Here is a 288,358-nt window from a genome sequence, read left to right on the forward strand (position 1 = left end):
TTTATAGCGACAGGGACCCCCATATACTACCTAATAAATGTTTTAACCCCTTGATTGCCCCCTAGTTAACCCTTTCACCACTGATCACTGTATAACCGTTACGGGTGACGCTGGTTAGTTTGTTTATTTTTTATAGTGTCAGGGAACCCGCCGTTTATTACCGAATAAAGATTTAGCCCCCTGATCGTCCGGCGGTGATATGCGTCGCCCCAGGCAGCGTCAGATTAGCGTCAGTACCGCTAACACCCACGCACGCAGCATACGCCTCCCTTAGTGGTATAGTATCTGATCGCATCAATATCTGATCCGATCAGATCTATACTAGCGTCCCCAGCAGTTTAGGGTTCCCAAAAACACAGTGTTAGCGGGATCAGCCCAGATACCTGCTAGCACCTGCATTTTGCCCCTCCGCCCAGCTCGGCCCAGCCCACCCAAGTGCAGTATCGATCGATCACTGCCACTTACAAAACACTAAACGCATAACTGCAGCGTTCGCAGAGTCAGGCCTGATCCCTGCGATCGCTAACAGTTTTTTTGGTAGCATTTTGGTGAAATGGCAAGCACCAGCCCCAGGCAGCGTCAGGTTAGTGCCAGTACCGCTAACACCCACGCACCGTACACCTCCCTTAGTGGTATAGTATCTGAACGCATCAATATCTGATCCGATCAGATCTATACTAGCGTCCCCAGCAGTTTAGGGTTCCCAAAAACGCAGTGTTAGCGGGATCAACCCAGATACCTGCTAGCACCTGCGTTTTACCCCTCCGCCCGGCCCAGCCCAGCCCACCCAAGTGCAGTATCGATCGATCACTGTCACTTACAAAACACTAAACGCATAACTGCAGCGTTCGCAGAGTCAGGCCTGATCCCTGCGATCGCTAACAGTTTTTTTTGTAGCGTTTTGGTGAACTGGCAAGCACCAGCCCCAGGCAGCGTCAGGTTAGTGCCAGTAGCGCTAACACCCACGCACGCACTGTACACCTCCCTTAGTGGTATAGTATCTGAACTGATCAATATCTGATCCGATCAGATCTATACTGGCGTCCCCAGCAGTTTAGGGTTCCCAAAAACGCAGTGTTAGCGGGATCAGCCCAGATACCTGCTAGCACCTGCGTTTTACCCCTCCGCCCGGCCCAGCCCAGCCCACCCAAGTGCAGTATCGATCGATCACTGTCACTTACAAAACACTAAATGCATAACTGCAGCGTTCGCAGAGTCAGGCCTGATCCCTGCGATCGTTAACAGTTTTTTTGGTAGCGTTTTGGTGAACTGGCAAGCGCCAGCGGCCTAGTACACCCCGGTCGTAGTCAAACCAGCACTGCAGTAACACTTGGTGACGTGGCGAGTCCCATAAGTGCAGTTCAAGCTGGTGAGGTGGCAAGCACAAGTAGTGTCCCGCTGCCACCAAAAAGACAAACACAGGCCCGTCATGCCCATAGTGCCCTTCCTGCTGCATTCGCCAATCCTAATTGGGAACCCACCACTTCTGCAGCACCCGTACTTCCCCCATTCACATCCCCAACCAAATGCAGTCGGCTGCATGAGAGGCATTTTTATGTCCTCCCGAGTACCCCTACCCGACGAACCCCCCCAAAAAAGATGTTGTGTCTGCAGCAAGCGCGGATGTAGGCGTGACACCCGCTATTATTGTCCCTCCTGTCCTGACAATCCTGGTCTTTGCATTGGTGAATGTTTTGAACGCTACCATTCACTAGTTGAGTATTAGCGTAGGGTACAGCATTGCACAGACTAGGACACACTTTCACAGGGTCTCCCAAGATGCCATCGCATTTTGAGAGACCCGAACCTGGAACCGGTTACAGTTATAAAAGTTACAGTTACAAAAAAAGTGTAAAAAAAAAAAAAAAAAAACAAACAAAAATATAAAATAAAAAATAATAGTTGTCGTTTTATTGTTCTCTCTCTATTCTCTCTCTCTCTATTCTCTCTATTGTTCTGCTCTTTTTTACTGTATTCTATTCTGCAATGTTTTATTGTTATTATGTTTTATCATGTTTGCTTTTCAGATATGCAATTTTTTATACTTTACCGTTTACTGTGCTTTATTGTTAACCATATTTTTGTCTTCAGGTACAGCATTCACGACTTTGAGTGGTTATACCAGAATGATGCTTGCAGGTTTAGGTATCATCTTGGTATCATTCTTTTCAGCCAGCAGTCGGCTTTCATGTAGAAGCAATCCTAGCGGCTAATTAGCCTCTAGACTGCTTTTACAAGCAGTGGGAGAGAATGCCCCCCCCCCCCCCCACCGTCTTCCGTGTTTTTCTCTGGCTCTCCTGTCTCAACAGGGAACCTGAGAATGCAGCCGGTGATTCAGCCAGCTGACCATAGACCTGATCAGAGACCAGAGTGGCTCCAAACATCTCTATGGCCTAAGAAACTGGAAGCTACGAGCATTTTATGACTTAGATTTCGCCGGATGTAAATAGCGCCATTGGGAAATTGGGGAAGCATTTTATCACACCGATCTTGGTGTGGTCAGATGCTTTGAGGGCAGAGGAGAAATCTAGGGTCTAATAGACCCCAATTTTTTCAAAAAAGAGTACCTGTCACTACCTATTGCTATCATAGGGGATATTTACATTCCCTGAGATAACAATAAAAATGATTAAAAAAAAAAAAAAAATGAAAGGAACAGTTTTAAAATAAGATAAAAAAGCAAAAAAATAATAAAGAAAAAAAAAAAAAAAAAAAAAAGCACCCCTGTCCCCCCTGCTCTCGCGCTAAGGCGAACGCAAGCGTCGGTCTGGCGTCAAATGTAAACAGCAATTGCACCATGCATGTGAGGTATCACCGCGACGGTCAGATCGAGGGCAGTAATTTTAGCAGTAGACCTCCTCTGTAAATCTAAAGTGGTAACCTGTAAAGGCTTTTAAAGGCTTTTAAAAATGTATTTATTTTGTTGTCACTGCACGTTTGTGCGCAATTGTAAAGCATGTCATGTTTGGTATCCATGTACTCGGCCTAAGATCATCTTTTTTATTTCATCAAACATTTGGGCAATATAGTGTGTTTTAGTGCATTAAAATGTAAAAAAGTGTGTTTTTTCCCCAAAAAATGCGTTTGAAAAATCGCTGCGCAAATACTGTGTGAAAAAAAAAAATTAAACACCCACCATTTTAATCTGTAGGGCATTTGCTTTAAAAAAATATATAATGTGTGGGGGTTCAAAGTAATTTTCTTGCAAAAAAAAATAATTTTTTCATGTAATCAAAAAGTGTCAGAAAGGGCTTTGTCTTCAAGTGGTTAGAAGAGTGGGTGATGTGTGACATAAGCTTCTAAATGTTGTGCATAAAATGCCAGGACAGTTCAAACCCCCCCAAATGACCCCATTTTGGAAAGTAGACACCCCAAGCTATTTGCTGAGAGGCATGTCGAGTCCATGGAATATTTTATATTGTGACACAAGTTGCGGGAAAGAGACAAATTATTATTATTTTTTTTTTTTTTTGCACAAAGTTGTCACTAAATGATATATTGCTCAAACATGCCATGGGAATATGTGAAATTACACCCCAAAATACATTCTTTTGCTTCTCCTGAGTACGGGGATACCACATGTGTGAGACTTTTTGGGAGCCTAGCCACGTATGGGACCCCGAAAACCAAGCACCGCCTTCAGGCTTTCTAAGGGCGTAAATTTTTGATTTCACTCTTCACTGCCTATCACAGTCTCGGAGGCCATGGAATGCCCAGGTGGCACAAACCCCCCCCAAATGACCCCATTTTGGAAAGTAGACACCCCAAGCTATTTGCTGAGAGGTATAGTGAGTATTTTGCAGACCTCACTTTTTGTCACAAAGTTTTGAAAATTAAAAAAAGAAAAAAAAAATTTTTTTTTTTGTCTTTCTTCATTTTCAAAAACAAATGAGAGCTGCAAAATACTCACCATGCCTCTCAGCAAATAGCTTGGGGTGTCTACTTTCCAAAATGGGGTCATTTGGGGGGGTTTTGTGCCACCTGGGCATTCCATGGCCTCCGAAACTGTGATAGGCAGTGAAGAGTGAAATCAAAAATGTACACCCTTAGAAATCCTGAAGGCGGTGATTGGTTTTCGGGGTCCCGTACGCGGCTAGGCTCCTAAAAAGTCCCACACATGTGGTATCCCCGTACTCAAGAGAAGCAGCAGAATGTATTTTGGGGTGCAATTCCACATATGCCCATGACCTGTGTGAGCAATATATCATTTAGTGACAACTTTGTCCAAAAAAAAAAAAAAAAAAAAATAAATTGTCACTTTCCCGCAACTTGTGTCAAAATATAAAATATTCCATGGACTCAACATGCCTCTCAGCAAATAGCTTGGGGTGTCTACTTTCCAAAATGGGGTCATTTGGGGGGGGTTTGTGCCATCTGGGCATTTTATGGCCTTCAAAACTGTGATAGGTAGTGAGGAGTAAAATCAAAAATGTACGCCCTTAGAAATCCTGAAGGCAGTGATTGGTTTTCGGGGCCCCGTATGCGGCTAGGCTCCCAAAAAGTCCCACACATGTGGTATCCCCATACTCAGGAGAAGCAGCTAAATGTATTTTGGGGTGCAATTCCACATAGGCCCATGGCCTGTGTGAGCAATATATCATTTAGTGACAACTTTTTGTAATTTTTTTTTTTTTTTTTTTTTTTTTTCATTATTTAATCACTTGGGACAAAAAAAATGAATATTCAATGGGCTCAACATGCCTCTCAGCAATTTCCTTGGGGTGTCTACTTTCCAAAATGGGGTCATTTGTGGGGGTTTTGTACTGCCCTGTCATTTTAGCACCTCAAGAAATGACATAGGCAGTCATAAATTAAAGACTGTGTAAATTCCAGAAAATGTACCCTAGTTTGTAGGCGCTATAACTTTTGCGCAAACCAATAAATATACACTTATTGACATTTTTTTTACCAAAGACATGTGGCCAAATACATTTTGGCCTAAATGTATGACTAAAATTGAGTTTATTGGATTTTTTTTTAGAACAAAAAGTAGAAAATATCATTTTTTTTCAAAATTTTCGGTCTTTTTCCGTGTATAGCGCAAAAAATAAAAACGGCAGAGGTGATCAAATACCATCAAAAGAAAGCTCTATTTGTGGGAAGAAAAGGACGCAAATTTCGTTTGGTTACAGCATTGCATGACCGCGCAATTAGCAGTTAAAGCGACGCAGTGCCAAATTGTAAAAAGTGCTCTGGTCAGGAAGGGGGTAAATCCTTCCGGGGCTGAAGTGGTTAAAACAGTATTATTATTAATTGCAGTTTATCAATTCTTATACTTTATGCGTAGCTGCATTCGTTTTTGTCAGAAACCATGAAATTAGACCAAGACAGAAGTACAATTAAAACACACTTATTTAATAATAAAAAGAACAAACGTAGTTAAAACATTGCCAAAGTTCAGTAACCGGAACGGATAGTCAGCCAAGCCTGAAGTCAGGGATCAAAGTAGTGGAACAGCAAGCAGGATCTGGAGCCAGAAGGGATGTCAGCAAAGCCAGTCTTTAAACAGGAACGCAGGCGATAGTTTCTTGTGATGTGACCAAGGCGAAGGCAGAGCTCCTCTGGACTGGACGGCTTAAGTAGGCAGGACTGATGAGCAGGATCATCAACAGCTGAGTAACTGTGGAGAGAGATGGGAGCTGACAATTAGCCGACAGCTAAGTGGTCAGCTCAGAGAAGGAAGGGCTGAGCCCAGCCCTGACAGGTTTCTTCCTCTATTTTCACCTGGCGATCTGGCCAGTAAGTCTGTTGTTGTTCAACTTTCTTTAACAGACCAAGCTATCCAGCAAAAGTGACAGTTAGAGGGTTGAGACAATCTATTTAGCATTGACAGGGATGCTTACAATGGTCAGCAGCCACCATGTTAAAGGACTGGTAAGCTGCAATATATTAATTAATATCCAAGTATCAGTCTAAAGCTGGCCATAGATGTATTGAAATTTGGCCGGTTCAGCAGGGACCAGCTAAATTTTAATCCATGTGTGGATCTTTGGGACCGACTAGATCGACTTTTGTCAAATAGTAATGTTGAGAATCTTTTGTTGATCAGCAGCTGCAGCTGCTGATCAGTTTATTCTGACAGTGGAGAGTCCTACTTTCAGAATATTGGGGAAGCACCTTGCAGCACTTATTGGAAAATAGGATGAGTCAGTAGGATAATGCTCCCTCTACAGATAAAACAGATTAAATCAGCCTTTTGATGATCATAAGGAAAAGCTGGCTTTTTATTTCCTCCAGTATTGACAAATCCTGGTCTGGATCCAAGAGCCCAGAGGCTTTTTAGAGTCTTGGTTGAGATGAAGGCTCTAATCCTAGGTCCACCTTTTGCTCACAATCAGCATCTCCTGATTACTAAGGTGCTCACAGGGTTTTTATGGGAGCGGTCTACAGTTCAGGGTTCCAGTAGGCTCTGGAGTCAGGGTGTGGGTCGGTGCAGCAGGTAGCTGTGTGACGGTGCACTTGTGCATACAGGGTATGGGTTGCAAGGATTGTCTGCTGGATGGGCAGACAAGGGCCTGGAGCCTGTGAGGTCAGAGCAGTGGTGGACCAAGAGAAAGCCAAAAGGCTGAAAATGAAGTATATTCTTTTTGGCAGAGGAATGCTAAGAAACTCTAGAGAGGGTAACCCTTTGTGTGTGACTGGAACTTTCCTTTAATAACCCTCTAAAAAGAAACCATTGGTGAGTCCGTAAAACCTCTACGCTTAGAGCTAATTCCAATAACAAATTACTAGAATGCCATTCTAGTAATTCAGAATGGCCATTCATTGTGTAAACTTCTTTTGATTTTGCACTGTGTAGGAAATGTTACATTCCAGTACATTTTATTGGTATTTATGGGTTAAGCCATCTTTCAATGCCAGGGGACTGGCTTATGACTTACTCGTTAGTTTTGCATTTTTATGGGTTTGTTTTTTAAAATAAAATTCCAGCTTGTTGGTCATTTACTTTAAAGTAGGAAGCTGTCAACGCCTGTGTCCTATGTTTCTTAATATATGTGACCTGGTTACAAAAAAAAAAAAGAAAGATAAAAAACCCACATCCAGCAACATTTATGAAAATTTGCCGCAGATTTACAGAGAAAAAAGTCCTTACTGTACAATAAGCAGCCACCAACATTTTCCAGGTTTTAAATGCCATGCTTATGTGAAATGTTTTTTAAAATAAAAAGTATGAGAATTTTTGTGAGTAATGTCAAAATTAGCATGCACTTCTTCATTACATGTCTCTTCTGGTAGGATTCATTGAGGCGTGACAGATGGGGAAGGTGAGTCCAGGCTCTGCACAATACTTCCCTGATCACTTCTGGACATACCCTGTCACTATATATCAATATCAACTAATTGGATGACTAGTTTGGTTCCTGCAAGGTAGAAAGCCTATCCAGCTGCAGGCACGACAATATAAACAAGTCAAAAAGATTATCTTTAGTCATTGAAAGTACATAATGAACATACTTTTGTCTTAGATGGTTTATCACAGTGTTCAGTGCATTTATTATAGAATAACAAGAAAAACACTTTATAATCGAGCATGCCAAACTCAGATGAAACAGTGGACCAAACTGAGAGGACTAATTCTTCAAGGGGGCTACGCCTACTTTATCCTAGAAAAATGTATGGCATTTTATGAACTTAACATAATAGTAAAAATTGCAATTTACCATATTTAATCCCAGTAAGATGAAATACTTTTAATTATAAAATTATGCAAAGAATTGTAACCTATCAACTGGAGAACAGCTGAGGGCACTTTAGTTTTTTTAATCAATAAACCATTGAGGGCCAGGAAGAAGAAGCAGGAGAGCACGCAACCCATTAAACACCAGTTTGACATGCCTACTTTGAATTCTACAGACTTTGCTGTCGAAAATCCTGTCCAAATTCAGATCAAGCGAAGAGTGACGCAAATCTTATAACATAGGATGCATTAAGGTGAAAAAACGGGAACCTTTACAACCCCTTTAAGTCATCATGGTATCCTAAATTCCATATAAACTTTTCTCTCATTTTTAATAAAGAAGGTAATGTGCTATTTTGTTATATTTTTATTTAATTCTTATTCATTTTGATGTATCTTGATTACAGCAAATTAGTTTAATTCCTTTGATTATTTCTTAGCTGCTACAATATTATCGAAGTGGGAAATAAGCAAACATCTACAAGTACAGTAAGTGGAGAAAATAGGAAGATTTCATAAGATAATGGAATAATTAATGGTTTCATTAATTAGCATCATAGTTTTAAAGTATGCTTTGCCAGTTTTTAAAATGGTTCTGATGTCTAAAAATCTGTTGAAAGATCTGATGAAAGAACCCATTTACACTTTGCAATCACTTGATGAAGCTTTGAAAATTAATTGTAGTGTGTATCTTCTGGAGTTTGATACTTGGCACCAGCGTTGCTAGTCTGCAAAAGATCTGGGGCTAGAGCCCATAGCAGCGGTCACCAACCTTTTTGCAGGCCTGGGGGTGAGGGCACGCCGGTGGGAGCCCAGGGCATGTCACTTGCCACATCTCCTGCCACCAGATGCATCATGTCACTTGCCACCGTTGCCTGTCACCAGATGTGGATTGTCACTTGCCACATCACTTGCCACCATTTGCAGATTGCCGTGTCACCTGCCACCATTTGCAAATCGTCACTTGCCACGTCACCTGCCACCATTTGCACATTGTCACTTGCCACCCTTTGCAGATTGTCACTTGCCACATCACTTGCCACCATTTGCAGATTGTCACTTGCCACCATTTGCAGATTGCCACATCACCTGCCACCATTTGCAGATTGCCATGTCACCTGCCACCATTTGCAAATTGTCACTTGCCACATCACCTGCCACCATTTGTAGATTGTCACTTGCCACGTCACCTGCCACAATTTGCAGATTGTCACTTGCCACCATTTGCAGATTGTCACTTGCCACCATTTGCAGATTGTCACCTGCCACCATTTGCAGATTGTCACCTGCCATGTCACCTGCCACCATTTGCAGATTGTCACTTGCCATGCCAGCCAGTGCCACTAAATGTGCATTGTGGCTGCATTGGTGGCAGGCTGGCAGCACTGGTCCATTTAGTTAGGGCAGGAGAGCGGAGATGCGGGGCGGGCAGCGAGAGATGATGTAATCTCTCTGCTATCCGCCACACCTCCGACATTTAAGAGGCCCGCACTGTGAGGGCGGAAGAGTGTGTGTGTGTGGCGGGCAGTGAGATGATGTCATCTCTCTGCTCCCCGCCACACATCGCTCCCTCATTGAAGTGGCCCGGCTGTGAGGGTGGAAGAGTGGTGACCCGCTAGTTAGGCAGGGACGCAAGAGACTTGGGGCTATGGGCTCCAGCCTCGATGGCCACTCCCTGGCGACGCCTATGCTTGGCACGATTATTTTATACCATACTGAATTACAAAGACATTCAAAAGACAGTTCTGTACTTACGTAATACGTAATATGACATTTATTTCAACAAATGAGAGGAAGAATTATTTACTTTTTAAATATAATTCTTTGTACTGGATTTCATATTTTTGTTGTTAGTGGAGATTCACTAGGTGGCATTTCTCAAATTTGATTTTGGCGAGCATTATGTAGCATATACAGCACATATGAACCAGATAAGCCAAAAACAGGACTCTTGAGTACAAAAACATTAATTGAAATATATTCCACAACATGAGTTTCAGTGGCCAGAGCACATCACATTGTTATAAAGGTGTGCTTTGGCTCTGAATGTTATGTTGGGTACCTGTACTGACCAGGGCTTTTTTTCTCAGAAAATAGAAATCCCTCCTCTGAGTCACCCCTTGTCTCTGCCCCCTACCCCCCTTTCAAGCACTGTCCTATAGTTCAACCCCCTACCCACCTCCCAGTATTGCCCCTTTTGGAGAGCACAGAACATGTTTTGGTTCTAGGAAATTTGTATGGAATTTGCTAATGATAACAAGAAAAGCAGTAAAATAAAATCCTTGCAATCAGCAACAGTGGACAGGGGCCCCAGCAACAAAAGATCATCCCCTGCAACAATAGAAAAAGCAATGGAATAGATCCCCTGCAATCAGCAACAATAGACCCCCCCCCCAGCAACAACCAAACACCCCCATAACAATAGATCCCCCAGCAACAATAAATCCTCCCCATAACAATAACCCCCCCCACAAAAAAATGCCTCCAACAATAGATTTACCACAGCAACAATAGATCTCCCAGCAGCCAGCATCAATAGACTCTCCAGCAGCCAGCAACAATAGGCCCTCCCTCAACAGTAGATCTCTCCCAGCAACATACGATCCCCCAGCAACAAAAGATAAACCACCAGCAACAATAGATCACATAGCTCACCCACCAGCAACAACAGACCTTCCAACAACAATAGGCACCCAGTAACAAGTAGACCCCCCCAGCAACAATAGATTCCTTAGCAGCCAGCATCAATAGACCCTCCAGTGCACCCCAGCTCTCCTTGCCATTACATACATTCAGTGCTGGAAGTGCCAGAACTGCATTCCCCCCCATGTTCCCGCTTAAAAAAGCTCTGTTACTGACACATACACTCTACAAGGAAGCCCTTGCTTTCTGTTTGATATAACAGTGACAGACAAAAGAAGGAAAAAGGAGGAACCTACACTGCCATTTCTTTATCATACATCGCGGGGCATAGAGCACCATAATAATGACTATTTGGGTTATACGCTACCTTTAGGTGATTGGACACTGGCAACCAATAGTAGGACGGTTCCTCCCATATAACCCCTCCTATACAGGAAGTACCTCAGTTTTTTCACCAGTGTCTTGAAGGTGATGGTCATGGCTGTTGAAGCTCTTCAGAATTCTTCAATGATGTCCCAGTGAGGACGTTATAATCGGATCCATTCGGATGGCATAAGAAAGCTAAAGTTGATGGTACCCGAGCCTCGGTTCAAGAGCGAGGTTTTGCCTGCAACGTGTCCTATATGGCACTGGACCCTTGTTAAGTTGGTATTCCTGGTCAAACTTGCCCAAGGTAAACCAGAAGGGTGCCTTACAGGTTCAAGTGTGTGGACCCCAAAGAATAGGGGACCCAGTCCTTGAAGGTCCTCAGAGGCGCTACCCGCCGTGATGGGGGAAGATTGGGCCTGGTAAAACAGGCCCTGCTGCTTGGGACAGTGAGTACTCACTCTGGGAATTTTAATATATATTTCCCTCAATGTTTCCACTGGAAAATCTCAGTAACTCGTGTCTTGGATGTTACAGATTGACTGGTATGGCGTGCACTAATGGCGGGGCATGCGCGGGGGTGCGCATGCACCACGTGTGCGTCCTGTGTGCGTCACCGGTGTGCGCGTGCACCCCTGGTGTGCGCGTGCACCCCTGGTGTGCGAACTGTCGGTGTGCGCATGCGCCGCTGCTGTGCGCATCGCGGATGCTCGCTTGGGCGCTCACGCGCCCAGTGCACTGTCAAATTAGGCTTTATAAGAGCTGGAGTTCCTGGCATTCGCTGGGACAGCACAGAGCGATACTGGGGCACGTGAGTCTGAGGGTTTTTGGACACAGTTGCGACAGGTTGATACACTGGTTACAGCTTGTGGGGAGTACTTTTTTCCTCGTATGTAAGTGATGTCTTCCAGAAAACGAGTTACAGGGAGCAGGGCAAGCACAGGGGTAAGAGTACCTCCCTTGAAAACAGGAGACCAACCCCATGCTGATGCAGCCTCAGTCTCCTCTGAAAGACCTGCGGCATCTGCCTGGCTGAGCCATTGCATTTGTCAGGCATAGTGGCCACTACCAATATTCCTGCTTCGGCTTATGTTACAAGGGATGATTTGGTATCTGCCTTAGCGGGCCTTGAAGGCAAAATAGCTGGTATGAATGCCTCTGTAGCACAGGGAGGGAAGAAGCGTAATAGATCTCCCTCTCCTGAGCCCGGGACAAGTGGAGAATCACTAGAGCACCAGGACTCTTATAGCCAGATGGGTCCAGGTGATCTGGAACCAGAGTGGGCAGAGGATTTGGAGGAGGTGGACATAAAAGACAGGGAGGAAGGAGAGGCTGAAGAATCCTCAGCGGAGGACTCCGGTTCAGAGGAGCCAATTTCAGCCCCCCATTCCCAAAAATTGTTTATCCAATCTCTGACGGAAATGGTACGAGTTGGGTTTAAGTTACCCATGGTTCAGGAGTCTGGACTCTCCTGTTCTACTTTGGGATCTCTGCAACAGCAGAAAGGTTCCCAAGCATTCCCTTTGCATCCATTATTGGAGCAGGTGATTTACGCAGACTGGGATCATCCTGACAGGATATACTTACCTCCAAAAAGGTTTTCTCTCTTATATCCTATGGAGGAAAAGTTCAGGAAGAAATGGGATACACCTTTTGGTCGCCATTTCTTCAGTTAATAAGAGTTTAACCTGTCCAGTGGATAATGCCCAGGTATTTAAGGATCCGGCCGATAAAAAGCTAGAGTCCTTATTAAAAGCCTTTTTTGCGGTGGCTGGTGCAGCAGTTCAGCCAGCAGTTGCAGCTATTGGGATTTGCCAATCCCTAAAAGATCACTTTAAAGGTTGATAAAAAACCTACCTTGCCAGAAGGAACCTACCGAGAAATTATCGGAGCTTCCTCATGCTTTATGTTTTGCAGTGGACGCATTGAAAGACTCAATCCAGCAGATGTCTCGTTTTGCGTTGCTGTCAATACATATGCGCAGGGTCTTGTGGCTAAAGAACTGGTTTGCTGAGACGCCATGCAAAAGGCTACTCACAGCTTTCCCATTCCATGGAGAATGCTTGTTTGGTGAGGATCTAGATAAATATATCCAAAAGATCTCAGGAGGAAAGAGTGCCTTGCTTCCTATTAAAAGGAGAAGTAAGCAACCCTCCTTTAAAATTCCCAATGCTCCAGGGCCTAGTGCTTCTTCCCCCAAGCGGTATCGACAGCCTCAGCCGTCTGGGTTTAAAAGACCTCAGGGTCAGAGGAAGCCCTGGACCCAAAAGCCAGCCAAGTCCAATTCCAAGTCAACCTTGTGAAGGGGTGCCCCCGCTCTCACGGGTGGGGGGCAGGCTTCGGCTGTTTTTGGATGCCTAGGAAGAACTGGTCCAAGACAGATGGGTCATTTCCACGGTAACACAGGGTTACAGAATAGAGTTCCGGGAAATTCCACCAGACCGTTTTCTGTACTCAAGGGTCCTGTCGGATCCAGAGAAAAAGAAATGCCTGTTCCTAGCTTTGCAGCATCTGCAGAAGCATGGGGTAATTGTCAAGGTTCCGCACAAAGAAAGATTCAAACCTTTTCACTGTGCCGAAACCAAATGGGGAGGTAAGGCCCATTTTGGACCTCAAGGCTCTCAACCTCTTTGTAAACGTCAGGTCTTTCTGTATGTAGTCTGCACGTTCAATAATAAGAACTATGAGACAAGGAGATTATTTAGCGTCCATAGATATCAAGGACGCGTACCTTCATGTACCAATCTTCAGTCCACATCAAAGGTTTCTGCGTTTCGCAGTAGAGGGCCGTCATTTTCAATTTGTGGCACTGCCATTCGGTCTAGCCACGGCCCCCAGGGTTTTCACAAAGATTCTGGCCCCGGTGTTGGCATCCCTAAGGTCACAGAAAATCTCTGTGGTAGGATATCTGGACGATCTTCTCCTGAGGGATCGCTCTTGCCCCATCCTGATCCAAAACGTATCAAGAACAGTGCGGGTTTTACAATGCCTAGCTTGGATTCTAAATGTAGACAAATCAGCCCTTTGTCCGACTCAAGTCTTGGTGTATCTGAGTCTGGTCTTGGACACCGCCCAAGAAAGGGTGTTTTTATCCCCCTTAAAGATTGTTTCCATAGTGGAACTCGTCCAGAGGGTGAAAAAAGAACCAAGACCGTCTATTGGGCTGTGCATGAGGTTGCTGGGCAAGATGGTGTCATCCTTCAACGCAATTCCATATGCACAGTTCCACTCCAGGGTGTTCCAGAACAGTATTCTGGAAGCCTGGGACAGGTCTGCTCGAACCTTCGAGCATCCTATGGTTCTATCTCTCAAGGTACAATGGAACCTCTCTTGGTGGTTAAGAACCAGAAATTTGAGAAAGGGAAAATCTTTTCCACCAGCAGCCTGGAGAATGGTAACTACAGACGCCAGTCGTCTTGGCTGGGGAGCAGTCCTGGAATAGGCATCTGTCCAGGGAGTATGGTCCCAGGCAGAAAAGACCTTGCCCATCAATCTATTTGAGATTCGGGCAGCTCGTCTGGCTCTGCGCTTCTGGACATCCAGGTTGCGGGGTCTTCCTGTTCCGAGTCCAGTCCGACAACTCCACGGTAGTGGCATATATCAACCACGAGGGAGGTACCAGGAGCCGGGCAGCCCAAAGAGAAGTAAATCAAATATTCACTTGGGCAGAAAAGCATGTGCCGTTTCTTTCGGCAGTGTTTATACCGGGGGGTGGCAGGCAGACTTCCTAAGTCGCCAAAAATTGTTGCCAGGGGAATGGTCCCTGCATCCCGAAGTTTTTCTACAGATCTGCCAACACTGGGGGACCCCAGATGTGGATCTGCTGGCATCCAGATTCAATACCAAACTGGACAAGTTTGTACCCAGAACCAAGGATCCGCTTGCTGTCAGGACAGACGCATTAGTAGTTCCTTGGGATCAGTATTCTCTGATATATGCTTTCCCTCCAATCCAAATTCTGCCACACTTACTACGCAGAATACAGGAGGAACGAAAGCCAGTGATCCTGGTAGCCCCAGCATGGCCCCGGAGATCCTGGTACACGGAGGTTGTGAAGTTGGCAGTGGGGGACCCATTGGCCCTTCCGTGCTGTCCAGACCTGTTGTCTCAAGGACCCATATTCCATCTTTCTTACGGTTGCTGAATTTGATGGCATGGCTATTGAGACCAGAGTATTGAAAGATCATGGTATTACGGGTTCAGTCTTGTCTACTCTGATAAATGCTAGAAAGTCAGTTTCTAGAACTATTTACTATAGAGTCTGAAAGTCATACATTTCCTGGTATGAGGGGAGGAAGTGTAACCCTCGTAAGTTTACGATTGGGAGAGTTCTTGTCTTTCTTCAAGCGGGAGTAGACTTGAAGCTGGCTTTGGGGACAATTAAAGGACAGATTTCAGCCTTATCGTTCTTTTTCCAAAGACCAATTGCATCCCATTCTTTGGTATGAACCTTTGTCAAAGGAGTAACGCACCTGAGGCCGCCGGTTAAACCACCTATATGCCCCGGGACCTAAATTTGGTGCTATCAGCCTTACAGAATCAACCGTTTGAACCTATTAGGCATATTCCTTTTGTCCTATTGGCCAGGAAATTATTTTTTTCTTTGGTGGCTATAACATCGGCTAGAAGGGTGTCAGAATTGGCCGCCCTTTCTTGCAAAGAACCTTTTTTGATTCTTCATCAGGACAGAGTGGTCATGCGCCCTCATCCGGATTTTTTACCAAAGGTGGTTTCCAATTTTCATTTGAATCAGGATATCATTTTACCTTCCAAACCCTAAAACTAGGGAGGAAAGGTTGCTTCACTCGCTTGATGTGGTGAGGGCGATCAAAGTTTACTTAAAGATGGCAGCTCCTTTTCGGAAGACTGACTGCCTTTTTGTCCTGCCGGAAGGTCCTAGGAAAGGACAGCCGGTGTTCTGACGAAAACTGTCCCCCCATCAAATAGTGTCCGCTCCGTACTGCGCAGGCGCCGCGCTTGCGCAGTAAGGAGGACAAAGGAGACGCCGAAAGTCTCCGAAGAAGAACAGCTGAGGAACAAGTCTAAACGGCGCCTGCGCAATGCCTTTTACATTCAGTCACAGGCTCCCGCACGCTCCCGATGCCCTTATTATACAAGTATCCGCCCTTAAACATGCCCTTATTATACAAGTATCCACCCTTATTAGCGGGCTTATTATAGAAGTATCCGCCCGTAAACATTAATGTAAGCGCCCTTAAACATGCACTTTTTTTAAGCACGCAACGGCCTCGTGAGCGTGCGGTGCGGGGGCATGTGACATAATATGGTTTAAAGTGCGCATGCGCTAAGCTGTGCCCAGCTCAGCTGTTTAATTTCGGCTATTTTCGGAGTGTCCCGCTGCGCTTGCGCAGTAGAGAGCGGACACTATGCGATGGGCCAGCTGCGCTTGCGCAGTAGAGAGCGGACACTATCCGATAGCGGACAGAATACGATAGGACACCGGATCAGGACATCTGCTTCCTTTTTAACCCCTTCCCTCCCTCCCAGACCTGTTCTAACTTTCTTTCCTACATGTAACCATCACATTTTTTTTTTATTGCTAGAAAAACACTAGCAATATATATATATACTAACATATATATATATGTGTATGTTATAAACAGAAGCCCTAGAGAATAAAATAGTGGTTGTTGTATCTTTATGTCAGGCAGTATTTGCATTTTTCAAATGCAATTTTTTATTTTGTGCGTCGGATTTGTGTACACACGATCTGAATTTCCGACAACGGATTTTGTTGTCGGAAAATTTTATAGCAAGCTCTCAAACTTTGTGTGTCGGAAATTCCTATGGAAAATGTGTGATGGAGCCTACACACGGTCGGAATTTCTGACAACAAGGTCCTATCACACATTTTCCGTCGGAAAATCATATCGTGTGCACAAGGCATTAGCGTTCGCAGGGATCAGGCCTGACTCTGCAAATGCTGCAGTTATATGTGTTGTGTTTTTGTAAGTGACAGTGATCAGTCGATACTGCACTTGGGTAGGTGGGCTGGGCGGAGGGGCTAAATGCAGGTGCTAGCAGGTATCTGGGCTGATTCCGCTAACTCTGCGTTTTTGGGAACCCTAAACTATTGGGCATGCTAATATAGTTCTGATCAGATCAAAGATATCGATCCGTTCAGACACTATACTACTAAGGGAGGTGTATGGTGTGGGTGTTAGCGCTACTGGCACTAATCTGACGCTGCCTGGGGCGACGCAGACCCTGACTGACGCTAAAACCTAGCTGATATCACCCGCCGGGCAATCAGGGGGTTAAACCTTTATTGGGTAATATACGGCGGGTGCCCTGATGCTATAATAAATAAACTAACTAACCAGTGTCACCCGTAACACTAATACAGTGATCACTGGTGATAGGGGGTGAAAGGGTTAACTAGGGGGAAATCAGGGGGTTAAAACCTTTATTAGGTAACATACGGGGGTACCTGACACTATAAAGACCTGACGGTGAAACTAATCATCTAACTGGCTAACTAGCGTCACCCGTGACACAAATACGGCGATCAGAAAAGAGATTGATTAGTAACACTGGTGACAGGGGGTGAAAGGGTTAACTGGGGGGTGATAAAGGGGTTAAACCTTTATTAGGGGGGTTTAGGGGGTTACCCTAGACCTAATGGGGCCTACTACTAACTGCCCTAACATTTCAGTCACAGATGACACCTATGCAGTGATCAGTGAAAAATCTGAAAACTGCAATTGGTGACACAGTGACACTGACAGGGAGTGAAGGGGTTAACTGGGGGCAATCGGAGGGTGGAAAGTGTACCTATGTGTACTGTGTTAGTGTAGTGTTGGTGCAACTCACGGTAAGACGTCTTCTCTCCTCTCACTGGAATTGAAAAGACTCCACGAGGAGAGACGACATCACTTCCCCCCGTCTGTGACAGGGGAAGGTTTCCATTCCTTAGGACCGATCAGCAGGTCCAGGCCAGAAAACATTGGCCGGGACCTGAGGACTGATCGGTCCTCTAACGAATCCGACCACTGCGGACCCGGGGGGAGGGAGGGATGTACAGGTACGCCCATTTGCCCACCCATGCTGTTCTAATGACGTACATCGGCGTGCCGCGGTCGGCAAATGGTTAAACCAAAAACCACACATTTATTATATTGCAGCTTACCAATTCTTAAATGTGGGGGCTGCATTAGTTTGCATTTGCTTTATTCTGACCTGGTGAACCAGTAAGTCTGATGTTTTTCAAGAAGAACGAGCTGTCCTGCCAATGTAGCAGTTGGAGGGTTGAGACAAACCATTTACCACTGACAGGATTGCTTACAATGATCCGCTTTTATAAGAAAAAAAGTCACTGTGCAGCAGGAAAAAAAGCTCACCCTGTGCCTTTTCCTATACTAAGCAGCTGAACACATATGGATTTATTCACATGAATCCCATATAGAATATCCACAACATAATTAGGCTACATTCGTACAGACAATAGTGTGCAGATAGTTTGCTCCAATCACTGGGCGTGCAACCCTACCTCTGCAGCCAGGTTCTGAGCTCCCCCCCCCTTTCCCCTTTTCCTCTCTCCCTTCCCTTTTGTTTCCCCTTTTCCTCCCTCCCTTCTCTTTACTTCTTCTCCCCCCCCCTCTCCCATTTGTTCCCCCCCTCCCCCCAATTCTCTGCCTCCTCACTTTCTTTTCCTCTTTTTTTCTTTTCCTTCTTTTTCCCTGTTTCTTTTTTTTATTTATATTTATTATTAGTATTATTTTTATATTTATTTTTATTTTATCTGCCTAGATGGGCGGGGCCAGCCGGCATCATCCGTTTCCATGACATCCGCAGCCCCGACACTGCAGCGCCCCCTGTTACTTGGTCACCGCCGCCGCATCATGCACGGGCAGCCGGTGATGACTGCTGTAATCTGAGCTGACCTGCAAACATTTACCCCACACGGGTGCCGATCTGTGTCAGGCCAGGGTTTGCCAATGTCATGCATCTCCATGGCATCGGCGGCCCTACAGCATCCCCATTGCCTGGTTACTTCCGCCGCATTGCGCATGCGCGATTGTGATGTGCAACCACTGATCCCTGCAGTGGCGCAGATCAATATGTAGATTGTGCGATGCATATTGATGTTCCCTAGCAATGGGCCCGTCCCTACAGTGACTCAGGATCCACAATATCAAATCCTATATGACAATACACAGGTAGTGTCAGTGCTTTTTTGTGTAAACCCCTTCTTCTCATACGTTTTTTGAATCTGTGTAATTATGCTAACTTTTTGAGTCTTTTTGGCAGGATTTGTGACATCATACTTATCTGGGGGTGGGAGGAGCTCTGGTTTTCTTTCTTTTCTAAATGGTTGATGGTTATTTAAATTCTTTTCACTGTTACCCCACGTTTATCACATGTCTGACAAAGGCGTCCTGCGTGACTCTGAAACGTTGCACTTTTCTTGTGGTGTGATCATGCATTAACCACTTGAGCCCCGGACCATTATGCTGCCTAAGGACCAGAGGTCTTTTTCCAATTTGGCACTGCGTCGCTTTAACTGCTAATTGCGCGGTCATGCAATGCTGTACCCAAACGAAATTTGCGTCCTTTTCTTCCCACAAATAGAGCTTTCTTTTGATGGTATTTGATCACCTCTGCCGTTTTTATTTTTTGCGCTATAAACGGAAAAAGACCGAAAATTTTGAAAAAAAATGATATTTTCTACTTTTTGTTATAAAAAAAATCCAATAAACTCAATTTTAGTCATACATTTAGGCCAAAATTTATTCGGCCACATGTCTTTGGTAAAAAAAAAGTTAATAAGCGTATATTTATTGGTTTGCGCAAAAGTTATAGCGTCTACAAACTAGGGTACATTTTCTGGAATTTACACAGCTTTTAGTTTATGACTGCCTATGTCATTTCATGAGGTGCTAAAATGGCAGGGCAGTACAAAACCCCCCCAAATGACCCCATTTTGGAAAGTAGACACCCCAAGGAAATTGCTGAGAGGCATGTAGAACCCATTGAATATTTATTTTTTTTGTCCCAAGTGATTGAATAATGACAAAAAAAAAAAAAAAAATATTTACAAAAAGTTGTCACTAAATGATATATTGCTCACACAGGCCATGGGCCTATGTGGAATTGCACCCCAAAATACATTCAGCTGCTTCTCCTGAGTATGGGGATACCACATGTGTGGGACTTTTTGGGAGCCTAGCCACGTACGGGGCCCCGAAAACCAATCACCGCCTTCAGGATTTCTAAGGGCATAAATTTTTGATTTCATTCCTCACTACCTATCACAGTTTTGAAGGCCATAAAATGCCCAGATGGCACAAAACCCCCCCAAATGACCCCATTTTGGAAAGTAGACACTCCAAGCTATTTGCTGAGAGGCATGTTGAGTCCATGGAATACTTTCTTTTTTGACACAAGTTGCGGGAAAGTGACGATTTTTTTTTTTTTTGCACAAAGTTGTCACTAAATGATATATTTCTCACACAGGCCATGGGCTTATGTGGAATTGCACCCCAAAATACATTTAGCTGCTTCTCCTGAGTATGGGGATACCACATGTGTGGGACTTTTTGGGAGCCTAGCCGCATACGGGGCCCCGAAAACCAAGCACCGCCTTCAGGATTTCTAAGAGCATAATGTTGTGATTTGACTCCTCACTACCTATCACAGTTTTGAAGGGCATAAAATGCCAAGATGGCACAAAACCCCCCCAAATGACCCCATTTTGGAAAGTAGACACCCCAAACTATTTGCTGAGAGGCATGTTGAGTCCATGGAATATTTTATATTTTGACACAAGTAGCGGGAAAGTAACACTTTTTTTTTTTTTTTTTTTTTTTTTGCACAAAGTTGTCACTAAATGATATATTGCTCAAACATGCCATGGGCATATGTGGAATTACACCCCAAAATACATTCTGCTGCTTCTCCTGAGTATGGGGATACCACATGTTTAGGACTTTTTGGGAGCCTAGCCGCGTACGGGGCCCCGAAAACCAATCACCGCCTTCAGGATTTCTAAGGGCATAAATTTTTGATTTCATTCCTCACTACCTATCACAGTTTTGAAGGCCATAAAATGCCCAGATGGCACAAAACCCCCCCAAATGACCCCATTTTGGAAAGTAGACACTCCAAGCTATTTGCTGAGAGGCATGTTGAGTCCATGGAATACTTTCTTTTTTGACACAAGTTGCGGGAAAGTGACAATTTTTTTTTTTTTTGCACAAAGTTGTCACTAAATGATATATTTCTCACACAGGCCATGGGCATATGTGGAATTGCACCCCAAAATACATTTAGCTGCTTCTCCTGAGTATGGGGATACCACATGTGTGGGACTTTTTGGGAGCCTAGCCGCATACGGGGCCCCGAAAACCAAGCACCGCCTTCAGGATTTCCAAGGGCATAATGTTGTGATTTGACTCCTCACTACCTATCACAGTTTTGAAGGCCATAAAATGCCAAGATGGCACAAAACCCCCCCAAATGACCCCATTTTGGAAAGTAGACACCCCAAACTATTTGCTGAGAGGCATGTTGAGTCCATGGAATATTTTATTTTTTGACACAAGTTGCGGGAAAGTGACAATTTTTTTTTTTTTTTTTTTGCACAAAGTTGTCACTAAATGATATATTGCTCAAACATGCCATGGGCATATGTGGAATTACACCCCAAAATATATTCTGCTGCTTCTCCTGAGTATGGGGATACCACATGTGTGGGACTTTTTGGGAGCCTAGCCGCATACGGGGCCCCGAAAACCAAGCACCGGCTTCAGGATTTCTAAGGGCGTTAAGTTGTGATTCCACTCCTCACTGCCTATCACAGTTTTGAAGGCCATAAAATGCCAAGATGGCAAAAACCCCCCCCAAATGACCCCATTTTGGAAAGTAGACACCCCAAGCTATTTGCTGAGAGGCATGGTGAGTATTTTGCAGCTCTCATTTGTTTTTGAAAATGAAGAAAGACAAGAAAAATGTATTTTTTTTTTCTTTTTTCAATTTTCGAAAGTTTGTGACAAAAAGTGAGGTCTGCAAAATACTCACTATACCTCTCAGCAAATAGCTTGGGGTGTCTATTTTCCAAAATGGGGTCATTTGGGGGGGGGTTGTGCCATCTGGGCATTCCGTGGCCTCCGAAACTGTGCTAGGCAGTGAAGAGTGAAATCAAAAATTTACGCCCTTAGAAAGCCTGAAGGCGGGGCTTGTTTTTCGGGGTCCCGTGCGCGGCTAGGCTCCCAAAAAGTCCCACACATGTGGTATCCCCATACTCAGGAGAAGCAACAGAATGTATTTTGGGGTATAATTTCACATATTCCCATGGCATGTTTGAGCAATATATCATTTAGTGACATCTTTGTGCAAAAAAAAAAAAAAAAAAAAAAAGATTTGTCTCTTTCCCGCAACTTGTGTCACAATATAAAATATTCCATGGACTCGACATGCCTCTCAGCAAATAGCTTGGGGTGTCTACTTTCCAAAATGGGGTCATTTGGGGGGGTTTTGAACTGTCCTGGCATTTTATGCACAACATCTAGAAGCTTATGTCACACATCACCCACTCTTCTAACCACTTGAAGACAAAGCCCTTTCTGACACTTATTGTTTACATAAAAAAATAATTTTTTTTTGCAAGAAAATTACTTTGAACCCCCAAACATTATATATTTTTTTAAAGCAAATGCCCTACAGATTAAAATGGTGGGTGTTTCATATTTTTTTTTCACACAGTATTTGCGCAGCGATTTTTCAAACGCATTTTTGGGGGAAAAAACACACTTTTTAAAATTTTAATGCACTAAAACACACTATATTGCCCAAATGTTTGATGAAATAAAAAAGATGATCTTAGGCCGAGTACATGGATACCAAACATGACATGCTTTAAAATTGCGCACAAACGCGCAGCGGCGACAAAATAAATACATTTTTAAAAGCCTTTAAAAGCCTTTACAGGTTACCACTTTAGATTTACAGAGGAGGTCTACTGCTAAAATTACTGCCCTCGTTCTGTCCTTCGCGGTGATACCTCACATGCATGGTGCAATTGCTGTTTACATTTGACGCCAGACCGACGCTTGCGTTCGCCTTTGCGCGAGAGCAGGGGGGGACAGGGGTGCTTTTTTTTTTTTTTTCTTTATTATTTTTTTGCTTTTTTATCTTATTTTTAAACTGTTCCTTTCATTTTTATTTTTTTTTAATTAATTTTATTGTTATCTCAGGGAATGTAAATATCCCCTATGATAGCAATAGGTAGTGACAGGTACTCTTTTTTTAAAAAATTGGGCTCTATTAGACCCTAGATCTCTCCTCTGCCCTCAAAGCATCTGACCACACCAAGATCGGTGTGATAAAATGCTTTCCCAATTTCCCAATGGCGCTGTTTACATTCGGCGAAATCTAAGTCATGAAATGCTCGTAGCTTCCGGTTTCTTAGGCCATAGAGATGTTTGGAGCCATTCTGGTCTCCGATCAGCTCTGTGGCCAGCTGGCTGAATCACCGGCTGCATTCTCAGGTTCCCTGTTGGGACAGGAAAGCCAGAGAAAAACACGGAAGACGGTGGGGGAGGGGGGGGCATTCCCTCCCACTGCTTGCAAAAGCAGTCTAGAGGCTAATTAGCCGCTAGGATTGCTTTTACATGAAAGCCGACCGCTGGCTGAAAAGAATGATACCAAGATGATACCTAAACCTGCAGGCATCATTCTGGTATAACCACTCAAAGTCCAGCAACATACCAGTACGTTGCTGGTCCTTGTTAGGCATATATTGTAAACTTTTTTTTCATGCAGCCTGTGGGCTGAACGAAAAAAAGATATTGATCGGTGGGTATGCCCACCATTAGAATACCTCCCTTCATCCACCCACTTCTAATGATGGGCATACATGCACCATTTATATATGCCGAAGCATGGGGGCATCCTCCCGCAAAAGGCAGGAGCAAATCGCTCCTCCACCCACTACTGCCCCCACGCTTCGGCATATATGCTGAAGTATGTAACTGTGGTGGTGAAATCACCTCCGACAGCGTTGGAGTCACGGCTTTATATATCGTGGGAGCAAACGCTGTTGCTGTCAAGATAAATAAATCCGCGCTGCAACTGAATGGCGTACCTGCTAAGCAAATGATGGTTAACAATAAAACAAAGCAACATTACAGTATAACAGTAAGACTTACCATACCTGCAAAGCAAATACAAAAAAAAAAATAGTAAAAAATAAAACATTTAACGCAACCTGTGCCTAAAATATATATATGCCGAAGCATGGGGGCATCCTCCCGCAAAAGGCAGGAGCAAATCGCTCCTCCACCCACTTCTGCCCCCACGCTTCGGCATATATGCTGAAGTATGTAACTGTGGTGGTGAAATCACCTCCGACAGCGTTGGAGTCACGGCTTTATATATCGTGGGAGCAAACGCTGTTGCTGTCAAGATAAATAAATCCACGCTGCAACTGAATGGCGTACCTGCTAAGCAAATGATGGTTAACAATAAAACAAAGCAACATTACAGTATAACAGTAAGACTTACCATACCTGCAAAGCAAATACAAAAAAAAAAAATAGTAAAAAATAAAACATTTAACGCAACCTGTGCCTAAAATATATATATGCCGAAGCATGGGGGCATCCTCCCGCAAAAGGCAGGAGCAAATCGCTCCTCCACCCACTTCTGCCCCCATGCTTCGGCATATATGCTGAAGTATGTAACTGTGGTGGTGAAATCACCTCCGACAGCGTTGGAGTCACGGCTTTATATATCGTGGGAGCAAACGCTGTTGCTGTCAAGATAAATAAATCTGCGCTGCAACTGAATGGCGTACCTGAAAACAATAAAATGGTTACCAACAAAACACAGTAAACGGTAAAGTATGAAAAATCTGAAAAGGAAACATGGTAAAACATAATAACAATAAAACATTGCAGAATAGAATAGAGTAAAAAAGAGAAGAACAATAGAGAGAGAATAGAGAGAGAGAGAACAATAAAACAACAACTATTTTTGGTTTTTTTATTTTATATTTTTTTTTGTGTTTTTATTTTTTTTAATTTTTTTTAATTTTATTTTTTTACACTTTTTTTTAGTAACTTTTAACTTTTGTAACTTTTGTTCCAGGTTTGGGTCTCTCAAAATGCAATGGCATCTTGGGAGACCCTGTGTTAGTGTGCCTAGTCTGTGCAGTGCTGAACCCTACGCTAATACTCAACTAATGTATGGTAGCGTTCAAAGCATTCACCCATGCAAAGACCAGGATTGCCAGGACAGGAGGGACAATAAGTCCGGGTGTCACGCCTAAATCCGCGCTTGCTGCAGACACGACATCTTTTTTGGGGGGCTCGTTGGGTAGGGGTACTCGGGATGGCATAAATAAAATGCCGCTCATGCAGCCGGCTTACTGCATTTGGTTGGGGAAGGTGAGGTAGAGCACCGTCTGGAAACAGAAGGGCTCTGACGATCTCTTCCTGGAATTTAAGGAAGGATCCAGTCCGTCCTGAAGCTCTGTATAGCACATGAGCATTCAGCAAAGCCAATTGAAATAAGTATACAGACACTTTTTTGTACCAGCGTCTGGCCTTACGGGCAACTAAGTACGGCGCCAACAACTGGTCGTTGAGGTCCACCCCTCCCATATTAAGGTTGTATTCGTGGACACAGAGGGGTTTCTCCACAACACCAGTCGCCGTAGAAATTTGGGTCGTCGTGTCTGCATGAAGGGAGGTGAGAACGAAAACATTCTTCTTATCCCTCCACTTCATAGCGAGCAAATTATTATACTTCAAGCAGGCTCTCTCCCCCAGCCTAAGACGGGAATCTACAAGCCGCTGGGGAAAGCCCCGGCGATTAGGTCGCACGGTGCCACATGCTCCAATCTGCTGATCAAACAAGTGACTAAAAAGTGGCACGCTCGTATAATAATTGTCCACGTACAAGTGGTACCCCTTTCCGAATAAGGGTGACACCAAGTCCCACACTATCTTGCCAGCGCTTCCTATGTAGTCAGGGCAGTTTGTCGGCTCTACGTGACTATCTCTTCCCTCGTAAACCATAAATCTATATGTATAGCCTGTGGCCCTGTCACAGAGCTTATACATCTTGACCCCGTATCTGGCACGCTTGCTGGGAAGGTACTGTTTGAATGACAAGCGGCCAGAAAACTTAATCAGGGACTCATCAACGCAGACAACTTGATGGGGGGTAAACAAGTCTGCAAAACGTTGGTTGAAGTGGTTTACGAGGGGCCGAATTTTGTAGAGCCGATCGTATGCAGGGTCTCCACGAGGACGACAGAGTTCATTGTCGTTGAAGTGCATGAACCGCAAAATCTGCTCGTATCGTGCCCTGGCCATGGAAGCAGAGAACAAGGATGAATGGTAAATTGGGTCAGTGGACCAATATGACCACAACTTACTCTTTTTATTCAACCCCATGAGGAGGGAAAGGCCCAGAAAGGTCTTAAATTCGGAGACCGTAATTGGTCTCCAATCTCTGGCAAGGGTGGACTGGGGCATAGTGGCGATGTGTTGACCAGCGTACAAATTGCTTTGGTCCACAATAGATCTATAGAGATCTTCGGTGAAAAACAGTGAATAAAAATCCAGTGGCATAAAGTCAACTGTTTCCACCTGAATTCCGGGTTGGCCAGTGAAAGGGGGAAGTACGGGTGCTGCAGAAGTGGAAGGTTCCCAATTCGGATTGGCCAATGCAGCAGGAAGGGCACTATGGGCACGACGGGCCTGTCTTTGTCTTCTTGGTGGCAGCAGGACACTACTACTGCTTGCCACCTCGCCAGCTTGAACTGCACTTATGGGACTCGCCACGTCACCACGTGATACTGCAGTGCTGGATGTACGACCAGGGTGTACTAGGCCGCTGGTGCTTGCCAGTTCACCAGAAGGAGTAGCGGCGCTAGTACTGCTCTGCTCCATACGAGAGCCCTGCGGTTCTTGCACTTCAAGGACAGCATAAGTTCGGGGTCTGGTACGCCTGACCCTAGCAGGGACCACAACTCTGTCGTCAGAGCTATCTGTCATGGAGCCGCTGTCCTCTACAGGTTCGTATTCTGAGCCTGAACTTGACAGATGAGTGACTTCCTCTTCACTATCTGTCATGCTCAGAATCCTGTAGGCCTCTTCACTAGTGTACCTTGGATTTGCCATTTTGGCCTCTAAATTTAGGGGTACACTAGTGAGACTCACAGGCAAAAAAGCTCCTGACTGTTGGCGACTGTATCAAAACGCTACCAAAAAACTGTTAGCGATCGCAGGGATCAGGCCTGACTCTGCGACCGCTGCAGTTATGTGTGCTTAGTGTTTTGTAAGTGTCAGTAATCGATCGATACTGCACTTGGGTGGGCTGGGCAGGGCTGGGCCGAGGAGCAAAACGCAGGTGCTAGCAGGTATCTGGGCTGATCCCGCTAACACTGCGTTTCAGGGAACCCTAAACTGCTGGGGAGTATAGATCTGATCGGATCAGATATCGATCCGTTCAGATACTATAGCACTAAGGGAGGTGTATGCTGCGTGCGTGGGTTTTAGCTGTACTGGCGCTAACCTGACGCTGCCTGGGGCGACGCAGACCTTATCAGATCCTAAAAACTATAAATCTATCACCGCCGGGCAATTAGGGGGTTAAACCTTTATAGGGTAATAAACGGCGGGTGCCCTAAAACTATAATAAACTGTAATAAACTACAAAAAACAAACTATCTAACCAGCGTCACCCGTAACACTTATACGGTGATCGCTGGTGAAAGGGTTAACTAGGGGGCAATCAGGGGGTTAAAACCTTTAGCAGGTAGTATATGGGGGTCCCTGTCGCTATAAAACACTGACAGCGAACCTATATACTTACCTCCCTAAACTAGCGTCACCTGTGTCACTAATACAGCGATCAGAAAAACGATCGCTTAGCGACACTGGTGACGGGGGGTAATCAAGGGGTTAACTTTTATTAGGGGGGGTTAGGGGGGTACCCTGGACCTAAGGGGGGTACCCTAGACCTAAAGGGGGCTAACCTAACTGCCCTAAAACTTTTAACTGACACAAACTGACACCAATGCAAAAAAAAAAAAAAATGCTATTGGTGTCAGAGTGACAGGGGGTACAGGGGGGTGATCAGGGGGTGATCGGGGGGTGATGGGGGGTGACAAGTGTGCCTGGCGTGTTCTACTGTTAGTGTAGTGTTGTGCAGACTTACTTGATGTCTTCTCTCCTCGGCGCGGCGACGAAAAGACCGGCTCAAGGAGAGATAACATCACTTCCTTTCCCTCTGTTTACATTACAGAGGGAAGGAAGCATTTTCATTCGCCGGGAGCGATCGGGAGGGGGTGGCCAACAATGGATGGCCTCCCCCTGACCTTTGATCGCCCGGGAAGAAATGGCGACCGCCTCGGGCACCGGGGGGGGGACCGATCGGTCCCCCCACCCGCGGAAGGCAAATCACGTACCCTGTACGTGATTTTGCCTGTCCGTGCCACCTTGCCGACGTACATCGGCGTGAGGCGGTCGTCAAGTGGTTAAACTACCCGTTTGGACGCCACTTTGTGGCGATTCTTGGTGTGCTGGCAAATATCTACTTTGCAACCCCACCTCTGGACGCAGCAACACTCTATGCCAGTGATGGCGAACCTTCGCACCCCAGATGATTTGGAACTACATTTCCCATGATGCTTAACTAAACTGCAGAGTGCATGAGCATCATGGGAATTGTAGTTTCAAAACATCTGGGGTGCCAAGGTTCGCCATTACTGCTCTATGTTATGGCCACGTGCAAACTGGCCGATTAGCTGCAATCATTATGTATGCGGCTGGAACTCCACAGTAACTCCAGCCCTTGACACTGTCTGTGTTCAGGGTCGGTCAGAGGCTCTATTTGCATATAACCAGATGAGTGGTCACATACCAACAATGGCAGCGCTGGCCATTGATTTGTAAAGAGTATAAATCTGACAGCTGCTGCTGGTCTACTGATTCTCACCAGCTGTCGCTCCTCAGAGGCATGGTGGGGGGATAGCACTTGGAGCGTCCATACCGCAGACACTTCTCAACTCAATTCATGTTCAGTCACAGTAGCACAGTATGAATGGTTGCTAAGATGCCATTAGCTGTTGCAGCTGTCAAAGCAAACCAAGTTACATCCCCCACCCCATTCAGCTGCCAGCTGGGAGATTCAGATCACTATCAAACATGGTCAATGCCATATTTGGGTAATGATCTAATCTAGCATCCTTGCCTTTTACTGTACATTCAGCTGCGGACCAAGCCAACCATTGCTAGGAAGCCAGTGGCTGCCAGCATCCTAGCAACCACAAGCCCTGTGCAGAAAGCTGTCACATTCATGACAGTTTCCCAGTACACAATGCCTATTCTGAGCACTGGTGTCCCTCTGTATGCCAACTCTCAGTTGGTCTTCTCTACTACATATTTGCGTGTCTGAGAACTGACGGCAATTGTTTTAATCTGTTCCAACCATAGAGACAGATTCTCAAAGTGCCAGAAATAAGAACTATCTGAATTTTGGTGCACATGTCGGACCTTCCACAACAATTGTTGCAATGCTTATCTGATTTAGGTGCCGTCCATTTCAAAGGGGCCAAACCAGAAAAAGTGTTGTAACTCCTTCACAGCACAAATCTCCCCTGACAGCTACTGTATTCTGATAGCTGGCCCCCCGAGGCTGCCAAAAATCCTGAACAGTGGCTGCACCTGATCGGATTGCAGCTGCTGCTCGTCCACCTGGTTTAGGGCCCATTCATACTAAAATGTTGTGCAGGGAACCTGCATTCTGTGCAATCGCACTGTCCTTGCGATCTGCAGCGGGTATCAGAGCAAAATTAATGACACCCCAAATGCAGGTCGCAAATGCAGTGCGTTTGCCCACACCAGATCGCATGGTACCTAAGTATCATATGATCTGTTTGTAGTGCGTTTCCAAAAGTACTTTTGGTGGGGTGCAGTGCAATTTCAGAAATTTCACTGCACAGAACTGCATGCAAAACGCACAGGAACATGTAATGGGATCCTGTGCGATTCACATGCAATTCTTAGTGTGAATGGACCCCGACAGATCAAAGGATGTAAAGCTCTTAGCTTTGTGAATAGAGCCTAAGGCTCCATTCAACCCTTAGGCATTTGGAATCACAGGTGGAATAGCTATGATTCTGCCTGCGAATTCAGAATCGGGGCAAAACCTGGGATGCAATTGCGATGCCATTACTTATTAATGGCACCCCAATCGCGGTGCGATTTTGCCTCGATTGGTGGGCAAAATTGCAACATGCTATGCTGTCACCCAAAAGAAGCTCCTGCTCCTTTTTGAGCGGCAAGCTTTGCGCGTTGTGATTTTGACGTGATTGCAGCGCGATTTATCGCCCACCAATCATTTCCTTTTCCAAAACAAACTAGAGATGCAAAATACTCACCATTCCTCTTAGCAAATACCTTGGGGTGTCTACTTTCCAAAATATGGTCATTTGGGGGTTTTTGTGCTATCTGGGCATTTCATGGCCTCCGAAACTGTGATAGCTAGTGAGCAGTGAAATCACCATTTTACACCCTTAGAAAGCCTGAAGGCGGTGATTGGTTTTTGGGGTCCTGTACACGGCTAGGCTCCCAAAAAGTCCCACACATGTGGTATCCCCATATGCGGAGAAGCAGCAGAATGTATTTTGGGGTGTAATTTCACATATGCCCATGGCATGTTCGAGCAATATATCATTTAATGACAACTTCGTGCAAAGAAAAAAAAAAAGAAAGCTTGTAATTTTCCCGAAACTTGAGGCAAAATATAAAATATTCCATGGACTCAACATGCCTCTCAGCACATAGCTTGGGGTGTCTACTTTCCAAAATGGGGTCATTTGGGGGGTCTTGTGCTATCTTGACATTCAAGGGCCTCTGAAACTGTGGTAAGTGAAAGTACATAGATACCAAACACGACATGTTTTAAAATTGCGCACAACCGTGCAGTGGCGACAAACTACATACATTTTTAAAAGCCTTTAAAAGCCTTTACAGGTTACCACTTTAGATTTACAGAGGAGGTCTACTGCTAGAATTACTGCCCTCGATCTGACGTTCATAGTGATACCTTACATGCATGGTGCAATTGCTGTTTACATACAACACGAGACCGACGCTTGCGTTCACCTTTGCACGTGAGCACGAGGGGACAGGGGTGCTTTATTTTTATTTTTAATTATTTATTTTCCTTTTTTTTTATTTTTACAATGTTCCTTTCATTTTTTATTTTTTTTAATAATTTTTATTGTTAGCACAGGGAATGTAAATATCCCCTATGATAGCAATAGGTAATTATGGGTACTCTTTTTTTTTTAAATTTGGGCGCAATTAGACTCTAGATATCCCTCCTGCCCTCAAAGCATCTGACCACACCAAGATCGGTGTGATAAGATGCTTTCCCAATGGTGCTGTTTATATCCAGGGAAACCAAAGTCACTAATAACTACTCAATACCAGTACGTCGCTGGTCCTTGTTGGGCATATATTGTAATGTTCTATTTTTGCATGCAGCATGTGGGCTGAACGAAAAAAAGAGATCGGTTGGTATGCCCACCATTAGAACACCGCCCTGCATCCACCCACTTCTAATGATGGGCATACGTGCACTGTTTTTTTTTTTTTTTTTTTTAACTGTGGTGGTGAAATCACCTCCTAAAGCGCTGGAGTCGCTGATTTACATATCGTGAGAGCAAACGCTGTTGCTGTCAAGATACATAAATCAGTGCTTCAGCTGAATGGCGTGCCCTAAAAGCAAACAACGGTAACAATAAAACATCAACTCAATAAAACAACAACAATCTGTGCCAAAAAAAGAGTAAAAAATATATGCCAAAGCATGGGGGCAATCCGCTCCTAATGTTAGGGGCAAATCGCCCCCCCCACCCCACCCCCATGCTTTGGCATGTATGCTCTTTTTTTTTTTTTTTTTTTTTATCTGTGGTGATGAAATCACCTCCTACAGCGCTGGAGTCGCTGATTTACGTATCGTGAGAGCAAACGCTGTTGCTGTCAAGATAAATAAATCAGTGCTTCAGCTGAATGGCCTACCTGAAAAGCAAACAACGTTAACAATAAAACATGAACTCAATAAAACAACAATCTGTGGCAAAAAAAAAAAAAAAGAGTAAAAAATTTATGCCGAAGCATGGGGACAATCCACCCCTAATGCTAGGGGCAAATCGCCCCGACCCCCATGCTTTGGCATATATGCTCTTTTTTTTTAACCTGTGGTGGTGAAATCACCTCCTATGGCACTGGAGTCGCTGATTTACATATCGTGAGAGCAAACGATGTTGATGTCAAGATAAATAAATCAATGCTGCAGCTGAATGGCGTACCTGAAAAGCAAATAACGTTAACAATAAAACATTACATCAATAAAACAACAATCTGTGCCAAAAAAAAAGAGTAAAAAATTTATGCCGAAGCATGGGGGCAATCTGCCCCTAATGCTAGGGGCAAATCGCCCCGACCCCCATGCTTTGGCATATATGCTCTTTTTTTTAACCTGTGGTGGTGAAATCACCTCCTACAGCGCTGGAGTCACTGATTTACATATCATGAGAGCAAACGATGTTGATGTCAAGATAAATAAATCAATGCTGCAGCTGAATGGCGTACCTGAAAAGCAAATAACGGTAACAATAAAACATTACATCAATAAAACAACAACAATCTGTGCCAAAAAAAAAGAGTAAAAAATTTATGCCGAACCATGGGGGCAATCTGCCCCTAATGCTAGGGGCAAATCGCCCCGACCCCCATGCTTTGGCATATATGCTCTTTTTTTTAACCTGTGGTGGTGAAATCACCTCCTACAGCGCTGGAGTCGCTGATTTACATATTGTGAGAGCAAACGATGTTGATGTCAAGATAAATAAATCAATGCTGCAGCTGAATGGCGTACCTGAAAAGCAAATAACGGTAACAATAAAACATTACATCAATAAAACAACAATCGGTGCCAAAAGAAAAGAGTAAAAAATTTATGCTGAAGCATGGGGGCAATCTGCCCCTAATGCTGGGGCAAATCGCCCCGACCCCCATGCTTTGGCATATATGCTCTTTTTTTTAACCTGTGGTGGTGAAATCACTTCCTACAGCGCTGGAGTCGCTGATTTACATATCGTGAGAGCAAACGATGTTGATGTCAAGATAAATAAATCAATGCTGCAGCTGAATGGCGTACCTGAAAAGCAAATAACGGTAACAATAAAACATTACATCAATAAAACAACAATCGGTGCCAAAAAAAGAGTAAAAAATATATGCCAAAGCATGGGGGCAATCCGCTCCTAATGTTAGGGGCAAATCGCCCCCCCACCCCACCCCCATGCTTTGGCATGTATGCTCTTTTTTTTTTTTTTTTTTTATCTGTGGTGATGAAATCACCTCCTACAGCGCTGGAGTCGCTGATTTACGTATCGTGAGAGCAAACGCTGTTGCTGTCAAGATAAATAAATCAATGCTGCAGCTGAATGGCGTACCTGAAAAGCAAATAACGGTAACAATAAAACATTACATCAATAAAACAACAATCGGTGCCAAAAGAAAAGAGTAAAAAATTTATGCTGAAGCATGGGGGCAATCTGCCCCTAATGCTGGGGCAAATCGCCCCGACCCCCATGCTTTGGCATATATGCTCTTTTTTTTAACCTGTGGTGGTGAAATCACCTCCTACAGCGCTGGAGTCGCTGATTTACATATCGTGAGAGCAAACGATGTTGATGTCAAGATAAATAAATCAATGCTGCAGCTGAATGGCGTACCTGAAAAGCAAATAACGGTAACAATAAAACATTACATCAATAAAACAACAATCGGTGCCAAAAGAAAAGAGTAAAAAATTTATGCTGAAGCATGGGGGCAATCTGCCCCTAATGCTGGGGCAAATCGCCCCGACCCCCATGCTTTGGCATATATGCTCTTTTTTTTAACCTGTGGTGGTGAAATCACCTCCTACAGCGCTGGAGTCGCTGATTTACATATCGTGAGAGCAAACGATGTTGATGTCAAGATAAATAAATCAATGCTGCAGCTGAATGGCGTACCTGAAAAGCAAATAACGGTAACAATAAAACATTACATCAATAAAACAACAATCTGTGCCAAAAAAAAAAGAGTAAAAAATTTATGCCGAACCATGGGGGCAATCTGCCCCTAATGCTAGGGGCAAATCGCCCCGACCCCCATGCTTTGGCATATATGCTCTTTTTTTTAACCTGTGGTGGTGAAATCACCTCCTACAGCGCTGGAGTCGCTGATTTACATATCGTGAGAGCAAACGATGTTGATGTCAAGATAAATAAATCAATGCTGCAGCTGAATGGCGTACCTGAAAAGCAAATAACGGTAACAATAAAACATTACATCAATAAAACAACAACAATCTGTGCCAGAGTCGCTGATTTACATATCGTGAGAGCAAACGATGTTTACGTTCTGTTATCTTCTCCGGTTAGTCCCTCTTTGCTCTCATTCTCTCCTCCCTTCTTCCCATTCCTTTTATTTCATCTTCATTTCCTTATTTTGCTTCTCTCTCTCCTGGTCTTCTTTTGCCTTCTGTTCTCTCTCCATCTTTTCTCTCCACCTCTTTGCTCTGACTCGCTCCTCCCTGACCTTCTCCTCTTCTCGCATCCTTATTTCTCTCCTCCTCTCCTCTGTTGGCATGCATTTTGCCCTCAACCACTTTGCTCTCACCCGCTCGTCCCGTTTTTTCTCCTCCTCTGTTACCCTTATTTCTCTCTTCCTTTCCTCCTCTTCATTCTTTCTATCCCTGGCAACCTTTGCCAACTCCTCCCTGAATAATATCATGTCTCTCTCCTTAGCTTTTCTTACCCGCCTCCATCTCGCTTCCCTTGTTAATTTATACCAGTATAACTCTTTTCCGTCATCTTTACATTCGCCACTGCAGACACATGAGCAAGAGTGCTGTGGAAAAGAAAAGAAAGGGATTTATTAGATTATATAACACACTAGTAACACCTTTCAGCTACATCACACACAGTCTGTCACTTCTGCACTACTTGACATTATTTAATTTATGATATATATGTTTCCCCAAAAATGGCAGTTTTTATAAGGTAGTATTCTCCATAGAAGAGGTCGGCCTGATAGGCGGCTGGGAATTTGGTGTACAATATACAAACCCTTTCTATATGTTCAGCCAGTGTCATGAGTTTAGTACTTTTAGGAGTATAAATGCCAAAGGGGACGATATTACTAGGGGCCCTGAGGGAAGTTGTGATTGACCCCCCCCCCCCCCCCCCCCCACACACACACACACACACACACACACACACACACACACACACACACACCATGAGGAAGAATGGTCTCCTGTTACCCAGAGGGCTTTGTTCTTCCTCTAGTCCTAATCTGCTTATTTATGATAGAATGCTAGTTATCTATGGAACTACCTCCTAAGCAGTTTAATTTTAAAGGGTACTTACTTTTTTCATGAACTTCCAAAAAGGTCCTATTAGATAACCCAGGAATGCAAAGGGGTTAATATTACACTGACAATCTGTCTGATTGTTCTCTTTGCTGTTGTCTGTCTCTGGTTCTTCTTTTTGCTCAGCCTCTTCGCTGTTGTCTTTCTCTGGTTCTTCTTTTTGCTCAGCCTCTTCGCTGTTGTCTTTCTCTTGTTCTTCTCTCTGCTCAGCCTCTTCGCTGTTGTCTTTCTCTTCTTCTTCTTCTGTCTGGTTTTCACCGGTCTTTTCCTTCTTTTTCCTTAGTTTTGCCGGCTCCCAGATGTTTTTCACATGCCACATATGATTTTTCCTTACCTCGTCTTCATCCACTACCTCATACTCCCATTCCATCTTTACGTCCACTACCTCACATGGCTGGAATTCCACCCGTTTTATGTTTGACTCTTTCATTTCATTAATTTTCACCTTTCCTGCCTGTTCCTTAATCAGCCATTCGTCCTCTTCCATTTTCAGCCACTCTTCATTTTCCACCGTTTTTTTTCCCATATCTCTCCAGGCGTAAAAGCAGCCACATATGCAAGCACTCTGTGGAAAAGAAAAGGAAAGAATTCATTAATTGATATAACACACTAGTATCACCTTTCAGCTACATCACAGACAGCCTGTCACTTCTGCACTACTTATCAGTTTAGGACTTTGTCATTTATGGTTTATGTGTTTCCCCAAAAATGATAATTTTTATCAGGAAAATGTCTCCATAGAAGAGGTCGGCCTGATAGGTGGCCGGGAATTCGGCGTACAGTTTAGGAACCCTTTTAGGAGGATAAATGGCGGGGGGGCATTAGTTTACTAATAGCCCTGAGGGAATTTGGAAGGGTCCTTAATGGGACGCCCTGACCAGGCTGAATAACCACTGTTGATAAAGCTAGAAAACTTCCTAATTGCTATTCATTCCCCTAGAACAGTGGTCTCCAAACTGCGGTCCGTGGGTCGGATTCTGCCATTGCCAAGCAACCCCCCCCCCCCCCGCCACCAATTCACTAGGAAAGGAACATTCATTAACCGCTTGCCGACCAGCGCACGCCGATTTACGTCGGTAGAATGGCACTGGCAGGCAAAAGGGCATACAGGTACGTTCCCTTTAAGAAGCGGTGTCTCGAGCGTGCGCGCCGCCGGAAGCCTCGTGACCGCAGACTCGATGTCCGCCAAGTGCCCGCGATCCTGTCACGGAGAGGAAGAACAGGGAGATCCTTTTGTAAACAAAGCATTTCCCCGTTCTGCCTAGTTACAGGACAGTGATCACAGCTCTCTCTCATCGAGAGCTGTGATTACTGTCCTGTGTGTTGAAGTCCAGCCCCCTAACAGTTAGAATCAGTCCCTAGGACACACTTAACCCCTTCACTGTCCCCTAGTGTTTAACCCCTTCACTGCCAGTCACATTTACAAGGTAATCAATGCATTTTAAAAGCAACGATCGCTGTATAAATGACAATGGTCCCAAAAGAGTGTCAAAAATGTCCGATGTGTCCGCCATAATGTCGCAGTCCCAATAAAAATCTCAGATCGCCGCCATTACTACTAAAAAAAAAAATTATAAAAACGCTATAAATCTATCCCCTATTTTGTAGACGCTAAAACTTTTGCGCAAACCAATACGCTTATTGCGATTTTTTTTTTTTTTACCAAAAATATGTAGAAGAATACATATCGGCCTAAACTGAGGAAAAAAAAAATTTTAATATATTTTTGGGGGATATTTATTATAGCAAAAATGATAAAATAATGCGTTTTTTTTTCCAAATTGACGCTATTCTTTTGTTTATAGCGCAAAAAACAAAAACCGCAGAGGCGATCAAACAACACCAAAAGAAAGCTCTATTTGTGGGGAAAAAAAGGATGTCAATTTTGTTTGGGTACAACGTCGCACGACCGCGCAATTGTCAGTTAAAGCGACGCAGTGCCGAATCGCAAAAAGTGCTCTGGTCAGGAAGGGGGTGAATTCTTCCGGGGCTGAAGTGTTTAAAGATCTGTAATTGAATCCTGGCCAATTTCTTATTGATTGTAATTGTGTGTCCCCACCCCAACCCCATGAGAAGAATGGTCTCCAGCTACCTAGGGGGCTTTGTTCTTCTCCTAGTCCTAAACTGCTTGTTTGTGAGAGACTGCTAGTTATCTATAGGACTACCTAAGCAGTATAATTGTATGGGGTACTTACTTTTCCCAGCACCTTCAATACAGGTCCCGTGAGCCAATTCAACCATTCTGTTGGGTTCAGGCTGAAGCCCTTCCAACATGAGTCGGTCTCTTCGTCGTTGTTTTTCTCTTGTACAGGGGGGACGGTGAAGAAGCTGGCACTTAATTTATTCCATTTCTCTTCCTCTTTTTCTTTAGGTGTTTTTGCTTCTTCTCTTCTTTCCCCTCCATTCTCTTTCTTGTCCTCCTCTTCACTCACTTTCTTGTCCTCCTCTTCACCCACCTCAAATATCCATTTGAGCTTTATCTTTCTTCCTCCACGCGTGGGGATCTCCATCTCTCCCCATATCCCCTTTTCAACCTTGTCCTATAAGAAAAAAAAAACAAAAACAAAACAAAGGTAAGTAAAAGTACAGATTCTAAAGTTCTCATTCTTTTAGATTTGGATAGGGGGGGGGGGTTCAAACTTTTGCAAGGTTATTATTGTTCTCTGTGTCCTGACTGGGAAAGATTCCATTTGCTTCCTATCATCCCAGGAGGAGAAGTAAGCTGAATCTTCCCATTAGGATTGCAGACAGCAATAAAAATACAACTGAGGTTCTAACCCTTTCCCCAATCCATCTGAACTGTCTTGCTGGGTGTTCTACTTTAACTGCTTCAGGTCCGCCCTATAGCAGTTTTAATGCTACAGAGCAGCAACCTGTGCGCCAGATCATGTCCATCTATAGACATGATCTGACACGTTCGGGGAGGGGCCTCCGGCGCCTCGCTTCCGCTGTGATTTCACACAGCGGTAGCCGATCTGCGGACGCCAGGTGCCGATGTCCTCCGGCACCCACCGATCGTCAGAAAGGCTATGCAAACAAGGCAAATCGCCGGCTGGCAGGACGGAAGGGGTGGAATTTGTGTCTCTGCAAAGCAGGGAATAAATTCCATCTCTCCCCCTAGTGAAAGCACCTCACACAGTGTGGTAAAGCACTGGCTAGGCATACATTTAACTTTTTAATCGCCTCCCTGATGTTTAACCCTTTTCCAGGCAGTGTCATTAGTACAGTGACAGTGCTTTTTTTTTTTTTTTTTTTAGCACTGATCACTGTATTAGTGTCACGGGTTCCCACAAAGTGTCAGTTAGTGTCAGAATGTCCGCCGCAATATCACAAGTCGCTGATCGCCGCCTTTACTGCAGCTGCAAGCATCACCCCGTTACAACCACTTGAAGCAGAATGACGTACAGGTACGTGATTTTGCGCCAAGATTTTCCCCATATGAGGAAAGATGGCTTATAGCTATTCAGAGGGTTTCCCTTTCCCTTCCTCTGCTGAGGTTGGTACAAACCTGTTCTTTATAGACATGCGACTTTCTTCACCCTGGTTAACCAGAACTAATTAATCACTATATCATTATTGGATACTTACCATGACGACAATAATGTGATTTCTGGCATCATCCTCTATGATGCTTTGATTTGCCATTTCTTCCTCCACACTTCTTCTCGTATCCTCCGTATAAACGTTTTCAACACTTCGTGTCATTGTATCTAAAGAAAGAAAAAAAATAAAGATGGTAAGTTTAAGTACAAATTTTAAAGTGGAACTCTACTCAAAATGTTTTCTTGTAGATTTGGATGGGGAACGGGTTCAGGTTTTTTCCAAGGTTTCACTGTTTCCTGTGTCCTGACTGGGATAGTTTCCTGTCATCTCAGTAGGAGAGGAAGCGAGCAGAATCATCCCAGTGGGGTCGCAGACGCCAGTAACCCAAATGAGGTGTTAACCCATCCCCATTCCATTTAAAACTGTCTAACTCTGAGCTCGGCTTTAATAATATATTGATAAACTTTTTGAAAGCATTTTCTCTTGAAATCTACATGTTATGTGTAACGCACTCCTGATCCCTGCACTCAGTTTGTAATATATTTACATTTTTTTGCTTTTAAAAAATAATTGAGAGGACCTGTCATGCTCATTTCTATTACAAGACATGTTTACATGCCTTGTAATAGGAATAAAAGTGATCAAAAAAATTTAAAAGGACCAGTGTAAAAATAAAAAATAAATAATGATAATAATAATAATAATAAAAGAATGTAAAGCACCCCATCATTCTGTGCTTTGAGACGTAAATGGCAATTTTTTCTTTTTTTTGCTTTTAAAGGTAAATGTGAAGTCTGATGTCTTTTTGACCCCAGATCCCTCAATAAAAAGGACCTATCATGCTCATTTCTATTACAAGGGTTGTTTACATTCCTTGTAATGGAAATAAAAGTGATCAAGAAAAAAAATTGAAAAGGAACAGTGTAAAAATAAAAAATAAAATAAATAATAATTAATAAAAATGATAATGCATCCCATCCCTCTGTATTTGCGCGCAGAAGCGAACGCATATGCAAGTCACGCCCGCATATGTAAACGGTGTTCGCACCACACCTGAGCCATCGCCGCAAGCGTTATAGCGAGAGCAATAATTCTAGAACTAGATCTCCTTTGTAATGCTAAACTGGTAACCTGTAGAGATTTTTAAAGCGTCACCTATGAAGGTTTTGTAGTATGGTAATTTGCTGCCATTCCACGTGCGGATGCAATTTTAAAGCATTGACATGTTAAAGGAGTTGTAAACCCTTGTGGTTTTTCACCTTAATGCAATTCTATAACATGTTTGTTATTTATAATAAAAAATAAATAAATAAATAAAAATGACCTTTAGAATCACTTTACTTAGTGTAACATTATTATAACATCATACAGTATTTGCTCAGCGGTTTTTCAAATGCAATTTAATACCTAAAAAAAAAAATTATATATATATATATATATATATAGATAGATATATATCTATCTATCTATATATAGATAGATATATATCTATCTCTCTCTCTCTCCCTCTCTCTATATATATGTTTTTTTTATTAGGTACTATATTGTGTCTTTAAAATTCATTAAAGTATATTTTTTCCCAAAAAAAATCCATTTAAAAAAAAGATTGAGCAAATACTGTGTGATGTAAAAAAATTGCAATGATCGCCATATTATTCTCTAGGGTCTCTGCTAAAAAAATGTATGTGTATATATATATATATATATATATATATATATTTATATATTAATATATATATATATAAGCAAATACTTTACCTAGCAAAAAAATAGTGATTTAAACTTGGCTTTGTCAGCACAGCACTGGCTGGATATATAACTATAACAATCAGCCCAGTATAAGATCTACCAGGGCCAGGAAACACCCAACCAGGTTTGGATATATAAATATAGATATACATTTTTTTTTTATTCTATCTATTCCATTACATTTAAAATGTGTGTAATAAGCAATATTCTACGTGTAAAGGCAGAGCACAAAAACAACCAACCTCTCTCTGAATTCAGAAATTGAATACTGGCTGTTCCAGCCTTGCGCTGCTTTTTTATGGGCAGGCTGAGAGAGCCACACTGTGACGTCACAGCGCTCCGGGAAAGGACAGACATGATGTTGCTAGGCAACGTACCGTTAGCTAGGCTCTACAGAATTTGAAAAGCGCGGCGGACCTGAAACTAATTATTCATTTTCCTCCGCCCACTCTAAACTACTGCCTGGAGGGAGAGAACTGGCCCCTCCCCAGTGGAGACACATGATTGTCCCGGGGCTTGCTGGGAGTATTGGTCTGCCCTATCTCGACTTCCGGGAACTCCTCCAGTGTGCGCCGGGTCACCGACTTCCCCCGGGTGAATCCTTTCATGTTGGGGGTGGTGTCGGGTTTGTTTGTGTGGATGCCATGCTCCCCCGCATTGTGTCAATGGAAGTTCGCTGGGCGGGGGAGGGTTTGTAAAAAACCATCGGGTACCGGGGTGTTCTGACGAAAACTGTCCCCCCATCAAATAGTGTCCGCTCCGTACTGCGCAGGCGCCGCGCTTGCGCAGTAAGGAGGACAAAGGAGACGCCGAAAGTCTCCGAAGAACAGCTGAGGAACAAGTGTAAACGGCGCCTGCGCAATGCCTTTTACATTCAGTCACAGGCTCCCGCACGCTCCCGATGCCCTTATTATACAAGTATCCGCCCTTAAACATGCCCTTATTATACAAGTATCCGCCCATAAACATGCCCTTATTATACAAGTATCCACCCTTATTAGCGGGCTTATTATAGAAGTATCCGCCCGTAAACATTAATGTAAGCGCCCTTAAACATGCACTTTTTTTAAGCACGCAACGGCCTCGTGAGCGTGCGGTGCGGGGGCATGTGACATAATATGGTTTAAAGTGCGCATGCGCTAAGCTGTGCCCAGCTCAGCTGTTTAATTTCGGCTATTTTCGGAGTGTCCCGCTGCGCTTGCGCAGTAGAGAGCGGACACTATGCGATGGGCCAGCTGCGCTTGCGCAGTAGAGAGCGGACACTATCCGATAGCGGACAGAATACGATAGGACACCGGCAACAAGTTCAACTATATCTAGGTGGATTCGCCAGACTATTATCCAGGCGTATGGATTAAGGCGCAAGGTTCCACCTTGGGATTTAAAAGCACACTCCACTAGATGGGTTAGTGCATCATGGGCAGTACGCCAAAAGGTGTCTATGGCTCAGGTTTGCAAAGTGGCCGCTTGGTCTTCAGTTCATACGTTTACCAGGTTTTACCAGGTGGATGTTAGATCTCAAAAAGAGACTGTTTTTGGCCACAGCGTGTTGCAGGCAGCTTTATAGTCTCAGGCCCCATTGGGGTTTAGGGATATTGTGTCCCCCCCCCTCAGGTGCATTGCTTTAGGACATCCCAAATAGTCATTATTATGGTGCTCTGTGTCCCTTGATGTACGATAAAGAAAAATGGATTTTTAATACAGCTTACCTGTAAAATCCTTTTCTTGGAGTACATCACAGGACACAGAGGACTCTCCCCTCTTTTCTGGGATCGTCATTGCTTGCTAGAAAACTGAGGTACTTCCTGTATAGGAGGGGTTATATGGGAGGAACCGTCTTACTATTGGTTGCCAGTGTCCAATCACCTAAAGGTAGCGTATAACCCAAATAGTCATTATTATGGTGCTCTGTGTCCCATGATGTAACCAAGAAAAAGATTTTACAGGTAAGCTGTATAAAAAATCAATTTTTTGTATGTTGGATAGAATAAGGGAGGGTTATAATCCCTGTTGTATTTTTGCCATCTGTGTCCCATTGGGAAGTTTTCCCTTCACTTCCTGTCCAATAGCCATAACAAAAAGTGAGAAGAAATCCTTCAAAAGGGAAGCGATTACCAAGTTAAGGAGCCACTGTATCTCAGGAAATGGAAAAAACACAGTGACCACTATAATAGGTGTACAATAACAGGTGCTAAATAATACATAACTCAGGAAAGAACAAGAAGAACAATATCTCTACCCCTGAGCCCTAAGGTGAGTCCTAACTAATGGGCAATGCAAGAATCAAGGGTCCATTAGTCTCTGTCCACCAGTGCATTGTTATACATTTGGGCCAAAAATCTGTCATGGGAGTGCTTAAATGTCCTACAAAACCAGAAATAACTGCCCAAATTGTGTTCCTGTTAGAAACCATGAAATCAGACCGAGACAGAAGAACAGCTAATCACACTTGTTTAATAATAAAAGTAAAAAGAACAGACGTAGTCAAAACATAGCCAAGGTTCAGTAACCGGAAGCCAAGCCAGAAGTCAGGGATCAAAGTAGTGCAACAGCAAGCAGGATCTGGAGCCATAAGGGATGTCAGCAAAGCCAGTCTTTAAACAGGAACGCAGGAGATAGTTTCTTGTGATGTGATCAAGGCGAAAGCGGAGCTCCTCTGGTATGGATGGCTTAAATAGGCAGGACTGACTAGCAGGATCATCAACAGCTGAGTAACTGTGGAGAGAGATGGGAGCTGGCAATTAGCCGACAGCTGAGCGGCCAGCTCAGAGAAGGAAGGGCTGAGCCCAGCCCTAACAGTTCCAAACTGATGGTACTGTCCCCTTAAACAGTGGGCAGAAGGTTGAGCCCAGCAGACTCTCACCACCAAATTAGTGGAGAACTTACATGTTGTTGTTATCTAACAGAGGTTATTGTATTAACATCACATCGTTTTGTAGCAGCGAGGAGGGGAGAAGAGTGGCACTGGTAAGAGCTGACAGGCAGGGAGGGGAGGGGGGGCAGAGGAGTGCAGAGAGCAGGGCTGCGGGTGAAGGAGGCACGTAAACTGACCATGGTATCAGAGCTCAGCAGCCATGATAAACCGTGGTCAGTTTACAGCGGGGAGGGCAGTACCAGGCAGGATCAGCCAGGTATTTTAGGTGATAGAAGGGACCAAATTAACATGCTTTAAGGGAAAGGAATACAATTTTTTTTTTTAGGGTAACAAACACTTTAGTAAAGCGGTTTTACACAATGGAGATTCTTCTATAATTTTACGGCATGGATTAACCAATTAGAATTAACATAAGACAATGAGCAGTGAAGAAAAACGTTGAATCAACACATCCAGTTACCACATAAGGAGGTGTTCCCTAAATGCTCTGTTCCTGATATTTTTGGTGAGTAGGAACACAAGGCTAAAGATCAACTTCTGTGAGGCCACATATCTGTGTACGCTTGGTAGGAAGGGGTTAATGCAGTGTTATGGCTGGAACAGAATACTGTACATTGAAAACAATTGTTCTCCATGTTCCCTGGTGTGGAACCTGTGTCAATCCATGCCAGACTAAAACAAAAACAGTTTTTTAATGCATGAAAAAAATTTAATGAAATAATTACGCTTAAAGAAATAAAGTCATATTAGAAGTCCCCCCATCACATCAGACTCCCCTTTTCACATCAGAAGCCCCCTTCACATCAGAGTCTCCCCCTTCACATTAGAACATCCCCCCCTTCACATCAGAAGCCCCCCTTCACATCAGAGTCTCCTCCTTCCCATTAGAAGATCCCTCTTTACATCAGAAATCCCCCCTTCATATTAGGGGCCACCCCATCACATCAGATGTCTCCCATGCACATTAGAAACCTCTTCACATCAGATTCCTCCCTTCACATCAGAGCATCACATCAGAGGTCCCCTTATCACATTATTATCCCTCTTTTACATCAGAAGTCCTTCAATCACATCAGAGTTGCCCCCTCACTTCAGAAGTCCCTCAGTCACATCAGAAGCCTCCCCATCACATCAGAGTTCCCCTTTCACAATAGAAGCCCATCTTCATATCAGATCCCTCCCTTCCAATCAAAACAACACATCAGAGTCCTCCCTTCACATCAGAAGTCCCATGCCCCCTCCCCATCAAATCAGAAGCCCCCCCCATCACATCAGAGTCCCCATTTAGAATAGAGTCCCCCTCTTACATCAGATGCCTCCCCATCAAACCGGAGTCCCTCTTTCACATCAAAAGTCCACAGTCCATTACATGACAAGTCCTCCCTTCACATCAGAGACCCCCCTTCACATCAGAGTCCCATCTTTATATCAGAAGTCCCCCAATCGCATCAGAAGTCCTCCCTTCAAATCAGAGGCCTCCCCATTACATCAAAGTTCCCTTTCCCAGCCCATCACATTATTATTATTATTATTATAATACATGATTTATATAGCGCCAACAGTTTACGCAGTGCTTTACAATGTAGAGGGGGGACAACACAATTACAGTACAGTTCAATACAGAAGGGACAGGAGGGCCCTGCTTGTAGAGCTTACATTCTAAAGGGAGGGGGTGGTGGTACAAAAGGTAATAGATGCAGGGAATGATTTGATGGGGTTGTTAGATGGGTGTGGGGTAGGCTTCCCTGAATAAGTGAGTTTTCAGGGATCTCTAAAGGTGAACAGGTTAGGGACTGATTGGATATACCGGGGCAGGGAGTTCTGAAGATGTCCTGAAGGTGAGCATGGGAGGAGGTAACAAGGGAGCCTGAGAGCAGGAGGTCCTGGGAGGAGCGGAGGGGACGATTTGGGCGATATCTGCAGATGAGGTTGGTGATGTAGCTGGGGGCGATGTTGTGGATGGCCTTGTATGTTGTAGTTAGCATATTGAATTTTATACGGTGGGGTAGGGGAAGCCAGTGAGGGGATCGGCCATCGAGGGGCAGCAGTCGTGGATCGGTTAGTGAGGTGTATTAGTCTAGCAGCAGCATTCATAATAGACTGAAGGGGGATAGCCTGCGTAAGGGTAGGCCATTAAGGAGAGAGTTGCAGTAGTCAAGGCGGGAAATAATCAAGGAGTGAATAAGTTGCTTTGTGGTGTCATTAGTCAGGAAGGGTGAAATTCTGGAGATGTTGTGGAGGTTAAAGTGGGAGGATTTAGCCAGTGATTGGATGTGGGGGCTGAAGGAGAGGTCAGAGTCAAGGATTGCATCCAGCACCCTGGCATGTGTGGAGATGATTGTGCTGTTGATCATAATGGTAAAGTCATGGGAGGGGGACCAGGAAGGAGGAAATATAACAAGCTCAGTTTTAGAAAGATTGAGTTTGAGAAAGTGGTGTGACATCCATACCGATATGTCATTCAGTAAGTTTGAGATCCATGAGGAGATCGAGGGGGTGAGTTGAGGAGTGGAGAGATAGATCTGGGTGTCATCGGCGCAGAGGTGTTATTGGAAGCCATGGGAGGTTATCAACTGGCGCAGGGAAGAGGTATAGAGTGAGAATAGGAGGGGCCCAAGGACGGAGCCTTGGGGTACCCTAACAGAGAGAGGAAGAGGGGCGGAGGAAATGGAGTTGTAAGTGACACTGCAAGTGCGCTGAGATAGGTAGGAGGAGAACCAGGATAGAGCAGAATCACAGAGGCCAAGGGAGTGTAGTTTGCTGAGGAGGAGCAGATGGTCAACTGTGTCGAAGGTAGCAGTGAGGTCTAAAATTATGAGTATGGAGTAATGGCCATTGGTTTTAGCAGTTAGTAGGTCATTGGTGAGTTTTAGTAGGGCAGTTCCAGTGGAATGTTGTGGACAGAAGCCGGACTGTAGGGGGTCAAGAAGGTTGTTGTCTCTGAGGTAGTGACTCATTCGATCATGGACAAGGCGTTCAATGAGCTTGGAGGCAAATGAGAGCAGGGAGATGGGTCTTAAGTTATTCAAACAGGTGGGGTCTAGTGAGGGCTTTTTAAGTATGGGCATAACCAGTGCATGTTTGAGCGGGGAAGGAAAGGTGTCAGAGGAGAGGGAGAGGTTGAAGATGTGGGTTAGGGAGTTTAGGATAGAGTGGGAAGGTGGTCGCAGTAATTGTGAGGAGACAGGGTGTGAGGTGGGCCATGGATAGGAGTTTATCAACTTCATCGGTGGTAACTGGGCAGAAGGAAGAGAGTATTAAGTGTGGAGTTGGACCTGATGTGTTGGGTAGGGGAGGAAGTTCAATGCTGGATATCTCCTTGGGAATTGTGTTGATTTCGCTTTTGAAATGGTTGGCAATCTGTTGAGCGATTAAGCACACTTGGAGTGTGTGAAATGCATCTACCAGCCTTCTGTCAACACTTTGGGATGTTCTGAATAAAAGAATTTTGATTGAGTACAGAGTGCGGCCATTTCTTCTATTTATCTGTTGAGTGGTAAGCAAGTTGGTGGGTGGGGGGCAGTGGGGAGGGGTGAAGTAAGGAATTAAGGGTAGAAAAGAGTTGACGAGGTTTAGACGAGAGGGTTTTGATGAGAGTGTTGTAGTAGGTTTGTTTAGCAGTGTGGAGGCAGGAGTTGTATTTGAGAAGGGTAGATTGGTAGAGGGTAAAGTCTTGCAGGGATTTAGATTTACGCCATGTTCGCTCAGGAGCATCATTGTCCCACCCTCACATCCCCTCTTTTATCAGGATCCCCATCAGAAGTGAATACCAGCTGATTTGAATCCTTATGCCGTGTACACACGACCGGACTTTCTGGCAGAAAAGGTCAGACGGAATCTTTATCAGACTTTTCATTTCTAAAATTCTGACGGACCTAAAAAATAGAACCTGTTTCAAATCTTTCCGACGGACTCAATTCCTATCGGGAAAGCGGTTCGTCTGTATGCTAGTCCGATGGACCAAAAACGACGCAAGGGCAGCTATTGGCTACTAGCTATTGAACTTCCTTTTTCTAGTACCGTCGTATGTCATCGTATTCTAAACGAACGGACTTTGGTGTGATCGTATGTAGGCAAGTCCGTTTCAGCGGAACTCCGTTGGAAAGACCGTCAGAGTCTACTCTGACGGAAAGTCCGGTCGTGTGTACGCGACATTAGTCTGTGCACTCAGGAGATCAGAATGTCAGAATACATCCCTGACCCTAGCTGCAGGCCAGATAAAATCTTGTAGTGGACCACAGGCTGTATTGTAGAGACCCCTGACCTATGCAGATCCACAGAATTCAAATAACGTGGTGTGAATGAGTCCTAAATGTGCTTTTAAAATGCATGAAAACCTAGAAATGCGTGCAGTAATGTGCATAGCTGTGGGAAGGCCTTTGGTCACTCAGAGATATCTCCTAATATTCCACATTCTTAGCATATCTCTGTTATCAGGAATCAATAGTGATCCCCAGTGCTCACACATCTCACACTTATGCTGGCTTTGCTGTAATATGATAACAGCTTGACTCTGACTGCAGTCACCACCATGCACAGATGACATCCTCCTGTACTATTGTACTTTATGACACATTCACTCCTCTGCTTCCTGAGACACAGAGTACAGCCGGCCCCGCCCACCCCAGGAGCTGGTCACATGACAGTGACATAGGGAAGGTCCTTTAGCAGAGTTGTAAAGGGAGGAGTGCAGTCTGCAGAAGGGGAAGTAAGTATGTTATCTGGGGGAACTCTGATCGCTCTGTCATTGATAAACATCACCAGAATGTCATGTCTAGCTCTACTTATATTACATCCTCAGTGTCAGTTCTGATTCTTCTAGGAGCTGCTGTACAGCCCAGTCTTGGCACTGCCCATACACATAGGAATGTAATATTATCTTTGCATGTATTATACACATGTGTTGTTTATGTTGTTTTTGCTGTCATCTGTACTTAGAAGTGATCTGTGCATGCTTTGTATGAGAGATCAGCATTCATCTCTTTCTATGTTACATATAGACACCAGCTAGGCATGTTCACCAGTGTAACTGATAGGAGGGATGGATTTACTGGAGTGCTGGGCTGAAGTAGGATCCTTGTATGGAACAGTCTGTGGTCTAATGCAAAAATAAATAAATCGGGTGCTTCTAATAAATTAGCACTTTAAAGCTGTATTAAACCCAAAACAAAGATGAAATATATTGCAGCTTACCAATCCTTAAAGAGTAACTCCACTTTTGTAAAAAAATAAATAAATAAAAATCCCCTATCAATGTACATTATAAGGATTTCAACAAACTTTGTTGCAGATTCCTAGCTTTTTGTTATTCTGAAGAAATAGCTGTTTGTTTATCTGTGTTCTTGTGCAATATCTATGTGAATTGGAGCGATTTTATAATGATCAGCTGCTGCACTTGCCAAATTCTAATGAGGAATGTTGCAGGGTCTGCATTAGAGGTGCACTGAATGGAAATTTTGGTACTGAAAATAACAAAAAAAAAAAAAAAAAACGTAAAAAGTATTATATTTGACTTTTTAATTAATATCATGAATATGAATTTATTGTCGGCCATTATAGGCACCTTTAGCGCAACTTTAAGCACTTGCTTATTGGCACTTAAACCCCCCTCCTGCCCAGACCAATTTTCAGCTTTCAGCGCTGACGCACTTTGGATGACAATTGCGCGGTCATACAACACTGTACCCAAATTAAATTTTTATAATTTTTTTTCCCCCCACAAATAGAGCTTTCCTTTGGTGATATTTAATCACAGATGGGATTTTTATTTTTTGCTAAACAAACAAAAAAAGATGGAAAATTTTGAAAAAAAAAAAAAAAAATCATGTTTCATAGTTTGTTATAAAATTTTGCAAACAGGTAATTTTTCTCCTTCGTTGATGTGCACCGATGAAGCCGCACTGATGGGCACAGATAAGGCGGCACTGATGGGGACAGATAAGGCGGTACTGATCGGCACAGATAAGATGGCACTGATAGGTACCACTGATAGATGGCACTGATGTGCAGCACTGTTGAGGCACTGCTTTTATTTTTTTCTCCTCATGCTGTTTTACTGATTACTGGCTCTGTTGACATCACATGATCGGCTGTCATTGGCTGACAGCTGATCATGTGGTTACTTGGTGTGACATCATCTTTTATATTTGACAAAAAATTGGGTTATATATTGTAATGTTGTTTTTTTTTTTTGTTTTTTTTTTTTTACATTAAAATTTAAAAAAGTTTATTTTTTACAAAAGGTGTGTTTGAAAAAACACTGAGCAAATACTGTGTAACATAAAAAAATTGCAAAACCCACCAAATTATTCTCTAGGGCCTCTGCTTTAAAAAAAAATCTATAATGTTTTGGGGTTTTCTAGCAAAAAAACAAAACAAAACAAAACAAAAAAAACGGAATTTCAAATGTAAACAAAGTACCAGAAATTGCCCAGTCTTAAAGTGGTTAAATGTATATACATTTCCTTATTTGCTTCCTTTTTGGTCTGTTAAATATATTATTGAAAGCATTTTATTGAGAAAAAGTAGCTGTTCATCCAGACAGAAAGTCTGATAAGTTCCTGTGCTATCTTCCTCTGGACTGTTATCAATTAGCATTGGTCTCTGCTATCTCTGTGGACAACAAAATGTAGTCCTAATGCCCCGTACACACGGTCGGACTTTGTTCGGACATTCCGACAACAAAATCCATGGATTTTTTCCGACTGATGTTGGCTCAAACTTGTCTTGCATACACATGGTCACACAAAGTTGTCGGAAAATCCGATCATTCTAAACGCGGTGACGTAAAACACGTACGTTGGGACTTTAAACGTGGCAGTGGCCAATAGCTTTCATCTCTTTATTTATTCTGAGCATGCGTGGCACTTTGTCCGTCGGATTTGTGTACACACGATCGGAATTTCCGACAACGGATTTTGTTGTCGGAAAATTTTATATCCTGCTCTCAAACTTTGTGTGTCGGAAAATCCGATGGAAAATGTGTGATGGAGCCTACACACGGTCCGAATTTCCGACAAGGTCCTATCACACATTTTCCGTCGGAAAGTCCGACCGTGTGTACGGGGCATAAGACAGCGTTGCCTAGTATTTTGTCCCATCTTCCTAGGTGCCCTAGAACACTAGCTGCGATGTCAGACAATACATGGCCACCTGACACTGGTTTACTAGGAGCGCCTGTTTCTGGCTCCCAATGCTTGCACCATCACCAGGAATGCAGAGGAAGGTGAGGCTGACACACGTCACGCACGTCACCTTCTCTGCAGGGTGTCACCAGGACCGAACCTGAGGGAAATCTCTCCAGTGATGGCACATGCAATCATGAACACCTGATAGCTACTGGAGGACAGAAAGTATCACAAACCTCCCCAACAGGGATACAACCAGCAGTGAAGAAAAAACATGCAAAGGTTCTAACACAGAGGTCAGCTATTTTTTCCACATTAAAAGTTATTTACAAGCATCAGACAACCAGAATGCCTATGATGAACAATAGAGCACCATAGACCTCAGGTCAACCCCAGTTCCTATGCTGCAAATTCGAGATCGGTCCCAATTTGTTCACTATCATAAACACAGGGGTTTTATATTCATACCTGCTGCAGCTGGTCATTCCACTTGGAAGATGAGGGTAGGTAGCTGGGCTTGTCTGTGTTCAGGTCCACAGATGGGCCTACGCTAGTACTGTGAGGACGGCCGGCACTTGAATATCGGTGAGTTTAGGCAAGTGTATCTGAACCTTCATGGAGGTGGGTGGGCCGCTGGTGCAGAGGGGCAGGCCAGGTTTTGTAGTGGACAGCTTTGTGAGCAATCGATTACAGCCATTGTCAGCGGGGTTGTATTTGTATGGAGCAGGGGCTCTTTGGGGGCATGCCGTGTTATGATCTCTTGGGTGCCACTGAAAATAATATTGCATGGCTGCCCTGGCACACGAACCTTAGGTTGCCTATCCCTGTTCGAAACCTTCCCTGTCCAAAAAAAAAAAAAAAACTTCAGGGACACCAGGAAGATTAAAAAGATTAAACCTGGATAATTCAGAGTATGAATTTGAGTTAAAAAAAATATAACTTCAAGAACCAATGTGTTTTTTTTTGTTTTTTTTAACCACTTAACGACCGGTACGTGGCTGGACTTTGAGTGGTTATACCTGGATGATACTTGCAGCTGCATCTTCCCAGTATTGTTTTTTTTTTTTCCCAGCTGGTGGTTGTTTTTCGTGTAAAAGCAATACTAGTGGCTAATTAGCTCCCCCCCCGCCTTCTGTGGCTCTCCCGTGCCACCAGGGAACCCAAGAGTGCAGCTGGCAGTTCCACCAGCTGACCATAGAGCTGATTGTAGACTGGAACAGTTCCCATCATCTCCATGGTGTAAGAAATCAGAAGCAATGAGCATTCTATCACTTCTGGTTTTATGGTTGTAAACAAACCTTTAGTGGTTTGAAAAAAGCATTGGGTCATACCGATCTTGGTTTGACCTGAAGAGTAGAGGAGAGATCTGGGGTCTAATAGACCACATATCTCCCAGTAAAGAGTACCTGTTTACTGCCTATTGCTATCACAGGGGATATTCATACTAACTGTGATCACAATAAAAGTGCTAATATTTTTTTCTTTTTTTTTTTTTTTTTTTTTTTTGGGACATTGTAAAAATAAAAAAAATTATAAATGTTTTTTTTTTTTGTTTGTTTTTGTTTTTGTTTTTTTTTACGCGCCCCTGTCTCCGCATGCTTGCATGCAAAGGCAAACGCACACGTCAGTCCGCACGCACGCAAGCAGCAATTGCACCACTCATGTGAGGTATCCCCACGAACGTCAGATCAAGGGCAGTCATTCTCGCACTAGACCTCCTCTGTAACTCTAAAGTGATAATCTGTAATAGCTTTTTTTTTATGTAGTTTCTCGTCGTTGCACCAGCGTGTGCAATTTTAAAGTGTGACAAGTGTTTGAAATCTATTTACATCATAACATTGTCTTTTATATTTTACCAAACAATTGGGAATTCTATTATGTTTTTGTGCATTAAAGTTAAAACGAGTATACTTTTCCCCAAAAAATTACATTTGAAAAACGGCTGCACAAATACAGTGTGGAAGTGGAACTTCCGCTTTAAGCACTTCTCGCTCCCTTACATGCCACATTTGGCATGTCATTTTTTTGGGGGGGAGTGGGTACCTTCTTTTTAGAGGCAATTCGTGTCCCACTCCCTCCTTCTGCTTCTTGGCCACCTAGACGACTCCTCCTCTCCCCCTAGGCGGCCCCTCCTTCCCTGCAATCTTCTGGGACACGTCACAGGTCCCAGAAGATTGCTTGGCCAATAGCAGAGCACAACGCGACTCGCGCATGCGTACCTGGCCGTGAAGCCGTAAGCTGTCATGGCTGGGTGCTATGACGGAGCCACGGAGAGGAGGGGGAGAGGAGCGAGGTTCCGGGCGGCAGCATCGCTGGACCGTGGGACAGGTGAGTGTCTGTTTATTAAAACTCAGCAGCTACACTTTGTAGCTACTGACTTTTAATAAACTAAAAAATAGGTGGAACTCTGCTTTAAATGTTTGGGGGTTCTAACTAATTTCCTAGCAAAAATGCTAATCTTTACATGTAAACTAAAAGTGTCAGAAACTGCTTAATCTTTTAAGTGGTTATACAGTTCTAACTGAAGGTAGCCTCTGTTGATTTATTTTTCATCATGCTGCATTTAAAGAGGAAGTAAACCCTGATGGGTTTTACTTCCTCTTTTTTTCCCCTGCAAAGTAAAAGCATAATGGGCTAGTATGCATTGCATACTAGCCCATTATGTGCCACTTACCTGCAATTGAAGCCTGCGCTGTCCCCGCTAGTGGCGGCTCGTGCATTGAGGGTGCACGGGTGCTGCCCCCCCTTTCCCTGCTGCCGCCTCCCTATCTATGCGCCCTGCCCCTTTCAGGACGCTGGACACATGGATTCCTATGGCGGGGGTGTTTTTTTTTTTTTTAAGCATGTGGTTAGAGCCAGAGGCTCTAATCTGCTTTAAAAAAGGGTGGGCTCGGGGCGCAGAGAGTGCTCCCTGATCCCACCCAAATGTGTGACCATAGCGAATTAATTTTCGCTATCATTACACTACAGTTCCTCCCCGCCAATCAGGAGGCAGGTCGATGAAACCTGTTTCCCGATTGGCCAAAGCGCCAGGCAAACCTATTGGATGCCTAGTGGCGCTTTGGCAAGCGGAGGGAGCATGAGAGGACACCTCCGCCGCTGCTGCTGCCTGAGTGTGGAGGAGAGGAGGAGAGTGGAGACACAGAGGATGCTCTTCAGGTAAGTGCTGGACCTCTTGTGGGGGTGGGGGGGTTTAGAGCTGTGAGCCCCGAGGGGGGGGATGTGCAAGTGCCAGCAGCTTCGATCCCCGAGCGGGGTGGGTTATTGCCAGGGTAAGTGGCTGCATATGATGGGGCACAAGTGGCTAAAATTGATGGGCACAGTGAGGCTACAATTGATGGGCACAGTAAGGCTGCAATTGATGGGGGGTTCAGTATTTTTCACTTTGTTTGCGCCCCCCCAAAAATTTGAGCAGAAGCCGCCACTGGTCCCCGCTAGTGGCCGCATCCATCTTCAACCCTCTTCTTTTCGGGGCTGGCTGGAGTCGCGCGGGAGCTGTCAGTCACGGCACTTGCTAGTGAAGAAACAGCACAGAGGGTTGTTTCTTCACAGCGCATGCACCAATGACATAATCGGTGCACTACAACGTAAATATCTCCTAAACGGCGCACATTTAGGAGATATTTACAGTACCTATAGGTACAACTTCTGCATTGCGGGTATACAACCACTTTAAATTGAATAGGTTAGTGACAGGTCTGAACACTTTCTACATTTTGGCTTATTATATGTTATGCCAGAGTTGTCTTTTAAAGGAGAAGTGCGGGAATGTAAAATCAATAAATCTACCTACTCACCTAGATGTCTGCACCTGTCCCCCGCCAGCTCTACAAAGAGAACTGGGAGATCAAAGATCGCTAATTGCTCAGTACTTGGATCCACTCTGAGCACAGAGCAGGGACTGTCAGTCAGCAGCTCTCTGCTCTGCCCCTCCAGCGCTCACTGGATGTTGGACTGTGGAGGGGGTGGGATCGGCTGGCTCAGGCTCTCAGCGGCTTGCTGAGCCAGCTGCTGGGCGGATCCTAACATTTAATGTCGGGATCCCTTCAGAGCCTGAACTGGCTCTGTTGTCAGCCGATAGCAGACTTTAGCCCGCTGTCGGTTGAATTTGGTCACAGGTGTGCAGAACTAAGTGCACTCCTGTGACCCACAGGAGAAGTAGGGCCAAACAAGCTTTGGCCATACTTCTCCTTTTTAAAGTCGGAAACTACAAAAGGTGTTTGTATTATACCAATTTGGAAAGATTGATGAATATTTTGCCTGTGAAAATTTTGATGTGTAGACCTTTGACACAGCAGTGTAATAGCTTTTTTAACTGTAATTTATTCTCAGCCTGACTCTAACAGCAGTTCTCCTTCTTTTTTAATGCACAGATCTCTGCAAAAATGTTAAGAGGCTCTTTCAAAAGTGGGCCTCATTCAGAGCCTGAATTCAAACCATTAATTGTGATAGAGCTCTCCAAGAATGCCAAACCAGAAGCAAGAGAATGGCTTGTATCAAAAATCTCAGCCCACAAGAGGGATGGAGGTATGTACGTTTATTATCAGTAACATTATGGGGAAATGTAAAAGCCTGCATTCACACTTGAACAGAGCTTATTCCTGGCGTGTTTTTTTTTAGGCTTATTACAGGTGTTTTTGCAAGTGTGTTGGGGTGAGCAGTTCTATGGGAAACACTCTCCCTTTGAAGTCTATGGGGCCAAAAATGCATGAATATGCGCAGAAAAAAAAATGTTAATGCACTTTTTTGAATAGAGCAACCGAGCATACCAGTGTGAACAGGATCAATTAGAAAGAATGGGATTCTACATGTAGAGCCAAGTCAGGTCTAGGGAAACGAGCAAGAAAATCTGCATGTGCAAAGTGTGGATAGTAAGTGGGTGTCAGGGAGGCAGATACACTGTACCAAAAAAGGTTTTGGCATTTTTTTTTTTTTAGTAGCACCAATCAACTTTGTGTTGATCAGACATCAAAAATCCCACAAAACTGAAAAGTTTGCCAGTATATCCCATGTGTTAATGTGTAAACTACATATATGCAGTGCATCTGGAAAGTATTCACATCGCTTCACTTTTTCCACATGTTCTGTTTTATAGGGCGTACACACGGTCGGACTTTGTTCGGACATTCCGACAACAAAATCCTAGGATTTTTTCCGACGGATGTTGGCTCAAACTTGTCTTGCATACACACAGTCACACAAAGTTGTCGGAAAATCCGATCGTTCTGAACGCCGTGACGTAAAACACGTACGTCGGGACTATAAACGGGGCAGTGGCCAATAGCTTTCATCTCTTTATTTATTCTGAGCATGCGTGGCACTTTGTCCGTCGGATTTGTGTACACACGATCGGAATTTCCGACAACAGATTTTGTTGTCGGAAAATTTTATCTCCTGCTCTCCAACTTTGTGTGTCGGAAAATCCGATGGAAAATGTCCGATGGAGCCCACACATGGTCGGAATTTCCGACAACACGCTCCGATCGGACATTTTCCATCGGAAAATCCGACCGTGTGTACGGGGCAATAGCCTTATTCCAAATGGATTCAATTCATTATTTTCCTCAATATTCTACAAACAATACACCATAATGATAACGTGAAAAAAGTTTATTTTGAAATCTTTGCAAATTGATTAAAAATAAAAAAAGGAAAAAAATCCCATGTACGTAAGTATTCACAGCCTTTGCTCAATACTTTGCTGAAGCACCTTTGACACCAATTACAGCCTCAAGTCTTTTGGAGTATGATGCTGCAAGGTTGGCACACCTATTTTTGGGCATTCTCCCATTCTTCTTTGCAGGACCTCTCAAGCTCCATTAGGTTGGATGAGGAGCATCGATGCACAGCCATTTTCAGATCTCTCCAGAGATGTTTGATCGGGTTCAAATCTGGGCTCTGGCTGGGCCAATCAAGGACATTCACAGAGTTTTCCTATAGCCCCTCCTTGATGGAGGAGCAGTGCAGCTCTCGTTCTGGGACAACGCCCCAGAACAGCCGCTCTTGTGCGACCCTGATCTGGGTAAAGAGCTGATGACGTGGCTCTTTAACCATGTGATCGACTGTGTACAGTCACAGCCAGTCACATGTAAATGCGGAAGTGCCATTTATCGACTCTCCTTGCCTCACACTGACAGAGTGTGTGCTGAGGAGAGCCAATCAGCGGCATCTCCTCACAGGGGAGACCAGGACAGGTAATCAGGGTGCTGATCATCAGTGCTCTGATTACAGTAAAGCCCCAGCAGTGCCCGTCAGTGACACCAATCAGTGCACTTTAGTGATGCCAGTCAGTGCTGCCTTTCAGTGCCCATCAGTACTTGCTCATTAGTGCCACCTATCAGTGCCCATCACTGCCGCCTTATCAGCTTACATCAGTGAAGGAGAAAAACTACTTATTTACAAAATTTACTGACAGACTATGAAAAACTTTTTTTTTTCCGTAAAAAATAAACCCAGCAGTGATTTAATACCACCAAGAGAAACCTCTACTTGTGTGAAAAAAATGATAAAAATTTCATTTGGGTACAGTGTTGCATGACCGCGCAATTGTCATTCAAAGTGTGAGAGCGCTGAAAGCTGAAAATTGGTCTGGGCAGGAAGGGGGTGACAGTACCCAGTAGGCAGGTGGTTAAAAGAAAATTTGTTTGTTCTGGTATCGTACGAGAAATATTTTCATGTTTGTCCCTTTTGCGATCCTTCATGCAAAATTATCCAATCTGCTCTCGAAAGCTGTGTACTAATGATCAGATTATCGGACGATCGCTTCGAAAAAAAAAAATGTGCATTTCATTTTTTTTGTTAACTTATCCTTTTAACACGCTCACAGCACTGTTTAAAAAAAGAAAAAGCACACGTCGGGCTTTATACCGTGGCCCACATTTTAATAATAAACCCAAGTATGGAGTAACTCTGTGGAGTATAACAAAAGTGGACAGCGATATCTATTTTAAATTGGCTGCTTGGTTTTCTGAATTACTGTATATCCCATTCAACTGCCACTTCAGACAAATAAAATAGATTTCAGGCTTTTTTTCCAGTTATTTTTTTATTAAATTGAAATCAATACAATAAGAGAAAAACATTATATATGAAGCAATAACAGTTAGCTTTGAATATCATGTTTTCAGGCTTTTTTTATCTTATATTGCATTTCAGCACTGCTGATTTCTAGCAGCCTCTTGGCAGCTACTTTCTAAAGCCTTGTACACACGATCAGATTTTCCGACGGGAAGTGTATGATGACAGGCTGTTGGTGGAAAATCTGACCGTTTGTACTCTCCATCGGACAATTGTTGTTGGATTTTCCGTGGACAAATGTTGGATGGCAGGCTTTAAAATTTTCTGTGGACAAATGTCTGACATGTGTACACAAGTCCGTCGGACAAAAGTCCAAAGTACAAACACGCCTGCTCGGAAGCAAGGACGAGCCAGAAGCTCTCGGTCTTGTAAACTAGTGTTCGTAACAGAGAATTAACATTCGTGACGTGGCAAATTATTAAATTTCCAAATGCAGCGCACATTCTCTTCTTCTTTAATGGGATAATAATGAAGCTGCTTTGCTGGTGATACTGATGGAGTTATTGCAAACAAATTTTCAAAGGCTTTTTTTTTCTAGTGATATCAAGAATAATATTATTATGCTTTTTTTTTTTTTTTTTTTCATTTATTTATTTATTTTTGGGCAAGTTACCACAACACAATTTTCCAGTAGTTTTTAAGATCAAAGATACAACTATGTTGGTGTCCCTTGTTACATTGTATTTTTTTAAATGTAACTGCCTACTCCCAAACTGTCATTTGTAGGGATGAGCTTTATATTCGGGTCGAACATGAGTTGGACTCAAACATTGGCTGTTTGCTCGTTCGCCGAATAGTGAACAATTTGGGGTGTTCGTGGCAAATTCGAAAGCCGCGGAACACCCTTTAAAGGTCTATGGGAGAAATCAAAAGTGCTAATTTTAAAGGCTTATATGCAAGTTATTGTGATAAAAAGTGTTTGGGGACCTGGGTCCTGCCCCAGGGGACATATATCCCATGTTGATGGGGACAAGGGCCTCATCCCCACAACCCTTGCCCGGTGGTTGTGGGGGTCTGCGGGCGGGGGGCTTATTGGAATCTGGAAGCCCCCTTTAACAAGGGGACCCCCAGATCCCAGCCCCCCCATGTGAAATGGTACAAATGTACCCCTACCATTTCACAAAAAAAGTGTCAAAATGGTAAAAATGACATGACACAGCTTGGGGACAAGTCCTTTATTAAAAAATAAAAATGTCCCACGAAGTCTTCTTCTTCTTCTTCTCTTGCTCTGCCGACTGTTGGCTGACAACTCCTTGCCGTTTGTATGCAAGACAAAATCCAGGCACACACCTTCGGACAATAGTCCGAGGTTTTGTCTGCGGAAAATCCGATCTTGTGTACGAGGCTTAAGGCTCCATTCATACCAATGCATTTTTTCATGCTTTTTGCAGAAACGCAGAACTTTTTTTTTTTTTTTTTTTGTACATGGGTTCCTATGAATCACTGACATCAATGCATTTTTGTGCCTCTACATTTTTGGAAAGGTTGCTTTTTTGGTTCAAAAGACTTCACTGGAGAAGCTGCAGAAAAGCGTGTAGCACGTTTTTACTGCAATTTTGCAGCAATTTGCGTTTTGAAAAAAATCTGCCCAACAAAAAAAAACATAAAAGACGCCAAAACACATATCGTGGAAAGCACAGCAAAAAGCACTGCAGAAATGCTTAAAAGCAACATACATAGATGTGAATCAAGCCTAATGCATACGTTCCAGTAATGGCTGCATGGCATTTTTCATGGTGACAACAATTTGATCATGTCTATGCATTGTGTATCAACATGGCCTCTTGCAGTCTCTGGTGGGAGACCATATAACAGGGTGACCCTTCACAAGAACATTTGGGAGACACCGAAAGTGCAGCTCCCCACTGTACATATCAGCAGCTGTCAGCTGACCATAGAGAGCTTCTGAAGTAATAAAAATGTAATGTTTATGTGAAACTGAAAGATTAAAAAACAATAAAGGGGCCTTGGAGTTTATTCTTTAGGATACGTGCCTACTGTACTGATGTATAAACATTAGACATTCCTGGCAAAAGGAACATGAGGGTGGGCTGTATGCTTACACACCTGTAAAAATGATCCTAGCTTTATTTTAATCAAGTGATTGTGGCTTATGCGCTTATGTGTGCGTATTTGCACATATGTTTGTAAAAATACTGACCCGCAACGTCGATTTCTGTAATTTTTTTACTTTTTTTTTTCTTACTGGTCTACATGCAACAAATGTTTACACGCCTTCATTTACATCAATAAAGAAACGCCTGTACACATAAAAATGATGCGTTTTCAGACAGCAGTATGCAAGAGGCAAGAAAGATTGGAGCTCATTATTCCTCGGTTTATGACCCCATACACACTAATAAATTTTCTGCAGATTTCGGTCATCCGAAAATCTGATCTTGTGTACAAGGCTTTAGACCCCATACACACTATTTGAATTTCTGCAGATTTTTGTCTTCAGATTTACCAAAACCATATAGTGCAAGGGCCTGCCTGACTGCATACAAATTGAAACTCTTAAGGTTTGACCTCATATTATATGGTTTTGGTAAATCTGAAGAATATCTAATAGTGTGTATGGGGTCTAAAGCCTCGTACACAATAGCAGATTTTCGGATGACGAACGTCCATTTTTTGTGGCATGCTAGTCTCATGTGGAAAGTGAAGAGGTTACTCGCAATATGAATATTTTCGCACGACAGAATACAAGATCAGAAGTGACAAAACATGTTGAATAATTTTGTATGTATTCTTTCGTATCTGAGCATGCGTAGTCTTTGTTTTTTTTCATACGAAAACCGTACTAATGAAACGAAAATCGGACGTTGAGTTCACATCCAACAAAAGTTTTATAGTCTGCACATCCAGCTTTTGTCTGATGCAAAAGCGAAATTGGCTGTCGAAAGCACCATACTAACGATCCGAAAATCGGCAGACAGCTCGTCGTACAAATTTTTCCATCCGATTTTCGTATTGTGTGTACGGGCCTTTAGTCTGTGTAATGCACACCCAGCATTCTACTGCACAAGGCCCCCTATCGTTGGCAGCAAATGGATACTGTCGTTTTAGTGGTAATAGTCTGTATTGATCTATGTAGCACGGCATACACTCTATGCAACTCGATGCAGAAGTTTATCTAAGAAAATTAACTTCCTTTAGGCACTTGTGCATACAAAGCCTTACTTTGTTACTTGTAGTGCATTTCACATTGCTGTGTATACCAGCAAGAACAAATGTCTGAGTTGGCCATTCTCTTCATAATATGTACAGCAGAAAGGGCTGTGTCTAGGGTGTTGTCCTTTTTGGTGAAGACAAATATAGCATAGAAGGAATCTAAAGCTGTTCAGCAGGCTCTGTCTGGGAGGAGTAGGGAAATGTTCTAATTAAATTGACCTTTTATACTGCTGATACAGATCAGGTCTGTAGATCAGTTTTGGTGATATCTCTATGTTGCACCCACTATTTATTTCTCATCGTAAGGCCCCTTTCACACGGCAGGTTTGTTGCGGCTTATAGATGCCTGCAGCAAGAATCGGCGGATTCTTGCTGCAGGAATGACCAGGTTATGCGGTTAGCATTGGCCTCTCAGCCAATTTAAACTAATAGGCTGACACAGCAAGCAGCTTGGTTTGGGGGCACCCGAGCCAAGTCACAGCTCCCTGTGTCCATTCCATTCAGACACGGATCCAAGACCCCGCTCCCATTCTCTCTTCATTAGCAGGCTGACTGACTTTGATTGACAGCAGCGGGAACCAGTGGCGCTGTGCTGCTGTCTCAGCCAATGAGGAGGGGAGTCCCGGGCAGCTGAGACACTCCTGCAACATTGCTGGATCTAGATGGACCTTAGGTAAGTATTAGGAGAGCTAGTACACACAGAAGGCATTTTTATCTTAATGCATAGAATGCATTAAGATAAAAAACCTTCTGCCTTTACAATCACTTTAACATTCGATTTTGGAATGAATAGACTTTACGGAACGAAAACCACATTCACTGTTAGAAATTCATGCATTCGAGAAACATTTTCCATCCTGCTCTTTCGAATTTTCTCATCGCTGTCTCGTCAGACAATGTCAAGTTGAAACGTTCTTAAAACAAAAAAAATGTCAAACAAAATTCTATTAGTGTATAACCACTTAAGGACCGTGATTGGTCAAAGTGATTACATGGTAAAGAGGGGGCTAATTGCAGCTTATCTGTACCATGTTTTCTTTCTCGAATATCACGGGACACAGAGCCTCAGTAATTACTGATGGGTTATATAGGTATCACTGGTGATTGGACACTGGCACACCCTATCAGAAAGTTCAACCCCCTATATAATCCCTCCCTCTGCAGGGATACCTCAGTTTTTACGCCAGTGTCTTAGGTTGTGGACGTGTAAAGATGTCCTGTGCTGAGCACCAAGGGGATTATCCTATATCCTATACTGGTGCAGGCCAGGCGAACCGGATCCATTCCAAAGTGTCTTTCTAGACTGAATTGGATGGTACCCGGGCCTTCGCGTCCGAAGAAATGAGGTTTTACCTGTAACGCTTCTCTTTTTAGAGAGCTGGACCCCGCATATTAGAAAATGATTTTTCTAGCCTAATTTCTAGCCGGGTGCTTTACAGGGCCAGAACTGTGAATCCCCCTATTCGTAGGAGGCCCCAGTCTCAGACGGTTTTTTCAAACGGAGCCCACCGTGAGAGGTGAAGATTGGGTCTGTACAACAGAACCCTGCGGCTGGATAAGGTAAGAGGAGGTTCCACAGAATTTTTTTATTCTAGTAGGATATCTCCTTTAAGGTAAATGCATGCTATGCCTATTGTGACCACCGGGGGCTGTCAAGAGCACAAACCTTCTCATGCTGATGTCTGTCTCTGTGTTTCCACACTGCACACGCTCCTCCGGCTGGCTCCAGGTAGGATGGAATTGGGAGTTTTCTCCTCAGGAATGTTCCCCCAGGCTAGGGGGAGGACCCAGGTATCTGTGAGGCGGTTGTACACCGCTCTATCACCGCCACCGCCATTTGCCGCCATTGTGCAGGCCCATCACTACCGGCCTCTCTCCTTCTTCCCCCCTCCCCCAGGCTTTCCTCCATATTATGTCTGGAGGGTCGGCCAGCGTGGGAAGCGCTCGTTTTTTCGAAATACGAGGGGGGGGGCGGGGCGTCAGCACAGCGTGCTCAGACGCCCACACAGGCCAGCTGCAGGCTATTAAAGGCACTTTGTACAGGTGCACACAGCCGGAGGGACACAGAGCTGACAGTCGCATGTAAGGTGGGACACAGGCATTCTCCTAGGCAGCATTTACTTGGTAAGACCAGACTGGGCATTTGGATAGCAAGGCTTTTAGCCGGACTACATCGCTCAGCAGTCAGTGTTCATTTTGTGATACCTCCACCTTGTTGCTTTGCACTATGGGTAGAAGAGGTTCGAACACCCCAAGAACCAGAGATCTCGTTCAGAGGACCCCCTTTCTGCAGCATCCTCCCCCCTGAGGGGCCAGGGACGGCTAGCCAGAGGGAGCCATTGGCATCAGGGGCTATACCTGCCTCCGGCGCTTCAGCCCCTGTATACATTACACAGGAGGTTTTTTCCTCAGCTATTAATGGTTTAGAGGAAAGATTAATGGCCGTGATTACATCTTCACTCAGTGGAAGAAAATGCACTAGGCCTTCCTCTGTTTCCCAAGACCCTCAGGCAGAGGAGCTCTGGGATAAAGGAGAGGAATCCCTTTCAGAGGATCAGGATGGGATGGATGATTCCTCTTCAGAGGAATCAGGTGGAGAGGGACCCTCTGCGACTTCCCAGGAGGAGAAAGTCTTAGTGCAGATCCTTACTGGATTGGTCCGCTCCACATTTAGGTTGCCCATATCTGAATCAACTAAAGAATCCTCTTCTTCTTTAGGGTCACTGAAACCTCCTCAAATATTACAGGCTTTTCCTGTTCATAATTTACTTGAAAAGCTCATTTATTCTGAGTGGGATCACCCAGATAAAGTTTTTTTTCCGCCGAAAAAGTTTTCAACACTTTATCCTATGGAAGAAAAGTTTATAAAAATGTGGGGAATACCGGCCATTGATGCGGCTATTTCCTCCGTTAATAATAGTCTGACTTGTCCTGTAGACAATGCTCAGGTGCTCAGGGATCCTGTAGATAGAAAGATGGAATCCCTATTGAAGGATGTTTTCTCCTTGGCAGGTTCAGTGGCTCAACCTGCAGTAGCAGCGATTGGAGTCTGTCAATACTTAAGATAACCTGCTTAACATGGTCTCTTAACAGCAGGTTATCTTCCTGCGGCCTTATGTTATGTTGTTGACGCCATCAGAGATTCTATCGTGCAAACCTCTCGTCTTTCATTGGGGTTGGTGCATATACGGAGAATCCTATGGCTGAAAAATTGGTCAGCCGAAGCACCATGTAAGAAGCTGCTGGCTGGGTTTCCATTTCGTGGTGCAAGGTTGTTTGGAGAAGACTTGGATGACTATAGCAAGAGAATCTCTTGTGGGAAAAGTACTCTCTTACCTGTTAAGAAGAAGAGTAAACGTCCCTCTTTCAAACAGACTCTTTGCCCAGCGGCAGGGGCTTCAGCCTCCAGGCAGTCTTGACGGCCTCCTCCGTCTGGGTCCAGAAACAAGAGTCAACCCCAGGGACAAAAGAAGCCCTGGGGGGAAGAAGCCTACTAGGCAAAACACTAAGACCTCTTCCTGAAGGGGCGCCCCCGCTCGCTCCAGTGGGGGGGAAGACTGCGACAGTTCTCAGAGCTCTGGCAGGAGGACTTCCAGGACAGATGGGTAATCTCCACAGTAACCTTAGGGTACAAGCTGGAGTTTCAGGAATTTCCCTCTCCTCGGTTCCTCAGATCAAGTGTCCCCAGAGACCCAGAGAAGAAGCAGTCGCTCCTTCTGGTGTTAGAGCGACTTTTGTCGCAGGAGGTCATTATGATGGTTCCCGCAAAGGATCAAGGATTGGGCTTCTATACCAACCTTTTTACGGTCGAAAAACCAAATGGGTGTGTCAGACCCATTCTGGATTTAAGGGATCTGAACCGATTCCTAAGGATTCAATCCTTCCGCATGGAATCAATTCGGACAGTAGTCTCCACCCTGCAGGGAGGAGAATTTCTGGCATCGATAGACATCAGAGATGCATATCTGCATGTGCCCATTTTTCCTGCTCATCAGAAGTCTCTGCGCTTCGAGATAGGACGCCATTTCCAGTTTGTGGCTCTGCCTTTTGGGATAGCCACTGCACCTCTTGTGTTCACAAAGGTCTTAGCTCCTCCTCTGGCCAGATTAAGAGCTCAGGGTATAGCTGTGGGCAGAGAAGCATGTGCCATGCATATCGGTAGTTTTCATTCCAGAGATAGAGAACTGGCAGGCGGACTATTTAAGTCGCCAGAAATTACTTCCAGGGGAATGGTCTCTGCACCCCGACGTCTTTTGGGCCATATGCCAAAGATGGGGGGGTTTCAGATGTAGATCTCTTTGCATCCCGATTCAATAAAAAGATAGACTGATTTGTGGCAAGAACAAAGGATCCTCTTGCATGTGGGACGGATGCGTTGGTGATTCCGTGGCATCTGTTCTCACTGATTTATGCATTCCCGCCTATTCTGCTACTGCCACGACTCCTTCGCAGGATCAGGCAGGAAAGGAAGTCAGTACTTCTGGTGGCCCCCCGCTTGGCCCAGAAGGACGTGGTATGCGGAAATAGTAAGGATGACGGTGGGTTCCCCGTGGACACTACCGGTACGCCCAGACCTGTTATCTCAGGGGCCAGTGTTCCATCCTGCCTTACAAATGCTAAATTTGACGGTTTGGCTATTGAGACCCACGTTCTGAAGAGTCGTGGGCTTTCAGGTTCTGTGATATCTACCTTGATCAATGCAAGGAAGCCAGCTTCCAGAATGATTTATCATAGAGTCTGGAAAGCTTATATATCCTGGTGTGAATCCAGGGGTTGGAATCCCAGAAAATATGTGATAGGTAGAATCCTGGATTTTCTACAATTGGGTTTAGAGATGAAGCTGGCCTTGAGTACCATCAAGGGCCAGGTCTCGGCCTTATCAGTATTATTTCAGCGGCCACTTGCTTCGCATTCTTTGGTCTGAAATTTTATACAGGGGGGTGACGCGTCTTAATCCTCCGGTTAGGGCGCCCCTAAACCCCTGGGACTTGAACTTTGTTCTGTCTGTGTTACAGAAACAGCCTTTTGAACCAATAAGTCAGATTCCTTTGGTCTTGTTGAAGGAAGTTAATTTTTCTGGTTGCCATTTCTTCTGCTAGAAGAGTATCAGAATTAGCAGCCCTTTCCTGTAAGGAGCTTTATTTGATTGTACACAAGGATAGAGTGGTACTGCGCCCTCATCCTAGTTTTTTAGCGAAGGTGGTTTCAGATTTTCATTTAAACCAAGACATTGTTCTGCTTTCCTTTTTTCCAGATCCCTGTTCTCCGGAAGAGAGATCACTACATTCGTTGGATGTAGTAAGAGCAGTCAAGGCCTATCTGGAAGTAACTGCTCAGATTCGCAAAACGGATGTTTTGTTCGTGCTGCCAGAGGGTCCCAATAGGGGACAGGCAGCGTCAAAAGCTACCATTTCTAAATGGATTCGACAGTTGATTATTCAGGCTTACGGTTTGAAACGGAAGATTCCTCCGTTTCAGATCAGGGCACATTCCACAAGGGCTATTGGTGCTTCTTGGGCAGTGCATCACCGGGCTTCTATGGCTCAAATCTGCAAGGCCGCAACCTGGTCTTCAGTCCATACATTCACCAGATTCTATCAGGTGGATGTGAGAAGGCAGGAGGATATCTCCTTTGGGCGTAGTGTGCTGCAGGCAGCGGTACAGGGTCCTCAGGTCTGATTGCACCCTACTTGGTTGTGGTTCCCCCCCCTCGGATAGCATTGCTCTGGGACATCCCATCAGTAATCACTGTGGCTCTGTGTCCCGTGATGTTCGGGAAAGAAAATAGGATTTTTTATAACAGCTTACCTGTAAAATCCTTTTCTTTCGATGGACATCACAGGACACAGAGGTCCCGCCCCTCTAATACACTATATTGCTTGGCTACAAAACTGAGGTATCCCTGCAGAGGGAGGGATTATATAGGGGGTTGAACTTTCTGATAGGGTGTGCCAGTGTCCAATCACCAGTGATACCTATATAACCCATCAGTAATTACTGAGGCTCTGTGTCCCGTGATGTCCATCCAAGGAAAAGGATTTTACAGGTAAGCTGTTATAAAAAATCCTATTATAAGGTGTGGCCACTCACAGCTAATCTCAATAGTAAATACTGAATGAATTGTTTTCAGTCAGAAAAAATTGGTTGCTTATAACAGCGAAATTCATTGTTATAAGCAATCGTAGTTTGTAGGAAAAAAGAAAAAAATCATGATCACCTCCCCAGAGTAGTTTAGTGTTACTATGGTAACACTCTATTGTTTTGGTCACAGTATGCAAAGAAAATAAATTTAAAGTAATAGAAAATAAATATTTACAAAACTATAAAAAAATGTTGTTGTTTTGTTTTTTGTTTTTTTTAAATACTGTCACCAGTCAGTGTCCCTGATTACCGCCACACCAGTTATGGTGACAGTATGTAAAAAAAAAAAAAAAAAAATTGTGAAAAAAAACTTTTTTAATTTCTATGTTTTTCCAAAAATTGTGACAAATTACAATTTTTAAAAAGTCACCATGGCTCTTACTAAATACCTTGGACTTTCTACTTTCCAAAAAGGGGTCATTTGGGGGATATTTGTACTGTCCTGGCCGTTTCTGGTCTCACGAAATGAGGCCGTCAGAGATATATATAATGTGTGTGTATCTATCTATCTATCTATCTATCTATCTATCTATCTATCTATCTATCTATCTATCTATCTATCTATCTATCTGTGCCACCCATAAGTACCCTTCAGTGCCCAGTGTCGCCCATCAGTGCCACCTCATTGGTGCCACCTCATTGGTGTCTCCTTATCAGTGTCTGTCAGTGCCGCCTTATCAGTGCCCATCAGTGAAGGAGAAAACTTATTTACAAAATTTTATAACAGAAAAAAGAAAACCCTTTTTTTTTTTTTTTCAAAATTCTAGGTCTATTTGTTTAGCAAAAAATAAAAAAAACGCAGATTTGATCAAATACCACCAAAAAAAAGCTCTGTTTGTGGGAACAAAATTATAAAAATTCTGTTTGTGTACAGTGTAGCATGACCCCGCAATTGTCATCTAAACAGCGACACAGCTGAAAGCTGAAAATTGGCTTGGGCAGGAAGGGGGTGTAAGTGCCCTGTATTGAATTAGTTAAGTGTTCTTGCATAGCAAGACCACTTACTGTTATCTCACATATATATTATTATTCTTATTATAGCCAAATTTACCACCCTAACTCCTCCCACAGTTTTTACACTACATAGACAAATTATATACCGAAACGTGCGGATTGTTCCCGATTGGTGTGCTATTACTTTGTGGAACGTTTCGCCGAATGGTTCACGAAATATCGTCGTTTTTGCGGCAAAATTAGTCCCATAGGAATGAATGGCGAAATGTTCAATGTCATTTAATTGGTGTGCTATTACCTTGTGGAACTTTGTGAAAAGCTGAAAAATACCAGTGTGAATCCGGAATCAATGTCATTTAATTGGTGTGCTATTACTTTGTGGAACGTTTCGCCGAATGGTTCACGAAATATAATCGTTTTTGCGGCGAAATTGGTCCCATAGGAATGAATGGCGAAATGTTCCAAACTAGAGTGGGAGGTGACAAAAGCTGACAACCCCATGATCAGCCAAAACATTATGACCACCCCATGATCAGCCAAAACATTATATGACCGCCCCATGAAAAAAAAAAATTATTTTTGAAAAAAAAAAAATTATTTTTGAAAAAAAAAAAAAAATTAATTCTTGAAAAAAAAAAATCATTTTTGAAAAAAAAAAAATCATTTTTGAAAAAAAAAACAAAATCATTTTTGAAAAAAATGTTCAGCTCTTTCAGCTAATGATGGAATTTCAACTGTTTTACTACTATTTATAGTTTTTAAAATATTAAGCTTTTTAACACTTTTCACAGTTACTCAAGCCACTCCATCCCACCCAGTTACTCCGCCCACTCCAGTTGTAGAGGCAAGAACACTTTTCACAATTTCCCCAGAAATTGTAGCTTTTCTAGTTAATGTATATTATTTAGTCGGTAGGACTATGGTGTGTATGTATATATAAGCCACTACTCATACATGGAATTTGCTGATTCTGTTGTTATGCTAGTATCATGGACCTGGAAAAAGATGGCATCTCCAATCCACAACTAGTTCAGGATGACGATGCATTTTTCGTAGCAGTTGGTATTGTAAGCTCCATCTTTTGGGGGATCCTAACCCTTCAAAGGGTTCTTTATTGCTAAAAAGTTTATGTAGCTGGACATTTTCCCATGGTTGTGCTTTATTTCACGCAGAGTGTCGGAGAGGAGGAGTATAAATGCCTTTACATTATCCTCCAGATGTGAGTGTCAACAGACATCAGAAAAAATAGTACTTTGTTTCCAATAAAATCAGTGGCAACTGTATGTACATATTAAATATAGAACCTGTATTAATAAAAGTGTCTTCCTGTTTGGAGTCTGTGAATTATGTATCTGATGTATAAAGGATGGTTATATGCTTCTTTCAGGCGCACAGCTTTTGATAAAACCAGAGGTAATATCAGAAGAGAAGGGGTACATCTATGTCGTAGGAGCATCTACAAAGCGGCTTCTCATTGGAGCAGAGGCAGCAGGTTTTGTGAAGGAGAGCTTGGATGGCACTATGAGACCTTTTTTGTACAACAACCGGATGGACTTCAAAAATTTTGACAGTAAGATTTGGTTTTCTGTGTTATTACTACAACAAAGATTTGAATTTTGTTTTGCAATGCTGGATTCTGCTTTATTACCAGTAATACTGGGCTTGCTGTGGGGTTTTTGCAAAAGCCTCAAGCAGAATACAATGCCTCATTGCAGCGTGGATGCCCAATCGGCTGTACAATCATTTAGCCCAGCACCACCTACAGTCTTTCCTTGACAAACATAGAAAAGTTGCCACTCAACCCTATCCAGTCTATGTAGTTAAAGGAGAAGTACAGCAAAAGCTCGTTTGGCTGGGCTTCTCCTATGGATCACAGGAGTGCAGTTCGTTTTGCACTCCTGTGACCTGTTTTCAGCAGAAAGCAGGCTGAAGTCCGCTCACTGCTGACCACCCAGAAGTCGGTCTAGGCACCGCGTCATCATGACCACGGAGTCAGGTTCTGCCAGATACCTGGACCGACAACCGGCTCAGCCTCTCAGCGAGCTGCTGAGAGGCTGAGCTGACCGCCCTGTCCCCTCCACTGCTCAAAGCTCCAGTGAGCGAGGAGAGAGATGAGCAGAGAGCTGTGACTGACAGCCTGCAGATCTTTGCTGACGGAGCTATGAGAACCGAGTGGTGTTCAGTCGCTCAGTTCTCAGTTCTGCACCCACCTATTTGATTCTTAAAAAAACAAACAAAAAAAAAAAAAACAATGCTTCTCTTTTAACATGTATAAGTTGGCCTTGGCCTTGCACCATTCCACTTACCATCTCCTCTGACATGTTTCCTCCCACCCAACGGGGCTTAGCCACAGAGGTTGTTGAGTGGGGCGAAACATGTCAGAGGACATGGCATGTGGAGTAGTGCAAGGCTAAGGCCAACTTTTATGCATGTTGTAAAGCCTCAAGGTTTTTCACCTTAATGCATTCTATGCATTAAGGTGAAAAACCTTCTGCGCTGCATCTCTGCCCAGACCCCCCCTTTTTTCTTACCTGAGCCTGATCCGATCCAACGATGTACACGAGTGCTGCAGCTCCAGCCACCGTTTCTCTCCTCATTGGACTGATTGATAGCAGCAGGAGCCATTGGCACCTGCTGCTGTCAATCAAATTCAGTGACACAGGAGCGGGGGGACCAGGCAGAGTCCCGCTGTCTGTGTCAATGGGCGCACCAGCGGGACTCGGGAGTGAGCCCGCATAGGTGCCTCCAGGCAAAGCGGCTTTCCGTGGGGGCACCCGATGAAGAAGAGGCGCTTGGAGAACTGGCGGGGGACCCCATAAGAAGAGGATCGGGGCTGCTCTTTGCAAAATGATTGCACAGAGCAGATAAGTATAAGCATGTTTGTTATTTTTATGAAAAAAAACAAGGGTTTACAACCCCTTTTAACCACATAGACTGGATAGGGTTGAGCAACGATTTTTCTATGTATGCTATACACTACTGGATGGTGATATTTTTTGCCAGCACCCCAGTCCTGAGTACCAGCGAGACTATATACACTTTCCTGTTTTGCTTAGAACGGCACTACAAGCATTCGCACTCTCCTTGACTAAGACGTAAACCAGCAGGTTTTAACCCAGAAATATTTGTTTAATAATGAACCTGGGGCCAGACTATGGATATTCAAATATTTCATGTTGTTAACAAGCAGCAAAAGCGTTTTAAACAAGCCCTCAGCGACATATGTAGTTGCAGTCACTGTGGAGCAATGAATCATCAAAGTTTACAGCAGGAGCACTGAAATCTTGAACTTGTTCTCTCAGCAGCTCTGCTCCTCCTTCACCCTGTGCTGACTCAACAGACCTCCTAAACCCTAATGGAACACAGAGCGGGACCTCTGTTCGGGGAAACATGGTGAGCTGAGCTGCTGAGAGACTGACTTCAGTGCTTCTGCTGTGAGTTTTAAGGATGAATTCAGGGGTGTAACTTCACACCACAGGAGCTATAGCAAAATCTTTATGGGGCACCCTGGCAACATCCGGCAGTGTTGATTGTGATAATATATCTCAATAATCTCATTGTAACGACACCCCGAGTATGAAAGGGGTTAAAGCCTTTTTAGGACATTCCATTTCCAAACACAAAGGCCGCTACCGAACACTCCAATCAACACTCCAATATGGGGCACCCTGGCAACATCCGGCAGTGTTGATTGTGATAATATATTTCAATAATCTCATTGTAACGACACCCCGAGTATGAAAGGGGTTAAAGCCGTTTTAGGACATTCCATTTCCGAACACAAAGGCCGCTACTGAACACTCCAATCAGCCGAACAAGAAACCCATATGAATAATTCTCCCCCCCCCCCAAGTAAAAGACGAGACTCTGTACGGAGGGTCAAACAGGAATCAGACTCTTTATTGAAATAAATGTAGGCTCTTTTTATGCACTTGAGAATACTGCAGGTGCCACATGAACAATGACCTGGATCCACCCACAACATCACACAATGGTTACATAACAAGCCCCCAATACACATTATTCTGAGTGTCAATACCTCCCCAAAAGTGACTCCCGTCACATGGCTCTCTCCTTGTGGGACACTCCGGCAGACCCGACTTGATCCTTCTTGGGTCAACTTGGGGATGTCCGGAACTAGGAGGCTGGAGTGATGTCTGTTTGCCGGGACAACCCATCAGCATTGCCATTTTACTTACCGGGTCGATAGCTGATGGTGAAATTGTAAGGTTGCAGGGCTATGTTCCACCGCAGCAACCTGCCATTGTCTCCTGAGACATGGTTAAGCCAGACCAATGGGTTGTGGTTGGTGACTAATGAACATTTCTGTCCATACAAATAAGGGTTCAACTTTTTAAGTGCCCAGACCAGGGCCAAGCACTCCTTCTCCACTGCCGCATATCTCACTTCCCGGGGTAATAGCTTTCTGCTCAGGTATGCGACAGGGTGTTCTCCTCCATCCTCCCCAATTTGGCTCAGCACAGCCCCCAGTCCAAACATGGAAGCGTCTGTGTGGACAAGGAAACGTTTGTTAGGTACTGGGGCAGCCAAGACAGGGGCAAGTACTTGCTTTAGGACTAGAAACGCGGTTTCACAAGCTGGAGAGCACATGACCTGTCTAGGTAAATTCTTTTTCGTCAGGTCAGTCAGGGGCTTGGCAATATTACTATAATCAGGGACAAAACGTTGGTACTACCCTGCAGTCCCCAAGTAGGCTAATACCTGGGTCTTAGTACGGGGTGTGGGCCAGTTAGCTAGTGCCTCTACTTGGCTGGCTCTGGTCCCCACACTCTACTCGGTGTCCCAGGTACTGCACCTCCGCCATACCTAGATGGCACTCGTCTGGTTTCAAGGTCAGGCCTCCCAAGACCCACTGTAGATTGCAATGTCATCCAGGTATGCACATGCAAATTCCTAAGAACCATCGAGGAGCCTATCCACCATGCGTTGGAAGGTAGCCGGGGCATTTTTCATCCCGAATGGCATGACCTTAGACTGGTACAGGCCAAACAGGGTAACAAATGCCGACTTGGGGATAGCATCCTTGGCCAGGGGAATCTGCCAATAGCCCTTACACAGGTCTATTGTAGTTAAATAAAGTCCCCTGGCTATACGATCTAGCAGTTCGTCTACCCTGGGCATCGGGTAGGCGTCAGTGGTGGTCTTTTTCTCATTGGGTCGCCTGTAGTCCACGCAGAACCGGGTAGTTCCGTCTTTCATAGGCACCAGGACTACAGGCGAGGCCTAAGGGCTGTCAGAGGGCTCAATGACTCCTAACTGAATCATCTCCTGTATCTCCTTCCGCATTCCTTCTCGGACTGCTTCAGGGATACGGTAGGGAGGCTGTCGAAGGGGTGCTTGTCCAGGGGTCTCTACCTTATGCACAGCCAGGGTCGTGTAGCCCGGCAGGGGCACATACTGCAGCAACATCCTCCTGCCGTTCCTGATACTCCTTCAGCATGTTCACATGAAAGGTTCGCTGGATTCTTTCATCTGCACAGCTGGCAATAACATAGGTAGTATCACATACCTGGGCTACTACTTTTTACGGGCCCTGCCAAAATGCCTGCATCTTGTCGGTCTTGAGCACTAAGACCTTCTGCCCAACCTGGAAGATACACTGTCGGGCCCCCTGATCGTACCATCTCTTCTGTCTCTTCTCTTCTGTCTCCCCTGGGCCGCCTGGAGATTCTCCCTTACCATCGGAGACAGTTGCTCCATGCGGTCCCTGAGTTCCAGAACATAGGGCACTATGGGGGTCCCCTCCTGCTCTGTCTCTCCCTCCCAGTGTCCTCTAATGAGATCGAGGGGTCCGTGGACCCTTCTCTCATAGAGTAACTCGAAGGGAGAGAACCCAGTAAATTCCTGGGGGACCTCTCTGTTCGCAAATAACAGGTGGGGCAGGAATTTCTCCCAGTTTCTGCAAGCGTCCGAAATGGTCCTCAGCATTTGCTTGAGGGTCCCGTTAAAGCGCTCGCAGAGACCATTAGTCTGGGGGTGGTAAGGTGAGCTCAGCAAGGGCTTAATATTACACACCTTCCACAACTGCTGGGTGAGCACAGCGGTAAACTGGGTTCCCTGGTCAGAGAGAATCTCCTTAGGGCACCCCACTCTAGTAAATATCTTAACCAGGGTATCAGCTACTGTCTCTGCTTCAATGCTGAACATAGCTACTGCCTCTGGGTAACGGGTGGCGTAGTCCACCACGGTGAGAATATACTTCTTCCTGGATGGACTAGGCCTGGTCAAGAGACCCACAATGTCAACGGCTATGCGGTAAAAGGGCTCCCCAATAATAGTCATGGACATAAGCCTGGTCTTAAGGTGGTTCCCCCCCCCCCCACTTACCTACTTGTTGACATGTGTCACACGTTTTGCAGTACTGTCGCACATCCTGGTTAAAATTGGGCCAGAAGAAATTCTGTGTAATTCTATGGGCTGTGCGACGGGACCCTAGATTTCCTGCTAGTGGTACATCATGCCTGATTCGCTGAATCTCCAGCTGGTATTTCTTAGGTACCACCAGCTGTCGTTCCTGCGAAGGGATCCTATACAGTCTATCCCCCACCCATTCATAAAGCTCCCCATCTATTCCCCTTTCCTGAGTATCTGCCTTAGCCCTATAATTGTGTAAGGCCAGGTCCTCCCGGGTTTCCCTCCCAAATGCCTCTGGGGTATCCCAGCCTAGGGGAGCCTGATCTAAGATACATGTCGGGGAAGATAGTCTTACCTGGTTCCAACAGCACGGGTCTGGGCACGGGTAGTCACTGGGTTGGCTTCAGGGGGCCCATCGGGGCGTAAGCAGAAACTATGGGGGGGCAAATCATTCCCCAGTAGTACATCCACTGGCAAATCCTTCATCACCCCCACATTCACGTGTCCCGAACCAACCCCCTAATCCAGGTGAACACGGGCAACCGTTAGCCAGAAAATGGTGCCTCCTGCTACCCTTACAGCTACAGTGTCTCCGGTGTGTTGGCTCTCTGGGATGAGGTTCTTCTGTAGTAGGGTCATGGTGGTGCCAGTATCACGTAGGCCATTGGATACCTTTCCATTAACCCGGACAGTCTGCCTGTGTTACTGCCTGTTGTCCTGGTTAGCTGCTTGTGCTGGATCAGCCTTGTGCAGGACGCCCCAATGCCCCAATTCTTCCTCCTCAACGCAGTGAGCCGCAGGCATGAATGTGCGGGGATTCCCCCTTGCTGGCTTTCTCCACGACTGGGACTGCCTGGCTGGATTCAACGGACAGTCTGGCTTTTTGTGCCCTAGCTGTTTACACCCGAAACACCTGATGGGTTGTGAGTAGTCCTGGGAGTTGAACCTGGGCTACTGAGAATAAGTGGCTGCCGGAGGTGGTGCTGTAGGGCGGTACGACTGTGGATGTAGGCGCCAGCTGGAGGGGGTGCCGCTGATCGATAATCCAGCCGAGCTGTTGTCTTGACCACAGGGTTATCCAGTATATTATCCAGTATATGTGTATTCATCCGCCAGGTGAGCTGCATCAGGCCAGGTGAAAGGTTTTCAGCCTCAGACCCACTCTGACTTCTGGGGCTTGTCAAAGAAGTGCTCCAGCAGGAACAGCTGCAGCACCTCTTCCCCGGATACTGCTTGGCATCCAGCGACCCAGTGGGATGCCGTGCGATGTAGGCGGCATGCCCACTCGGTATATGAGTCTCCAGTCTGCTTGCTCGTCTCTCGGAACCGCCTCCGGTGTGACGGCATACCTGGCCAAAAGTGCTTCTTTTACCAGCCCATAGTTCATAATCTCCTTGTCTGGGATGGCCCTGAATGCTTCACTGGCCCGGCCGGACAACTTCCCAGACAAAATGGTAACCCATTCCATTCCTCTGTGGGCACCCGGTGTAGGGCACATTGCCGTTCAAAATCGGCAAGGTACCCATCAATCTCCCTTTCTGTTTCGATTACATTTTTAAAAGCAGCAAAATGTACCTTTCTTCTTTCAGTTGGTGCTGCTGTGACTTCTGCTGCTGCAGCACCTCTTTGCTGTAGCCAATTTGCCTCCACAGCCGTTATAACTCTGACTAAGATCTCCGCTGTAGGGTTAGGGCCATAATGTGCCAGTCTTCTGTTAACAGCCCGATCAAAACTTGCCTCTTCGGGTGTCCTGTCTGTTACGCTGGGCCTTTCAGTTATGTTGGGTCTTTCGGCTATATCCATTTCGACTAGTTCTGCGATAATGTCCCTCTTACGGTTGTTGGCCGGTTGGCCCCGGTTCTCCAGTAAGTCCTTGAGGGTAGAGTGCTTTAGCCGTTCATACTGTGATTCCATTGGCCTGTGTCCTTTTGTAGCTGTCCTTCTTGGCTGTGGAAATCATCCCGCCGCTTGCCACCAATTGTAACGACACCCCAAGTATGAAAGGGGTTAAAGACGTTTAGGACATTCCATTTCCAAACACAAAGGCAGCTACCGAACACTCCAATCAGCCGAACAAGAAACCCATACGAATAATTCTTCCCCCAAGTACGAGACAAGGCTCTGTAAGGGGGGGTCAAACAGGAATCAGACTCTTATTGAAACGAATGCAGGCTCTTTTTATACACTTGAGAATACTGCAGGCGCCACATGAACAATGACCCGGATCCACCCACAACATCACACAATGGTTACATAATGAGCCCCCAATACACATTATTCTGAGTGTTAATACCTCCCCAAAAGTGACTCCCGTCACACTCATAAAATATGCCAACATCAAGGCCAGGTAGTGTTAAAGCTGACAGTGTAGTAAGTACACTACTAAGTACCAGTGCTGTGGCCATAGGTTGCCAAGAAAAATGGGGGTAGCAGTCTAGGAAGTTAAAGTATACAGTATCTCACAAAAGTGAGTACACCCCTCACATTTTTGTAAATATTTTATTGTATCTTTTCATGTAACAACACTGAAGAAATGACACTTTGCTACAATGTAAAGTAGTGAGTGTACAGCTTGTACACTCTGTCCCCACAAAATAACACAACACGCAGCCATTAATGTCTAAACCACTGGCAACATAAGTGAATACACCCCTAAGTGAAATTGTCCAAATTGGGCCCAATTAGCCATTTTCCCTCCCCGGTGTCATGTGACTCGTTAGTGTTACAAGGTTTCAGGTGTGAATGGGGAGCAGGTGTGTTAAATTTGGTGTTATTGCTCTCACTCTTTAATACTGGTCACTGGAAGTTCAATATGGCACCTCCTGGCAAAGAACTCTCTGAGGATCTGAAAAAAAGAATTGTTGCTCTGCATAAAGATGGCCTAGGCTATAAAAAGATTGCCAAGACCCTGAAACTGAGCTGCAGTACATCGGCCAAGACCATGAAGCGGTTTAACAGGACAGGTTCCACTCAGAACAGGCCTCGCCATGGTCAACCAAAGAAGCTGAGTGCACATGCTCAGCGTCATATCCAGAGGTTGTCTTTGGGAAATAGACGTATGAGTGCTGCCAGCATTGCTCCAGAGGTTGAAGGGGTGGGAGGTCAGCCTGTCAGTGCTCAGATCATACACCGCACACTGCATCAAATTGGTCTGCATGGCTGTCTTCACAGAAGGAAGCCTCTTCTAAAGATGATGCACAAGAAAGCCCTCAAACAGTTTGCTGAAGACAAGCAGACTAAGGACATTAATTACGGAAACCATGTCCTGTGGTCTGATGAGACCAAGATAAACTTATTTGGTTCAGATGGTGTCAAGCACGTGTGGTGGCAACCAGGGGAGGAGTACAAAGACAAGTATGTCTTGCCTACAGTCAAGCATGGTGGTGGGAGTGTCATGGTCTGGGGCTGCATGAGAGCTGCTAGCACTAGTTACAGTTCATTGAGGGAACCATGAATGCCAACATGTACTGTGACATACTGAAGCAGAGCATGATCCCCTCCCTGTGGAGACTGGGCCGCAGGGCAGTATTACAACAGTGTTAATTTTAGCCTTAGGACTAAAATTGCATTGTAGTTTTAGTCCCATTTTAGTCTTCTGCAGTTGTTTTAGTTGTATTCTAGTCAACTAAATCTCCAGTACATTTTAGTCGACTAAAATCTCCAGGACATTTCAGTAATTGCAATTTCGTTTTAGTCATAGTCTTTTGACTAAAATGGCATTTTCGTTTTAGTCTCATTTTAGTCGTAGGACTAAAATGGCATTTTAGTCGTAGGACTAAAATGGCATTTTAGTCGTAGGACTAAAATGGCATTTTAGTTTTCGTCTCATTTAGTCTTTTGACTAAAATGGCTTTTAGTTTTAGTCATATTTTAGTCATCTCAATTGTTTTAGTTTTAGTCGTATTTCAGTTGACTAAAATAGTATTTATTTAGTCGACTAAAATGTTTTAGTCATTTTAATCGACTAAATTAACACTGTATTTCAACATGATAACGACCCCATACACACCTCCAAGACGACCATTGTCTTGCTAAAGAAGCTGAGGGTAAAGGTGATGGCCTGGCCAAGCATGTCTCCAGACCTAAACCCTATTGAGCATCTGTGGGGCTTCCTCAAATGGAAGGTGGAGGAGCGCAAGGTCTCTAATGCCACGTACACACGAGCGGACTTTCCGGCATACTTGGTCCGGCGGACCAGTGTCTGCCGGACAATCCGATCGTGTGTAGGCTTGACATGTTTCAAATCTAGGTCTGGCGGACTTTTGGGGAAAAAAAGTCCGCCGGACCTAGATTTGAAACATGTTTTAAATCTTTCCGTCGGACTCAGTTCCTGACGGAAAGTCCGTTCGTCTGTATGCTGGTCCGACGGAAAGCCCGTTCGTTTGTATGCTGGTCCAACGGACCAGATGCGACGCAAGGGCAGGGTATTGCATCTCGCGCTCGCTGCAATAGGAAAAATAAATTTTCCTATTGCGGCGAGTGCGTGGCATACCAGGCCCTTAGGTCTGGTATGGATTTTAAAGGGAACCCCCCTACGCCGAAAAAACGAATCCATACCAGACCCCGATCCGAGCACGCAGCCCGGTCGGTCAGGAAAGTGGGTGGGGACGAGCGAGCGCCCCCCCCCCTCCTGAACCATACCAGGCCACATGCCCTCAACATGGGGGGGTGGTTGCTTTGGGGGAGGGGGGGCCCCTTGGGCCCCCCCTCCCCCAAAGCACCTTGTGCCCATGTTAATGAGGACAGGGGCCTCTTCCCAACAACCCTGGCCATTGGTTGTCTGGGCTGCAGGCGGGGGCTTATTGGAATCCGGGAGCCCCCTATAATAAGAGGGCCCCCAGATCCCGGCCCCCCCACCCTATGTGAATGAGTATGGGGTACATGGTACCCCTACCCATTCACCTAGGGAAAAAGTGTCAATAATAAAACACACTACACAGGTTTTTTAAATAATTTATTAGACAGCTCCGGGGGGTCTTCCTCCGGCTTTGGGGGTCTTCTTCCGACTTCGGGGGTCCCTCTGGTTCCTCTTCTCCCGGCGTCCGGTTGGTTCTTCTCCGCTCTCTCTGGCCTCTTCTCCCGGTGTTCCATGTCTTCTTCCGACTCCTCCGCTGTCTTCATGCCGCTCTTTTGCCAACGGAGGCCCGGACTTCTGGCTTCTTGTCTTCTTGTCTTCTTCCCTCTTCTCTTCTCCAGATGTTGACACGATGGTCTCTCCGACTGGACTGCTCTCTGAGCGCTCCGCTGTGACTTATATAGGCGGAGACCCCGCCCCCTTATGCCGTCACAGTCCCTGGGCATGCTGGGACTGTGACGGCATAAGGGGGCGTGGTCGTTGGGCGTGGTCGGGAAGAAGACAAGAAGCCAGAAGTCCGGGCCTCTGCTGGCAAAAGAGCGGCATGAAGACAGCAGAGGAGCCGGCAGAAGAACTGGAACACTGGGAGAAGAGGCCAGAGAGAGCGGAGAAGAACCAACCGGACGCCGGGAGAAGAGGAACCGGAGGGACCCCCGAAGTCGGAAGAAGACCCCCGAAGCCAGAGGAAGACCCCCCCGGAGCTGTCTAATAAATTATTTTAAAAACCTGTGTAGTGTGTTTTATTGTTGACACTTTTTCCCTAGGTGAATGGGTAGGGGTACCAAGTACCCCATACTCATTCACATAGGGTGGGGGGCCTCTTATTATAAGGGGCTCCCGGATTCCGATAAGCCCCCCGCCCGCAGACTTCGACAACCAACGGCCAGGGTTGTCGGGAAGAGGCCCTTGTCCTCATCAACATGGGGACAAGGTGCTTTGGGATGGGGGGGCCCCGCAGTGCGCCCCCCTCCCCAAAGCACCCACCCCCCCATGTTGAGGACATGCGGCCTGGTACGGTTTAGGAGGGGGGGCGCTCGCTCGTCCCCACCCCCTTTCCTGACCGGCCAGGCTGCGCGCTCGGATCGGGGTCTGGTATGGACTTAAGGGGGGACCCCACGCCGTTTTTTCGGCGTAGGGGGTTCCCCTTAAAACCCATACCAGACCTGGTATGCCCCGCCACGGGGCTCGCAAGGTGTCAATCTCGCCGATAAAAGCGGCGAGATTGACTTCCTTTTCTAGTCCCGTCGTTCCCAAGACACGTTCAAAATGAACGGACGTGTCCGTGTGTGGGCAAGTCCGTTCATTCTGAAAGTCCGCCTTAACTCCGGTGAAAGTCCATCAGAAAGACGGGCGGACTTAGCCTGCTGGAAAGTCCGGTTGTGCGTAGGCAAGTCCGTCCGTTCAGGTAGTCCGCTGGAAAGTCCGGCGGAAAGACCGTCGGACTAAGTCTGCTGGAAAGTCCGCACGTGTGTACGAGGCATAACATCCACCAGCTATGTGATATTGTCATGGAGGAGTGGAAGAGGACTCCAGTGACAACCTGTGAAGCTCTGGTAAACTCCATGCCCAAGAAGGTTAATTAAGGCAGTGCTGGAAAATAATGGTGGCCACACAAAATATTGAAACTTTGGGCCCAATTTGGACATTTTCACTTAGGGGTGATGCCAGCGGTTTAGACATTAATGGCTGTGTGTTGAGTTATTTTGAGGGGACAGCAAATATACACTGTTATACAATCTGTACACTCACTACTTTACATCGTAGCAAAGTGTCTTTTCTTCAGTGTTGTCACATGAAAAGATATAATAAAATATTTACAAATATTTACAAATATTTACAAAAATGTGAGGGGTGTACTCACTTTTTTGAGATACTGTATATGAACCAAGTGCACAGATTTATAATATTGCAGCTTACCATTCCTTTTATGTGTTTAGTTTATTAACTCTTTTTTCCTGCTAAGAAAATTTTCTTCAAGTACAGAAATGTAGCTGTTGATGTTGCCTGAATTGCAGTGTCCTTGCCACTTCCTGGGAGCTTAACTAAAATTACAAACAATGTTAACTTTTAAGCTATCTTCTGTAAACCACAATTCTCCCCACACCCCATGGTGAAAAAAAGAGGAGGACGAGATATAGTCCAAACCAGGAGAGAGCCTAGGGTGCCAATGCTGCTTCTCCATAGATACAGTAAGGTAAGTGAATATAGTCACCTTAGGACAAGAAGAATGTTACTGTCGGGATCACCAGGTGAAAATAAAGGGGTGGGGGGTGGGGGCTGAGGCAGCCTTAAAAAGGAAAACTAATGCAGCCACCACATCTAAGGACTGGTATTGCTCAGTATTATTATTTTTTTGTACTTGGGTTTAGATATTTTTCAACATAAATTTTACTTTGTAGAGTATAATATCTCGGGGCCCTTGTATAAATGTTAAGCCCTTCCAACTCCACAGCAAGCAAGTTCTGAACGTTGTGGTTTGGTAGTCAGTAAAGAAGTAGTGAAGTAATAATACAACCCCAATTCCAAAAAAGTTGAGACGCTGTGTAAAATCTACATAAAAATAGAATGTAATGATTTGCAAATCTCATGAATTTATATTTTATTCATAATAGAAAATAAAACTAGAAAACATCAAATGTTTAAACTGAGAAAATGTACATTTTTAAGAAAAGAAAAAGACCGTTTTGAAATTGGTGGCAGCAACACTTCTCAAAAAAGTTCTGATAAATTCCTTTGCCTCCTTTTCTTGCAGTAATAATTGTTTCCACAGGAACAGTCTAATTTTCTCATGTGTTGTACAATATTGCAAATTCAAAGACATTTTGACTTTTTTTTTTTCTTTTTTTTTTCATTCCAAATTCATAGTTAAAAGGCAGTAAAGTACAGCTTTTTATCTGTTAAAATACCTGAAGAAGGAAGTTTAGAGCTCAGCAAGCTTATTTTTTATTTCTGTTAGCCACTAAAAGTTGTCTTCTTTGACAAAATACTTTTTTTTTTTTTTTTTCCTTCTCTACCTGTAAAACACTGATCTCAAATGAAATAACTGCATTAGAAACCCCATATAGTAGATGCAAACCAAAACCTGTGAACATCAACCCTTAAAGCGGACCTTCAGTCATTTTTTTCATCTATTAAATCTTCTGCCCTTGTTGTTTTAACTTTGGATAGTAAAACTTTATTTTTCTGCCAGTAAATACCTTATACAGCCCACTTCCTGTTTCTTGTCTGGCCATCAGCCTAGGCTTATAACATCATGCACAGCTGTCTCCCTCACTCTCGTGAGAGTTTGCTAGAAGGGAGGGGGGATGAGTCATAAGTGGGCCAATGAGAGTTGCAGAGCTGGAGGTGTGCTTCGGTGTGTCTGTGTCAATCCAGGAAGTGAACAGGCAGCAGCTGCCCGCAGTTAAAATGGCTGCAGCTGCTTAGTGGAGGGAGATTTCTGCAGCATATTTGGCAAGTACAGAATCACAGTATATAGAAAATAATATGCAAAGTGGTTGGAGGGAAGCTTCAGAATGGCAAAGATGTTTTTATTACAAATTATGTGAGCAGACTCTTTAACTTAATCAGCAGCTCCAACAGAACAATGACCTGCAGAGCAAGCTTACATTACTAAGTTAAATGTCTCAAATTCTTTACAGTTGTAGGTACATTTACATATAATTTAATAAATGTTATACAGTAGGTAGCTCTGTGACTTCTAATAGCATTTTGTAATAAGTTCACAGGTCAATAAATAGAGCTAAATGGAAGGAGCCTTGTCTTTTTCTATCTTGCCTTCAAGTGGATTTCTTCTTAAAATGTTGCAATTTTATCGATTGGAAAAGAAGGGTTAACTGGGTTTCAGACTTCTTCAGCCTCCTGGGATATGTGACAGGGAGGCTGCAAGAGCAGGGACATGTCATTCTTGCCTAGGTAAGATTGAAGGTGGGGGGCGAAGTGAAAAAAAATCTGTTCTTAAAAATAGCCGGGAGGGAAAGGGTCACGGTGGGGAAAAGTTAATTTGAGGAATTAATCCCCCCCTTCCCCCGACGCCCTCTGGTGCTTCCAGAGAAGGAATCCGCCGGCACCAAAGTTCATCATAGAGAATATCATGGGCCAGATGGTCCCCAGCAGTCTCTATGACCTTTTGGAGGCCGGGCACGACGTTATGACATCACGCTTGGCCTCTGCAGTTGTAAACACTGCTGTTGCCTGGGAGGCAAAGATTTTTATCTATTTTTTTTATTTATTTTTTTATTTTAGGCTTTCCAGCCTAGAGGCGAGATCTGGGGACTTATAGACCCCAGATCTCGCTGTAAAGAGGACCTATCATGCCCCATTCCTATTACAAGGGGTATTTACATTCCTTGTAATAGGAATATAAGTGATCAAAAAAATTGAAAAGGAAAGTGTCAAAATAGAAAAATAAAAGTAAAATGAACAAAAAAAAAAAAAATTAAAAATGTAAAATTCCCCTGTACCTGTGTGCTTGTTCACAGAAGCGAATGCATACCTAGGTTGCACCCACATATGTAAACAACGTTCAAACCCCACATGTGGTGTATCGCCATGAACGGTAGTGCGAGAACAATAATTCTAGTACTAGACCCCCTCTGTAACTCTAAACAGGTATCAAGTTTGTTTAAGCAGTTGATCTGGGTAAAACCAACTTTTGAAAGGTCATACATACATATACTGTTTCAACCAATCGCCATATGAGCCCTTAGATGGCGCAGTCCACGTGACCAGAACAAAGACTATGCAAAAGGAAGGAAAGGAATCCTACAAAGAAGGTCACCAAGCAGAACACCATGGTTGAATAAGATACATTTATTATAGAAAATGCACCATCATAATTCCAAAAGAAATAATATTGAAATCCAAGTAAAAAACAATCTTCCAAATTTAAAAAGACAACTTTGCCTTAGGACCAAATGCAGCTGCACATACATCCATACACTCCTGTAATCGCACTAGTGTTTGAACTAGGTGTTTGAATAAAAAATGCAAAAAAATGCATAAAAATGCAAATAGTTCAGTAGTTCATTACAATTCCTAGATGGTACTAAAGTGTATATATTCACTGGCGTGGATGTTCAAGAGTAGCTTCAGGTTGGAATTGTCCAGGACAGAAATATGAATATTTCCTTAGTCTTGTGACTTCCTAAAGTGGCATTGCATGGTCAATTTTTATTCAAACACCTAGATTAACTAGTGCGATTGCTGGAGTGTATGGAAGTATGAGCAGCTGCATTCGGTCCTAAGACAACATTGTCTTTTTAAATTTGTGTGGAAGATTGTTTTTTCACTTGGATTTCAATAATATTTCTTTTGGAATTTATGATGGTGCATTTTCTATAATAAATGTATCTTATTCAACCATGGTGTTCTGCTAGGTGACCTTCTTTGTAGGACTCTAAGCAAGTAACCTGTAAAAATTTGAAAGTGTTGGCTATGGGGATTTTTAAGTACCAAATTTTGGCACCATTCCACGAGTGTGCGCAATTTTAAAGCGTGACATGTTGGGTATCTATTTACTCTGCGTAAGATCACCTTTAACATTATGCAAAAATATAATTTTCTAGCAAAAAAAAATGATTTTTACATGTAGGAGAGAAGTGTCAGAATTGGCCTGGGTGTGGAAAGTGGTTAAAAAAAGATTGAAGATAAAATTCTGAATAAACGACAGCACTGTTAAACACTGTTCAGTGTTCTGTTCAAATGTATATCGCACATATTTTTCTAATCATAAAGTTTTTTTGTTTTTTTTTATACAGACGAAGGAGAAGATTTTTTAACAATGGGTGAATGTCAGTACATCATTAAACACGAGCTGGACAATCTTAGAGCGCAAGATGAGACTTCAATTCCAGGTTACTCACAGGCCAAGCTTTACCCTGGGAAATCGATAGGTAAGAGCATTTTTATTATAGACTTTTCAATGTGATGGATCATGAAACCTTAGAAATACTTTGCTGTCTGCAAAAAATAAAATTATCTAAAACCATTTTTTTAATTTTGTATAGAGTAGGGGAGGGTTAGAACAGCTGTCAATTTTCAATCTGCAGCACTGTAATTTTCTGTAAAATGCAATGCAATATGATTCAGTGGTAATTCAGTGATTAATAGTGAATATTGAAAGGTGATATATATGAATATAAAATTGGCTAATGATATTGATAATAAAAGTATATAAATGTCTCTAGTAGAGAAAAGGTGCAATCTTGAATACACACAAAAGTTCTAAAGTGTAGAAAAAAGTTAAAAAAAAATGGAATATTCCAAAGCTTTTCCACTGCCTCTAAGGCAATAGAAATTATCCATGTAATGATCAGTCTGTAAGTGGGAACTCTTACCAGAAGATGTAGACATCCTGTAATAGCGAGGTCGGAAACGCTTGCAGATATAGCCCTCTGCGGGGTCAGATGGTAAGCCTCGTCTCCAGAGCTCACTGGCAGTCAAGGACAGGCATCAGTGAAATCCAGCTTGTACCCAACTCTCATCCGGAAATCTCGATGGATCAAATGTCTCGGAGCGTATGGAAAATCGGAGGCTCCAATAGTGTGTTATCATTTAAAAGGTTTCTTTTATTGTTAAAACCAAAAATCGATAATCACACAGCATAAAAATTCACGTGGATAAGAAAACGTTTGCCGGCAAAACAAAATACAAATCACCCGCACTTCTGGGGTCTCGTGGGGCGCTGATGCCTGTCCTTGACTGCCAGTGAGCTCTGGAGACAAGGCTAACCATCTGACCCAGCAGAGGTCTATATCTGCAAGCGCTTACAACCTCGCTATTACAGGTGGTCCACATCTTCTGGTAAGAGTTCCCACTTACAGAGTGATCATTACACCGATAACTTCTATTCCCTTGGTGGCGGTGGAAAGGCTTTGGAATATTCCATTTTGCTGGAACTATTTTCTACACTTTAGAACTTTTTTGTGTATTCAAGATTGCACCTTTTCTCTACTAGAGATATTTATATACTTTTATTATCAATATCATTACCCAATTTTATATTCATATATATCACCTTTCAATATTCACTATTAATCACTGAATTACCGCTTAGATATGATTTGTGGTTTATTTTGAATAAGCGGCTTTTTGCATTTTTATTTTCTCTTCACTATGATGATGTCTCATTGTTTTGTCACTGCTGTTTGCATAGTTTGATTGTCTAGAGCAATATACCTTTTTTATATAATGCAATATGGTTACCTGGAGATGTTCTGTACACTAATAGTGTACAGAACGCCCCCCAGATATGTAAGATTGGCTTACTGATTTTTCCCAGAAGTCTGCACTAAGATATGTTAGATTTTGGGCATCCCCTATAACCAAAATATAATTTTTGGTGATATATTCCCAAAGGGAAATCACCTCTAGGGATGCAGACCCTGCCACTTTCCTCATTAAAGCCTTTCAAGTGAAGCAGCTGATTGATAATTATGAAATCACTTCCATTAGCTTCACTTTCCACATGGACACAGACAAACATCTATTTCATCGAAATAACAAAAGGTAGGAATCTGCAACAAAGTTTGTTTATATTCTTGCAATGTACACGGATCACCCAAAGGGAAAAGTGGAGTTAATCTTTGACTATTTTTAGATCTTGTGGAGGAAGAAATTACTCCAGCAAGGAACTTCAGCCATTTGCAGAAAAATTAACAGACAGCAGCTGATTTTTCATATCCAGCGCTGTCATCACTAGGGCCAGTTCTTCACCGGTCTTCAGGTCCCCGGGGCTGCCATCTTGAGTCTGGGAAGTTAGCTGTGACTTCCTACTGGCTTGAGTGGACCTGCAGCCTCCTGGGACCTGGGACACATCCCAGGTGGTTGTGGGCAGAGGGGGGCTGAATTTCTGCTAGGATTGCCTAGGCGATCCAAACTGAAGTGGGAGCGGGTACCTATCAAAACTAGGCACCCAATCAAATCTTTCCATTAATGGTGGGGGGCCGGAGAGACAAAAATAAAGGATTCGCCATTGGGACTTTAAATGAGGTGGGCACTATTTGGCCAAAAAGCATCATAACAGTAATTGAAGTATAAGGTATATGCGTTTATTCAGGTATTAATCATGCATACATTAGTATCATCAGCAACGGCCAATTGTAGAATAATATACATATGAATTAAACAATAGGTACATAAATGAGTAGTAGACATGTAATACATGGGCATCTAATGTACCTTAGGAGTAAAAAAACATGTGATACACGGGCATCTGATGTACCCGATGCGTTTCGCGAGACCCAGCTCGCTCTTCAGGGGTTGATGCGTGTATGTCTCTTGTCATTTTTAACATTTTTGACACTTTTTAGTGAAATGGTAGGGGTACTTTTGTACCCCCTTACCATTTCACATAGGGGGGAGGGCCGGGATCTACGGGTTCCCTTGTTAAAGGGGGCTTCCAGATTCCAATAAGCCCCCCACCCGCAGACCCCCACAACCACCGGCCAAGGGTTGTGGGGATGAGGCCCTTGTCCCCATCAACATGGGGACAAGGTGTTTTGGGGGGCTACCCCAAAGCACCCTCCCAATGTTGAGGGCATGTGGCCTGGTACGGTTCAGGAGGGGGGGTGCTCTCTCTCGTCCCCCCTCTTTTCCTGCGGCCTGCCAGGTTGCGTGCTCGGATAAGGGTCTGGTATGAATTTTTAGGGGGACCCCACACCGTTTTATTTTGGCGCGGGGTTCCCCTTAAAATCCATACCAGACCTGAAGAGTCTGGTATAGATTTTGAGGGGGACCCCACGCCTTTTTTTTTTTTTTTTAATTTTGGCCGGGGTTCCCCTTAATATCCATACCAGACCCTTCAGGTCTGGTATGGATTTTAGGGGGACCCCCCATGTCATTTTTTTTTTTTAATTTTGGTTCGGGGTTCCCCTGTGGGGAACTCCCATGCCGTTTTTATCAATGAACTTTTATGTGTATTTTCGGACCGGCAATTCATTAATAGCCGCGAGTAGTTTAAATGACTGTTTTTCCTTTGAAATGTCATTTTGCTGTCAGACTGTTCTAAACATGGGAAACATGCGCCCCTTTACAGGCATACCATAGACACCCCCCAGGTATGAAATTTAAAGGGATATTACACTTTTATTGTTTCACTTTAAGCATTATTAAAATCACTACTCCTTCGACTCCAACTCGAAGCTCATCCCTATTGTAGTATAATCTGCCCACTAGACAAGTTTTATAAACACTCATACAATGTTCCAGCAGTCTAAAAAAGTGGAATTAAGTTATCTTCATAGATTTCTTGAGGGAGATTGTTGATAAATATTTCTGTCCCAAGTGGAGGAGCTTCTCCAACCCACTCTGCAGGAGGGTCACCATATTTCCTATGACCATTACCTGTACAAGAATAAAATTGTACCTTTCCATCCACCCCAGAAGGAAAGCTTTATTATCTTTATCCAGAGAATTAATCCAAGCCTCGCTCTCAGCATTCATCACATTGTTGTCCATCATTAGAGAATGATCTGCTCCCTCGATGGGATCAGTTGCTGAACTGAGCTCTTTTTCATGCTCTGACCGGGAGAAGCAGACAAAATCCCCAGTCTCCTCCATGCGCCATAATCAGTAGGTAGAAGGCTAGCCCCTAGTCCCCCTCCAAAAGCCCCTGTCACTGTTGGGTCTGTCACAATCATCTGCTATTTAGGCAGAACTGTCAGCTTGTGTTGTGAATGACTGCAGCTAAAAAAATGGTCTTTCATTCAAAAACACAAGCTGACAACAGCACACGCCTGCTACTACACTTGTCTAAGACAGCAGGTGTAGTAGATGGATTGTGCTGTTTTCAGCTTGTGTTTTTGTGAATGAAAGCCCTTTTCTTTAGCTGCAGTCATTTACAACACAAGTTGACAGTTCCACTCTGTCTGTGCCCGAATAGGGGGCGGCAGCTCCATATTCTGTGTACTTGACATTTGTGCAAATATGCTTTCAGAAAAACTAAAGTTGGTAAAGTAAATTTCTAGCAAAAAAGGCAGATTTTAATTTGTGTGTTAAAAATTAAAAAATTGCCCTGCATTTTAAATGGTTAAACCATATGAATAAAAAATTAAGCACCTCTGACAGTTTGTCCAAAACCCTGTAGCTGCCAGTTTTGCATACTACAGTTTGGGCATACTAGCAGGATCAACAGGTAAAAAAACTATTTTACAGTAATAAAAATTTAGAAGGATTTTAAAAACTGCTGTGTTAATGTAAGAGACAGCCTTTATCAAATATGTCATTTTATATTTGCCTATATTTCCCTTTTAAAGTTAAAACCCAAATTATCCAGCAAACATTAGTGTAACTTGTTTGACATATACCTTTTTGTAGAATTTTATGTTTTCTCTTTTCTTTTGTCTTAATATAATTTTCACTATTCCCCTTTCAGTTCGAAGAATGCAGACCAGTGGTATTCTGCTCCAGATATTTCCATTACACGACAGAGAAAAATTAAAAGTGTTGGCTAAAAATTGGTATGGTCGGCCCACTATTTCTCAGCAGCCTGTAGGTAAGACCATTCATTACTCTCCACCATTAATGAAACTAGCTTATCTTCTTTTCTGAGCGAGATATGTATCAGCCTGATTTTTTAAGTGCAGATTACCAAGTTAAATTATATTTTTGATACCCAGGTAGGTTGTGAAATGTGTTTTTTTTTTTTTTTTTTTGGGGGGGGGGGGTTCTGTAAATTTCAAGGCTTTGTATTTCAGTTGCTTGTAGTTGCCCCTATTGTGTGCCCACTTTGTGCAGAAGCCCTGTTAAAAATGTAGCCACTCCAACTTTAGTGGAGCTCTTTAAGACCAGTGTCTTTCCTTTAGCGTTAGAACCGATTCTTTCCCCTTTACACGTCCAAGGAAAAGAATCTAATGTGGTCTAAGTGCAAATGCTATGAATTCTAAATGATTTTGAAAGCTTCTAAAACCAATATTTAAAAGTATGCTGCATTTGCCCATCAAAGTCCTTTAGCACAGTTCCTGTTGACCCCAAACAGTCTATTGACTGAGCTTTTAATGGCTGCAAGTTCTGGGCCAATGGTTTACAAGAAAGGTTAAGGGTGACTGACCTAGGACTTGCATCATCAGAAACGCGTGACCAATGGCAGTTCCATATTTCTGTACTTGAAGAAGAAAAGATGATGGCCCTGGACCCCTTATCACCTAATAGTGTGCAGATGCTGTTGTCATATGGGGTTGATTTAATAAAGGCAAATAGGCTGTCCACTTTACAATGAAAGTTGCAGTTTGCAAGGGAATTTGCCCCACAGCTTAGTAAATGGGGTAAAGCTCTGCTAATTTCCATAATCTGTTATTCTTTGCAAAATGGAACTTCGCCACATTCACTATGCTGTGGGAAAATTCTGTTGCAAAGCGGAACCTCCCTTGAAAGCCTATTTGCCTTTAGTAAGTCAACCCCCTGGTGTCTGGCCAGTGGGCTGATGAATGGAATGAGAAGATCCAATGATTGCGCAGGTGGTGCTGTTGTGCTGTTTGGTGCGAAAAAACTGGAAGTGCAGACACTGAGCCGCGTGGTGTGTGGGAGCTGCAGACTGCACGAGACCGGACCCCCCCCCCCCCCCCCAAACTGAGACCAAGAGAGGCAGCGACAGGCGACTAAGAGCGGCGACAGGCGTGGGCATTGGGACAATCAGGAAGGAGGAGCGTGAGTGATTGAGGGCAGTGCCACTCCATGGACTCCGACAGAGGAGTTGGGACCGGGAGATCGAGGGAGACCGAGAGGTGACAGGTTGACTGGGAGAGGCGGCTGGTAAGGGTAGTCCGCGGACCGGACGGGGAGTGTGTCAGGCAGACCAGGGAAGCGGTGGGAGCAGTGACAGGCAGGCTGCCCGGGGGGGGGGAGACAAAGTGCTGACAAGCCATGCAAGTGTCAGATTACAGGGGAGGCCAAGCAGGAGCAGAGGGGGACACAGCGTGGCACAGCTGATAGGAAAGACTGAACGTGGGTGTTGCTTGGTCATGGCGGAGTGAAGGCGCTCACTGCTAGAGCTCCCGACCTGACAAAAACAGCTGAAATGCCCACCTAACGCTTTCTTTCGACCTGCCATGACATACTGCAAACGCAGGAGGACCAGGGGAACATCGAATGCTGTCCCGGTGGCCCCTGATCAGTCGGTTCTTCCAGGATAGATCCCGTCCTACGGCCTCGCCGGAGGGGACACGTGGCAGAAAGGAGCTTGCGGACCTACCTTCCCCTTCAATGGCTGCCTCGCAGTACCCCATGCCTAGCTCGCTGGAGGGGCTACCATCACTCCTGAACCCATCGCCCATCGAGGTTCATGGATTAGATGTCTGACTGAGCAAGAAGGAATCGGACGTGAGTGCCCTGGAGCTCCATGTTGCCCACCTGGAGAGGGAGAACACAGCAGTTTTTTTACTAATGTAAACCCAGAGGTCGCCCCAACAATGGTCTGGGAGGCGCACAAAGGTTACATCAGGGGTCTCTTGATAAAGATATGATCCTGACTCAAGAAAGCTAGAGAGCAACAAATTGGCACTCTGTTGGACAAAATCCGATCCCTAGAGGCCATCCATAAAAAATCACTAGCTGCCCGGGCTCTTGCAGATCTAACAGCCTTGCGGAACCAACTGTGCACCTTGGCTCTGTACAGGGCGCGAGCTGTGATTGCTAAGTGTAGACGAATGTTACAAATGTGGAAAACTGCTGTCCCAGCAAACATTTATCCTCGAACTTCTCAACGATACCCATAGTAAGTTCCATGCTACAGAGGACATAGCAGACCAGTTTCGGAGGTATTATACCTCTTTATATAATCTTCCGTGCCCAACATCCGAAGGGTAGATACCCACTGAGCAGAAGAACATACAGGATTACCTACAAAGATCGGGACTCCCCCATCTCTCAGATGAGGAATTAACTGAATTAGAGAAACCCATCTCTGCAGACGAAGTGGCTCTGGCGATGGCACGAATGCAACTGGGAAAAGCCCCGGGTCCAGATGGCTATTCCCTTCTATATTATAAGACCTTTCGGAGCTTCTGACCGCACATTTTCTCTGTGCATATAATGTTGTGGGGGAAGGATCCGCAATGTTGCTCCTGTCGACTGACGCCGAAAAAGTGATCAACAGGGTGAGCTGGCCCTTTCTGTTCGAGAATCTTAGGTGCATAGGTCTGAGAGAACAAATGATGGCATGGGTTAAAGTCAATGGGCACCTTTCATCATAATTTCAGATAACGAATGGAACGAGACATGGGTGCCCCATGTTTATTCTGACCCTCGAACCCTAACATCTTGGACCTACTATTGGATGCCACCCTTTCCTCGAAAATTGTGGCATTTGCAGACGACCTACTATTTTTCTTGACCAACCCCCTGGTGTCTATCCCGAACCTGCTTGGGGAACTGAGGACATACGAGGAGTTGTTGCTTTTCCGCATCAATTATCAGAAATCGGAGGCGCTCGAGGTCACCCTGCCTCCCTCCTTAGCTGCACTAATCCGGGTGGACTTCCCCTTTCAATAAAAAAGGACCTTCAGGATTGGCAGCATGGGTTGTTCTCCTGGTTTGGGCGCTGTGGCATAGTGAAAATGAACATCATGCCTCGGCTGCTTTATCACTTCCAGGCAATCCCTATACGGATCTTTCCTCAGGGCGGTGAACAGAGCTTTTGTCACATTTGTCTGGGCCCAGAAACCCCCCCTAGGCTGGCGCAAACCATCCTTCGACTTCCCAAGTTGAGGGGCGGTATCGCATTGCCGGATGCCAACCTTTATCATATAGCGTGCCACCTAAATCTGGACTGGTGTCGACACAGAACGCTAAAGCAATGGGTAAAAATAGAGCACACCCTAATGGGGGTCTGGTTGGAGTCACTGCCCTGGTGCCAGAAGCCCTTGCCAAACCCGATATTGAATCATCCCACGGTGGGGGAAACATGGCAGGTTACCCGGAAGGCCTTCCGCGACTTCTCGGTCGCACCGCTCCCTTCTCTGCTCACTCCCATTGTTGGCAACCCGGCCTTCAATCCGGGACTCAATGACCCTAGATTTCTTGAGTTGAAAAAGGTTGAAGGGTCACAGATCCGACACTTTCTCATCAATGGCCAGTGGAAGAATAGGCAACAAATTAATGATGATCCAGCCCTGGCGGGGCTCTCTTTTTGGCAAAAAAATACAGCTAACTCATTTTATTGGCTCTCTGCCCTCCCCGGTGGCTTTCAGGAGGCAACTAACCTCCTTTGAATTGTTGAGCCTGGAGTAGTCTCCATTGAGACACGCTATTTCCCTGACCTATCAACTACTGCTCAACCTGTGGACTTTAGACCTTCCTATATTGCCAAATGGGAGCGGGAGCTGGGAGTGCAATTTACAGAAAAACAAATTGATCGGTGCCTCCTTTTTTCTCACAAAATTGCTATCTGCGCCCGACATCGGGAGGCGGGATTTTAAATACTGTCCCGGTGGTACTACACTCTGTAAAAAATCCACAAGATGTTCCCTCAGAGTACGGACCTTTGCTGGAGATGTGGGGAAGCGGTTGGATCACTCCTTCACGTCTTCTGGTCTTGTCGTATCCTTCAGCCCTTTTGTACAGAAGTGCATGGTATAGTTAAAAAATTCACTGACCGGGAGGTGCCGGTCGAATTACGGAATTCCTCGTAAGGTTTATAGGAGATCCTTTTTGCCTCTCCTGCGAAAAGCTGCATCCCTTTGCTCTGGAAGCAGACACAGCCCCCGTCTGGCTGAAAAAAGTAGCGGACATCAACGCAATGGAGGACTTGGTGGCCACGGAGAAAGGCCTCAGCGAGCAATTCATTTCTTCCCTTGTGTACAGCTACAGTATATGTTTTACAGAAGCCAGTCTTGGGACCAGCTTCTGTCGAATGGACAAGCTGGAAAACCAGCATGCAATCAGTGTTAGCAGCCAATGGCAGGGCGGGGGGGCCGCACCAAGATCTCATGTGTTAGTACAGCAATTTCTCTTTTTTTTTTCCCAGCCCACTGGGTTGAACAAAAAAAATTCTAGTGTGTACCCTGCTCTAGTATGGCTTGACAACCAGTGTATACAACAGGGTTATGTGTAGCCCACTGTCTGCCAAGGACATATCCCATATGCCATTGCACTCAAAGGTTTAGTACAAGCTCATGGCGATAACAGGGGTGAGCTTGTTTTAGGTGGATGAAACAGACTCTAGGCTTTTAAGTAAAAGTGATTGCATTTAAATCACTTTTGTGTGTTTTAAAAATGAAATATAATAAAACAAAAGGGCAACAAAAAAAAGTAAATTATTTTCAAAACCCCACACCTACGAATTGAACATGTGCTTTAAAATGTGGAAGCAGCTATACTAGCAGAATATGATGATACTACTATGTTTACATGCTTGGGGAATTGAAAGTTCACTTTGTTCCTGTACTGTTTCTCTCATAACTGTAGACATCCTTTCAGTGTTACTATAGGCATGAAAAGGACATTTATGATGCAGTTTTTGTTTTTGTTTAAGCACCCCCCTGTAACATAATATTTACTACCTGTTAATCATGCCGGTATAGCCATAATTTTTCAGCATCACCTAATAGGGTGATGGCTGACACCTAAAACAACTATGGCAACATGTTTTTTTCATTTTGGAAAAAAGTATAAAGTATAACAATGGGCAAAATAAAAACATCTTTTTCTGTCATTTTACATCCTATATGTCACAAGACAGAGAATGTCTGTATATGTTGTTCTTTTTATTTTACAGTCTTTAGAATATGCTATCTACAGTATACACTTCCATAGATCACTAATGAATTATACATTTCCTTTGCAGATGAAATACGGCATTATTTTGGAGATACTATTGGTTTATACTTTGCCTTTCTAGAATACTTTACTTGGGCCTTATTACCAATGGCTAGTGTTGGACTTCTTTATTATGCATTTACATGGGAGAACTATGACAACTATGTGATATTTGCTATGTTCAATCTGATATGGGCAACTGTTATCCTGGAGGTCTGGAAGCGTTACAGTGCAACACTGGCCTACCGATGGGGTTCACTACTTATGAAGAGGCAGTTTGAGGAACCCAGGCCTGGCTTTCATGGTGTATTGGGTACCAATCCTGTCACCGGAAAAAGGGAGCCAACTTACTCAAGTTTGAAAAGACGCCTTAGAACATATCTAATTTCTGTGCCTTTTGTGTGCCTCAGCTTGTATATGGCCCTTCATGTGATGATGATTTACTTTGATATGGAAGCCTGGGCCTTAAACTACAACCGCGAACATCAGACATTTTCTAGCGCAGTATTGACATATGTGCCCAGTACAGTTTATGCCATTGTGATTGAGATCATGAATCGTATTTACAGATATGCAGCAGAGTTCCTGACAAGTTATGGTAAGATTTATTTTGTTCTATGTATAGCACAGTAATGCTAAGCACTGACTGGAGTGAGGGCTTTTTTTATTGCTTTGGTCCTTTTTCACTATAACCTGTATGGTTATACTGCCACTTGTTTCTCTGTTATATCAAATCTAATTAGAAATGTCTCCCTTTAATTTTATGCCAGAAGTTCTTAACCTGTTTCCAATTGTAGACTCCCAAGGGATTGCCCAATATGTGCCCATACCCTCTTCATCAGACTGTCAAAATCCTCATCATCACCAGTCCGTTTAGATATCAGTATGTATTCAAAAAATGTGAGCAGCCTGGTTTTACTTTACACGCAGATAGCTAAGAACAGAACAGCTGAAAGAATATTAGAAATATTTTTATAATAATTATGTATTAAAAATGGTAAATCACAAAAAATACAAACTGAGTGATATGTTTTGTTGTTTTTAAATAACTAAAATATGAATACATAGTGCAGGTACTGACAATGTTACTGACATCAATATCAAGCTGACTTGATTTAAAGTTCAGTAAAATTCAACATATACAAGCACATGCTGTCAATCTTACAAAAAAAAAATATTAAAGAGACACAGCGTCGCCTTGCATGTGCAGGATGAAGTGACAGTGTCTCTGCAAAGGGCATCCCTTGACATTACCAGCACTCTCTTCCAGATTTCTGCTTCCCCACAGCTGGAAAGAATACATGGCACTTGAAGGTAAGGAGGGATGGCATGTGTCCTGCTCCTCTATGATTATGCCCGGGCCGTGACCGGGGGAGTGGAATGCCTGCTCCTCCAATTCACCAACACTGCCCATAGTAGAGCCAGGTGCAGAATATCAAGGAACTTTGGGGAATTGTTGGAATGGGAGTGGATGGATGCCCTTTGCAGAGACACTGGTACCTTGCCATGCATGGGTAAGGTGACAACGCCTCTTTAAATATTAGCTAATATTTTGTTTTGTGTGTTAAAGAACTACAGCTATTTCTAAACTCACATAGTAAGGCAGCTTGGGAACATAGTTTAATTGTATAGTTATTTATTAACATTTCTGTATCCCTGCAGTATAGACTATTTGTGTTCCTATTGTGTCTAATTCTAAATTTTCAGATTTTGACTTTTGCCATAATGGATATGTAGATGTGATCATGCTCTGTCTGTGCTAGAAGTCTGCTTTGAATAGCTCTAGATAACTTTATACATTTGTGTAAACACCCCCCTTTTCCCTTCAGAAAAACTCAAAAAACAGATATTAGACATGTAAGTTACTGTAGTATAATGGAGTGATTTTAATGTAGGTGACAGAGCTAATTTTTTCACTTTCCTGCCTTAAAGCCTAAGTTTACTTAAAAAAAATGGCCATAGCCTTGTGTGGTTTCTCTGCCCTTTCTATAGCTCATGGGGTCCCAGAACCTGAAGCCAGATGCAAGCACCAACTATCTCACTTCCTACACTCTCTTCCCAAATCTCCTATCTCCATTGAGGAGATTTGCTTAAATGTGGGGGCGATGCGCCATACACTATTACTCTCTAACCAGTTCTTGGCAAATGTCCTTTCCCAAAAGGACCCAGGGTTTATTCAGAAATGAAAAAAAGAGTTACGCCTCACATTTATGGAGGATCAGAAAAACGGAATATTGTTCTTTGCCGCTAAGACCGCAATCTGCAGTAAAAATCAAGAGATCTCTTTTAAGATTGTGACCAGATGGTATAGGACGCTGTCAATTTTGGGCAAACGTTTCCCACAACATAGAGAAGTGTGTTGGTGTTGTGGTACACATACTGGATCCTTCTTGCACATCTTCTGGGTGTGCCCTGCTCTACAACCCTTCTTGCAACCAATTATGAAGATCATACTACAACTCACAGGTTTCTCTCTGATAAACCTGCTGCTGTATTTCTTCACCATACACCCATATCCCTAAGGAAATACAAGAAACTCATATTTGTTGAATGCTGCCAAGGCCTGTATCCCTCCTGGAAAAACTTGAACCCACCAACTCTTAGACAAAGTTTGGCCCGAGTGAATGACAAAAGATGGAAGGCCTTACTGTGGCCCACAAAAACAAGATCTTGGATCAAAATACAAAATGGCATTAATGGGGTGTCTTCACTAAACATTGTGGGTCTACACATCTACCACACTACGTTTATGCCATCCAACATAATAGTATGCCTTATATATTTATACTATGCCCCTGATCAATGGCCCTTTATTTACTGTTAAAATATGGTGAACACTGTCAATTTTGACTTTGTGAACATTCCAGGTGTTTGAAATACATTCTTTTTTGGATGTGGTGAAACCCTCATTTAAAGTGAAACTAAAGCCTCCTTTTTTTTCATAAGAAAAAAAAAACAAACATATCATACTTACCTGCTCTGTGCAGTAGTTTTGCATTGAGCAGCCCAAATCCTCCTCTTCTCGGGTTCCTCTTCGCTGCTCCTGGCCCCTCCCTCCGGCAGAGTGCCCCCACAGCAAGCAGCTTGCTGTGGGGGCACCCTAGCCGAGCTGCTGCTCTGTATCTGCCCCGCCCCCTCTTTTTCTCATTGGTTCACTGACCTTGATTGACAGCAGTGGGAGACCATAGCGCCTCAATGAGGCAATGATGAGGGGTGCTGCTGCATATAAAAGGTTTTTTATCTTAATGCATAGAATGCATTAAGATAAAAAAATCTTCTGACTTTATAACCACTTTAAATAAAGAGTATTTAAAAAAAAAATCAGTGTCCCTTGTGCTGCTGGCTATCTTTGGCTGGCTTCACACTGAAGCGGTTTTCAGGCGTTTTAGCGCTAGAAATAGGCTAGCTAAAAAAAAGAAATTTGGGATTTTATATGAAGCATGCGATACCATGGAAAACAAGTATGTCTGACAGGTAGATTATAATCGTATAACCACTATATAACAAGGTAAACAAAGCATGATTTGTGTATAAAACAAATTGATTTATTCCATACATGTAATACCTAAAAGCATCATAGCATAATAGTAATACATGATAATAGCAGACTCATTTGATCCATGTGAGTAAAAGGTAAAGCCATACATCATATTATCAGCATAATACTGTTATGAGTTTGTAAGATGTTCATGCAGTGTAAACACTTATTTAGCATCCAGTTGCTTGATGCATTTTGAATAACTCCACTCATCAGGAGCAGATGCATTGTAAAAAATCTAAAGAAGGTAATAAATAATAGTTGTTATCAATGGGTCTCAGCATGGGAGAGGGGCTACAAGGAAAGAAAGTAGTGGAAAGAAACCCACGGTACAGCATTTTTCCTGACTAATCGTTCCCTGATAGTTTGTCATCATATGCCTTGGGATATACCACCTCAGCTCCCGAAACTGATGAGTACCCTGGCTGGCCTTTGGCCCTCGTCACTATTTACCCAGACTCCGACTTAATCCCTAGCAGGGTGGGTTTCTTTCCACTACTTTCTTTCCTTGTACTCCCTCTCCCATGCTGAGACCCATTGATAACTACTACTATTTATTACCTTTAGATTTTTTACAATGCATCTGCTCCTGATGAGTGGAGTTATTCCACGAAACGCGTCAAGCAACTAGATGCTAAATACGTGTTTACACTGCATGAACATCTTACAAACTCATATTGTATTATGCTGATAATATGATGTATGGCTTTACTTTTTACTCACATAGATCAAATGAGTCTGCTATTATCATGTATTACTATTTATTATGCTATGATGCTTTTATGTATTACACATATGGAATAAATCAATTTGTTTTATACACAAATCATGCTTTGTTTACCTTGTTATATAGCGGTTTATACTATTACAAGCTACCTGTCAGACATACTTGTTTTCCGTGTTATTGCATGCTTTATATAAAGTCCCAAATTTTCCTTTTTTGAGCTAGCCTTGCAATTTAGAGATGGAGGTTATGAACTATCATGTCCTACACCTCATTTAAAGTCCCAAACATTTTTTAATCCTTTCAAGCGCTAGAAATAGCCTCTAAATAACGGCTGAAAACCGCCTCCCATTCATTTCAGTGTGTCTTTTTTCACACTGGGGTGATGCGCTTGCGGGACATTCTGAAAAGTTCTGCAAGCAGCAACTTTGGGGCAGTTTGGGAGTGCTGTATACAGCGCTTCCAAAATGCCCTGCCCATTGAAATGAATGGGCAGAGCTTCCAAAACGTTGCAACACGAGCACTTTTAACCCCTTCTTCGGCCGCTAGCGGGAGTGTGAATGTAGCCTAAGTTGAAATTCAAAGTCATCTGCCCCTCCATACTCCCGCAGCTGTAATCTTTCAGTGCTGGGAGAGTTATTATGATCGACTGGACCTGTCACAGGCGCTCATTAAGAGTGCCGACTATGCCCGCCCTTCCTTCCGCCCTCCTCTCTTCATAGAAGCTGTAATATAGCTTCCATCAATGAAAATCGCTTTGAGTCGTGGAGATGAACATTTTATTCATCTGCACATCCTCCATCCATAGAGCACTTTTCATTGCTGTAAGCTATAGTACAACTTCTATGAATGGAAGAGAGGGGCAGAAAGGGTGGGCATAGGTGGCACGCTTGTATCATCGCATTAACTCTCACAGCACAGGAAGATTATTAGTGTGAGTTCATGTGGGGAGGGGGATGAAAGACTTAGATTTCAACTAAGAGAGCAGACAGCAGCATATAAGGGACACTTTACATGGAATATAAGTACTGTCCCTTCTAGCAATGTAAAAAAAATTAACCAAATGTAGGCTTTAAAATGTCACATTTGTAGGTCATTATTAAAATCCTTTTCAAAGCATGGTTTTATACTATAGCTACTTTTACTTGAAATTTTCTGGAAATTTTGATTTACTTATCAAATGATGAGTGTTAATGCAAATATGTTCTTTGTGCAGAAAATCATAGATTAGAGTCAACGTATCAAAACCACTTGGTGCTCAAGGTGTTGGTGGTAAGTGTCCATTACATTTGTTGTTGATTTGCAATGCGTGGTATGATAGAGTTTAATGTAATCTTCATAAGTTTGTGACTTCTTGCCTCCGTTATGTTTATCTAGATTAATGCAGTTTTATAGAGCAGTATTTTCTCTGGTACAAAAGTGAACCTGCCAATTTTATCATTAATGGTGTGAACACAGCGCCTAATACTGAGAACATATATTGCTGCCTGCTCTTTTGTCTCTCAGTATGTGTGCCAATCTCTCATTTTAAAAGATAACTTGCAGCGGGGTTAGCACTAGGCCTTCTTCCTAGTGACCTAGGCTGCTGCATGTAGACCAGAGGATTCTAAAATTATAACAGGTGTGGCTCACCTGAACTTCCTTGGCTAGAGGAGAAGAGTGCAACTAAAACTTCAAATTAATATGAGCGAGCTGTAAACTGGAAAGCAACAGTAAACATACTGTAAGTACAGAAAGGTTTGACCAACGTATATAGAATAATACAAGTTACCGAGTTCACCATGCTACAAACAGTTACTTGCAATATGCATCCACCAATGGTGTTTAGAGTGTTATAACTATTTCACTAGGATCCCAAATAAAAACTGATACTCCAGAAATGCATCAGAGGTGTGACCTGGGTGGAATCAGGCTGAAGCCGTCTTGTTGATTCACCTTTCGAAATGGGTCGGTGTGCAGAAGTGTTTCTCTCTTTCCAGTGTATGTTACAGAGCCAATGGACAGGCTACTTAGCCACCTGCACCATTGAGTAGGAGTTGAAGATTGATTGTCTGGAGTGGCACCCCAGTTTTCCTAGGGTTACAGAAACGATTTACTGCACTAACAGGTGCGCTTGCTGGGCATGCTGCATTACCTATATGTAGCCTTAACTACGTAGAGTATACAGCTCTGTGTTTCGACAGTGGGACAGAATCTTCCCGTCCCACTCCCAGAACAAAATAGAGTTGGGCTGAGCACTGCTCAGCCATTCACAGAAAGCTTTGTATTCTATGAATGAATATGAAGCTTCTTCTGATTGGCTGAGCTGAAGTTCATGAGATCATCTGCCTGCCTCTTCATCACCAATCAGAGGAAACTTTAGGGTTGATTTACTAAAACTTGAGAGTACAAAATCTGGTGCAGCTGTGCATGGTATCCAATCAGCTTCTAATTTTTTAGCTTGTTCAATTGAGCGTAGACAAAAAGTTGGTACCTACGCAAAATTGCTTCAGATTTTGCACTCTCTAGTTTTAGTAAATCAACCCCATAGTATTCATTCCTAGAATACAAAGCTTCCTGTAAATGGCTGAGCAGCGCTCAGCCCCACTCTCTTTTGACGGGTAATACAGTGTCCACCAAGCGTACCTGTTAATGCAGTATACAGCTTTGCCCAAACTAACTATTTAAGGGGACATTAAATGTGGAGTTAGGCTGCTTTCTCCATATTTTTGGTGGCATCCATTCACAGATGTGATTCCTCTGCGTAGCATTAACATTTTTATTTTAGTGCCAAAGTCCCTCTGCAAGACACAGCACCTCTTCACGTTTCTACTGAGCTATTAGTCTCTCCCCCAGTAAAAAGTTTAATGCCAATACTAGAGATTGTACAGAACACAATTGTCATTGAAAAAGAATCATCAATTTCTTTATTGGTGTCACAAACATGAGTCAGAATGGGGTTATAAATCATCCCTTGGTTCATTTAATGGTTTATGTGATGTTGTAGTTCTGAGAAAGAGGGTTATTTCTTAATCTAGAAACATTCTGACTCTTGTTTTTTTTGCCATAAATTGGTACTTCATGAATTGTTAGCAATTCTCACCAACTTTAATTTATGGTACACCTCAGAAGTGCTGCAGTAGAATCCATCCCTTCACAAGTCAGAACACCGTGCCAGAGAGAATTAAGCAGGCTGCCATTGCTGACGTTTCCCTTTGGGAATGCTCAATTGCTAATTCCCTGACTGTCATGCTGATACTAATGCTTCATTGCTTTCTGCATCACTGATCTGTAATCAGTATAGAAATAAGAATCTCTGGCAGTGATTTATAGCATACTTGTTTTGGGTTTGTGGCTGAAAAGTATTGAAGCCATACACCACCAGACAACCAGCATTTTCAGAGGAAAACCAGCAATGGCTGCCAATCAACTTTTTGTCCATGGAAAGGTCTATTTTAGGAATACTCTAGCAACCTACTTTAAGTTCCACAGATCAAAAATAAAAATCCCTTACAAGAACCCCCTTGTATATCCAGCACCACCCATTGCACCTCGAAATATGATTGAATAAATTACTTCTCATGGTATGCATGAAAAGGTTCTGACCATGCCATGACTCAGAAATTAAAGTCTGTAAGGCCCCTTTAAAACGGAGTGGAATTCGTTAAGCGGATCCGTCTGCTCAACGGGAGATCTCTCCGCTGATGCCAGGGGGTGTCATTGGATACGTGTCCACTGACATCCGCCGCTCCATAGAGAACAATGGGTGGTCCAATCAGGTCTGCCTGGAAAACAGACAGGCGGACCCAATCGGTACGCTGGTGTGAAAGTGGCCTAACTGCTATTACAATCGTATGACACAACTTCACAGTATAATTAGGACTTGTCTACATTATGTGTAGTGACTGGGGTTTTCCCGCACAGGATCAACGCCAGTCACTGAAGGTTACTTAGAAAACAATTGTTTTCTATGTGCCCTGTTCAAATCACAATGCTGGTGTGATGAGCAGTGTGGAAAATGCAGACATGCTGACCTGATGGCAGCTCCGGTCACTGCACTGCAGATCCTCTCTGGTAGTTAGACATTAATGAAATGTTGCTTTGACATTTCAATAAAGTTTCAAATGAAAAAAGTAAACAATGCCTTGCATTGTTACAAAACACAGCTGGCACAGAATGGACAAAAGTAAAGTAAAAGTACTTTGTGCCTGCAGATGTTTGTGTGCATGTACATTGATACTAACACAAATGATGAGATGGACTGTAGAAAAATGTAATTTAAGATTACATTTTTTTAAATTTTATTTTTTTACATCAAACAAATGTTAATGTTTTTACATTTGTAAATTATTGATCATTGTATTAATAATTGTTTATCTTTTCTTCCAGTTCTTTAGTGTTAACTGCTTCTCATCGCTCTTCTACATTGCCTTTGTTATGTACGATTTGGCGCTGTTAAAACAGGTGAGTGCATTACACAGTGATTTTCTTTAGGCCCCTTTCACACTTGTGCGACCTGAAAGTCGCGTGATTTTCCAGTGACTTTGATGTGATTTGAAGCAAAGACTGTGTAATCTTGAGGTCTATGGACCTCAAGTTGCATCGAAGTCGGACCAAAGTAGTGCAGGGACTACTTTGAAGTCGCACTGATATGAATGGTACTCATTGGAAATCATGGGGTACGACTTGCTATGCGACTTTGCAGTCACAGGACAAGTGGCACAAGTGTGAAAGGGGTCTTAGCTCTTGGATGATCAGTGAATACACAGTGCATCAGTTATTGACATTCCCAGAGATTCACAAGAACTGGAAAAAAAAAAAGATAAAATTAAAGTAGAACTATGGGCAAAATAAAAAATGACATAATGGTGCAGTCTGTTAATTTCACAGCAGTTTTTGTTTATCTGGGTCCCCCTGTAACATAGTTTTATTGCCTGTATTGTTCCTGCAGTAGATCTATTGTTTTTCCATTTCTTTACCAGGATGAAAAATGCAGTCTGTTCTGCACCAAAATTATGCAACAGCATTATCACTTTATGGAGTGGGTAGTCCTAGATGGACATGTAGTTTTAAATGGACTGTAAGTCACAAACAAATTAAACCCCGAGCCCAGCTAACATTTTTGAAGCAGTAGTTTTTTCTTTTAGTAAAAACTCATACTAGCATGTCAGACTGCTTGTTTAATTCGGGAAGATTTGCGAAAGCTAAACGGACCTTGTTGCTCTAGGCCAGGGGTAGGCAAGCTTAAAGAGGTTGAGATCTACCTGAACAACATGGGAGAAGTCAAAGATCACCAGGCACAGTGTCGCCTCCTCACACCAGTTTTAAACCTGTAATTGCTGTACTATTGGGTCGCAATTGTGTGCATTGCACGGCAATCATGGGTTTAAATCAAGTGGTGAGGAGGCAACATATTTCCTCCTCACCACCTGTCAAACACACTCAGATCACTTTTTAGAGGAGCAGCAGTGCTTGCTGCACTTGTAAATGAGCCTTTAGTTGCATTCGGCAGGGGCACTCTTAGGGCTCGTTCACATGTAAAACCCTGCGGTTGAGTTGTGGTTTTACTGCCCTAATCCCTGAGGCAGCAGCCAACAGTGTCCACGTGCTGCAGAAGGAATTAAGCCCCCTGTTGCTTTTGGTGCATGCTACTGCCTGCCAATCACAACCCATTCAAGTAAATGGGGCCACTCCTTATGGGACAGGAGCCAACACTACAGAGGAGGCATCGGCCTATGGGACTGTTGCCTCCTACTACAGCTCCATCTTTACAAGTAATCCTTCTGCATTTCACTCTGTTTGATGCTTTGGGATGGTGGGTCAGCAAGCCCAGACCGCAATCTACCTGTCACTTGTCCGCGATCTACTGGTTGCTGACCCCCGCTCTAGGCAGTTGCCTAATTTTTTATTTTCTTGCAGTTGTCATGAATAAGGCCCATGACCCGTTAAATCCCACATAAGGCCAGCAATCCTGTCATTGGCACAATAAAGCAGTAACCCAGTTCTCTGTTGTCGCTCCTTTGCTGATCGAAATGCTGCAGACTATTGCTCGCCAGTGATTGTCCAGCGACAGAAAGTGGCGTTGCAAGTCTAGCCAGCAAGGGAACGACATCGTAGAGACAGGTGGGCGGTTTCTTTACTTTCCTCCTATAATATTGAGCAACACAAGGAAAATACTAGGCTGGTGAAGGCTCTTCCTTATTTGAGCTCTTTGATACCTTGGCTAGATGATTACATCTATAGCAATAGACGATCCTTCTATTCCTGAGGGTTACGCTTGGCCACAATGATACAGAGACTGCTGCACCAATGTATACCTTGAATACTAGGATTTGGCAGAAAAAAAACAGTGCAATGTAATCAAACTCATGTGATAGATTCTGTGACACATGTCTAAAAAGAGCACATCACTGCCCTTCAATATTTCTAGTAACGCATATAAACCTCTTATAACATGTGAATATAATTTCAAGTGCAAATTATAAAACAAAAGTCCGTTAAACAATGCTGTATTGATATACAATGGCTGTGAATTAAAACCACTCCTTCAATAAATCAAAAAATCACCAGAATGTTCATAGGTGAAGAAAGTGTAACCAACTAAAGGTTCCCATCCAACTCCTTTAAGAAATAGTGCCATAGTGCAAATCAGTTAAGCTTGAAAGTGCTTGTGCATCCCCACCCTGCCCTTAGAGAAAGCATGGTCATTTACCAGACCCATAGATCCCAAAAGATCATATGCACATGTTAGATATCTCTGTTGGAAAACCACAGCTCCTTGCAGACCACTCTCTGGGACTCGAGGTGAACTCAGGCTTCTGACTTATGGAATGTTTGGAGTTAAAAGCAATAGAGAAGACTCATAGTGCATTACCATTTAAAACCAAAATTTTATAAAACATGTTTTGCACTTACAGAATAATCAATTGTGTTTAAGCAAACAATATCATGTCGGCACAGCCGCCTGCAGCGTGGTCTGTGCGTCCTGATGTCAAACCACTGGCTCCTGCCTGCCACGTTTCCCCTAAGAAGACGTCAACTGGGATTGGAGACAAATGCTTAAAATGAACTTTCCAGTATTCCAGACCCTAAACACTAACTTTAAAGGCCCTTTCTATTCAACCAAGACTAATCTAAAGAACAGAATGTTTTCTAATAGACATACCAAAACACCACTACCATCTCTCAGATTATAAGTGCACTCATCCGTGTGCAGCCACATTGCCCAGGGCACATTATCACAAAACAGGAGGAGCAAGCCTGTCACTTATTCCTGTTTGTCCATTGCCAGCTCATATCTAATACCAGTCAGTGAATGCAGTGCCACCATGTAAAAGCATACGGATAGTGGGATTGGATACATGGAATAACTAGCACCAATACCTCTGCCTCATGCCTCAGTACAGCACATCACTATAGCAAGGGGTGCGTTTAACAGCTCTATGCAAGTTTACCTGAATGGTCATGGGAAATTAAAAAGGCCAGTTTAAGTTAACCAAACCCTGAAACTTAACCAATACCCTATACTTAGAGGGTCTGAGCTGTAGAAGCTGTACCTATTGAGGGCAAAGGACTAGTCACTAGTAGTGGCTGTAGGGTCTCCGCTGCTGCTCTTTTCCCATTACTAACTTTATAAAACAAAGTTGCAGCGCTAAGAATGAAGCAAAGAAAGGTCTCCCTATAGCCCCACTTCCATGCTGTCCCTGGAATAGGTATATGAGTGGCAACCTCAGCCTGGACTCAGACCAGGCCATGCCTCCAACGTGTTTCGCTCCGCCCCTCATAGCTTAGTCTTGGGGATCACAAGGTCCCTCCCATGCCGGCACTCCTGGCGGCGGATGTCTGGGACTCGCACCCCATTTCAGAGAGTCTAAGCGGCACACCAAGCAGTTCTTTGAATGGCAGTGCTAAGCACGCAACCTTAGATTTGGTAGAGTGAAGTGGCAGCCAAGGAGTAATTTGATCTATATTATTAAGTGCTAAGAAATTGACTACTTTTAAATGATTTTCAGATTAAACCACCATTCAACTTCCATATAAGTGAAGTACTACCACTTACTAGGCATTCTGGCCTCAAAACATATAGAAGGCAAACAAAACATAATATATGTGCATCTTCGTGTATCCGCTGTGTGAGCCGACAAGTTCCACGAGGCATTGCACGGCTGACAGTTACAAGCATGACTCTCACGGGCAGAGGCGTGATGGGACTTGTAGTTCCACAACAGCTGGAGGGCCACCAGTTTGACACCCCTGGAGGTCATCACTATCACCCGGAAGTTCAAATGAGCACTCACCAGAATGTAGGACCTCACTGCATATAAAGAGGTCAAAACGTACTTAGGGTTCCAAAAGGCAAGGTAATCTGAGTGCTGCAATTGCTTATTTTAGGTAGTAGTTTTTTTTTACATGAATATAGGACAGGAGTGCAGAATTCTCAGACTTGATGGTATTGAAGTTAGGGCGGTGATGACAGCTCTGGATCCTGAACATTTAAAAACATCCAACTGAGTCTGTTTCCTTATTTCTGTCTCCAAAGATTCACCTAAAACTTTACTTATTTATGTGTAAGGCAGAGTATGACCAATACAGATATATATTTTGTCTTGCTGGAGAAACACTAGAGGGGGCTCTTTACATAGACTTCACACTGCGAGCATCTCAGATCCTAATGGAATGATTTCTTGTCATTGCAGCACTCCTGCTTCTCTATACATTTCCATAGATAGTGGTACAATTCATAATTTCATTACATATACACTCATGCCATCTATGGGTATTGCGTGTTCTCATATATATAACATAGCAGATGCACATTGTTTGTAATCCAGAGAAACAGTGAGTATTTTTAATCTGAACTCACAGCTTCTGCAAATTCTTACCCTGCTATTTACAAGCTAAATCCCTATAGCTATCAGTTTCTTTATAATTTGAATGTCCCTGTAATTAAGCCTTTGGACGTAGAGGCTGGTGTTTGTATTACATTACACCCCTGATGGCCAACCTGCTGTCCAAGGGCCAAATGTGGCCCTTTGGTACTTATAGTGACCCTCTCAGGACCCTGCAGCCAGTAATAAGAGCATTGATTTGTAAAGGGGCTGTAATGGCAGTGATCTCTAGTAGTCTAAACAAATGGCCACTGCCCTCACCTATAACTGGCCTTTGCAACAAGGAGCACATGAAAGGGCAATGCATGCGTAACAAAACCAAAGAAATTCCCAGCTCAACTTGCCAACCAGCCTGCAACCAACAGAATTATCCCGTCTAACAGTATAAGCCATGTAAGCTGCAGAGCCCCGTCAAGGCATTTTCTGTAGTCCTAACTCTAAATTTTGAGAGCCTCCACAGTGGAAGCACATGCATTATAATGTGTATATATATAAAAACACATGCAGCGCTAAAATGTGCATTTACGTTTTCAACACATAACTGTGAAAAAGTGCTGAAAACATAACCTATACCTATTAGGTTATATGTGGAAATGGTGAACATCTAACACATAAACGAATTGAGAGAAAGGTCCATAAATGTGTGATGAATTATATGTTAGTTCACAAGTGCATGGGGGTTCATAGGCATGGATGGTGCCAAAGCTCCACGTGGGGTGGGAGCTGGAACAGACTCTGTATGGGGAGACACTTTGAACATGGATCTTCTAGGCTTCAAATGAAGACTGCAAATGGTAGAAATAAAAATCCTTACCAGAAGGGGTGGACACAGTCATCATACGGTGGAGTGTCATACATGCTTGACGGATCCAACGATCCCAGGGATATCTGGCTGGAGAGATCCTGGTGGGGAGTCACGTCCAGGGCGACCGTTACCGTTTCGATGGTATGGAGGTTCCCGATCAATCAGAATGTCTTTCTTAGATGGAAGGAGTGTGCCAAGAGAAATGGCTAAAGCTCAGCAGGGTCCCATTCATGAAAGGAGATAAGAGCAAAAATTCTCGACATAGGGCATGAATCAGTTAAAAAATAAGCTTTTATTTAAAAGCTAGAACAGTGCTGGACAGTGCACTTCAGTATATAAAACGTGATCACAAAGAGAATGAATATATTTTATAAAATAGAATAAAATCGCGTGATAGGGCATCTGTAGGCATTAGCAACCCGACATGTTTCGGACCATCGTCGTTCTACTGGGGCATGAGCCTGAATGCCCCAGTAGAACGATCCACCAATCATAGCGCTCTGTGCGGAGTCACGTGACGGCGTCACTACGCGTGACGTTATCGCGCACCGGACGCCGCGCTCCAAGCCTCCTCTTCACTCCTCTGTTTGGCCTCTCACTTCCTGGAGTGAAGAGGAGGCTTGGAGCGCGGCGTCCGGTGCGCGATGATGTCACGCTACTCCGCACAGACGCTATGATTGGTGGATCACTTTGAGCATAACTTGTAGTGTCAGCAATGTAGGATTCTATACTGAGTTGAATACAGGGCGGCTGCTTGATGCAGCTGTCAAGCATTCTCATATAATTACCCATGTAATTTTCCAGGTCTACACAGCTGACCAGTATTTAGTGCAATTATTTGTGCATATATGTAAGCGTGATACAGGCATTCAGGCTCATGCCCCAGTAGAACGACGATGGTCCGAAACATGTCGGGTTGCTAATGCCTACAGATGCCCTGTTATCACGCGATTTTATTCTATTTTATTTAATATATTCATTCTCTTTGTGATCACGTTTTATTTACTGAAGTGCACTGTCCAGCACTTTTCTAGCTTTTCAATAAAAGCTTATTTTTTAACTGATTCATGCCCTATGTGGAGAATTTTTGCTCTTATCTCCTTTCATGAATGGGACCCTGCTGAGCTTTAGCCATTTCTCTTGGCACACTCCTTCCATCTAAGAAAGACATTCTGATTGATCGGGAACCTCCATACCATTGAAACGGTAACGGTCGCCTGGACGTGACTCCCCATCAGGATCTCTCCAGCCAGATATCCCTGGGATCGTTGGATCCCTCAAGCATGTATGACACTCCACCGTATGGTGACTGTGTCCACCCCTTCTGGTAAGGATATTTATTTCTACCATTTGCAGTCTTCATTTGAAGCCTAGAAGATCCATGTCTGATACAGAGTACAGAGATACAGATACAGAGTCTGTACCAAGCTCCCACCCCACGTGGAGCTTTGGCACCATCCATGCCTATGAACCCCCATGCACTTGTGAACTAACATATAATTCATCACACATTTATGGACCTTTCTCTCAATTTGTTTATGTGTTATAGGGCGTACACACGGTCGGACTTTGTTCGGACATTCCGACAACAAAATCCTAGGATTTTTTCCGATGGATGTTGGCTCAAACTTTTCTTGCATACACACGGTCACACAAAGTTGTTGGAAAATCCGATCATTCTGAACGCGGTAACGTAAAACACGTACGTCGGGACTATAAACGGGGCAGTGGCCAATAGCTTTCATCTCTTTATTTATTCTGAGCATGCGTGGCACTTTGTCCGTCGGATTTGTGTACACACGATCGGAATTTTGTTGTCGGAAAATTTTATATCCTGCTCTCAAACTTTGTGTGTCGGAAAATCCGATGGAAAATGTGTGATAGAGCCTACACACAGTCGGAATTTCCAACAACAAGGTCCTATCACACATTTTCCATCGGAAAATCCGACCGTGTGTACGGGGCATTAGATGTTCACCATTTCCACATATAACCTAATAGGTATAGGTTATATTTTCAGCACTTTTTCACAGTTATATGTTGAAAACGTAAATGCACATTTTAGCGCTGCATGTGTTTTTATATATATATTCATTTGTACACTATTCACCACATTGTTACATGCCGGCAGCTATCATTTATTTATTTCTGTAATAGCGCAATTATTGATTGGTTTTATTGATTATAATGTATAGGCAGAGGGCAGGTGAGCCTGGAAGGAGCCCACCCCTCCCTAAAGGCACAGGGGCACATTGGACACCCAGCACATAGCACCATGGCAGCAAAGGTGTCAAGTTCATCCCTAGTTCCTCCAGTCTCTAACAGTTCCCTGCAGCATGTCTCCAGCCTTAGGCTACATTCATACTGGCGATTAAGATGGTGCGAATTGCAGCAGCAGCAATCTTTGGTTTACAGCTACAGATGAGAGCGGCTGGGGGCAGTCGCCGGCTCACTATAATGACAGGTCACCAGTCGGCGAACCAGCTATTTGGGGTTCTATGCACAGCCAGCAATTACTTGTGGTGACAGCTGCTGGATGTACAGCGATCACCACAGGTAATCGCAGGCTGTGTGGAGAGCTACGGATAGCTGTGGTCTCCAGCGAACTGTCAGAGTGAATGGGGCCAGCGGCTGCACCTGGCCGCTCTCATCTGCAGCTGTAAACCAAAGATTCCTGCCGCTGATATACACCGCCCTTAAAAGAGAAGTATGGGTTTTGCATTTTTTGCAAATTCATACTTACCTCGGGGGATACAGCATCAGATTGATACTGCAGCTGTCCCCCTTCGTCTCTGCACTGAGAACTGAGCCACCAAACATCACTGATGGCTCAATTCTCACTCCTCCGGAGTGATGCTGACTGTCAATGAGCATCGCTCCTGCTCTGATCCTCCACTGTCATTGGAACGCTGATCTGTGGAGGGGCTGGAGCGGCTGTCTCAGCGGCTCGCTGAGGCTACCATCAGTCAGGGCAGCTGGTGGATCCAGACTTGGGAAGTCGGAATGACGTGCTGCCTCGACTGATAGCAGTGACGTCGGCGGAGAGCGGACTTCAGACCGCTCTCCGCTGAAAATGGGTCACAGGAGTGCAAAACGAATTGCACTCATGGGATCCATAGGAGAAGCCCAGCCAAACGAGCTCAGGCTGGACTTCTAATTGTCTGTGTAAATGTAGCCTGAACATTTTTAATGGATAAATAACATTTGTTCGTTATAAGCACCCCTGTCACTGTTAAATGGTTTGCCACAACCCTCTAACTGCTACATCTGAAGGACAGCTTGTTCTGTTGAAAAACACAGACCTTCTAGCTAGATCACCAGGTACTAAGAAAATAAAAGAAAAAAAGCCTTAAAAAAAAGAAAACTAATGCAGCTATCACATCTAAGAATTGGTAAGCTGCAATATAATGGTTGCTTTTGGGTTTATTACCAATTTAAGGTTGAATATACAGTGCTCAGCATTAATGAGTATACCCCTTTTTGAAAAGTAAGATTTTACTCAATATCTCAATTAACACAAAACCATTTCCAAAATTTTGACAAAACTGAGTTTTATAGAACATTTTTTAGCTCATTACATCAAAATACGGTTAATAATATAACAGATCAAAAAAATTTCAGTTTTACTCAAATTAGTTGGTGCAAAAATGATTACACCCCACAACAAAAACGACTACATCTAGTATTTTGTACGACCTCCATGATTTGCAAGGACAGCACCAAGTCTTCTAGGCATGGAATGAACAAGTTGGCAACATATTGCAACATCTATATTTTTCCATTCTTTAAAAACGACCTCTTTTAGAACCTGGATGCTGGATGGAGAGCGATGCTCAATTTGTCTCTTCAGAATTCCCCATACTGTAGGTGTTCCCTGATTGGGTTCAGATCAGGAGACACCTTGGCCACTGAATCACTTTCACCCTTTTCTTCTTCAGAGATACTACACTGGTCTTAGATGGTGTGTTTGGATCATTGTCATGTTGGAAAAGTGCACGACGACCAAGAGCATGGAGTGATAGTAGCATCTTCTCTTTCAATATAGAGCAGTACATCTGTGAATTCATGATACAATCAATGCAGCTCCCGACATCAGCAACACTCATGCAGCCCCCCAGAAGGACATTGCCACCACCATGTTTCACTGTAGGCACCATGCATTTTTCTTTGTTCTCCTCACCTTTGCAATGCCATACAGTTTTGACACCATCAGTTCCAAAAACATTTATCTTGGTCTCATCACTCCAGAGTACAGAGTCTCAGTAGTCTTCTTTTTCAGCATGGGCTCTGGCAAATTCTAGGCAGGCTTTTTTGTGCATGGGCTTTAGGAGAGGCTTCCTTTGTGGCTGGTACCCATGCATGCCATTCCTCTGCAGTGTACGCCATCTTGTGTCACAGGAAACAATCACTCCAGTTTGGATTTCTTCTACTTAAGCTAACTGCAGTGAACTTGCATGGCGATCTTCTTCAACCCTTCTCATCAGAAGAAGCTCCCGTCAAGGTGTTAACTTCCATGGGTGACTTGGAAATCTTTGTGAGATGGTTGCAGATGGTTGCAGTTCTTTGTTAAATTTTTGTATCACTTTTGCCACAGTATTCTGACTGATAAGTAAAGCTTTGCTGATCTTCCTGTGGCCTTCACCTTTCTTGTGTAAAGAAATTATTTTCTTTCTCAGGTCTTGTGACATTTCTCTTCCATTGCTGACAGCATGAAATGGAAAGGGGTTTTCTTTGTAAGTAACGCCCTTTTATAATCGACTGCTGGGCACCTATTTAACGACTAATGTCACTCGCCTGTAGTTCTTGTTAATTAGGATTTTGTTGTCTAAAATGTATCTTTTGCTCTGAAGACTTTTATTGGAGTATATTCATTTTTGCAACATGGTCTTGAATGAATTTGTTAGAAGAAAACTTTTTTTGTGTGTGCAAATTGACAAATCTTGGTCACAATCGATGGTTTGCATTTGTGGGAGTATTTTGTAGTATATTGTCCCATAGAAAACGTTGATTCTGAAAGGTGAGTAAAGGTTTTCTGACACGTTTTTTGGAGTGTACTCATTTAGGCTGAGCACTGTATATGTTGCTGTATTACTGTTTATGGAAGTATGAGGATTGTTAAACTAATTGCTAAGCAAAGCTCACAATATATACTGGTATTGCTGTGTTGCGTGTTTAGCCATTGCATAACACATCTTAGGGAACCATTACTATAATGCTAGAGACTAATATAAAAACAGTTCAAGTTTATCCTACAAGCAGAAAAATTACATTATTTATACATTGTTATACGTCTGTTTTATTTCTTACTATATTACTATATTACTTATTTGTTTTTTTCTGCAGAGTCTGGTCTGCTTGCTTCTGGTCTCTCAGTTCTTTAATCAGATTTTTGAGACGTTTCTTCCATACTGGATGCAGAAGAGAACTAACAGACAATTGGTTGAAAAAGCAAAATCACTGAATTCAGCCTCTAAGTACACTTTGTTGGATCAAATTTGCCTAGAAAAGGATATGTACACTTATTTGGTGAGTATTAGTATAACCACATGTGGAGCCTCTGGCATGAGAAACACCGCAGGGAATGCGGTATAAATACATTGTGATGTAACTCTCTTTCTGAAAGTAAATGGTGCAAAATAAAAGCAAGAATATAAAACATACTGATTTATTTAGTTATGTTGCTCTTTATCGAGAATGCAGTTGACAAGGCCAGCCATAGACGGTTCGAATCTTGGCCGGTTCAGCAGGAACCAGCCAAGATTCTAACTATTAATGGGCAGGCTGAATGTACCAAGTTGATCGATTGATCAACTTGGGTACAACCAGCCTGCCGGACTCTCTTGCGAATATTGCTAGCGGCTGGTATAGCCATTAGTGATAGTCACTGTCTTCTCCTGGCAGGGACAGCTTCCGCCGCCTGTCTGTGTTGATGGGGGAATCAAGAAAATTTCTTTCCTGCAACTCGTGGTTGCAGGAAAGAAATTTGCTCCATGTATGGCCGGCCTAAGAATGGTCGTAACATTTGGCAAATAAAACAAGATAATAATAACCATGCACATTTTGTTATTGCAGCTTGGGGATGAGCAAGTGGCACTGGGTCCAGGGGAGAATAGAAAGAAACACTTGGATGGATGGCGGTTTGCCTCAGTCAATAGATTACAAAACATGTTACGGGTTAACTGGGGGGTAAGCCGCCAATGGGAGGGTCATTGGTTAATAATCTAGTTTGGTACCACTGGGTGTATTGGAAACATTGTACTATATAGATTGTTGAGTACCTAAAGGGCACAGTTTGAATAAAAGATTCCCAAACCTCAAAGAAATTTTGGACCTGCGAGTCCTTAAAGAGGCCTCCACCCATTCCAAATAGAAAACATAAGATAATTTAGCGCTGAACAGAGAAGTGGTGGGGGTCCGGGGTAAATCCACTGATGAAGAATAGCTTTCCATGCCACAAGTGACATAACAATAGGAAATTGTTTACATCATCTATAGTTTGTACACCAGTAATATGGTGGCAGAAGTAAGGTAATTGCAAATGATTTTCATTTTTGTCTATCTTAATGTTTTTTTAAGATTATACAGCTGACATGTTTTCATATGGTTTTCATTTTTATCTAGCCACTGAGTCTGCTATACTTAGATACTTCAGTTGGGTGGAAGATAGATGATTGACTTTTTTCTTCCTGAATGCCATCTGTACTGCATCAAACTGCTGCCAGGACTGGATTGCAGTGTTATGCCCCACAGTTCTGCATCTGATTTTTTTGGCCCTGTACATAAGGCAATAGTATATTGCATTGATGTGCTGTGTGGATTCAATTCAGGTCACTAGAGATGTGATATGAAATGTGTCCATTGTTGTTAGTGCCTCTTTTATATAAATGCCATTCTCTACATCCTCTTGTAATAAAGCATATTTTTCTTGAAATTATATGCTATGTTAATAGTCTTAGTGGATGCAGAAATATAAAATAACTGATGAAAATACTTACTTTTCCTGGTAAAAATACTGTTCCATCCTATCCTTTGCTACTCACATAACCCCCCAAAAAAACAGGCATTTGACCACATGATCTTTGTTGAGGATTAGAGTATAGATTAGCTAATTCTCTCTTGCAGCAAAAAAACATGACCTTTTGGCTTTTTTGTGGAACCAGCACTGGGTGGAGATTGGAGCAGCTTTTTCTCTAGTAAATGTAGGCATTCCAGCAGCCCTATTACTCATTATCTGTCCCAGGATAGCCTTATTTATTAGATGTACAGTATGCACATGTATTTTGCACAATAAAAGCAGCTTTCAGAAGCGAGAAAATGCAGCAGGCACTAGGTTAAACAAATGCCCTCTGAATGGGACCATAACTTTTCCTCTGTTTTTTATATGTTCTGTAAAAAAAAAAAAAAAAAAAAATACGAACAGAGATTAAAATAGAACTATAGGCAAAACTTTTTTTTTTTTCATTTTGGATAGATCAAGGGAGGATTATAAGCCGTCGGCTTTTTTTCGCTGTGTCCCATTGCAAACTTTTCTCTTCACTTCCTGTCCCATAGCCTAACAGGAAGTGAGAGAAAATCTCTGAAAATTAAGGGAATTTCTTGGGGACTCCCAGGTCACCAGAACTAGTGTCCCCATTGGAAGATTTCCCTTCTACTACTTTTCTGGGGACAACCCAAAATTTGAGATTTTCTTTTACTTTCACTTTCAATTATAATGGTAAACAGGATAAATGGAGAGGGTGAATCTTCTTAACAGGGACACAGACCGCAATAGAAACTGACAGGTGTTCTAATTCCTCTCCACTCTATTCAAAACTAAAACAAAGGTTTTGCTTTTAGTTATACCTTTTAAGAAAGGGTAGCCTGATGCCAGGCCAGATTATGTAATGCCTTTGACTTGTGCCGAAAGTGGACTTTACATTATTTTGTGCCTAGCCTCTGCACTAGTACATTTGACAAATGCACACACAGGCATTGGGTGGGGAAAGAGGGCTGCAGAATAATAACAATTTATGCATTTATGGTTGGAAATGTGGCACATTAAACCAATGTGTGTAGCTATCATCCCATTTTATCATGTCCTGACATTTTTTACTTTGTTTCCTAGGGAACATTTGATGACTACTTGGAATTATTCTTGCTGTATGGTTATGTCAGCCTCTTCTCATGTGTGTTTCCTGCAGCCGCCATATTAGTTGTCCTGAACAATGTTTCTGAAGTGTACACAGATGCATTAAAAATATGCCGTGTCTTTAAGCGTCCATTTTCAGATCCTTCTTCCAGCATTGGAGTATGGATGGTTAGTATTTATTTTCTTTTATGATGCTTAATAGTATTTTGAGATGAACTTAAACTAGAACTCCAGCTAAAACTTGCGTTGAACATTTAGAACCTTTGTTCTGTTTTAGTAGCTGTCTGAATTTCCATTGTGGAGATTTTACTACACTTCCTGTCCCGGATGCACAACAGGAAGTGAGAGGATATTGCTTATCCTTGGAACAAGCATGCTATTAGAAGAGTTCCTCTTTTCTCCTGTTGTGCTGGCAGCTATAACATTTTAGATTTTCCTTGATTTTATTGTATGGATACCAGGATAGAAAGTAATGCCGCGTGCACACGACCGTTTTTTCCGTCAGAATAAACTCTGACAGTATTTCTGACGGCGTTCCACTGAAACAGACTTGCATACACACGATCACACCAAATTCCGATCGTTTAGAACGCGGTGATGTACAACATGTATGACGGGACTAGAAAAAGTAGGTTAAATAGCCAGTAGCCAATAGCTGCCCTTGCGTCGTTTTTGGTCCATTGGAATAGCATACAGACGAACGGTTTTCCCGATAGGAATTGATTCCGTCAGAAAGATTTAAAACATGTTCTATTTCTAGGTCCGTCAGAATTTTCGCAAGAAAAGGTCCGATGTAACCCACACATGATCGGATTATCCGATGCAATTATTCCGTCGGACCTTTCTGCCGGAAAGTCTGGTTGTGTGTACGCGGCATTAGAGTGAATCTAACTCAATAAAATAAAGCTTTGAATTAATAATCCTAAATTCTAAATTGGGGGGTGGAGTTTTACTCTTTCGCACTTTATTGAAATTGGACTCTAGATAATTAATTGAAGCATAGTAGGTGCTCCTACTCAGGAGTCTCTGGCGCTGTGCCTTAGTGTAGCCTTTTGTTGTATGTTGAGGTCCAGGATGGTTCCCCCGTTAAGGGTTAATCCTTGTGAGGGTTGAGTCTCACTGTTAACCCTTCCCCTTAATTTACTAAGAAGAGAGTACCCCTAGATGGGACTTTAATAGACCACCAAACACTGGATAAATGTAAACAAAGTTTATTGCACAAATATGGAACAATAATACGTTCCTCTACACAGACGATGCTCCTACAGGGCATAGGGATTTTGTGACCATTGGCTGGTACATGCTAACCATGCAGCCTTATTTAAGGCTCTGATCTGCTTCCGGCTAACTGCCCTCAAAAAGTACACATTGCCAAAATCTCATCATTCTCACACACCGATCATCACACTGATGCGGGAATAGATTTCTCCAAGCCAACTATTTTCTTGAATGGCGTCCTATGCCTCTGCTGACATTGTGACTTATATTTTGACTTGTTTCAAGCTCCTGATATGGAATCGCTTCAATTGAGCTAATACATGTGACCATTCTCCATCTTGTACCCCTGACGAAGGTGTTAAAAACCGGAAACGCGTCGGGTATTAGGGCACTTTACCCATTGGAGAGTACCAGGGTCATTTTTGTGTATTGTATTTCATTTGCTTTTTGTGTTTTGTTTTGCTTCATGCACTACTAGACGTTACAGGTCTTTTTATATTTATATATACTCACTTGTCTTATTGTTCCATATTTGTGCAAAAAACTTTATTTACCTTTATCCAGTGTTTGGTAGTCTATTAAAGTCCCATCTAGGGGGTACTCTCTTCTTGGTACATCTAACTAGGGATGGGACCACCACACTTTGTCTGACATGGTGGAAGTCTCTCATTTTCTTCCCCTTAATTTAAGGTGGGTAAAGCTGAGCTTATTCATTATCTATATATAAATGTTGCAGCTTATGGGCTCAAGTTAGCGCAGAGGGAAGAGGACATGGCCCTAAAAACCAGAGGTGGGGGACTCGAGTCACATGACTTGACTCGAGTCGGACTCGAGTCACCTGTTTGAGGACTTGTGACTTGCTTGACAAAATTAAATAAATGACTCGACTTGACTTTGACTTGCCACTAATGACTTGCGACTTGACTTTGACTTGGGCTATTTGACTTGCAATGACTTGCAATGACTTGGCACCACCAGTGCTGTGTCTTGGCCTAGGCAAAATATGCCAAGAAAAAAGCACTAAGCAGTTTTGTTAATGTTGAAAATGAAACAAAACCTTTCCTGAAAACTGACTTTTAACTAATTTTAAGGATGGAAATGGGGTAGATCAGTATTTTGACTTAATTTGTGACTTGACCAAAATAAATGACTTGACTTGACTTGCTTGACTTCTAGCAGGGACTCGACTTGACTTGCTTGCTTTTCGCCACAGTAACTTGGGACTTGCTTATGACTTGAAGGTTAAGACTTGAGACTTGCTTGTGACTTGCACATGTGTGACTTACCCCCATGTCTGCTAAAAACGCATTAGCTGTACCCTTTCTGATGGACATGCGTCTGGTGGTATTTTGCCTATATTAATGCCTGTGTCAATTCTCCTCCTTTTGTTAGTACATTAGATTTTCTTTTTATAATTTATTAAGAGTTTTACAGTTATGAACTAGGCTGGTGCACCTTCTTGTTATGTTTGTGTTATAGCATGCAGATAAGTTCCTCTAAGACACATTTGATCTCTATGTCCTTTTATCTAGATATGAGTCAGTGGAGATTTATACTTGACCTGTGGAGGCATGTAAAATAAAACATACAACCTCTGACTGGAGGCTCCACGTCTGCAAACTGTCATTCATAATAGTAATTTCCATACACAATAAAGATTGCTACTCTGTACAGTGTACAGCTCAGTACACATTTAACTATGTTTTCCTTACGGATTAAATGCAACTTTGTTATATTAAGCACAGTCCTAGAGACATAACACGTTTATGTTGGCCAATAAAAAGTTTTATTCCCAAAACCTTTAAACAGCAGCGCCATCCATAGGCCATTCAAAGAAATTGAAAAACGATTTTGAGCACTGTACGATCTAGAACAAAATCCACAGAATGACCCTTTTTGAAAAACCATATGCATATTTCTCACATGACAACATCCAGGTCAGCTGGTAGGTTGTACAGGCCCCATGCATTGTGTTGTAGGATGAGGCAGGGGACAGGTTTGCTGTCAATATGCATGATCACTGGAAGTAATATTGGACAGTATTTGTCATTGTTTCCTTTTAGTTGGCGTTTGAAACTATGGGTGTTATCGCAGTAGTCACCAACTGTGCTCTTCTTGGTATGTCTCCACAAATCCAAGCAATGCTTCAAGACTGGCACCTGGACCCCTTTCTGACAGTCGTTGTTTTAGAGGTACTCCTGAGTTTTCAATTATATTCATTTATTTTTACATACATATAGTGCATGTTTCGTGTTGTGCAGTTGGAGTGTGGTGTGCCTTAGATGAGCATTATTATGCAGGATTTATATAGTAACAGTTTGCGCAGCACTTTACCACGTTATTGCATTGCACACGTTTAAGGCTTACCACACATGTTATGTTATACAGTGGGGCAAAAATGTATTTAGTCAGCCACCAATTGTGCAAGTTCTGCCACTTAAAAAGATGAGAGAGGTCTGTAATAGTCATCATAGGTATACCTCAACTATGAGAGACAAAATGTGGAAACAAATCCAGACAATGATTTTTGAAAGAATTTATTTGCAAATTATGGTGGAAATTAAGTATTTGGTCACCTACAAACAAGCAAGATTTCTGACTCTCACAGACCTGTATCTTCTTCTTTAAGAGGCTCCTCTGTCCGCCACTCATTACCTGTATTAATGGCACCTGTTTGAACTTGTTATCAGTATAAAAGACACCTGTCCACAACCTCAAACAGTCACACTCCAAACTCCATTATAGTGAAGACCAAAGAGCTGTCGAAGGACACCAGAAACAAAATTGTAGACCTGCACCAGGCTGGGAAGACTGAATCTACAATGGGCAAGCAGCTTGGTGTGAAGAAATCAATTGTGGGAGCAATAATTAGAAAATGGAAGACATACAAGACCACTGATAATCTCCCTCGATCTGGGACTCCACACAACTCGTCGTGTTTGGAGGAGAGAGAATGCTGAGTTGCAACCAAAGAACACCATACCTACTGTGAAGCATGGGGGTGGCAACATCATGCTCTGGGGCTGTTTCTCTGCAAAGGGAACAGGACGACTGATCCGTGTACATGAAAGAATGAATGGGGCCATATATTGTGACATTTTGAGTGCAAGCCTCCTCCCATCAGCAAGGGCATTGAAGATGAAACGTGGCTGGGTCTTTCAGCATGACAATGATCCCAAACACACCGCCCGGGCAACGAAGGAGTGGCTTCATAAGAAGCATTTCAAGGTCCTGGAGTGGCCTAGCCAGTCTCCAGATCTCAACCCCATAGAAAACTATTGGAGGGAGTTGAACGTCTGTGTTACCCAGCGACAGCCCCAAAACATCACTGCTCTAGAGGAGATCTGACCAAATACTTATTTTCCACCATAATTTGCAAATCAATTCTTTCAAAAATCAGACAATGTGATTGTCTGGATTTGTTTCCACATTTTGTCTCTCATAGTTGAGGTATACCTATGATGACAATTACAGGCCTCTCTCATCTTTTTAAGTGGAAGAACTTGCACAATTGGTGGCTGACTAAATACTTTTTTGCCCCACTGTAATTTGATTGTACAATCTCCTTTAAATTTACCACCAAGGATGTAATACAATGGCCTGCCTGATTGGACACATTGATTGTATAGTGTAGGTAGGTCCTCTTATTACATAGTTTTGGTAACTCTAAAGTAGATTGTACAGGCATATTGTAAAGTGTGTATGAGCCGTACATACGTTTACATGGGTTACCATTCATCCCTGTGGAGGTAGAATTTTGCAAGAAACTGCACCAATAATGCAATAACAGTACCCAGGGTTTTTTTTCAGCAGGAACGCACTGTATGTAATGGCAAGAGGTGCTGGGGTGTGCTGCAGGGTCTATTGATGCTGGCTGGAGGGGAATCTATTTTTGCAGGGGGGTCTATTGTTGCTGGGGGTGGGTCTTATATTGCTGGGGGGGGTCAGTTATTGCTGGGAGAGATCTACTGTTGAGGAAGGGGTCTATTATTGCTGGCTGCTGAAGAGTCTATCAATGCTGGCTGTGGGTAGATCTGCTGTGGGGGTGACCTATTGTTGCTGGGGTGGGTCTATTGTTGCTAGGGGATTTATTGTTGCTGGGGGGGGTTCAGGTGGTCCATTGTTGTTGGGGTGATCTATTGTTGCTGGAGGGGGCGCTATTGTTACTGGCTGCAGGGGATCTATTTTACTTTACTCTTGTTATCAATAACAAAGTCCATACAAATTACTTATCACCACAAAATGATACTTGGTTCTGTATTCGCTTAAAGGGCAGTAGTAGGAGGTGGCTAGGAGGTGGAACCAAGGAATGGTGCTTGCAGGGGCAGAGAAAAGGGGTGACTCAGATAGGGGGAGTTTCTGCACCTCATTCTCTGAGAAAAAAAAACAGTACCACATTAATAACACAAACATGGAAATGGAGTTTAGTTGCCCAAAGTTGGGCTAGCTACTCGTGTAAATGTATAGAAAACTATAAATGATGTCATCATTGTCTAGATTGCTATAGTAATGGTAACCATACATTCTGGTGCAGTCTCTGTAAAAGATTTCCTACTGTTGTATAGAAAATAGGGGACATTCTTCTTCTATGATTGCAGGGACTTCCAACGTGTCTTATTTGCCCTGTGTCCCTACATTCCCATATTGTAGCTCTAAAATTGTTCTCGTTAAATCTTAGTGTGTATAAGAACCTTAGTATGGAACTGGTATGTTTGTTTTTTTCACTAACTGTCAGTGTAGATTACACATCATACTGAAGTATGGTGAGAGCAGCATGTAATAATCCTCAGAGGAGAAATGATGGAGTATTCTGTCACAAACCAAATGTATGTGCCTGCTTCAATTCCCACTAATGCCTGAGCAGCTTTGGATTGGGCATAGTAAGATGGATTCTTTTTAAATGTGTTGTCAATATGGAGCTGCCATGGTCACTTAAACACCATACACTTGTGTAAGCTAAGCAATGAGCAGGCTAAGAGCTGCTGTATATATGTGTAGAAACTGGCCTTCGTTTAGGAACAACATATTTTTTAAGGCTACATTGAACTGGTTTATATGAATTATTTCCAATTGTGTGCAGTATCTAATTTTGAGTGTACTGAAACGAAGTGCTAAATGCACAAATATTTGTATTTATAGACAAATATGCTATAATATTCTAAAACTGCAATTTTGCGAAAATCTAATTTTTAGAGTGGATAGTAAAATGCTTTTTGACCTTCAGACCTCATGCACACTGGATGTTTTTGCAGCTGCTCCTTGGGGCATCTAGAGTTTTTTTCCTGCCTCTAATCTGCCCTGTATGTTAGACAGGGAAGACTGGGAGGACTGTCTTGAGCAATGTCCCAAGTTGGTAATCTCCTCTAGAGATAAATTAATACAAATAAAGTTTTTACATTGATTATATTATTACCCCCGGTGAGATTGCAAAGAATATACCCAGACAGAGGCGCACATTGTCATCGCTGCCAGACTCAGTTGGGTACCTACTTTCACATGTGAGTGCCCTAAGGATTTTCACCTTTTGATATTTGAGCCTATTAACCATAGGCTTGAGGTGTCTTCCCCTATGTCTCTGGAACTGGTCCTATTGTGGATACCTGATGATGCTCAGAGGTCCCATCATAGCAAAATATTGATTTCTTATTTATCATTTTATGCCAAGAAGGAAATTCCTTGTAAGTGGTCCTCCCCCCTCTCCTGCTTTGTCGTTCTGGGAAGCAATGATTGATGTTGCGTTGCCTCTTTACCGACTGACATACATTAGTCATGGTTGCCTCTGGAAGTTCATCAAGGTTTGACAGCCATGGACCTCCCAGTAGAGTGGATTGGATATGTGCCCCTCCCTCCACTTGACAAGTGGGTTGGGGTGTTTTGTAACCCCCCCCCCCCATGTCTCCCCCAGCCCCCTCCCCGCCCTCACTTTTTTCCACATTCTCCTTTGGGATATTATAATTTATCTTAATATGTGAATGTTGAGATTGGTCCTATGGGACTGTAGTACATTTTACAGTTTATTTGTCTCACTGAGCTACTACTTGATATTTTTTGCATTCTGTCTACTTTTTCAATTTGTACTGATTGTACTATGTTACGCCACGTCATACAGTTTGTGTTTGTTTTTTTTTCATGTATGTTAAATTTTTAATCCTTTATTAATCAATCCTGATTGTTAAAAAAACTTGCCTGCATGTTAGCCTATGTGTCCATGCACACATAGGCTTTTAGCATCCTGCGTGCATGAGGCCTCAAAATGCTACATACACTAGCATAAATGTTACATTTTGTTCTTGTGTGTGGCCATACGCCCCCCCTTTCCAAGCTCCACTTCTACATTCAATAGGTTGCTTGTCAGAACAGGGCAAAAAGGATAGGCACAGACACAGATTTATCAAACCTTTTTTTTTTTTTTAAGAGAGAACAATTGTTGGAATTGCAAGACCTAGTTGAAAACACTGTCAATTTGCAAACAACAAATTGCTAGATTGTTGTAGACATAACCTAATCTAAAAGCAGACAATGACACTGAAACACATGTATGACACCTATATGGCACAGTAAGCACGCTTATAACTCTAGATCTACTGATGGTTTGAAAATGTAGTTTTTACTAAAGGCAATCTTTTCTTGTGCTCATTTTAAATTGCCCAAATGTGTTATTTCTTAAGTTAAGTCACCACAATAAAGTCAAATGTTACCTAAAAGTAAACTTTCCTCCAGGGAAGATATATATAAGGGGAGATATGATGGAGATACACAAATATCTTAATGATGATTCTAGAATATTCAGTCACTGGGAGCTTAGGAAGACATGTGGCCACTCAAGGAAGTTGGAGGAGAAGTGGTTTAACCTTAAACTGCTTAAGGGGGTCTTCACTGTGAGAGTGGTAAGGATGTGGAACTACCTTCCTCAATCGGTGGTGTCAGCAGGAAGTGTTGATAATTTCAAAAACTCTCAGGCCCCTTTCACACTAGCGGTCAGATTGGGTCCGATTGGACCCTCCATTCTCCTCTATGGACCAGTGGGTCTAAATGGACATGTGTCAGTTTACACCCGCTTAGATCCAATCTGATCCACTAAAAACAGATGCATAAGAATCCGTTCTGCTTCCATCTAGTAGATCAAATTGGATAGCAGTTGTGATGTAATTGGACAGGCAGTCTGTTTACATCAGACCCCCCCCCCCCCCCAAAGAGAGTGTGTTCGCTCCACAGAGCCTGCTTAGCGGAGATCAGTGGACAGATCCCCAGCCGAGCAAGAGAACTCCTGGCAGAGTCTATCCTGTTTCAAAGGGGCCTTAGATGGGCATCTTGGTGAATGCAATATACAGGAGTATGGGGTGTGTTTTTGACATAAACACACCCACACAGGTTGGACTGGTGTCTTAATTTAACCTTACTTACTATGTAAATAAATACTGTATCAGCAAAAAAAGAGATTTTCTACCCTCCTTCTGCCTTGCAACTCTGATCAAAATAAAGCATTCCTCCCAAAATCTCCGCAAAAAATTTATACTTTTGGAGTGTCGATCTGCTGTTTCACCCTCTGTGCTCAATGGTTCCTCCCTCAAACATCCTACATTAGCAGAGAACACAATAGTTAGATTGGGGTTATCTGGAGGAACCAATGAGCACAGCAGGGGAAACAGGAGATTAAAATTCCCAGAAATGTTCCACAGAGACTTCAGGGGGCAATTTTATCTGAACAAAACATTGTGTAAAAACTCTTATGTGCCTTTTTCAAAAAGCGGTGACATACAGTATATATAAAAAGCCTAATCAGGCAAGTAGGCAACCATAAATAATTTTAGTTGGTTATTTATTAGGAAGAGTTGAGATCCTGACCTTTTTTTTGTATCGTGTCTGTGGGCAGTAAGGGCTCATGCATACTTAGTAGTATTGTGCCCCATGACTTCTGTCCATATTTCCTTTATGCCCAGCTACTGTACATCTCTAAGTAACTGCACATACAGTAAGGGCTTTACCTTTTATTATTTGAATTGTTTCAGTGGCATCTAGGCAGATGGTGTTTTTGAATTTTGTCAGAGAAAATCAGATACGCTGTGTTGAGGTGGGATAGAATGAAAAGCTTTGCTTATTTTTATTTATTATTTATATACTCTTTATTAGACATTATTCATAACTTTTTGTTTTTCAACACAATTACACAAACACTTTGCAACCACCAACAATTACAGTTACAGTTTTGATTGTCTCCAGCTATTATATTATTACCATACACCCTTAGTGCATTATAAACAAAAAAAATATATATATAAAATACTCAAAAGAAAAGACAAAATCATATATAGTAATGCTCTTATTGAGGCTCCGACTCGGAATGACGCTCTGCTGGACCTGCTAATTTCAAGCCATGCAGAGCTTATTACCAATATTCATATAAAAGAACATCTGGGTAGCAGTGACCATATTATGATTTCATTTAATGTTAGCTGTAAGCAACAAACACATACGGGAAATATAAAAACACTTAACTTTAAGAGAGCAATTTTTCCAAGGATGAGGGTTGCTTTCCAAGACTTATGCCCTGTACACACGGTCGTTTTTTCCGATGGAAAAAGTCCGATCGGATTAAGTTGTCGGAAATTCTTATCCTGTGTGGGCTGCATCGGATTTTTACCGTCAGAATTTCCGACACACAAAGTTTGAGAGCAGGATATAAAATTTTCCGACAACAAAATCCGATCATTTAAATTCCGATCAGACAGATCCGACACACAAAGTGCCACGCATGCTCAATAAATTAAGAGCCAAAAGCTATTGGCTACTGCCCGGTTTATAGTCCTGACGTACGTGTTTTACGTCATTGCGTTCAGCACGATTGGGTTTTCTGACAACTTTGTGCGACCGTGTGTATGCAAGACAAGTTTGAGCCAACATCCGTCAGAAAAAAATCCGATGGATTTCGTTGACATTTTTGTCGGAATGTCCGATCGTTTGTACAGGGAATGAGACTGGGAGGGAATATTGGCATCGATGAACACAGAACAGAAATGGGAATTCTTCAAAAAGTCTGTGTGCGAACTCACCGCAAAGTATATTCCCATGGCCAATAAGTTTAAAAGGCTAAAAATAAAACCTATGTGGCTCACGGCCAAAGTTATAAAAAGCTAAGCATAATAAGAAAAGAGCTTTTAAAAAATATAAAAATGAAGAAACACTATCATAGTTTAAATTTTACAAAGAATATAAGAGAATATGTAAAAGGGAAATCAAGGATGCCAAAATTCAAAACTTACGACAGATTACAAAAGGTAGTAGGACAAACCCCCAAAAAATCTTCAAACATAATAATAGTAAAAAGGTCAGGTCTGAGTATGTAGGCCGTTTACAAAATAATCTGAAGTGGGTGACTGGGGACAAAGAGAAGGTACATTTTATTTAAATCCTTTCTTAAGCTCTGTGTATACAAAGGAGCATGGGGTAGATTGTGTCCATAATGGGGATGGTATTGACACAGCCCCAAATGATCCACAATGGCTCAAAAGTGATCTGATCCAGAAATATTTAGACAGCATAAAGGTGGATAAAGCACCTGGACCAGATGGCATCCACCCAGGGATCCTAAAAGAATTGAGCTCTGTCATTTCAAAGCCATTGTTTCTAATTTTTAGGGACTCGTTAATGACTGGAATGCTACCACTGGATTGGCGTAGGGTCAATGTGGTACCTATATGTAAAAAAGGGTCAAAGTCTTTACTGAGTAACTACAGACCTGTTAGTTTAACTCCTATAGTCGGGAAGATACTAGAAAGTTCAATAAAAGACCACATAGGTTTAAGGGGTGCATATAGTGAACTTTGTGTTGAATTATTCACTTTAAGGTCATCGCAGAGGACAAGGGGGCACTCTCTACATCTAGAGAGAAATCATTAATATATGCCACCTGTATATCCAAAACTGTTGGTTTATAATAGACATATTGTATATTTTAATATAGTAGAGATGTTCCATTCAAAACTGCATATATCTGTTTCAGGCTAATTGGCTGTCATAAAAAACAGCATAGGGAGGGCACCAGGTGAGTATGTTAAAACCGTAATGACACTTTATTAGCAGACATCTACATCCTGTAAAACACATGCAGGGGTTGTGCCATAAAGGCAAGCAGCTGTCATGGTGGAACAAAGAACCATGGGGACATTAAGCTCCGACTTGCGTGAAAGGAGATGACTCGGGCAGCGCCCAGAGCTCTTGCACGCCACTGTCCAGGTCAGAAGAACCGACCGACAAGCAAGGGAGGAGGTGGGTAGCAATGCATTTAAGGCCTAGCCTCCTTCCTCAGCCTGACGAAGGAGGCCTCGGAAACGCATTGTTGCCCGCCCCCTCCTTTGCTTATCTGTCGGTTTTTCTGACCATGACAGTGGCCTGCAAGTGCTCTGGACGCTGCCAGAGTCATCTCCTTTCACAGCGGGTCCTACAGTTCCCTGTTCCATCGTGACAGCTGCTTGCCATCATGGCTTACCGCACAACCCCTGCATGTGGTTTACAGGATACCTTGATGTAAGTGTTTGCTGATAAAGTGTCATCACTGTTTTAATACATACTCACCTGGCACCCTCCCTTTGCTGTTTTTTTTCTGTCAGTCTTGAGGAAATCCCCATTTTCCAGCCTGGGGAGCTGCCTGTGAATAATCGTTTTTCTCATCCATAAGCAGCCAGTGGATCAATCTGTCATGGGATTCATTTTGTACCTCTTCACACCACCAAAGACTGTATGGACTTTTGTTTGAGCTTAAATTCAGATTTATATTGATGATTCATCTTGTTTGCTGTCAGTGAGTGCTGACTCAAATGCTACTGGTTTGTTTGTGATACATTGTAATTGGCTGTCATCAATGCTGTGCACATAAACTGCTTTTGTAGACTTGGATTTATGTAGGAAGACTACTGTGTTCTCACTCATGAAGTGGGGGGGGGCTGTTTGGTTCATTTTGGCCCACATCATTTTAACTTGTCTGGTTAGTCTTTGCCATCAGTCCATAAGTTCTACTTTAAAGAAAGGCCAGCTTTAAGGTCATGAACTTGTCCCATTAATCTACAGATTAGGGATAAAAAAATTGACTAAAGGAAACCTGTCAAAAGAAAAATAATGTGGCTGTTGTGGTTGACATCTACTCTAACACTCATTGAGAAGCATTGAGTGGCAGCTCGTATATTCCATGACAAGTGTGCTCTTAGGGCATTGAAGAGTACTATACACTTGGTATTATGCATAACATATCCTATCCCTTTTACCTTTCATATGTTTGAACTGTGATTTTCAATACATGTTTCTGTAATCTTGTTAAAAAATATTAAAAGAATAGAGAAGGATAATGTGACATGCAATAGTTTGTTTATTTTGCTGGGGCCCATATCTCAGATGCTGTATTAAAAAGAGAGGCAAGTTTATGTACCAGAAATAAATACAGTGCCTTGAAAAAGTATTCGTACCCATTGAAATTTTCCACATTTTGTCACATTACAACCAAAAACCTAAATGTGTTTTATTGGGATTTTATGTAATAGACCAACACAAAGTGGCACATACTTCTGAGGTGGAAGGAAAAGGAAAAATGGTTTTCAAAACTTTTTACAAATAAATATCTGAAAAATGTGGCATGCATTAGAATTCAGCCCCCCCTGAGTCAATACTTTGTAAAACCACCTTTCGCTGCAAATACAGCTGCAAATCTTTTTGGGGATGTCTCTACCAGCTTTGCACATCTAGAGAGTGAAATTTTAGCTCAAGCTCTGTCAGATTGGATGGAGAACGTCTGTGAACAGCAATTTTCAAGTCTTGCCACAGATTGTCAATTGGATTTAGGTCTGTACTTTGACTGGGCCATTATAAAACATAAAAATGCTTTGATTTAAACCATTGCATTGTAGCTCTGGCTGTATGTTTAGGGTTGTTGCCCTGCTGGAAGGTGAACCTTCGCCCCAGTCTCAAGTCTTTTGCAGACTCTAACAGGTTTTCTTTTAAGATTGCCCTGTATTTGGCTCCATCCATCTTCTCATCAACTCTGACCAGCTTCCCTGTCCCTGCTGAAGAAAAGCACCCCCACAACATGATGCTGCCACCACCATGTTTCACAGTGGGGATGGTGTGTTTAGGGTGATGTACAGTGTTAGTTTTTGGCCACACATAGCCTTTTACTTTTAGGCCAAAAAGTTAAATTTTTGGCATCATCTGATCAGAGCATCTTCTTCCACATGTTTGCTGTGTCCCCCACATACATAGCTTCTCGCAAACTGCAAATGGGACTTCTTATGGATTTCTTTTAACAATGGCTTTCTTCTTGCCACTCTTCCATAAAGGCCAGATTTGTGGAGTGCACAACTAATAGGTGTCCTGTGGACAGATTCTTCTACCTGAGCTGTGGATCTCTGCAGTTTCTCCAGAGTTACCATGGGCCTCTTCTCTGATTAATACTCTCCTTGCCTGGCCTGTCCATTTAGGTGGACGGCCATGTCTTGGTAGGTTTGCAATTGTGCCATACCCTTTCCATTTTTGGATGATGGATTGAACAGTGCTCCGTGAGATGTTTAAAGCTTTGGATATTTTTTTTTATAACCTAACCCTGCTTTAAACTTCTCCACAACTTTATCCCTGGCCTGTCTGGTGTGTTCCTTTGGCCTTCATGATGCTGTTTGTTCACAAAGGTTCTCTAACAAACCTCCGAGGGCTTCACAGAACAGCTGTATTTATACTGAGATTAAAGTACACACAGGTGGACTCTATTTACTAATTAGGTGACTTCTGAAGGCAATTGGTTCCACTAGATTTTAGTTAGGGGTATCGGAATAAAGGGGGCTTAATACAAATGCACGCCACACTTTACAGATATTTATTTGTAAAAAAAACATTGAAAACCATTTATCATTTTCCTTCTACTTCACAATTATGTGCCACTTTGTATTGGTCTATCACATAAAACCTTTATTTTTTTTTTTTTGCTTGTAACATGTGGGAAATTTTAAGGGGTGTGAATACTTTTTCAAGGCACTGTAGATTGAGTCATACAGTATATACATTATATTGAATAATATAGAAAAATGTAACATAATATGTAGCTGCCTATTTCATGTCCTCTGCCTGTACTGGAGTATTCCATATCGGCATTAGCTTCTGCTTCTTGAAATCCTTTGTCCACAATCACAAATAAGCCTACTACTCTAAACCCTTTGAGGCTGTGGTTGGATATATTTCATATCAAGCTGCTTATCCTGATCTGACATTGTCTAAAAAAATAGAAGGATGACAGTGTGAGGACTGTAGCCATGGCGATGGAGCAGATGCTTGGCTCACTAATGGTAGTGTGTGTTAGTTCAGCACGCTTTATAATGAATTTTAAGTCTTCAAGAAGGTTAATCAGCAGCACAAATGATTTCAATTGACCCAATTTACTTTCTCGGTGCTTACTTAAATTAAAATGACACTTTTACTGTGGTTTAATATTTTATCATGCGCTTGTTATACATACAACACATGTTATATGTTATTGTTGTTAAAAATCTGTCATGCCCAATGGTCTTTTGTAACTCTCAGGAAGGATCAGCAATGGCAATAAATACTGTTTGCCGATTGCACTTTTCTACTTCTCCAAATCCTCTCCCTGCTCCTTTTTATTGGCTCACATTGGCTACATGAAGAAGCTCAACCAGTGCCCGTGTAACTTAAAGTGGCTGTAAACCTCAGATATTAAATATGAGCAAAGCATATCCCTCTATAGTGTGTCTCAGTTAAGAGCACTAAGTGTCATTTCTGTCTGCTGCATCTGCGATCGGCATGAGTCACTTCTGACACTTTTTCCTGACGCCAAGAGAAAAAAGGTGACACGGGAGGGACCTCCAGCAAATTGACAGCCTCTGCTCTGTTCCTATATGAAGGCAGGTGTATCCCTCCCCTCCAATCAGCTCTCAGAGCTCTTCTCACTGAGCTCAACAGACTGTAATTTCAGCTCCCTGCCCCCCATTTTCTGGCAGATCAGATAAGCTTTACAAATTCTGAACTTTGGAATTTAAGCAAATGTAGAGAAGAGAAGACTGCAGATGAACAGGTGCAACTTATGTAGGAGAATTTGTTTCATCTGTGTATCACTTGAGGCCAGTCACTTCACTGGGTATATGCAAGGATTTACAACCACTTTAATCCACAATATGACTGGCTTTAAACTGCTCTTCCATTGGGGAAAAACGTGGGTAAAGGATGAGAGCAAAGGGACTGCAGCATCAGGCAATGTTTCTGGAAACGGAAAGCAGCACAAAGTACAATCTCACCTATTCTACTTCTTCTGGTCAAGAATTTGGGTTGTGTCTTGTAGACATCATAAAAAAAACACATAGAGCATACTCCTTTTAGGCTTGATTCACACTGGTGCGATGTGGGAAACCCTGTAATTCCTGTGTGGGTTCCCGCATCGCACCTGAATCACAGGTGGTTCACACTGACATCTGCGAACCGCTGCGGGTGTCAATGTAAAGTTAACCACTTAAGGACCGAGCCTCTTTCTGAGATGTGTTGTTTACAAGTTAAAAGCAGGTTTTTTTTGCTAGAAAACCCCCAAATGTTATACATTTTTTTTTCTAACATCCTAGAGAAAAAAATGGCGGTCGTTGCAATACTTTCTGTCACACCATATTTGCGCAGCGGTCTTACAAGCGCTTTTTTTGGAAAAAATACAGTTTTTTGAATTAAAAAATAAGACAATAGTAAAGTTAGCCCTTTTTTTATATTGTGAAAGATAATGTTATGCCAAGTAAATTGATACCCAACATGTTACGCTTCAAAATTGCGCACGCTCGTGGAATGGCAACAAACTTTTACCCTTAAAAATCTCCATAGGCGACTTTTTAAAAAAATTCTGCGGGTTGCATGTTTTAAGTTACAGAGGAGGTCTAGGGCTATAATTATTGCTCTCACTCTATCGATCGCGGTGATACCTCACATGTGTGGTTTGAACACCGTTTTCATATGCGGGCGCTACTCACGTATACGTTCGGTTCTGCATGCGAGCTCGTCGGGACGGGTGCGTTTAAAATTTTATTTATTTATTTATTTGTTTTATTTTTTACATTGTTTTTTTAAAAAAAAAAAATGTCACTTTTATTCCTATTACAAGGAATGTAAACATCCCTTGTAATAGAAAAAAGCATGACAGGACCTCTTAAATATGAGATCTGGGTTTAAAAAGACCTCAGATCTCATATTTACACTAAATTGCAATTAAAAAAAAAACAAAAAAAAAAAACAAACAATTAAAAAAATGGCCCTTTGAGAGCTGTGAGCGTAAGTGATGTTTTGACGTCGCTTCCGCCCAGTAATTGTATGTAGACGGTCGGGGGCCATCTTCCTCTCACTCGTCTCCATACCCAGCTACTGACAGGACGCGATCGCCTCCGCCAACGACTCCGGTAAGCAGAGGAGGGCATCGGATCGCGGCAGGAGGGTGGGTCCGATAAAAGTATCTTGCGGCGAATCTGCTGCAGAGACCACTTTTATCTTGTAGCAGACCGCCCGCTGAAGATGAGGATACCGGGGTTATGTCAGCTAACTGCTGCCATAACAACAATATCCTCCTTCAAACAGCCGCTGTATAGCCACGGCGGGTGGTCCGTAAGTGGTTAATGACGCGAACTGTCAAATGGTACAGAAATCTGATCCCGATTCCAGTGCGGACCAAAAAAAGGGACCTGTACAATTTTGGTGCGAATGAGATGTGATTTCAGCCACACAGTTTGTATAGCTGAATTGGCATCACACAGACATCGCATGTGATGGGCGCAGAAATGCAGTGTGAATTACATGCAATGTCTGTGATCGCACCAGTGTGAACCCAGCCTTAATGTCTGTGTATACAAGACCAAAAGAGGCTAATGGCTTGTTCCCACCAGGTACATTAACCACTTCAGCACTGGAAGGATTTACCCCCTTCCTGACCAGAGCACTTTTTGCGATATGGCACTGCTTCACTTTAACTGACAATTGCGCGGTCGTACGACGTTGCACCCAAACAAAATTGACGTCCCTTTTTTCCCACAAATAGAGCTTTCTTTTGGTGGTATTTGATCACCTCTGCGGTTTTTATTTTATGTGCTATAAACAAAAAAAGAGCTACAATTTTGAAAAAAAAGCAATATTTTTTACTCTTTGCTATAATAAATATCCCCAAAAAATATATAAAAAAACATTTTTTTTCCTCAGTTTAAGCCGATATGTATTCTTCTACATATTTTTGGTAAAAAAAAAAATCGCAATAAGCGTATATTGATTGGTTTGCGCAAAAGTTATAGCATCTACAAAATTGGGAATAGATTTATAGCATTTTTATTATTATTATTCTTTTTTATTAGTAGTGGCAGTGATCTGCGATTTTTATCTTGACTGCAACATTATGGCAGACACTTTTGACACAATTTTGGGACCAGTGTCATTTATACAGCGATCAGTGCTATAAAAATTATTATTATTATTATTATTATTATTATACAGGATTTATATAGCGCCGACAGTTTACGCAGCGCTTTACAACATAAAAAAGCACTGATTACTGTGTAAATGACAATGGCAGGGTAGAGGTTAACACTAGGGGGCGATCAAGGGGTTAAGTGTGTGTTAGGGAGTGATTCTGAACTGTGGGGGGGATGGGCTTCCACTGACATGACAGTGATCACTGCTCCCGATGACGGAGAGCAGTAGATCCCTGTCATGTCACTAGGCAGAACGGGGAAATGCCTTGTTTACATAGGCATCTCCCCGTTCTGTCTCTCCACACCGCAATCGTAGGCCGCCGGCGAACAGCGAGTTCCCGGGACTGGCGTGCGTGCCCGATAGGTGGCAAATTTAAAGGGACGTACAGGTACGCCCATTTGCCTGCCTGTGCCATACATCTGTGTGCGGCCGTTGGCAAGCGGTTAAAGTGATTTATAAACCTTTGTTTGTTTTAAACTAAAACAACAAACATATTATACTTGCCTGCTCAGTGCAATGGTTTTGCTCAGAGCAGCCCCAATCCTCCTTTTCTGGTGTCCCCTGCCAGTGCTCCAGGCCCTTCCACTTCAATGAATGCTTGCTCCCGAACCGCCCAGTTTGCCTCTATTGACACAGACCGGGCGACTGCTGTTCTGGCTGGAGGGGGAGTGGACATAGAGTGAACTAAAACATTTTGCATATGCATGCTTTTAGATTTCTAAGAATTTCACCTAACTGTCTGTGTTGTGCTAAATAGTGTGGCTGGAGAATGAGGGGCGTAATTTATGTTGAAGTGGACGAGTTCACATTTAACGTGTACAGGCGTAGTGTACCCTCCCACATTCACTGCAATTCCCGAAGGTTCATGGGAAATGTAGTTCCTTTTCCCGTAAAGAGAGAGAAGAGGATATGATGGAATCATTGCTGTAACACCTCATCCTTGGCAGAATGGATGCTGGTATCTTTTTTTGAATTGGAGTGAAGACTTCCTGAAAATTCAGTTAGGGCTCTTTCACACGGGGCGGATCAGTGATGATCCGCCCCGTGAACACCCGCTTGCTCAGCAGGAAGATGACAGGTCCGTTGCTGCACACTGTGCAGCGACGGACCTGTCAGAGCGCCGCTCTCCCCTATGGGGGATCAGATGATGACGGACCGTAGAGTCCGTCGTCACCCGATTTGAAAACGGATGGAAAAGTAGGGTTCTCCTCTGTTACACTTTTCGGAGCGGGTCGGATGTCAGCGGACGTTCGTCCGCTGACATCTGCTATTCCATAGGGATACATGTATGTCCGTTTTTCATCCGAAAACGGAAGGATGAAAAACGGACATACGGATCGTCCGTGTGAAAGAGCCCTTAGACTTTTCACTTCAATGGTAAGGAATTTTACAAATATATTAACTGTTTAGTTTTTTGTGTAGGGTGGTGTACTAATGGGGACATTTTTTTGTCACTCTTGGAGTTCTGCTTTAAAAAAAAAAAATCACAACTTTTAGAATCACTTTAATTGAAAAAGCTGAAGTTAGAAGCTGATTGGCTACCATGCACACCTGCACTGGATTTTTGCACTCTCCAGTTTTAGTAAATCAACGCCCATGTGTTTCAATACCAGGCAGTGCATACCTAGAGTTATAGTTAAGTGTTTTTTGTGACAACGCCCTTAACGGGTGCCCACCAATTTAAATAGGCCTTTAAAATGATTACAAGTCACTAAAAAAAATGAGTCCTTCTTGGCAGGATCTTCAAGAATCTTTGTTGCTAGTCAATTGGGAAGCATGTACTTTAATAACCAATTTTCTAATCCAAAGCGGAGCTTGGCAGCTTATTAATGGATGTATCAAATTTTCAATGAATGGCGCACAACAGTCTTTTTTTTTCTTTGTTGGTTCGGTCAATATATGTTGCAGCTGACAGGTGCTTTGTTTGTAACCGCCTAGTTAATAACTGGGGTTGCTGGAAGAAGTTCAGGTTACGTTGGCAGGGGCTACACAGATGATTAATTCTCTGTGCTACTGAAAAATTTAATCACTTGTTGACAGTCACATTATTTGTTGCACATTGAAATTGCCCTGATGCTAACAAGTCAACAAGTGGTTAAAATTCTCAATGGCAAATAACTGTAAGTGCCTTTTCAAACCTATGCTTTTGCTGCTGTTTTAATAAATGCAAGCAATAGTAATATATTTAAATCAGCAGTCTTGGCAAGTAGATTTATACTGGATTCAAGCAGTGAGGCTGTCATGCTCATGGAAAATTCTTTTTTACCAGGGTAGATAATATTGATTTGTTTGCTTATAATTAATCATATTCAGTCATTTATTATTTGCAAGGAATAAGGAATGAAAGAATTTCATTATGCAGACCATGCTGAAAATATTCATCTCTACTTTTAAAGATCCACTGAAGTCAAAGTTGAAAATGACACTGTGCGAGCTCCTCCAAGGAACATCTTAGGAGCATGCAGTATTCACCTAGAACTCAATACACAATGGTATAGAAAAGATTTATGCATGGTGTTCATAAGTCGCAGCTTTCACACTTTTCCTCGCTGGTGACATCGGCTTTTCGGGAAGATTGTGCCAATCTGCATTGTTGGGTTCCTGCATGAGCACCTGTACTTTTACATGCTATTGATCCTAGTTATCATAGGAATATTCTAGACATTACACCCTTAGCCAGGAATACACATGTGATACTTGCCACTTGAAACGTGCCAGGATTTGAAGTTCAACACCTTCAGGGATTCAGAGTTACATACTTAAATTTTAAAGAGAGACTGTCACCAGAGTGAAAGCAGTGTGGGAGATCTTGGGCAGCGCAGACAGTAATTAGATTCTACCAGAAGAGGAGAGGGTATGATGTGTAAGGAGGAAGAGGGCTGTGTTAGGAAAAAGACTAGTCACGTTTTCTTTTTCAATAATGTTCAGAGATTGCAAAAGTAAACAGATTACAAATGCGATTACACATACAAAAACATACAAATTCTCATTTTCATAATTAAGAGCAGGGGCGTTGGGAGGGGGTGGCTAAGGGGGGCTGAAGCCCCTAATGTGACCCTGAAAAGCCCTGAGTCTATTGAATACTGCTTTCCATTGTTAACCCCGAGCGCCGGGACCTGATCGCGAGTGCGGCTGAAAGTGGCCAAGTGCCATAGCGGCCGAAAGTGGCCGAGTGCCATAGCAGGTCCTGCCTTCTGGAGCCTGCAGCGCCAATGCCATGACCGCAGGACGTGTGAGTGACGTGACGTCCATCTTAGCCTGCAGGCTCCAGAAGTCGGGAACGCCACATCCCCACTCCGCTGGGCGGCTCTCCTCTCTTCTTCGGCTCGGCTCCTGTCTGTCGAGTGACTGACTGACTGCCTGCTGTGACCGCACACCACGGCTGAGCTGAGGTAGGTCAGACAGTGTGTGTATGTATGTCATTGTCAGTGTTTGTAGGTCAGTATGTGTAGGTCAGGCAGGTCACTGGTCAGTGTATGTAGGTCAGGCAGGTCAGTGTATGTAGGTCAGGTAGGTCAGTGTATGTAGGTCAGGCAGGTCAGTGTATGTAGGGCAGGTAGAGGTCAGTGTATGTAGGTCAGGCAGGTCAGTTTATGTAGGTCAGTGTATGTAGGGCAGGTAGAGATCAGTGTATGTAGGTCAGTGTATGTAGGTCAGGCAGGTCAGTTTATGTAGGTCAGTGTATGTAGGTCAGGCTGGTCAGTGTATGTAGGTCAGGCAGGTCAGTGTAATGGTCAGTGTCAGGCAGGTGTGTTTAGTGGTCAGCATCGATGGGCACTGGTAAGTCACACAAACCCACCGCCCAGCCCCCCCCAAAAAAAAAAAAAGCCACGCCACATACAACACCCCCCCCCCCCCCGGATCTTGGACTTCGGGCTGAAGCCCCTGGTCTTTTTGCCACCTAGCAACGCCCCTGATTAAGAGGCTACAAGAATAACGATAACAACATTCCTGATATACAAAACAGTAAACGGAAGAGCCAGGCTATCATCGTATCTTGAATGTGCTAATTGAAATCAAAGGTCGACTAGTCAAATTTTTTAGCAAATTTAACGACACTGTGACGTATCTGGTCTGAGGCTGATTTGACAACAAGGCTTCCCTTGTGGCTAAGTGCCAAGCACCCCTGAAGGTGGGAACAGGGAGTGCTAGACTCAAAGAAGCACGGGTGCTGTTTAGGCAGATCCACTGGAAGTGGTTTGCAGCATAGAGGTACTGGGTAGCTGTTAGCTGGTCTGTCAGGGCAGATAGCAGGACCTCAGGTGTGTAGCTGAACTAGGGCAGTGACCACAGGCAAGGTAGCACGCACCCAAGAAAGGAGCAGGCTGGCAGGACAGAACTGAAGAGGTGTAGTCAGGATGAGAGCCAAAGTCATACACAGAAAAGCGAGCCAGGGAGTATTCAGAAGGGTAGTTAGGAGCAAGCCAGGGTCATACACGATAGAGCCAGAGAAGCAAAGTCCTTAGAGCAAGCTGGAGTCAAAACCAGGGAACAGGCAGTAGAGAAGTCCAGAGACAAGCCCGGGTCAGTAACGGGTAATCCGATAATACAAGAAACACAGGAGTACTGGTGACTGAAGATCATCCGGCAAAGTCTCTGACCTTATATAGAGCGTTTGGCACCAGTTCTGGCAGAAGGTGTGCGTTTCTATGCAAATGAGCACGACCATGTAAAGTATTGGCAACTATGCCAGGTCTTTTCTTCAGCACTTGCACATCTTTATTCTTTTGACTCCTTTTGAGCACCTTCTTATTCTGAATAGCACTCTGACAGGCATATTGCAAGTAAAAAGAAAAAACATGGAAAGAAAACAAGCATTTACCCGTGCCTTTTTATCTGCATTTTTTAAGTTGGTGACGGGCCCTTTAAAGTATAATTCATCATTTCAGACATGTTTCAGAAATATGGCAAGGCACTTAATGTCAGCCATTTTAAATGTCTGATAGAAAGATCCCTGCCTAAAACCAGACACCAAGCCTGCTATTGCATTTATTACCCCAAAAACATTTCTCTGGTGACCTCTTAGTGTCATTTTGTTACCAAGGGGCGTCACTTTACACTGACCTCTCGACTAATGCCCACCAACCTACCTGTACTGTGTCCAATGAGAGTATTGGGAGTCATTGAAGTGCTTTCACTAGACCGTAGAATGTCATTTGTGCAGTGCTTTGCCCAAAAGTCAGGGTGCTGTATTTTCTTTGTTATGCAGTGTCTTGAAAAATATTCATACCCCTTGAAATTTTCCACATTTTGTCATGTTACAATCAAAAACGTAAATGTATTTTATTGGGATTTTATGTGATAGACCAACACAAAGTGACACATAATTGTGAAGTGGAAGGAAAAGGATAAATGGTTTTCAACATTTTTTACAAATAAATATGTGAAAAGTGTGGCGTGCATTTGTATTCAGCCCCCCCGAGTCAATACTGTGTAGAACCACCTTTCTCTGCAATTACAGCTGCAAGTCTTTTTGGGGATGTCTCTACCAGCTTTGCACATCTGGATAATGACATTTTTTGCCCATTCTTCTTTGCAAAATAGCTCAAGCTCTGTCAGATTGGATTGAGAGGGTCTGTGAACAGCAATTTTCAAGTCTTGCCACAGATTCTCAATTAGATTTAGGTCTGGACTTTGACTGGTCCATTCTACAACATGAATATGTTTTGATCTAGACCATTCCATTGTAGCTGTATGTTTAGGATTGTTGTCCTGCTGGATGGTGAACCTCCGCCCTAGTCTCAAGCCTTTTGCGGACTCTAATGCCCCATACACATGGTCGGATTTTCCGACGGAAAATGTTTAATGGGAGCTTGTTGTCGGAAATTCCAACCGTGTGTAGGCTCCATCGAACATTTTCCATCGGAATTTCCATCACACAAAATTTGAGATCTGGATCTTAAATTTTCCGACAACAAAACCCGTTGTCGTAAATTCCGGTCATGTGTACACAATTCCAACGCACAAAGTTCCACGCATGCTCGGAATCAAGCAGAAGAGCCGCACTGGCTATTGAACTTCATTTTTCTCAGCTCGTCGTATGTGTTGTATGTCATCGCGCTCTTGACGTTCGGAATTTCCGACAAGATTTGTGTGACCGTGTGTATGCAAGACAAGTTTGAGCCAACATCCGTCGGAAAAAATCCATGGATTTTGTTGTCAGAATGTCCGATCGTGTGTACGCGGCATAACAGGTTTTCTTCTAACATTGCCCTGTATTTGGCTCCATCCATCTTCCCATCAACTCTGACCAGCTTCCCTGTCCCTGCTGAAGAAAAGCATCCCCACGACATGATGCTGCCGCCACCATTTTTCACGATGGGGATGGTGTGTTCGGAGTTATGTGCAGTGTTAGTTTTTGGCCACACATGGCATTTTGCTTTTAGGCCAAAAAGTTCCATTTTCGTCTCATCTTACATAGTTACATAGTTAGTCAGGATTAAAAAAAGACACAAGTCCATCTAGTTCAACCAATTAAAAAAAAAAATCATACAGTCCCATGTACACAATCCTTCACCTACCGTTGATCCAGAGGAAGACAAAAAACCCCAGCAAAGCATGATCCAATTTGCTACAGCAGCGGAAATAATAACTTCCTGATCCCCCGAGAGGCAATCGGATATTCCCCGGATCAACTTTACCTATAAATGTTAGTACCCAGTTATATTATGTACATTAAGGAAAGAATCCAGGCCTTTTTTAAAGCAATCTAATGAGCTAGCCAGAACCACCTCTGGAGGGAGTCCACATTTTCAGAGCACCTTCTTCTTCCACATGTTTGCTGTGTCCCCCACATGGCTTCTCGCAAACTGCAAACTGGACTTCTTATTGCTTTTTGCAACAATGGCTTTCTTCTTGCCACTCTTCCATAAAGGCCAGATTTGTGGAGTGCACAACTAATAGTTGTCTTGTGGACAGATTCTACCACCTGTAGATCTCTGCAGCTCCTCCAGAGTTACCATGGACCTCCTGGCTGCTTCTCTGATTAATGCTCTCCTTGCTCGGCCTGTCAGTTTAGGTGGATGGCCATGTCTTGGTAGGTTTGCAGTTGTACCATACTCTTTCCATTTTTGGATGATGGATTGAACAGTGCTCTGTAAGATGTTCAAAGCTTGGGATATTTTTTTATAACCTAACCCTGCTTTAAACTTCTCCACAACTTTATCCCTGACCTGTCTGGTGTGTTCCATGGCCTTCATCATGCTGGTTGTTCACTAAGGTTTTCTGAAGAAAACCTTCTGAGGGCTTCACAGCACAGCTGTATTCATACTAAGATTAAATTACACACAGGTGGACTCTGTTTACTAATTAGGTGACTTCTGCAGGCAATTGGTTCCACTAGATTTTAGTTAGGGGTATCAGAGTAAAGGGGGCTGAATACAAATGCACAACACACTTTTCAGATATTTATTTGTAAAAAAAAAAATGAAAAACATTTATTAGTTTCCTTCCATTTCACAATTATGTGCCACTTTGTGTTGGTCTATCATATAAAATCCCAATAATATATATTTACGTTTTTGGTTGTAACATGACAAAATGTGGAAAATGTCAAGGGGTATGAATACTTTTTCAAGGCACTGTATAAACTATATGACTTTTTCACAATGTACAAGCATTTTTTAAAGGCACTCGCATATAGAAACCTTGATTCACCAAGAATATTGCACGTTTTCAGTCCTTAAGCAGTTGCAGACCTAAGGCACCATACGGTACGCAAAGAAAAATCAAAAATCGTCATCAATGTACCTTGATGTACCATACCTAATATGCTCTGTTTTTCTGCCCATTGGGTCTGCTGTGTTTTCATAAACTACTGGGACCAGTTTGCCAGTCTGTGCCTCAACAGATACAGATATGTTAGAGATACTGCCATTAGTGTATATATATATATATATATATATATATATATATATATATATATATATATATGTATGTATATATATATATATATATATATATATATATATATATATATAATATATATATTTATTTTACACTTGTCTTTAGGAAATTAGGAAACACGCAATTCCAGACCTCGTTGATATTTACTGTATGTCTTTTTGAATAGAACATTTAAAAAAAAAAAATATTCTGTGATAAAATAAGAAAGGGAGCTAACATATCGTATACGTGTTGTGCATTAACCTTTATATGTTAAAGCTGTGGTTTGTGTCTCCTCCATTTTGTTGTTTTGCCAACGTTGCACTGTTGACTCTTTGCCACCAGCGAGAGCTGAACTTCAACTACAGCACATATTTTGATGTTTGAATTTGTCCATTTTTTCTGAGATTCTCTGTTGCCATTTGGAATTGTTGGCACAGTGTTGTCTATGAAAAGTTATTTTTATGCTCTGAACACATTCGGTGAACAGTGTTATGTCTGCAGATATCTAATGTCAGTGAGCTAAATATAAATGAGCTGCTATATGATGTGTCACATCCGCTGGCAGTAAAATACAAATGTAAAAAAAAAAGTTATGATTATACGTGAAAAATATTTCATGGCTATGTATTCAAGTAGGCCTTTTAGAATAAATGCTCGGAAGAATACCAAGCAGCTTTTGAAAATATAACCCTTATCTTTTCTTGTCTTGCTTTGAGAGGTGTAATCACTAGTTCAGGCAAGTATACCCATTGCATTGTTTACATTCATCTTGTCTGCAGTCTGCAATTTAACTGAAGACCAGGAAAGAAACGATCAAGAAAAGCATGTGCTTCGCATTCCGGTATGAAACAACATAATCACTGGGGAAGCAGATCACAGCTGCTTGAAAGCAGGAAGATCTTGCTAAATTTAACTGCAGCGTATAGAACACATGTCTGCAGAACAAGGGGGAGGATAAGAAAGACATCGGTGATCCCTGTAGACATGCATCCTGCTTTCCACAACTGGCAGGTTGGAATCACATTCAGTGGTGCCATGGCTTGGGTGACACTAAATGTAGGCAGGCGCTATAGACACTGGGCTTTATATACTTTGGGCAAATAGGCTGATCATTTTGCAAGGACATTTTCCCTTACTGAAGTGAAGCTTTACTGGCTTCAGTTGAGCAGTACAGTGCAAATTTCTTTTTTTTTTTTTTTCTTGTACGTGATTGGGTATTCTTCGTAAAGCAAATTCTTACCTCGTTCACTAAGCAAAGTGAAAATCTCCTTGCAAAATGAACAGCCTATGTGCCTTTAGGAAATCAACCCCATTGAATCAGGCAGTTATGTGAAGGGATGCCCTCATTGCTGCCCTCAGTCCTGGTCTGCAGTTGTAGTGCAGACCACAGAGAAGCTGAATGTAAATAATCAGATGTTTTCACATTGGACCTGTGACAAGAGCTACTTTTTAAAGATTAACCACTTCAGCTCCGGAAGGTTTACCCCCCTTCATGATCAGGCCATTTTTTGCGATACAGCACTGCGTTACTTTAACTGACAATTGTGAGGTCGTGAGACGCTGTACCCAAATAAAATTTGTCCTTTTTCCCCACAAGTAGAGCTTTCTTTTGTTGGTATTTGATCACCTCTGTGGTTTTTATTTTTTCCACTATAAATAAAAAAAAAACAACAGTTTTGAAAAAAACTTTACTTTCTGCTATAAAACATATCCAATAAAAAAATCTAATTTGTTCATCAATTTAGGTCAATATGTATTCTGCTACATATTTTTGGTAAAAAAATTACAATAAGCGTATATTAATTGGTTTGTGCAAAAGTTATAGTGTCTACAAACTATGGGATAATTTTTTTTTTTTAATAGTAATGGTGATGATCAGCGACTTACAGTGGAATTGTGGTGGACAAATCTGACACTTGACACTTTTTGGGGCCGGTGACACTAATAGAGTGATCAAAGCTAAAAATTAAGGAGGGGTTAACATCAGGGGCGATCAAAGAGTTAAATGTATGCCTAAGTTGTGCTTACTAACTTCGGGGGGGTGCTTTGACTAAGGGAGGGCAAAGAACCGTGTTCCTGCTTAGCAGAAACACAGGATCAGTACCTTCCCCTCTGACGGAACGACAATCTGCCTTGTTTACGTAGGCAGACCGGCTCTCGTTGTGTCCAGTCATAGCGGGAGCAGGTCACTGGCTGTGCACACCCCAGACCCGGAAGTTTCAAAACACGTTCCAGTATGTGATTCTGCGCATAGCGGCCTACAGAAGATTGCTTAAACGATTCCCGGCCGCCCCACCTACATTTACTGCGGTAGAAAAGCTCAATTTAGTACAGCAGCTGGATTAGACACTACCCTTCTTGCTTTGTCTTAAAGCTGATGTTCAGATATGATTTTCTTGTATAGTTACATTGGTCCAATGTAACTATGCATATCTCATATTTGACCCATCCCTGTTTAAGCAGCAAATGACTGTGGTAGTCGCCGCTGCTACAGTGATAGCTCAGCAGTGTTTCTGGTCCAGTGTCATACAGAGAAAGCTTTGTTTTTTGTTTTTTGTTTTTTGTTTTTTTTTAATGAATACAAGGCTTTCTCTGATTGGATTTGGTGGTGAAGCGGGGCAGTGATGTCAGATCTCCACCTCATCCAATCAGGAATGTCAATGAATGTTTTCAGCTTACACAGGGATAAATCAGGTATGAGATACTGTGCATATATGTTTACATTGATCCAAGCTGGACTAATGTAACTATGCAAGTAAAATCACACTTAAACATCAGCTTTGATAGTCTGTTCCATCTCTGCTAGCCTCCAGGCCTAGCATATATATAAGTTAAATGCTGACATGAAAATGTCTTCTATACCCAGAGAATGAATAAATACTGTCAGTTTGAGAGATGGCAAATCATTCCTTCCAGAGCATTAGCAGCTCCTCTCCACAACCAAACATCTGTCAGACAGACGCACCTCTATAAATATAATAAAAATGAAAAGGCGTGATATGCTTCCATTTTGCTGCTTGAAATGCAGCAATATATTCGCCGTAAAATGCTAAATACTGAAAACAGAAAAAAATGTTGGCCATATGCTTGTTTTCATCAATCTATAAATGGTATTTTATGTTTGTTATTGTAATTATAGCATCATGTATGTGTTTGTATATATGCACTTTTTTTTTTCTTTTTTAGCGTTACCCCTCTTGAACATGTCCAAATGTTATAATTTACAACCTAAAGTTTAGACTTTTTTTTTTTTTTAGGCATGTTATTTCATTTATGCAACATATTTAACACTTGTCTAAATATTTTTGTGTACAAAAAAGCGAACATGCTGCACTGTATGTTCTATATACGTACCATGCCGCTCTGTATACCATTCTGTATACCAGGGCTTGACAATTTTGCTTTGAATCTAGGAGCCAGCTAAAAAAGTTAGGAACCAGTTTTTTAAATCGGCTGCCCGGCACCCGAAATTGCACGCCAGGGGTGTCGGCAATAGGAATTGCTCATGTTTGGTGCCAAATGAAAAAAAGACCTAAAATTGAATAGTTTGCTATACAATTTTGCAAATAAGTACATTTTTCTCCTTCACTGATGTGCGCTGATGAGGCGGCACTGATGGGCAGCGCTGATAGGCGACATGGATGGGCACTGATAGGCTGCACTGATGGGCACTGATGAGGTGGCACTAATGAGGCTGCACTGATGAGATGGCACTGATAGGAGGCACTGATGAGGGTGCACTGATAGGTGGCATTGATAGGCACTGATGAGATGGCACTGATAGGAGGCACTGATGAGGGTGCACTGATGGGCGGCAATGAGGTGGCACTGATAGGCGGCACTGATGTGAGAGTGTACCTAGAATACTTGATGCTGTTTTGAAGGCAAAGGGTGGGCACACCAAATATTGATATGATTTGGACTTCTCTTCTGTTCATTTACTTTCCATTTTGTTAATTAATAAAAAATAAACTAATAACTCTTCTATTTCTGAAAGCATTCTTAATTTATAGCATTTTTTCACACCTGCTTAAGACTTTTGCACAGTAGTGTGTGTGTGTGTGTGTGTGTGTGTGTGTGTGTGTGTGTGTGTGTGTGTATGTGTATATATATATATATATATATATATATGTGTGTGTGTGTGTGTGTGTGTGTGTGTGTATGTGTATATATATATATATATGTGTGTGTGTGTGTGTGTGTGTGTGTGTGTGTGTGTATATATAATACACACACACACACAATATAAAAGTATTGGGACGCCTGCCTTTTCATGCAAATGAAATGGCATCCCAGTCTTAGTCTGTAGGGTTCAATATTGAGTTGGCCCACCCTTTGCAGCTGTAAGAGCTTTAACTCTGGGAATGCTGTCCACAAGGTTTAGGAGTGTGTCTCTGGGAATGTTTGATCATTCTTCCAGAAGCACATTTGATAAGTCAGGCAGTGATGTTGGACGAGAAGGCCTGGCTTGCAGTCTCCGCTCAAATTTATCCTGAAGGTGTTCTATTGGGTTGAGGTCAGGCCAATCAACTTCCTCCACCCCAAACTCACTAATTTCATTCAATGAGGAGTGTCCCTTGTGTTGGTGGCTGCTGTCTTAGTTGAAAGCTTTAGCACTCTGTCCCCTTTTGGATTTCACTTCACTTTCTTTCTCGTTGACATTAGTCAATAGTACAAATAGAAGAGTGAGTCTCCACAGTGGGGAAAGAGACCTCAATAAAACCTATATATGGCTAATATGCAATTATAGTATCATCAAACTGAACTGATCAGACTTGTTGGGATTTGTACTCCAAATTATTTAGCTCCTTAGCATGCAGAGCAATTTGAAGCATAAGTAGGCAAAGTGAATTGTGTTTATGTGTAATGAATTTAATATAGCATCGATTTTTTTCTAACATGATGACCTGATTGCTGAAGCACTTCTCTTCTTTTGAACTCCAAATTGCTACAAAATGACTCATCTGCTCAACATCTGCTCTTTCAGAAGTGGATACTAACATCTGCTACATTGCTTTTGCTATGGGCTTGTTCCTGCAACTATACTATGTATGTGCTAGGAGCTAATCTGCATATATATATATATATATATATATATATATATATATATATATATATATATATATAGAGAGAGAGAGAGAGAGATTCCACTTTTATGATGATGATTTAAGATTACACGTTGGACTCTATCATTGGGGAGTTTGCACTATGTATGCTTTTGATATGTACATGATTGTACTTCATTCCAGAGATATATGGACATCAGGCAGTAGTTGGAAACCGAGTCACATTTTTTTGGACTGCACTTAAAGTGGTTGTAAAGTCAGAAGGTTTTCTATCTTAATGCATTCTATGCATTAGGATAAAAAGCCTTCTGTGTGTAGCAGGCCCCCCCCCCCCCCCAGCCCCTTTAATACCTACCTGAGCCCGATCTACCTCCAGCAATGTACTTGAGTGCTTGGCTATCTGGGGCTCTCCCTCTTAAATGGCTGAGACACAGCAGCGGCGCCATTGGCTCCCGCTGATGTCATTCAAAGTCAGTTAGCCAATCAGGAGAGAGAGGGGGCAGGGCCGAACCGTGGCTCCATGTCCGAATGGACACACAGAGCTGCGGTTTGGCTCGGGTGCCCCCATAGCAAGCTGCTTGCTGGGGGGGCACTCAGTAGGAGGGAGGGACCCGAGAAGAGGAGGATCTGGGCTGCTCTTTGCAAAACCACTACACAGAGCAAGTATAAGATGCTTGTTATTTTTAAAGAAAAAAAAAAGACTTTAGTATCACTTTAAGTTTTTTGTCTTGTTTTCTTTTCTTTCTTGTGTACTGAAATCAAATAGATGCGGAAGAGTCCATACTGTATTTATACTCTAGAAGGCAAATCTGCAGTATCTCCCAAAAGTGAGTACACTCCTTACATTTTTGTAAATATTTTATTATATCTTTTCACGTGACAACACTGAAGAAATGACACTTTGCTACAATGTAAAGTAGTGAGTGTACAGTTTGTATAACAGTGTAAATTTGCTGTCCCCTCAAAATAACTCAACACACAGCCATTAATGTCTAAACCGCTGGCAACAAAAGTGAGTACACCCCTAAGTGAAAATGCCCAAATTGGGCCCAATTGGCCATTTTTCCTCCTCGGTGTCTCGTTAGTGTTAGACAAGGTCTCAGGTGTGAATGGGGAGCAGGTGTGTTAAATTTGGTGTTATCGCTCTCACTCTCTCACACTGGTCACTGGAAGTTCAACATGGCACCTCATGGCAAAGAACTCTGAGGATCTGAAAAAAATAATTTTTGCTCTACATAAAGATGGCCTAGGCCAGGGGTCTCAAACTGGCGGCCCCTCAGCTGTTGCAAAACTACAAGTCTCATGAGGCATTGCAAGGCTGACAGTTACAAGCATGACTCCCACAGGCAAAAGCATGATGGGATTTGTAGTTTTGCAACAGCTGGAGGGCCACCAGTTTGAGACCCCTGGCCTAGGCTATAAGAAGATTGCCAAGACCCTGAAACTGTGCTGCAGCACAGTGGCCAAGACCATACAGCATTTTAACAGGACAGGTTCCACTCAGAACAGGCCTCGCCATGGTCAACCAAAGAAGTTGAGTGCATGTGCTCAGCGTCTTATCCAGAGGTTGTCTTTGGGAAATAGACGTATGAGTGCTGCCAGCATTGCTGCAGAGGTTGAAGGGGTGGGGGGTCAGCCTATCAGTGCTCAGACCATACGCCGCACACTGCATCAAATTGGTCTGCATGGCTGTCATCCCAGAAGGAAGCCTCTTCTAAAGATGATGCACAAGTAAGCCCGCAAATAGTTTGCTGAATGCAAGCAGACTAAGGACATGGATTACAGGAACCATGTCCTGTGGTCTAATGAGACCAAGAAAAACCTATTTGGTTCAGATGGTGTCAAGTGTGTGTGGCGGCAACCAGGTGAGGAGTACAAAGACAAGTGTGTCTTGCCTACAGTCAAGCATGGTGGTGGGAGTGTCGTGGTCTGGCGCTGCATGAGTGCTGCTGGCACTGGGAAGCTACAGTTCATTGAGGGAACCATGAATGCCAACATGTACTGCGACATACCGAAGCAGAGCATGATCCCTTCCCTTTGGAGACTGGGCAGCAGGGTATTATGTTTTCCAACATAATGACCCCAAAACACACACCTCCAAGATGACCTCTGCCTTGCTAAAGAATCTGAGGATAAAGGTGATGGACTGGCCAGGCATGTCTCCAGGCCTGAACCCTATTGAGCATCTGTGGGGCATCCTCAAATGCAAGGTCTCTAACTTCCACCAGCTCTGTGATGTCATCATGGAGGAGTGGAAGAGAACTCCAGTGGCAACCTGTGAAGCTCTGGTGAACTCCATGCCCAAGAGGGTTAAGGCAGTGCTGGAAAATAATGGTGGTCACACAAAATATTGACACTTTAGACCCAATTTGGACATTTTCACTTAGGGGTGTATTCACTTTTGTTGCCAGCAGATTAGACATTAATGGCTGTGTGTTGAGTTATTTTGGGGGGACAGCAAATTTACACTGTTATACAAGCTGTAGGCTCATTACTTTACATTGTAGCAAAGTGTGTTGTCACATGAAAAGATATAATAAAATATTTACAAAAATGTGAGGGGTGTACTCACTTTTGTTAGATAATATATATAGACATTGATGTTTTGAACAATCCTTTTAATATTTTAATGTTTTTTTAGTAAGGCAGTTCTGGGAACATCATGATGATTTTGTTGATATATACAGTGGGGAAAATAATTATTCGATCCCCTGCAGATTTTGTAACTTTGCCCACTTACAAAAAAAATGAAGGGTCTATAATTTTTATCTTAGGTGTATTTTAAATAGATAGAGACAGAATATCGACCAAAAAAAAAACACATACAGACAAATGAGTTGCAGTTCAGTGAGTAAAATAAGTATTTGATTCCCAAGCAAAACATGACTTAGTACTTGGTGGAGAAACCCTTGTTGGCAAGCGCTGGGGCAAGACGTTTCTTTTAGTTGGATACCTGGTTTCCACACATCTCAGGAGGGATTTTGTTCACTCTTCTTTACAGATCTTCTCTAAATCCTTAAGGTTTCTTGGCTGTCGCTTGGCAACTCGAAGTTTCAGCTCCCTCCATAAATTTTCTATAGGATTAAGGTCTGGAGACTGGCTAGGCCACTACATGACCCTAATGTGCTTCTTCTTGAGTCCTTTGTTGCCTTGGGGGTATGTTTTTGGTCATTGTCATGCTGGAAGACCCATCCAGTACCCATCTTTATGCTGCGTACACACGACCGGACTTTACGGCATACTTTGCCCGGCGGACTTTACGACGGAACTTCCGAATGAACGGACTTGCCTACACACAATCAACCAAAGTCCGACGGATTCGTACGTGATGACGTACGACCGGACTAAAACAAGGAAGTTCATAGCCAGTAGCCAATAGCTGCCCTAGCGTCGTTTTTTGTCCGTCGGACTAGCATACTGACGAGCGGACTTTTCGACCGGACTCGAGTCCGTCGGATAGATTTGAAACATGTTTCAAATCTAAGTCCGTCAAACTTTTAAGAAAACAAAGTCTGCTGGAGCCCACACACGATCGAATTGTCCGATGAAATCCGGTACGCCGGACCAAGTATGCCGTAAAGTCCGATCGTGTGTACGCGGCATAAGTGTTTTGGCTGAGGGAAGAAGGTTCTCATCCAAGATTTTACAATATAAGGCCCCGTCCATTTGAACTCTCAATGCGGCAATGTCGGCATGTACCATTAGCATAGAAACACCCGTAAAGCATAATGTTTCCAACAGCGTGCTTGACTGTAGGGATGGTGTTATTGGGGTCATAGTCAGCATTTCTCTTCCTCCAAACACGACAAGTCGAGTTAATGACAAAGCGCTCAATTTTGGTCTCATCTGACAACAGCATTTTCTCCCAATCCTTCTCTGAATTATGTAGATGTTCATTGGCAAACTTCAGAAGGGCCTGTACGTGTGCCTTCTTGAGGAATGGGGACCTTGCGGGCGCTGCACGATTTCAATCTATGGCGGCGTAATGTTTTGTTTGGTAACTGTGGTCCCAACTGCCTTGATCATTCACCAGCTCCTCCTGTATAGTTCTGGGCCACTTTTCTCATGATCATCCTAACCCCATGTGGCAAAATCTTGCATAGAGCTCCAGACCAAGGGTGATTGATGGTTATTTTGTATTTCTTTCATTTGCAAATAATCACTGCAACAGTTGTCTCCTTCTCACTAAGCTTCTTGCTGATGGTCTTATAGCCCATTCCAGCCTTATGCAGATCTACAATCTTGTCTCCGACGTCCTTTGACAGCCCTTTGGTCTTGCCCATGATGGTGTCTTTCATACACAAAACGAGTTGTCGTTAAGAGCACCTTCTTAAATTGACAGCACTAATCTGTGTACCACATGAGCACATATTGTAGCCAGTCTGTGGGAGAGAGACAGAATTTAGTGTTGGTCGGTAGGGGATCACTGAACTGCAACTCAATTTTATAACATTTGTATCATGTTTTTTCTGGATTTTTGATTGATATTCCATTTCTATCATTTTAAATACACCTATGATAAACATTACAGACCCTTCATTTCTTTGTAAGTGGGCAAACTTACAAAATCTACAGGGGCTCAAATATTTATTTTCCCCACTAATACAGTATATGTGGATTTAAAAAGTGTACACACCCCTGGTAAAATGTCAGCTTTCTGTAATGTAAAAAAAAAAAAAACATGTTTAGCTGACCTACAGTGCCTTGGCTTTTTACCTATTTTGTTACATTACAGCCTTTAGTTCAATATTTTTTTGTAATCTGAATTATATGTGATGGATCAGAATACAATAGTCTAAGTTGGTGAAGTAAAATTTAAAAAATATATACATACTATTTTTCAGAAATTAAAAACTGATAATTGGCATGTGCGTATGTATTCACCCCCTTTGTTATGAAGCCCATAAAAAGCTCTGGTGCAACCAATTAACTTCAGAAGTCACATAATTAGTGAAATGATGTCCACCTGTGTGAAATCTAATGCCGCATACACACGAGCGGACTTTACGGCAGACTTTGTCTGGCGGACATTTCGACGGACTTTACGACGGACTTTCCGAATGAACAGACTTGCCCACACACGATCAACCAAAGTCCGACGGATGACGTACAACTGGACTAAAACAAGGAAGTTGATAGCCAGTAGCCAATAGCTGCCCTAGCGTTGGTTTTTGTCCGTGGGATTAGCATACAGACAAAATACTTTTCGACCGGACTCGAGTCCGTCGGACAGATTTGAAACATATTTCAAATCTAAGTCTGCCAAACTTTTGAGAAAACAAAGTCCGCTGGAGCCCACACACGATGGAATTGTCCAACAAAATCTGGTGCGCTGGACCAAGTATGCCGTAAAGTCCGATCGTGTGTACGCAGCATAAGTGTCACATGATCTGTCATTAAATATACACACCTTTCTGAAAGGCCCCAGAGGCTGCAACACCTAAGCAAGAGGCACCACTAATCATAGAGGCAGCACAGAGACCTAAAGTAACCCCGGGGGAGCTGCAGAGTTCCACAGCAGAGACTGGAGTATCTGTACATAGGACAACAATAAGCCATAAGCTCCATAGAGTTGGGCTTTATGGCAGAGTGGCCAGAAGAAAGCCATTACTTTCACAAAAAAAAAAAAAATGTTACGTTTTGAGTTTGCGAAAAGGCATGTGGGAAACTCACAAAATGTATGGAGGAAGGTGCTCTGGTCTGATGAGACTAAAATTTAACTTTTTTGACCATCAAAGAAAACGCTATGTCTGGCACAAACCCAACACATCACATCATGCAAAGAACACCATCCCCACAGTGAAACATGGTGGTGGCAGCATCATGCTGTGGGGGGATGTTTTTGAGCACTTTCGGGACTGGGAAACTGCTCAGAGTTGAGGGAAAGACGGATGGTGCTAAATACAGGGATATTCTTGAGCAAAACCTGTACCACTCTGTGTGTGTGATTTGAGGCTAGGATGGAAGTTCACCTTCCAGCAGGACAATGACCCCAAACACACTGCTAAAGCAACACTTGAGTGGTTTAAGGGGAAACATGTAAATGTGTTGGAATGGCCTAGTCAAAGCCCAGACCTCAATCCAATAGAAAATCTGTGGTCAGACTTAAAGATTGCTGTTTACAAGTGCAAACCATCCAACTTGAAGGAGCTGAAGCAGTTTTGCAAGGAGGAATGGGCAGAAATCCCAGTGGTAAGATGTGGCAAGCTCATAGAGACTTATCCAAAGTGACTTGGAGCTGCGATAGCCACAAAAGGTGGCTCTACAAAGTATTGACTTTAGGGGGGTGAATAGTTATGCACATTGACTTTTTCTGTTATTTTGTCCTATTTGCTGTTTGCTTCACAATAAAAAAAAAAAAACATCTTCAAAGTCGTTGGCATGTTCTGTAAATTAAATGATGCAAATCTTCAAACAATCCATGTGAATTCCAGGTTGTGAGGCAAAAAAACATGAAAATTGCCAAGGGGGGTGAATACTTTTGCAAGGCACTGTATAAACTGTACAACTCGGTTGAACAACAAATTGAAATCTTTTAGTTGGAGGGAAGTAAAAATAAAATAATATGGTTGCATAAGTGTGCAGACCCTTAAACGAATACGTTGTTGATTTTATTGCAGCACTCAGTCTTTTTGGATATGAGTCTTTCAGCATGGCACATCTTGACTTGGCAATATTTGCACAGTTTTTGCCCAATTTGCAAAAACACTCCAAATCTGTCAGATTGCAAGGGCATCTCCTGTGCACAGCCCTCTTCAGATAACCCCACAGATTTTCTATCAGATTCAGGTCTGGGCTCTGGCTGGACCGTTCCAAAACTTAAATCTTCTTCTGGTGAAGCCATTCCTTTGTTGACTTGAATGTATGCTTTGGGTGCGTTGTCATGCTAAAAGATGAAGTTCCTCTTCATGTTCAGCTTTCTAGCAAAAGCCTGAAGGATTTGTGCCAATATTGACTGGTATTTGGAACTGTTCATAATTCCCTCTACCTTGACTAAGGCCCCTGTTCCAGCTGAAGAAAAACAGCCCCAAAGCATGATGCTGCCACCACCATGCTTCATTGTGGAAATTGGTGTTCTTTTGATGACGTGCAATGTTGTTTTTGCGGCAAACATATCTTTTGTAATTATGGCCAAAAAGTTCAACCTTGGTTTCATCAGACCATAACACATTTTCCCACATGCTTTTGGGAGACTTCAGATGTGTTTTTTTCAAAATTTAGACGGGCATGTAGGTTTTTCTTCCTAAAAGGCTTCTGTCTTGCCACTTTACCCCATAGCCCAGACATATGGAGAATACGAGAGATTGTTGTCACATGTACCCAGCCAGTACTTGCCAGATATTCCTGCAGCTCCTATAATATTGCTGTAGGCATCTTGGCAGCCTCCCTGACCAGTTTTCTTCTCATCTTTTCCTCAATTTTGGAGGGACATCCAGTTCTTTGTAATGTCACTGTTGCGCCAAATTTTCTCCACTTGATGATGACTGTCTTCACTGTGTTCCATGGTATATCTAATGCCTTGGAAATTCTTTTGTACCCTTCTCCTGACTGAAACCTTTTAACAATGAGATCCATCGGATGCTTTGGAAGCTCTCTGCAGACCATGGCTTTTGCTGTAGGATGCAACTAAGAAAATGTCAGGAAAGACCTACTGGAACAGCTGATCTTTATTTGGGGTTAATCAGAGGCACTTTAAGTGATGACAGGTGTGTACTGACTCCTATTTACCATGAGTTTGAATACAATTGCTTAATTCTGAACACCGCTACATCCCCAGTTGTTATAAGAGGGTGTGCACACTTATGTAACCACATTATTTAAATTTTTCATTTTACCCCCCCCCCCAAAAAAAAGGTTTCGGTTTGTTTTTCAATTGCGTTGTACAGTTTTTAGGTCACATTAAAGGTGGAAAATGTTCTGAAATAATTGATCTTTGTCTAATTTTTTTTACGTCACAGAAACCTATAATTTTAACAGGGGTGTGTAAACTTTTAATATCCATTGTGTGTGTATGTATATATGTATGTATGTGTGTGTGTGTATATATATATATATATATATATATATATATATAATATATATATGTTTTTTTTTTAATTAAAATTTCCTAAGCTTTTAGTGTAAAAGGTGATCTAATTACTATTGGCTGTCACCTGCAAAGCACTAGACTGAAAGGCCCTCGGGCTGTAAAATAAGTATGCTTTCTTTAGAGGAATTGTCAGTTCTTAGACTACAGAGGTGCCATGTGCGTGCCATGCAGCATGGTTCATGTTCGAACACAAACAGAAACTTGTGACACAGGAATTTAAAGATTTACTCTACTGTAGACTGTGCGTACAGACCCACAAATGAAATGACACGATCAATGCACATCTTATGCAGGTGGAGCTAGGAAGGTTTGTAATGCCTTAAAAAACATTATTACTGTTGATGCCAATAGGGAAACCTCATAGGTGTATGAATGACATATTGGCATTTGCCTTCATTAGTTACTTTTACATCACACTAGAAAAGCTGTCCATTACTCCATATAACCTCATACTTATAAGTAGATGAGAGTTTGTTGGCCATAGAAACCATTTAGAATGATCTTTTATGCTTTTTAAATCACAATAAAAAAAGAATGGAAAGCCGAAATAGAGTTGCCAAAATGCAACACAAATATTTTCATTTCAGTGTTCATTTAAGTGTCATGAGAACAGATTAGTACACATAATGGAGAGTTTATTGGGCAAAAACACTGTCTGAAATGAAAGTTTTTACTTACGGTGACTTTTTGTATTTCCATTTCACTAGTCCATTGTATTTTATTTAATGGCTTTAGAAGTTTTTAGATTTACAATGAAGCTACACTAGTGTGACCTTGATGAAGGTTCCTTGAATTAATAAGGGAAGTTAAAACATATTAAAGATAATAGATATGTAAAGTGGAAGGCTATGCAGAGTTTTAATTTATTACGGTATGGATAATTTATTCTTCAGTAAAATCAAAGTGATTTCTTTAGGTATTATCTATGAATGGAAATTGTCAATATTACTGTCTTTTTTTGTATTCCTGTTGTATAAGGTAGATCTATCAGAAGCATCTTTTTTTTCAGCTGTCACACTACAAGAAACGAAATAACCTTGTGCAGCCCTCACCATGAGTTATATTCTCAGGTCTGCTGAAATAAACACCATTACCTCCCCTACAGTAATATGCCTTGGCTTTTAAAAGTATTGCTTTGACCTTGAGATGCCAGTTAATAGTCTCCCTCGAATCTGCAGTGTGCTTTATGTACGTGCTACACATCTAATGCCCTGCCCAACTATTGCACGTTGTGATTGTACTCAATCTTGATCTTGTTAGCTGTTTCTGGGATTGCTATCACTCGTTACTGAAGAAGTATGGCTATGTTAATCTTTTGCATAAATAATTTTTTATTGTATTAGGTTTAAGCAGTTGCTTCATGTCATGTTTTAAATCAAGATGACAGTCGAAGTATGTGCAAATGCCACCAAATTGTCCAAGAAGGGTCAAAGCAGAAATTATGGATAAATCCTAGCTGCAGTCTTTTGTCTCAGTTTTTATTTGCATCATACATTGAGATGGAGCAAATATCAAGATTAGGCAATGCTCACAGAAGAGTCAGTATACAATTTGAGATCCTGGTGGCCAATGATATTACTTTTAATTTTCTTCAAGTTTTTCACCTATTTTATTTGAATTTTTTTGATAACTGTACTGACAAAATGATATGTGAATGGCAAGCACTAGATAATGGACAATTGTGACCTGCACCTACATGTTTAAAGGCACCAATATTTTTGCTAGCTAGCGGTGACTTGTCTGTGCTAGCTAGCAATTTCTGCATCATGTTCGTTAGTGTATTGGAGTCAAGGTTCGTTCTCTCTTCCTAAAATTTACAATACTAGAGGAGCATCAGGGCTTCCATGAGTTGGGGATAAGACCTAAGCAAGCTGTGCCTATGCCATTTCCCACAGTACGGCAACGTTGTGGCTCAATACTTGATGATTTTAGGCTCTCAGAAGAAGTTGTTTATTGAAAGTCTTGCTGGCACCATTAAAGTTGAATTAGACCATTCTATCATTTGCAGTAATAAATGCATTCCTATTTCTACTAAATGGCTTTGGATGTTCACAAATGCAAAGTTATTTGCTCAAGTCAGAAACTTGCGACTTCTCCCACCCACCAAAGATTGCACCATCTTGGCTTCTATTTAAATCTGCAATTGCCATAGTGCTGGCCAAACTGTAGTGAGAACTAACATGAGCCCACTGACGACTGAAATTTATCACCAGGAGCATGCATTGAATGTAGTATACAGTACACTGAGCATGCACTAGTAGGCAGAATGTAAATGAAAAGAACATGGGTATGTTTGACCAAGGGTTTTTATAAAATATATTGAACATTACTAATTTAAGCTTTCCTTCATAAAATGATTAACTTGGTTAGTTTAGTTTTGCTTTAAAGAGGTGGTAAACCTCTCTGTGGAAGTTGTACCTATAGGTAAGCCTATAAAAAAGCTTACCTATAGGTACTGTAAATATCTCCTAAACGTGCATAGTTTAGGAGATATTTACTGTGTTTTGCGCCAATGATGTCATTGGTGTGTGCCGTTTCTTCACAAGCAAGTGCAGTGACCGTCGACTCCCACGCGCATGCACGGGAGTGATATCACGCGGCTCTGGCCAGTCACAAAGTCGAGTCCGCGCCCCCCGGAAAGAAGAAGGGTGATCATGGATGCGACCTTCAGCAGGGACAGTGCGGGCTTTGTTTGCAGGTAAGTGTCACATAATGTGCTAATGCATACTAACACATTATGCTCTTACTTTGCAGGGGCAAAGGAAGTAAAACCCATTAGGGTTTACTTCCTCTTTAGAGCGGAGTTCCACCCTAAAGTGGAACTTCCGCTCATCGGATTCCTCCCCCCCTCTGGTGCCACAGTTGGCACCTTTCAGGGGGGAGCGGGGTGCAGATACCTGTCTAATACAGGTATCTGCAACCACTTCCGGCCTTAGACAGCCGCGGAATATCCGCAAATGCCCGCACACCCCCCCACATTGTGTTCTGGGAAACACACAGTTCCCAGCACACAACGGGGACCAGTGCAGAGGCGCAGCGCGACTCGCGCATGCGCAGTAGGGAACCGGGCAGTGAAGCCGCAGCGCTTCATTTCCCGATTCCCTGACCAAGGATGGCGGCGGGGGCAGCCGAGAGCCGAGCAATTGATCGGCTTCGGCTGCCAACATCGCTGGACCCTGGGACGGGTAAGTGTCCATTTATTAAAAGTCAGCAGCTGCAGTATTTGTAGCTGCTGGCTTTTAATAATTTTTTTTTAAGGTGGAGCTCCTCTTTAATCTCCCTGGCTTTATGATTATTTCAGATTTTTGCGTCTCAAAGAGGTACAATTATTTTGCATAGAAATTTGGCGTTTTATATTGTAGGCCTGTAATTCTTAGCAATAACACACTTAGATCTGTCCACCAAGAGTCTAGTAGATATCCCGGATATGATGAAGTTTGAAACCCAAAATAATAAATTATAATATAATAAATAAATGTAAATAATTAAAAAATATATTAATAATAAAATAAATTTCCCCACGATTCACTATCGCTCAATTCTGCAATTCTGCTCAATTCTGTTTTCTAGCTGGTCTAAAGCCACTTTTGATGTAAAGGGACACTTTTTGGTTGCTATGGACAATCTCAAGTTTCCAGGCAGAAAGAACAGTATATATAATATAAAACTGCATGCAGGGCATGGGCCAAAGCATTGGGGACAAAAGGGATGTGAAATGATTTCATACAGTACTGTAATCTGTAAGATTACAGTACTGTATTTGTTATGATTTTTGCATTTTTTGAATTTGCCGCCAGACTCCGCCCCTGTGCGTCGCAACGCTTGTAGGGAAAGGAGCCTGGCACAGGGAGGCTTCAGACGGGGGACGAGGTAAGTAACCTGCACCAGGATCCGGAGATGTAATCCCGAGTGTGGCTCGGGGTTACCACTAATGGGGATGAAATTTAACCCCGAGCCACACTTGGGAATACCGTCAGGGAGGCTACGAAGTGAAGTGTTAGTGGGAGTGACTTGTGCAGCCAACCAGTAACCAGTGTATTGGTTCCCAATTTGATCCTATTGTTGCCTGTCATTGTCTTAGAGTGATGCTTTTCTGTAACCAAGATCACTGTTGTCCTATCCCAAGAAATATTAATTGAAGCATGCCTTCTTGGATTTTTGTTTCAATTCATGCCTAAGACATTATTCATTCCCACAGAGGTTTGCATTGCTCTACTGGGCATATTTTACCTGTTGTAATGCATGTGATGAGGGATAATGATAATGGAAAACGGCAAGTCGTTCTAACAATCTTTCTTATTCCTGTCTCCAATCCGTATTGCACCATAAAAAAAAAAAATTTACTGCACCTTAAAGCAGAATTCCACCCAAAAATGTAACTTCCGCTTTAAGTGAAGGTGACCCCCTGACATGCCACATTTAGCATGTAATTTTTTTTGGGGGGGGGCGGATACCCTCTTTTAGGGGCATCCAGCTCCCACTTCCTCCCGGGGCTCACGCGGAACCGGAAGGAAGTTCACCTCTCCCCCTTCCATCGGCGCAATCTTCTGGGACACGTCACAGGTGCCAGAAGATTGCCCAGCCAATCACGGCGCGCAGCGTGGCTCGCGCATGCGCAGTTCGTTGCTCGGCTGTGAAGCCACAGCCGGGCGCCCACAGTCACAATGCTGAGGAGAGGAGCGGGGCTTCGTTCACCCGCAAGGCTGGACTGTAGGAAAGGTGAGTGTCCGATTATTAAAAGCCAGCAGCTACACTTTTTGTAGCTGCTGACTTTTATAAGAGTGGAACCTATTACACATACAGTCTTTTTACTTTTTCCCTGTGTAACTTTGAGAAGTAAATAAATAAATTCAATTATAATAAAATACATTCAGCAGAATTTTCCAACCTGCTCCTTCGATTTTTTTTTTGGGGGTTCAAAAACATCACAACCCACTTTCCATTTGTGTCCATTAACTGGACAAAAAACGAACGAGCTGTCCAAATGACAAATTTTCAAACAATTTTTTGTCTACTATTAGGCTGCATTCACACCTCTGCGTTTTGAATCGCGGGCAGATTTGCGCCCAGGTGTGAATGACAAATCACAGAACACACATTTGAGATGCCATTCATTTGAATGGCACCTAAAATCGTGCTGCAGTCATGGCAAACCGCATTACATGAAGCACGTCGCCCAAAAGAAGCTCCTGAACTTCACGCGATGCGGTTTGCCGCGATTGCAGCGCGATTTATCACACGACAATTGTGGCAGAACCGCACCAGGATTTTAGGTTCCATTCAAATGAATGGCATCTCAAATGTGCTTTCTGAGATTTGTCACTCACACCTGGGTGCTTTGAAATCGCGGGCAGAATCGTGGCAAACTGCCCGCGTTTCAAAATGCAGAGGCGTGAATGCAGCCTCAGTCTTCCCATAGATAAGTGAATGTCTCACCCAGATCAATAAGTGTTGAGACGTATGCCATCCATGACATGTCGGGACCCCCTAAGTCTGTGTGACACAGGCAATGGGGTAATGTGGCACCATGCACGGTTTAAATTTATATGAGCTTTAAAGCGGTATTAATCCCAAAAGCAAATATTTCTTATACTGCAGCTTACCCATCATTAGATGTGGTGGCTACATTCATTTTTTTTGTTATGCTTGATTACCTTTATTTTTATCTGGTGATCCTGCCAGTGCATCTGTTGTTTTTCAAATGGAGGTGTGTTACTGGTCAGATCACCAAAACAGAGGGGGGAAAAAAGCCTAAAAAAAAAGAAACTAACACAGCCCCCACATCTAATGACTGGTAAGCTGCAATGTATTCAATTTTTGGTTTCGGTTTAAATACCGCTTTAACTTGTATATGTTTTTTTTAATGTAATTTTCAATATTTTTAAATCTGCAACTCTTTTTTAAAATAATACCAGGTGATCCTACTATGAACATTCTTGTTCAGGCACCTTCTTTTAAGGGGACCAACACTGTCCTCGTCTCCCAATAGTTCTTCTGCATTGTCACTGACTGCACTGACCAGATTTCAGCTGGCTTGAGCTAGCTTTTGCCGTAAGCCGGCCCTAGACAGACTGAAATTCTATTGGTTCAGCAGGAAAAAGACAAATCTCAGTCCATGTATGGGCAGGCTGGTTGTACTGAAGTCTGTCTATCGATCAATTTCAGTGCAACCAGCTTGTGTTGTTTGTTTTTTCATATGATTACTGCTGTGGGCTATAGACGCCAGCAGTGATCATTGTATTCCGATGGCGGGGAAACCACTCCCTATCAGAATACAATAGCTCATCAGGAGGGATTTCCCCATCAAAGCTGACTAACCCGTGGTTAAAAGAAAGAAAATTGCTTAATCTAGGGCCAGCCTTGGAGAGTGATTTATGTTTAGAATGGACCAAATTACTACATATAACTGGGCAATGAAAACATGTAGAAATTACTCTCAAAAAACTGAGTGTCAAAATGATCAATAGATTCAGAAATATAGGTAGCTAAAGCTAAATTCAATCTTGACTTTCCTGAAAAAATCAAGTTTTATCTTACCCATTCAGTCTCTTTATTGGCCTTTAATGTGATTGGTGGGACTGTTGACTAGGAGGATTGAGAGGAGGGATCATTCTGAACGTTTACAAGAAAATCTGAAATTTGCATACGTGCCCTTGGATATTTGGTTTTCACTGAAGGCATCCTCTATTTATACAGACCATGCTTGGTTTTACATTTGCCCAAGTTTATGATAGATTTATTTTAATGTACCAAGCCTTTGGAATACAAAAAACTTCCTGATGGGGTGTGCAGCGTATTTATTTTTCCTGGAGATGGGCTTTTTACCAGTTTCTTACCATAGCAATTTTTTTTCTTTATTTTGTACATACATTCAATTTTGCATTTTTTGTCTTAAAATCCAAAACGTTATCTACAGTGGGGACGGAAAGTATTCAGACCCCCGTAAATTGTTCACTCTTTGTTATATTGCAGCCATTTGCTAAATTCATTTAAGTTCATTTTTTTTCTCATTAATGTATACACAGCACCCCATATTGACAGAAAAACACAGAATTGTTGACATTTTTGCAGATTTATTAAAAAAGAAAAACTAAAATATCACATGTAAGTATTCAGACCCTTTGCTGTGACACTCATATATTTAATTCAGGTGCTGTCCATTTCTTCTGATCATCCTTGAGATGGTTCTATGCCTTCATTTGAGTCCACCTGTGTTTGATTATACTGATTAAACTTGATTAGGAAAGCCACACACCTGTCTATGTAAGACCTTATAGTTCACAGTGCATTTTAGAGCAAATGAGAATCATGAGGTCAAAGGAACTGCCTGAGAGCCCATTCACACAGGGGCAACACGACTTCCAGCGCGACTTTGGGAGGCAACTTGGACACGACTTGAGTATGAATCACAGCACGACTTGGGGCAACTTACAACACAACTTGAAGTCGCCTCCAGGACAGGGAACTTTACAAGTGGCCAATCAGAGCTTATCAGCTGTGTGTGAGGAGGAGGGGGCTGGCTGTTTAGTGGAGGAAATTACTTTCTATTTCTTTTCTGCTTCCTGTAAAGTTGCCTCAGTATGAACAGTGATCAGACTTGGAGGCAACTTCCATTGAAATCAATGGGTACAAGTTGCCTTCAAGTCGGATTGAAGTAGTACAGGAACCTTTTCTGAAGTCGGAGCGACTGCAGTAGTGTGCATTAAGACAGATCCATTCACTTACATTGATTTTTTCATGTAGCGCGACTTGAGGCGACTAGGGGCGACTTGGGGCGACTTGAAGTCGGATCCAAAGTTGCCCCTGTGTGAATGGGCTCTTAAGAGCTCAGAGACAGAATTGTGGCAAAATTGTGGCAAGGCACAGATCTGGCCAAGGTTACAAAAAAATTTCTGCTGCACTTAAGGTTCCTAAGAGCACAGTGGCCTCCATAATCCTTAAATGGAAGATATTTGGGATGACCAGAACCCTTCCTAGAGCTGGCCGTCCGGCCAAACTGAGCTGTCGGGGGAGAAGAGCCTTGGTGAGAGAGATAAAGAAGAACCCAAAGATCACTGTGGCTGAGCTCCAGAGATGCAGTCGGGAGATGGGAGAAAGTTGTAGAAAGTCAACCATCACTGCAGCTCTCCACCAGTCGGGGCTTTATGGCAGAGTGGCCCGACGGAAGCCTCTCCTCAGTGCAAGACACATGAAAGCCCGCATGGAGTTTGCTAAAAAAACACCCGAAGGACTCCAAGATGGTGAGAAATAAGGTTCTTTGGTCTGATGAGACCCAAGATAGAACTTTTTGGCCTTAATTCTAAGCGGTATGTGTGGAGAAAACCAGGCACTGCTCATCACCTGTCCAATACAGTCCCAACAGTGAAGCATGGTGGTGGCAGCATCATGCTGTGGGCTTGTTTTTCAGGTGCAGGGACAGAACAACTGGTTGCAATCGAGGGAAAGATGAATGCGGCCAAGTACAGGGATATCCTGGACGAAAACCTTCTCCAGAATGCTCAGGACCTCAGACTGGGCCGAAGGTTTACCTTCCAACAAGACAATGACCCTAAACACACAGCTAAAATAACGAAGAAGTGGCTTCACATTAACTCTGTGACTGTTCTTGAATGGCCCAGCCAGAGCCCTAACTTAAACCCAATTGAGCATCTCTGGAGAGACCTAAAAATGGCTGTCCACCAACGTTTATCCTCCAACCTGACAGAACTGGAGAGGATCTGCAAGGAGGAATGGCAGAGGATCCCCAAATCCAGGTGTGAAAAACTTGTTGCATCTTTCCCAAAAAGACTCATGGCTGTATTAGATCAAAAGGGTGCTTCTACTAAATACTAAGCAAAGGGTCTGAATACTTAGGACCATGTGATATTTCAGTTTTCCTTTTTTAATAAATCTGCAAAAATGTCAACAATTCTGTGTTTTTCTGTCAATATGGGGTGCTGTGTGTACATTAATGAGGAAACAAATGAACTTAAATGATTTTAGCAAATGGCTGCAATATAACAGAGTGAAAAATTTAAGGGGGTCTGAATACAGTACTTTCCGTCCCCACTGTATTTTCTGAAAGTGTAGGCTCTGTAGAATTAAAGGATGGTAGTTGCAATTTTATGCAACATTTGCGCATAATTTTTTGTACCAAATAAAAGATGAAGTCTTGTCAAGTAAAAAGAGATCAAATATGTTAAAACTTTATGCTCTCTCGAAATGGTGAAAAATTACTTTACCCCAAATGATCAATTGGCAATGCTTAAAATGCCTTTACAGCTCAGTGTAGACTTGACCATCCATGGTCAAGTCTAGAATTATTTAACTTACTCTGGTGTGCACAGCAATACCAAATATGTGCTGTGTAATCATTGTTTACATATACCTGCACACTCTACGCACCTATTTTGCATTCATATCTGTGTGCACGGATTGATTTTGTTATATATAGATTTTTTTTATGATCTTTCATTTTTTAAAATTTTTTTTTACTATTTTTTTCCCTCACTTTATTATTAATACAAGGCTGGGGGCGGAGGAGTTAGGAGAACCTGTTAATTATGGGGCGGGGATTCTGGTTACCCTATGAGTTCCGTTAAAATAGCATATTTACAGCCACCCAGATTTACGAAATCGTTCTCAGACTTCTGAAGAAATTAGAAACAAGCTCATGGCTGTGGCACTTGTTTATTTAAATTTTTTTATGGTTGAACTAGATGGACTTGTGTCTTTTTTCAACCTGACTATGTAACTATGTTTTAACCCTTTCAGAGCCAGGACGTACACCCAAGGTCCTTAAAACTGAACTCCAAAGTAAAATTCCTCCCTCGCCCTTTTGCTGCCCCCGCACTTAAGACAGTCCTCTGCCAGAGCAGAGGTGAGCAAAGAAGAGCGCCAACTGCAGGGGGAATGGAGGATCAGATAAGTCAAACTGCTTTTCCTATTCCCTAGAAATAAAGCATCATTTAACAGCAGCAAGGGAGGATATTTACTTTCCCTGAAGATGGGCTTTAAGTGTTTTTTAAGTGTTTTTTTGCTGCTTCTCCATGCCATATCATTGCATGTATCAATAACAGGAATATACATTGCATTTCAGCATATAATAGGGAGGTGCATCGGATCATCATTTTTGCATCTGCACCTTTAAATCACTTAATAGGAATTGTGTGCCTCTAAATTCTATTTGAGTTGATAGCATTCCAATGACTCATTAGTGGAGAACATTAGCAGTGTTTATGCTAGTGAACCCTGAATTTTTCAATTTGGCACAATTAATTCACCTAAAATTACTTAAGAAAACTAATGTTTGTGAAATCTAAAGTTTGGGGGGGGGGGGGGGGACTTTTCATGCAACACAATTCTGTGACTCTAATCTTTACATATGATTAAGTCTTCGGCAGTGTATTGGGCTTGCATTTCTTGTTCAAATCTATTTCTGCTTTTCTTACATTAAGCAGAATACAGATAATCATTATTGCTTCTGTTTCCAATCTCATTATGAAACTGACAGATTGTTCAGTGCTGGCTGCTAACAAGTACAGCAACTGGGCTTAAGGCTATAAATAAGATCTGGTTCACTTAATACTTGACAGGCAGGTTTAAGATTTATATGACGTCTTCCTCTGCATGGTAGATTATCCTGAGACCATATGATAAAACTTAACATGGTTATAAACCTCTTGCATGAAAAGCATATTCCTCTATAATGTGTACTTGTCTCATTTAAGAACACTAAGGCTGCTTTCATACTGGAGACGCTTTACAGGCCCTATAGCGCTAAAAATGATGCCTGCATAGCGCCTGTAAAGAGCCTCTCCTCTCACTCCAGTGTAAAAGCCCGAGTGCTTTCACACTGGAGCGTTGCGCTTGCAGGATGGTAAAAAAAAATCCTGCCAGGAGCATCTTTGCAGCGCTGTAGGAGCGGTGTACATCATCTGAGGCCAATCACTTTGCTGGGTATATGTAAGGGTTTAGAACCACTTTAAGGTAACTGGTAGACCTGTCACACCTTTGTGATACCCATATTTCTAATGTGTGTGAAGTTTATTTGTGAATTATAATACATTGATTTCTTAAAATCACAGGTTTTATGTGCTGATGTGCTGATGTGTTGATGTGTTGATATTTTGTGTTATTGGGGAATCGTGCCTTCATTGGCATTCTGTATGGTAATTGATTATGATGATACCCCCTTAGTCATCCCATACGTAAGTCAGTGTCTTTCGTTCAGCCAGCGGGTTGAACAAAAAAAAAAAAAACGTACCCATATCCCCCATCTACACACTTGATTTGGATGGGGGAATCCTCCCGCTGAGCTTATTTAATTCTGTCTGTGGGGAGACTTCTCCACTGTCAGAATACACTGTTTAGTGCAGCCAACTATAGCGCGCAGTGCTGATCGAGCAGGGAAAACCCAACAGGACAAATGTACATAAGTCAATCAGTAGATGGACTTCTGTACAATCACTACCCATACATGGATCGAAATTTGGCCCCTCCATGCTGAACTGGCCCGGATTTCGATCCATGTACTGTATAGCCAGCTTTAGTCAGGATAACCTCAAAGCACTTATCTTTTAATCTTTCAGTGGTATCAAACTATCAGATACCTGTAGGAAGGGAGTTTGGTTGCCCTTTCACTATATAACATACCTCAATGTATATTTTTCTACAATGTTTGTTCCAGTTTTGGTTAAAATGAGTGTTGTTTCTATCTGTGTCCTCATTGAAAAGATTTCTGTTCTTTTCCTGTTCTCAAGAAGCAAAGGGGAAGCTAAAGGAATCTCCCCAAAGTAAGAGGAAATCCAATCCCCATTGTTTTAGTTCATCTTGCTAGTTGTAACGACTGTAAATTTTTTACATTACCTTCCAATTTTCATTACCCTTTCCCACTTGGCTCAAAAGTAGTAAGTAGTAGTAGAATGATGGCATGCACAATGAAGATATGTAAGAGTATATACTGGTGAATTGTGACCAATATTAGAGGGATATTTAGAAAATACTGTATATAAAAGTCCCTTAAAAATGATGTTCTGCAAAAGTACTTTAAATTTAAAAGGTTTGGGTTATTAGTCTTTACTGGACTCAGGCCTTTATATATGTGGGCTGCCTGATGCAGGACACTTTCCCTAATTTGCTCTCTGCTGTTGGAGCCTGCTTGCTGTGTGAAAAGGCTGCGTGCAGACAGAACACTAAAAATGTACAAGTGCTGCCTGTTGTACCACTCTCCAGCCCTTCGGCGAACAAACTGCCTCCTAATCCATCCAAATATTTCAAATTTTGGCTCATCAATCTAGAGCACATGCTGCCATTTTTTTGCAGCCCAGTTTTAATGTATAGTTGAGTCGCTTAGCCTTGTTTCCATGTTGGCTATTTGGCTTTCTGGCTGCAATTCTTCCATGAAGACCACTTCCGGCCAGACGTCTCCAGATAGTAGAGGGGTGCACTGCTGGACATCTTCCAAAGTCGAAGGGAAGTAAGCATGATGTGTCTTTCATTTGCTGCATTGCCTGTTTCCATGGACGACTCCTGTTGCATGTTTCTTTGTGCTTCTTCAAAAGAGCTTGAACAGCACATCTTAAAAGGAGGCACTTGAACGGGAAGTTTTCCTACTCCACAGGCTGCACAGTGGCTCATTCTGTGAAAGTGAAATACCACCTGTGGGGTGAATAATAGCGGTGAGTGCGTTTCTTATGGGGCGTTTCTAAGAGGCACAGAACAATTTGAAGGAGCACATTGTCATTTTTTTTATTGGACTTTTTTTTATACACCAGGGTTTAAGGACGGTATATGCATGTTTCTGAGCCCAGTTTTACAGCAATACTATATACCAGTCATATATGTTGTATTTTTTTGGCACAAAAATGTTACTTTGAATTGCAGATTTTGCACAGGATTGTGGATTTCACACAGGAAAAGTTAGTGCTTTTCTATTTGTCTCTTTCATTTTTAGTCCTCATTTTATTTTTGTTTGAATGCACATAGCTTCTAACAGTATGCATTATAAATAAGCGATCAGAAAGTTTACACAGTAGGATATCCTTTACATTTCTTATTTTTTGCACTTTTTTCACTTTTTGCACTATATGCACCTGTGGTATACACACCCCTCAAGTATTTAGAGGTTGCAAATTACCTCTTAATAAGAACAGCGCCATATCTGTCCTACCCCTTTTTTCAGCACATCTTAAAAACCCCAGTCTGCTGTGTAATCTTTGCCTGGGAGAAACCTTGCTAATGCAGTATAACCACCTTATGTCTTATTGCTGTGCTCAGTCTTGCCATGGTGTAACGCAAAAACTGTCTTCCACAACCTCTCCTTAGTAGCAGAGTTTGGCTGTTCCTCACCCAGTTTTAAGCCTCCTACACAGCTGTTTCTGTTAATGACTTTGTTTCAACGTGTATATGAAATTATTACATGCTTGGTACATTTGGTTGAACATACAACTGACTATGATCCTACAAAATCCCTGACTTTGTACAAGTGTACAGAGTGTGCAAGTGTAAGGCCTTATGCACACTGGATGTTTTTGGACATTTTTACAGCTGCTGTTTTTGGCTTCAGACGTTTTTTTTTTTTTACAGTCAATAAACTCTCCAGCATGTCAATATTGACTTACCCTCTGGTTGGTTGCCATCCCTTCCCACGTCCCTCACTGCTTTTCCCCTTCATTTCACTTTATGTTCGTGGGGTTCCCTCCTTTCCCCTCCCCCCCCCCCCTTTCCTTATTTCTTGCTTTCACTTCCCAGCATACCTTCACTATCATTCACTCCTTCCTTAGACATTCCTCGGTTCCCATGCCTACCCTGGTTGGCGCCTGCTTTCGTCTCTGCGGGGCTCCCCACCTCGGCTCCCGGTTGGGGTAACCTGGATGGCTTGCGAGGTCCCGCCGCTACACCATCAGTGCACAGTTTTCCAGTGAGTATATCCATATACCAGTTGCGGGGGCTCACATATCACGCTCCCTTATTATTATCGTTTTTGCCCTTTTTTTGCTTATTTATCCTAATATACCTTCAGATACCACACGTGCTCGCTCCTGACGAGTGGCATGGAAGCCACGAAACGCTCTGAGCCACCATTCGCTGTGTTTAACTGTCTTATTAGTCCCCATCAATTATAATATATTCTAATCCCCCCCACAGGTCCAGCGAGGCCTTAGGTCCAGCAGGCACTACTGTTTTGAATATCAATTTTACCCAATTTTGATTGTGATGTACTAGGGAATTTGTTAAGGTGGTATCTTGAGTCATCATTACTCAATCTTTTATCCTTGTTACCTATCCATCATTTGTATGAATATTACAATGTATGTTATATTATACTTTTCTATGCATTAAAGGGGTTGTAAAGGTAAAAATTTTTTCACCTTAATGCATTCTATGCATTAAGGTGAAAAAACTTTTGACAGTACCGCCGCCCCCAGCCCCCCCGTTTTACTTACCTGACGCCTCGAATCTTCGCTGCTCGTCCTTGTCATCTTCATTGCAGCTCAGCCTGGTCGCTGATTGGCTGCAGTGGATGGATTGAAAGCAGCGCAGCCATTGGCTCGCGCTGCTGTCAATCACATCCGATGACGCGGCGCGCCGGGGGGCGGGGCCGAGTGATACAGCGAGCGGCTATAGCCGCCGGCTGTACCACGGGAGCGCGCCCGCAAGCACTCACCACCATGCGAGGGAGCTCGCATTAAGGTGGTAAATGCTTGCGGGGAGGAGCTGAAACAGCCGCCGAGGGACCCCAGAAGACCAGGTTCGGGGCCACTCTGTGCAGAACGAGCTGCACAGTGAAGGTAAGTATAACATGTTTGTTATTTAAAAAAAAAAAAAAAATACCTTTACAACCCCTTTAATTGTTTGACTGTATGCATTTTACGATTGTAACGTGTATGCTTTAGTATTATGTCAATAAATTCCACTATGTTCATCCTATTACCTTCTTGCTGTCACATGCTTGATATAAAGTCCCACTCTCCCCTTAACCAATCCCCCTTGTTCATGATATAGACTGGGATGGAAATACATGACCTTACCAGGTCATGTTTTCATTTAAAGTCCCTAGGGATGGAAATGGGTGACCTTACCAGGTCATGATTTCCTCAAACTCCCTAAAAACCCCTCCTCTTTCTTTTGTATATGCACAAGGATGGAAGCATGTGCCATTGCTCTATAAGTTTTAACTCATCATCCCGACTGCTCTCAATGACCTTTGTGAAACCTCCCCTGTTTTTTACTAGTTTTTTATTAGTTTATTAGTTCATTTCTCATTTAACTAACATATTATCCCTTTTATTTCATATTATCCCTTAGTGTCATTTTACTTATACCTAGCATAAGTCTGATGGGGCTGTGTCACTGATGGTGTTTTGCTGGTGGGACTGCTTTGTCGTCTGGCTCTTATTCCCATTCCGGGAGCCGCGACGCGCCTTGCGGGTCTCCCCCCTCCCCCGGGCATTCCTCTGGGGGGTGGACACCGGGCTAATGCGCGTCGACGTCACGCACCACGCTGTGCGTGCGGCGTCCCCTGTTGTGGTGCCGTTACGCACAGCTGTTGTTTGCATTCTTGAGGGCTATTGGGGAGTATCTTTGTGCCGTCTTGCCGGACACCTGTCCGACTTGCGGTGCTCCTCCCCCCGCTGCACGGCGTGACGTTGGTGGGTGGCCCCGTGGCAGCGTTATATGGACGCTCTCCGGGGCGGCCTGGGCACTCGAGGCCTTACACACACCCAATCTCACAGCAATTGGGAACCTTCCCTTCTTAGGGGCCCCAATCTTCTCCAGGTACACTCAGCACTTTCCCTCTACTCTTGGTCACTACACTGTTTTGTATTCGTTGTTTCCTCACTTCTTTCACCCACTATTGACTTACCCTCTGGTTGGTTGCCTTCCCTTCCCACGTCCCTCACTGCTTTTCCCCTTCATTTCACTTTATGTTCGTGGGGTTCCCTCCTTTCCCCTCCCCCCCCCTTTTCCTTATTTCTTGCTTTCACTTCCCAGCATACCTTCACTATCATTCACTCCTTTCTTAGACATTCCTCGGTTCCCATGCCTACCCTGATTGGCGCCTGCTTTCGTCTCTGCGGGGCTCCCCGCCTCGGCTCCCGGTTGGGGTAACCTGGATGGCTTGCGGGGTCACGTCGCTACACCATCAGTGCACAGTTTTCCAGTGAGTATATCCATATACCAGTTGCGGGGGCTCACATACCACGCTCCCTTATTATTATCGTTTTTGCCCTTTTTTTGCTTATTTATCCTAATATACCTTCAGATACCACATGTGCTCGCTCCTGACGAGTGGCATGGAAGCCACGAAACGCATTGAGCCACCATTCGCCGTGTTTAACTGTCTTATTAGTCCCCATCAATTATACCATATTCTAATCCCCCCCACAGGTCCAGCGAGGCCTTAGGTCCAGCAGGCACTACTGTTTCGAATATCAATTTTACCCAATTTTGATTGTGATGTACTAGGGAATTTGTTAAGGTGGTATCTTGAGTCATCATTACTCAATCTTTTATCCTTGTTACCTATCCATCATTTGTATGAATATTACAATGTATGTTATATTATACTTTTCTATGCATTAATTGTTTGACTGTATGCATTTTACGATTGTAACGTGTATGCTTTAGTATTATGTCAATAAATTCCTCTATGTTCATCCTATTACCTTCTTGCTGTCACATGCTTCATATAAAGTCCCACTCTCCCCTTAACCAATCCCCTTGTTCATGGCACCAAATATTGAATTGATTTGATTTATATTTTTCTTCTGTTCGCTTTCCATTTGCAATTTGTAAATTAATAAAAATAAACACTCAATATATATATTTTTGAATGCATTCTTACTTTACAGCATTTCTTTACCCCTGCCTAAAACCTTTATATAGTACTGTGTGTGGTTTTATATATAGTAATAGCACGTGGTAAATTGTAGGCCTTGCACTGCCATTAACCTGTCATAGAGTGCAGCCAAATCCACTCCCTGCAAAGCTACTGGCGTTTGTATGTTATTATAATGTCCAGTGTGCATGAGGCCTAAAAATTGATGCTGGTTTGAAGCCAAAGGGTAGTCGCACCAAATATTGAATTGATTTGATTTAGATTTTTCTTCTGTTTGCTTTCCATTTGCAATTTGTAAATTAATAAAAATAAACACTCAATATATATATTTTTGAATGCATTCTTACTTTACAGCATTTCTTTACCCCTGGCTAAAACCTTTATATAGTACTGTGTGTGGTTTTATATATAGTAATAGTACGTGGTAAATTGTAGGCCTCGCACTGCCATTAACCTGTCATAGAGTGCAGCCAAATCCACGGGTGAGCGATCTGTGCGTTATGGTGTGCCGTGTTGTAAAAATGTTGCAGCTTCACTTTTCCATACTAGTGTATTCCAGTGTGCTCACAAGCCTGTTCATAATGAATGTGCATTAATTAACTGCAACAATGTGGATGGGCCCAGAAGGGTAATATGATTTTCTAAATCAGCATTTTGAATCCTACAGTGCATCTGGAAAGTATTCACAGCGCTTCACTTTTTCCACATTTTGTTATGTTACAGCCTTATTTCAAAATGGATTACATTCATTATTTTACTCAAAATTCTACAAACAATACTCCATAATGACAACGTGAAAGAAGTTTGTTTGCAAATTTATTAATAAAAAAAACGAAAAAATGTACATAAGTATTCACAGCCTTTGCCATGACATTCAAAATTGAGCTCAGGTGCATCCTGTTTCCACTGATCATCCTTGAGATGTTTCAACAACTTGATTGGCATGCACTTGTGGTATATTTAGTTGATTGGACATGATTTGGAAAGGCACACACCTGAACAAACTAAGCCATAAAGTCCAAGGAATTGTCTGTAGACCTCTGAGACAGGATTGTATCGAGGCGCAGATCTGGGGAAGGGCACAGAAAAATTTCTGCAGCATTGACGGTTCCAATGAGCACAGTGTCCATCATCCGTAAATAGAAGAAGTTTGGAACCACCAGGACTCTTCCTAGAATGGGCTGCCCTGCTAAACTGAGCGATCGGGGGAGAAGGGCTTTAGTCAGGGAGGTGATCAAGAACCCGATAGTCATTCTGACAGTGCTCCAGCGTTTCTCTGTGGAGAGAGGAGAACCTTCCAGAAGAACAACCATCTCTGCAGCACTCCACCAATAAGGCCTGTATGGTAAAGTGGCTAGACGGAGACCACTCCTTAGTAAAAGGCACATGACAGCCTGCCTTGAGTTTACCAAAAGGCATCTGAAGGACTCTTAGACCATGAGAAACAAAATTCTCTGGTCTGATAAAACAATGCTCTTTGGCCTGAAAGGCAAGTGTCATGTCTGGAGGAAACCAGGCACCTCTCATCACCTGGCCAATACCATCCCTACAGTGCAGCATATTGGTGGCAGCATCATGCTGTGGGGATGTTTTTTAGTGGCAGGAACTGGGAGACTAGTCAGGATTGAGGGAAAGATGAATGCAGCAATGTACAGAGACATCCTTGATGAAAACCTGCTTCAGAGCACTCTGAGCCCGATTGAACATCTCTGGAGAGATCTAAAACTGGCTGTGCACCGACGCTCCCCATCCAACCTGATGGAGCTTGAGAGGTCCTGCAAAGAAGAATGGGAGAAACTGCCCAAAAAATAGGTGTAGCATCATACTCAAAAAGACTTGAGTCTGTGAATACTTATGTACATGTGATTTTTCGTTTTTTTATTTTTAATAAATTTGCAAAGATTTCACACAAACATCTTTCACGTTGTCATAATGGGGTATTGTTAGTAGATTTTTGAGGAAAATAATGAATTTATTACATTTTGGAATAAGGCTGCAGAAAAAGTAATTTTTTGCCAACTGTCCTCCCATTGCTTCCTTAGGACATGTTTAGTATGCCACTGATAGTAATTAATTTGCATTGGTGTTTTACTTTTCTGTACAATGTATTTTGACTGGATGTGCAGAACAGAGTTATAGTGAATGTACCACCAATTAGGAATTGCTAAATGGCTGTTCTGTTTCTGGTGTTCTAATGAAAATGCCTTTCCTGGAATAGCACTGTTGTGCCAGAAGACCTTGGAATTTAATACTCCCATATACCTTGCAAATTAGCAATCTGCTGGTGTGCGGATCTGAACCTCGAGGACAGCTTTAAGATCCAAATGAAAAATCTATTCGGCTACACAAAGCCTTTAATATGTGGCTCCGTAGTCCCAAGAACGACACAGTGTTTGCTGCTTTGATTTAGTACGTTTTTATGCCAATGCTAGGTTGCCATTTCCACCCTAGCATTTTAATTAGTAAGAAGATACTGTACATAAATATCCAGAAACTTTTTGTTGCAGCACAGTAATTCAGTATGGCGTCCAGTAATTAAAGCAGTATTAAATGCAAAAACAAAAAATGAATATATGACAGCTTATCTTACATTTTTGTTTCTTAATTGTTGCCTAGTGATCCAACCAGTAACTGTTATTTTTCAACTTTTTTTAACAGACCACGCTGTCCAGGTAATGTGACACTAAGAGGATTAGGACAAATCATTAAAAGGGTAACTCCACTTTCACGGGAAAAAAAATAGCAAATAATAAAAAAAAAAAAAATATAGCACATACATTTGCGACACAAGTTATATTATAATTGAATGTTATTAAACATTACCTTTCCTTTTCAATCTGCAGCTCTGTAATTCTCTGTAAAATGCAATGCAATATGGCTACCTGGAGGTGTTCTGTACACAGAATGTGTACAGAACACCCCCCCCCCCCAGAAACATAATTTCCTGCTTGTGTGTTTCCGTGCGGCGGCCGGCTTCCAGATAAAAGTGGTCCCTGCAGCGGATTCGCTGCAAGATCACTTTTATCGTTAGCGGGAGAGGGCCCCCCCTCGCCGCGATCCGGTGCCCTCCGACGCTTACCGGAGCCGTCAGTAGCGGCGGAGGCGATTGCATCCGTCTCCATCCTGTGCCTGGAGACGAGTGAGGCTAAGATGGCGCCCACTCGTCTCCATGACACTGCTGGGCGGAAGCAACGTCAACACGTCACTTCCGTCCACGCCTCTTAAATGCACATTTTTTCAAATGTAATTTTTTTCAATGACTTTTTTTTTTCTTTATTGCATTTTAGTGTAAATATGAGATCTGAGGTCTTTTTGACCCCAGATCTCATATTTAAGAGGTCCTGTCATGTTTTGTTCTATTACAAGGGATGTTTACATTCCTTGTAATAGGAATAAAAGTGACACAATTTTTTTTTTTTTTAAAACAGTGTAAAAATAAATAAAATAATGTAAAATAAATTTTTAAAAAACCCCCGTCCCGACGAGATCGCGAGCAGAAGCGAACGCATATGCGAGTAGCGCCCGCATATGAAAACAGTGGTCAAACCACACATGTGAGGCATCGCCGCGGCCGGTAGAGCGAGAGCAATAATTCTAGCTCTAGACCTCCTCTGTACTGCAAAATATGCAACCTGTAGAATTTTTTACATGTTGGGTATCAGTTTACTTGGCGTAACATTATATTTCACAATATAAAAAAAATTGGGCTAACTTTACTGTTGTCTTATTTTTTTATTCAAAAAAGTGATTCTTTTCCAAAAAAAGTGCACTTTTAAGACCGCTGTGCAAATACGGTGCAAAAAAAAGTATTGCAACAACTGCCATTTTATTCTCTAGGGTGTTAGAAGAAAAACCATATATAATGTTTGTGGGTTCTAAGTAATTTTCTAGCAAAAAAACTTGTTTTAAACATGTAAACACCTAAAATCCAAAACGAGGCTGGTCCTCAAGTGGTTAATTTGTTAATCTAGCTAAATTTGCTAGTGCCTTCAACACTACCCTCCCCCCAGACTGACAACGCTGCTGTCTAAAGGTGACTTCTTTGCTCCCTCACCCAGAGCAGAAATACCCTAAGACAGTGTGTTACAGGCCAGATTATCAGGTGAAAATAGGACAAAATCCTAACAAAATAAAATTATTGCAGCCACCACATTTAAGGATTGGTAAACTAAAATTTTTTTAACATCCAAAATTGAGAATATATTTGTATATTAAAAAAAAAAGAGGACAAATGCCACAAAACTATGTATAACATTATGTAGCCAGATATCATGTGGGCCAGTAACATCTGGTTGTTTACATTTGTAACATCAAAGTTCAATCACCCTTTTTTGAAGAAAAACCTATAAAATGTTAGGCAGAAAATAAAAGAAAATGCAACATTTTGAGTTTTCACTGAAATATCAGGGATACTTAAAAATGTTCTAAAGTCCAAACAAACGTGATAAATAAATAATAACGATGATAATGAATTGAGGAAGTAATCTGAGACACTCAAAATAAAATATAATAATAAAGAAGTCCATGTAATAATATATAAATCCTCTTCTAATCGGGCATCTTTCTAGTTGATAGTTTTCTTTAAAAAATGCTCTCATGTTTCTCCAGCTTTCCTGTTGTGCCATAAGAAAGGAAGTGAAGGAAAGCAGTGCAGAGGAAAATTCCACGAGCACAGTGGATTGTTTAAAACAAAAAGTTTTTATTGTAGGCACATCAAAAGCAACATTTCGGGGCCTCAGTGGGACTCCTTCATCAAGAAAACAATGATGTGCTGTAACATGTTCTTTGCACTTCTTTTTTAAAATGACACCATCTGATGTTGTTGCTTTGGCATTCAACTTATTTGGTCCAAATGCTTTAAAAAGTATGCTGAACTATAAGTCCCAGATAAGGAAGTAAGGGAAAATCTCCCCAATAGGACACAGATGGGGAAAAAACTGCCAGGGTTTTTAACCAATTAATGCAGTCTGTCAGTTCTTTTTAAAATAATGCGCCAATGGGGTCCTAGATATGCCAAATTTTGCTATTTTAATTGTGGAGAGTAGTGTCCTCTGTCATCAAGTAACCTGGTCAACAAGTCATGTTTTCAGGATCTCTTTCACCTTGCATGGGGCTTTAAATCAAAGTCAGCAATGTAGTATTTATGACTGCTGTTTTATGGGTGAAATTCCCAAAACATAACCTGTTGGAGGCACTTTTGGAATGAGGTTGGGAAACACTGGTATAGAGACATTTTGAAAAGGTCCTCATGTATGCTACCAGTCCTGCAACAGTTATAGAATGCTAGATGTAAGCTGGACGTGTTCTTTTGTTCAACAGATTTTACAGTTCTTGTGGATATTTGTTATCATCCCTGTAGAATATTCTGTGTGTAAAAATGATTGGTGAGTCAAGATGTCAGTACATAATCATGTTCTCTTGCATTGTGTCTGATCTAATCTATTTCACATATGAATTGTAAACTTTCCGAAATGTTTTGGATTGGTTTTACATCACAATAAATTTAAATCAGAGCTGAACTCCACAAAGATCTACTGTATAGTACTAACTTTCCTGAAAGCAGAAACCAAATAATATGTATTTCATAAAATGTAAACTGAATAGTAATTTTGGACAAGCTAAAACATTGTAGGCTACTTAAGTATTTCAAGTAAGCGCTGTTATTGTCCTAAAATCATAAAGTTCACTTAAATGGAACTTTACCCATAACAACTAGATAGAAATAATGTTCTTTAGCAAAAAACATACATTCCACGTGAATATTTATGCTACCAAAATGAGTGTGTGCTGTAAATGGCTGCCATTTTTCTGAAGCCCAGAGCCCCTGAGCAGCAGTAAATCCTTAGGCTGTGAGCAGATCGGCCTCTTCGAATTCAGCAGTGCCTAAAAATAGAGAGTAACTGAGCATGTGCAGAGCAGGGTAAGAGAGTGTATTACTGTTTTTTTTTTTGTTTTTGTTTTTTTTAACAGTAAAGGCACTTTTTTTTAAATTTTTTACATACCTATACCTGCAAAAGGGGCCAGCCTAAAGTGATCCAGCAGCACTTAATTTTCTGACTAAAGTTCCACTTTAACCCCTTGACACCGACAGTACGCAGCTATGCGGCCTCGGTGGAACGGGCTTTTTTTCAGTGTGGCGGCATATCTGCGTATCTGCTTTTGTGTTGGGACGCTCCCAGCACAAAAACCAGGGTCTCGCCAAGAGCTCGGGTTCCGTACTTACGATCGGGACCTGAAACTCCTGATTCCAGTTCACCTGATCCCTGTGATAGTCTCTGATTGGCTACCACAGTGAATCGGTCACTGTGAAGCCTGCCCCTGTGTTTCTCTCCCTCTGTGAATAGAGAGGAAAGATACAGTGCCTTGAAAAAGTATTCATACCCCTTGAAATTTTCCACATGTTGCAACCAAAAACGTAAATGTACTGTATTTTACTGGGATTTTATGTGATAGAATGATGAATGGCACATAATTGTAAAGTTGAAGGAAAATTATAAATGGGTTTTCAAAATTTTTTTACAAATAAATATGTGAAAAGTGTGTCCTGCATTTGTATTCAGCCCTCCTAAATCAATACTTTGTAGAACCACCTTTCACTGCAATTACAGCTGCAAGTCTTTTTGGGTATGTGTCTACCAGCTTTGCACATCTAGAGAGTGAAAGTTTTGCCAATTTTTTTTGCAAGATAGCACAAGCTCCATCAGATTGGATGGAGAACTTCTGTGAACAGCAATTTTCAAGTCTTGCCACAGATTTTCAATTTGATTTAGGTCTGGACTTTGACTGGTCCATTCTAACACATGAATCTGCTTTGATCTTAACCATTCCATTGTAGCTCTGGCTGTATGTTTAGAGTCGTCCTGCTGGAAGATGAACCTCCGCCGTCACAAGTCTTTTGCAGACTCTAACAGGTTTTCTTCTAAGATTGCCGTGTATTTGGCTCCATCCATCTTCCTATCAACTCTGACCAGCTTCCCTGTCCCTGCTGAAGAAAAGCATCCCTACAACATGATTCTGCCACCACGTTTCACAGTGGGGATGGTATGTTCAGGGTGATGTGCAGTGTTAGTTTTCTGCCACACATAGCGTTTTGCTTTTAGGCCAAAAAGTTAAATTTTCATCTCATCTGACCAGAGCACCTTCTTCCACATGTTTGCTTTGGCCCCCACATGGCTTCTCGCAAACTACAAACGAGACTCTTCCATAAAGAGTGCATGACTAATAGTTGTCCTGTGGAAAGATTCTCCCACCTGAGCTGTGGATCTCTGCAGCTCCTCCAGAGTTACCATGGGCCTCCTCTTGGCTGCTTCTCTGATAAATGCGCTCCTTGCCCGGCCTGTTTAGGTGGACGGCCATGTCTTGGCAGGCTTGCAGTTGTGTCCTACTCTTTCCATTTTCCGATGATGGATTGAACAGCGCTCCGTGAGATGTTCAAAGCGTGGGATATTTTTTTTATAACCTATCCCTGCTTTAAACTTCTCCACAACTTTATCCCTGACCTTTGTTGTGTGTCCCTTGGCTCATATGATGCTGTTTGTTCACTGAGGTTCTCTAACAAACCTCTGAGGGCTTCACAGAACAGCTGTATTTATACTGAGATTAAATTACACACAGGTGGACTCTAATTATAATTAGGTGACTTCTGAAGGCAATTGGTTCCACTAGATTTTAGTTAGGGGTATCAGATTAAAGGGGGCTGAATACAAATGCACGCCACACTTTTCAGATATTTTACATGTAAAAAAAATTTGAAAACCATTTATCATTTTCCTTCCACTTCACAATTATGTGCCAGTTTGTGTTGGTCTATCACATAAAATCCCAATTAAATACATTTACGTTTTTTCTTGTAACATGACAAAGAAATGTGGGATATTTCAAGGGATACGAATACTTTTTCAAGGCACTTTACAATGTATCTTTCTCTCTCCTTACAGAGACAAAAAAAAGTGTGTGTGAAAAAAATGTAATAAATAAAAGAAAAAATAAAGAAAAAAAAATAGATAAAGGCCAGTGCTAGGGTTAGCATTTGGGTCAGGTAAGGGTCAAAGGTTATGGTTAATATATTTTTGACAGCATTTTATATATATGTATAAAAAAAATTTCAAATTAGTGTTGGTGTCAGCGTGTTAGTGTATTTTGAGTAGGATAAAAAAAAAAGGCAAAATGTGCACTATTGTTTCTGGGCTGTACTACAGGTACATACAGCAAAGAACATACACATATGTGGTATCACTGCAATTGTCGATAGCAGGAGAATTTATTTTGGGGTGGCCTTTGGTTGTAGGTTATGGTAGTGACAAGAAATATAAATTTAAAAAAATTGATTTTTTTTTTACTATTTTGGGCCATTTTTCCATCGATAATAAAAAGAATCAGGAGATATCCATTACCATTTACTATCAAATGAAAGCCCAGTCCCGAAAAAAACAAGATATATAATTCATCTGGATGCACAAAATAGTTGTGGTAATATGTATGGTTTTACTAATACATGTCAACGTTGCAAAATTGTGCTAGGGCATTAACATTTGTTTTACTCTTAGGCACGAAGGTGTTAAAGTGCCTTTGAGTTCTGTCCAGTCCCCTATGTGCACACTGGCAGGAGGAAGCCTTATACCCAGCAAGTGTGTTGCAGGATCACCAGATTACACACCGAAGGGTATGGGGTGGATTGGTGAAGGCAGTACAACAGTTGTCTAGATCAGGGTTCCATGAACTTTAGGGTTCCTCCAGATGCAGGGGTGTCAAACTGGCAGTCCTCCAGCTGTTGCAGAACTACAAGTTCTATCATGCCTCTGCTTGGAGGGAGTCATGCTTTTAACTGTCAGGCTTGCAATGCCTCATGGGACTTGTAGTTTTGTAACAGCTGGAAGGCCGCCAGTTCGACACCTGTGCTCCAGAGGTTGCTTGGGGTTCCTTGAGCAATTAGCAATTTCTGCCTGTCACATAAGTTCCCCCCGACACCATTGATTGTTTTAGCTATCTGTAAGGGGGTAATTCTTCCCAATGTCTACAAATGTAAGGAGCATTCTTCCCACTGACCATCCCACTAATGTATCAAGAGTTGTAGATTGGTAATTTTTAGCAGGAAATTTATTACAAGGGTTCCTCTGTGTTGAAAAGGTTGAGAAAGGTTGGTCTAGATGAAAAGATGATATAACTCAGAAGAAAGGCTGTGCTCCCCATATACATCTTAAGGTTTCAATTTCAGTTTTAACTGGAGTGTACTTTTAATATAGTATCGCGTGAATGTGCCTCGATCAATTGTACTTCAGGGATTCATTTTTGTATGCATGTCGATAGCAGAAAAAGCTGAATTAACTACAATCTCCCTAATGGATGCTTCTTTGTTTTGTGAATAATAAAACAAAATCTACAATGAAGTGCATAAAAGCTGGATTGTTAAAACTAATGGCCCATTGACAATCTGCCAGCTCTATATGAAGATGGTTCATGATTTATTGCAGAGGTTATAAAAATACATCAGACCCTGCTGAGATATATAAAATCTTGGTATTAACTTTGTTGATGTCAAAACACCAACACGGCTTTGTAAATGAATAATTCAGTTTATTATTTTTTATTTTTTTTTGTCTCCTGGTTTTTTTTTTTTTTGTATTTTTTTTTTTTTGGTAAAAGGGCTGTTGCTGATGCCCCCTTGAACATTTTGATTAGATAAGAGAATGTCTCCCTTCTGAAAAGGATTTGGGGTCTTCTGCTATAACTTTCTTCGAAATGGGCCCCTCCTTTTGTTTCTACATCTCCCACGTAGCAGTGGAGCAAGCAAACATAATAATTCCTGTCTGAGCGCATGCTTTTATTAGGATAAAGCTGATTTCTTTTCTACAGTAAAAAGATTTCTAAGGTAGGCTAAAGGCAGGACAAATTACCCCTCAAAAAGCAATGGGCAGAGAAACATATGCCTGACAAACGAATGTGAGGTAGAGGTAGTGAGTTGTAAAATCTATATTGTAGATGGTCGCCTCTTGCCTTGAATGTGATTGTTTTTGCCTTGCTTTGACCCTTTATGGCCAGCCAGATTAGTGGATGTTTCTACTCCTGAAGTAAGATATGCTATAAGCGTGGCAATGGACTTGAAAGCTGAACTCCAGGAATTGTCCATATGGCATACTTACATTAGTCCAGCTTGTACAATGTAAGCATATCTCAAACCTGCTGGGCCACTGGGGAAGCTAAAAATCAATATAGTAGTGTTGGTGCTATTACAGTGATAGCCATGATCTTCCGAGTAGTGCTCGGGTTCTGTGCAAGCGACTTCCCCTCTGCACATGAACACTGGGGATGACTTACTTGGCACAGCATCTTTATGTATTTTTTGTGAATGCAAGGCAGTCTCTAATTAGAGGAGGTGGAGATTGTGACATCACCTCCCCTCTTCTCTACCGTGTCCGATCAGAGAACTCCTTGTGTTCACTTAAAAAATGCAAACATTCTATAAATGATGGCAGTGCCAAGCGAGGAAACCCATATGGTGCAGAGAGGATTCTCACAAATAACCCAAACAGGACCAGAAACATTACAGCAATCACTGCATTAACATAAACAACAATTCAAAGTGTGCTGTCCCTTTAAACCCAACAATACTAAAAGATACCAAAGATAAATACAACTAACCATTCATAAATACATAAAAAAATACTCAATTCATAAAATGCTTTCTCGAATATAAAGTGCTTATTATATGCAAGTCCATAAGTGAATATATTTCAAAACAAGTAAAAAGAGTCCAAATAAGTGAAAAATGTGTAATCCACCACACTGATACATTTCTGCTCTATCAGGTGAGTAACACCAGCAGGAAAGAAGAGATGTGCCACAGGACCACTCCACTATAATAGGCTTCTTACCGGAACAATGGATCTCCGAGCAAGATCAGAAAATACCTTGCTGCTTTGCAGCCACTTAAGCTCCGGTTCCAGGGATAGCCAACTCTCTGGTCCTAAGTACACTCAATCCATAAAGGGGATAAGAGTACAGATGAATTGAACATAGTGTAGTATTTATGGCAATAAGTCTATCAAAATAATAAAAATGCACTTACAAGAGGCTTCCGATTCAAACGGCATGTAACAAACACAGCTGGAGTGTCCTGTCGTCATGTGTGGCCTCGACCAACGCGTTTCTCTATAACAAGCATCTCCAGGGGAACAGAAGCTCCCTGTGGGAACAGAATAGCCTCTGTTCACCTGCCGACACTTGTTACAGAGAAACGCGTTGGGCGGAGCCACACACATGACATCATTCCGCATGTCGGGAGGACACTCCAGCAGTGTTTGTTACATTCTGTTTGAATCTGAAGCCTCTTATACTGATGAATTAGGTGTATTTATGTATTTATCTTTGGTATCTTTTAGTATTGTTGAATGTAAAGGGACAGCGGACCTTTGAATTATTGTTTATATTTTTGTCACAGTTGATGCCCAGATAGATGGAAGGGTACAGCAGTTCTAATTTAATCTAATTATTTTTTTCCTTAATTGCAAGTTCACACAGCGCAGGGTGATACGATTTTGTTTTTTTAATCACTGTATAACGCCTCCACTACTGCAATGATTTTCAGCTTCCCTGATGTTCAATCGAGTATGAGATATGCATGCTTACCTTGTGCCAAGCTGGAAGTATGCAATGTATAATTACATGTACCATGACAGCTGAAATAATAGCAAAAAAATTAAAATGCATTTTATAAAACATAGTTGTCCCTCTCCTACAAAGCCAGTGGCATATAAAATGCATCATTGCAATCGCAGTGTTAAAACACAACAGCATGATCATGTTTTGTAGTCCGCCTTCAGCCAAGCTTTGTTAAATTCTAATAATAATTTATATCAATAAAGTGGGTAAGAGTCAGCACTTTGATCCGGATTTTATTGCTCTGTATATCTTAAAAGGAGAGATTTCCCCTCACTTCCTGTCCCTGTGATGCCCATACACAAAATGGTGTGGTCGTTACTAGGACAGGAGTTAAAAAAAAATTCTGTCCATGTTTTAAGCCAACAATTTCCGGTCCTCAACACTGCTGATCCGTGATTTTAATAATTATATCCTTTAGCAAATTCTTTTAAACATTGAGTGCCAATGGCCGGTCTTGTATCAAAAAAATTATAGCCTGCAAATCAAGAGACATTTTATTATTTGATTTTTTTTCACAATGTTAGTTATTAGAGTCTTGGTGAAATATGATAATTATGGCACATTTTGTATGAGAAACTGGAAACTGCTGTGTAAAGAAAGAAGGATATTCATGCTTTCTTTCAGGAAGGTTATGTATTTCATATCCTTACAGTTCAATATAATTGAAGTTCAGTCATACTTGATATTCTTGCTAATAGTAGCACCAGCCTAGCTTCTTTTTTTTGTAGTATACGTTTAATTTTACATTTGGGGTTTCAAATATATTTATCACATATTGAATTCTGCATTATGTACTGCCATTGGCTGACTGAGCTTGGAGATTTAAAGTTTTTTCCCTTCTGGGTGTCCCTGACAGAGGAATGCGATAAAAAGTTTTTCTTTGGAACATATGCTTTGATCACACATACACCTCGTGTAACTCCTGAGGAAGTGAACGTAAGTCTCCAAAACCGATAGAGAAGTGAATTCCAACTCCCTTCACCAACCATATGTCCACAATAATGGTAGAACATGATCATTTGTAGCATGTCATGTTTATTAGTGAATACAGTAATATAAGCTCTCAAGTTTAAGTGGTGTGTTTGAAGTTGATTTGTAGAGTTGTAGAGGTTCTGGGTGTTAGTATCCCTTTAGCCTGTTTTATCATCGTTTCCCTCAACTTGAATGGTTGTTACTAGAACAATGATTAGTAATTAACTTACTAAAGGTAAATCGACTGTCCTTTTTGCAAGTGCAGTTGTTCCAGAGCTTAGTAAATGAGGCAAAGCTTCACTTTGCAAAGACTACCTCGCATGCAAGGATAATTTAAAAAAAACAGCATTTTGTTGCTTGCACATGATTGGATGATGGAAGTCAGAAGAGCTTTCAATTATTTACTAAGCTCTGGAGAAACTGTACCTGCAGATCGCAACTGCACTTGCAAAGTGCATAGTCTGTTTGCCTTTACTAAATCAACCTCTATATCTTTTAAGAATTCTGCCATTTTAATTGTATAAACACATACAATTTTTAACAGTCAAAATAATATGTGGTTTCCTTAAACATGTGGAAAGTTGGTAGCAAAAAGTCCCGAGAGGTTTCCTGAAATACATTCCTCTATTTTTTTTTTCATATATTTTATTTTATATTAAATATATAATAAACAAGATACTTTATCAGGTTACATTCCACCCTGTACTGTGACGCAGGGCACGACTACATTACAGTACAGTTCCTATCACACAATGAATACATTCACTCTGCGGTAGAATACATAAGGCCAGCCATAGACTGAGCAATTTTCTTTCCTGCAGCGACAGGTTGCAGGAGAGAAAATCGCTCAATTCCCCTATCAAAACACAGACAGTGTTGACAGGGGAATCCCACCTGCGGAGCCATTGGGTTCTTCCCTGGGGGGGGGAACTGTTTCCTCCGGGAAAACCCAGTGATTGTTGCTAGCGGCTATCATAGCTGCTAGCAATAATCAAACAGAAAGTCCGGCAGACTGGTTGTACCCAAGTTGATCGATAGATCAACTTGGGTACATTCAGCCTGCCCATACCTGGCTAGAATATGGTCCAGTTCCTACTTGTCAGGGCTGGCTCAGCCCTTCCTTCTCTGAGCTGGCCGCTCAGCTGTCAGCTAATTGCTAGCTCTCATCTCTCTCCACAGTTAACCAGCTGTTGTGGATCTGCTCGTCAGTCCCACCTACTTAAAGATCTCCAGCTCACTTCTTTCCTGCCTTCACCTTGGTCATATCACAAGAAACCATCTCCTGCGTTCCTGTTTAAAGACTGGCTTTGCTGACGTCCCTTCTGGCTCCTTATCCTGCTTGCTGTGCCTTTACTTAGATCCCTGACTTCTGGCCTGGCTGATTACCCGATCTGGTTACTGAACTCTGGCTTGGCTGATTATCCGATCTGGTTACTGAACTCTGGCTTGGCTGACTACCCTATCCGGTTACTGGACTCTGGCTATGCTTTGACTACGCTTACTCTATTTACCTTTTTATTTTTATTAATAAACAAGTGTGATTTTACTGTACTTCTATCTCGCTCTGGTTCATGGTTTCTGACACTCCTGGACCAGCCGATATTCCAACTGTCTATGGTGGGCTTAAAGGGGTTGTAAAGGTAATTTTTTTTTTTATTTAAAATAACAAACATATCATACTTACCTTCACTGTGCAGCTCGTTCTGCACAGAGTGGTCCCGAACCTGGTCTTCTGGGGTCCCTCGGCAGCTGTTTCAGCTCCTCCCCGCAAGCATTTACCACCTTAATGCGAGCTCCCTCGCATGGTGGTGAGTGCTTGCGGGCGCGCTCCCGTGATACAGCCGGCGGCTATAGCCGCTCGCTGTATCACTCGGCCCCGCCCCCCGGCGCGCCGCGTCATCGGATGTGATTGACAGCAGCGCGAGCCAATGGCTGCGCTGCTTTCAATCCATCCACTGCAGCCAATCAGCGACCAGGCTGAGCTGCAATGAGGACGAGCAGCGAAGATTCGAGGCGTCAGGTAAGTAAAACGGGGGGGCTGGGGGCGGCGGTACTGTCAAAAGTTTTTTCACCTTAATGCATAGAATGCATTAAGGTGAAAAAATTTTTATCTTTACAACCCCTTTAACTTGTTGTGACGTTGCTTACCCTGAAACTATTGTATGGCCCCTAATGTACCACCGAAATACCTAGCGGCACAATATCAGATGTGCAGTGCCTGAATTAGACTTCTCTCCCGCACGTCCCACATGGCACCACAACTAAAACAGACCATGCAACATTTCAATAAGCAACAGGTGTGATGGGGGATAGGAAAAGAGTTCACAGGCTCGAACTTGGTGCTAAACTTTCGAGAACCACAAAAAAGTTTTTCATTCTTTTTGGCATTCCTGATGAAGCTTTTTCCTAGGAGCAAAACATGCTGTGTTTCTTCTTTTGCGTTCAATGGTTTAGCACATGGTTATCTAGTGTGGCAACGATTAAGCCCTTCAGTAGTCACTGTATTTATAGTTTAAAGCTCAAGCCTTTTTTCAGTACAATTGGGACTTTGAATGTAATATTGTAATATCAGTCCAGAGGGCTTTATGTGCAGATATATACCTATCTTTATCAATGGATAAAGAGCCCTTAAATCCAGATACAAGTGATCTTGGAATGTTGATAGTCATTTAAGGTTTCGGTGCCCCCTGTGAGTAAGAACATGTTTACAGTTGGTACATTTTTAACAAGAATAATAAAAGTTATGTTTTAGCCTAGTGGCACTGATGAGTGTAAGTGTGCATCCCTGTTGTTTGAAGTTGGGCTACCACTTTTGCAGTCCCAGATGTCAAGCAGCAAGCTTTACACTGACATCTGATTTTTTAATATAAAATACTTTGCATTACATTTCCAACTATTTGTATTTCCTAGGCTTGCTTATAGTCCTGTCAGGAATGTGGACCAGACTATGAGGTGCAATAATAGTAGATATCATGCATACAGAGTGCAAGAATTAAAATATAGCCATATTACCTATGTAATAAAGTAGTAAACAATTAATCTTATGTTTACTTTTTTATCCTGTTTAGAAAATGTTGACAACCACATTTTCTCCTTCCCTCCTGTTTCAGTACATGAGGCTGATAATTTACAGCACATCAGCTTGCAGATGGGTCGGGGATATTAGGAATTGATACAGTTTAATCCTTTTCTTTTTTTACAGCATGCACTATTAGCTCTGAAGTGTATCTTGGCTTTTGTGATTCCCGACCAGCCATACGACATCCGGATAAAGTTAGCCAGGCTGGAATTTGAGTCCTTGGAAGCTCTTAAAGAGAAACAGGTAAGAGGAAAAAAATACACAAAATGAAAGGCAGGCTAAAGTATCATGAAAACAAGATGAAGAGTCTGAATCTTTAATGGCCTCAAGCCTTGGGCATGCTTTGTCCAGACAATTAGCATGAAAGCCATTTTTCTGGAGACTACCAGTTATGGTATGTAGTTACGTGTTTTATATATGATTTATAGTGATTTTCAGTCTTTGTTACAATGTGAAATTGTTATACTCGTAAATGCCAAAGACCAGTTCTAAAGTACCCAGCTCTATACTTTAGCAAAAACACACTTTTCTACCCCATTGGAGATCGAGACAGCTGAGAAATTATTTATTAGGTAAAAGGCAAGTCAGACTATCAGCTTATTGGGACATTCAGGATTATTATTAATGTGAGTTACAAAATAGCCACCTCCAATGAAAAGTAATTTAACCTTCTTGGCTCTGCCGCATGTTCAAATCTAAAGGCATTTGTTAAGGTTGGCATCGTTTGTTCATTGTAATTTGTATTGGAGTATTGTAATTAGGCACCTGAATATGTTACTGAAAAATGTCAACAGCCTCAGCTTATGATTCATCTGGATTGTATATTTTTAGCATTAATATGAATAAACAGAACATGGTCCATATTTTTGAAGATATGAAAGTTGGAGGTGCAGGTGAACTTTCCCTACTGTTATAATTATTGTTAATCAATTATTAGGGCCCCCAACTTCAATGACACTTTTCAAGTCAATACAACACAGATACATAAAGCTTTTGCATATTCCAGTTGTCAAGATGAAAGTGCATGTCTACCTAAAACTTTTTTTATTTGGATAGAATTAAGAAGGGTTCCTTGTAAGGATGTTAATACTATCCAGAGCTCTGTTAGAAGATAGTAATTTCACCAGATATAAAGTGAGGGAAAATCTTTAACCACTTCAATACCAGGCACTTGTATACCTTCCTGCCCAAGCCAATTTTCAGCTTTCAACGCTGTTGCAATTTGAATGACAATTGCGCGGTCATGCTACATTGATGGGTGGTATTGCTGGGCATCACTTGTCTGATCTTCTGCATAATGTTGCCAGTCAGTGCCCATTTGTGGGCACTAATTGGCATATATTTGGCATATTTTTGTATATGTGGATAGCCATGGGGTACGTACCTGGCCATCTGCATGTTGGGGGCTTCCCTGGTGGTCCTGGTGGCTTCCCTGGTGGTCAAGTGTGGGCATCCGAGAGGGGGCTGCGCTGATAAAAAATCAGCGCAGACCCCCTTGTCAGGAGAGCCTTTTGGAGATTTTTTCTAGTTCCTGTCTGGTAAACTGTTACCCGGAAAGGAAGTAAAGGTACAGTAAATCTCTCTGACGAAGCCCCAGAGAGCAGTAAAAATCTAAAAGGGATTCTAAATCTTCCCATTCTATCCAACGTTAAAAAAAAAAAAAAAAAACAAGAAAAAAAAGGCCTTTTTTGTAAGGTTACAGTCAGTACAGTTCAGGGTCTCTAAATGTATCTTGTAAGAATCCTTAAAACTAATTTGAACTATAAGGCCTCATTCACAGTAGCAGTGTCAAACCTGCATGTATATGCATTTAGAAGACATTTCTAAATGCATTTGACTGCAATGATTTTTCAATGGTGCGATTTACACTATGGGTTTACCTGCATGTGCGGTCAGCTGACAGTGCCTTGAACAAGTATTCATACCATTTGAAATTTTCCACATTTTGTCCTGTTACAACCGAAAACATGAATGTATTTAATTGGGCTTTTATGTCATAGACCAACACAAAGTGGCACATAATTGTGAAGTGGAAGGAAAATGATAAATGGTTTTCAAAATTTTTTACAAATAAATATCTGAAAAGTGTGGTTTGCATTTGTATTCAGCCCCCTTTATGCTGATACTCCTAACTAAAACCTAGTGGAACCAAATGCCGTCATATAATTGGTAAATAGAGGAGTCCACCTGTGTGTAATTTAATCTCAGCAGTTCCGGCCCGTCCATAGAGGGCGTACGGGCACTGCCTCCCCATCCATGTGTCCGGCCCCCTGATTTACATATCAGGGTACCAGACTATGGATTCCAATGCGGGGTGGGTGTTTTTTTGAAGCACCTGATTAGAGCCAGAGACTCTAATAGGCTTAAAAAAAGGGTGGGCTCTGAGCGCAGAGCATTGCGCTCCAAGCCCACCCAGTTGTGTGACGATAGCGAATTCATTTTCACTATTTTCACACTAAAGTTCCTACCTGCCAATCAGGAGACAGGTCGTGAGGCCTTTTTCCCAATTGGCCAAAGCGTCAGGCAATCCTATTGGATGCCTAGCACTTTGGGGGAATAGGAGACACACAGCAGAGGAAGCTTGAGGAATGGATACCGGAGCCGCCGCTGCCCGCACTTAAGGAGAGTAGGAGAGGGCACCACAGCCCTGCCACATGAGCGGGTAAGTGCAGGACCGCCCGTGTGGCGTGTGCCGGCCACTGAATCTCAGTATAAATACAGCTGCTCTGTGAAGCCTTCAGAGGTTTGTTAGAGAACCCTTGTGAACAAATGGCATCATGAAGGCCAAGGAACACACCAGACAGGTCAGGAATAAAGATGTGCAGAAGTGTAATGCAGGGTTAGGTTATAAAAAAAAAATATCCCAAGCTTTGTACATCTCTCAGAGCGCTGTTCGTTCCATCATCCGAAAATGGAATGAGTATGGCACAGCTGCAGATCTACCAAGAAATGGCTGTCCACCTAAACTGACAGGCCGGGCAAGGAGAGCATTAATCGGAGAAGCTGCCCAGCGTCAATTGTAACTCTGGAGGAGCTGCAGAGATCCACAGCTCAGGTGGGAGAATCTGTCCACAGGACAACTATTAGTTGTGCACTCCACAAATCTGGCCTTTATTAAAGAGTGGCAAGAAGAAAGTCATTGTTGAAAGAAATGAGAAGTCCCGTTTCCAGTTTGGGAGAAGCCATGTGGGGGACACAGAAAACCTGTGGAAGAAGGTGCTCTGGTCAGATGAGACCAAAATTGAACTTTTTGGCCTAAAAGCAAAATGCTACGTGTGGTAGAAAACGAACACTTTACATCACTCTGAACACACCATCCCAACCGTAAAACATGTTGGTGGCAGCATCATGTTGTGGGGATGTTTTTCTTCAGCAGGGACAGGGAAGCTGGTCAAAGTTGATAGAAAGATGGATAGAGCCAAAAACAGGGCAATCTTAGAAGAAAACTTTTTAGAGTCTGCAAAAGACTTGAGACTGGGGAGGAGGTTCACCCTTTTGCAGGACAACAACCCTAAACATACATCCAGCACTACAATGGAATGGTTTAGATCAAAGTATATTCATGTGTTTGAATGGCCCAGTCAAAGTCCAGACCTAAATCCAATTGAGAATCTGTGGCAAGTCTTAAAAATTGCTGTTCACAGATGCTCTCCATCCAATCTGACAGAGCTTGAGCTATTTTGCAAAGAATAATGGGCAAAAATGTCACTCTCTAGATGTGCAAAGCTGGTAGAGACATACCCAAAAGACTTAGCTGTAATTGCAGTAAAAGATGGTTCTCTACTCTTTCAGGGGGGCTGAAGACAAATGCACGACACACGTTTCAGATATTTATTTGTAAAACATTTTGAAAACGATTTATCATTTCCCTTCCACTTCACAATTATGTGCCACTTTGTGCTGGTCTATCACATAAAAGCCCAATAAAATACATTTACCTTTTTGGTTGTAACATGACAAAATGTGGAAAATTTCTAGGGGTATGAATACTTTTTCAAGGCAGTGTAGCTGATGTTAGAGAAAATATAATTCTTTGTGTCCAGAATCTGATTAGACACTTTAAACGCTTGTAAACCCAATAAATCAGCTTTAAAGCAAGAACATCTAAATGCAGGAAAAGTGATCTGGGAAACCAAAATATGTGTTTATGCTTCCCAAATTACTTCTGCATTTACAACTGTACTAGTGCTAGTGTGAATGTGGACACAAAACGCAAATGGCGTTCAGTGTTTTAAAGTTAGTTTTATTCCTAAGCCAGCTATGTCCTGAGTAGAAAAGTCTCCCACACTCCAAAAAACATGCTGGTAGGTTAATTGGCTTCTATCCAAAATTGGCCCTAGTATTTGAATGTGAGTTGGGGACCTTGGATTGTGGGCTCCTTGAGGGTAGGGACCGATGTGAGTGTGCAGTGTATGTGTGGAGCACTTTGTAAATTGACAGCTCTATATGGGTACCTTAAATAAATAGGGATCATTGTAGACACACACCCACACTCACTCAGGTTGAACTGGATGGACTGGTGTCTTTATTCAACCTTACTAACTATGTAACTATGTAAAGGCCTTATGCCGCGTACACACGACCGGACTTTCCGCAGAAAAGGTCTGATGGAATCATTCCGTCAGACATTCCGATCGTGTGTGGGCTTCATCGGACTTTTTCTTTCTAAAGTTCTGACGGACCAAGAAATAGAACACGTTTCAAATATTTCCAACGGAGTCAGTTCCTATCGGGAAAACCACTCGTCTGTATGCTTTTCTGAAGCAAGGGCAGCTATTGGCTACTGGCTATTGAACTTCCTTTTTCTAGTCCCGTCGTACGTCATTGCGTTCTAAATGATCGGACTTTGGTGCGATAGTGTGTAGGCAAGTCCGTTTCAGCGGAACCCTGTCGGAACCTATTCTGACGGAGAGTCCGGTTGTGTGTACGCGGCATTACTTTTGGTATGTTCACTATTATAGGCAGAAAACATTTCTATAAAAAAGAAAGTACACGTTTACACGCACATTTCAAATTTGGGTCCAGTCTTGTGCAGCAGCTGTTATAATGTAAATTAATACTGCAAATACATTAGAGTTTAATGCTGCAATGATACACCCACACCTGACGCCATTTACATCTTCAGTACTGCCTTCATTCTTTGCAATCTGTCACCACTAGCTTTCAGCTAAGGATAGAGATGTCTGTTGTTTTATATGGGGTCTTCTGACAAATGTGGAGGATTGCAGATGAAGGTGTGATCAAGGTAGACATTGAAGAACGACTTCTTCCTTCCTCAAATATATGTGACTGTGCTACAAAAACTGCTAGTGTGGGCAAGGGCATTAGAATTTACAGAGGCACATATTGGTACTATTGTCCCTTTACCACTCTATTTTTATGGTAGAATGTGCACTAAATGTCAAAAACTTGTTTTAATTGTACCAACATAATCTAGCGATTTCACTAAAATGACCACTGTTTCATTCTTTTGTTGTGGTTTTCTAGCAGGTAAAGCTGTCTTACGAATCACTCAGTGAAAGCACCCCGGAGAAAGACAACCTGTTTATTGACGAAAACTAGAGAAGCAAAAAGATAAAAAACTATTTAACTGCAATGCAATACCTGTCCACTGCTGCCTACACCAAAGCGCCACTGGCTTTGCTGGATGAAGCGATTTACTGTAACGCCTCTACATGTAATCTCTTCTGTCTCTGTAACGTAAATGATTATATGCATGGTGACTGTAAGAGATGTCTGCTGTACTTTCCTTTGGTTATAATTTGGATTGTATATAGAAAGTGTATTGGACTCTGATTAACTGGCGGAGAATCAGGGGAACTTTAATCCAGTTAAAGCTGGATTGCAGAAGTGCAATACAGGTACTTTGTTTTATATGAGGTGATTGTTTACTTGTCCTAAATATTTTATACTGTATATCGTTCAGGTTTAGGTAGATTTTCAGCAGATTTATTCTTACAGAGGTATTTAATTATAAATGCACTATACCCTTTTACCCACTTTAGGCCCTTTTCAGACGTGTGTTCCAAACAGGTCCACTTGTCAGTTTTTCAGACGGGCCCGATTGGAAGGTTCATTCATCCCTACAGACAGGCGGGTGTAAATGGACTTCTGACCGTTTTACTCCCGCCTACCTCCGGGTCTGATCGTACCTGCTAAAAAAACAGGAGAGGACTCCAACCTTTTTCATTTAGGCGGATCGGAGGTAGCTGGGTGTAAACGGACAGCGGGTCCGTTCACTTTCGGCCACCTATAGAGCAGACCAGGCTCTACCCCGCTCTGCTTTGAACATCAAGGGAATCAGTCCACAGATCCCATGCTGATCGCAATGGAATCCGCCCTGTGTGAATGGCGCCTTAAGCCTCGTACACACTGCTAGTTTTTTTTTGTTCAACCCAGTGGGTTGAATGGAAAGAACCTGACAGCTCAGGTTGGAACCTCTATACTAACTATCCAATGTTAATACAGTGATTTCCCCTGCTGTGTTATTGTGTTCTGACAGGGGGACGCCCCCCCCCCCCCCCCCTCGCCAGAACAGTCCGATCAGCGCTCTCAGCCATTGGCTGAGTGAGAGCTGGTCTGCAGACCATTTTCAAGTCATGACCCTTCAACAGAAGCTGGGCCGACCGGCTGCCATACACAAGGGCCGAGTGTTGGCCAGTTTCTATTGAACTGGCCGATGTCACCTGACATTCGGCCAATGTCTACTAGCCTTTACAGTCCTTTCACATGTGTGTCATCAGTTTACTCAGGTTTTTTGCTTAAGTAAAAAACTGATGAAACAGTTTTTACATAAGTTTGCACATCCATGTTCAGTTCAGTTTACATCTGTTTTTGAATCTGTTTATTTTAGCTGTTGCAGAAAGCAATTATAGGTGACAAACGTATAAACAAATGTTTCTTACCTAAAAGATAGACATAAACAGAGCAGACCTAAGCGGATGGCATCCACTTACATCCATTCAGATCTGTCTAAACGTAAAAGGAGGCAGCCTTGTTCAATTAAAAAAAATCGGACCTGAATGGACACAGATGTAGGCAGATGATCATCCATTTACATCCGCCCGCCCATAGACATACATTGTGGTTTAGCCCGGATTAGTCCGAAAAACTAACAGACAAATCCAGACTGAATGCCCATGTGAAAGGGCCCTTAAATGCAAAGAACAACAAACCTGGAAGAACGTTAAAAGAAGTCACTTCCAATTACCCAATTAGTAGTTATGGCTGACATATGATGATTGTTCTGTATTCTATAAAATGACATAGAGCCAAATGATACCAATCAGTATTGTGTATTTACTGAATTTGATATGGTCATAAATGCTAATGCCGTTTTAGCTAAAAGTACAAAAAATGTCAACTTTAGTAATCTGGATATTGGGGAAAAAGGAAGTTGAAAAAAAAATAAACAAATTATATATGGTGGTCTATCCATTAACACTTTCTAATGAAAACCAATATATGTATTTTGTGTGTTGTGTTCTAGTACAGCATTGTAGAACACATATTTGGACTTTTTCAGATATGAATGTTGGCTCCATGTATTGTGTCTTGCATTGTCAGATGGGTACTTTATACCACACCTTTTTTAAGCAAATGTGGCAGGGTAATTCTTCAATATCCTATCAGACATGTTGGGGGACTATATAGTAAAAATATACTGCATGCAGAGTCAAAACACAGTGGGGTTGATTTACTAAAAGTGGAAATCTGGTGCAGCTGTGCATGGTAGGCCCAAAAGCTTCTCTCCTGAATGTGATTCTTCTGCATTCAGGAGAGGAGCTTTGACTGCTGCTGCTCCAAAACTTCTCTAAAAGCCTGTGAGGTTGATTTACTAAAACTGTAGAGTGCAAATTCTGGTGCAGCTGCGCATGGTAGACAATAAAACTGTGGAAGCTGATTGTTTTCTATGAAGAGCTGCAATAGATTTTGCACTCTCCAATTTTAGTAAATCAACCCCATTCCACCTCATGGCAGTTAGAAAAGCTACGCCATGGAACTGAATGACAAGTTCCTGGATCCTCTTATGCAATGTTCCAGAAGTATCTATGAATATGTATTGCAATGCATTAGTACAAACAGTAAACTACTGTTGAAAATATTTAGACATACTTTTACTCAACAGTTTTCTTTAGGGCCCATTCACACGAGGCACCACGTGTGAATCGCACAGGAACACAGTGTGGTTCCTGTGTGATTGACATGTAGTTCTGTGCAGTGCGATTTCAGCCCATTCATTTTGAATGGGCTGAAATCGCACTGCACCAAAAGTAGTGCATGCACTACTTTTGGAAATGCACTACAATCGGATCGAATGGTACTTTTGTACCATGTGACCCGGTGCGGGCAAAAGCACTACATTTGTGACTTGAGTTTGGGGTGTCATTAACATTGCACTGACACCCGCGGCAGTGTGATTGGAGTGCGATGAGGGAAACGGATGTGGAACGTGGGTTTCCTACATCACATTCTATTGTGAATTGGCACAAAACCTGTTTTATTGGGTATTTGTTCCTAGGTATGCATACCTTGTGCTTTCCATAAAACAGTAACACAAAGGGGGAGAATTACTAAAACTGGAGAGTGCAAAATCTGGTGCAGCTCTGCACAGAAACCAATCAGCTTCCAGTTTATGTGTCAAAGCTTAATTGAACAAGCTGAAGTTAGAAGCCGATTGGTTACCATGCACAGTTGCACCAGATTTTGAACTCTCCTGTTTTAGTAAATCAACCCCAAAGACTCTCTTCAAACATGAATTGTATTAAAATAATAACCACTAATATCTGATACTAGTAATGCTTTCTAAATTAGAACATAGCTTTGTTTACTTTATGCAAATTAAAGCATGGAAGAGGGTTGTATATAAAAATTGTTTGCTACTTGGCTTTGGATTTGTTTGTGTCTATAAACAAACACAGCATGGTTTCAGATGCATACCACTTGCATTTGAGACCGGTCTGAGATGCTTTTGAGATCATTTAACCACTTCAGCCCTGGAAGAATTCACCCCCTTCCTGACCAGAGCACTTTTTGTGATTCGGCACTGCGGCGATTTAACTGACAATTGCGCGGTCGTGCCACGTGGCTCCCAAACAAAATTGACATCCTTTTTTCCCCACAAATAGAGCTTTCTTTTGGTGGTATTTGATCGCCTCTGTGGTTTTTATTTTTTGCCCTATAAACAAAAAAATAGCATCAATTTTGAAAAAAAAGCATTATTTTTTACTCTTTGCTATAATAAATATCCCCAAAAAATATTTAAAAAAAAACATTTTTTTTCCTCAGTTTAGGCCGATACGTATTCTTCTACATATTTTTGGTAAAAAAAAAAAAAAATAGCAATAAGCGTTTATTGATTGGTTTGCGCAAAAGGTCTAGCCTTTACAAAATAGGGGATAGTTTTATGGCATTTTTATTATTAATTTTTTCTTTAATAGTAATGGCGGCGATCAGCGGACACATCGGACAATTTTGACACATTTTTGGGACCATTGTCATTTATACAGCAATCAGTGCTATACAAATGCACTGATTCCTGTGTAAATGACACTGGCGGTGAAGGGGTTAACCACTAGGGGGCTAGGGAGGGGTTAAGTATGTCCTGGGGAGTGTTACTAACTGTGGGGGGGGCGTGGATACGCGTGACACGTCACTGACCTCAGCTCCCGATCACAGGGAGCAGAGATCAGTGACACTGTCACTAGGCAGAACGGGGAGATGCTTGTTTAAATTAGTATCTCCCCGTTCGTCCTCTCCGTGAGGCGATCGCGGGTATTCCCGCAACGATCGAGTCCACGGGACCCACGACCCGACTCACGGAGCTCCCAGCCGGCCATTGCCGCACATGCAATGGCCCGGCGGCAAATTTAAAGGGACGTACGGGTAAGCCCATTTGCCCAGCCGTGCCATTCTGCCGACGTACATCGGCGTGCGCCGGTCGGGAACCGGTTAAAATACATTGACAGGTGCTTCTAAGCTACATCAGCCAGCTTTGAGCTGCTTTTGCATTTCTGTAGACTTGGGGGGGGGGGGGAGCAATTCTGACACAAACACAGACCATAGGTGTGTTCAGCATATAAGCCTTGACTGAACTTTGTGCACGCAATTAAATATTTTACCATCCTTATGATATCCAAATATTTAACCTAAATGCTGCTTGGCTTGTAGTATGTAGCTCAGTTTTTTTAAGACACTCATAAATGAAGGGGATTCTCCAAATTCTCGTTCATTAGCAATCTGCTGAATCATCTGTATTTTTTTTCTTTTTTCTTTTTTCTTTTCATTTCATGAAAAAATGAACCTGTTCCATAAAATTGAATTGGAAAAGGCAAGAGTTTCATTAAATTGCATTCATTGCTGTAAAGGGATTGATACCTCCTAACTCTCTCATTTCCACAGAACCTCATCTTATTTTAAAGTGTTTGTTAACCCAAAAAAAAAATATATGCAGATTCTGGTCACTTAAAGCAGATTACACAGCACAGCGCTTGTGCTGTGTAATCTGCCCCCCTCTAAACTGTAAAAAAAAAAAAAAAAACCTGGCGCTTGCCACTTCCTGTATGGCCTCTCTAAACAGACCAGGAAAATCAGGTCGGCTCCGCCCTGATCACTGTGGTCAAAGTGCCTGTCTCCGTGATAGGCTGCTCTGCTCTCCTCTCTCCCTCCTCCTTTCTGCCTGTCACCCCCCTTTGTGTCTGTCTCCGGCCGGCTTTGCCCCCGCCGCTATTCTTGTAAAATAACAATTTAAATTTTTCACTGCCAGCCTCTCTATTAGAGGCTGGCATAGCATACTCTGTCACTAGTTTTCAAAAACGAGCAGTGTAAATACCTAATTTGAGCTGTCTTCAGGCCAGTCACATGATTCGTGGCAGCTTTACAGCTAGGATACACGGCTTCTGCTGAGGAGACAAGCGGCCACATGATCTCCCCGTCTGACATCAGAGGGAGATCATGGCCCCTCCCACAGAAGACATCCATCAGAGCTGTAAAGCAGTCGTGAGTGATGTGACCGGCCTGAAGACAGCTCAAATTAGGTATTTAAACTACTCCTTTTTTTAAACTATTCACATAGTGTGCTTTACCAGCCTCTAGGGGGGCTGGCATAGTTTTATATGGATGGGTTAACAAGCCCTTTAATGACAGCTGTGTGTAACACACACACATATATATATATATATATATATATATATATATTGATATTTTATAGTAACCATTCTGTTGTCAGGACCAGGATCTGAACTCAGGGCCTCTGCTGTGTCTTCTTGCTGAGCCACCAAAAATGCTGGACAGTGCATTGCCTGATCCCTTGGGCAAACCAAACATACTTTCTATCTTGATTCTGGTAAACATTGCAATCTTTGCTACTGCCATGATTTTCCTGTTTAAGCCATGCCTCTGCACTTCCTATTGCCAGATTACTGTGCTCTTCTCCAGCCCATTTCTTACTCCTTACGCCCCTGCTGCCCTCTACATCTTCATTACCATTGTTACGAATCTTTGGCTTGTTCCTCAACTATGCTTCTGCTTGATCCCAACCTGCAACCATTTGTTGCTGACCTTTGGCTTCTTCCTTGACTACTCTTCCTCTTGATCCCAAACTGTAAGCACTTATTACCAACCTTTGTCTTCTTTACTGACTAAGCTTCTGCTTGATCCCTACCTTCTACATTTGCTACCACACCCCGGCTTGCTCACCTCCTGGTGGGGCGATCACGAGGACCATGACCCATCACTAGCAGGCAGCTATACCCATCTCCACCATCAGGAGCTCTGGTGAAGACCAGTTAGTGCTTAGACCCTGTGACTCAGGTGAGCTTGTGTCACCTGCCACGGGAATCTGCTTATGTGTTTTATCACGTTGGTTTCTTTGTAAGCTTTTCTACTGCTATAGCCACTGGCCTGCCCCCAAGCCTGACCCCTGTTTGTGACAATTGTTATACAAATGCGTTAGCCAAAAAGTTTGGGAACCACATTTATATAACATACCCCTTAAGAGTCATCCAAGAGGTACTCCCAAAGAATTTAGCTCAAAATCTATTTTACATTTTGGTCCTTTTTTTTCCTGACTCCATACATATGGATGTACTGAATTAATAATAGTCCAACGAGGGACACAGGAATGTTGGGAATTCTGTTGCCTACATGAGGGTTGGGACACTGGCAAACAGAAACAAATATAAGACAGCCCAGTTCAGGTTGAATCTTGGTTTGGACAAATAAAATCTGTCTACAAACATATCATTGTCCATACCTTAATGGGATACAAAAGGCAACTCCACATTTCTAAATCATTTGATATCACTTTGCTTCCTTGTGGTAGAAGGTTTTGGCAGTGTTAAATCACTCAGCAAATGTTTGCCTTCTGCCATAGTGAAACACTAAGCACTGCACAACACACTCTTGCATGAAAATTTTGTTTAATGGGCTATCAGCTCCCTATGATGCAATGATAACATACATAAAGGGGATACAAAATGTTTTTTTTTTTTATAAATATACTGTATTTCATTTGTATGGTCAGGACTAAAAAACAAATATATATTATATATAGCGTCTCTCTCTCTCTCTCTCTCTCTCTCTCTCTCTCTCTCTCTCTCTCTCTCTCTCTCTCTCTCTCTCTCTCTCTCTCTCTCTCTATATATATATATATATATATATATATATATATATATATATATATATATATATATACATTTTTGCTTGGTGAATATAATGTATTGCATATGATTATTTTGCATTGAAAGCTTATTTATGTTCCCCAGCCTAGTCTTACAATAGGTTTGTTTACAGAGCACAATAGCTCAAACTCCAATTTACACACTAGTTTATTAGAGCAGTGATGGTTCTGTACAGAGTTTTAAGAACAATAGTTAAACAAGGATTAGCAAAAGTGTGTCTGTTCATTGAATAGGAAAAATACAAAAATGCTTGTTAGCACAGTGGTGACAAGTGTAGGAGTCACACCTACTCTACCAGATCCTGCCCTCCTATGAATAAAGCCTGCAAACAGCCTTACCCAACACTTTTTGGGGCAGAACGGTGCATTTTATAGTGATAGCAAGTGCGGGAGTGCACACCAGTGCAGTGGCAGAAAGTTTGAGATAGCCTGTGAGCTAGGGTTGCTGTAAGAAATGTGCTGTGCCAAGTGTGTCGAAAAGTGCGCCTGCAGGGAAGCACTGTGAGTTGGTAGAAAGCAGTGAATACAGGAGATGCAGAATGCACAGCAATTCGCTTTTCCTTGTAGACCACCTGCACATTTGCTCCATGCAGGCTTTTAATCAGAGCACTGGCCAACAACGTTGTAGACTCACAATCTCTAGCCCCATGCAGACTTCTGATCAGCTTAGCCCCCAGCTAACATGTACAGGGAAGTATAAAAAAAACAGTATCAGCATTCCATCCAAAGCAAATGTGGCGTTCCACACAAAAATATAGAGGGTATTGTAAGCACTCAAAGAATTTCCATAGAAGAACTTGCCAAAATGAAGGTGCAAAAATGCTATCGTTTCATCAGCTTCATTCTTTGAGTGACCACTATACCTTCAAGTATATAAAACATATTTTTAAAAGGTATATATGATATAAGGTTTTTTTATAATGATGTAAAATTGAACTGAAATCTTTATACTTTCATTTAAATAACATCAGTATGTACAAGCAGAACTTGAACGCCTTTAACAAAAGTATTGTATGATCCATCTAGATTTGCCTTGGTGTCCTTAAATAGTCCAAACATTCACTGACAGGATGATTGGATTCTCATCTGGTTGGCCATTTAATGTGTATGCTTTTATGATTGGGCATGGACTTCAAGCTCCTAGGGGAAAGGACTGTGGTTCTATGTGTTTTGTAAATTGTCATGTACTGTACATGCTAAAGTTATGCAAATGGGGGCAATAAATAAAAATGTAAGGTTCTGCCTTAGTTTGTGACATTTTTCAAAAAAATAGCATTGAGCTTTAAGTTTTTTTTTAAACTTTAGCATTTCTGCTATTGCTGAGTGTAAGCTGTTACGTCTGTAAGAATTTAGGGCAACTACATTGTGTACTTCGTTTACTTAAAGGGTAGCTTAAAAAAATGGCAAATAAAGAAAAAATAATATAGCCTGTACACTTGCGATACAAGTCATATTGTAATTGAATGTTATTAAAAATGACCTTTCCTTTTCAATCTGCAGCCGCTGTAATTTTCTATAAATGCAATTCAATATGGCTATATAGAGTTGTTCTGTACACAGAATGTGCACTGACCACTCCCCAGAAACATAATTTCCTGCTTGTGTGATTGGCTCATCAATTTCCCCAGAAGTCTGCCTAAGATACAAGTCAGATTTCAGGCATCCCCTGCAACAAAAATGTAATTTTTGGTGAGATATTTCCAAAAGGGACACATCTAAAGGGATGCAGGCCAAGCAGCTTTCCTCATTAGAGCTCTGCAGGTGCCATAGCTGACTGATAATTATGAAACCACTCCCATTAGACCCACTTAACACAGAGGCACAGACATGGATTTCTTCAGAATAACTAAAGGTAGGAATCTGCTATAAGAGCCCTTTCACACTGGGGCGGGCGGGCATCGGTGGTAATGTGGCGCTATTTTTAGCGCCATATTAGCAGCGCTATTCGGCCGCTAGCGGGGTGGTTTTAACCCCCGCTACTGGCCGAAAAAGGGTTAAAACCACCCGCAAAGCGCCGCTGCACTGGCGGTTTGAGGCGCTGCCCCATTGTTTTCAATGGGCAGGGGTGCTGTAAGAGCGGTGTATAGCAGGGATGCGTTCAATCGGGGACAAAATTGGGGACACTATTTTCCTGGGGACAGCTGCCTAAAATTGGGGACTGTCTCCTGAAAAGAGGGAAATCTGGTCACCTTACATTAGAGTCCCCACACACACACATATGTATTTTTTTTTTAAATACTTCCCTTCTCTAGATGTTTTCAGGCTGGTCATGTGATATGCAGGGACCTCCTTTTTGCCTGTTTTCAGTGCTGCGGTTCCTTGATGTAGAGAGTGGTACAGATGGTGGCGACCCCTCGGGTTTCTTGGATTTGGATACACCTTAAGGTGTCTTAAGATTAAGCAGTGATTAATATTACTATTCTGTATTCTTCCATCATCCCACCTTGGTGCTATACAAGTGATAACAAATAGAGGAATAGATAATACAAATGTATACTGAAACTTTTGACCAGAATATACAGATTTTTTAGCAAAACCAGTATGAAAATAGCAAGATACAATAGAAGAGAGCACTTAGCGTGTACAAATATACTTTCATGAGTGATAATGGTAGGGTAGGGCACAGAGGTGGCTCGTAATTCCCATTCAAGACACTAGTTGACCCTTTAGCCATGTCAAGGAAGGATTAGCTACTTGGCTTAAGTGTCAACTCTGCCCCTGCTAGGAGCAGCTCATGTGTAAGGTTAAATTAGTAAGCCAAAAAGCTTCTTAGATTAGCTGTCATGAGGAGAGTGGTTACTAGTTTACTCTGTGGGTGGACTGGACTAGAACAACATGTAGCAGTTGGGCCTCATTTGTTTTGTATCCTATTAGGGAGGAAGTCTAGAGTAGTAGAAGGATTACATGTATTTCATGGGACTCCTTGTATCCCCCTGTTTTGGAATGCTGAACTCTGGGACACCCCTCCTTTGAGTAATGGGTCTCTAGTCTCTCCTCTAATGTCAAATATCTCTAAAAAAATGAACTGTTGCAAGTGCTGTCACCTTTAATGAATGGCAGGAGTATGTAAATATTTCTGCTTCCATTTATTCAGTAAACTGTTAAAAGGCATTCCTGTTGTAGACTATTTCTTTGTGAGCTGGTACTGGTTAAACCAGGATGTGTCTCCCTACAGGGAGGGTAGGATAGTTCCCCTGAGGAGCCCTGTGCCTATGGTATGCTGTTAAGACAAGTTGATGCCCCTGTGTCTAGGGATGGTTAAAGAGTGGAGGTGCTCCTGCACTACATAACAATAAATCCCTCACATGTCAGGTGTGCCAAACCAGATGCTAACTTCTTTTGGAATAAAGTTGTATCTGGACCTCTTAGCTGTGCTGTGGCACTTCAGTTTCCATTTTTGTTACAATACACTACAAGCCAAGGAGACCTTGGAGATCATTTGGGGTGTTGAAGCTGCCTGCCAGGGAAGCAGATCATTTACATCAAAACTTTAAAATAGCAATACCTATGGGTTCAGCGCTATTTTTCCACTTTCCTCAATTACATAATATCAGGACTATGGGAACTATACTGTCAGTAGCATAGTATCAAGAGAGCCACAGTGCTAAAAAAGATCTTTTACAATGACCCAGACAAAAAAAAGGTACTGTACATTTTTCCTGCAGGTTCTGAGTTTGGTAGGGAATAACAACCTAATTGTATTTATTTTAAAAATGTATATGTGGAAAATATATGCTTTTACATTGAAGCAAAGATGGAGAAATAAAAAAATTTAAAAAAACATGAAATAAATGTCAAAAGGCATATTTAAACTAGATTTTGCTTTTAGATGCATGAAACTGGCAAAATAAGTCAGTCTGACCCCTGTATTACCCCAAGCAGGTCAAAGATAAATAGTAGTAAACACATCAATAAATATTTAAATAAGTTACATGTATTACTTCCTCATGCAGCAAAACATGCTCCATAAACTCCATATCTTGGCATACAGTCTTGTTTTTTTTTTATTATTTACTGGTTACTGGCTTAGTTGAAAATATAGGAGTAAACTGGTAGTCCCAATGAAGCAAAAACTGTAAGAAAAACCTAAATGTAGCTCAACCTTTCCTATGAAGCAGGTGATAACCCACTGGATCAATAAAAAAGTATTTATTTGTATCAAAAATTAAGAAAAAATACAACATGTACAATGGTACCATACAAGACAAACTACACACAATAAAGTCCAATCCACCTCGCAACTTCACATATAATCAACATCAATATTGTATAAAGATATAGATAAATGAATCCGCGCTTAGGACAGTATGAGGGCTGCTGCCTATCTCTAATTAGTACCCCTAAGGGTCTAATTGCATAAGAGGATAAGTGATATGAGAGTGAGAACGGCGCTGCCCTCTCCGTTGTTAGATAATGGGTAAAAATAACAAACTCATTTTATATAGCTAAAATATATATACTATAAATAAACTACACCATCAACTATCATAATAAGGTCCCCAGACGAAAAAAGCCCATATATTCGGGCAAAACCAAAAAACTCAAAAGACCAGTGATTTAGAGAGTGGTAAATAAAGCTGTTAAATAAAAATATAAATATGTCCCTCCAGTGGGTAAGGATTGCTGCCACAGTGAAATAAATCGGTGGGAAAATAATATAGTGCACAATGCAGTAATATTAAGAGTGAAAAAATATAATTTGACCCCAAAGTTCAAAAATATTGGGACAAGATGGCGCCTAAAAAAATTATTTTGAATTGCTAAAAATTATATGTGCATCATAGTGTCGTAGGAATAACCGTGCTACCCTTTTCATAAATATGTGACAATGATGAGTGAGATTGTGATTAGTCCCAATATACAAAAGTATTGGGACAGCAAGACATTTGTAGTCCTAAGGGTGTGTGAAACAAAATCAAAATCAGATACACGTTCCCTGTGGATTAAATACAATAAATAAAAAAAAAATAAATAAAAAAAATATAACTATATAAATATAGAAATGACATATATAAAGGTAAGTTCCAGTTATTCTTGCTTAAGCCAGATGGTGGTTAAACTACTAGAGGATATTTTATATATAGTCCACAAAATAGGTGTTATAAGCAAATATGAGAACAAAAGTTCAAAAGTAAAAGTTGATTATTTCACCCTATCGGGCTCACCACAGTGACTTTTGTGCATTTAGTTCAGATGGTGACTTGAAGTGCTAACCCCCCAATGCTACCCTACTCACCAGAGAGCGACAGAGTGGGTGCCCAGGGTCAGGTGATGGTGACTTCAGTGATGCTGCCGTTCCTCTGCTCAATGCGGTCCTTACGGCTGTTCCACGAGAGATATATGCTTTGTATGTAATCTTGCTACTCCATCGGTATACCACCTTCAACTGTTATACTCTCCAGAGATGCAGAGACAAGAGAAACAAAGAAAGGGGGCTTCCTTGGTGAAGTAAGTCAAGCTCATTTATTGCACATATCAAAAGAGTCCAAAAACACAAAGAAACAATCCACAAAGTAAGTATGTCGGCAAGATTGTGTGCAGGAGTGGGAGCAGCACTAGGCTGCGAGCGTGCGTCCCACCGTGCGTTCCAACCAACACTTCCGGGTATGACGTGTGAGCGTGACTCCGCCTTACGCGTTTCGTCATAGGACGTTTTCAAAGACGGTGTCGACGCCTATGCTTCACACTCTATTATAGTCCTGCGGCTCACAGCACCACGCCTCTAATTATGGTAATGTCGCTCGGGGGGAGGGTGTTCTATGGCCGCTTACTACAAAGTTAAAAACTAGGCAAAAACAAAACAACCATTGTTCCGCTCCCTTGATCTCTTGCAGTTCTTGAATTAGTTGCATACTGTCCCGCAGGTAGGATTTCCCTTCTTTAACTAGAGGTTTAAGAAATTTATCCAGGTACTCTCCCAACCTGGAAAAGATAGAGTTAATCCCACTGATTATGGGCCTTCCTGGTGGTTTTTCCAATCTTTTGTGGATTTTTGGTGTGTGGTATATCACAGGTGTTTTAGTTGAATTGGATATTAGATATTCTGCCTCTTTACAGTTAAGGATACCTATGGTTTTCCCTTTTTCCACATAGGTTTTTAGCCTCTTTTCATATTTTTTCTTCGGGTTCCCTTTGAGTGTTTTGTAGGTATTTTCTATGCTGAGAAGATTATTCATTTCATCCTGATAGTCTTTTTTATTCAGAATGACTAGGCCACCCCCCTTATCGGCAGGCCTGATCACTACCTCATGTTTTTTTCCAATGCCTTTGATGGTTTTCCAGATATTGTTGGGTCTCTTTTTAGTATTTCCCATTAGTTTAATGTCTTCTTCCACCATTTTTTTTAAAAAGCATTAATACATTGGTTCCCTGGGGTTTTTGAATTAAAAATAGAGTTATTTTTGAGGTTCGTTTGTTCAAATAGTGAGTCTACCCTTGCTATTGCTCCTGGGTTCATCGCAAAATGTTTCTTTATGTTCAACTTTCTTAGGAACTTTTGTAAATCGATAAAGGCCTCAAATTTATCGAAAGGTTTATCAGGGGCATACTTGAGTCCCAATTCTAGCACCCTTAATTCTTCTGGCGTAAATTCCACACTACTAAGGTTAAATATACCTTGTCCTAATAGTTTCTAGGTGTCAAAGATGCTTACCTTGTAAAGTAGCCAAAAAACAACCAAGAAGGAAGAATACATTCAAATCATTTACTGATCATAAAGAATATAAAATCAACCAACTAATCACCTGTAGAAGTACACATGTCACATATGTTGTGGAATGCCCATGCCACCTCCAATATGTGGGAAGAACTACCCGTCCGCTGTTTGTTCAGATGCGGGAACACATTAAAAATATCAGGAAGGGGTTTCCCAACCATAGTCTATCTAGACATTTTGATGAGGTCCATCACAGGGACCCGAGTGGTCTTACCTTCTATGGGATTGACACTGTGCAGGAACATTGGCGTGGAGGTAACAGAGAAACTTTAATATCTAAAAACGAAACGAGTTGGATATACCGTTTAGGTTCCCTTGCCCCTAAAGGGCTTAATTTAGATATAGACCTGAATTGCTATATTGCAAACCCATAGCCTACTTACCTATAAGTGAGACCGAGTCCCTTAAGTGGATGCCTCCCCATCCTGTGTCCTAGTATTTATTGAGTGAATATCTGGCCCACTGCACAGATATAACGTTAGGGGCTGACTCCCTAACCTCCAATTCCCCACCCTCCCTAGCACTTTGGGTATGGAGTATCCATCCGAGTGCTGACGCCTCTTTATTGGCTGGTACTATATTATGCAGAATAGTTTAACATTGACCTGTCCCAAAACTTTTGAACGCTGAGGCCCATTCAGTAGCCAGGTTTTGGTGCTTACAATATAACTGCTTCTACTTTTTGTAAAAACATATATAATATACCATTAATATTATTAGTATTATAAATCCTGACCTCAAGAAGATCTAATTATCACTTCCTCACTTTTTTGCCTGTTACCATTTATTTTAACATATATATAATTTTAACCGCACAACTACATGTAGGTGTATCATTTTTTTGTACATTTTAAACTTAGTCTGGTAAATTGTTTTTAAAGTTTTATACAAAAAACATTTTTTTAATTTTTTGGGGACCTTATTAATAAAACCATTTTTTATATATATATTTTATATATATAATTTCTTTGTGTATATATTTTATATATAATTTTTATTATGTGTATTATCACATAATTTTTATCTTACGTGTATTATATAATTCTGTTTGTCATTAATATACAGATAATATTATTATATTTGTCCAACCACAATCTACGTATTATAATGCTTTATGGTTATTCACTGCTATTTGTTTCTAATATATACTAACTAAGGAGTAATGGTTTTGTATTTGACCACTTATCTGCCATGTATGTAATGGATTTGGTCTACGGGTCATCTTTTAAGTGGGTAATTGAAGTACATATAGCGGTGAATGGTGTACAGAATCATTGTGCAGTGTCTGTTTTTGCCTAGTTTTTAACTTTGTAGTAAGCGGCCATAGAACACCCTCCCCCCGAGCGACATTACCATAATTAGAGGCGTGGTGCTGTGAGCCGCAGGACTATAATAGAGTGTGAAGCGTAGGCGTCGACACCGTCTTTGAAAACGTCCTATGACGAAACGCGTAAGGCGGAGTCACGCTCACACGTCATACCCGGAAGTGTTGGTTGGAACGCACGGTGGGACGCACGCTCGCAGCCTAGTGCTGCTCCCACTCCTGCACACAATCTTGCCGACATACTTACTTTGTGGATTGTTTCTTTGTGTTTTTGGACTCTTTTGATATGTGCAATAAATGAGCTTGACTTACTTCACCAAGGAAGCCCCCTTTCTTTGTTTCTCTTGTCTCTGCATCTCTGGAGAGTATAACAGTTGAAGGTGGTATACCGATGGAGTAGCAAGGTTACATACAAAGCATATATCTCTCGTGGAACAGCCGTCAGGACCGCATTGAGCAGAGGAACGGAAGCATCACTGAAGTCACCATCACCTGACCCTGGGCACCCACTCTGTCGCTCGGTACCCCTGTAAGGGTGGTTATCTCTGGTGAGTAGGGTAGCATTGGGGGGTGAGCACTTCAAGTCACCATCTGAACTAAATGCACAGAAGTCACTGTGGTGAGCCCGATAGGGTGAAATAATCAACTTTTACTTTTGAACTTTTGTTCTCATATTTGCTTATAACACCTATTTTGTGGACTATATATAAAATATCCTCTAGTAGTTTAACCACCATCTGGCTTAAGCAAGAATAACTGGAACTTACCTTTATATATGTCATTTCTATATTTATATAGTTATATTTTTTTTATTTATTTATTTTTTTATTTATTGTATTTAATCCACAGGGAACGTGTATCTGATTTTGATTTTGTTTCACACACCCTTAGGACTACAAATGTCTTGCTGTCCCAATACTTTTGTATATTGGGACTAATCACCATCTCACTCATCATTGTCACATATTTATGAAAAGGGTAGCACGGTTATTCCTACGACACTATGATGCACATATAATTTTTAGCAATTCAAAATATTTTTTTTAGGCGCCATCTTGTCCCAATATTTTTGAACTTTGGGGTCAAATTATATTTTTTCACTCTTAATATTACTGCATTGTGCACTATATTATTTTCCCACCGATTTATTTCACTATGGCAGCAATCCTTACTCACTGGAGGGACATATTTATATTTTTATTTAACAGCTTTATTTACCATTCTCTAAATCACTGGTCTTTTGAGTTTTTTGGTTTTGCCCGAATATATGGGCTTTTTTTGTCTGGGGACCTTATTATGATAGTTGATGGTGTAGTTTATTTATAGTATATATATTTTAGCTATATAAAACGAGTTTGTTATTTTTACCCATTATCTAACAACGGAGAGGGCAGCGCCGTTCTCACTCTCATATCACTTATCCACATCAATATTGTATAAGCCCACAATGTGTGGGTATTGGATGAAACAAAAATGGCCCTTGATAATTCAATAAAGGTTAGGAGAAACAGAATCAATAGATGGGGTTGAAAACTTGTATGTTCATGAATTAGGCCTGCAGGACACCAGCGTTGGGAATCAATTGAGAATTATTTATATGCTAGTAACTGTATCCGGGAATCAATGTCCACACATGTGCTGTGTTAGAAGGATAATTCCGGCTGTGGTATCCACTATATATTTAGCAAAAGCCCAAGCATATATTTCCAAACTTTGTGGTGGTCCAGAGGAGGTATATTCCCAGTGAAAGTAACTGGCTCTTGGAATTATATGGAAATAGTATACATCAAGAGCTCTAGCTAGAAAACCTCCCTCTCACTGTAAACAGATACAGATAGATGGCATATAGAGGCTTATCCGCATGTGCTGCACAGGGCCATCCCTAGGCCAGGTGATGTAGGTGCTGGATTTGATATAATTGTCATTTCCTCGAATGCTTCAATAGTCCCAGATAAAAAAAAAAAGCAAAAATATACTTATCAATCATGTTGATGATAGAAAATCCTCTAATCCTAAATCAAGCACAGGTAGCAGGAGAATTGTACTACTAGAAACCAGTGTAGATACAATTTGGAAAGAACAGAAGCCCAGGGAATTAACTTTTAACCTTAGTAGTGACTATAATAACCATCAGGATATGTTATATGATTACATAGTTGTAAATATTCTTTCACACAATTGCTCATAACCTAATGCAATCTTCTTTCAATTGTAGGTTATTTTGCAGAACTATAACATTTGGTTGTCTTATTGGGTTTTAGCTGAGTATATATTCTAGGATTTTTAACAGCCTCAGGAAGACTGCATTTGACAAATAGGGTTTATTTTAGGGTAGCTGAGTTGTAAAAGCGATGATGAAAATAAATCTACACTGCTATGCTAAACAAATTCTCCTATTCACCCATGTAAAGCACACATATTTTTTTTTAATCTTATTTTTTGACATGAGAATGTAGTTGACAACAAAGGTGGCCACAACGTTTGGCCAATATAATGATAGAAAAATAACAACATTCTTTTTGATTGTACAGTTTTCAGTGAACTGGTGGTACGGTGTCTAGTGGTAGATATTAAACAGTGTGTGTTGGGTGGATGACGGTTGGTCTGCTATCAATAGTGGCGGCTGGTGCTCAAAATTTTTCGGGGGGTGCAAACAAACTGAAAAATTCTGGAAAAACCCCATCAATTGCACCCTCACTGTACCATCAATCGCAGCCACTGTGCCCATCAAACGCAGCCACTGTGCCCCATAAAATGCAGCCACTGTGCCCATCAATTGCCGCCACTGTGCCAATCAAACGCAGCCACTGTTCCCATCAATTGCCTCCACTGTGCCCATCAATTGCTCCCACTGTGCCTATCAATTGCCGCCACTGTGCCCATCAATTGCTCCCACTGTGCCATATCAAATGCTGCAAGTGTGCCCCACGCACCTTCTGCACTTACCTGTCTCGCTGGCGGTGGGACAGCTCCTCGATATCTTCTCCCGTCCTCTGCTATGATTGGAAGCCTGGCTTCCAATCACAGCACCTGTCGTTTCAGCCAATCAGGTGACACATCCGAGCACCTGATTGGTGGAGAGGCGGTTTAGTGTTTTAACACAGCTGAGTGATCTGCGAACCCTTTGGCTCTAATCAGGTGCTTCAAAAACGTCCTGCGCCCGAAAGGGGCCAGGCACCTGAATAGGGGGTGGCAGTGGCAGCGGCGGCCATAGATTCATGCATTGCATGAATCTATCTATCTATTGGTGCTAGAGAGGGGTGGCAAGAGAGGGGGGGGGCAGGGCCCTTAATTCACGGGCCGCCACTTGTAGCAGGAGAGAGGGGGCTGCGCCCGTCTGTCCTTAATGCATGGGCCGCCACAAGCTATCAGGCAGTTGGAGGAAGGACGGAAAGCCTTGGCTATTGGAATCACTGCTATATATTGAAAAAGAATCTCACAACAAAAGTAAAAGTTAAGGGATATGAAAGTATTTTGTCATAGTTTGCACAACAGCAACAATTACTGCAAGAGAGACTTGAAACGTTTAGTAGAAAACCCCGGGGTACATGGGCCTATGGATGTCAGAGTCTAGTGATGTCCCTGCCCTTTAGAATCTCGGGGGGTTTGTGCACTGCTAAAGGAGAAGTGTGGGAATTTAAATAAACACACACTCCTACCTGCTGCATCATCGGTCCAATGGTGCAAGCTGTCCCCCACTGGCACTAAGCCTGAGAACTGAGATCATGGGACCGCAGATCACTCATTTCACAGTCTCCACTGAGCAGAAAGTCGTGACTGTCAGCGGCTTTCTGCTCCTCTAGTGTTCACTGGAGCACTGGGCTGGGGAGGGGGCAGGAGCGGCCAGCTCAGTGCGCTGAGAGGCTGAGCCAGCTGCCTGTAAGGAATCTGGATGGATCCTGACATTATTTTCGGGATCCCTCCCAGAGTCTGGAGCTGCTCTGTGACATTAGCCGACAGCAGGGTTTAGTCAATGGATTCTGGGTCACAGGAGAGCACAAGTAAGTGCACTCCTGTGACCCATGTGAGACATATGGCCAAAAGAGCTTTGGCCATACTTCTCTGTTAACCTTGGTGCTTTAACCCACTTATTCTCTGTGTGTTTCTGCATCCAAATAAGCCTAAGTACAAATATTTAATAACCTTAGCTAATTACTAACCCAAACCCTAGCTAAATATAATCTATAACTCTAATCTAATCACAGGCAGTCTAGCACTGGCACAATATGAACGTCGGGTATAGAATTGGTGTGCTGGGACTCCCTGACTCCATTCAACAACACTAATAGCATGTCTGTGAATTGGCCCTACATTCCACAGAGGTGTACTGGCACTTTTCCTGGTACCAGTGTTATTAGAATTCAAGAAAGAATACAAGCATTGCTACTAGCAATGTTGGCAGCACAGCAGTAGCAGAAAGGGGAAGTAGAACAAAGGTTCCTAAGAAGTGGCTATATGTACCACCTGTGTGTCCATACATACATGGGCATTTACAGGCAGGAAAAAAAACATTACTGGTTCAGAGAGGAGTGTTTGGGCAGAGAAATGTGCAAATGTGTGTAAATGCACATTCTAATGACAGGATAAATTAATATTGTAGGAAAAAGAATACATTAACGTCAAACGCTCATAAACATGCGTGAATATGCATAAACCCTTGTGAAAAACGCAGCTTTTACTGCGATTTTAAGCTGCTTTTCTCCTGTATGGAGAAAAGGAGTCCATGGCTGTACAGTGTGCATGAAGCCTTACATTGCCCTTATTTAATTTCCTCTCAAGGACAACACCATCTTTGTTCAGGCATCATCCAAGTTTAGTGTCTACTTTCTGCACTGAGATGCTGGCTCAGTGGTGACAAAATCGTGTAAATACTGGTGTGTCTGCAATTCTTGGACATGTTCTAAAATGTCTGACACAGATCAGCTCCTGCTGCAGTCTTTCATCTTGTGACATGCTACAAAGTTATAATATTGCAGTGTAATCACTGGGGGTGGGGGGGAGAAGACAAAGGAAATAGTCCCACCCCCCCCCCACCCCGCCTGCAGCAAATTGATAAAAAAGGACCCCAGCCTCAGAAAAGACACTTGACTGGAGCACAAGGACAGCTTTTTAATTACAAAAGGTGCAGCTTTAAAAAACAAAAAATATATAATATTGCTGTTTATATGTTGTGCAGATTTAAAACTGAAAATTCAACATTACCTGCTCAAAAACACATTATTCAGACTTGGTATTTATGGGTAGGGAGCCTGTGTTTTGAGTGGTTGTCCATCAAAAAGAAAGATTTTTGATATGATAGCCTTGGATTGGCAAATGTAGGCAGTTCTGGTCATTCCTATGGGTCCGTATGACATTATACCAAGATCACAGATCTTTTGCTTCTTTTTTTTTTTTTTTTGCTATATGTAAAATGGGACTCAAATAATAGTATGGAAGTATGTACAGCAGTCACCAAGTGTAGTACTGTGGGTTGTCTGGAAGAGGGCAGTGTTTACTCTTATATTTTCAGGATAATCAGCTTTGATTTTAGTTAACATCATGTTAGAAAATGTCATTGCTTCGGATGTGCTGAAATAGAAGAACAAATCAAACAAGAGGGCAAGTTTTGTTTTCTGCAACTTTTGTTGTATGTGCAAAATGGCTCTTCCATTATATCATATATTTGTTTATGTCTTGTTTATTCAAAGGCAAATATTCTTGAGAGTTATGCGTTTAGGAAATTTCTGGTTAGAATTGTGTATATCTGTAAAACGTACATTTGAGAAGCACATAATTCCATGATCTGTAAACATCTGTAGACTGATCACTGAGTTGGATTTATCCACCTCTACACCAACACGATCTGTCTGATAGACATTGCTGATTGGAAACTAAAAGGTTGGATGTGCTCACCAAACACACCAGCCTTCTATCCTGTTTATATATAGTAATTTTATATTTAACATAGCGAAACAATAATGTTAAGTCTGCAGTAAATGCTGCTATTACTATTCATTTCAAACCACCTTCAGTCAGTCTCCATAGTTACTCTTACATCCCCCTGCCTGCCCACTTCAGACAGAGTTCATAGTTCTTACATCTCTCTACCTGCCCATCACCCTTAGACACTCTGTCTAGCTACTCTTACATCTTTCTACCTGCCCACTGCCTTCAGACATTTTCTATGGACCCTCTTACATCCCCCTGCCAGCCCACCACCTTCAGTGAGTCTCCATCTCTGTTCTTCCATCTCCCTGCCCAACTGTTACTTTCAAAGAGCCTCTACCATAGGCCACCTAGTTTGTTTGTCACTCTAGACCAGAGTCACTGCCGCTTGGCATCTCCTGCCCATCATCACTTACAGGGGAGACGCCTCTTTGCTTTTCACTCTACAGCCGCTTTGCATCTCCTGCCTACCCACTATTTTCAGTTTGGACCTTCAGTGGTCACCAAAGAAGGTGGCATTGGAAAAATCAAGAGATTACAGGAAAGGCAAAAACACCTTTTTAAATAAGAAAAGTCAGGGGAGATTAGCCAGATCTCTTCAAGCTGAAATGTGTTGCAGCTCAGGTACCCTAAAGTTGTCAATACACTCAAATTTTGGCCAATTTGTGATGAACTGGCTGAAATTCAGTTGGCCTGGGTGGCCCCGTCAGCCTCCTCCTGCCTGACATGCTTTGGTTGATATATGAAAAGAGCCAAGTGGAAAATTTATGGCCGAATAGCAGCTGTGTCATCAGATGTAGCTTCTGTTTGGGTATTCTGACAGACTTGGCAGGAGAGTCATCCACCTCTGCTGTATAGCATGGATAAACTTTTTTCGTTGGGTCTGTAGGCTCAACAAAAAAATAATCTAAGTGTGTATGGCCAGCCTTGCACTCTTACAATCCAGTCTTTTCTTTTTTCATTTTTGGAAATGCCTTTTCTTTCTACGATTGATGGTGCTTCTCACTACTACTGACCAAAAGGAGGGAGCAGTGGTGTCATGAATCTTCTATCTCAGCCTACATCAGTGGAAGATTGGAACTTGAAGTTAGGTACAAGCTGTGATGTCACCAGAAAAGATGATCTGATCCAGCACCTACTGCAGTGCCCAGTGGATATGTGACTGATTTAAAACCTTTAAAAAATGTTATACTATTAAGAAATGGTTTACTTTTCTCCTGTGCCAGCACTGAAGCTAGCTAAATGTATGCAGCTTGGTTTACCCTCTGCAGTTCTTTACTTGCTCTTTGCAAGAGTTGGTGTGTTGCAGTGAATGGTCAATATTAGCAAAATACCTTGCTGCGTTCTATTCCTGACAACTAAGAATAATATTATGTAAATTGGGCACATGATCACCCAAACTAGAAGGTCCAAAAATAAACATCTGGTGTTATGAATCTTCATTTCTGTTGTGATAAGCAGATGGTGAGGTGAAATTTTGGCATATACATTATTAATCCATAGATTCATCCTGCCTTGTGCCAGACGTTCAGGCTCATGGTGGTGGTATAATGATTTTGGAAGTGTTTTCATACTGATAATCAGTTGAATGCAATCATGTAACTTGGGATCATTATTACTGGCCATGTGCACAGCTCTTGGGGCACTAGCTAGGTGAACCTAACAAAGTGCTCTCTGAGTTTATAGATCAACTGATAAATTTCCTCAAGCACATCAACCCAAATGGTATATTTTGTAGCTACCACACTGCTAAAGGTGCTTTGATTGGCGGTTGTTGAGAAGTATTAGTTTTAGGTGCTCTTGATTCGTTCTAGCTATGACCTTCTGTTCATTAACCTCTCACATTTCATTTATTTTATTCTAGGGTCAGTTCAATCCACACAGTAATGATATCTCAATAATAGGAGAAGTTTGGTGGCCTGGGTCACACATTGGTTTTTTATATTCCTTGACTCCAGCACCAACATCTGCTTGTAATGGTTTTTGACTGTACTCCTGCCCACCTTAGAGCATGTCCCAACCAAACTTAGGATGTTTCCATTGGTTGGGTTCTTTATGACTCAAATAAACTACAATTCAGCTTTTCCATACAACAAAATTGCTAAGATATCTGTGACAGATGTTATGTGACGAGATGAAGGTTTTACTATTGCAATATGTAGTGTGGTAGATAGCCCATACAGTACTTTGTAGATATTTACTGCTTCAGGTCTTGCTCCTGTATATCCCTTGTGGACCAGAGCAATTATTACATTTCTGCTATGGGCCTGTTGAATCAGTAGTAACTTTGTAAAATGTTAAGATAACAGTGTGTGTGTGAATATATATATATTATTATATATATATATATATAATTTACATCAATTATCCATAACATTATGACCACAGACAGGTAAAGTCAATAACCTTGATTATCTTGTTACAATGCAATAACATCTGAAAGTGGGTGCGATATACAGTATTAGGCAGCAAGTGAACATGTTGTCCCAAAGTTGATGTGTTGAAAGCAGAAAAATGCACAAGCGTAATGATTTGAGCAACTGTGACAAGAGACAAATTGTAATAACTAGACGACTAGGTCAGTGCAACTCCAAAACTGCAACTTTTGTGGGATGTTCCCTGTCTGCAGTGGTCAGGACCTACCAAAAGTGGTCCAACAAAGGAAAATTGGTGAACCAGTGACAAGGTCATGGGCAGCCAAGCACGTTGATGCATGCGGGGAGAGGAGCCTAAGCTGCATAGTCAAATCCAAAAGAAGAGCTACTGTAGCTCAAATTGCTAAAAAAGTTCATGCTAGTTCCAATAGAAAAGTGTCAAAACATACAGTGCATTGCAGTTTGTTGTGTATGGGGCTGTGTAATCGCAGACCGGTCAGGGTGACCATGCTGACCAGTGTCCACAGCCAAAAGCACCTACAATGGACACAGGAGCAGCAGAACTGGACCACAGAGCAATGGAAGAAGATGGCCTGGTTTGTTGAATTAAACAGTTGTTTGAGGAACACAACAATGAGTTAGAAGTGTTGGCTTAGCCTCCAATTTCTCCAGATCTCAATCTAATCAAGCATCTGATGGATGTGATGGAAAAACAAGTCTGATCCATGGAGGCCCCACCTTGCATCTAACAGGACTTAAAGGATCTGCTACTAACAGCACACCACAGATTCCACAGCATACATTCAGAGGTCTTGTGGAGTTGGTGCCTCGACAGGTTATGGTGGGTGGTCATAATGTTATGGCATATATACAGTATATGCATACATATATCATCTTTTTTCAGGACAACACGGTTTGTAAATATGCTATGCAATATATAGATAAAAAGACACAACAGACCTAAACATAATTCACTTTTTATGCTTTGATTAGTGTTAAACAACTATCTTTACTGTAGATAAAAAAAGCATAATTCTTTTTCTGTAATTGCATTCTGTCACAGAACAAAGCCTCAATGCATCAATGTTCCTTTTACCAAGTGTGCGTGCAAATGCACATGCATACCCATGGGTTTTATGCGAGAAGACAACACAGAATCCGGAAGTCTTTACTATTCCTATCACAATTTGCTCATTTGCTTCACTGGTTGCTGGGTGGTCATCAACATTTGCTTGTGTTCCTGTGGCCTGTTAGCTTATTCCTTCTAACTTTCAACTTGGTTTATCCTGGCTTGTTCCTGATTTTACTTGAGCAATGTGTTCATTTGGCTGCATATTTATGTAAAAGTACACAAACAGCTTTCACAATGAAGATTACTTTTAGGATTATTGCAAGTTACCGAAAGCCTGACACGAAATATACTGTATGTTGTAATATGTTATGCTGTATGGTTATACATGAAGCATGTTTTATACTTGTTTAAAGTGGACCTTCACCCTAAAGTAATTGTCTTGTTGCTGCATTCTCCCCCTCCCTCTTTCAAAACTAGATATAAAAACTAGATCTTTTTTTAGTTTTGCCATTTATGTGTGCTGCAAAGCAGCACGTTCACATTTCTCACCTAGGTGAGAATGACACCTCTACCCCCCACCCCTTTGGGACCTGTGTGAGCTCTGTGGCACATCTGCACATGCACAGGTTTTGATTTGCACAAGGACGGCTATTGGGAACTCCCACAACTGTGATGTCTTTGCTCATGCATGGGAAATCTCCTGTGCTAGGTCAGATGTGCTGAAGGGCTCTGCCAGGACCCAAAGTTTGGCCAGAGCCTTTCAGCACATTTTCACATGAACCATAATGGCTGCATCAAAGGAAAGTGTGGCGCGACCAAAGAAGGAATTGAAGTTCTTTTCAAGTACTGTACTTAAACTGGAGCTGAACTCAAAAAGGCGAGGGTTTTCTATTGTATAGAGAGCATCTACAAATTTTAATTGCACCAAAAAATGACTCTGAAATAGTGTTTTTTGCCTGTAATTTCACTTAAAAAAGAGCAAATGACTTCCTGTGCCTATAATCTCATAGCTGAAAATCTGCAGTGTGACATTTAAAGTGGTTGTAAACCACAGTCATGACATCTGAGCAAAGCACATACAGTATATCTGTAGTGTTTACCTATCTTTACCCAAAGCTCTAAGTGTCATTTCTCTCTTGTGCTTTATTCCTCTGTTATCAGCATGAGTCATTTCTGAGACGTTTTCCCAACGCATGAGATAAAGTTGAGTCGGGGAGGAGAGCTCAGCACTGAGCTTGTCTGTTCACAACACAGTTCTGCTGTGTGAAGGGGGGGTGTCCTTTCCTCCAATCAGCTGTCAAACACTCTAATTGCAGCCCCTCTGCCCCCTCCTCTGTGCTGCTGACAGATGAAGAAGGATTTTAACACAATTATGCCCTTTGGAAGGGGTGTAGGGAAGAGTGGGCTGCAGATAAACAAGTAAAATCTATGTAGGGAGATATGTTTCATCTCTGTGTATCATCTGAGACTGTTCACTTCACTGGGTATATGTGAGGGTTTACAGGCACTTAAGGCATTGCTGCCTCTGACTGCTAGTGTCGGGAAATTTGAAGTGAGATTTAGTGATGCCACATTATTGCTGCTCACTTTTCTCCCTGCTGGAGAGAAATCTGTACCTGAAGAGATGCAGACAAGCATCTTTCTGTTCCTGCTTCACTCATTATGTGGATCTATGACTTTTCAACCTCTTCTGCTGTGTTTTTTTTTTTTTTTTTTTACAATTTCATCATCAGTCAGCAGACCACTAGTCAATATAGGGGCAGCTTTTACATGATGAAGCAGATCCTTGCCTCTACCAAGATGAGGGCCTTTAACACCAGCATAGTGCTGAACAAATTATGGTAAGTTACCAATGGGGAAAACATCAGCTTCATGAAGACCACAGGCAATCCTGTCCTTTGCCTTATTTTGGGGCCAGCATCCACACTTTTTAATTTTAAATACAGTAGACAGACCAAATCGTTTCTAGAGATTTCTCTTTGGTAATCACCTAAGTAAAATCTAAATATACAAACTGTGTTTTTGAACAATTGAAGACCTCTCTTGCTAAAAAGTAGTGCACTTAGCTGCATACCAATGTGAATAATGTTATCTCAAAATCTGGGTAATGGCACATTGTGACACTGCATTCCAATGATATTTGTAAAGCTCTTCTACCCATAGTTAAACATCTTTGTAAGCTGATATATTTGTACATTATGCAGAGTTTAGTGTAAGAACAAATTCTTACATTTTACATTCTTCTAATGGTTATAAAATATTCTCCAGCTGGATCCTGGTAAACTCTACATACGTCATAAAAGCCTATTTACTGTACCCGTGTCATTTAAAGGTGTTTTAAATTTTTTAATTGGATTAGATAGGCTGTTAAATATTTGGATAGTATTCAAAATGATACATTAGCATTAGGTATGCAAGAGCTCTTGACTCATATTTCTAAAGTTAAATTAGAACTCTGTCCAATCTTTTTTTTTGATCATATCACAGAAAGATGGCAAAGTTTGGGGGAGGGGGATAAATCGTATTATTCCCACACAGTGCCAGGACAAGGTCATCTTGAGCCCAGGGCGAGCATGCCAAACCCCGCCCCAACTGAATCTCGAATCATGTTGAATTAATTCGTTATATGCGCTATAATTTCGTTTGTATTCATTGAAATTCGATATTCATGTATGTATATATATTCGTGATAATGATTCATAGTTTGGAAAGTCATTTGTTTATTGAATCTTTTAACACACACAATGACAATATCTCTTCTCCTCTGCTCAAATACAATACAACACCCTTCTCACTCAGTTCTCAGGAATGCACTTTGTCAGTAATCCAACCTCCAGCACAAAATTAATCAGCTGATTGGATTGTAAGATTTACTTTGAGTTGACCTTTTGTTTTATTAGACCTTTAACGAATTACCGAATCATGTCGAATTCATTTGTTATATTCGCTATAATTTCTTTCATATTTGTTGAAATTCGTTATTTCTTTATTCGGACATTCGGATGCATCCGAATGTCTGAAAGATGCAAAATTTGGCCGTTATGAAACTATTTGCACAAGCCTAATCTGCATGCTTACCCCCTAAGCATAAAAAAACCCTCTTCCCAGTGCAAATCTACCCCCCTGCTGAAATCCCCCCTCTTAGCGCAAATCTTTGCCCCCCCTTAAAAAAAAAAAGCATTCCTCCCTCCCAAATGTCCCCTCCTAGAACAATACTTACCCCCTGCCTCCCCCCAAATTCCCGCTTCCAACACAATACCCCTCCCCCCATCTCCTTATGGTGCCCTCCCACCTCAAATTATACCAGAGTGCCCAGGGCAGCCACCCCTTGTCCCGGCCCTGTTTCCACAGTAGACTTAGAGAATGGTAGAATGTGCAGGCACAGTCTATGTGATTGTGTTTATGGACCTACCTTCAGTGTAAAAATAAACATTCTGGTAATTTGAGCCATCATGTTTATGCTATGGAGCAAGAAGGAATAGCATGTAGACACCGCTAATACCAAGGAAGCAACAATCACTAAGCTGTCTACTATTCACATTATCCCCAGAAAGCTCCTACCTGGCATTGTTGTAGGTAGCTATAGACATGATAAATTGGTTGGATCAGATGATGCTCATCTCATGTCAGCAAAAGACATTGGTGGACTCTATAAGCAGTAAAGGCCTTGCACAGAACAAAGGAGGTCTCTGGCATATATTCTTGCTGTACACTGCTATTTGTCTTGGTCATAAATCTTGTCATACATAATATGATAGTCCTATATTAAAGCAGATTTCAGTCACCAGTTTTTTTTTCAAGTTCCCAGTGGTCATTAAAAACATACAAATTGAGGCAATGTGCAGGAGTGCAGACACCCTTGTCTTTCATGTCTGATAAAATCCAACTTGGCTATGCAAGTGAGAATGTGCAGGAGTGTGTGTTAGTTATGGAGTATGAGTACCCCAACATCTTAGAATAAAGGAGAATTTTTAGACTATAGCCCAGTGATGATGAACCGTGGCACCCCAGATGTTTTGGAACTACATTTCCCATGAAGCTCATGCACTCTGCAGTGTAGTTGAGCATCATGGGAAATGTAGTTCCAAAACATCTGGGGTGCTAAGGTTCGCCTTCACTGCTATAGCCTATAGAATAAAAAAATGGAGCCAGTTTTCCTTTAAACACCCATATGTGCAAAGCAAGGTCTTTTCATGTAACGCTAAGTCTGGATTACTAATGTGTATAAAAGTATCTAAAAATACAGTTGCAATTGTAACAGAAAGAAGCACACTACATGATTCTGTTATAAATAATACATTTGATCAAGCAACGCAAGCCTTTAAATAATGCAAGCTAAAGTATTTTAATGATTGCCAAAACGTCACTGTCAGGATTATAATGATGTACAACGCTTGATTTTCTAGCACTGAAACCTACAGGTGATATTCCTAATTACTGTAATAGCAAACTTGGCTTAGAGCTCTACATATGATGGACTTATTAATCACTTCTAAAAATTGTAATTAGCTGCTTGAATTGTTCTTGCCAGAAAAAAAAAAAAAGGGAAGGGACATGCACACAGAAAATTATACTGAAACCAGTTCTTTCAATAGAGCAATTAAAATAATTACATTTTATGCACATCACTTGCTGATTCTGCTGAATTTCTTGCTACGTTTTTGATGTTCACATAAATCTATTTATGCGTGCAGCTTTAAAAAGTCTAGGCAGGTTAGGAGGTGAGCTATAAAATATCAGCTGCTGATTGGATATCGATGGCTCCTGCTTGGCAGCTGACTTGCCAATCCGAAGCCAGCATCTCCCCGCTCACTATCTGACATGACAGTGGTACATAGAGGTAGTGTTGCTTGGCAATTTCTTTTTTTGGCCATACTTGCCACACATAAAACAATCTTTAGGCAAATTGAACAACTGTCAACCTTCCTTTAAGCGGAGTTCCACCCAAAAGTGGAAGCTCGGCTTATCTGTCTCCCCCTCCAGTGCCACATTTTTCCACGGTGAGGTATGTCAGAAGTTCGGCCCCCTCATCCTTCCCCACCACCGGGCCATTCAGAAAGCGCAGCGCACTTCGCTCAAGTGCAGTAGGAAATCGGCTGTGAAGCCGCAAGGCTTCACTGCTGGTTTCCATTACAGGCTATGGCGGCAGCAGCATCCGAGAGCCGATGGAAACATCTGCTGGGATGCTGACATGGCTGGATTCCAGGGTAGGTAAGTGCCCTTATATTAAAAGTCAGCAGCTATAGTATGTGTAGCTGCTGACTTTTAATTTTTCCGTGGGGGGGTTGGAGAACCGCTTTCAATTGCAAAAATGACCGATTGGACTTATGGAACCTACCAACAACAGTTTGTATTGAACAGTTTAGTGATTAAAATTGTTGACAGGTTGCTTTTACTGGTTTGCTTATTCTTGTACACCAAAGCCAGTTGAAGGTGAATGAAATGTGCTGTATGGCCAGCATTTAACAATGGACATATGTTGTATTCAGGATCTTCTTACTTACGCCAGGCCCAACAAACAAAATGCAGGAATTTCTTAATCCATGTGCAGTGCTAATCCCCACCTAAATACAAACAATTAGTGCAAGCATTATAAGTGACAATCATGAGCATAACCCAAACTTTTTGAATCCAAAAAAGTTTAAAACTTAATACAACTGTGAAGGATCAATTGAAAAGAGTCCCAATTCCTGTAAAAGTGTAATCAAAAAAGTTCTCCAAAATGTGAATTCTTCCAGGTGATGTCCAGGCCCCTTTATGTTAAACCACTAACATCCTCCATTCAAAGTGTAAATGATCTAAGTATCTAGTATCATTCAAATTGTGAATCAATAATGACTGACTACTGATTTTTTTTTTTAAGGCAAACCTGCTTTTTGCCCTTTCAGGGAAAAGAAGCAGATTTGCTCTGTTCTCCCAACCCTTCCAAGCATATACTTCAGTGCTGTGACATAGTTACATAGTTACATAGTAGGTGAGGTTGAAAAAAGACACAAGTCCATCAAGTCCAACCTATGTGTGTGATTATATGTCAGTATTACATTGTATATCCCTGTAGATTGCGGTCGTTCAGGTGCTTATCTAATAGTTTCTTGAAACTATCAATGTCCCCCACTGAGACCACCGCCTGTGGAAGGGAATTCCACATCCTTGCCGCTCTTACAGTAAAGAACCCTCTACGTAGTTTAGGGTTCAATCTCTTTTCTTCTAATTTTAATGAGTGGCCATGAGTTTTGTTAAACTCCATTCTGCGAAAAAGTTGTATCCCTATTGTGGGGTCACCAGTATGGTATTTGTATATTGAAATCATATCCCCTCTCAAGTGTCTCTTCTCCGGAGAGAATAAGTTCAGTGCTCGCAACCTTTCCTCATAACTAATATCCTCCAGACCCTTTATTAGCTTTGTTGCCCTTCTTTGTACTCGTTCCATTTCCACTACATCCTTCATGGGATGGCTACATAGTTCTACTAGTGTAGGACTCCATAAACCCATAGCTTCTAAAAAGCTTTCTCTTGTTCCCGGCAGCTGAACACCATGAAGAGAGAGTGAAAGGATGGTGCTGCTTAGGAGGGCTAAGTTAATTCAAACCTAAATTTTTTATCTACTTACAGATTGGATTTTCTAAGGCTATAGACCTCAACTTACACATCAGACATCTGTGGGGGAACCATGTCTAACATTTTAGCAATGTATAAATAAATTACACAGCCACACCTTTTGTATACGTTTGTGCTTGCTCCCTTTAAAAAAGTAAATTTGCTTGACAAACTCAATCTTTCATAAATCCATGCTGGCAATTGCTTATGTTTTCTATCAAATTGTCTTACATGCAGCATTTAACAAACCCACCATTATTTTAACTACAATGGAATTAAAGCTTACAGTTACTGGGTTAAAATCTTAAAGTGATTGTGAAGTCTCATTTTTTTTCTATAAAAATAACAAACATGTTATACTTACCTACTCTAATGCAGTAGATTTGCACAGAGCAACCCAGATCCTCCTCTTCTCGGGTTCCTCTTCGGTGCTCCTGGCCCCTCCCTCCTGTTGAGTGCCCCCAGAGCAAGCAGCTTGCTATGGCAGCACCCAAGCCAAGCTGCAGCTCTGTGTGTCCAGACACTGAGCTGTGCTTTGGCCCTGCCCCCTCTCTCTCCTAATTGGCTAATTGAGTTTGACAGCCTCGGGAGCCAATGTCTCAGCCAATCAGGAGTGAGAGTCCCGGACGGCCAATACACTTGTGGACATAGCTGGACAGAGATGGGGCTCCAGTAAGTATAAGGGGCCTGCTGCACACAGAAGGCTTTTTATCTTAATGCATAGAATGCATTAAGATTAAAAAAAAAAAAAAAAAAAAACTTCTGACTTTACAACCCCTTTTAATCTTTTTGTAATTATAGGCAAACATTTGCTTTGCTCCAATACATTTGCTTTGGTACAAAGCCAAAGAAAAAAAACAAATAAGAAACAATGGCTTAGAAATAAGTTGTAGTTGGTAACAGAATATTTTACCTTTGGTATCCAATCTTCTTTTTGGATACTGCATCATAGGGCATAGACTAGAAACCTCATCTGCAATAAATATGTATTGCAAATACACCCTTTCATTTGCTACAGGCCTTTAACTGTGCACATTAAATCTCACCTCTTTTGTGTTTGCCCAATGATACAGATATTATAATGGAGAAGCTCCTGAAGACACCGCACAATTATGAAGAAATGCATTGGGCAGTAACTTCTGGTGACATCACACCTGATGATATATTGTCTGCGAGGTGATTTATCACTCTCAGGCAGCATCTACCACTGCAGCCCTCAGGGGCCCCTCAGGAGTTGTTAGGGGATTGGTTTTAGCAATTTCTGAAGATTTCTCTGTCAGTGTTGGCAGGTGTTGGGGGAAGGTCACCTCCCAGAGGTATGTATCTTTTCCACAGTTGTCAGGGAAGTGGGGTAAGTAGACATCCCTGGGTGGGGGAGTACAGAGAATCCCAGCTGGTGACTAGGAGACACTGAGCGGTGTCATACCTCACCAGTGACAGCGGTCCCATCCTGGCTACAGGATGACACTCCTCTTTCCTCGCTGAGCTCGGTTACCATTCTATGTTGCCAGCACACAGCACAGACACTTCCCCATCCTGGGCTGTTCTCACCCCATGCTCCTCTCCATTCAGGAAATTACTCACAGCTTCTCCCCAGCCAATGAGAATGAAGGGGTGTGGACTGTGGAAGACAAAGTGGAAGACCAGTACTGGAGTGCGGCTGTGGGGCCCTAAGGAAGATCAGAGCTGGACTTTTGTGGAGGATATGATAATATGACAGGGAGGCTGCACAGGCCCCCTGGAGCTAGGGGCAGGGTTGCGGTTGTGACTCCTGAGATCCCTTATGCTACGCCCATGGCTCAAACATAGAGGCCCATTTTCTTCTTTTCCGTTTCCACCAGTGAAGCTTGTCATGCAAAAAGCTTTAGAAGCAAAGGTTATTTTTTGTTTCTTACATTGCAGGTAGAGGGATGCAAGCAATGAAAAGGAGAAATGGTGCTCTGGGTTATTTGTTTACGTGGAGACTAAAGACGGATTAAATTTTCACAGACTAATGACTGGGATTTGTTCTATTTATATTATTTATTGTAAGGGTTTCCTTTTAATTCAAATACCGCAGGCTGGCACTTGATTTGATGACAAACGCCATGTATCAGACCAATGAGTTGAGCAATGTAATAATAAGGAAGAGGTGCATCAATAATTGGACTCCAGGAAATGAGAAAGTAGAGGCCTGAGGCTCAGGCAGCATCTACCACTTTGAGATTTTTTATTTTATTTTATTGGTTTGGTTTTGTTTTTATTTGCATAAGGGCGGGTATTTTTTGGTATTTAGAATATTCATGCCTGGGCACAGTCACATATCAGGATGGGTACTGCTATTTTTGAAGAAAAAAATCAAGACAACAGGTTAAACATTTTTAAGGTACTGCTTCGGCATAATTCATATTTTTAGATGTTTCTGATACAATAACAAATCTTCAGGTTTTTTTTAGCACAGATCCATTTTAATAATTGCATGGCTAACTGTGCTTACTAAAAATATAAACACATTTTGAGGTACAAGGTCCATGAACACAGAAGGAGTGTATCCCATGAACATTTTTTATAGCTCTTCTTCAGTTACCTTAGTTACTTTAAGGAACTTTTATTATTTTGAGCAGTATGTTTCCATTCAATACCCCTATTCTACTAGGGCTGAACAGAAAATAAAGAGAAAACTGGATGCTATGGCTAGCTCAAACATACAGTGCCTTGAAAAATATTCATACCCCTTTTGTCATGTTACAACCAAAAACGTACATGTATTTAATTGGGATTTTATGTGATAGAGCAACACAAAATGGCACATAATTATGAAGTGGAAGGAAAATGATAAATGGTTTTCAAAATAAATAAATAATAAATATGTGAAAAGTGTGGCGTGCATTTGTATTCAGCCCCCCTGAGTCAATACCTTGTAGAACCACCTTTCGCTGCAATTACAGCTGCAAGTCTTTTTCGGGGATGTCTCTACCAGCTTTGCACATCTAGAGAATGACATGTTTTCCCCTTCTTGCAAAATAGCTCAAGCCAGATTAGATGGAGAGCGTCTGCGAAGAGCAATTTTCAAGTCTTGCCACAGATTCTCAATTGGATTTAGGTCTGGACTTTGACTGGGCCATTCTAACAGATGAATATGCTTTGATCTAAACCATTCCATTGTATCTCTGGCTGTTTGTTTAGGGGCATTGTCCTGCTGGAAGTTGAACCTCTGCCCCAGTCTCAAGTCTTTTGCAGTCTCTAACAGGTTTTCTTATAAGATTGCTCTGTATTTGTCTCCATTCATCTTCTCATCAACTCTGACTGGCTTCCCTGTCCCTGCTGAAGAAAAGAATCCCCACAACATGATGTGCCACCGCTATGTTTCACAGTGGGGATGGTGTGTTCAGGGTGATGTGAAGTGTAAGTTTTCCGCCACACGTAGCGTTATGCTTTTAGGCCAAAAAAGTTCAATTTTGGTCTCATCTGAGAAGAGCCCCTTCTTCCACGTGTTTGCTGTGCCCCCCACATGGCTTCTCGCAAACTGCAAATGGAACTTCTTATTGCTTTCTTTCAACAGTGCTTTTCTTCTTGCCACTCTTCCATAAAGGCCAGATTTGTGGAGTGTATGACTAATAGCTGTCCTGTGGACAGATTCTCCTACCTGAGCTGTGGATCTCTGCAGCTCTTCCAGAGTTACCATGGGCCTCTTGGCTGATTCTCTGACTAATGCTCTCTTTGCCCGGCCTGTCAGTTTAGGTGGACGGGCATGTCTTGGTAGGTTTGGAGTTGTACCATACTCTTTCCATTTTTGGATGATGGATTGAACAGTGCTCCGTGAGATGTTCAAAGCTTAGGATATTTTTTTATAACTTAACCCTGCTTTAAACGTCTCCACAACTTTATCATCGACCTGTCTGGTGGGTTACTTGGCCTTCATGATGCTGTTTGTTCACTAAGGTTTTGTAACAAACCTCTAGTCTTCACAGAACAGCTGTATTTATACTGAGATTAAATTACACACAGGTGGACTCTATTTACTAATTAGGTGACTTCTGAAGGCAATTGGTTCCACTCGATTTAAGTTAGGGGTATCAGAGTAAAGGGGGCTGAATACAAATGCACACCACACTTTTCACATATTTATTTGTAAAACATTTTGAAAACCATTTATCATTTTCTTTCCACTTCACAATTATGTGCCACTTTGTGTTGGTTTATCACATAAAATCCCCAATAAAATACATTCACGTTTTTGGTTGTAACATGACAAAATGTGGAAAATTTCAAGGGGTATGAATACTTTTTCAAGGCACTGTAGAAGCCTATTCTCTTCTTTTTTGTCCATTGCATTGCAGGTAGAAGGATGCAAGCAATGAAAAGGAGAACTGGTGCTCTGGGTTATTTATTTACGTGGAGACTAAAGACGGATGAGATTTTCAGACTAATGACTGGGATTTGTTCCATTTAAATGATTTATTGTAAATGTTTCCTTTTAATCCAAATACAGCATGCTGGCACTCGATTTGATGACAAACGCCATGTATCAGAACAATGAGTTGAGCAATGTAATAATAAGGAAGAGGTGCATCGATAATTGGACTCCAGGAAATGAGAAAGCAAAGGCCTGAGGCTCAGCTGCAGTGATCCAACCTGTGGATTTAGGGATTAATGAAAACTGTGAAGAGTATTTAGTCCATGCTAGAAATAGCTGCAGCTGTACTAGGTCATTTGAATGCATCAGTTACAAATCACAGAAAGAAGGCAGATTATTCCATGCTGAGCCTGATGTGCTGTACTATGTCATTGATGACAGATTTAACGACAAAATACTTCTTGGCACACTGGTTCAGAAAACTCCAGGACAATTAATTGTTGTTTTTGGCTTAAGCAACTCTGCATGTGACTAAGAAGGATATTAAGTATTTTATCATATAAACATGCTTTCAAGGCAGATGTATCTTGTGCTCCTAATAGAATCGTGTTTTTCAGTATTTTTTAGCCACAATTTTTTGAAAAGGGGAGGTTGCCATCAACCTTAAAATGTAACTCCACTTTCATGGAAAATAAAATATAGTAAAAAAATATATATATATATATATCTAGAATATACATTAGGTGTCGGCCGATTATCGGAGGCCGATATTCACATTTTTCAAAGTATCAGTATCAGCCAGAAGCGTAGCGATATTACCGATATTGTTGTTGTTTTGAATAATTTCAAGTACAGAGGAGGGGTTTGGGGTCTTATAGACTCCAGATCCCTTCGTAAAGAGTACCTGTCACTGCCTATTTCTGCCAAAGATGTTACATTTCTTGTGACAGCAATAAAAGTGATAAAAAAAAAAATTTAAATTAAAAGGACAATGTAAAAATAAAATCTTTAAGTGTACAGAATATCGGCGCCTGATATCGACTATCGGCCTGAAAGGCAGTTGAAAAATCGGTATCAGCCCTGAAAAAACAATATTGGTCAACCCTTAACATACATACATAAGCCATGTTGAAATTGAATGTTATTAAACATTACCTTTCCTTTTCAATCTGCAGCCACAGTAATTTTCTGTAAAATCCAATGCAATTTGGCAATCTGGAGGCGTTCTGTACAGAATTACTATACAGACTGCCCCCAAAAATTTATTTCCTTGTGTGATTGGCTTACTAGATCTCCCAGCTCTAGGATACAGATCAAATTTTAGGCACCCCCTGCAACAGAAATTTCAGTTTTGGTGAGATACTACCCAAAAAACTTCTAAAGGGTTGTAGATTGTGTGGCTTTTCACATTAAAACCCTGCGAGTGCACCAGCTGATTCTACCAGTTTGCACAGGACATGGTAAAACAAACAGTTATTCCTTCAGAGTAACGAAAGGTAGGAGCCTGCTACCAAGTTTGTTAAAATGCCTACAAGGTACCTGATAGTAAAACTAAATTTCACTGTGTGAATGTGGGCTCTAGACAAATGTGAAAGTATGCACAGCATATGGCAGACTTACCTCACACAGTGTCCTCCTCTTGTGATGACAAGTGCCGGCAAAAGTCACTGCTCCATCTGGCACCATCTCCCCTGCTACGTCTTCCAGGTCCAACGTCGCTATTCTTCCTCCCACGAAACAGTGTGTGTGTACATTGTTCCCTTTAAGAGCCGCTGGAGGCACGTGCACGCCCGCTGCATGGCGGGGGGGAAGATGCGCGTGACTGATGGGCGCGATCACCGCCGGCCACCTGCCAGCACGGGGATTTGTGTGTGTAAAATCCCTGTTCTGTCAGTTCCTAAGTAGGAACAGTGATATGTCTCCTCCCCCAGTCAGTCCCATTCCTCCACAGTAAGAAACACACGAGGGAACACATTTAACCCCTTGATCGCCCCCCTAGTGTTAGCCGCTTCCCTACCAGTGACATTTACACTTTAATCAGTGCATTTTTATAGCACTGATCGCTGTATACATGCCAGTGTCCCAAAAATGTGTAAAAAGTGTCTGATCTGTCCGCTGCAATGTCGCAGTACCACTAAAAATCGCAGATCACCGCCATTACTAGTAAAAAAAATATATAAAAATGCCATAAATCTTTCTGTCAGGGCTGGCTCAGCCCTTCCTTCTCTGAGCTGGCCGCTCAGCTGTCAGCTAATTGCCAGTTCTCATCTCTCTCCACAGTTAACCAGCTGTTGTGGATCTGCTCGTCAGTCCCGCCTACTTAAAGATCTCCAGCTCACTTCATTCCTGCCTTCGTCTTGATCACATCACAAGAAACCATTTCCTGCATTCCTGTTTAAAGACTGGCTTTGCTGACATCCCTTCTGGCTCCTTATCCTGCTTGCTGTTCCTCTACTTGGATCCCTGACTTCTGGCCTGGCTGATTACCCGAACTGGTTACTGAACTCTGGCTTGGCTGATTACCCGATCTGGTTACTGAACACTGGCTTAGCTGACTACCCAATTTGGTTACTGGACTGTGGGTATGCTTTGACTACGCTTACTCTATTTACCTTTTTATTTTTATTAATAAACAAGTGTGATTTTACTGTACTTCTGTCTCGGTCTGGTTCATGGTTTCTGACACTTTCCCATAGTTTGTAGACGCTTTAACTTTTGCACAAACCAATCAATACACGCTTATTGCATTTTTTTTACCCAATATATGCAGAAGAATATATATTGGCCTAAACTGATGAAGAAATTTGTTTTTTTTAAAACATTTTTGGGAAGATCAAAGAATCCGCCGAAATCCCTATGGTTTTCTAAAGTGAATGGACTAAGAGATATGGAGGATCTCACTGCCACCTTTCACAATAGGAAGGAGACCTTTTGTGAGACCTGGAGACCATGGCAACACTTTGTGAATACGGATGCATACCTTCGGGAGGTTGCGCAGCCTGGTTGAACCTTTGGACTCGCTTTGCTCCCTAGTCGGGGAGCACTAATTTTCTACTTTCCTATTTTTCTACCTTTCCACCTTTCTACCTTACTACTCTTGCCTAAAGAGATATCTGACCCCCTACCCTGGGCTCAGCTGGCCTTCGGGAAGCTCTGCCTCCCGAGCAGCTGCAAGTGTTCATCTTATCATATAGCTCCGTTTACAATATTATATGTCCTGGGTCACTCAGGTAGTTGTCTGGAAACCTCCCCGCCTCAGAACACAAATAGAAATAGAAAATATTTCTATACTGTGCCATTTCTACATGCCTTCCATACTGTGTATTGCCGGGGTAATTGATATGTTATTTACATCGTATGACCCTTTTTGTTCCTTCTGTCTGATTTTTATTATATATCTCTGCTATTTGTTTTGACTGTTAAACGTACTTCTTTAAAAATAATATAAAGGAATTACAAAAAAAACATTTTTGAGGATATTTAGTATAGCAAAAAGTAAAAAATAATGTTTTCTTTTTTTTAAATTGTCCCATTTTTTTGTTTATAGCGCAAAAAATAAAAACCGCAGAGGTGATCAAATACCACAAAAAGAAAGCTCTATTTGTGGGATAAAAGGACGTCAATTTTGTTTGGGTACAGCGTCGCATGACCACGCAATTGTCAGTTAAAATGATGCTCTGGTCATTAAGGCGGTAAAATCTTCAAGGGGCTTAAGTGGTTAACTAGTTATTAGTGTAGTTATATTCCTGGTGTCATTTTGTGTCTTACCTTTTACTGATAGGCTCATATGTTGTGACTGCAGTTTAAAGTGTCATGGATTATTGGTTCTCCTGTGTCCACGCATGAATCTATCTAACCTATCCCTATTCACCAGAGGGATAGGCAACTTCTTGTTCTGAGTCACTGTGCGTACAGACCAACAAATGACACCATGAAACTATATGATCAATGCACATCTTATGCAGGTGAAAAACACAAGGTACAGGTCAGCAGATTTAAGTAGTACTAAAGGCTAAACTTTTTTTTCTACTTTATTGCAATCACAGCATTAGGGTAAAAAAAGTACTTTTACTACCCACTGTCCCAAACACTTACCTGATATCCTTGTCACTGCCCTCAGGTGCAGGCTATATTAATGTTGGTCCCTGAACTTCTTGAATTCTCAGAAGAAACTAAGGGCAATGAGCAATAGGCTTCTTATGCTATCAGTCAAACTGCAGGGAGAAGGCAGCAGGGCATGGCTTGCAGGAGCTGTCTATGGCTATGGATGCACACAGCTTGGCTAACATGGCATGCTTGCATGGCTGTCTCCTTAGCAGACGACTAATGGCTCCCACTGCTGTCTCTTAGCCTATGGGGACGGAAAGCGTCAAGAGAGCCGCTGTTCTCATGCACAGTGCTGGATCAAGATCTGACACAGGTAAGTATTAGAAGGGGCTGAGGGAGGGAGCTGCATGCAGAAGGTTTTTTTTTATTTTTTTAGAATGCATTAAGGTAAGAAAACCTTCAGAATTTAAAACAACTTTAAAGGTACATTTCAATGTAAGCAGTGTAGTGCCACCCCCGCAGGGGCTGCTGGTTTGCTCCTGTCCAGCTCTGTGTAAGGCCTCAACCTCACTGGCACTACCAGTATACCTATCTGTAAACCTCAGCAGGCACACAAGAGTTATACTAACAGGAAACAGTCATAAAAGTATCACAAAATAATCTGGCACATTAGAGTCAACCAACATGAACAAAATAAGGAATGCACAATTAGCTTCAATGAGTCCCTTACAGGAGCTTCAAATTTCAGCATGTACTGTGACCCCAACAAAGTACAATCCCTGGATTAAAAGCTATTGTAGCAAAAAGCTATTTTTTACTTTATATTTTAATGGGCTATTCATTTTCATCTTGTTTTCTAGCAGCAGTTCTGCTTTAAGTAATTTAAAATACCTCTGAAGGGCCTCTAGCATTGGTTTTCAGCCCCACTGAAATGAAATTAAGGTGCCCAGTGTGTCCCCTGACCAAATTTACACCAGTAACAAAGAGATGGCTGCTGCCCCCACCTATAACTGACTTGCACAGCAAGGAGCACATGGATTTTAATGGATAGTCATTGTGCTATGTGCTGGGTGTCCAATGTGCCCCTGTGCCTTTGAGGATTGGGCTACCTCCAGGCCCACCTGCCCCTTATCTATCCATTAGAATACATGTGCTCCCACTGTGGAGACACTCATAAATTTAGTAGTGTTAGGATTAATAGCAATACACAGGGTGCCGTGAAGAGTCCTTGCAGCTTATGCATGCATTTGCAAATGTGTGCTAACTAAACCCCTCTTTTTAACGCAGACTGTAGGACAGGTTAATTCGGTTGGTAAGCAGAGTGGTTGGTGAGTTGAGCTGGGAATTTCCTCTGTTTTTGTCTTTCATGCGTTTACCCTTCCATGTGTTCCTTGCTGTGAAGGCCAGTTATAGGTGGGGGCAAGGGCCATCTCTTTGTTACTGGTCTAACTTTGGTCAGGGGACACACTGGGCACCTTTGCTGCCATTGTCCTATGTGCTGGGTGTCCAATGTGCCCCTCTGCCTTTCAGGAGGACTGAGCTACCTCCAGGCCCACCTGCCCCTTATCTATCCATTAGAATGCATGTGCTACCACTGTGGAGACTCTCATAAATTTAGTAGGGTTAGAACTGCAGGTTTAGGTGGGGGCAGGGGCCATCTCTTTGTTACTAGGTCTTTGGTTAGGCTTAAGGGAAAATAATTTTGTTGTGTCTTGGAGCCTGATTGATTTTGATGTTCTGTTGGGGGTACACCTAAAAGGAATGGAGCAGGAAGACAGTTGTCTGTATTGAGCATCTTAAAAAAGCCTTCTGTGCTGAAAAGTGTCCTGAAGAGCTGGGTAGAACCTGTTGCTGGTGGTTCTAATTTTTTGCTCATCCAAAAAGGTACCTGAGATTGATTGTACAAGACAAGAATCTGCTTGGCTACTCCTAAAGGGCCAACTACCTACCTTGCTAGAAGAAACATCTGAAGCTGTATTTCTGTTTTAGTTATACTGTGCCCATACCCTCTCTCTTGTTTTGCTGAGCTAAATAAATCCTTAAAACCTTTTAAACTGACCAGCTCACAATTTTCTTTTGTTCACAACATGTCAAGTATTTCGCCCTAGCCCACTGAGCCACACGGGGGTCCTCCTTATCAGCCCAGGGTTAAGGGGGCGGTACAGTGGAATACATAAATCACTGGGAAATGCAGTTACAAGAGACTGGCTGATAAATCTTACCAAGGTCTCTGAGAAATGTAAGATCCAGCAAGTGGTGTAGCTGATTGGTGCACATCCAAAATCTAAGCATTCATTTTTTAATGAGCTTCACTCACTTCTTCTTGTGTCTATGAGACAAGAAATTAAGAAAAATCTCCCCAGTGAGACACAGATGGCAACAAATGTACAGGGTTTTTAAGCTTCAACTATTATGATATTAAAAAAAAATGTTTTGGCTTTAGATACACTTTAACTAATACGCATCTAAAGTATGAAAACCCAATCACTAAAATATCATAAACTATTTAAGAAATGTATCATTTATTATCATTTTGTTAAGTAATTTAAATGTTTTAAAATCTACACCTTTTCTTTTAAAATGGAATGCACCTGGTGACTCTGCCATGAAGGTCCATGTCCAGGAATTTTCTGTTACGGGGGAAACAATGCTTTTTTTCTGTTTCCCTATTATGCTCCTGTGTTGTCATCCTTTTAGATGTGGTTCCAGCTCATAGACTGTAAGTGGCTGTGCCAGTGCTCATTGTACAGTCATATTTTTCCATTGCCACCTTCAAGAATCCCTCAATGAGAAATTCCACACAGCCGCTTCTGGAGTTCTGGAGTGCATGCAGACAGGTGGCTGAAAGTACTGAAGGAGATCAACAGTACTTAGATTAAAAAAAAGGTGAAAATTGTATTTTTTTGGATTGTAGAGTTTTCATATTCTGTAATAGTACTTTTCATTAAACATTAAGGTTAAGTAAATTTGAAAAACATACAGTATTTTTATATTTTAGGGCTTTGCCATCTTCACTACTCTGCTGTGAGTTAACATACTTTGTACATTGATCTTGGTCTGTGAGTCATTGAATAGCTATTGATATTTCATTTTGTTCAAAGAAACAGCATGCAGCTCTAGCAAAATGCAGCAAAAGCTGAATACAAAATATTCACAGAAATCAAGACCTCTTCACTCTGGCTTGCATGTGCTAGTAAACACTTAAAAGAAGCCCAGTAGAATAGAAAGTCATAGATAACTAAATATTACTTTCAACACCCTGGTGGAATTTATGCCAAGATGACAGGTGCATCCCAACAATTTACCAGTATTTCCGATTAAGCAGTCATACAGTACTAATGTAATGTGCATTTAGATCCATAGAGAACACTTGGCTGAATTTCCAAAATTAAAATGCAAATTTGTGTTTTTCTTTCCTGATCAATTTTACCTTTGTGGCTGTGATACTTATCATATTTTGTCTACAGGTGTGAAACTCCATGAGGTAAAAGAGCATTCTCTTCAACCAGATGGCAACACTTACAGAAGATGTTAAAATTTGACAAATTAGGACAAAAATTCATCATTTTTTCATCAACATAACTATCTCAGGAATAAAAAAATATTGGAAGGAGATATAAATGTTTATACCAAAGCTAAGAAATGTGCAAATATGCTGGCATCTATATGGCATTTCCAACCATTTGTGTGCTTGTGGTTGTTTCTGAGTGTCCTGCACCAGAGCTAGATTAAAACCAAAACAGGCTAAGATAGCGGCACAGACACTGGCTTACCAATATCAGAGCATCCTTTTGGTGTACATGCACTGCAACGTGCCCAAATGTTTACAATTAGTCAAACTACACTTCAAAATATGTGATAATGCATGCTTTTAAATGACAAAAGTGTAAATAGACCTTCACCATGACAAACATTAAAAAATGTGAAGAGTTGAGTACACCCCTTTTGATGTGACACCCCTTTTCATGTGACAACACTGAAGAAATTACACTTTGCTACAATGTAAAGTAGTGAGCGTACAGCTTGTATAACAGTGTAAATTTGATGTCCCCACAAAATAACTCAACACACAGCCATTAATGTCTAAACTGCTGGCAACAAAAGTGAGTACACCCCTAAGTGAAAATGTCCAAATTGGGCCCAAAGTGTTAATATTTTGTGTGGCCACCAGAGCTTCACAGGTTGCCACTGGAGTCCTCTTCCACTCTTCCATGATGATGGCACAGAGCTGGTGGATGTTAGAGACCTTGCGCTCCTCCATCTTCCATTTGAGGATGCCCCACAGATGCTCAATAGGGTTTAGGTCTGGAGACATGCCTGGCCAGTCCATCACCTTTATCCTCAGCTTTTTTAGCAAGGCAGTGGTCGTCTTGGAGGTGTGTTTGGGGTAGTTGGAATACTGCCCTGTGGCCCATTCTCCGAAGGGTAGGGATCATGCTTTGCTTCAGTATTTCACAGTAAATGTTGGAATTCATGGTTCCCTCAATGAACTGTAGCTCCCCAGTGCCGGCAGCACTCATGCAGCCCCAGACCATGACACTCCTACCACCATGCTTGACTGTAGCCAAGACACACTTGTCTTTGTACTCCTCACCTGGTTGTCGCCACATGCGCTTGACACCATCTGAACCAAATAAGTTTATCTTGGTCTCATCAGACCACAGGACATGGTTCCAGTAATCCATGTCCTTAGCTTGCTTGTCTTCAGCAAACTGTTTGTGGGCTTTCTTATGCATCATCTTTAGAAGATGCTTTCTTCTGGGACGACAGCCATGCAGACCAACTTGATGCAGTGTGTGGTGTATGGTCTGAGCACTGACAGGCTGATCCCCCACCCCTTCAAGCTCTGTAGCAATGCTGGCAGCACTCATACGTCTATTTCTCAAAGACAACCTCTGGATATGACGCTGAGCACATGCACTCAACTTCTTTGGTCGACCATGGCGAGGCCTGTTCTGAGTGGAACCTGTCCTGGTAAACCGCAGTATGGTCTTGGCCATCGTGCTGCAACTCAGTTTCCTGGGTCTTGGCAATCTTCCTATAGCCTAGGCCATCTTTATGTAGAGCAACACTTCTTTTTTTCAAGTCCTCAGAGAGTTCTTTGCCATGGGGTGCCATGTTGAACTTCCAGTGACCAGTATGAGAGAGTGAGAGCGATAACACCAAATTTAACACACCTGCTCTCCATTCACACCTGAGACCTTGTAACACTACCGAGTCACATGACATCGGGGAGGGAAAATTTTCACTTAGGGCAGTACTCACTTTTGTTGCCAGCGATTTAGACATTAATGGCTGTGTGTTGAGTTGAGATGAAATGTTGGGGTAGCATACACTTTAATTGCACCCCAACACACATCTACAGTGCACTGAAAAAGACTTGTGTTAAAGAGCACTGTGCATTGCCCTGCGATGGAAAAAAACATTTTTGCGTTGAGGTGTGTTAACTGCCCATTCAAAATAAATGGGCTACCTAATGCAATTCAACATAATTGCACAAAAACACATTATGGTGTGTGTATAGGCTCTTATAGGTATAAGACTCTGCATTACTACTGGCATGCTAGAAAGTAGTGTGCAAACATGACTTGAATATAATAATATGAAAGTCATGTTTGCGAACACGCGAACGTGATGTCGCCACACTTCTTTAGACCCAAAACTTTGGTAAAGTATTGTTAGGAGTCTTTGCTATGTAACCCAGGATTGTATTCTTCTTAAAGCAATTACCTATTTTTATATGTGTGCGCATTGTGCTAATGAAAAACACTCGTTTGTGCTGCCACTTAATATTCAATAAACATGCAAATCAGGTGAAACCACTGTGAATGTGAAAAAGAAACAAATAATTCCACAGTAGCACACTAATCTACAAATCTCCTAAATATTAACATTGTGATAAAATCAATATAAAAGGCCCAAACATAGTAAAAAGTGTCCATATATTTTATCCAAAAAATACATGCTAACCTATGCAAATCAATATGGTAATACAGTCGAACTTAAAGTGATGAAAAAATGGTGAGAAACAATAGTGAAACAAAATCTCATTGATCCACCAAAATCCTTCACCAAAGTGATGTGTGCCACTTCCACTCCTTAAGAATAAAGCTCACCAGATGCTGTTGCCATTCACTGTTGTGTCTGGCAAATATCGCCTTATTAAATGTTATTGAAGAGCCGCTTCACGACAATATCCATCCAGATCAATAAAGACGGTCTCCACATGTGGGGATTAGGGATGAGCTGAAACCCCCCCGGTTTGCTCAAGAACCTGCAAACAGACCGAAAGTTCGCGCAAACTTTAGAACCCCGTTAAAGTCTATGGGACTCGAACATCGAAATCAAAAGTGCTAATTTTAAGGCTAATATTCAAGGTATTGTCCTAAAAAGGGTTTGGAGACCCCGGTCCTGCCCCAGGGGACATGTATCAATGCTAAAAAAAGTTTTAAAAACAGCCGTTTTTTCGGGAGCAGTGATTTTAATGATGCTTAAAGTGAAAAAAAAGGGAAATATTCCTTTAAATATCCTACCTGGGGGGGTGTCTATAGTATGCCTGTAAAGTGGCACGTGTTTCCCATGCTTAGAACAGTCCCTGCACAAAATGACATTTGTAAAAGAATAAAAGTCATTTAAAAAAATTTTGCTTGCGGCTTTAATGTAATGTCGGGTTCCGGGCATATATGGATGAAAATCAGTGAGACAAACGGCATGGGTAACCCCCCCCCAGTCCATTACCAGGCTCTTTGGGTCTTGTATGGATATTCAGGGGAACCCCGCACCCAAATTAAAAAAAAGAAAGGCATGGGGCCCCCAGGCCCTATATACTCTGAACAGCAGTATACAGGCGGTGCAAACAAGACAGGGACTGTAGGTTTGTTGTTAAGTAGAATCTGTTTGTAATTTTGAACTGGTACATTTTAAAGTGTAGCTTCAGCCAAAAATCTATTTTTAAGCTTTTTGGAAAACATGGGGAAGGGTTATCACCCCTGTGACATTTGTTTTGCTGTCTGTGCTCCTCTTCAGAAGATTTCACCTCACTTTCTGTCCCAATGACAAATGTTTTTTGAAAATTTGGGGTTTTTAATGAAACAAGGATTGGTGATAAAGCATCAGTGGAGAGGAGACACGTTTTTCCCATATTAACTCTTACAGGAGAGAATTTCCCTTCCCAGGGGTAGATTTCAACTTCCTGTTGTCTCCTTCCGTTTGCAAGTAGGAGTCATTTGTAAGTTGGATGTTTGAAAGTAGGGCCCTATATACTCTGCATAAATTGGGGCCTTAGGTGTTGGTGTTGCCACAACACTGTAAGCCCTCACAGTTACTCTTGGTGGGCGCAGGAACGGGCCCTGCTGTGAAATATTAGATCAAGAATTGTAATTACATGCCATTGTTGAACAGTGGTAGAAAAATTGGGCCTTTGGTGGTGGTGGTGCTGGTGCCACAACACTGTAAGTCCTCGCAGTTACTCTTGGTGGGCGCTGGAACGGGCCCTGCTGTGAAATATTATATCAAGAATTGTAATTACATGCACCTGTTGAACAGGGGCAGAAAAATTGGGCCTTTGGTGGTGGTGGTGTTGTCACAACACTATAAGCCCTCACACTTACTCTTGGTGGGCGCAGGAATGGGCCCTGTTGTGAAATATTAGATCAAGAATTGTAATTACATGTCCCTGTTGAACAGGGGCAGAAAAATTGGGCCTTAGGCACTGGTGCCACAACACTGCAACCCCTCACAGATGCTATAGTTGGAGCGCAGGAATGAGCCCTGCTGCAAAGTATTGCATCAAAAATTGTAATTTATATGCCCCTGTTAAACAGGGGCAGAAAAATTGGGCCTTAGCCAGTGGTGGCGGTGCCCAGAACCAAAAATGTTCTTACAAGCTATCAGCATGAAAATTGAGGAGGAAGAGGATTGTCACTCAGCATAACAGGATAGTCACTCAGCATCAGCATAGGCAGTCTTGAAGGGATCTCACATTAAAAAAAAAATATTCGGTTACATCAGCATCAGGTGCTTGGTAGCTGTGATCCAAGACTGATTCACCGATTCGGTGGACAGGTGCACCCTGTGATCGGTTACAAAGCCTCCAGCAGCACTGAATGTGCATTCTGAAAGAACGCTGGATGCAGGACAGGCCAGTAGCTCAATTGCATACTGTGCTAGCTCTGGCCAGTGATCCATCCTCAAGACCCAGTAACCCAGAGGATTTTCGGTGGGAAAGGTGTCCAAGTCTGATCTTGCCCCTAGGTAATCCTGCACCATGTGAATCAGACGCTTACGATGGTTGCTGGAACCGATCATACCTTGGTGCTGCGGACTAAAAAATTGTCTGAACGCATCGGTCAGACGGCCGCCTTCTCCACCACTCCTTCTATGACTGACCGAAGCCTCAGCAACACGTTGTCCAGGAAATTGTAACCTCCCAGGCTCTGGAAACGCGTTGCACAAACCTTTCTGCAAGCCCTCCCAAAGATGTTTCATCCTCTGCGACGGCAAGATAAGGTCTGCAACCTTACCCTTGTAACATGGATCAAGAAGGGTTGCCAGCCAGTAATGATGCCTCCCCTTGATACCACGAATACGAGGATCCTTCCACAGGCTTTCCAGGAACAGGGAGGCCATGCAGCGTAGGTTTGCATTCGGTCCAGAGTCCTCTGGGTCACTAAGGACGACATGATCCGCAGCCACCTGCTCCCAGCCACGTACAAGTCCATGGGTTTCTTCAGACTGTAAATTATCCCTTGAAGACTGCTGCCGATGCTGAGTGCCAGGCTCCACCTCCATGCTGACATGTGTGATCGGCGGGCACACAGGAACACTGTCTGGATAAAGGGGGCCTTGAGAGGTAAGGAAGTCCTCCTCTTCCTCCCTCTGTTCTGCCTCAAGTGCCCTGTCCATTATTTCAAGCAGCGTGTGCTCCAACAGGTGGACAAGAGGGACAGTGTCACTGATGCATACACTGTCACTGCTCACCATCCTCGTGGCCTCCTCAAATGGTGACAGGACAGTGCATGCATCCCTGATCATAGTCCACTGGCGTGGGGAAAAAAAACAAGCTCCCCTGACTCTGTCCTGGTGCCATAGTCGCATAGGTACTCATTGATGGCCCTCTGCTGCGTGTGCAGCTGCTGTAGCATGGCCAACGTCGAGTTCCACCTGGTGGGCATGTCACAGATTAGGCGGTTCTTGGGCAGGTTAAATTCCTTTTGAAAGTTAGCCAGCCGAGCACTGGCATTATATGACCTGCGGAAATGCACACAGACTTTCCTGGTCTGCCTCAGGACATCCTGTAAGCCCGGGTACCTGCCCAAGAACCGCTGCACCACCAAGTTAAGGACGTGAGCCAAACAGGGCACATGGGTCAGTTGTCCCTGTCGGAGGGCAGAGAGGAGGTTGGTGCCATTGTCGCAAACCACCATTCCTGGCTTAAGCTGGCATGGCGTCAACCACCTCTGAACCTGCCCCTGCAGAGCTGACAGAATTTCTGCCCCAGTGTGGCTCCTGTCCCCCAAGCACACCAGCTCAAGCACCGCATGGTATCTTCTTGCCTGCGTGCTTGCGTAGTCCCTTGAACGCCTACGGAGCACCACTGGTTCTGAGGACAAATCAGCACAGGAAGAGGCCATGGAGGAAGAAGAAGAGGAGGTGAGAGTGTGGCAGAATCACCACTAGTAGAATTTTGGAGGCGTGGTGGCGGAACAACCTCCAACACTACTGCACCCTGTCCTGCATCCTTCCCAGCTGCCAGAAGAGTCACCCAGTGCGCAGAGAAAGATAGGTAATGTCCCTGTCCATGCCTGCTGGACCAAGAGTCAGCAGTAATATGCACCTTACCGCTGACCGCCCTGTCCAGCGAGGCGAAGACATTGCCTTCCACATGCCGGTAGAGAGTCGGAATCGCCTTCCATGAGAAAAAGTGGCGTTTGGGAACCTGCCACTGAGGAACCGCACATTCCACAAACTCACGGAAGGGGGCAGAGTCTACCAACTGAAAAGGCAGCAGTTGAACTGCTAGCAATTTAGCCAAGCTAGCATTCAACCGCTGGGCATGTGAATGGCTGGGAGCGAACTTCTTTTGGCGGTGCGGCAGCTGGGGCAGGGAAATTTGCCTGGTACAATCTGACATCATTATACCGATAGCAGAATAGCAGATTGTCCACAAGTACTTGGCTGTGACACACCTAATTCTACACCTTCATTCCTCTCAGTGCAGGTTTCAGAGAGGACTGAAGGTATAGTGGGGTTGGAGATCCCAGCTGATGAGGAGCAAGGAGAGGTCCGCTTTGTTCTTTGGTGTGGGTCTTTTAGGTACACTTGCCAACAAAATGCATGGCAGGTCGACATATATAAGTTGAGCTTGGAAATTCTTTGGTTTTATTTTACATGCGTTTGCCCTTCCAGTGCTCCTTGCTGTGAAGACCAGTTATAGGTGGCGGCAGTAACCTTTTTTTGTATTGTTGACATATTGGTCAGGCAATGCACTGACACCTTTGCTGCCATTGTGCTGGGTGTTCAGTGTGCTCCTGCGCCTTTAAGGAGCGTTGGGCTCCCTCCAGTCATCTGCCCTTCATCTATCCATTAGAATACATGTGCTCCCACTGTGGAGACTCTTCAAAGTTAGAGTTAGGGTCTGCATGATAGAGGGTGCCTTGCCGTGGCCTGCAACTTATGCATGTATTTGCAACTAAACACCTGTTTTTAACGCATTCTGTTAGGCAGGTTAATTCGGTTGGTCGCAGGCTGGTTGGTAAATTGAGCTTGGAAATTCTTTGGTTTTATTTTACTAATTATACTGCAGCTAGCAAAATCAAATGCCTCCCTGTGGTACTAATAGGATCAGAACACCAGCAATTGTCTTCAGGTAGCTTTAGGTGCACACTGTGCAGAGGACACAGTACACTAACTGTAAATACTGCAGCTGCCTGCCTGTGGTATTAATAGGATCAGAACACCAGCAATTGTCTTCAGGTAGCTTTAGGTGCACACTGTGCAGAGGACACAGTACACTAACTGTAAATACTACAGCTGCCTGCCTGTGGTACTAATAGGATCAGAAGAACACCAGCAATTGTCTTCAGGTAGCTTTAGGTGCACACTGTGCAGAGGACAAAGTACACTAACTGTAAATACTGCAGCTGCTTGCCTGTGGTATTAATAGGATCAGAACATCAGCAGTTGTCTTCGGGTAGCTTTAGGTGCACACTGTGCAGAGGACACAGTACACTAACTGTAAATACTGCAGGTGCCTGCCTGTGGTACTAATAGGATCATAAGAACACCAGCAATTGTCTTCAGGTAGCTTTAGGTGCACACTGTGCAGAGGACACAGTACACTAACTGTAAATACTACAGCTGCCTGCCTGTGGTACTAATAGGATCAGAAGAACACCAGCAATTGTCTTCAGGTAGCTTTAGGTGCACACTGTGCAGAGGACACAGTACACTAACTGTAAATACTGCAGCTGCCTGCCCATGGTATTAATAGGATCAGAACATCAGCAGTTGTCTTCGGGTAGCTTTAGGTGCATACTGTGCAGAGGACACAGTACACTAACTGTAAATACTGCAGCTGCCTGCCCGTGGTATTAATAGGATCAGAACATCAGCAGTTGTCTTCGGGTAGCTTTAGGTGCACACTGTGCAGAGGACACAGTACACTAACTGTAAATACTGCAGCTGCCTGCCTGTGGTACTAATAGGATCAGAAGAACACCAGCAATTTTCTTCAGGTAGCTTTAGGTGCACACTGTGCAAAGTATACAGTACATTAACTGTAAATACTGCAGCTGCCTGCCTGTGACATTAATAGGATCAGAACACCAGCAATTGTCTTCAGGTAGCTTTAGGTGCACACTGTGCAGAGGACACAGTACACTAACTGTAAATACTGCAGCTGCCTGCCTGTTGTACTAATAGGATCAGAAGAACACCAGCAATTTTCTTCAGGTAGCTTTAGGTGCACACTGTGCAGAGGACACAGTACACTAACTGTAAATACTGTAAATACTGTAAAAACACTTGTCTGCCTGTCAGTATATTAGGAAGAGAATAACAGGAATGGATCTAGCTAAACTGAGTATATATAAATATACACCACCTAGGATGCATATATATACACAATACACTGTAAGTGCAGCTAACTGACTTGCCTGCCTACTCTATCTAACTTAAATCAAATGACACTGTCTCTCTGTCTATCTCTCTCCGCCACCACAACACACTACACAAGGCCGCCACGCAGGCAGCCTTATATAGTGTGGGGCGTGTACTAAACCCCCTGAGCCATAATTGGCCAAAGCCACCCTGGCTTTGGCCAATTAGGGCTCTTTGTATAGACGGCGCTGTGATTGGCCAAGCATGCGGGTCATAGTGCATGCTTGGCCAATCATCAGCCAGCAATGCACTGCGATGCCGCAGTGAATTATGGGCCATGACGCGCAACTCGAATTTGGCGCGAATGGCCCATAACGTTGGCAATTCGACGAACCAGCGAACAGGCGATGTTCGAGTCGAACATGGGTTTGACTCGAACTCAAAGCTCATCCCTAGTGGGGATAGAAATTGAGACAGAGCCTCCAATAGCATAAAAACACCTTAAGGTAATTGGTGTATTAAAAGTAATGCACTTACATCATAAAAGATTCAAATTGCCTTGTTAAAATTCCAAACATGCCAGGTGACTCAGTGTTGCAATCTCCTCATAGCTTCCTTCACAGGAAAAATGTCTGCGGGCCAGGTACATGTGAATTTATCAGGTGCACCAATGGGCCCGGACATTTAGTGGCCCACGGGCCATAGGTTGCCGGCCCCTGACCTAGATGTAAAGTGGAGAAAGATCTGCCTCATGGTTTCACCAGGGAGTAATACTAGAAGATGTGCTATTATTGCTACCTGTGTTACCTTTGAGGTTTATTTACTAAAGCTGGAGAGTTCAAAATCAGTCTCACTTCTGCAAAGAAACCAATCTGCTTCTAACCTCAGCTTATTCAATTAAGCTTTGGCAATAAAACCTGGAAGCTGATTGCTTTCTATGCAAAAGTGAGCCTGATTTTGCACTCTCCAGCTTTAGTAAATAAACTCCTTTGTGTCACTCTTCCCTTTTTGTTGTGGTTTTTTCTGCTTTCTATTATGTAATACACCCATCTGATATACAGTGTGCATCAATTAATCTCCCCAGTGAGCATACAGGAAGCAGCTTCTAACTCTTTCCTGTTCTATCGAAATAAAAAAAAAATGTTTTGGCTTGACATAAGCTTTAATATTTAGATAAGGATGTGGCTGGAGTAATTCTGGTTATTCTTGTTAAATGTTGAATACACAGTTGAATGCAGCAAGCATTCCTTCTGATTCCTGACTGTTTCCAGATACCAAGCCCAGGCAACACTGCAAAAGATTTTTAAAAGGGTATGGGGGATTTTTAAACATTTCCTCGATCCCATCTCTACCTTGTAATGATATTTGATAGGCAGCCACATAGCAAATCATTGTATACTTGAGCTGGGTTATCTGGGCTGTTTCATAATTACTATTATTTTCTGTTGCATAGTGAGTTGTTATAGAATTCGGCATTTTGCAAATAAATAAATGTACCCATACAAAAATGTGCATTGGAGCCTGCAAAACATTGTATCCCTGATAAGTGGATTGTGGGTGCAATGCTCTGGCGTCTGCATACTCTTCTTCCAGCTCAGGTCTATAACAACTATCAATGGACTACAAGTGTCACTGAGAATTATAAGTCAATCTGCTGCGGTGGCAGATGGAACTTATAGTTTTTTTTCATTTACAGATTCCCCTAAATATGGGTGTAACATGAAACATGGTCAGAAAGATGAGCTTAGCTTTTACAATATAATTGTAAAAGTTTAGAAATATATTTTAAGACTAAAATATAGCAAAAGCAAATTATAAAAAAAATCATAGCAAAGATTTTTTTATTACAGTGCTGAAACTGGTTATTATTAGTGTCTGAAAGGTGTGGCAGTATCCATACCACAGGAGACTAATTGGTTGTAATTTATGGTGACAAGATGTTCACCACACCTTACTTCATGCTGTCTTCACAGAACTGTCACTTGATGCCTTAACCTAGCAATCGACACTATCAAAGTATTGTTTTGTACAATAAGCATTGCATTGCTAGTGTTGAATAACCTTCCATGCCAATGTAGCACTACCCCCGCAAGAGCTGCTGGTTTATGCCCCAGGTTCAGTTTCCCAACAGTACAATGGCAACCAAGAACACAACAGCGGCCACTCTTCTTGTTCAATGAATAGTCTAGGGCAGTGATGGCGAACCTTGGCACTCCAGATGTTTTGAAACTACATTTCCCATGATGCTCATCTACACTGCAGAGTGCATGAGCATCATGGGAATTGTAGTTCCCAAACATCTGGGGTGCCAAGGTTCGCCATCACTGGTCTAGGGGTTGCTTTTCTGGTATTTATGCTGAGTAACTTGAATAGAATGGGGAACCATGGGATAAGTTAGAATGCTGAACAGTAACAACAGGACATCTTCCTCTCTGTGGCTATTTCTTAGAAACGTTCCCTCAGTCAGTTTCCAGGGAAATGGACAGCACTGAGGCACCATAGACAATACCCCAGGCCTACGTCTAATCAAAATACACCAAGGGGTTAACAGCAGCACAGTCACCCAGGTTCTGCTCTCAGGTCTGTACTCACAAGTCCTTAAGTAGTCTAAGTAGTCTTTTAGGCTAAGGCCTTCCTTCTGTATCAGGCAAACATTTGCAAAAAGGACTCTCCAGACTAAACCCTGGGTGAAGCTCCCCTTTCTTCCTTAGCCTAAAAGATTCCTTTGTGTGGATAGGCTCCACTAGTTTTGAATCCCATTCAGCTTCTTGCTATTTGTCAGCTAAGTTGCCTGGAAGGGCAATAGCCCTCTAGCTGGGTGCCTCTCCTCCTGGAACAGGGGACCCTGGCTGATCCAGCCCCCAGATATTTATTTTCTCTCCAGGCACCTTCTAAGCATACCTCAGAACCAAGGATTGGCTGGGACCTCATAAATATTCAAACTGATAACTAAGCCTGCTTCATCCTTATGTTCTGGAGCTTACCAGAAAGCAGGGAGAAGCAACCTGGGGAACCCTGATCAGCCCAATGCAATCAGCCACTGCATATTGGACTACAGAAGAACACAAAAAGCACTACATGTGTCTGACAGCCTAGCACCTAACTAGGAGGGTGTTACACCAAGAAGTGTCTTCTCACTTTTTGAACAGTACCAGCAGTTTTTAGAAATAAACCAATTTACATGGAAAAGGAAATACTGTATACATTTCAATGAAGTTTGGCAAGCAAATTGTATCCAGAATTAGGTATCTCTGATTATTCCTAACAGAGTCCAAGGCTCTAGTTATCACACATGGAACCTTTTCAATCAGTTGAAGAATCTTCAAGTGAGCAGGCCTGATCATTCACTCTGTACAGAAGTAGCAAGTTTGAAAAATACAGCTTGAGAGCTGGAGCATTAAATTCAACAGGTCATGCACAGACTGGCAAATATATTTCCCAGCTTGTGAACTCTCAGCTCATCACTCCACCCATGACACGGTTTAATGCTAGCACCAACATAGTTACATACAAACCGGGTAAAGGCACAGTAGACTAGAATCAATAGACATAATTGTACATTAAAACCTTCATCCCTGGAATTAGTTACAATTTTTACCTTCCCTTTCCTCTTGTGATAGCCGTATGTAAGCCTTTTCGTCAGCCATACCATTTTTTTGGCTCCTTACCCCAGGTTCTCTCTGTAACACCAGTGCACTGATATTGTACTAGTTCTTCTGCTCTGTTTCAATCACACAGTCCCATTCATAGGCGTGCGCAGGGGGTTTGCCAGGTGTGCCTGGGCACACCCTAATCACTATGAGGCTTCTGAGGGGAATGTTTCAGGATGGAGAGCTGGGGAAGGGGCTAGTAAATATGTAATTTACCGGCCCCATCCTTTTCTAAATGAACTGAACACAGTGAACACACTCGCTCACTGTGTCCATTAACAACTGAAGCACAGTGAACTGTATTTACTATGCTTCCATTTGTGAATGAATAGGAATCAACTCAGCACAGAGCACTTCCTATTCATTTACTGCCCCGTGCAGCTGAGGCTGCAGAGAAAAGCATGTGTGTTTGCGCTTTGGGGTGCACACCCTAATGCAATAGGCTGCGCACACCTATGGTCCCATTGCTTACTTTCATCCCCTATTTTCCACAGATTGTTCTGTAGTATGCTCCTGAGACAAGAACGACACCAGTGTGTAATAATGAACAGAGGTTGCTTTGATATAACAGGATAATGTTCATATTTTTTTCTTTTTCCTCTTTTGAAGCAAGCAGGATGTTTTTTTTTTTTCTACAACAGAGTCTCACAAACTGAGTTGAGTTTTTCCTGGGGGAAGGCTAAAGGGGCTTATAGCATCCCTCCCACCCCAGGCCCAGCATAAGATATATGGGCTATGACACAACTGTGAAGGAGTATAGATCAAACAAAAAACAACAGATCTTCACTCCTTGAACCCACTTTATTGATTGGACACTAGTTTACGCTGTGGAGTACACAGTGTTGATGAGCTGACTACAGTGCATCAGATTGTTAAGTTTATTTTTTTTTTGTTGTTGTTGTCAACATAATTGGAATATGTAAAAGAATAACGTGGGCGCTACCATCAACAAATGAAATGAATACATGAAAGTTCAAAAATAATCAGTACACATGTGTTAATTATACATAACTCCTAACATAACATATAAACAGTCCATAATATTACAGTGAGTCCATATTAAAAAAGCTAAACAAATCCAGAAATATGTGTCCAATCATCGTGTTCTTATGAAAGATGATAGTGGTGCTTCAATCTCCAAAAAAATGTGCTCCACCCAATGTGCAAAAAAACAATACTCAGCCAACATAGTGACCATCAGGCATATATCTATCCAATTCCCCTTCTCACAGATACAAGGCGGTTCCTCCAGTAAACTTCCTCACTCCTATTTCCCACTTAAGGTACTGAAAAGAGAGACTCCATAGCGGATCACAAGAGGGACGTGTATAGTGTAGTATATTTTTAATTAAACCAGGACATATAAATCACAAATGTATACACTTACATGTACAAGTAGCAAATGAGACATAAAACATGTCCAGCTTCTCGGCCAGTATGTCCCGCACCGTCACCTACTGGACGGACTAGGTGTGCGTTCCACCCGAAGGAAGTGGCACCAGGGATGGCTCCTGCAAATGCATGTCAGGCTTGCTCTTTAATGTATTTCGCTCATGCGGTGCATCATCAGGAAGTCCAACATAATTGGAATGTCACAAAAGGACCTTCCACTCATGTTGAGTCACAGTTTATTCATGTTGTGATGTGGTGTAGTAAGATGCAGCGCACTGCAGTGAAAAATGTAGTGCATGTTCTATTTTCTTCAGCGCAAAACACTGCAGTGTAGTGGTATGAACTCAACAGATATGATCATTTGGTAGATTAGTAGATATAGTAGATAGATTAGGTAGTTTGCCTTGTCCATGTACTGGGACTAGGCTGAGCTGCCCAGTGCCGTTCAACGTGCCTAGTGTGAACAGGCCCAGAAGGAGCAACACTTTATTCTCAGTTGGTGATCTTGCCAGCAAGAAACTTCCTGTTCTTGGGTAATAGTGCTCATTTAATGTACTGTATCTGTGGAGGAGCAGAGTTGTAACTATAGGAAAGGAAGAGTTCTAGGACTACAGAACACCACTCCTCAGTCAGCAGAGGCATACAGCACATAAAGTTATAAGCTTACAAGATTTCAAGCAGGATGGACAGGTATTTTATGCAGTTATCCAGGAGATAAAATAAAATGCTTTAAAAAGTATAGTTCAAAGAGCTAATAGGGTAATTATTATTGACCTCATAGGCAAGGAACAGATAAGAACACAAAACTGGCAAAGAGTGGCAATACCTATTATGTTTTCTTATGTCACTTATAAAGTCTTTTCATTTTAAAACCTATTTTTTACTTTCTTTCACAACCATGGTAATACAGGCTGTCATAAAACGATTAACGGTGATTGATCTAAAAGTACCACTCACATTGCAGTGCCTTATGACAGATTATATTATGCATTGTGATGGAGAATATGGACCTGGCAGGCGATTAAAAAAAAGGTTTTAAAAAAGCTTATGAATAAGGATAAGGGAACTGATTTGCATGTATACACATGTCATGGAAGCATCTATATTTTACAAAATTGATCAAATGATAAATAAAAAATCATTGCATAAGCTTATAAGCTTGTAAAAAAATATTTCAAGAAATAAAACCGACCAATTATTATACATTCTTTTTAGGGCTCTTTGACTTTTTAAAACACCTAGTTTGTAATCTAAACAGTATAACAAACAAGTAGCAATTAGATGACTATGAAAAGGAAGAAAAGTAAAGGGAAAAGGTATGGGTGAAACAGGGTTGGTTTTAGACAAAATGGCCCTTAGGAAAGCGGAGTAGAAAATATGTAGGGTGTGACAGAACAGGGGCGCCTAAACACATATAAATAGGTGAGGTTGCAACTGCAGGAGAGGCAAAAAAGTTAAAATAGTTGTGGGCATCTTAGTAACCAGCTGCCGTTGAGACAATGAATGGCGTGGTCAGGAGTGTACAACATACAGCACCATTTACAAGGTATAAACTTACAACATAATGTATAATATATAGTAGTTGGGAGTATGCAATCTTAAACATAGTGCAAGTATTGGGTATGTATGGGTATGGGTATGTACAACATAAGTTATAGAGAGCATCAGGGGTATGTACTGTACAGCATAGATGAAGCCAACCCCTTCCACCCCTACCCCTCACAGGCCCTAGGGTCTGCTCTTTCTCCACTGCAATCCACCATCTAAATAAGGGACCGCACACCAAAAACGTTCAACTCCAGCCAAGGTTTATTGCAATGACAGCACACCGCTCACTCCCTCACAAAGTCATGGTGAAGAATAAACCTTGCTGTGGGTGAAACATGTTGGAGCATGGCTTTGGTTGGGAGTGAGCACTGTACTGTCATTGCAATAAACCTTGGCTGGAGTTGAATGTCTTCAGTGTACAGCCCAGTATTTGGATGGTGGAAGGTATTGTACAGCATAGTCTAAGAGAACTCAGCAGTCAGGAAAATGCAACAAAAAAGAACACCTTACAAAGTGCAGCAGTCAGATGTATGTAATGCTCAATAAAGTATAGCGTGCAGGAATCAGGAGTGTGTAGTGTAAAACACGGTGTTCAGTGGGAGGAAGAGTGCCCCGGCATTGGTGGTCAGTGGTTATTATCCCAAGGAATAGCATCATAACAACAGCACCGTTGGCTCTGACATCACAGCTGTGCAGATAACATTGTTCAGGGGATCAATCTACCCTAGACAGCCTGCCCTCATAGATCTTAGAATGTACCCAATGCCACTCTGCAGACTGGGGCACTAAAGGATTGAAGGGGCACTGGTCAATATCTTAGTTTGCTTTCCCGAGCTAGCCCTGGGTAAAAAAAAAAATCTTACAAAGTGGTATCCGTTCAGCACCCGTGCATGGTTTTAGACATGAAATTTACCATGATAACAAAGCCCACATGTTCCAGACTTGTTTAATGAAAGTATTATGCTCTGGTTTAATAGAGCTAAGCTAAAACCATTTTTTCTAGTATTTACTGCATTTTTTTTTTTTTTTTAAACTGAGCGTTAAAGCCCATTAGTTTATTTTTTTGCTCATTGCATCCCATTGGGGAGATTTTCCTTCACTTCCTGTCCTGAAAATACAACAGGAAGTGAGAACACTTTCTACAAAGTGAGGGAAATTCCCTCTTAGATAGCGGTTACCAGAACAAGTGCTTCCACTGAAAGATTTACCGTCACTTCTTTTTCTGATGACAACTGTCAAATTTTGCATTTGCCATTGCATTCTGTCCCAAGGACAAAAACAACAAGTTCATTTACATAGGGGGCAGATACAAGCATAAGAAATACATTTAAAAAAATTGTTTTGGCTGTACCTATTCATTAAATATTTAAATATTTAAACAACATCCTTTATTGCACGGGAAAGGTGTGTAAAACATGTTAAGGTAGCCTACCCATGACTATACTGCTAAACTGCTGAAATAGACAGCGCACATAATACAGGGGAAATTACAGTCTGGGATGTCACCTTTCATATAGCCTTTCCAGTCAGACAAGATTAATTTTCACAGCAATTAATCATCAACATTGAGAAGGCTGAATGTCACTAATATATTACAGTATAGCCTGGAGAAAATGTGTTACCAGAGATAATTCACACAACACACATCATGTTGCAGGTTAACACTCAGCAACAGATAATGTGAGTTCATTGGCTTCAGTGCACAATGAATGGAAGGAGTACTTAAAGGAAAAAAAAATTGAAATATTTTCCTAAAGCCAAATTATTTATTACTGTATTATTACATCTAGGCTGCATATACAGTAATACATATACATCTCGTTTACCTTTTTTTTCTGCCGTTAAAATGCTCAGCGCTGGCGACACGTAGAAGAGTCAGACCACTGCTCTCATACAAAAGCATTGGCCCGACTCTCCAAAATGCCCCCCTGAACACTACTCTAATCACTGGATTGCATTGAATGACTCCCTTATGATTATAAATAAAGAGGGTTTATTTAGAGTTTTAGTTACTTACCAAATGAATATATACCCAATAAAATATATTGAAAAACCTAATTTATTATATAATTCAACATAAATATTTTGCAATTTTGTGCAGATACCAGCAGGATAAAATCTCCAAATGAGTTCCCAGGTGCAACCATTTGCTTTTAAGAGGGCATCCCACTTTCCATGAAGCCTTCTTTCCTTTTTTTTATTGGAAGAAACTTTTGTAAAGAAGAATTTATAATACAGTAGTACTTTACATGTAGTTAAAATCTGTTTTCTTTGGCTTATTTTCCATTTTCATGCTGGGTTTGAAAAGTTCCTGTTACTTTTTATAGTCTTGCTTGATAAATAAAGAAAAAAATAACAAGTTAAAAATCGGTATGCAGCTGGCATAGAACAGGATAAACAAGCTGGGAAAAAATGAAATTATGTGAAGATAAGTAAGGATAAAACCCATAAAAGTTCTAAATAGAGAAAAGAGATACAGAAATAGTGTCACTGATGGCTGTCATAGAATAAGACAAGAGCATAAGAAAAAGTAGCAGTTGATCAGCTACAGGGTTTTGCAAATCCTCATATTGGCTTTTAGCCTGCATGTGATGGACAAAAGTTACCTTCTCTGGTCAATTAGGTATTGGTAAAGTGTGTCCTGTCTGCCAGTGTCCCTTGGTTTCCCAGCACCTCAAGTCATGGAGTTTTCATGTTCTCCCTGTGCCTGCGTGGGTTTCCTCCCGGTACTCCGGTTTCCTCGCACTCCCCAAAGTGAGGTTAGGTTAATTGGCTCCTGTCTAAATTGTCCCTAGTATGTATAAATGTGAGTTAAGGACCTTGGATTGTAAGCTCCTTGAGGGCAAGGACTGATGTGAATGTATAATATATGTAAAGTTCTGTTTAAATTAACACAGATATATAAGTACGCAAAATAAATAATGGAAAAAAGATCACAGGCAATATCAGTGACATTCTTTTAGTCTACCTAACTTTTTTGGGCACAGCTTCCAGAGTTCAGTGCCTCTTTAAGCACTGTGACAAGCATCCCTACTTGGTTCAGGACATATTCTTGGATGTAATCTAATAAATGCCCAGACTGTGGTAATTCTCACTTAACATAACAAAAGGCTCCAAGGGGTGTTCATGACTTTAATAGGATCCTGATTATTTTGAGCACAGGAGTCTGGCTAAAGAAAAATTGTGGTGGGTTCCCTGTCCACTGCTCCATTCTGGAATTTATCAAGTCAAGTATTTTAAATAAGAAGTTCCTGGCTGAAAAATCATGGTGTGAAATCCCACAAATGTGTAAGGATCCAGTAAAGAAATGGCCTACTGGGCGAATCCTTACCTTTGATCACTTTGTTGGACATTAGCTCTGCTTAAGAAAATCTAATATAACCACTTTGATTAATGAAAATGGAATGGTCGGCGAGCCCTGAAAACTTACAATGGAGAGTGAACTGTCCTGTTGGGTGCAATCTGTTTGATGCTAAGCTCATACAGCATATATATTTCAACATTAAAGAGGAGTTTCAGTCACCTGTGGAAAAAATAAAAGTCAGCAGCTACAAAAACTGTAGCTGCTGACTTTTAAAAAACAGCCACTCACCTGTCCCAAGATCCAACGGTGTGCTCACCCCAGTCGGTCTCACATGCTGACTTCCGTCCCCTGTGCAGGCATCTTCATTATGGACACCCGACTTCACACGGGTGCCCACTGCGCATTGTGAATGTTGGATGTCAGTCAGTGTCCCAGAAGACTGCAGGGGGAGAGAGGGCAGAGCACTTCAGTTGTCAAAATTGGGTACCTGCTCCTCAAAAGTGCCAATTGTTCAAGAGAAGCGGAGAATGAGTCCTTAAAGTGGAACTTCCCCTTTTGGGTGGAGCTCCGCTTTAAGGCTTCATGCACACTGGACATACAGTGCCTTGCAAAAGTATTCACCCACCTTGGCATTTTTCGTATTTTGTTGCCTCACAACCTGGAATTAATATGGATTGTTTGAGGATTTGCATAATTTAATTTACAAAACATGCCCACAACTTTGAAGATTTTTTTTTATTGTGAAGCAAACAACAAATAGGACAAAATAATAGGACAAAAAAAGTCAATGTGTATAACTATTCACCCCCCCAAAGTCAATACTTTGTACAGCCACCCTTTGCGGCTATCACAGCTCCAAGTCGCTTTGGATAAGTCTCTATTAGCTTGCCACATCTTACCGCTGGGATTTTTGCCCATTCCTCCTTGCAAAACAGCTCCAGCTCCTTCAAGTTGGATGGTTTGTACTTGTGAACAGCATCAACCTTTTCGCAAACTCAAAACATGCCATTTTGTTTTTTGCAGAAAGTAATGGCTTTCTTCTGGCCACTCTGCCATAAAGCCCAACTCTATGGAGCGTACGGCTTATTGTCGTCCTATGTACAGATACTCCAGTCTCTGCAGTGGAACTCTGCAGCTCCTCCAGGGTTACCTTAGGTCTCTGTGCTGCCTCTCTGATTAATGCCCTCCTTGCCCGGTCCATGAGTTTTGGTGTGTGGCCGTCTCTTGGCAGGTTTGCTCTTGTGCCATGTCCTTTCCATTTGGTTATGATAGATTTGATGGTGCTCCTAGGGATCATCAAAGATTTGGATATTTTTTTATAACCTAACCCTGACTTGTACCTCTCAACAACATTGTCCCTTACTTGTTTGGAGAGTTCCTTGGTCTTCATGGCAGTGTTTGGTTAGTGGTGCCTCTTGCTTAGGTGTTGCAGCCTCTGGGGCCTTTAAACATGTGTGTATATGTAATGACAGATCATGTGACACTTAGATTGCACACAGGTGGACATCATTTCACTAATTATGTGACTTCTGAAGGTAACCAGAGCACCAGAGCTTTTTATGGGCTTCATAACAAAGGGGGTGAATACATACGCACATGCCAATTATCAGTTTTGTATTTCTGAAAAATAGTTTTATGTATATATTTTTCTAATTTTACTTCACCAAATTAGACTATTGTGTTCTGATCCATCACATATAATTTAGATTAAAAAAAACATTGAACTAAAGGCTGTAATGTAACAAAATAGGTAAAAAGCCAAGGGGGGTGAATACTTTCGCAAGGCACTGTATTTACAGCTGCTGTTTTTGGCTTCAGGCGTTTTTTTACTGCAACCAGTAAACTCCTCAGCATGTTATCCTATGTGTCCATGCACACATAGGCTTTTATCAGCATTTTTTGGCAGGGGCATTTTCTGGCTGGAAAAAAAAACAGAACTTGTGTGTCTGAAGAAGAGTTTTTCGGCTGTAAAAAAGCTCTGATGCTGTTTACACACGGGCGGACTTTTCGCCCGGACTGGTCCGACGGGACAAATCCGTTGGACGATCCGACCGTGTGTGGGCTTCATCGGACCTGCAGCGGACTTTTTCGGTCGAAAATCAGACAGACTTTAGATTTGGAACATGTTTCAAATCTTTCGATGGACTCAAGTCCGGTCGAAAAATCCGCTCGTCTGTATGCTAGTCCAACGGACAAAAACCGACACTAGGGCAGCTATTGGCTACTGGCTACCAACTTCCTTATTTTATTCTGGTCGTACGTCATCACGTACTAATTTGTCGGACTTTGGTGTGATTGTATGTAGGCAAGTCTGTTCGTTCGAAAGTCCGTCGGAAAGACCGTCGGACCTTTGATGCCGAAAAGTCCGCCAGTGTGTACACGGCATAAGGCTCCATGCACAATAACGTTTTTCCAAACCTCAAAAAACATGGAAAAAATGCTGGATGAAAAATGCTGATAATAGCATTTGTTTGTGCCAGCTTCTAGAAGCATTTTAGTAGCTTTTAGAAGCTTTTAGGAGCATTAGCATTTTATTAGCATTTTTGCAGTACATGAAGAAAAAACAAAAACTGTTAGTAGCATTTAGAAGCAGTTCAGTATTTTTTTTCAGCTGGAAAAACGCACCTGGAAACTCCTACAAAAACAATTTTTTTTCTGCTCCTAGACGCTGAAGTGAAAAAAAATGCTAATAGCCTAAAGTAGTGTGCATGGACACATAGGATGACACTATTTAGCTTCTAGGAGCAGAAAAAAATTGCTAATAGCTTCTAGGAGATAAAAAAAGACTAGTGTGGATGGAGCTTTACTCTTGCGTTTATGAGCATTTTTGAGCCATATGCTTTTGTGGGTGTATAGTTTTGCTAAAAAAAACGCTTCTGCAAAAATGCTGCAAAACTCATTCTACAGCTTTCTACAGCTAATGTTTATGTTTAATGTCCAGTGTGCATGAGGCCTTTAACTGAATTACCAGAGTGGTATTTTCCTTGCCCGAGTAAAGCTTTTTTTACATTATAAAAAAAGCCTTTCACAAAACTTGGCAATTCAAACAGAGCATTTGATCAAAATGCAGACAGTAAATAGAAAACCACTTGCCAAAATTGTATGAAAATATAAACATTTCATGCAAAAGTTTAGCTTGAACCTGTCTTCCTATTTGTCAGTGAGGCCACCCATGACCAAAAAATGACCAAAAAGGGCAGAGCAAATCGATACAATCATAAATAATATTAAATTTATTAAAAATAAATCATGTACAATCAATATTTGCATACAATGTAGCTCTGAGTATTTCTGGATCTACAGATCCTGTTGAAAGCAGTGAGGTTTTCACTGAAGGTTATTTTTGCTACGCATAGCCAAAACTTTTTTTTTTCATTTTGGAGGGGGAAATGAAGGTAAAAAACACATGTCCTTTTATTTTTTTTGTTTGCGGTTCCATTAGGGAGATAATTTCTCACTTCCTGTCTCAGAGATGCAGCAGGAAGTGAGAGAAAATACAAATTAAGGGAAATTCCCTCTCGCAGTTGCTACTAGAACAAGTAATACCATTGAAAGATGAACCCGCACCTCTTTTTTTGTGACAGCTTTAACCACTTCCGGACCAGTTTTACTGCGGCAGGTTGTCTCGGCTGGGCAAATTGACGTTACCTTACGTCGCTTTTCCTTTAGGCCACTAGGGGCGAGCGTGCGTGCCCGCATCGTGTGCCTTGAGCCGATGCGAGTGCGATGACCGCCTGGCACCAGTGATTGCTTGTGACAGAGCAAAAACCGGGATCTGTGTGTGTAAACATACAAATTCAGGTTCTTTCAGGGGAGTAGAGACGGATCGTGTGTTCATACTAAGTATGAACACCGATCTCTCTCTCCTCCTAGACAGTCCCATCCCCCCTACAGTTAGAACACAGTGAGGGAACACAGTTAATCCCTTGATCGCCCCCTAGTGGGCAAAGCAAACAATCTATGCTTATTGCAATTTTTTTACCAAAAATATGTAGAAGAATACGTATCGGCCTAAACTAAGGAAAAATTTTTTTTTTTTTGAAAAAAAATGTGGGATATTTATTAAAAAGTAAAAGATATTGTGTTTTTTTTTCAAAATTGACGCTCTTCTTTTGTTTATAGCGCAAAAAATAAAAAACGCAAAAGTGATCAAATACCACCAAAAGAAAGCTCTATTTGTGGGAACAAAAGGCCATCAATTTTGTTTGGGTACAGCGTCGTACGACTGTGGAATTGTCAGTTAGAGCGACGCAGTGCAGTATCACAAAAAATGCTCTGCTCATAAAGGGGGTAAAATCTTACGGGGCTGAAGTGGTTAAAATGTAGGTTTCCTATCTTGCTGATAATGGTCACCAGGACAAATTGAGAGGGTGAATCTACCTAGTGGGAACAATGACAGCAATTAACTTGACAGAAGTTGTAATACCCACCTACTGTATACTGTATGTAAAAAAAAAAAAGTTTGGCTATACATACACATTACACATGCTTAAAAGATACATTTAGTTTTAATTGGCATTTATTTAGGGCACCCCTTCCTGTCTTATTATAATTTAAATGGGATTCATTTTCCCAATTCTGAAAATATTAAGATTCATGAAAAATAAGCAAGTCGGCAAGGACTGCTGACTGTGCAAATTGTGGCAGTTTGGGCACCTGGAAAAGTACATTGAAATGGCAGTTGTTAGCAATGGAAAAATATCAGGCAATATGCACAGAGGGCTTCCTGTGCCACTGGGTCCCTGGCTTGGATCACAATAGATTTTTATATCTGGGCTATACATTTTTGCTGACAAAAACTATTTTTCTCTAGAATTATTCTTGTGCCCTACTTTCCAGGCTTAATTGGTCTCACATTTTTACATTAAAGAGGAACTCTGGATGGGAACTGAGACTCTCTATGATTTCTAATGGCAGAACTGTTTAAATCTGTTTATGGAACTGTAGCACCCTCTACATAGGTAGGTGCTAGATTAGATTTTTTGTATGTGTAGGCAAATTTAGGCAGGACTAGCTGGTAGGTAGACCTGTTTGTTTTGGTTTGTGTGGGCTGGGAGTGGCTCAAAGTTAGCATCTGATGATTCACAGGCATCATCACTAAGACCTCTTTCTTCTTTCTAGAGCCTTCTGGAAGGTACTAGAAAGAGAGGAGGAGAGGAGAGCTGAAGCTGCCTGGGGTGTGTTAAGGAGCCCTGACCAATCCCCAACCTGGATTGGCAGGGGGCAGGCCTCCTTATATACCTAGAGTCAGCCCAGCTGGGGAGGAGTTGTTGCGTGGAAGAACTGAGGATGGAGTACTAGGCTGTCAGGGCCTTTGAAGGAGCTCTCCAGTCTGGAATGGAGTGACTTTGGGCCTGGGCTTGGGTGCAGGACGGAGCCCACCAGGAAATCATGGAGGCTCTGAACAGGAGGCATAGGAGGAGCAAGAGAGGACAGCAGGAGCTAGTACTTACGGGCAAGTCTTCAGGAGAGTACCACTGGTTGCAGCCAGGAGGGCTGCTGAGTGACATCTGCAGTTGGCAGGACTGGGGAGGCACGCCTGAGAGAACTGAGAGCATGCAGTCAGAGATGGGTGCAGAGCCAGTAGTGAGGACTGCAATGTCATGGCGTTGGGCAGCTAAGGAAAACAAGTGTATAGGTGCTGCAACCTTCCCACATAAAAGCTCCGCCCGGTGCTTAGACCTTGAGGCTGCTGACACCTCCAACACACCAGAATAAGGAAAGGGATGGTTGACACTCAGGATGACATCCAAAATAGTATTCCTTTATTAAAAACATGTACAGAGCTGTAAAACAGCCTACGTGTTTCGGACATTAGTCCTTAGTCATGGCTGTTGGGCAGCTGCAGCCAGGAGGGCTGGCAGAGCCTGAAGAGGGCTGACTGGGAGCAGTAGTCCACCAGTAGTACAGCTAGCACTAAGGACTTTTCATTTCTTGCTACACCATTGGGGCTTGCGGTCCCTGCCTGCAAAAGGCAATTGCTAAGGCCTGGCTGAGCCAGTGTCAGGCCTAAACATGTGCTAGCTGCTCCTGGGAGATAAAGAGCTGTGCAAGAGGAAGGAAGAGAAATAGTCTGCAAGCAAGGAAAGTGCTGGAGGAGACTGGAGTAGTAGCTTGTACAGAGAAGTGTATATAGTTGTCCCAGTTGATTGATATACAATCTGCCAATTGATTGATATACAATCCACCAATTGATTGATATACAATCCACCAATTAATTGATATACACTCTACCAATTGATTGATATACAATTTGCTGGGCATCTCATAATTTCCTTACCCCATCAAAGTTAAATTCCCTAATAAAAATAACAAGCACGTAGACTGTTTTTCTGCCTGAGAGTGACTGAGGAGTGAACGCGGGGCTGGGCAGGGTGACAGGTGGGCCACATCACTCCGGAGCTCCTACGGGGACACCGCTACAGAACATATGTGCTTTTTTTTCTGGACATGGCATGGCTGCTATTATTTAGATCAGATAATCTTGTCAATCAGACAACCAGAATAATTTGCTGTAGGGGCTTGGCTGGCTTTAAAAATATACCTGAGTTTATGTTATATTCTGAATAAGAAATCTTAGATTATTATGATTGTGCAAGCAGAAATCCAGGAAAAAATATTCCCTTGCAATGGAGCACCCTTCCTGCACTGCAAGAGTTAAATGCTTGTTAATCCCTAGGGTACCAGTAAAAAGGACTTTTACTTACCTTATCCCTTGCTCCCCTGGTAGCCAGCCCTCAACCGTTCTTTGTGACGTTCTGTGTTGTGGGCAGTCCCTCTGCTCCCTGATGCACAATGCAGGATTATTGGGCTATTGTATGTTGTACTTTATGATGTCAGAGTACCTGCAACAGATGGTGCACCTTAGGGAAAAAAATGCCGGGGCTGGTCTTATAGCATGGGGGAGCCTGCAGGAGCGAGGGGGTAGGTAAGTAAAAGTTTCCTAGACATAAAAGTTCCAATTTGTACCCTAGACATAAACAAGCATTTAACCCTTGCAGTACAGGAGAAACCCCACTGCAAGGGATTTTTTTTTTCGTTTTCCTAAAGTTCAGCTTTAGGTGCTTGACCTCTCACATTACATTAAACCTGTCGCAAATTCAGTATAATAGCCAATGCCTACTTTCCCAGTATATCCAATGTGCATACATTGCTCAAGAAAGTATGTATAAATTTGATAGCGTACATTACAGTTAAATTACTAACAAATACTGTTTGCTAAGCAGCATATGCTCTAGTATCTGAATGCATGCCAGCTAATGCAAAAACACAGCCAGAATCTGCCTGTGTTGAAATCGGAAATAGCTTCTTAACATCAGCTTTTATTATAGTGTATAAGCATAACACACAAGGATGGAATAGAAAAGGATATATTGTATTAATGGTGTTTTTACATCTGTCTTGAGTTCAGCTTTAAAGATCCTAATGCTTCCTTGTTTCAGGCTCTGTAAGTCAAGGTGTGCAAATTTTGTCAAATTCATGATGACAGCTACTGTAAATAAATGTAAGCTTGTAAAGTGGTTTTAATGAAAGTTCTAATCCATTCTGCTTTAATATGTAGGTTGTGAGATTTTTATTTAATGGCAAAAATCTCTAGCTCAGTAAAACAGAAATCTTAGAAATATATAGATGTATATACTTGGTCATCTAGTACAGAAAATTAGTTTACACAGATTGGAGGCCTCTGCAAGGCTGGCATCAAGTTCAGAAACACAGATACCGCTGCCAATAGGCGATTGATGTGTAACCAAACTTCCTCCTGATCACCAGCTCTACAGCTTTGCCAATTGGTATATCCAGTACTCATACAGAAGTACAGTTAATGAAGGAAGTAAAGCTGGCCTCTCCTTGACTTTGGTCTCCAAGATCGCAGATATGTGACACTTTGAAGCTTAAAAAGGCTTTGACTCAGTTGAAGTTATGCATATTAATAGATCAGCATTGAGGGTAATGGTTAAGACTTGTATTGGGCTATCAGCACTGCTATTACTTCTGATTTCATATGAACATTTGAGCTGTAAAATTTATAGCAAAGACATGTATAATCTGTAGATATCTTGGTGACCTAGGTGACTTTCTTTAAAGTGATTGTAAAGCTTTTTTTTTAATTTTTCTATTAAAATAACAAACATGTTATACTTAGCAGTTCAGTGCAATTGTTTTGCAAAGAGCAGCCCGGATCCTCCTCTTTAAGGGTTCCATGCAGGCGCGCCCTGCATCCTATGGGAGCACTTGTGCATGCTTGGTCTATTGACACAGACAGCGGGACTCAGCCCCGCCAGCCGTTCTCTGCTCACAGCTAGACGTGCATAGCATCGGATTGGGATCGTGCGCGGGTAAGTATTTGGGGGGTACTATTACCTAAATGCAGAGAATGCATTAAGGTAAAAAACATTTTACCTTTACAACCACTTTAAGGAATATGTTTGCCAATTACTGTACAATATGTCTCACTATTTTGTTCAGAACAAAGGTTCTCAACATTAAAGAGCTATTATTATTTGCCCTAAAGGAATGGTTTAAGAGTGTCTCACACACACGTGTGGATCTGCAGTACTACCATTAATATCATAGAAAGTTAAAGCACCATGCTTGATCTGAGTTGGAATCAAAAAGGGAATAAGTTCCAGATTTTAGATAGCAATGTGAGTGTGGGCTCCATAAGTGTATGATCAGATATATAGTATTTGAATAGCTGTCACAAGACAGAACAAGCAAAATAATGGGACTTTGCATATGCCTCCGATAGTAACTCCAAACTCATTTAGAAAGTAATACATTCAATTTTATTGATATACATTAAAACCATACTAGCAAATATTAAAATGTAGAGTAGAGGTCATAAATGTATCAACAACCACTTCCTGAAAAACCCAGATGGGGTGTGAAGGCGGTTGCTGTAACAAGGTCGCGTTTACAGTAAAGCCCTTGCTTCTTCAGAGCCTTACAGACCTCGTGGATATTGCAATAGCATTACAATGCCATAAAGGACACTAAAAAGAGAAAACAGTAAATAAATAAAATGACAATATTTCTGACCAAAAAACAATACAAAGTAATAAAAAAATAGGAGTTAATCATACATCAATATAGCACCTCATAGGAAAACAAGGAACAAGGGTAGACAAAAAAACAAAACACCAAATTTATGTAAAAATAATTAAATATATAAGTATATATATGCATATTAATATTAAAGTAAGTAAACAATAAAAAACTAAAATTATATATCACCTCAGAGATACCATGAAGATGTTATTCACATAAGCAGGTGGGGTATAAAGTACCAAAAATGCTCTGAGCAGCCCGTGGGAGATAGATGGAACCAATTAAAAGATTCCCAGCATGGATGCCTAATAAATAAAGTGATGTTTTAAAATAAAATAAAGATCACTATTGGTTACAAAAAGTATACTCATCAGAGCATATCACAATATAATAACCCTCCTATGATGATAGAGAAATAATAACAATTACCTAAAACAATTGCACACAAGGGTTGACAAAGCCCAGGAAGTGTGCAGAGGTATAGCTGTTCAACAAGTAAGAAACACCTAAGAAATAATAGCAAATCAGGAGCTCATTGCGGTAAAAAGCCAAAAAAAAAAAAAAAAAAAGAAAAAAGTATAAAGGATGTTTTAAAAAAAATTGTTTAATATTAATATTCATATATATACTTACAGTATGTATAGAATTATTTTTACATAATTTTGGTGTTTTGTTTTTTCCACCCTTGTTCCTTGTTTTCCTATAAGGTTCTATTTTATATTTCAATATTTTTTATTGAAAAAGAAACAAGTTTCAAAATGAACAGACACATCAATAGAACAAAGTCGATTTCTCAGATTGTCAACATAGCAATACAGAAGTACAAAAGGTATGGTCATTATACAGATCTGTCCCCTACCATTATAGCAGAATGCAAAATGTGCGATATGTATCCAAGCACCAGTTTTCCCCCCATGATTCGGATCTCCACCACGTATGGTGAATGGCAGAGACCCGGAATCACAGAGAATTCTGGTAGTGAACCCCGAGATTTTCCCGGGGCTCACTACTGTGAGAGGCCCCGTAGGCGATCATCTGTACTGTACATATACTGTAAGTACCAGAAGAAGAAGGAAGTAAGAAATAAAAAGGAAGAGAGGAAAGAAAAAAAAGGGGGGAGGGGGGAGAAAAAGGAGATAAAGAAGGGGAGGGTCAACCTGGAGTTCCTTACAGAGTAGAGATATAATCGATCCACGGGTTCCACACCGTATTAAATTTCTTGATGTTATTACAAAATATATAGGTGAGTTTATCGTTAATCATGATCCAATTGAGTTTAATTTTAACCTGGTCAAGAGGGATTACCGACTGTCTCCAATGCCTAGCAATCGTAATTCTCGCTGCCAGCAATATATAAGTAATCAACTTTACTGATTTTTTGGGTGTTTCGTCAGGTAGCTTGTGGAAAAGAGCGACTTCTGGAGATCTACGAATGTTTATCCCCGTTACTGAATTTATTAAGTTGAAAATCCTAATCCAGAACCTAGTTACAAGGGGATACTGCCACCTAATATGGAGCATCGTCCCCAGCCATCGGAAACAATTTGGTTAGGTAGAAGGATATATTTTAGCTACCCTAGTTGGTACCAGGTACCAACGCAGGAGTGTTTTGTAGTTGGCCTCTATAAGGGTGGTATTGATGGAAATTTTGGATAGCTTATAAGCGATATCTTGGCACTCAGTCAAATCAAATAAGGTGCTATTTTAATGTATGATTATCTCTGTTTTATTATTACTTTGTATTGTTTTTGTGGTCAGAAATATTGTCATTTTATTTATTTGTTGTTTTCTGTTTTCAGTGTCTTTTCTGGCATAGTAATGATATTGAAATTTTCAAAAGGTCTGTAAAGTCCTGAGGAAGCGAAGGCTTTCCTGCGAAACGCATCAACCTTGTTACAGAGACCACCTTGACACCCCATCTGGGTTTTTCAAGAAGTGGTTGCTGATACATTTATGACCTCTAGTATAAATTTAAAAATGTGTTAGTAAGATTGTAATGTATGTTAATAAAATGTAATTAATTACTTTTTAACTGAGTTTAGAGTTACTATCGGAGGCATATGCAAAGTTCCATTATTTTGCTTGTTGTGTTTTGGAAAAATGTAGGGATGATGCCTTCTTTGATAAGAAGTTTTATATGAAGATCACCACGCACATTTTAGTTGCCACTAGAGAAAGTATATCAGAGGTGCTATACATTAAGGGCTTTTTCAGACCTGTCCATTCTTGAGTGTTACATTAATGCAAGTGCATTAATGTATGTTGTCATGTGCGTGTTAAGCTACTTTCACACTGAGGCATTTTACAGGCACTATAGCGCTAAAAATAGCGCTTGTAAAGCGCCTCTCCTGTCACTCCAGTGTGAAAGCCTGAGGGCTTTCACACTAGAGCAGTGCACTGGCAGGACTCAAAAAAAAGTCCTGCAAGTAGCTTCTTTGAGGCGCTTTAGGAGTGGTGTATACAAAATATAATGAAATACAGTGTATTGTATACAAATACAGTGTTGTGTATACAAAATACAGTGAAATCAATGGGCAGTTTTTACTAGTAATGGCGATGATCAGCGATTTTTATCATGACTGCGACATTATGGTGGACACATCGGACACTTTTGGCGCTATTTTGGGACCATTCACATTTATACAGCGATCAGTTCGATTAAAAATGCATTGATTACTGTGTAAATGTGACTGACAGTGAAGGGGTTAACACTAGGTGGCGCTGTGGGGGTTAAGTCTGTCCTAGGGAGTGATTCTAACTGTGGGGGGGAGGGGCTATGTGTGACACGACACTGATCACCGCTCCCGATAACATGGAGCTGTTATCAGCGTCAGTGTCACTAGGCAGAATGGAGAAATGCTTGTTTACATCAGCATTTCCCTGTTCTTCCTCTCCATGAGACGATCGCGGGTATCCCCGTGGACATCGAGTCCGCTAAACTCGTGATCACACTCACGGAGCTCGTGGCGGGCGCCCGCGCTCGCCGGCGTGCATGTGATAGCACGGCGGCAAATTTAAAGGGACGTACCTGTACGCCCATTTGCCTGTCTGTGCAATTGTGTCGACGTATATCTACATGCGGCGGTTGGCAAGTGGTTAATGTATGTTGCGTTAAGGCAGGCAATTTATTTTGAATGGCCTGCCAACACACAAAAACAGACCAAAAACAGAATGCAGCAATTTTTCTGACACAGCCTACCATAATCCACAGTAGTGCCTAACTGTGTTGTGGTGTGCTGCAATGCATGTATGTCAGAACTGCACTGCCTTAGTGGGTGCCATGCAAAATGAAAGGCACTGCAATGCATTAACATGCAAGGCAACACACAGCTTCACAAAAGTGTGTTTCGGCCCTTGATCTATGCTAGATTTTGTCTGATGAGACGTTGTATAATAGGCTTTAGCTAGAATATTGTTTCCCTAGCCTGTCATGATTAGTAGATAGTGACACAGGTGGCCAAATTACATTACAGGGACACGTCACTGTGCACACATAGAGTTACCTGCAAAACATGCACTGCTAATGCGGTGCTCATGGTACTGACCTAGGGTGTTTCAATCATCATATATTTTAAAAGGAATATACCGTGGCCTAGCTTGCTACGGCTTTATTACTATCTTTAGTCAAGGGGTCTGTTTTAAGAAAGAGATAGGGAATACAGTGCCTTGAAAAAGTATTTATACCCCTTGAAATTTTCCACATTTTGTCATGTTACAACCAAAAACATAAATGTATTTTATTGGGATTTTATGTGATAAACCAACACAAAGTGGTGCATAATTGTGAAGTGGAAGGAAAATGATAAATGGTTTTCAATTCTTTTTTATAAATAAATATGTAGTGTGGTGTGCATTTGTATTCAGCCCCCCTGAGTCAATACTTTGTAGAACCACCTTTCGCTGCAATTACAGCTACAAGTCTTTTTGGGGATGTCTCTATCAGCTTTGTACATCTAGAGAGTGACATTTTTGCCAATTTTTCTTTGCAAATGAGCTCAAGCTCTGTCAGATTGGATGGAGAGCGCCTGTGAACAGCAATTTTCAAGTCTTGCCACAGAATCTCAATTGGATTTAGGTCTGGACTTTGACTGGGCCATTCAAACACATGAATATGCTTTGATCTAACTCTGTCACTTAATATGGTCCACAGGATCACCGCCCCCTCCTATGTGCCAAACACTGCGCTCACAGACCTATCCCTCACTGACAGCTGCTGCTTAAATTCAAACAGTGCAAAAAATATTAATAAATGATTCACTAAAACCTGCCCTTACCTCAAGTGAAATCAAATAGCAGCGCTATATAAAAAATATGTGTACATGTGTAAATATACCACAATAAACTAAAAGGTGACAACCTATTAAGTATCACTCAAAAATAATCAAAAAAAAATTTCTCGTTTAAAAAAATGCAGTGTATTTAAGTGGGTAACATAAAGTCCAATAAGTAGTGACATAGTGATGTAAGTGATGATTCATAAATAATACAGATCTTCAGTGAATAAAAATCTTCCACCACACCGCTGTGAACTGTGATTTCCACTCCCCTTCAGCGAGCAAACTCACCAGCTACTTTTGCCTTACACTCTCGTGTTCGGCTCACAGGCTATTCCCACACAGTAAGGGGTACAGTGATAATTTCCACTCAATTCCTGTTGGATGTCCAGAGCATATACAAGCGTACTCTCCACATGAAACAAAGAAAAGCGAACCAATAGTGCAGTAACGCAATAAACTTTAATAAAAGCAACACTCTGCTCCACCATTGAACTCACATTTCGTAAAATTGAATCAAGCAGAATAGCACAGCAAACATGGTCATCACCAAAAAACACTCTCCAAATAGTAAACGGACGTATGGTGGTCACGGCGGACCCAGGCAGCTAGGTGTTCGGAAACACTCTCACCCGTTCCCCGAGTCTCCTGGAGCCGCTTCCTCGCTTTCCCGTATGGCGCCTCCAAGAATTTAAAAAAAAAAAAAAATTTTTTTTTAAAGAATTTTTTTTTAAAAGAGATTTTTTTAAAATGTTTTTGTGAGATGACACTCTATACCTGCAATATAGAACACATGTAAAGATGACTGGTTATCTGCAATGCCTATGAGATGGGCTTGCGGGATTTACCGAACAGTTCTCTTGCAGATATACAGTTTCATACTCAACATTTGCCGTAACAGAAGTTTTTAAAATGTATGTTGACTTGCGCACACAAAGCATTGTACACGTATGGTGCGAGCGGAGACACAGGGAGTGCGCAGGCGCGGTGTCATCATTACCGCGCGTCATACGAGAGAGGAGGATATATAAGAGAGATTGCCAGATAGCGCAGCCAATCCCATGAATAAGTCCCTTGTGACGAAACATGTCGGGGCGTGGCTATGAGGCAATCTGACGCGCTAGACGTAGGACGCTGTGACAGGAGGCGCCATACGGGAAAGCGGGGAAGCGGCTCCAGGAGACTCAGGGAACGGGTGAGAGTGTTTCCGAACACCTAGCTGCCTGGGTCCGCCGTGACCACCATACGTCCGTTTACTATTTGGAGAGTGTTTTTTGGTGATTAACCATGTTTGCTGTGCTATTCTGCTTGATTCAATTTTACGAAATGTGAGTTCAATGGTGGAGGAGAGTGTTGCTTTTATTAAAGTTTATTGCGTTACTGCACTATTGGTTCGCTTTTCTTTGTTTCATGTGGAGAGTACGCTTGTATATGCTCTGGACATCCAACAGGAATTGAGTGGAAATTATCACTGTACCCCTTACTGTGTGGGAATAGCCTGTGAGCTGAACACGAGAGTGTAAGGCAAAAGTAGCTGGTGAGTTTGCTCGCTGAAGGGGAGTGGAAATCACAGTTCACAGCGGTGTGGTGGAAGATTTTTATTCACTGAAGATCTGTATTATTTATGAATCATCACTTACATCACTACGTCACTACTTATTGGACTTTATGTTACCCACTTAAACATACACTGCATTTTTTTACACGAGAAATTTTTTTTGATTATTTTTGAGTGATACTTAATAGGTTGTCACCTTTTAGTTTATTGTGGTATATTTACACGTGTACACATATTTTTTATATAGCGCTGCTATTTGATTTCACTTGAGGTAAGGGCAGGTTTTAGTGAATCATTTATTAATATTTTATGCTTTGATCTAAACCATTCAATTGTAGCACTGGCTGTATGTTTAGGGTTGTTGTCCTGCTGGAAGATGAACTTCCGTCCCAGTCTCAAGTCTTTTTGCAGACTCTAATGCCCCGTACACACGAGCGGATTTTCCGTCGGAAAAATCTTGGATGGTTTTTTCGAAGGAATTCTGCTCAAGCTTGGCTTGCATACACACGGTCACACAAAAGTTTGCTGAACTTTCGACCGTCAAGAACGTGGTGACGTACAACACTACGACGAGCCGAAAAAATTAAGTTCAATGCTTCCGAGCATGCGTCGAATTGTTTTCGCGCATGTGGTGGAATTTTGCGCGACCGAAAAATTGAGAACCTGCTCTCAATCTTTTGCTGGCGGGAATTCAGGCAGCAAAAGTCCGATGGAGTATACACACGGTTGCATTTTCTGACCAAAAGCTCTCATCGGTCTTTTGCTGGCCGAATTTCCGATCGTGTGTACGCAGCATAACAGGTTTTCTTCTAAGATTGTCCTGTATTTGGCTCCATCCATTTTTCCATCAACGCTAACCAGCTTTCCTGTCCCTGCTGAAGAAAAGCATCCCCACAACATGATGCTGCCACCACCATGTTTCATGGTCGGGATGGTGGGTTCAGGGTGATGTGCAGTGTTAGTTTTCCACCACACATAGTGTTTTGCTTTTAGGCCAAAAAGTTAAATTTTGGTCTCATCTGACCAATGTCCCCCACATGGCTTCTCACAAATGGGACTTCTTATGGCTTTCTTCCAACAATGGCTTTCTTCTTGCCACTCTTCCATAAAGGCCAGATTTGCAAAGCGCACAGCTAATAGTTGTCCTGTGGACAGATTCTCCCACCTGAGCTGTGGATCTCTTCAGCTCCTCCAGAGTTACCATGGGCCTCTTGGCTGCTTCTCCGATTAATGCTCTCCTTTCTCGGTCTGTCAGTTTAGGTAGACAGCCATGTCTTGGTAGGTTTGCAGTTGTGCCATACTCTTTACATTTTGGGATGATGGATTGAACAGTGCTCCATGAGATGTTCAAAGCTCGGGATATTTTTTTATAACCTAACTCTGCTTTAAACTTCTCCGCAACTGTATCCCTTACCTTTTCGGTGTCTTTCTTGGCCTTCATGATGCTGTTTGTTAACTAAGGTTCTCTAATAACCCTCTGAGGGCTTCACAGAAAAGCTGTTTTTATACTGAGATTAAATTACACACAGGTGGACTTTATTTACTAATTAGCTGACTTCTAAAGGCAATTGGTTCCACTAGATTTTAGTTTGGGGTAGCCGAGTAAAGGGGGCTGAATACAAATGCATGTCCACTTTTCAGATATTTATTTGTAAATAATTTTAAAAAACATTTATCATTTTCCTTCCACTTCACAATTATGTGCCACTTTGTGTTGGTCTATCACAAAAAATACCAATAAAATACATTTACGTTTTTGGTTGTAACATGACAAAATGTGGGTATGGGGTATGAATACTTTTTCAAGGCACTGTATAAGTTTGGAACATCCAAGCTGTATTATAGTAGACATAAATGTATTTTAAAAAATCGACTGGAAGCAAGCAAGTACAGGCCAACAATGATTTAATTGTATTTAATTGCAGACTTCAACATGTTTCAAATCTTTCCAATGGACTCGAGTCCAGTCGAAAAATCTGCTCATCTGTATGCTAGTCCGACGGACTAAAACCGACGCTAGGGCAGCTATTGGCTACTGGCTATCAACTTTCTTATTTTAGTTCAGTCATACGTCATCACGTACGAATCTGTCGGACTTTGGTGTGATCGTGTGTGTCCAAGTCCGTCCGTTTGTAAGTCCAGCGCACCTACTCTACAAAGTCCGTCGTAAAGATCGTCGGACCAAGTCTGCCGTAAAGTCCGCTCGTGTGTACGCGGCATTAGAGGATCAAAGAAATGTTCTTAAATTTTAAATTTTAAAATTAAATTCTATTAGTATATGGCCAGCTTAAGTGTTCCAATTGAGGGGATTTCCACTCACTTACCACTTACTTCTACCGACGCTAGGGCAGCTAAGATGACACAAATTTTTCTATTTTTTTTACTCCCAAAGGAATCTATCTAATACAGGTGATACTCGAAAAATTAGAATATCGTGCAAAAGTTCATTTATTTCAGTAATGCAACTTAAAAGGTGAAACTAATATATGAGATAGACTTATTACATGCAAAGCAAGATAGTGCAAGCCGTGATTTGTCATAATTGTGATGATTATGGCTTACAGCTCATGAAAACCCCAAATCCACAATCAGAAAATTAAAATATTACATTCAATTCTGACAGGGTGTCATCAGGACAGGAAGTGAGAGGAAATCTACTAACTGGGGGCACCAACAGCAATAAAAACCCGACAGAACTTATAACTCTTACCCATTCTTCCTAAGGCCTCTTTCACACGGCCGATCCGTTCAGGTCCGCCTGTCAGTTTTTTGGCGGACCTGAATGGACCCTCCATAGACATCTATGGAGCGTCGGATGTCAGCGATGACATGTCCGCTGACATCCGACCCGCTCCGATCCGAAAAAGTGTAACGGAGGAAAAACCTACTTTTCCATCCGTTTTCGGATCGGATTGGGTGACGACGGACTCTACGGTCCGTCATCACCCGATCCCCCATAGGGGAGAGCGGCGCTCTGACAGGTCCGTCGCTGCACATTGTGAAGCAACGGACCTGTCATTTTCCTGCTCAGCCGATCCCCGCTGAGCAAGCGGATATTCACGGGGCGGATCATCACTGATCCGCCCCATGTGAAAGAGCCCTCAAGGTGTTTTATTACTGTATGAGAGGTTTCTTTGCATTTCCTGTCAATGGCATAAGAAGTGAAGGGAAATCTCTCCAAAGGGATTAAAGATGACACAAATTTTTCAATTTTTTTTACTCCCAGAGGAATCTATCTAATACAGATGATACTTGAAAAATTAGAATATCGTGCAAAAGTTCATTTATTTCACTAATGCAACTTAAAAGGTGAAACTAATATATGAGATAGACTCATTACATGCAAAGCAAGATAGTGCAAGCCGTGATTTGTCATAATTGTGATGATTATGGCTTACAGCTCATGAAAACCCCAAATCCACAATCAGAAAATTAGAATCATACATTCAATCAATAAAACAAGGATTGTACATAGAACAATATCGGACCTCTGAAAAGTATAAGCATGCATAAGTACTCAGTACTTGGTTTGGGCCCCTTTTGCAGCAATTACTGCCTCAATGCGGCGTGGCATGGAAGCTGTCAGCCTGTGGCACTGCTGAGGTGTTATGGAAGACCAGGATGCTTCAATAGCGGCCTTTAGCTCTTCTGCATGGTTCGGTCTCATGTCTCTCATCTCATCTCATCTGGACTGAGGCTGGAGTGAGTGCATCAATGTAGATTTGTTGGGGCATGTAGAACTGGGAGGGGAGTCTGGTGACATCACGACTCCACCTCCTGCACTCCAAGCTGCCAACACGCCCACAGAAAGGGACAGCTTCTGCAGGCAAATAAAATTGGAGTGATATACAAAATGGTAAAATTGATGCAATCTAATACATTATGGTACTGCCTATGAACATACGGTAGCCTTTCAGATTTATGGAACATGGGGTTTACAACCACTTTAATAAACTTGTTTGACTAAAAAGATAAAAATGATGAAAATTTTAACCCTTCCCTGTCCTATTCAAAACTTAAAAAAGAGTATGACTGTAGCTGGTATTCAACTTATACTCAGAAAAGTATGTTAAAGCGAATGAATGTGCTAAACTTAGCTCTTCTGAGAATTTGTCTGTGGAACACAGACTTGGTAAAACTGGTATGACAATAGAGCAAGCATCCTGTAAAACTGGAACGATGAGAGTAAAGATAAAAGAGACAGTGTTATTTATGCCTATACATAGCATAAGAAATACAAGTGTTAGTGACATCTGTCAAGAAATAGGATGACAGTTGGTGAAAGACACACATACTCATACATGTATATATAGTGATATCTAGGGTAATAAGCTCAGTTGTAAAGAGATTTTTAGTGAGTGCACACCAGTCCAAACTGTGGTTTGGGGCTTGCAGTCCATCTTTATTAAAAAAAATAAAGTTTAATAGAAACAGTAGCCTATGAATGGGATTTTCACAAACATAAGCAGGTAATGAATGTAACACCTAGGTAGGTGCTAGGATTAGTGTATAATAGTGTTTGGTTTCTATGCTTGACAGAGATGCTGCTCAAGCTGTTTTGAAGTTTCACTGTGTCCTAGCAACTATGGAAAGTGCTGGATAGTAGGCAGAAACCATGCAGGTGGGAGCATGTATATTCATACAGCCCTGGCCAATTACAAGGAGAGGTGCCCCTAGGCATGCTGGGCGCCTGTGTTTATATTTAAAGGAGTATATGGGCTCCTGGTGATTCCTAGCAGAGGATTGCATCAAGCTGGGGGAGAGGCACTGCCTCCCCCGAAACTTGCTGTCATGTGGCCTCAGGTGGGCGACTTGAGGGCCTGAAGTCTGTGTGGCTGACCCTGGTCCTACCTTAGCTAACAGAGGGAGAATCTACAGTGCAACTGGTCTGTATTACGGAGAAAGAAGTCTCCCGGTGGTGCTTCAGGAGCCTAACCCTAAGGATCCTTAGACAGTTATCCCCTCTTGTGCTCTAGGTTAGCTGAGAGTCCACACAAAGAGAACACTGGCTAGTGTTCTTAAAGCTTTGTCCAGGACTGTCCACTACTTTACTAAGGGGCATTGCCTGATTCTGCAATTAGTGTGCTGCTGCTGTGAAGAAGTCTTTATCGACCTTCTGCAAGGACTTCAGCCAAGTTTTACTAGGGAAGGAAGCTAGCGTCCTTGATGTGAATAGTTCAGTTTGGAAGTATCCCACTATATGTCTTACCCTATACAAGTTCTTCAATAAAACAACAAAAACAAACCCCATAGACTGGTCATTGGAGTACGAGCTAAAGGGAGTTTATGCACCTTGCTGTGTGAAGCTACCTTGTGCCTGGCTGCGGAGTAAAAGTGGGGAAGACCTGGGCAACATACCAGCAGCTCCTGCAGGGGTAGCGTTACATGAAAATAATAAAAATACTCTCTTCAACAGCACCACTGCTTAGGCTCTAGATAGTTAGAAGTAAATTAGTGCATCTATTCAATGACATGCAGATATGGGATTCCCATATCTGTATGTCATTGAATAGATGCACTAATTTACTTCTAACTATCTGCATTCTAGATGATATACATCCTGTTAATCCCTGATGAAGGAGACTACAGTTTTTTTCTGAAACGCGTTGGGTATAGGATATTTTATCTATATGTTGTATACTGTGATTTTTTAGTTGTTCATGACCATGTTCACTGTTTTAGTTATATATTTCTTTTTTGGATAAACTATTTTTCTTACTTCAACTATATCATTGGTAGTGCCTTTAAAGTCCTACCCCTAGGGGTTTACCTTTTTTCTTTAACATAAATAAAGGCTGCATTTTTATCAGGAGGTAGATGCAGAGTACTATCTCTTGAGTGGAGCACACCTTTCTCCTAATGGGAGCTCTGAGCTATAGTAAGGTCCTTTATTAAAAGGGCTGTGCTCACCTGCACTTACAGCCTATGGTCCCCTGCAAGACCTGGACACTGAGCCAACTCGTCAAAGTCTCCAAACTCTGGAACCCAATCTAGGAATACCAAAATCCAGAGAAATCCAGAGAAAGATGTAAAAACAGTTTTCTCTGCTCATAATCAATACTTTGGAGCCCCAAACCACTGGGTAACTGGATAACTTTTGTGCAGATTAGCCTGGGAGATTTTTTTTTCCCATGCACTGCATGGCCTTTGATATATGCACAGACTTAGGAGAGCCAATAAGGGGGCTTTAGCATAAGCCAGCCCCCTCACTATAAAAGGAGGGGACAATAATAGTGAGTACCTCCCCGCCATCACTTTTAGTGCAAAAATTGTGTATAGGTGAAAGCAAGTGCAAACTAAGTGAACAAATTCCCTATGTGACATGTGGATATATATATACAGTATCTCACAAAAGTGAGTACACCCCTCACATCTTTGTAAAAATGTTATTATATCTTTTCATGTGACAACACTGAAGAAATGACACTTTGCTACAATGTAAAGTAGTGAGTGTACAGCTTGTATATTCATGCTATAAAAAAAAAAAGAGGGTCTTCTGGGTGTCCACCACATTGGGGAAAATCTATGCCTGCAAGCAGTAGCTCCCCTAAAAATAACCACTGGCTATTCAGGAATCAACGGTCCCAAAATCCTACCATTCTTTAAAACTTCCAAATGTTTCTTAATGATCTTTTTAACTGAAAAATGTTGGGTGGAAAAAACAATAACCAGGAACCATTCAAATTCCTTTGTTGTTCCTGCCTCCATCCTCTCAGAATTTCGGTCCTGTCCATTTTACTAACCTTCTCAACTACTTGATTGATATTTTCCACATTATATACTTTCTCAACAAACCTGTTTTTTAAAGTTTTAGCCTGTGTGTAGTAATCCCCGATGTCCGTGCAATTACACCTGGTCCTCTGGAACTGGTCCTTTGGCACAGCCTTCAACCAAAAAGGGTGATGACAACTATTAAGAGGGATAAATCCATTTCTGTCTCTTTCCTTAAACAATATGGTGGTTATTAACTTGTTACCTCTAACTTGAATATTGAGATCCAAAAAATATATTGACTCATGACTTATCATTAGAGTTGAGGAACTGAAAAAATTCCTTTAGGGAGTCCATATCCCCCTAGCAAATAAAGAGGACATCATCAATATATATATATTTTATAGCCACAGTTGGCTAGATGGTATCCTCTTCCCATTGGGCCATAAAAAGATTAGCCATACTGGGAGCGAACTTCGTGCCTATGGCTACACCACAACTCTGCAGGTAATAATTACCTCCAAACCAGAAATAGTTATGATCCATCGCAAAGGTAAGCAGCTCCAAAATGAAGGTCATTTTGGCAAAGGCCAGAGGCAAACTGCCACCCTGATCTAAATAATATTGAACTGCCTCATGCCCATGATGGTGAGAGATGATAGTGTAGAGCAAGAATGGAATTCTCTCCCCCTACACCACATCACTCAGTAGATTGATCACCTGGGTAGTGTCTTTTAGATAAGCCAGAATACCCACAACCAAAGGTTTGAGAAACTCATCAATATATTTGCCAAATCTAGCTGTCACCAGATCTATAATCCAATAATGTTTCGGTGCCCGGGGGTTTACTGCCATTTTTATGAACATTTGTCAGGTAGTAAATAACTGGCACCCTGGGGGCTGCTGGAACCAAAAATGCATTCTCCTTTTCAGACTAAATATATTGCTTATAGCCCTCATCAACAATTTTCTGTAAAGATTTTTTAGATGCATTAGTTGGATCACTCCCTAATAGTGTACAAATAGTCCTATCTGAAAGCAACCTATTCATCTCTTCCAAATAATCACTTTTATCAAGGACTACTATCCCACCCCCCTTGTTACCCCGGGCAGATAACAATGTCCTTCTCTGTACATAGATCTTTCACTCCCTTGTTAAAACTACTGTACTTCCAGTATCTACACGCTTAACCTTTAATGAATTTAGATCTTTCAATACCAATTCCTTAAACACCTGAATTGAGGGAGCCACACATCGAGGGAGGATTAACAATTAAGCGTTAGCCAGCTGAATATGTCTCACTCTCTCCCCTGCCCAAACTCCTTGGGTATTACCCACCAAACTACTTTCATAGTTATGATGTTGAGATATAGTACTGTAGGGTTTGAGATAAGATAGTGTTTGACGTTCAGCTTCCTGATGAAATTTTGAACGTCAGATGTCTCAAGTTTATTTCATTTACATGTGGAGGAAATTTAAGGCCACAGCTTAGCACTTTACGTTCATCATCAGTTAACTCAACCTTACTTATATTGACAATCCCAGCGTCACTTAGTACTGCCTTTTCTTTGGCCCTGACTCGCCTTCCCCCCTCTGGTGCCTTCTTGCTTCGTGTCCCCTTTTTATACTTTTGTTGCCATTGAAATATATATATACAGTATCTCACAAAAGTGATTACACCCCTCATATTTTTGTAAATATTTTATTATATCTTTTCATGTGACAACACTGAAGAAATGACACTTTGTTACAATGTAAAGTAGTGAGTGTACAGCTTGTATAACAGTGTAAATTTGCTGTCCCCTCAAAATAACTCAACACACAGCCATTAATGTCTAAATCTCTGGCAACACAAGTGAGTACACCCCTAAGTGAAAATGTCCAAATTGGTCCCAGAGTGTCAATATTTTGTGTGGCCACCATTATTTTTCAGCACTGCCTTAACCCTCTTGGGCATGGAGTTCACCAGAGCTTCACAGGTTGCCACTGGAGTCCTCTTCCACTCCTCTATGATGACATCACGGAGCTGGTGGATGTTAGAGACCTTGCGCTCCTCCATCTTCCATTTGAGGATGCCCCACAGATGCTCAATAAGGTTTAGGCCTGTTTTACAAGCTGTACACTCACTACTTTACATTGAAGCAAAGTGTAATTTCTTCTTTGTTGTCACATGAAAAGATAGAATAAAATATTTACAAAAATGTGAGGGGTGTACTCACTTTTGTGAGATACTGTATATGTATATACATACACATATATATATATATATATATATATATATATATATATATATATATATATATATATATATATATATATATATAAATTAAATTTGAACTGTGCTAAAGTGCTAAAAATTACAAAAAAATATTTTAAAAGCATTTAAAAAAAGACACTTCATATCCTCATTAAATCGCTGAAACTTCCATGTTGTGTAAAAAAGTCCAGGAAGTCTATAACATTATTAGTAAGCTCAAGTCCCAAAATATGGCACCCACGTTAACTCCTCCTCCACTTTGTGCACAAATATTTCAATGTGTCATCACTGCCACCTTCACTCTAATGCGCTCACCTCAAAGTATGGACAAAGTATGGACATTGTTAGGTCAAATGCGCTTGAACTCCCTAGGGGTGTGAAAAGTTTGGTATCGCTTCAGAACAGGTTTCTAAAAGGAGTGGCTCAGAGCAGCCATAGTGTCATTGAACTGGAAGCTGTTATAGGGAAATGATAGGGAAAACTGCACAGGAAAAGATTAGGATTATTGGCAGTTAGGAAATTGTACCTTAACCACTTGCCGATCGGCTCACGCTGATATACGTTGGCAGAATGGCACGGCTGGGCGGATCAACGTACAGGTATGTTGCCCTTTAAGATGCGACATTGTGGGCGTGTGCGCCCGCCGCGAGCTCCGTGAGTCTAACCGCGGGTCCCGCGGATTCGATGTCTGCCGGGAGTAAAGCGATCGTCTCACGGAGAGGAAGAATGGGGAAATGCTAATGTAAACAAGCATTTCCCCATTCTTCCTAGTGACAGGACACTGATCACCGCTCCCTGTGACCGGGAGCGGTGATCAGTGTCGTGTCACACGTAGCCCACATCCCTAGGACACACTTAACCCCTTCCCCGCCCCCTGCTGGTTAACCCCTTCACTGCCAGTCACATTTACACAGTAATTAGTGCATTTTTAATCGCACTGATCGCTGTATAAATGTTAATGGTCCCAAAATGGCGCCAAAAGTGTCCGATGCATGCGCCATAATGTCGCAGTCATGATAAAAATTGCTGGTCACTGCCATTACTAGTAAAAAAAAATAATTAATAATAAAAATGGCATTAAACTATCCCCTATTTTGTAGATGCTATAACTTTTGCGCAAACCAATCAATAAATGCTTATTGCGATTTTTTTTTTACCAAAAATATGTAGAGGAATACGCATCGGCCTAAACTGAGGAAAACATTTTTTTTATATATTATTTGGGGATATTTATTATAGCAAAAAGTAAAAAATATTGCTTTTTTTTCAAAATTGTCGCCCTTTTTTTGTTTATAGCGCAAAAAATAAAAACCGCTGAGGTGATCAAATACCACCAAAGGAAAGCTCAAAAAAAAAGAACGTCAGTTTTGTTTGGGAGCCACATCGCACGACCGCGCAATTGTCAGTTAAAGCGATGCAGTGTCGAATCCCAAAAACTGGTCTGGTCTGTGGGCAGCCCAATGGTCCGGGGCTTAAGTGGTTAAGGGCCCATTTACAGGGGCAGGAAAAAGCTAATTTTGGACACATATTGCATAAAAGAAAAATCTTGTGTAAATTACGCACTATAATGCTACATTTACATACGTACGCACAAAACGATCTGTCATACGCATTCAAATGCAGCATTTTGTTACTGCCTGTGCGAATGAGGGCTAATTTAGATTGCTAGCTATTTGGGTAATCAACCCCTTTTTTGCTGTGTTTTTTATGTTGTTCTTATTATTGGGCTCTTTTTGTCTTTCATTTCATTTTATTCCCAATTAAAACTGTCCATCTACTGACCAATTTTACATTGCTGTATTCTCTGCAGTATCTTAATTTTTGTAGTAAAGCTCCAACATTTGCTTATTGTCATTAGTAAATGTTACCTTGTGTAGCTCCACCCCCGTAGGAGCCGCTTGGTGATTTTTGGGTTCTCTGTTCTACGCCTTGAATCCAAGAATGGCCTCAGCCCCTCTGGCACACCTGGTTAGTTATAAAATTTCTGCAAACACTTTCAGGAATGCAAGTGAAGAAAGTACCAATATTCTGGCTGTGGATTGATATCAGAAACAGACAGACACAACTGGTAGTGATAAATGAGCTGAATATATTATCACGGTTTAAAGCATATAGAATATTGACAACACATTTAAACCTTGCTGCAAAGAATTAATATATTAGAAAGGATAACCTTCAATGCTTAGCAACTGTAAGTATAGAAAAGGCAGTAATCTATATGCCCTTAACACAGATGCTGAGAGGTTGGAGAGAAGACTGGTCAACTTCTCAGCTCCTTCTGGGTAGGGATGAGCTTCAAGTTCGCGTCAAACCAATGTTCGACTCCAACATTGCCTGTTCGGTTGTTCGTCGAATTGCGAATGTTAAGGGCCATTCGTGCCAAATTCGAGTGGCGTGTCACGGCCCATAATTCACTGCGGCATCGCAGTGCATTGCTGGCTGATGATTGACCAAGCATGCACTATGACCCGCATGCTTGGCCAATCACAGCGCCTTCTGTACAGAGTGGCTTTGGCCAATTATGGCTCAGGGGGTTTAGTACACACCCCACACTAAATAAGGCCGCCTGCGTGGCGGCCTTGTGTAGTGTGTTACGGCGGCGGAGAGAGATAGACAGAGAGACATTTGATGTAAGTTAGAGTAGGCAGGCGAGTCAGTTAGCTGCACTTACAGTGTATTGTGTATATATATGCATCCTATGTGTTGTATGCAAATATATACACTGTATTCAGTTTAGCTAGATCCATACCTGTTATTCTCTTCCTAATATACTGACAGGCAGGCAGGTGTTTTTACAGTATTTACAATTAGTGTACTGTGTGCTCTGCACAGTGTGTACCTAAAGCTACCTGAAGACAATTGCTGGTGTTCTTCTGATCCTATTAATACCACAGGTAGGCAGCTGCAGTATTTACAGTTAGTGTACTGTGTCCTCTGCACAGTGTGCACCTAAAGCTACCTGAAGACAATTGCTGATGTTTTTCTGATCTTATTAATACCACAGGCAGGCAGCTGCAGGATTTACAGTTAGTGTACTGTGTCCTCTGCACAGTTTGCACCTAAAGCTACCTGAAGACAATTGCTGGTGTTCTTCTGATCCTATTAATACCACAGGCAGGCAGCTGCAGTATTTACAGTTAGCGTACTGTGTCCTCTGCACAGTGTGCACCTAAACCTACCTGAAGACAATTGCTGGTGTTCTGATCCTATTAATACCACAGGCAGGCAGCTGCAGTATTTACAGTTAGTGTACTGTGTCCTCTGCACAGTGTGCACCTAAAGCTACCTGAAGACAATTGCTGGTGTTCTTCTGATCCTTTTAATACCTCAGGCAGGCAGCTGCAGTATTTACAGTTAGTGTACTGTGTCCTTTGCACAGTGTGCACCTAAAGCTACCTGAAGACAATTGCTGATGTTCTTCTGATCCTATTAATACCACAGGCAGGCAGCTGCAGGATTTACAGTTAGTGTACTGTGTCCTCTGCACAGTGTGCACCTAAAGCTACCTGAAGACAATTGCTGGTGTTCTTCTGATCCTATTACTACCACATGCAGGCAGCTGCAGTATTTACAGTTAGCGTACTGTGTCCTCTGTACAGTGTGCACCTAAAGCTACCTGAAGACAATTGGTGGTGTTCTCATACTAATAATACTACAGGCAGGCAGTTGATTCTGCTAGCTGCAGTATAATCAGTATATATATACATCCCAGCTTTGTGCAGCTACATCTCACTGCAGGCCATTGGTATGTCTGGAAGGCCAACAAGGAGAGGCAGACAGTCACAAGCCAATGAAAGAGGGCAAGCAGGCTCTGTGTCTAGAGGCAACAGTGCTGGTCGTGGACATGGTGCATCCTCATCAGCACGTGGCCGTGGGACACGCTTGTCCTTTTTTTCAGCAGCTGGCCATGTTGAGCCGCAACATGTCGAAGACTTGGTAGAGTGGATGACCAAGCCATCCTCGTCCTCCTCATCCTCTCTCACCCAGGCTCAGGGTACTTTGTCTGGCAAAGCAGCTGCCAACGCAGCCTCTTCCCTCGGCTCAATGGCATCAGTCACTCCTTCCCTTGCCCCACCATGTCTTCCTGAGGAGTCCCCCAAACTGTTTGACCACAGTGTTGGGTGCATGCTCCAGGAGGATGCCCAGCGTTTTGAAGGCTCCGATGATAGTACCCAGCTAGAGGAAGGCAGTAACGTGAGCCCAGAGAGAGGGGGTGCCCAAGAAGGACAGCAATCTGGCAGTCATGTTCCCCAGCTGCAGCATACTGCCAGGTTTGCTCCAGGGATGAGGAGGGAGGGGATGATGAGGAAGTCACTGACTCCACGTGGGTGTATGATAGGAGAGAGGAGGAGGAGGCACATCTCCAAAGAGGCAGGATGCCCTCCAGGGGCCAGCTTAAGGGCAGCACACCGACTGCATCACATCGCAGAGCTCTGCATGTGCAGGGCGCTGCTGTCTCTGCGTGTTATTCCCAAAGTTCTTTGGTGTGGGCCTTTTTTGAGACTAGTGCATCAGATCGCACCGCTGCTATTTGCTACATAAGTCTCAAGCATATCTCGCGTGGCCAAAACATCACCCGCTTGGGCACCACATGCTTGACCAGACATATGTCGACCTGCCATGCAGTTCATTGGCAAGCGTACCTAAAAGACCCACACCAAAGAACAAAGCGGACCTCTCCTTGTTCCTCATCAGCTGGGATCTCCAACCCCACTATACCTTCAGTCCTCTCTGAAACCTGCACTGAGAGGAATGAAGGTGTAGAATTAGGTGTGTCACAGCCAAGTACTTGCGGGCAATCTGCTATCGGTACACTGACGTCAGATTGTACCAGGCAAATTTCCCTGCCCCAGCTGCTGCACCCCTGTTCGCTCCCAGCCATCCACATGCCCAGTGGTTGAATGCTAGCTTGGCTAAATTGCTAGCACTTCAACTGCTGCCTTTTCAGTTGGTAGACTCTGCCCCCTTCCGTGAGTTTGTGGAATGTGCGGTTCATCAGTGGCAGGTTCCCAAACGCAACTTTTTCTCACGGAAGGCGATTCCGGCTCTCTACCGGCATGTGGAAGGCAATGTCTTGGCCTCGCTGGACAGGGCGGTCAGCGGTAAGGTGCATATCACTGCTGACTCATAGTCCTGTGCTGATTTGTTCTCAGAACCAGCGGTGCTCTGTAAACGTTCAAGGGGCTACGCAAGCACGCAGGCAAAAAGAAGCCATGCGGTGCTTGAGCTAGTGTGCTTGGGGGACAGGAGCCACACTGGGGCAAAGATTCTGTCAGCTCTTCAGGGACAGGTTCAGAGGTGGTTGACGCCCCGCCAGCTTAAGCCAGGAATGGTGGTTTGCGACAATGGCACCAACCTCCTCTCGGCCCTCCGACAGGGACAACTGACCCATGTGCCCTGTTTGGCTCACGTCCTAAACTTGGTGGTGCAGCGGTTCTTGGGCAGGTACCTGGGCTTACAGGATGTCCTGAGGCAGGCCAGGAAAGTCTTGTGAATTTCCGCAGGTCATATAATGCCTGTGCTCGGCTCAGCAGTATAATGCCAGTGCTCGGCTGGCTGACCAAAAGGAATTTAACCTGCCCAAGAACTGCCTAATCTGTGACATGCCCACCAGGTGGAACTCAACATTGGCCATGCTCCAGTGGCTGCACATGCAGCAGAGGGCCATCAATGAGTACCTATGTGACTATGGCACCAGGACAGGGTCAGGGGAGCTTGTTTTTTTTCCCCACACCAGTGGGCCATGATCAGGGATGCATACACTGTCCTGTCACCATTTGAGGAGGCCATGAGGATGGTGAGCAGTGACAGTGCATGCATCAGTGACACTGTCCCTCTTGTCCACCTGTTGGAACGCACACTGCGTGCAATAATGGACAGGGCACTTAAGACAGAACAGAGGCAGAAAGAGGAGGACTTCCTTACCTCTCCCCCCTTTGTCCAGACAGTGTTCCTGCGTGCCTGCCGATCACACAGGAGGAGGACGAGGATTGTGTCAGCATGGAGGTGGAGCTTGGCACTCAGCATCAGCAGCAGTCTTCAAGGGATCATTTACAGTCCCAAGAAACCCATGGACTTGTACGTGGCTGGGAGGAGGTGGCTGCGGATCATGTCATCCTTAGTGACCCAGAGGACTCCAGGCCGAATGCCTCAGCAAACCTACGCTGCATGGCCTCCCTGATCCTGCAAAGCCTGCGGAAGGATCCTTGTATTCGTGGTATCAAGGAGAGGAATCATTACTGGCTGGCAACCCTCCTTGATCCACGTTACAAGGGTAAGGTTGCGGACCTTATCTTGCCATCGCAGAAGGAGCAGAGGATGAAACATCTTCGGGAGGCCTTGCAGAAAGGTCTCTGCAACACATTCCCAGAGACTGGGAGGTTACAAATTCCTTTTCCTGGACAACGTGTTGCTGAGGCTTCAGTCAGTAAAAGGGGGTGCAGGGGAGAAGGTGGCCGTCTGACCGATGCATTCAGACATTTTTTTATTCTGCAGCCAAAAGGTATGATCGGTTCCAGCAACCATCGCCAGCGTCTGTTTTACATGGTGCAGGAATACCTAGGTGCAAGATCAGACTTGGACACCTTTCCCACTGAAAATCCTCTGGGTTACTGGGTCTTGAGGATGGATCACTGGCCAGAGCTTGCACAGTATGCAATTGAGCTACTGGCCTGTCCTGCATCCAGCGTTCTTTCGGAACGCACATTCAGTGCTGCTGGATGCTTTGTAGCCGATCACAGGGTGCGCCTGTCCACCGACTCGGTCGATCGACTGACCTTCATAAAAATTAATCAATCTTGGATCATCACCAGCTACCAAGCACCTGATGCTGATGTAACCGAATTTTTTTTGAAATGTCAGATCCCTTCAAGACTGCCTATGCTGATTCTGAGTGACTATCCTGTTATGCTGAGTGACTATCCTATTCCTCCTCAATGATCATGCTGATAGCTTCTAAGAACATTTTTGGTTCTGGGCGCCGCCACCAGTGGCTAAGGTCCAATTTTTCAGCCCCTGTTTAACAGGGGCATGTAATTACAATTTACTTTGCAGCAGGGCTCATTCCTGCGCTCCAACTAGAGTATCTGTGAGGGGTTGCAGTGTTGTGGGACCAGCACCAGTGCCTAAGGCCCAATTTTTCAGCCCCTGTTTAACAGGGGCGTCTAATTACAATTTTTGATGTAATATTTTGCAGGAGGGTTCGTTGCTGTGCTCAACTACAGTATCTGTGAGGGGTTGCAGTGTTGTGGCACCAGCACCAGTGCCTATGGCCCAATTTTTCAGCCCCTGTTTAACAGGGGCGTGTAATTACAATTTTTGATGCAATACTTTGCAGCAGGGCTCATTTCTGCGCTCCAACTAGTGTATCTGTGAGGGGTTGCAGTTTTGTGGGACCAGCACCAGTGCCTAAGGCCCAATTTTTCAGCCCCTGTTTAACAGGGGCGTCTAATTACAATTTTTGATGCAATATTTTACAGGAGGGTTCATTGCTGTGCTCAACTACAGTATCTGTGAGGGGTTGCAGTGTTGTGGCGCCAGCACCAGTGCCTAAGGCCCAATTTTTCAGCCCCTGTTTAACAGGGGCGTGTAATTACAATTTTTGATGCAATACTTTGCAGCAGGGCTCATTCCTGCGCTCCAATTAGAGTATCTGTGAGGGGTTGCAGTGTTGTGGGACCAGCACCAGTACCTAAGGCCCAATTTTCCTACCCCTGTTTAACAGGGGCGTGTAATTACAATTTTTGATGCAATAATTTACAGCAGGGCTCATTCCTGCGCTCCAACTAGAGTATCTGTGAGGGGTTGCAGTGTTGTGACACCAATGCCTAAGGCCCAATTTTTCTGCCCCTGTTCAACAGTGACATGTAATTACAATTCTTGATCTAATATTTCACAGCAGGGCCCATTCCTGAGCCCACCAAGATTAACTGTGGGGGCTTACAGTGTTGTGGCAACACCACCACCAAAGGCCCAATTTTTCTGCCCCTGTTCAACAGGTGCATGTAATTACAATTCTTGATATAATATTTCACAGCAGGGCCCGTTCCAGCGCCCACCAAGATTAACTGTGAGGACTTACAATGTTGTGGCACCAGCACCACCACCACCACCACCAAAGGCCCATTTTTTCTACCACTGTTCAACAATGGCATGTAATTACAATTCTTGATATAATAGTTCACAGCAGGGCGTTCCAGTGCCCACCAAGAGTAACTGTGAGGGCTTACAGTGTTGTGGCAACACCTAAGGCCCAGATTTCTGCAGAGTATATAGGGCAGGCCCCTACTTTCAAACATCCAACTTACAAACGACTCCTATTTGCAAACGAAAGGAGACAACAGGAAGTGAGATGAAATCTACCCCTAGGAAGGGAAATTCTCTCCTGTAAGAGTTAATATGGGAAAAATGTGTCTCCTCTCCACTGATGCTTTATCACCAATCCTTGTTTCACTAAAAACCTCAAATTTTCAAAAAACATTTGTCATTGGGACAAAACGTGAGGTGAAATCTTCTGAAGAGGTGCACAGACAGCAAAACAAATGTTACAGGGGTGATAACCCTTCCCTATGTTTTCCAAAAAGCTTAAAAATACATTTTTTGGCTGTAGCTACACTTTAAAAATGTACCAGTTCAAAATTACAAACAGATTCTACTTAACAACAAACCTACAGTCCCTGTCTTGTCTGCACCGCCTGTATACTGCTGTTCAGAGTATATAGGGCCTGGGGGCCTCAAGCCTTTCCTTTTTTTAATTTGGGTGCAGGGTTCCCCTTAATATCCATACAAGACCCAAAGGGGCTGGTAATGGGCTGGGGGGGGTACCCATGCCATTTTTCTCAATGATTTTCATCCATATTTCCGGGACCAGACATTATATTAAAGCCGCAAGCAGTTTTATATGACTTTTTTTTCCTTTAGAAATGCCATTTTGTGCAGGGACAGTCCTAAACACGGGAAACACGTGCCACTTCACAGGCATACTATAGACACCCCCAGGTACGATATTTAAAGGAATATTTAACTTTTTTTTGTTCACTTTAAGCATCATTAAAATCACTGCTGATTTTGAACTCATGAGTCCCATAGACTTTAACGGGGTTCTAAAGTTTACAAGAAATTTCAGTCCGTTCGCAGGTTCTGGTGCGAATCGAACCGGGGGGTGTTCGGATCATCCCTACTTCTGGGCTGCAAACACCCTTGAGAGGTACACATACAAAGAAAAGAATGGGTTACACAAGTACAGTAAGCACAATTCTGTAACGTTACAGGTCCTGAGGTAGTGTCTTCTGCTAGCAAACGGTGGGGCCCTTGTTTTAAGAGTAGGTTTAAACAAGCTTG

The 288,358-nt window shown here is 42.2% G+C and overlaps 2 protein-coding genes across 3 annotated transcripts; one reads left to right on the plus strand and one right to left on the minus strand.

Annotated features, from left to right (window-relative positions):
• Positions 1-34,009: 34,009 nt before the first annotated feature.
• On the minus strand, positions 34,010-41,150 carry LOC141144530 (uncharacterized). Of its 2 annotated transcripts, none has more exons than XM_073630308.1 (5): positions 40,825-41,150; positions 38,744-38,865; positions 37,351-37,695; positions 35,154-35,720; positions 34,010-34,632 (listed from the first exon to the last, which is right to left on the minus strand). In XM_073630308.1, exons 2-5 carry the CDS (start codon positions 38,858-38,860, stop codon positions 34,207-34,209), a joined length of 1,455 nt encoding a protein of 484 aa, XP_073486409.1. In that variant the 5' UTR covers positions 38,861-38,865; positions 40,825-41,150; the 3' UTR covers positions 34,010-34,206. The 2 variants fall into 2 exon arrangements, with proteins under 2 accessions (XP_073486409.1, XP_073486408.1); XM_073630307.1 differs by having other exon boundaries at positions 34,011-34,632; positions 40,690-41,150.
• A 6,753-nt stretch (positions 41,151-47,903) lies between these two features.
• ANO10 (anoctamin 10) lies at positions 47,904-202,279 on the plus strand. Its single transcript, XM_073630309.1, has 13 exons — positions 47,904-48,030; positions 54,823-54,976; positions 69,183-69,365; positions 84,785-84,919; positions 89,401-89,520; positions 94,807-95,376; positions 100,257-100,312; positions 103,409-103,483; positions 114,056-114,238; positions 116,817-117,008; positions 120,122-120,250; positions 188,231-188,350; positions 193,595-202,279. The coding sequence occupies exons 2-13, from the start codon at positions 54,835-54,837 to the stop codon at positions 193,667-193,669; spliced, it is 1,980 nt and encodes a 659-aa protein (XP_073486410.1). The 5' UTR covers positions 47,904-48,030; positions 54,823-54,834; the 3' UTR covers positions 193,670-202,279.
• The last annotated feature ends 86,079 nt before the right edge of the window (positions 202,280-288,358 follow it).

Source organism: Aquarana catesbeiana, linkage group LG05 (genome assembly GCF_042186555.1).
Source record: "Aquarana catesbeiana isolate 2022-GZ linkage group LG05, ASM4218655v1, whole genome shotgun sequence".
Taxonomy (NCBI): domain Eukaryota; kingdom Metazoa; phylum Chordata; class Amphibia; order Anura; family Ranidae; genus Aquarana; species Aquarana catesbeiana.

Excerpts from the sequence above, each read along its gene's own strand:
- LOC141144530 (XM_073630307.1), bottom strand. The coding sequence starts at position 40,804 with ATGTCTGTCCTTTCCCGGAGCGCTGTGACGTCACAGTGTGGCTCTCTC. Across the intron at positions 38,866-40,689 it reads ATTTCTGAATTCAGAGAGAG|ATACAATGACACGAAGTGTT; the intron begins GTTGGTTGTTTT and ends TTCTTTCTTTAG. Across the intron at positions 34,633-35,153 it reads TTTGGAAGTTCATGAAAAAA|CACTCTTGCTCATGTGTCTG; the intron begins GTAAGTACCCTT and ends TCTTTTCCACAG.
- ANO10 (XM_073630309.1), top strand. The coding sequence starts at position 54,835 with ATGTTAAGAGGCTCTTTCAAAAGTGGGCCTCATTCAGAGCCTGAATTC. Across the intron at positions 95,377-100,256 it reads AGAGTTCCTGACAAGTTATG|AAAATCATAGATTAGAGTCA; the intron begins GTAAGATTTATT and ends TTCTTTGTGCAG. Across the intron at positions 117,009-120,121 it reads CCAGCATTGGAGTATGGATG|TTGGCGTTTGAAACTATGGG; the intron begins GTTAGTATTTAT and ends GTTTCCTTTTAG.